Genomic DNA, 274,724 nt, shown 5'->3' with positions numbered 1-274,724 from the left:
TGTGTGAACACCTGGAAAGGAAGCGCTGGCAGAGGGGCTCCAGCATTGCGATGGGTGGGAGAGGCAGGAGCAGGCCACAGGGACTCCCAGGCCCTGCTCAGCACGCACAGGCTCCCCTGTGTCCCCACAAGTCCTAGGGGCAGACCGTGCTCCCCAAATACCCGCTTTGCAGCTGAGAGAGCTGAGGCCCAGCGGCTCTGCCTTTCCTCCACAGGCAGGAGGGAGCCCAGACACACTTTGAGCTGCAAACTGGTGTGTTCAGAGCAGGCTCCTGGCCTGCATCGGAGGGACGGTGCAAATGGTCCCTGGGGGCGTTAGGAGTGGCAGGGCCTGGGGCCCAGGTTGGTCCAGGCGGCAGGATGGAGACCAGGGTCAGTGCAATGGGGGGTGGGGGAGTTACCCAGTGAGCTCTGCTCTCCTGCTGCCCCTGGGGCCACCACAGCCCCAGGTCCCCGGGCAGCTGGCTCACCTGCCTATGCAGGAGGGACTCCAGGGCTGGGTCGAAACCCCGCAGTGGCGTCCCAGAAACCGCAAGTCAGCAAGTGCCCTCTGTGGGCATGCCCAGACAGGGTGTGGCCGAGACACAGATGGCGGGTCAGGGCGCAGAGGGCCCATGCGGGGTATCGCCTGGGGTCCTGGGGAGAGAGACTGGGTTCCCAGGGTGGTGCCCTCACTGGGGAACAGGAGGGAGCCAGGCTGGCACAGGTACACGGGTAGAGGAAGAGCAGAGGTTGGAGTCCCCTGGCGCAGCCCTGCCCACCGTGTCAGACCCCCCACCAGCAGTGCTGGAGCGTGACCCCAGGCCTCACTTCACAGATACCGTGTTTCCCCCAAAATAAGACCTAGTCGGACAATCAGCTCTAATGAGCCTTTTGGAGCAAAAGTTAATATAAGACCCAGACTTATAGTAATAGTAAAATATATTATAGTAAAATAAAACTGGGTCTTATATTAATTTTTGCTCCAAAAGACGCATTAGAGCTGATAGTCCAGCTCGGTCTTATTTTCGGGGAAACACGATAGGACGATGGCTCAGCATGGAGCCTGGGGGCCCAGACACTGAAGGGTCAGGCACTGCTACGCTGCTGACCCAGGAGACACAGGACTGTCTGAGCCCAGACATCCCATCACAGCTCACCCTGGGTCCCTGTCCTGAGCCCAGCCAGGCCCCCAAGAAGAGGCAGAGAGGTCTGGCCCAGGTTTGGCCCAGCAACTGCGCACCCCAACCCAGGCCCCAGTTGGGAGCCCTCTCTGAGCCATGAGGAACTGCCCACCCGGGAACCTGGGCCCAGTTGACAGGAGGGCCACCTGGTTCTATGCCCAGGGCCCGGCCCAGCAGGACCCTAACGTGGGGTGGGGGGAAGGAGCCAGGCCCACCCTGGGCAGCGGGAAGCAGGAGGGGGTCTGGGGAGCAAAGGGGCTGGTAGCTCAATGGTGATTTCTTGGTGCTGGGAAGTCTTAGCCAGAGAGTGAGCCGCAGCGTTCTTCCCGCTCTTCCCATTTCTCTGCAGTGACTCAGGCTGTGCCTGCAGCACCACCATCCAGTCGTCCTGTGCTGTGGTGCCAGGAATGTGCCTGACCCTGCGGGTGGGGTTTGGAGGGGCCGGGTGTGCCCCGCCCCCACCTCCCTTCCCCTCAGGCGTGGCCCTGCCGCTGTGCTGCTCGGCCCACACCCTCCACTGCTGTCCCCTGCCCCAGTCACCCATCCTTGGTTCTCAGTCCCTTCTGCCGGCCGTGCCCGCCTCCACAGCCAGCCTGGTGTCCTCCCAGCTCCTCGTGGGGAGTTTGGCCCCGGCTGCCCAGAGAAGATCTGGCCCTGCATCCTGGCGTGGGCACTTGTGCCTGCCCCCAACCCAGCTGTGACTCAGTTGCCTGATGTGGGATGTGGGTGGAGAAGGGCCTGGGCTCCCCATCTGGATGGTGGACAGGATGGCCAGACCCTGTCTTTCCAGCCCCTGGCCACACCCAGGTGCCGCCTGCTGTCTCCTTCCTCTAGAGGGGGTGGGAAAGCTCCACTCCTGCCCTGGGGGGAGGGGGACCATGCTGCCAGCCAGGAGGCCACCCTGCCCTGACTCTCTGGCCTCAGCTGGCTGGGAGGAGAGGGAAGGTGTTGCCAGAGAGCAGCACCTGCAGCGAGGGGCGGTGGCATAAGTGTGCCTGCCAGGGTACCCGCTGTGTGCGTCTGCACACCACCTGCCCAGTCCTCACGGGCCAGCTGGCTGCCTGTGCACACACCTGAGTGAACAAGTGAACATACAGGTGTGCTACTGCCTGGGCCCTGACTGGGCCGACCAGCCACTGGGGAATGCCGGATGTCCTCCAGGCCAGAGCAGGCCCCTCCCAGCTCCTGGCACCTGGAGCACCCATGCTGCTTCCCCTCCTACAGGGAGCCCTCAGCGTCAAGTTCTGCCTGGTGCCACCCAGAACCGAGCACGGGGCACTTAGGATGAGCTGGGCAAGATTTGGGGGCGTCACTTCACCAGAGGCCCACCCAGCTCCTGGGCTAGCCTGGGCCCCCCCCTTCCCCTTCCACCCCACCCCCACACCCCTCCCACTATTACTTCCCAGGAATAGGGAAGTGGCCCTGAGGTTGGAAACCAGCCTAACCACTTCTTCTGAACAGATGCTCTGCCCAGGCCACCTCACATCCTGGGGTCAAGATGCCTGAGGGGACCTGGGCAGAAATAGGACAGGGCAGGGCCCCTTCTCCAGGCCTCAGGGGACCGTCTGGTCCCCCAGTCCCTGTTGGAGACTAGACTCAGGGGGCTGACCCAGATCTCCAGCAGCCCAGACAGAACCCCTCCCCCTTCAGGTGCTCTCAGTCCCACCCCCACCCCCCCACCCCCAGAACAACAGAATGAGGCAGGAAAGGCTTCCAGCCCTGGGTGCAGTCTGGGTCACCAGCCTCCTGCCTTGGTCCCCACAGGTCTGGCCAGCAGTCCCTGAGAATGGACATGCCCCAGTGATGCTGCTTCCTGGGCGGGGGTCCCTGCTGCATCCTGGGATCTCTGTGCCCCGGTTGGTGCTGGGGACCCTTTTAGGAGCAAAAGCCACGGCGAGGAGAGGAAGGCCACACAGACTGGAGGGGCTCAGCCTCAGGGGCCCATCCAGCAGGCTTGCCCCATGCCCTGGCCCGGCTCCACGTGCAGGCTGTGGCTTCTAGGACCCGTCCCCTGCCCACAGGCCCGGGTCCACTCCCAGCAGATACAGAAAGGAGGGGGCTGGCTGAGGCAGGGTCCAGGGCACCTCGTGACTCAGTGTGTGGCTCCAGGGTACTGTGGCCAGCCCAGTTGTCATCCTTTCTCCATGAGCAGAACTTGGGACACAGTGGACTTTCCTTGGAACCACTGACACCCCCGACCCGAGGCGCAGGAGAACTGTCTCCCACTGACTCTATTTCCGAACCATCAAAGGAGGGGACCCCCAGGGGCTTGCAGGCTCTGAGCTGCGTGGGTGATGCCTGGGGCTGGCAGGGCGGGGCCAGGGCAGGCTTCCACCCTGCCCCACTTCTCTCCTAGCCTGACCCGTTCTTGGATGCGGGTCACGTGCTGGCAGTGACACTCTCTTGTCTGCCCGGCTAGGCCAGTTGCCACCCACGGGCTTGTCCTTTCCCTGAGTCTATCCCCCCAACAGCCCCACAGGCCACCCCCTCTGATGTGGTTTGAAAGCAACACCCACTGAGGGACGCGGCAGGCACACCTGAGTGAGTAGGAGGTGCTCCCTCGACGTGTCTCCAAGGCCATTGCTGTGTCCCGAGACCACATTTGCTGTGACTAGGCCCTCTGGGGGGGCCCATCCTCTGGAGGCCCTGGGGTCCATTTGTAGGGTGTCTCTTCCATGGCCTGAGTGTGGTGTGTGGCCTGAGTCAGCCCCCCAAGTGCCCCGGGACTCAGGCCACCAGCCCCTTCTCCTTGAGACAGAACTTTCAGCTGCCCCCAAAGTGCACAGCTCTTATCCCCAAACCCTGGCCCCACTGTGTCCCCAGCGCAGCCTCTGGCGGCCACAGGTGCTGACTGCCCTCACGCCCTCTTCCTGTTTGGCTCAGACTTGCAGACTCAGTTGAGCTGGGCCTCCTCCTCTAGGAAGCCCCATGCGGGCCCCACTGCCTACAGGGCTCCTGGAACTTGGCCTGTGGGAGCCACATGCAACCCAGAGGCAAATAAGCACAGCCCAGTTTGCAGCTCCTGGGGCACCCCCTCCACAGCCCCTTCTGTGTCTGGTCCTCATCTGCATGCTGGAGCCAGCGCAGAGGCGCAGAATGGCCTGTCCAGCCTGGCACCGTCCACAGACACCGCCTGGATCTCCCTGGCTGGCCTGGGAGGTGGCCACCTTCTGAGAGGTGGCCTCTGCCACTGGGCTCAGGCAGTGGGGTTCCGGGCCGGGGGCATAAAGAAGCAGCCCTCCCCCAGGCCCACCCAGGCTGGGCTCCTCCGTCTGAGGGCCTGACCCCAGAGGTGACCTGGCCCAGTCACCCCCATTCCAGGGAGTCCCCTGGACCCTATGGATGAAGTCCGGGGCCTATGCCTGCAACAGCTAGAGCTTCCATAGCTGCATCTATTAGGCTCCTATTGTATGCCAGAAGCACCTCACAGACATCTCGCTGCACCTTCCTCCCGGGCCTGCACAGGGGCGACCAGAGTCCCCCCAGATGCAGAGATTCAGGCTGGGACATGCCCATGGTTTGGGTGTAGGTCAGTGGCAGAGCGAGGCCTGGGCTGGGGTACTCAGCTGCATCAGAGGATGGTCCCAACAGAGGTCCCAAAGGAGACAGAATCACAGGGAGAATGGGAGGCACTGCAGGGGCACTGCAGGGAGGCCCAGGGAAGGCGGGAAGGCCAAGGTGTGAGGCCCGGCAAAGTGGCTGGGGAGCTGGTTCAGTGCTGACACTGTGCCCACTGCCCGGGGCGGCCTGGCCCCATCCCAGGCCAGAGTTCATGCAGGCACCACCCACCTCAGCCCAGGCCCTCCCTGGTCACCTTTGGTGAACATTGCAAAACCCCAGCCTGGCTCTTCTGGCTCTCCTCCCGGCGGGTGAGAGGCTGTGATGCAGGCGAGAAGCCTAGAGGGAAGGGCCCTCCCCAACAGGCCAGGCAGCAGCCCTGTGCAGGCACAGGGGGTGCAGGGCTGGTCCGGCACAGAGCTCCCAGAGCCCAGTGGGGTCTCGGTAGGGGTGGATGCCCACGCGAAGCTGGCCGCCTGTGAAGCTGTGGAGTCAGGCCACACTGGTTGGGGAGGGGGCAGGCCCAGGTGGGCCAGGGCTTCCTGCAATGGTACTGGAGGGCGGAGGGGACTCAGGGTGATGGCTGTGACCCTGCTGGTGCAGGGCAGCCCTGGAGAATTGGAGGCAGGACAGTGACCTGCTGTCAGGGGGAGCTGGGAGGACCTGGGAAGCTGAGGGAGCACGAGGTGGGAGCTGGGAGAGATGCCAGAGGACAGGTGGGCTGGCGGGTAGGTTTGGGAGGTGAGGCAGAACCACAGGCTTGGGGGTAGATGAGCGGCAGGTGGGGGTCCCCCAGGCATGGCCTGGGTGGAGGGGCATTGAGAGCCAGGGCAGGGGTACAGCTAGAAAGTGGCTAATGGAGAAGGCCTTGGTGGTTGGCATGGGGCCTGGGGTGGACAGGGGCAAGAGGGCCAAGGCCTGGCCTGTGGGGGGCTGGGGCAGGGCAGGCACCGCCCCATGAAACCAGGGGGCCTGGGGACACGGGGAGGAGGCCCATGAGTATGCATCGCTGCCCCCCACACTCCTGCTATGATGGATGTGTCCCCAGCTCTGTGGACGTGTTTGTGTATGACAATCTGTATGGGGTATGAGGGTGTACCTATGTGTGTGTACACGTGTGATGGTCTGTGTGGGGTGTGTGTACTTGTTTGTGTGGTGACCTATGTGTGTCTGTGTAGGGTATGAGTGTTTACCTGTATATGTGTGTATGTGTGTGAAGGTCTGTGTGTGTACCTGTGTGTGTGACTATGGGAGACAGAGTGTGAGTGGCCTAGGCCACCTTCCAGCCACCCTCCTCTTCTACCCTAATCCAGGGAGTCCAGCTGAGCTCATACCCGTGGCAACAGTATGACTCCCCTGGCCAGCAGGACAGGGTAACCTGGTGGTGTTGGCTGTGCAGGGCAGGGGTGGACTGTTTCCAGGACGAGGGGAGGTGGTGCCGTGCTCTGGTAGGATCCAGCCTGCTCCCCTCCTTGGGAAACGCCTGCCTTGAGAGGACAGGAACTCAAAGAGGTGCCCGCCCCACGCTGGCCTGAGCCTTGGTCAACCTGAGGGGTGGCGGGAGGCCAAGGGACACAGCCTGGCCGTCTTCGGTCAGTGGGACAGCAGGATGAGGACTTCGTGCCTCAACCCCAGCCGAACCCTCCTCCTGGTGGCCTCTTCCTGCTGTCTGCAGAAGTGGCCCCAGTGCTGCTGCTGGTGGGGTTGCTGACCTGGGCTGGGCCTGCCTGTGGGGTCCAGAACTATTTTTAAGGCCCACCGGATGGACCTTCCAGGAACCAGGAAATAACAGGCACTGGTATCATGTACATTCAGAGACGCGGCTGGGTATGTGTGTGGCTCAGACTGCAGGGGAGAAGTGGCCTGGGTCACTTACCCAGGGCAGAAGTCGCAAGACCCTTGGGTATCAGATTTGGCTTTACCCCCCATATAAGGAGGGCGGGGGCTCCACAGCTGGGCAGACAGATCCCTAAGAGCCTTAGTTTGCCAAGCAGAGAAATAGGGTGGGTCATGCCCATCAGCAGGGTAGAGTTGGGGTGAGGTAGGCAGCACCCTGCCTGAGCCCTGCCCACTGGGCACCGTTGTCTGGAGTACCAGAGTGGACATGGGGCCTTGGGTGGCTGCACAAACAGATACCAGGCCCCCTGCCCAGTCCAGTCCTTGGGTCGGATGGAGCCTGAAAGATGCCCCCGAGGCAGAAGGACAGCCCCTGCAAGGTGTGCCAGTCCATTCTGACCCTTCACGGAACTCGGTGCAGGGCGAGCACACATGCGCGCACACACACACACAGAGGCTCACATAACACACCCGACAGTGTCAGAGAGGGATGAAGGCTCTAAGAAAATTTCTACCACAGGAAAGAGTCTGCCTCCTGCTCTGTCCCCCACTCCCAGACCAGGCCGGCAGCCAGACTCCTGCAGCCCTCCACAGACAGACAGCCCACCTTCAGAACTGGGGTGGCGGGTGAGCGCAGCACTGGTGGAACACACATCATCCCTTCCAGGAGACTGGAGGTTTTCATCAAGCTGCTGCGGTGCTGGGGCTGACGGCCTCCCAAGGCTGACTCCCAGAGCCAGGGACCAGCTGGGCATACAGGCCAGGGCATGCGAGAGGACTGGCCTGGATGGTCACACGCAAGGCTGAAGTCCAACTGGGGAGGCCACTGGGGAGCTCACAACACCCTCCAGGGCTCCTGCCCTCCCCGACCCTAGGACTGGCTGTAGGTCTGGGAACCCTAACAGCCTGACCTGAGGGGGCCAGGCTTGGGGGACCTTTTGCTGGTCCTCTGGAAGGACCCACAAGTGGACAATAGCCCCTCCTTCTCCACATGTGCTGCGTGGATTCCGCTGAAGGGGTGGGCTCTGGCATCCTACCTTGGATCTGACCCATGGGGTGCCCTGCACTGGCCTGCGGCCCACAGTTTATTGGCCAAACCCCAGCCCTCCTTTCGTGGGCCCACACTGCAGGAGGATTAGAGTTCCCGTAAGGCAAGACCCTAAGAGCTGTACGAGTGGAGGGTCCACTTTCTGCCCTGGGACAGTGATAATGGCAGTGAAGGGGTGTGACTTGGGGGAGGTTGGGTGTGCTGAGGGAGACTGTAGGCCAGCCTGTGCATGTTTTGGGGCCACCCTAGGGGTTGCTGGAAGCGCCTGCGATGCCAGGACCAGTACCTTGGTCCCTGGCTCCCCCAACCCTCTCTAGGACTGTGTGGGAGGCAGGGACATCCTGACTCGGAGAACTGCTCACAGCCGGAGTCCTGAGCTGCTCAGACCAGTGACCTTGGCTGGCAATCCGTGGGGTTGATCACTCCACACAGGTGAGTCTGTGTAGCACACAAGGCAGAGAACAAGGTGAGGTCCCGACCAAGCCCATTTAGACCTGGTCTGGTTCGGGTCCTGACTGCAGTGGGCAAGGTGAGCTCCGTGATAGAGGTGGTCAGCAGGTGGGCCTGGAGGGCAGTCCGGGGGTGGAGAGCAGGGGAGGGTGCTCTAGGCACGAGGACAGCAGGGCAAAGGTTCCAGCAAAGGGAGGCGTGGTTAGGGAGGGACCTCGGGTGCGGGCTTGAGGTCAAGACCGGGTCAGAACTGCGGCCCCAGGGTGGGCGGGGTCCCGGAACGCTGCCGCGGAGCGGAGTCCCCGAGCGCACGGCGCCGCATCCTCACGCCGGGCCACTTGGCGGACGTGCGCGCACTGCCCGAGACGCCGACACACGCACGGCCAGGCCGCCCGGATCCCGCCCGTCCTCAGACCCCAGCGCGCTCTACATCCCGCAGTCCAGCCAACCGCTACAAGGTCCAGCAAGGAAGGCGCGCGTGTCGCAGATGACCTTCTCTGCGCAGCCTGAGCGGGGTGTACGAGTCCCCACCCCGTCCGCGCGCCACCATTGGCTGGGGCTCCGGTGCCCTTTGGAAACCCCGGCTCCCATTGGCTTACGCGGCCCCTCCCTACACGCCTCGGCCCCCGCCCGCGCAGGAGCTGCGCGTGCGCGGACCGTGTGTGTGTGAACGCAGAAGAGACGCGCCACGCTGTGCACTTCCGCGGTTCTACTACACAGAGATAGTCCCGGGCGGTTCGCTGCACCTCCCTCCCCCCACCCCGCGCCGACCCCTGCCAATCCCGGGAAGGGGCGCCCGGCCTCTTCTCTCAGTCGCCTCGGCTGCTTGCCCCGGTTCCCTGGGACAACTCCGCGGCGCGGATCCCCGCGGAAGGGGGCGGGGCCTCACTCTCCCCGGTCTCACTCTCCCCGCCCCCGCGGAGGGATACAGGCATCCGCGGTCCAAAACCCCGGGGCGAGGCGGCCGGGGCGTGTGAGCTGCTTGGCCTTCTGCGCGTTCACGAGGTCCACGAGGGCTCGGCTGGGGCCACTGCGTCGCGCGACAGCCTCGCCAGCGCGGGTTTCGGCATTCCGAAAGCCGGTGCTTCCGCAGCGTTCTCCTCCCAGCGCCCGCTCGCCATCCGGGGCTCAGGGCTCCGCGCGGCCAAGGGAGGCCGCTCTCCCGCGACCGCGCGGGGAGCCGAGCCCGGCGAGAGGCGGCGCAGAGCCCGGAGGCCTCGGGCCCGGGCCCCGCTGCCGCCCGCGATGCTGCTCTCCAAGTTCGGTTCCCTGGCGCACCTTTGCGGGCCGGGCGGCGTGGAGCATCTCCCGGTTAAGATCCTGCAGCCTGGTACGCGCGGGGCCGGAGATTGGGGGACCGGGGGCGTCGGGGTTTGGGGATTGAGGGTTGGGGGCGTACCGTGCCTTACCAACCCCGCCCGCACGGTCCCCACAGCCAAGGCAGACAAGGAGAGTTTCGAGAAGGTGTACCAGGTGGGCGCCGTGCTGGGCAGCGGCGGATTCGGCACGGTCTACGCGGGCAACCGCATCGCCGACGGGCTCCCGGTGAGTCGGGTCGCCGGGCGGACTTGGGTTTCTTGCCCAGAGCGCGTGTGGTCGCAGCCGACCGGGCCTGACCCCTTCCGTCCCCCCAGGTGGCCGTGAAACACGTGGAGAAGGAGCGGGTGACCGAGTGGGGTAGCATCGTAAGTGTGGGGCCGAGCGGGCGGGCTGTCGGCGGGGTCTGGGCTGCGGACTGTGTACGCTGACCGCTGTGTCCCCCAGGGCGGCGCGGCCGTGCCCCTGGAGGTTGTGTTGCTGCGTAAGGTGGGCGCGGCGGGCGGCGCGCGCGGCGTCATCCGCCTGTTGGACTGGTTCGAGCGGCCCGACGGCTTCCTGCTGGTGCTCGAGCGGCCTGAGCCGGCCCAGGACCTTTTCGACTTCATCACGGAGCGCGGCGCACTCGATGAGCCCCTGGCGCGCCGCTTCTTCGCGCAGGTGCTGGCCGCCGTGCGCCACTGCCACGCCTGCGGGGTGGTGCACCGCGACATCAAGGACGAGAACTTGCTGGTGGACTTGCGCTCGGGGGAGCTCAAGCTCATCGACTTCGGCTCGGGCGCGCTGCTCAAGGACACAGTCTACACCGACTTCGACGGTGAGCGCGGGCTGGCGTTCCAGCGACCAGTAACGCCCGCGGGAGGGTGGCGGGGGCTGGTGACTGTTGAGGCCACGCGCCGCTTCGGGCACGCTCAAGTGGGCACTAAGCCGAGGATCTCGAGCGGGTTCGTGGTGGGTGGGGGCGAGGGGCAGGCTCGAGACTGCCGTCTCCGGTGGTGTTGGGGCGCGCCCTCGGGCGGGGGACCGTGAGGTCGCAGTGTTTGCGCGGGTGTCCGTATGGGGAGTGCCCCAGACCCTGGTGATGTTAGAGCCGGTGCTGCTCCGGCCGCCGCTTGCGTGGGGGCGGGCGCTGCGTGCGTGCCCAGCGAGCGCGGGGGCGCTGGCAGAAAACCCCGCATTGCAGAAATCCCCGCATTGCGGAGCTCGGGGAAGCCGGGGCTCCCCGCCCGCCCACTCCTCCCCCCTCCTCTCTGCCCGCTCTTGCTCTTCCTCTCCCTTCCGCCTCCCTGGGCCCCGCTTCGAATCCTCATCTCACATCTGTTTGTTGTGAAACCCGAGCCGTCGCCCATGTGACCGGCTCCTCCCCCAGCTAGGCCAGCCCTGGGGAGGCCACGCCCGTGGGGTTTTTCCAGGGTGATGACAAGCAGGTTTTCGAGGCTGGCTCCCTCTTCTGGTTGAGGCCTCTGAGATGATTCACTGCGAGCTCAGAGTCATGGTGTTTCCGTGCGCTGCTGGCACCTGGGTGTGCGTCCTAAGCCATGTGTGTTCCTCAGGCACCCGGGTGTACAGCCCTCCGGAGTGGATCCGCTATCACCGCTACCACGGGCGCTCTGCCACCGTCTGGTCTCTGGGCGTGCTGCTCTATGACATGGTGTGTGGGGACATCCCCTTCGAGCAGGACGAGGAGATTCTGCGGGGCCGCCTCTTCTTCCGGAGGAGGGTCTCCCCAGGTGTGCGAGGGGCCTGGACTGGGCCGGCACGGAATGAGGGGTACCGGGAGCTGGCCCCTTCCTGACCCTCTCTCCTCCCCTGTAGAGTGCCAGCAGCTCATTCAGTGGTGTCTGTCCCTGAGGCCCTCCGAGCGGCCCTCCCTGGACCAGATCTCCACCCATCCCTGGATGCTGGGGGAAGACGGGGGCGCCTCCGAAAGCTGTGACTTGCGGCTCTGTGCCCTGGATGCAGATGACGGGGCCAGCACCACCTCCAGCAGTGAGAGCTTATGAGGAGGAACCTGCACCTGGCTTGTGGGACCAGAGGGACCACCTGCCCCAGCATGGCCCCTGTAGGGCCTGTCCTGTCAGGGCTGCCTGCTCCTTGAGAAAGCAGTGACCTCTAACTCCTGGTGACCTTTGCCTTTGGCACCGGGCCTGTTTCCTTTGCTTTGAGTGCCTTTTCGAACGCTGCTTTCACGGGACTTGGTATTCTCAAGCTCTGTCTGTCCAAAGACCTCCAGTCGAAGCGAGGTCCCGCCTGTCCTGGGCGGGTGCCTGACCCCAAGACTGTCCCTGTCCTGTGCTTCTGGGAGGCAGTGCTGTCGGCCCTCCGCGCCTCCCCATCTGACCAAGTTAGACCAGGAGCATTCTCTGTCCTGTGGCCTCGTCTCACCGGGCACAGGGTCCCTCGTGCCCACCTCCCGCACCCACCCTTGTCCTTCAGTGTTCGTCTGGGCATGTCTGTGCACAAGCAATGCAACGTTCAGGCCTCTGCTGCCCACACTCATGCACCGTGCGTGTGTGCGTGTGCGTGTGCACGTCTATTTATGGTGTGACCCCCGCGGAGGGCTATTTATTGTTTAATTTATTTGTGGGGGGTCCTTCCCAGCAGCCCTGCTTCTCTAGGCCCCTGAGGCTGGAGAGGGAGTGGCTGTGTGTGGACCCCAGGTCCCAACCCTACCTGCGTCTGTCAGAGGATGGACTTGTACAGTGGCTAATTTAAGGGGAGTGGGTGACTGCCACCTTGGGGCTCTGTGCCCTGGGGGGTGGGTTTTAAATTATTGTTCTTGTACAGTCTGCTTGTTGGCTCTGGAAGCTGGGGGTGGGGGGACAGAGTCTCAAGCCTTTAATTTATTTTAGGAGCTGTTTCTGTGGTCCCAGTGTGTGGGCATCAGGGACAGGGGTTCTTTTAGTTCAAAAGTAAGATGTCTGGAAATCGTATTTTTTATACAGGTATTTCAAGTAAATTGTTTTGTATATAACAGATATCTGTGTTTATTGGGTTGGGGGCCTGGGGTGAGAGAGAGAAGGTTATGGGAGAAAGGGCCTCTGGTCCCTGGGTAACCATCCTCCCCATTCCTTTGAGGAGGCAGCATGGTGGGCGGGGCTTAGGCGGGAAGTCCAGTGGGAGGCTTTTGGCCTCCTTGCCACCCCATTACTGCCCCTGTTGTACCTGAGGGAGTGGGCAGTAGGCTGTGCCATCGGGGGCCTCTGGGAGGGGCAGGGAACCGGACCCGGGGTTGTGGGGGGTGGGTGTTGACATAGCTGCCACTAGTCTGGAGGCCATATCTGGTGGTGGCCCCAAGAGGACCGCTGACCTGTTCTCCAGTCAGGCGGGAAAAGGAAGGGGCCCTTGTAGGCCAAGCAGGCAGACCAGAGGTGTGCGTGGGGAGCAGCTCACGCTGCCCCACAGACGGCTGGAAGGGGTTCTAAAGGATGAGCACAGGTTTGCTTGGTGGAACGGGGGGAAGAATGTCAGGTGCAGAGAACAGGTGGGTGTGGGTGGGAGTGATGGTGTGGGTGGGCCCTGGTTGGCAGCTGTAGGGCAGGGCGGGCTGGTGCGAGCCATGGCTAGGTCCAGGCGTAGTGTTGGGGTCAGGCCACAGCATGAAGGGCATGACCGCCCCTCCAGGGAGCTCCCCGTGCTGGGGCTCTGGGGCACCCACTGGGCCTATGAGGAGGCCATCTAGGCCCAGAGCCTTCAGGTCTTGTCCCAGTGTCCCCCAGCCCAGTGCCCGGCTACCGCCCTGTCTAAGGAGCATGTAGACACTTGCCTGCCCTGTGTGCCTGCTAAGGGGCCCCTTGGACTGAAAACTCGGACAAAGGAGTGTCCTGAGGCCGCAGGCAAGAGTGGGGATGGGAAGTTTAGGAAAACGAAGCAGGAGGAAGCGAAGTGGGCAGGCAGAGGGCTAGGGTGTGGGCCCCTGGCACACACTGAGGGAGTCTGGGCCTTTGGGGCCTGTGGGACCTGGCACCCGCTCCTGAACAATGGCTGCTGAGGCCCGGGCATGCCAGGGTGGCCTGCTCTGTGTGGGCAGGTGCCATGAGCAGTAGGGTTTGGGGGCCCACCTGTCCCTACGGCCCGGGCAGGCCGGTTGGCCTGCTGGGGGTCCACCTGGACCGCTGGGGCTCTCCCACTCATCCCGCCCCCTCCCAGGAATAGACAGCTCAGCGCAGAGCACGCTGGGAAGGCTGAGGACAAGCAGCTGTGCTGTGTTGGGGCCCCTGCACCCCTCCTGAACGGCAGTCACCCACACATCGCCGTGGTCTTGGCTCCCCCACGTGCCACCCAGGGTGCTAGGCTGGTCTTGGGCCCCGGCCGTCTGTCCGCCCGGCCCTCCCTTAGGCCATTCGTCCACCCGCTGTGCCACCCAGTAAACCACTCACTGAGCTTATGTTTGTGCCAAGACGCCCCACGCTTGGTCGCCAAGTGCGTGGGGCCTTGTGGGAAGGTGTGGAGGCGTCCGAAGAAGGCTGGCTCGGCACCGAGGGCGGCGCCACGTTGCTGGAGACGCTCAGAGGGAAGCGTGTCTGTCAGGAGCGGACCTGGACAGCTCTGTTCACTTCTCATGCGTTTCCATCTCAGCTCCGCAGGTGGGCAGCAGAGGCAGCGGGAGGCCGAGCAGCTGCCTGAGGCCAGGAGCCACCTAACCAACAGGCCCGAGAGGGCCCCGGAGTACAGCGTTTACCCCAGTTGTTCTGGAACAGAGGGCTCAGCAGTGAGTTTGGGAAATGCTGCCCTCCAGGCCGCCAGGAATCACCTGGTCAGAGGCACTGCCAGGCCTGCCCGAGGCTCCTTGGCCCTGGGACCCCCATCGAGATGCCTGTGAAGGTGGGGCAGGCACTGGCCACTCTGGAAGTAGATGGACAGGCCTGGGGGGGTGACCACGGATGGGTTGGGAGGATGCAGAAGTTGAGGCCACAGGTGACACTTCCTCTCCTGCCTGGGTGGGAGGCCCAGCTCTGACAGTGACAGATGAGCAAAGAGATGGTGCTGCTGGGGTGGCAGGAAGCCCAGGCCTGTGTGTATCAGGGCCAGGGGGCAGGTGGACACAGGCTGAGGCTGGTGTGGGGGCCCGAGTGCCGGCAGGTGCTCTGAAGGGGCTGGTACCTAGCCCGTGCAAGACTGCGCTGAACGTGGGCCTGACCCGGTGGAGTGGCCCCCCCGCCCCCAGAGCCTGCCCTGCAGACAAGAGGGAAGAGATGGAGGGGAGGTGGCCGAGGGGAATGGCTCAGCCATCCTGCTTTCTCAGTGTGGCCCTGTGCCCCATCTGTACTATGACTGCACAAGCCTGGGCGCCCCACCCTGGGGGCCGTTGGGCACTGCCGTCTGCGTGGTCCTGGTCTGGATGCATCCCCCAGTCCCCAGCCCCACTAGGCAAGGACTCTTGCCCAGGATGCCCTTGGGGAAACTGAGGCCCAGACAGGCAGGCACTTGTGCGGATTCCAGACTCTGACTCTGGTTCCCCACTCCTGTGCCCCCCAAGTTAGGAAGCTGGAGGGCCAGGCTGGAGATCCCCCTGGTGGCTGACGCCCGTGGGGTGGGGTGGGTGCAGGCTGTGTCCAGGACCTGGGCAGTGGGCATGTGGTTCAGCACACAGCCCCGGGGCGCCCCTGTGGTGAGATTCCAGAGAACCCCGTGTTAGTGGTCCCAGGTCTCAGAGACACAGGGAATGCCAGACCTCTGCTGGGAGGCCCAAGCCCCCATAGGACACTGGCTTGCGGCCCTCCCCTGGCCAGGCCCTGGTCACCACCATTCTGGCTCTGGGGCTACTCAACTTGGGGTGCTGGTGGGGATAAGAGAAGCAGGGCCCTTCTCTTCTCTATGTCTGGGCACGCCCACCCCCTGCCTCCAGACGCAAAAGTGGAGCTGTGTCAGGATCTGCATGGTGGGCCCCACAGCTGTGACCTGTCCCTAGAGAAGCAAGGACGTCGGAGGCCATGTCCTTGAGGCCCTGGGTCCACACGGACGTCTCCCAGCTCCTGGGTGGGATGAGGCTGTGGGTACTCCAGCTCCTTCCCCCCAGACTGGCAACCTCCAGGACCACACCCCCCCCCAGGCACTCAGGGTCAAATGACCATGTGTGCTCCAGTGCAGGTGCCTGTGAGGCCTGGGATGGGTCATCCCCCGAGTCCCCCACTGTCCCACTCCTCGGGGCCAGGAGGCTCTGCAGAGGGTGAGGGGCCCTCACCCCGGCGCCCTCACAGCACCAAGGGCGGTGCAACTTATGCGGAGCTTTGGGGGTCCCCAGGGTCTGTGGGACCCCCTCTGCTGGAGTAGGATCTGTTCTCATCACAACCAGCCCTGTCTGCAGTGCTTGGAATCCGGGGCTGCGAGAAGGGACTCCTCTACCCAGGGCCTTTTAGGGCCCAGATGGGACTATTTCAATGGGCGGAAGCCCCAGCTGTCCTGTTGGCCATGCAGATGGCGTGGGGCTGGAGCAGACGGGCTACATGAAGACAGTGGGGGGGTGGGCACGCCCCTGAAAGCCTGTCCTGCTCTCCTGCAGCCTGCCAGCTCCTGGACAGGCCTGAGAGTGTCCCTCTCCCTCCACCCACCGCCCACACCCAGGAGGCTGCCCAGACTCCCCACTTGGACTGTTCTGTGCCAGGCTAGAGCCCCATCTCTGCTCATCTTTTCATATCTTGGGCCAATTTAATATTGAGGCTCCTCTAGAAACACTCGCTCAAGTTCTGAGCAGCATCCATCAGGGGGTTTTCTTGGGATTGCACAGAACCCAGAAATCATTGTAGAAAGAACCGGAATCCTGAGTACCCCGTGGCCCTAGGTGTCATGCAGCCTTTGCCCCAGTCCCCCCGCCTGCCAGGCCTCTGTCCTGCCAGGAGCCTCACATCACACCCTGGCTGGTCCAAGCTTTCACTGGTTTGCTCAGCCAGGCCCCTGGGGGTTTGGGTGCTGGCAGCACACACGAGGTGGGTGCGTGCGGCCTCTGGGCGCCTTTCCACCTCAGGCCACCTCTCCTGGTCTCCTCACCTGGTGGCCTGGGCCGGCCCAGCTTCCCAGGAAGAGAGAGGTGGGGACACAGACCCGAAACTGACCTGCAGCTGTCAGAGCCTTGCCAACTTTCTTTTCTGATGCAGCCCTGAAACGAAACCTTGGCATGCTTTTGGTGCCAAAGCTTCTTGGAAAAGGGAAGTGACCCCTGGCAGGACCCTGGGAGCCCCATCTGCCCTTCCAGGCATCCAGACCCCAGCTGGCCATGAGCCCTGTGCTAGTGAAAGCAGCACAAAGAGGAAATACAGAGGAGACAGGCTGGGCAGCTCCTGAGGTGGGCATGAGGCCTGGATAGCACATGTGAGCCGCAGTCACGGACACTGGCTGGGGAGGTGACAGCCAGGCCTGACACCTGCCCACGGAGCCCTGTCCATCCCCGAGCCATGGCCGTGGCCACGGTGGGGAGGTGAAAGCCTAATTGCTGGTTCTGGGTTTCTCAGTGGGCCCTTCCCCTCCCTACAGAGGCCTGATGGGGCGTCTGCCTGAGCCTCCAGCACACGACTTCGAGGCCAGTGGCTTTTTAGGCAGCCTTGGCAAAATCTAGAGCTTGATTACACAACAGCCCCCCAGCGTTCCCGGCAGTCAGGCCTGGCTGGACAGGATGGGGGCAGGGTCTAGCCCTCCAGCACTGGTCACTGCAAGAAAGTGCTTCCTGGGGTCCATGCCCCAGAAGCGAGCAGGGTGGGGGAGGAGTCTGCTCCTGCATGAGTAAGGGCCTCCTTTGGGGGTGGATCACCTGTACCCAGCACTGAATGAGCCTGGTGGGAGAAACAGAGGCTCAAGGAGATCAGGTACGCACCCGAGTTTGTGAGTAGCCAAGACGCCCACCCTGTGTCGGGGAGGGTGAGGAACAGCCTGGGGTGGGACCCCATCTTCCTGATATGGAGCTCAGGGGGGTGAGCTGGCTCTGATCTGGCCTCTGGTTCCTCCCACCTGCCCTCCTGCAGGAGGCTGTCATCCTGACCAGAAGCTCAGGCCCTCAGTGGGCAGGAGACCCCAATGTCACTGTCCCCACCCATCCACAGAGGAGGCTGGGACCTAGCCCGGGGCCCTCAGGCTTTCCACCATACCCCACAGGTGCTGCCACTGAGTTGCATTTCTTGGGCTCCTCACCCAGGAATGTTGCTCAGTGACCCACTGGCCACTCCAGCCATGGGCGGGGGAATGCAGAGGTGCTGGTGCCCAAGGTGTCAGACCAGCCCAGTCCGCAGCCACCTGCCCTATTCCTTGTGCCCCTGGGACGCCACCAGGGCCTGGGCTGTGGGGACGTGAAGGTGCTGGTCTCATCAGGCAGCGAGGCTTCTGGTTGGGGCCCAGGGACAGGAAGGCCAGGGGCAGTCCAGGGATCCTGGACCAGCAGGCGCTGCTCGAGGCTGTGTGATCTGAAAGCACCCCTCAGCTCTGGTCCCCCACTCTGGCCACGGAGAGGGCACCTGCTGTGCAGTCTCCAGGATCACAGGCCCAAGTTCCTGTGTGGGGCCTTCCCTGCCCAGTGACCCACAGAGCGATCAGCTCTCCAGCTCCCTGGCTGCAGCCGTGCCCAGGCTGGGTTTCCATCTCTGGGTTTCAGTTCCTAAACCTAACTCCCTCCTGAGCAAAAAGGCTGACGATAGGTGGTCTCCAGGGCCAGTGAGGTCCGTCAAGTGGCAGGAAGACAATGGTTGAGCTGGGCCTGGCACCCAGTAGGTGCACATTGCCGGAAGGCGCCATGTTTCACCCTGGGTGGTCTCCTCTGGGGATAGGGGAGTGCGAGTGGAGGAGCTCTGGCCTGGAGGCAGGGATCACAGGAAGGGGCAGAGCCTGGGGCAGGGTGGAGGCATTTGTGGGGTTGGCCCAGCCCTGCAGCAGTACAGCCCTCACTGCTGGGCTGCCCAGCTGGCCGCCCTTGTGAGTGCCCCGCTCCCGGCAGTGTCTTCCCCGTCATGTCTGCCATGAGCCGGGCACCCACCTCCTAGGCCCTGCTCACCCCTCCCCTCAACCCTTCAGCTTCTGTGCCCCACACGTTTACACCTGACCGGGTTGAAATGTCCAGGTGTGTACCCACCTTCCAGGTGCACACCCACAAGGGCCCTTCAATCTCCAGTAAGATCCAGTCAAACTGAGCCCTCCCACCTGAGCCCAAGTGCCGCAGCCCAAGTGCCGCCTGGAAGGCCCCGCCCATCAGCAGCCCCCACCTTGAAGCCCGGCTCTCCCCACCTCTCCCAGACAGCCCCCAGCCTCTCTCTGGTCCTGTCTGGTCCCCAAGCGTGTTTTCCAAAGCCCCAACTCCTGAGGGGCCATGCTGGCTCCAGGACTTGAGCGGAGGGGCAGTGATGGTACAGCCCCGGACCCCCCAGGGGCTGGGGCTGGGACTGGGACTGGGTCAGGCTCTTTCAGCCCACTAAATGTTTTTTATTTTTTATTGGGGAATATTGAGGGATAGTGTGTTTCTCTCCAGTGCCCATCAGCTCCCAGCTGTTGTTCTTCAATCTGGTTGTGGAGGGCGCAGCTCTGCTCCAAGTCCAGTCGCTGTTTTCAATCTTTAGTTGCAGGGGGCATAGCCCACCATCCCATGTGGGAATTGAACCGGCAACCTTGTTGTTGAGAGCTTGTGCTCTAACCGAGTCATCCAGCTGCCCCTCCGGAAACTCAGCAGCAGCTCGTTGTCTTCAATCTAGTTTTGGAGGGAGCAGCTCACTGGCCTGTTGTCTTCAATTTAGTTGTGGAGGGTGCGTGCAGCTCACTGGCCCATGTGGTAATTGAACTGGCAACCTTGTTATTCAGAGCTCGCGCTGCAACAAACTGAGACATCCGGCCACCCCTAAATTTTTACTAAAAAACAAAATTCCTCTTAAACTAATACTCTGAGCCACTTAAAACATTTCTCAGAGAGTTAAATAGACATCTAATAAAATTTGTGAGAAGTATTTTTAAAACAGCTTTATTGAGGCATAATTTACACACCATAAAATTCACCCACTTTCAACATTTCATTGAACCACCCACAATTCCATGATTTTAGTAAATTTTCCAAGTTGTGCAACCACCACCACAGTCCAATTTTAGAACTTCCCAGACCTCAAAGACCTCTGGTACCCACTAGCAGACCCTCCTACCCACCCAGGAGATCACCCACCTGCCTCCTGCCTTCATACACTGCCTTTTGTGGCCATTTCATGTATGTGGAATCACGTCACTTGTAATACAGTGTTTGGTGTCTGGCTGCTTTCACTGGGCACTCGTTTTGGAGTTCATCCACGTGGCAACATGTGTCAGTAGTTGGTTCCCATAACACTCCACTGTGTGGGTCACCTGTGGGTGGGTGTTTGGGCAGTTTGCACATTTTGGCTGTTGCGGCTAAGGCTCTGTGGACCCGTGTTCTCATTTCTCTTAGGTAGATGCCTAGGAGTGGAAATGCTGGGCCATATAGTAAATTAATGTTTAGCTTTTGAAGAAATGAGCTATGCATTTTACATTCCCGCCAGTAATGTATGAGGTCCCAGTATTCCTTTGTCAACACTTGTAACTGTCTTTCTTTTTGACTGTAGTCATCCAAGTGGCTGTGAGGTAGTGTTGCCTTTGGTTTCAAGTTGAGTTTTCCTAATAACTAATGGTGCTGAGCATCTTTTCAAATTTCATCAGACATTTTACCAAAGATATTCAGCTTCCCCCCTTCTCCTTTGGTTAAATGTCTAATCAATTTTTCTGCCTATTTTTTACTTGGGTTGTTTGCCTTATTATTGTTAAATTTCATATTATTTTTAATTCTGTTAAAACATACATAACAATTGTAAGTGTATGTTTCTCTTATTTTTAAGTTGCAAGTGTTCTTTATATAATATATTCTAAGTGCAAGTCTTTATTACATATATGATTGGCAAACATGTATCACAATTTTCATTTTCTTATTGGTGTTTGAAGCATAAAACTTTTACCTTTGATCAAATCCCATTTATTTTTTTATTTCATGGATCCTGATTTTGGCATTGCACCTCAGAACACTTTGCCTAATTCAAGGTCACAAAGATTTTCTATAAAACTCGTGTAAGAGTTTTATAGCTTTAACTCTTACATTTAGGTTTATGGTTCGGTTTGAGTTAATTATTGTGTATGTTGTGAGGTAAGGGTCCAGATTCCTCTTTTTACATATATATATATATATATATATATATATATATATATATATATATCTCCAATTGTCATAGCACTATCTGTTGAAAAGTGCATCCTTTTCCCCATTGAAATCCTTGACACTTTTTTCAAAAATCAGTTGACCATAAATATATGGGTTCACGTCTGGACTCTCAGTTCAGCTTCATTGATCTATATGTCAATCCTTATGTCGGTACATGCTGTCTTTGTTACTGTAGTTTTAATGTAAATTTTAATGTTGGAAACTGTAAACTCTCCAATTTTGTTCCAAAATTGTTTTGGCTATTCTGTGTCCTTTGCATTTCTATGCAAATTTTACGACCAGGTTGCCAATGTCTGCCCCTCAAAAAATCTGCTTACATTTTGATAGGGATGGCATCCAATGTCTTCATCAGTTTGCCTAGTATTGCCATCTTAACAATACAGAATCTTCCAATCCACGAACATTGAATGTCTCTCCATTTATTCAGATTGCCTTTAATATCATTCAGAAATGCTATGTAGTTTAAGTATACAAGTCCTGCAGCCTCTTGTTAAGCTCTTTCTGAGGTATTGCATTCTTTGCGAGGCTGTGTGAATAGAATTGTTTGCTAAATTTCATGTTAGGCTGTTCATTGCTAACGTATAGAAATGCAGTTGACTTTTGTATTTTGATCTCGGATCCTGGAACCTTGGTGAACTCACTTATTAGCAGCCTTTTTTTCTCTATGTCCTCCTGCCACTTAACCCCAGATGCGTCACAGAAGCAGAAGTGGATGGTTTCTGGTGGAGGAAAAAGGAACCTCAGGTAACTGGAAAGTACCAGGAAAATAATGAAGAGGAAGATGCTCAGAGAATGACCTCAGAAGATTTAAAGTTTTGGACTCCTGGGCTAACAACCCCTGATGGGTATGTCTGTGGATCTGATCCTAATTAGCATAGCAAATATTTGGAAAATTGATCTAACAGGTAGACCTCCACCCAAGTCTCAGAGTGACCACTAGAGGGTGCACACACAGGACAGACCCCGTTAGAACAGCAAAGACTGAACGTTGAATGGACAATGGAACCATAACCCACAGGAGACTAAAACAAGTATTTGAACATTCTCCACCAGCCAGGGGAAGACCCAGAGTCTCCTAACATAATACTCAAAATGTCCAGGACAGAAGCTAAAATCAGTCTGCATATGATGAACATGAAAATCTCAACTCACATGGGAAAAGACAATAGACACCAATGATGCGACGACAGAGATGTTTGAATGATCCGATGGGGACTTGAAAACACCGATTATAAGAATACTTGAACCAGAAGTTGCAAACATTCTTGACACAAATATTAAAATGGAATGACTCAGCAAATAAATAGAAAGACATAAAGAAGAACCAAATGGAAATTTATAATAACAAAAACAAAAAAGGGCGAGCAGATGGCTCAGTTAGAGTGCAAGCTCTGAACAACAGGGTTGCCAGTTCGATTCTGGCTTGGGATGGTGGGCTGCGCCCCCTGCAACTAAAGATTGAAAATGGCGACTGGACTTGGAGCTGAGCTGCGTCCTCCACAACTAGATTGAAGGACCACGACTTGGAGCTGATGGGCCCTGGAGAAACACACTGTTCCCCAATATTCCCCAATAAAAAATTTTTAAAAAATCATTTTAAAAAAATCCTACCTGATATATCAGTAGAAATTTATCCGAGCAATAGAGAGAAAAAACATTTTTTAAAAAATTGAACAGTCACAGGGACCTGTGGGACAATCAATAAAAGGGCTAATAATATTTGTGTGATTGGAGTCCCAGAAGGAGAAGAGAAAGAGTGCGGGGAAGAAAAACTACTTGAGAAAATAATAGCTGAAAACTTCCCAAGTTTGGTGAAAGACATAAACTTACAATTCAAGAAGCATAGCAAATGCCATCCAGGATACAGGGAAAGAAATTCACACCAAGAAACTTCATAAACAAACTGCTGAAAACTAAAAACAAGGGGAAAAAATTTTAAACGAAGCCAGAGAAAAATGATGTGTTGCCTATAAAAGAACAGTGATTTGAATAACTGGATTTTTCATCAGAAACCATAGAGACCAGAAGGAAGTAGTCCAATCCTTTTGCAAGGGTTGAATGAAAAACACTGTCAATTCAGATCTTTATATCCATCAAACTTCCTTAACCTGAAAAAAGGGCATCACAAATATCCCACAGCTAACATCATACTTAGTGTGAAAGATTAAAGCTGCCCCCCTAAGATCAGCATCAAGCCAAGGATGCCCAATCTCACCGCTCTTATTCAACATGGTGCTAGAAGTTCCAGCCAGTGCGATAAGGCAAGAAAAGGAGATAAAAAGCATACCGATTGGACAGGAAAAACGAAACTGTCCTTACTTACAGACAATGTGGTTATCTATGTAGAAAATCCTAGAGAATCAATTTGTTTTTTTAAAGATTTTATTGGGGAAGGGGAACAGGACTTTCATTGGAGAACATTGTGTACTTCCAGGACTTTTTTCCAAGTCAAATTGTTGTCCTTTCAGTCTTAGTTGGGGAGGGCGCAGCTCAGCTCCAGGTCCAGTTGCCATTCCTAGTTGCAGGGGGTGCAGCCCACCATCCCTGTGGGAGTCAAGGAATCGAACTGGCAACCTTGTGGTTGAGAGCCCGCGCTCCAACCAACTGAGCCATCCGGGAGGTAGCTCAGCTCAAGGAGCCGTGTTCAACCTTAGTTGCAGGGGGCACAGCCTATCATCCCTTGTGGGACTCGAGGAGTTGAACCGGCCACCTTGTGGTTGAGAACCCACTGGGCCATATGGGAATCGAACCAGCAGCCTTCGGAGTTAGGAGCACGAAGCTCCAACTGCCTGAGCCACTGGGCCGGCCCGAGAATCAATCTTTTAAAAGAACCAAACTCCTAGAACCAATTTACCATAGCAGGGTTGCGGGATACAAGGTCAACACAAAAATCAATTATATTCCCATATACAAGCTATTAATAGTTGGAAACCAAAATTTAAAGAATATTACCATTTATAACAGCTCCCAAAAATGTCTAGGTGTAAATGTCTAGGTGGACAGAATCAATGTGTTGAAAACTACAAAATGCTTTTGAAAGAAATCAAAGGAGATCTAAATAAATGGAAAGACTTACCGTATTGATAGATTTGAAACCTCAGCATAGCAAAGATGTTGACTCCCAGGTGATCTGTACATTTGACACATCACCAGCCAAAATTCCAGCAGATTCTTTTGTAGACATAGACAAGCCAATTCTACAACGTACATAGAAGGGCAATGCAACCAGAATAACTAAACCAATTTGAAAAAGAAAAACAAAGTTGTAGGAATCACACTACCCGATTTTAACATTACACAGGTCCAGTAGTCAAGACAGCTGGTATTGGTGATGTGATAGGCGTATACGTAGAATAGATAAATAGAACAGAATACATGGTGCAGAAACAGACCACAGGAATCTTTGACAAACGTGCAAGTGGAGAAAGAATAGGTTTTGTCCGTTTTTCTGTTTTTAGCAAAGTGAATCCTAGGTCTAAATGGAAAACACAAGACTATAAAATTTGCAGAAGAAAAACAGGAGAAAGTCTTCGTGACACAGGGAGTTAGTCAAAAGTTTGTAGAAATGACACCAAAAGCACGACCCATAGATGGAAAAAATGGATAATTGGACTTCATCAAAATTAAAAATTTTTGTCCTGCCAAAGATACCGTCAAGAGAAGGGCGAGAAAAGCTACAGTTTGGGGGAGAGGATTTGCAGGCCACATATACGAAAAGGACTTGTATGCAGAGTATGTAAGAGCTCGCAAAACTCAACACAAGAAAACAACACAGCTTGCAAGGAGGCAGAGGTCTGGAAAAGACACTTCACCCAAGAAGACGCACAGGTGGCAAGTGAGCAGGTGAAAGATGCTGCACGTTGCAGACCCTCAGAGAAGCACCGTAGAGCTTGGGTGAGTCCACTGCACGCTTGCAGCGGGACTGGAAGCAGGGATCCTGACAGCGCCCCGCACCGGTCAGGACGTGGAGCAGCTGAAGTCGCCGGGCAGGTGCTGGGAGTGCAAAGTAGTGCCCCAGCTCTGGGCAGGGCTCATCTGTCTCTTAGGAAGTCCGCTATGGCCTGGCTTAGCGTGGGATGCCCCGTGTCACCCGTCACCCCAGCATTTACCTTAGAGAAGTGAAAGTGGACGCTCACGCGATACGGGAAGGTACGTGGTAGCTTTATCTGTGAAATCTGGAAACCACCCAAATGTCTTTCCGTGGGTGAACGGATAAATAGACTGTGATCGTCTACCCCGTGGAATGCCGCTCAGTCACGAGAAGAAACAAACTTGATCCACACAACATCCAATGACTCAGCCTGAGTGAAAGAAGCCAGTGTCAAAGGGTTCATACCGTCCGCGTCCATTTACATTACGCTCACAAAACTGGTGACAGAGGACAGGTCAGTGGTTGCCAAGGGTCACCGGTGGGTGGGGCGTGCCCACAAAGCCATGGCAGGGGGCACTTTTGGGTGATGGAACTGTTCTGTATCCTGTTGTGACGGCTACTTGAATGTGGTAAAATTGATAAAACTGTTCACCAAAATTTACAAAGTCGATTTTACTGTGTGATAATTAAAAATTAGATAAACAAAATATTTTTAAAAAATATACTCCAGGCAGTTTCTGCGTGCCCGGCTCTCTCTGCGGAGCGCCTGTCCCCGGGGCGGGTGAGGGGTGTCACTGTGCCCTCTCTCCCCGCCCCTCCACTAGCGCACAGCTTTGCGCATGCGCTCGCTGCCCGCTGCTGGTCCACCTGGGCGGCCACTGCCACCACCCTGGGAACTGGGTAGGTGGCCCGACGGGTCCTTCCTGGGTGGGGGGAGGTGGTCTCCATAAGGGGCGAGTGTGGGATGGGTCAGCGGTGAGAAAGACACTTGCACTGGGAACCTGGGGACCCGAGACAAAGGCGGTATCTTCTGACATTTCTTCTCAGTAAAAGCCAAAGGGGGCTGGACCGGAGCCCTTGACCCCCTCCCAGGCGCTGCCGGGGGAGGGGGCGCTACACTCCTCAGTCCCTCCCTAACCCCCCCCCCAACAGGACTCTGGGGAGGCCTCGCAGGGCCTCCCCTTCCCCTCTTCCTCAGGGCCTATAAGGCAAGCCCTACCTTGTCCCCTGGGACAGCCTCCCTCCTCCGCTCCACCAGGGAACCCCATTGGCTCTAACTCCAAAATACACCCGGGGTCTAACCTTGCCTCACCATTGCGGCCGCCGCCCGCCCAGGCCTCTCACTCTGGTTATTGCAGTAGCGTCCCATGGGCTCTGCTCTCCCTGCTTCTGCCTGTCGCTTCCAGCGCAACACGGGCAGTGAGGGTGCGAGAAGGGGCGGCTTTGGGTTAAGTTTTAAGAAAGAAACAGACTTAATGCAGTTAAATCTCAGAAGGCCAGGGGCCTCACAGTTCTGAAAGGCTGGAGCCCAGAACAAAGCCGACTGGAGGTTTTTATTGATAAGTATACAAGGGAGTAGCAGTGTTTTTGGCACGGTCTGTGGGACTCACTTATCACGTTATAGAAACAACCCAAACCAATTATGTTGATCTTCAAACAGCTGAAGCAGAAAGTCCTTGAGGTGAGGTCTGCAACTCCTTTAAGGGACATACATCACATGTCGAAATTATTTCACAGAGCTGAGCAGAGAGCTTAATCTTATCACTCTCAAGACTTTTCTCCCAATTAGGTGAGAGGGAAAAGTCAGAGCCAGCAGCCGCTTTTCCCAGGCAGGGGGAAGGGGAGACAAGGCCCCTTCCCAAATCTTTCTGAGGCAACTCATCTGGTGTCTCCATGCCGTTCCGCCTGGCTTGAGTTGTCCCCCCCACCCCCCCCCGTGGGGGATCTTACTCGTCTTTGGCCGCAAACCCTCTTTTGGAGACTAAATAGAGAGAAATATACAGTCCCAGAGATGCACAGTCTCACAGACTATTCTTTCCTTAAGGAAAGACATGGGGGGACAGTCTGCTAGGCTGCTTTGTGACAACATCTGCCCTCCACCGGCACCCCTACGCTCCCCGCACACTCGGGGTCACGTGATTTTCCCAACGGCCACTTTGGTGGGGGTAAATGCTGACTTCTTCCCAATGGCTGCTAGCCTCCTCTGCTTTTCCACCTGTGTCCCTCATCTCTCCCCCTCCACTCCTGTGACACTGTCGTGCCCACCCCAGGGCCTTTGCACCGACTCTTCCTCTAGAACTCTTCCTCTAGGTGTCGTAAGGGTAAATTTAAATCTTCCCTGGTGCCAAAATGGAAAGAGACTCTCAGTTCTCCCTTTTCTTAGAACATTTCCTTTAGAAAACTTGTAGATTCTGTCCTTTTGAAATGCTTGTAAACCTTTCGAAAAGTAGGCCTCTGGCCTGTTTTACAACCACGAATGTTTTTCCTAATAGACCCCATCGGTCTCTTTGAAATGTAAACAAGAAAGACAGTGCCTCCTCTCCCAGTCTTTGTGCCTGGCTCCCTGGGTCAACTCCCTGCTTATCAGAGAGATGAGAATGTTTAATTTTTCCTTTGAATAAAGGGAAATAGATAACGCCGTGGCCACACCCATGACCAGGTAAATTAGGGTGAACTATAAGTGACACATGGTGCTATCAAGTCCTCTTCAAAAAAATTTTTTCATTGTGGTAAAATATACATAAGATAAAAATTACTATTTTAAGTGAATAATTCAGTGACAGTACATTCACAGTGTTGTGCAGTTAACGTCATTATTTCCAGAACTCTTTCTTATCAGCCCAAACAAAACTCTGTAGCTGTTGTAGCTGTGACACAATAACTCTGATCCCCCTTCACACAGGCCAGGGTAATCTCTACTTCACAGCGCTTCAGCTGGCCTGTTCTGGAAGCTCATACAGCTGGCTTGTGTCTGGCTTGTTTCACTCAGCATCGTGTTCTCAAGGCTTATCCATGGTATAGTGTCTATCAGAATGCCATTCCTTTCTATGGCTGGTTAATGAGCCATTGTAGGTCTACACCACCTTTTGTATATCCATTAATTTCTCGATGGACACTCGGGTAAGTGTGCAGCTTCATTCTTTCACATGTGTGTATGCAGTTTTCCAAGCACCATTTGTTCAAGAGACTGTCCTTTCCCATGGCATGGTCTTGGCACCTTTGTTGGAAATCAACTGACCATAAATGTGAGAGTTTATTTCTTGACTCTCAGCTCTCTTCCATGGAGCTATACAGAGGGTACCAAAAAAAAAGTATACACATTTTAAGAAAGGAAAAACTATTAAAATTGTAATACTCTATTTATACCAATAACAAAAGATGAATACAAGTCACGTTTGACTTCTGCAATTACAAGAGGTGCTCAAAATGGTTACCATCAGCGTCCAGACATTTCTGATTACAGTGAACTACTGCTTGAGCAACATTAACCAAAGTGTCCACTTGTGTACATTTTTTGGCACCCCCGGTATGTTCATCTTCATGCCACTACCACAGTCTGCTGATCACTGCAGCTTTGTAGTAAGTTTAGAACAGGGAAGCGTGAGTCCAACTTTGTTATTTTCCAAGATTATTTTCTCTATTTGGGTCCCTTGTAATTCCATATGAATTTTAGGATGGATTTTCTCTTTCTACAAAAAACAGCACTGGGATGTTGAGAAAGGTTGCACTGAATCTGTAGATCACTTAGGACAGCCTTGACAGCTTAACAATATCAAGTCTTCCGGCCCGTAAACACGGTGGCTTTTCCATTCATTTGTGTCTTCTTTAATTTCTTTCAGCAGTGTTTTGTAGTTTTCAGTGTACAAGTCTTCCACCTACCTCCTAACTTTAATTTATTCCTAAGTATTTTTATCTTTTGGATGCTATTGTAAATAGAATTATTTCCTTAAAGTTTTTAAAAATTCTTCATTGATAGTGTATAGAGATGCAACTGACTTGTATGTTATTGGTTTTGTATCCTTCAGCTTTACTGAATTAGTTTGTTAGCTCTACGAGTAAATGTGTTTTCATGTGATTCTTTAGGCTTTTCTCTATATACGACCGTGTCAGCTATAAATAGAGATACTTTAATATTTCTCCAATTTGAATGCCTTTATTTCTATTTCTTGTCTAATTGCTCTGGCTAGCACTTCCAGTACTATGTTGAATGTTAAAAGTGAACATTCTTGTCTTGTTCCTGATCTTAGGGGTAAAGTTTTCAGTCCTTCACCATTGAGTATGATGTTAGTAAAACTATCTTTCAAAAATGAAGGAGGAAGTAAGGTATTTCCAGATAAATAAAAGGTTAGCAATTATATTACTAGTACACCTGACCTACAAGAAATGCTAAAGAGAGTCAGTCCTTCAGACTGAAATAAAAGGACAACAGACAGCAACTCGAAGCCACATGAAGAAATACAGAACATGGGTAAAGGTAAACACACAGGAAAATATAATGCTGGTATTATTGTAGTTTTGGTTTGTAATTCCTCTTTTTTCTATATGATTTGATGGGGAAATGCATGAAACAATAATTATAAATCTCTGTTAATGGGCACACAATACATAAAGATTTATCTGTGACAGTAATAGGGGAGGGATGGAGACGTATAGGAGTAGTGTCTGCACACTATAGAAACTGATATTAATATTATTCAAACTAGGTTGTTATAAGTTTAAGATTTTAATTGTAACTCTCAAGGAAACCACTGAGAAAATATTGGGGAAATACACAGAAAAGGAAAGGAGAAGGAAATCAAAATGCTACACTCTAGGGGCGGCCGGATGGCTCAGCTGGTTAGAACGTGAGCTCTCAACAACAAGGTTGCTGGTTCAATTCCTACATGGGATGGTGGGCTGCACCCCCTCTAACTAAAGATTGAAAACAGTGACTGGATGTCATGGAGGGTCTCAGCTCTCGCTCCCTGCACAAGAACGCAGGACATGGTGAGGCCAAAAGGAACACCAACGGGAATCATACCACTATGTTCTTGCTGGTGGCTGGGTTGGAGACAGGAAGCAGGAGCCACATGACGCAACCTGCCATCCTCTTCTCTGACTACCAACCTCATTTGCTAACTGCAATCGGCACTTGCTAGCATAGCCACGGCAGTTATATCAGTGGCTAATGGCTAACCGGTAACAGCTGATGGCCATCTACTACCCGAGACAGCACCTTTCCACGTAAGGCCAAGAGCCTTGAAACTGCTCTCTGGAATTCTGTCCCCACACTCCACCCCTACAGGGTCTCGCCTCACAATCTACGCGACAAGCGTCTTCTGTGAGGGGCCCTGTGCCATATTAGCCTATAGGCATCTATGGGCGGAAAGAAATAGTAGTCTTAGGAACCAACAATGGCAAATCCTTTCCATCTGGGAGGATACGTGCCAGATTTATGTCCTGGGAAAGGAGGGTGACTACCACTGGCACCTTTCTCGGTTTGTGGTACTAAAACTTTATGGCAGTGGTTGGGGTGCCTTGCATAGTTTCAATGTGTAACAGAACAGGAGACCCCATAATAGGTCATAGCAAGAGTACATAGGTTCCCCGCAAAATTATCCCGGCATCGGGACCTCCGTATACTACAGTCACTTGCGGTGGCTACTCAGCCATCACCCCTGGCGTCACTTGCAAATCATGGGTCAAGTCAAACCAGCCCCCCATGGGGCTATCAGGCCCAACCACTGACAGTGGGGGCTTTTGACCTGTCAGGGCCAAGTCCATTGCTGCCGTTCCCCTGCTTTCAAGCATGTGGGGCGCTGGCAGCAAAATGTTTCCATTTCTGCCATAGCCTGGCTTTAACAGAGTCTCACTTGTAGTAACCTGTAACTGAATGGGAGCGGCCGTTCGATGTAGCAGAGCTTCTACTGGCGCGGGCCCTCCCTTCCGTGGTCTCTCATTCAGGACTCTCAGGACGTCCCATAGACGCAAGGCCCAGTAGCGCATCGTAGGAGGGTGTTTTGACACCCGGAGACCTTGCTTCCAAAGGCCGTTGTAGTGTTCAGTCATGCCAGCTGCTTGCAGATTGTACGGCATATGAAACAACCATTGCACGTCCATCCTGGCAGCCAAGTGCTGCACTTCTTGCTCCGTAAAATGGGTACCCTTGTCACTTTCAATGACTTGGGGGCGCCCATAGAGGGCGCACAGCCGTGTAAGGGCTACCACTGTATGCCGCTGATCCGCAGCCGGACAGGGCCAAGCAAACATCAACCCCGTAGCAGTGTCCACTGCTGTAAATGCATATATCGCATTGCGGGCCTTAGGCAGGGGTCCAATGTAATCCACTTGCCAGCGAGTGAGGGGCACTCTCCCTCGCGTAATCTGCTGTGTCTCCCAGGGGAGCCTCCGCCTTTGGGGGCTGTCCTGGGCACAGACGGCACAGTCATAGCAGGCATCTGCTATCTCCTGCCATTTCAAAGGCAGGCCCCACCGTCTGCTCACCTGCCACATGGTTCGGCTTCCAGCGTGCTGCAATTTCCTATGCAGCCAATGGGCCACATCAGTGGCAGGAGCCCGCTCTAACCATCGTACCCGTGCTAGGGCGTCTGCTTCATCATTACCTGGGGACACTAAGGGGGAGTGACCTGTGACATGCATTAAGGTCACCTCCTTTTTCTGCCCTAGGTCCCAGAGGTCCTGCCACATGGCTTGACCCCACAGTGGACGGTGTCCCACCAACCAGTTTTGGTGTTTCCATGTAGGCAGCCACAGCGTTAGGCCCCGGAACACCACCCAGCTGTCAGTGCAAATAACTAGGGGCCCAGGCTCGTGGCTGATCACCATCCACACAGCCCGTAATTCAGCCCACTGGCTACTCTGGCCCATCCCACTATCAAACCAAATGGTGTCTGTTTTGGGCTGCACACCAATAGCCGTCCAAACAGCTGCAGCCCCTCGGCTAGAACCATCGGTAAACCAGGCATCCTCAGGTACTGGGGACTGTCCTTCTTTGTAGGACGAGGGCTCCAAGTCCTCCCCTCTAGGCAGAGCACTTGGCTCAGCCTGGGCTACAAGCTCCACAGGCCCCAGGACCTGTTGTAGCTCTGTGCTCAAAGGGCTTGAACTAAGGGTGCTACGTTGCTCCAAGTAGGCACGCCACTTGGCGAGGGTGGTGGTCTCTGCCACCCCCGTTTTGGGTCCCTGGGTCCATGTACGGACCCACCCCTGGACAGGATACGTTGTTCTAACCAACACGCGTGCCGTTCCTGTGATGGCTTCTGTGGCCACTAGGGCTGCATACACAGCAGCCAGCTGTTTCTCTATTAGAGAGTAGCGGACCTCCGCTCCTTTCCATAATTGGGACCAAAATCCCACTGGCAACCGGAGACGCTCCTGCCGTTGCCAGAGGCCCCATCCGTACCCCTCTTGGGTTACGTGAACATCAAGTTCAAATGGGCGGCCTGGGTCCACTACTTGCAGAGCCTGTGCCTGCTGCACTGCCCGTTTTGTGGCAATGAAGGCTTACTCTATAGCCTCTGTCCAATCCCATGAGGCCCCCTTTTTTATCATATTGTACAAGGGCCTTGCCATTTGTGCTAAATGGGGTACAAACGCCCGCCAATATCCTAGCAGTCCCAAATATGTCTGCAGTTGGGAGACCTTCGTCGGCTGGGGAAAGGCTTGTATTTTGTCAATGATTGCCTCAGGTATAACCTTTGTCTTACCCGACCACACAACACCCAAAAACTTGACGGATAAGCCAGGGCCTTGGACCTTTTCCTCATTCACCGCCCAGCCGCGTGACTTCAGGTGGCGGAGAAGAGAGGGAGCTGCTTGCTCTAAATCAGAAAGAGAATCTGAGGTTAACAGAATGTCATCAACATAATGAAACAAGGCCACAGAGGATGGGTGATCCCACTGTGCCAAATCCTGGGCCACAAGCCCGTGGCAGATAGTGGGGCTGTGCAAGTATCCTTGCGGAAGGACTTGAAAAGTCCACTGACGCCCATCCCACGTAAAAGTAAACTGCTCTTGACACTCGGGTGCAATGTCAATGGAGAAAAAAGCATTGGCCAAGTCCACTACATAGTGATATGTCCCCAGGCGGACAGTCAGACGATCCATTAAATCATGAATTGAAGGCACTGCAGCGTGCAAGGGTGGCGTCACCTTATTTAACTCCCTATAGTCCACAGTCATTCGCCAGGTCCCATCTGGCTTCTTGACAGGCCATACTGGGGAGTTAAAGGGACTGTGCGTTGGCCTCACAATATGTGCCTTCTCCAATTCCAATATTGTACGACCGATCTCCTCCTGTCCTCCTGGCAGGCGATACTGTCGCACTGTAACCACGCGCCAGGGCTGTGGCAACGCTTGAGGAGGGTGGTGAGCATGCCCGCGTGTCACCGCTTTCACCACCCGGATTCGGAGACGGAACTCTCCTACCGACGTCTGTAAGCTGAGGCCATGTAGCACGTCCACCCCTAGAATATACTCCGGAACGGGGGAGACATAAACCTTGTAGGTACGAGGAGGGAGCCTTCCTATACCCAGTGGTAAGGAAACGGCTTTCACAGTCACAGTTTTTCCCCCGTAGCCATCAATGCAGACTGCTGGTCCGGGGAACAGTTCTGGGTTCCCATAAACGAGACTGCAGTCAGCACCAGTGTCAACTAGAGCCAAAACCCTCTGCACATTAGAAGGGGACCAATGTATGGACAGTTCCACGTGGGGCCTCCGGTCCCTGCTTGTCCCCTCTGACCGGGTACCTTGGCCCCACCCCTAATCAAGCTGCAAGGGGTCAGCCTCAAGCGGCTGCATGAAGTCCTGGAGGGACACGGGTCGCACGTTCCCAGACTCCTCCTTTATGTTTCTCCGGAATTGTTGTTCCGGATGCAACTGTTTCCAAAGTTCAAGCAGGAGTGCATTGGGTTGCTGGTCTATTTTTTCCTGATCAACCCCTGCTGCCACGAGATCACGCCACATCTGTGCGCGTGTTACTCTCTGAGGCCCGCGACCTCACCCCTTTACTTTTGATTTGGGCTTCCAGGTCTCAACTGTGCGGACCTCCTGTCTTAACTTCCTTCGCCTCCGGCTTTCTACATCCCCTAGGGTGGCCATGGCAGTTGTAACTTCATGGATCCGTCGCCCTACATACAGTGTAAGAATAGCAACCAAGGATCCAAAAGCACTCGCAGGTGCACTATCCAAAACCAGATCTCTCATGCTGGCAGTAAAAAGCTCGTCATCTGGGCCCTGCATGTTGAGGTTAAAAATAGCATGTCTCATACCCATTTCACGGATTATTTGCGTAAGTTCTGTATATGACTGCCATTGACTCACAGTGTCTGGCAGCTCGCCAGCCTGTTCCCATACGGTGCGTACCGCAGCCGTGAGCCACGCCATTAGAGAATGGTTGCCTTGGTTGTTGGCCAACCTATGGCAGTTTTGTAACCTTTGTCGCAGGGACGGATGCACTGTCACGAAGGCTAGCTTTTCCATCTCGCCTGGGCATTGTCTGCTCCCTCATCCCATAAACGTAACAGCCAAGCCGAGACTGGCTCTCCAGGGCGCTGTCGGCACCGCCTCCCCAGCTCCTGCAACTCAGTGGGAGTGCATGGGGTGTAGGTCGTGAACTCAGTCACAGCTGGGTTGCCGGCAGCAACGGCCCCGGGGCCCAAAGGTTGCTCATGCTTTACCTTGTGCTTCATGATGGGCCGGGCTTGGAGGTTGGGAGCTGCATTGTCTCCACTTGCTTCCTCTGCCTCTGCCTCAGAGTCTCCACCTTGGGGCCCCTGTTCTAACAGGCGGACCCAAGCTTCCAGCGCGTCCAACCGGGACACCTGGTCAGGCACCTGGGCCCTTTCATTAAGCACATTTTCCGTGTTGAGACTCAAAGCCGTGAGGAACATCCAGCCCACGCGGCCGGCTGTAGCCTTCTCCTCCTCCGGCAACTGCTCAGCCAGAGCCTGTAGGGCCCTCTCCATGCTCGCCGGAGAGCCGTCCATGTCCTCCCACCCCTCCTTGGGGGTCCAACTCCTGAGAACAGTGGCCACTGGACACCATACACTGTGTGGGGGCCACACATCCTCCTGCCCAGAGTCAGACGCCATTCCTACCTGGTCGGAATCTTGCTCACCGTGCCAGGTGTCTGAGTGGGTGGAGGCCTCCTTGTAAGCTATCCACAAGCTTCGGATCCTAAGGCCGCAGCAGACCAACAAAAGGAGGACACCGCCTTCTATGCCCAAGAAGGTGGTGTGCCAGCTGGAGCCTCGAGTCTCCCAGGCAGATCGCGCCTCCCGTTCCCGGTGTCGCTCCTCATGGGCCTCCCGAAGCTGGGCTCTCACACGAACAAACCGCTCCACCATGCTTCGGTAGGTTTTGGCTGGCACCATACCCTGTTCGCTGCGCCATTTGTCGTGCGGGGAGGCCTGCAGGGTCTCTGGTCCCGCTCCCCACATAACGCAGGATATGGTGAGGCCAAAAAGGAACACCCATGGAGCCATAGGTAGGGGAGTCATACCACTACGGTCTCACTGGAGGCTGGGTTCACTGGACGTGCGACCTGCTGTCCGTTTTGTCTGCAACCCACCGACGACTCTCTTTCACTCTCCTCCACTCTCCTCGGCTCTCCTCCGTAGCCGCAGCAGTTATATTAGCGGCTAATTGGCTAACTGGCTACAGCTGACGGCCAACCAGCCCCAGCTGATGGCCATCTACTACCCGAGCCAGCACCCCTCCACGTGAGGCCGAGAGCCTGTAAACTACTTTCTGGGGCTCTGCCCCCACACACGTCCATCCTGGCAGCCAAGTGCTGCACTTCTTGCTCCGTAAAATGGGTACCCCTGTCACTTTCAATGACTTGGGGGCACCCATAGAGGGCGCACGGCCGTGTAATAGCGACCACTGTCTGCCGCTGATCCGCAGCCGGACACGGCCAAGCAAATATCAACCCCGTAGCAGTGTCTACTGCTGTGAACGCATACATAGCATTGCGGGCCTTAGGCAGGGGTCCAATGTAATCCACTTGCCAGCGAGTGAGGGGCACCCTCCCTCGCGTAGTCTGCTGTGTCTTCCAGGGGAGCCTCTGCCTTTGGGGGCTGTCCTGGGCACAGATGGCACAGTCATAGCAGGCATCTGCTATCTCCTGCCATTTCAAAGGCAGGCCCCACCGTCTGCTCACCTGCCACATGGTTCGGCTTCCAGCGTGCTGCAATTTCCTATGCAGCCAATGGGCCACATCAGTGGCAGGAGCCCGCTCTAACCATCGTACCCGTGCTAGGGCGTCTGCTTCATCATTGCCTGGGGACACTAAGGGGGAGTGACCTGTGACATGCATTAAGGTCACCTTTTTCTGCCCTAGGTCCCAGAGGTCCTGCCACATGGCTTGACCCCACAGTGGACGGTGTCCCACCAACCAGTTTTGGTGTTTCCATGTAGGGAGCCACAACGTTAGGCCCCGGAACACCACCCAGCTGTCAGTGCAAATAACTAGGGACCCGGGCGCGTGGCTGATTATCATCCACACAGCCCGTAGCTCAGCCCATTAGCTACTCTGGCCTGTTCCAGTATCAAACCAAATGGTGTCTGTTTTGAGCTGCACACCAATAGCCATCCAAATGGCTGCAGCTCCTCACGGGTCTCCTGAAACAGAGCATTCATGTGTGTAAAGTGCTCCATTACCCTTTTGGGGATTCTGGCCAACACCGTACCCTGCTCGCTGCACCATTCATCACGCAGGGTCTCAGCTCCCGCTCCCCGCACCAGAACACAGGACATGGTGAGGCCAAAAAGGAACACCAACGAAGCCATAGATAGGGGAGTCACACCACTATATTCTCGCTGGTGGCTGGGTTGGAGACACAGGAAGCAGGAGCCACACGACGCAACCTGCCGTCCACTTCTGTGCCAACCAACCTCACTTGCTAGCTGCAATCCGCACTTGCTAGCTCAGCCTCGGCAGTTACATCAGTGGCCAATGGCTAACTGGTTACAGCTGATGGCCAACTAGTCACAGCTGATGGCCATCTACTACCTGAGCCAGCACCTTTCCACATGAGGCCGAGAGCCTGGAAACTGCTCTCTGGGACTCTGTCTCCACACTAGACTTGGAGCTGAGCTGTACCCTCCACAACTAGATTGAAGGACAACTTGGAGCTGATGGGCCCTGGAGAAACACACTGTTCCCCAATATCCAATATTCCCCAATAAAAATTTTTTTAAAAAGTAAAAAAAAAGAATAATTAGAAATAATGCTACACTCCAAAAAATCAATGAAATACTAAAAGAGGCAGTAATGGAAGAATTAGGAACAAAAACCATATAACATACAGAAAACAGACTGAATGGTAGAAGTAAATCCTTTCCTTTCAGTAATCACTTTAAATGTAAATAGATTAAAACTCTCCAATTAAAAGGTAGAGATTGGTTGAGTGCCTTAAAAACATGATCTATCTACACGCTGTGTAGAAGAGACTCACTTTAGATACACAGACACACGGAGGTTGACAGTAAAAGGATGGAATAAGTCATTCCATGCGAATAGCAACCAAACAGAGCAGCTGTGGCTGTGTTGTCACCACACAAAATGGGCTGCATGTCAAATGGTCCTGAGAACAAGTTATTTCTCTTGAAACGGGTTGTACCTGCCTGTCTCATATGAAAGGGTGAGATTTCTGTCTTTGCAATCTCTTAATGCTTATTCAATAATAAAATTGTTTAATTGTCCTGTACCTTTGTGAAGAAGATGCACTGGGTTGGCAGGAGACTGTGTTTTTAATTGTCCCAATGGTGTCCACTAACTCTTTCATTTCCTTCATGTCTTTGCGTGAGACCCACCCTGCCCTCTGCCCCCAGGACTGTCTCCTTTCCTTTATTCTGTTCTGCTTTTCTTTTCTGAATGTCCTAGTTTACTCTTTTATCAATGTTTATGCTTCTCTCTTTTGCCTCATGCAGGGATCTGTGTCTATTTTGTTCACTGAGGGAGTGGGTATACAGCAGGCACTGCATAATGATTGGTGAATGAATGAATGAATGACAGTCTAATGGGCAGCTCAGCCTCAACACGCCCGACCACCAACTCCTGCTGCTGCACCCCACCTTATCTCACCAAGCCCCACCCTCCAGCTGAGGAGGCCAAACATTGTTCCCTTTTTTTTTTTTACATTTAGTATTATTTTATATTACTTTCAGGTGTACAGAATACTGCTTAGACATTTATATGATTTAGGAAGTGATCCCCCTGACTAGTCTAGTACCCACCCGGCACTGTACATAGTTATAACCATATTGTTCCCTATGCTGTACTTTACATCCCATGACTATTTTGTAACTACCATTTGTACTTCTTAGTTCCTTCACCTTTTTCTCCTGCTCCCCAACCCCCTCCCATCTATCACCCCAACAAATCTGGTACCCGTCTGACCCATACATGGTTATTACAATATTATTGATTATATTCCTTATGCTATACCCACATCCCCATGACTACTGTGTCACACCAATTTGCACTTCTGAATCCCTTCCACTTTTTTCACCCACACCCCCAAATCCCCTTCCATCTGGCAACCATCAAAATGTTCTCTGTATCTATGAGTTTGTTTCTGTTTTACTTGTTCATTTTGTTCTTTAGATTCCACATATAAGTGAAATCGCATTGCATCTGTCTTTCTCTGTCTGACATGCTCCACTCAGCGCAGTACCCTCCAGTCCATCCATGCTGCCCAGATGGCAAGGACCCATTCCCTTCCCTGGCCGAGCAATATTCCATTGTATATGTACCACCTCCTCTTTATCCATTCTTCCATCAATAGACACCCAGGCTGCCTCCACATCTTGGCCGTTGTAAACACTGCTGCAATGAGCACATGGATGCACACGTCCCCTGGAAGTAGCATTTGGGTTTCTTCAGATAAATACCCAGAAGTGGGATAACTGGGTCCTTCTTTGCCTCTTGTTACAGTCTTTGTTTTAAAGTCTATTTTGTCTGGTACAAGTATTGCTGCCCCAGCTTTTTTTTTTTTTTTTTCCCCATTTTCATGAAATATCTTTTTCCATCTTTTTATTTTTCGTCTGTGTGTGTCTTTCAATATGAAGTGAGTCTCTTATACACAGCGTATATTAGGGTTCTATTTTCTTATCCATTCAGCCCTCCTATGTCTTTTGATTAGAGCATTTAATCAATTTACATTGAAAGTAATTGTTGATAGATATGTAGCTATTGCCATTTTGCCATTTTATTATTCATAATTTTGATTTTTTTTTTTCCATCTTAAAGAGTCCCTCTAACATTCCTTGTAATACTGGTTTGGTGATGATGAACTCCTTTAGCTTTTTCTTGTCTGGGAAGCTCTTTATCTGTCCCTCAATTCTAATTGATAGCCTTTCTGGGTAGAGTAATCTTAGTTGTAGGTCCTTACTTTTCATCACGTTGGATATTTTGTGTTACTCTCTTCTAGCCTGCGAAGTTTCTGTTGAGAAATCAGCTGCCAATTCTATCGGAGCTCCCATATAAGTTACTAGTAGCCTTTCTCTTGCTGCGTTTAGTATTCTCTCTCTGTTGTTAACCTTTGCCATTCTAATTATAACGTGTCTTCGTGTGGGCATGTTTGGGTTCATCTTGTTTGAGACTCTCTGCATTTCCTGGGCTTGTATATCTATTTCCTTTACCAGGTTAGGAAAGTTTTTAGTCATTATTTCTTCAAATAGTTTCTCGATGCCTTGCTTTCTCTCTTCTCCTTCTGGTACCCCTATGAATGCCAATGTTATGCTTGATGTTGTCCCAGAGGGCTCTTAAATTATCCTTTTTTTGTTTTTTCACAATTCTTTTTTCTTTTTGCTGTTCCACTTGGGTGTTTTCTGCTACCTTGTCTTCCAAATCGCTGATTCGATCCTCTGCTTCATCTAGTCTTCTGGTGATTTCTTCTAGTGCATTCTTCATTTCACTTATTGTATTTTTCATATCTGACTGGTTCATTTTTATGGTTTCTATGTCTTTTTTTATACTTGCTAGCTCTCTGTTGAAGTTCTCACTAAGTTCCTTGAGCATACTTATAACCAGTGTTTTGAATTCTGTCTCTGATAGGTTGCTGGTCTCCATTTCGTTTAGTTCTTTTTCTGGAGTTTTCTCCTGTTCTTTCATTTGTGATGTATTTCTTTGTTTCCTCATTTGGCTGCCTGTCTGTTTGTTTCTGTCTATTAGGTAGATTTGCTACATCCCCCAGTCTTGGCTGGGTGGCCTTATGTATTAGGTGCCCTGTGGGACCCTGCCACAGTCTCCCTGGTCACCTGCTCTGGGTGCTCCAGGAATGTCCCTTGGGTTGTGTGTGCCCTCCTGTTATAGTTGAGCCTTGGTTGCTATTGGCATGTCAGTGGGTGGGATTGACCCTCAGGCTGACTGGTTGTGGGGTTTGGCCACGTCCACAGCTTATGGGCTGCTGTGCAGGGGGCGGAGGGACTCACTCCACTGAGTGGGATTTGCCCAGTGGGCGCTTGTGCCTGTTGAGACCTCCCTTTGGGTGTGCCACTTGTGGGGATAATTGGTACTGTACCTCCAAGTATGTTGGTTCTGGGGCCTCTTGTGAGGGGCTCCAGTGCAGGCTCAGGTCACCCACTGCTTGTTGGTAGCCGGGGACTAGCTGGTAGGAGCTACAAAGTGATCCACATTTGGTATATGCCTGTTTTAACCCTGGAGGTGCATGGGAGGGGCCACGCTGCAAACCCAGGACGCCTGCCACCAGTACCGGGCCTGGGGTATCGCCACAAAAGCCAGGACACCTGGACGCCTGCTGCCACCTGCCAGCTCCCTTAAGGTTCAGCCACTGATAAAGCCTTGTGTGGTATGAAAGTTGGGTGAGGCAGGGTCTCAGGGAGTCACGAGAGTGGGAGGAGTTGTGGTCACCAGGTTAATGTAAATTCTGGTTTGATGCCAGTGCTGAGTCTGGAGTGACTCAGCAAAAGCCTCAGGGCACATGGAGGCCAGTCACCACCCACCTGGGGTCTGTCAGACTCTGATAGTTTTCCTAGAAAGAGTGCAATATGGGCAAGGCTGACTGTTGGCGTTGGGGGAGTTGGGCGGGACAGGGTCCCAGTGAATCAGCAAGGCAGAGCATGGGAACTCAGTAGGCCAATCAGATTCAGATTTGGCCAGAAGTGTAGGGGGCGGGCTCAACACAGGAAAGATGGCGCCTGCCTGCTGCTGAACAGGAGGAGCACCTCCTCATAGGGAAATGCCTACTGTCCTCCAGCCCTCGTCTGGGAGCCGCACACCTCAGTCTGACCCTCGTATGCCTCTGACAGCCCCCAAGTGACTCTCCCTCTGCTGGAGCCCAACGTGAGTGCCTGCAAGTGAGCAAGTCTGTGGGTGGGCCATTTAAGAAGACGCCTGGGTTTCCTGCAGCTTCTGTCCCCCTGGATGATCAGAATCCCCACTGTTTTTCACAGCCAGATGTTGTGAGGGCTCCTCTTCCTGGCACCAGTACTCTGGCCTGCGGAGGCCAGTGTGGGGCTGGGGTTCCTCGCTCCTCTGGGGGAAACCCCACGGCCGAGATATCCCTCCTGGTTCTCAACCACCACATGGAGGTTTGTGGCATGTTCTGTGTCTCTGCCTCTCCTACCAGTCTCAAGGTGGCTTCTTCTTTGTATACTTAATTATAAAAGTTCTGTTCAGCTAGACTTCACATGGTTCCCTGTGTTGATTGTTCTGTAATTTAGTTGCAATTTTTATTTGTTCATGGAAAGGAAGCAGGCAAAGTGTTTATCTATTCTGCCACCTTGAATCTCTCCTAACTGTCAAAACGTTTTTCTTTTTACTTGTATACATGCTCCCCATGTCAGGACACCCTGTATCCCCACCTGCTTACCACACCTCACCTCTCACCTGTCTGATCCTATTAGTCAAGTAGCTGTGTCCCTCCCGTGTGCAGTGTCTGCTCACATGTTTTGGGGACCACCCTACTCTACAAGGCACGCCTCCCACACTTCCTGCTTGCTTTCCCAGCCTCCTTCCCAACCTCACACTGGCAGTGCATGCGTGCGCGTGGTCAGCTGGGCAGCTGAACCATGAGGTCCCCACCCCATTCTCTATAGCCCTGAACATCCTTAGTCCTGGAGTAGAAAGCCCTTGCATGTGTTTGGGCCTCAGTTTCCCCCATATGTGGGATGGCCAGGACTGTAGGGAAGTCTTGAAGGCCTGCACCTCCTCAGCTCCCTTGACCGGCTCCTGCAACCCCTCCCACACACACCTCCAGGCACGCAAGGACTCCTGTGGTACCCCTGGGTCAGAGCCCAGGGCGAGGGCCTGGATGGTCTTGGCGTGGGGCAGAGGTGGTCCCTCACCCTGCCCTGTGCCCTGATAGGGAGGGGGCACCAGGGGCAGGCAGAGTTCTCCAGAGGATCCCCTCCCCACCACCACAAGGACACTTGGTGAGCTGACCTGGGATAGGGGTGGGGCGCCTGGAGCCCCAGTGCAGCCTCCCTGTCCCCTCTGCCTCCTTACCCTACTCCAGCCCTGGCTCCGGCGCCCTGAGGTGCACCTTCAGCACTTTTATGGGGAAGCTGGGAGGGCGGGGCTTCCAGAAAGGGGTGGGTACTCCCTGTCAGTCGGGAGAGCTGGGGGAGCACTGCCCGGGGCCTGGTGCCCCTCTCCCTCCCACACATGGGGGTGGCAGCCATGGTGGTGTTGGCATCCCTAGCCTGTCAGTGTCCTTGGGGACAGCCTGGGGTCTCATACGTGGTGAGGGGCAGACTCCACCCACCGGCATGGTGCTGCCCTCACCCCACTGCAGTCACGATCTCGGCCCCACCTTTCAGGTACAACTCGGCCCCGTTACTCTCCCCTCTTGCCCCAAGGAGCTACCTTGTCCTGCAGACCCCATCTCTGCCCTCAAGGGAAGAGGCAAGCCAGGTAGACAGGTGTTTACTGGGTGGAGGGGGTATGTTGGCTTTGCCCACACCCTAGCCAGCTGGGGGCAGCAGGCAGCCCCCATTAAGGGAGGGATGAGAATCTCTCAGCGGCCTGTCGCTGGCGGGAGGACGGACAGTGAAGTCAAGGCCCGGCGTTAGGAGTACATTTGCAGAGGCTGCACGGCTGACGGTCCAGTGCCAGGCCTGCAGGGCCTCTGCCTGTGTGCACCTTGGTCAGGTAGAGACGACACCAGGACTCCTGATGGCAGCCCAGTGGTCCGTGTGAGCCAGCATGAGAGTTCTGTGAGGGCAGACTTGGAAGGCCAACTGCTGGGAACCCCTGGCCAGGGGCACGGAAGTCACGCCGCAGGGCCACGGGTCCTCCATGGTGCTTGAGCAGATGGCACACGGTGGCCCTCAGTGAATGTGACGTCTGAGATGTGGCCAGCCCTACTGAACTGGCTGGGCTGGGGCCTGAGCTCTGGGAAGGCTGGTGTGGGGTGGGAGCCCGGGGGGCATGCAGAAGCCCTGGTTCTCAGCAGAGTCCCTGCAGGACCCTGGAGGGAAAGCTGGGGTTGTCCAGAGGAGACTGTCCAAGCTGAGACAGGGCAGGTCAGGGGCCAGGTCATCTGAGGAAGGGGACAGCCCACCCAGCCATTCTGTCTGCCCCACCCAGGGGACACAGGAAGGAGCTAAAGACCCTTTTTCTAACCAGAAGCCCCCAGCCCAACCCAAGGGCCACCATGTAGAGCTACAAGGTGCCTGGGCCCCACAGCCTAGGGTCAGGTGAGGCCCTCCCCCCGCTCTGAGCCTGGCCTTCTCTGTCAAGGCGTGGGGTGCCCAGATGTGAGTTGGTCTCCCACTTTGCCCCAGTCGTCCACCCCTGGCACTTCCTTGTTCTTGAGACACCTGGTCTCAGTGTGCTGTCCCCCAGGTGGCAGCTGGGGAGAGAGAAATGGGGGCCTGGCTCAGTCAGCCAAGTACCAGCCTTGTCTGGGAGCAAACCTTCCCTCAGCCACCACCCCACTTGTGACGGAAGGAAGGAGAGGGAGCTGCAGGCCCCAAAGCTCCGGCCTCAGTGTGCAGGCCCCCTCCCAGCTGCCCAGTCCTGGTGAGGCAATGTCCATGTCCCATCTCCAAGAGGAGTCCACCTGGGCCAAGAGCCCCAGTTCAGACACAGGCACCTGGGGTGACCATCCTGACTTGGCCTGTCATCTGCTGGAGGTGATCTTTGCAGGGAAATGGGACCCAGACTTGGCCGAAAAGCTCTGCTGAGGGGTGGGGGAAGAAGAGGACGAAGGTCTGAGTTGCCCTCTGCAGGCCCTGGGGCATTTCCTGGGGGGTATCAGGATCAGCGCTGCCCGGGAATTGCTGTGATTCAGCTGAGCTCAGAAGCCATTCTGAGATCCTGTCAGGCTGGCCAGCTGTGGGAAGGGTCAGAGGGCCTGGATGCCTGGAGGCTGGCCCCTCCCTCCCTAACCCTCCCCACGCCATGGCTCCCAGAGCAGCCAGGAGAGCTTTTGTGCTTGTAGCAGGAGGGTGCCTGCCCCCATTCATACCCCAGTGCCCCTGGCCCCCAGGTGGAGGCCACCCTCCTGGGCTAACCTAGGACCTGCCAGTTACCTCTGTTAAGTCTGAGGTCCCTGGAGTCTGGTCCTCAGCGGCTGCATGGGCAAAGGTGGGCCAAAGGACATCGTGAGTTCCTGGACAGTTGGAACCAGAGCCCTAGTCAGGGATGGTGGACACTCAGGGTAGAGAGGGCAACACCACTGACGCAGTGAGACTTAGGGGAGGCCAGGCCTCTGCCTCTGTCTGGTCTGCCCCTACCCGAGCTCAGAAGCCTGGCCTGACTCAGGCGTGGCATCCACCCTGACTGGGAGAGAGGGCACCAGGGGCTGGGCTCACAGCAGAGGCTGGGCCAGCTCTGGGCCTCCTGCGGCCCTGAGTGTCCCCCGCCTGCACCCTTCTGGCTGAGGTGGCTGAGGCCCGGCTCTGGTACTCACCGCACAGGAGGTTACACAGCTGCTGGGGGGCGGAGAAGTGCATGTCGGTCCTCCAGCCCTGCAGACAGGGCCAGCGGGGTCAGTGTGGCCTGGCCTGCGGCTCTTCCCTGTGCCCCGCCCAAGTCTCCCAGAAGGATGGCCTGGAGGGGCTGCTGGGCTGAAGGGTCCTAGAGCAAAGTCAGGCCCTGGGGCAGCCCTGGGGAGGCCGGAGCTCCCAGTCTCTGATGGCAGGGGGACTGAGGTATGGGGGGCAGGGCAGGGCAGGACCACCACCTGGATGCACGTGTCAGGCCCGCAGGCCTCATCCCTGGGAATGTCCACGAAGGCAACTGGAGGGTCTGTTGTGAAGTCACCCTGGTCGGGGGAGGCATAGGACACAGGCAGTCAGGGGCAGACCAGGCTACTCTCATGCACACATGTGCGCTTGCGTGTGTGTGCATGTACGTGGGGCATGGGCGTCAGTCCTCCCAGCATGCTCCCCACCAGGCAGCCTCTGGGAGCTACTCAGGGCCCAGTGGGAGATAGAGGGCTACAGGTAATGAAGGGGTCGGCCACCCTCCCCAGGACAGTGCCTACCTACCCGGCTCACTGAGGCTGGAGGGAGGGGTGTGGCCTGCAGTGTTCGGTGACAGGCAAGGGGCCACATCTTCCTTCGGTGACACAGGCGCACTTGGAAGCTGGTGGGGCTGGGCGAGAAGAAGGCCACCCGGAGGTGGGCCCGAGAGGGTGCCCACTGGATGGTCATCTTCCAGGCTGCAGGGGTGAGGGGAGGAGGCTCAGCTCCCCACGCACCACCCCTCCTCCCTCCCAGTGACCCAGGCTGTCTCCCTGCCTCACTGCTGTCACACTGCAAAGGCCGCAGCCAGTCAGCCTCCGCCCGCCCATGGAAAGTTTACCTGGGAAGCGTGGCTGTTCGAAAGGGCACCTCACCCAGAAGCCCAGGCTGGTGGAGAACTGCAGAGAGATGGGGGACCCAGGTGTGGTGGGGTGTGGACTTGCGGGCTGCTTCATGGCCCCCTGGGACTGTCTCCCCACCCAGCCCTTAGTTCCACCCACTGTCAGACCAAGAGAGGGGTCAGAGCAGCTGATGGAGGCTGGACCCCAGGCTGGACAAGGCATGGGGATTGGGGCTGTAGACCCCCTGCCCGATGTCCCAAACCCTTCCACCTGCCTCCTAACCCCCATCCACGAGCACTGGTAGTGCACGTGGCCGACTGCGGCCCGGCTCACTCACCTTCAGGCAGAGCTGGGGCTGGGTGTCCACCAACGAATACTGCACCTGCGGGGACTCACTTCAGGGCCCTGGCCATTGTGCTCACCCCCATCCCCACCAGGGGGCACTCACCCTGCCATGTGCAGGCCGGTCTGAGTTTTCCAGCTCGAGGCAGTGGACCCCTGGCCCTGGGCGCCAGCACAGGCTCACGTGGCCACTCACGGGACAGGCGGGCTCCCAGCTCAGTGCCTGGCTCCCTGGGTGGTAGTGGATGGCATCCCACAGTGCCTCTGTGTCTGAAGGGACCCACCCCCGGGCTCGAGTCAGTTGGGCACTATGTCACCTGCCAGTGGCCCACAGGACCTGGCACCTGAGTGAGTGACCGATGAGCTGTGGCCAAGGTTTCAGGTGCAGTTCTCCTTGCGTCTCTGGGCCCTGGCCCGAGTCTGTGTGTGCACGTGTTCAGTGTCACAGCAGAGCCAAGAGCAGGGGTCCCTCCTGCACCCTTGGAGACCCCTCTCAACAAGACTTGCTTCCTCCAGGTGAGCCAGGCCATCACACGCACATGCGTGTACATGAGGCACACATATGCACACACTGTGCACACGCATATCCCTGCACAGGCTCTGCCACCTGGAGGGGCTGCCGGCACACAGCTGTGGCTACATGCCCTCCAGAGCAGGCTCAAGCACTGAGGCTGGGCCTGCCGCACACCCTCGCCTCAGTCCCCCAGTGTCAGACCTCCCAGCTGGACCAGGCCGGCCCCCACCCTGCTGGCCACTCCTCACCTACCCACCTCCCACCCTTCTGTCCCCCTCTCCCCACAGCCCTTGGCAGGACGACAAGACACTTGCCATCTTCAAAGGGGCATGTCTGGGTCCGCACCGCATCAGGGGTTGCAGGCCAGCTCTGTGGGAGGGTCTGAGGTCAGCAGGGCCTGCCCATTCCTTTGTCCCCTCCCAGCAGTCGGGGCCACACCCTCACTGACCTCAAGGCACAGGCACGGCATCTCTTGGCTATAAGGCAGAGAGACCATCCGGGAAACACTGTTGGCTGTCACCTGCAGCGGACAGGACCAGAGTGCTTAGCAGCTGGGTCCAGTGGGTGGGGTCTGGGGTGGGCGGCGCCTGGCCTAGGAGTGGGCAGGGCTGGGGGCAGGCGGGCCATGAGTGGGCTGAGGGTCATAGTTTAAGGGTGGAAGGCGGGGCCTGAGCAGGGCCTGGGCCTGGAAGGGCTCGTACATGGGTGGGCGGGGCTTGGGCGGGGCGGAGCTTGGCCCTGGATGGGCTTTGGTGTATTGAGATCTCACCTGCACCGGCTCACCGGCATCCTCGCAAGTGAACCACTTGAGGCAGAGCCGCAGGTAGTAGTCGGGGCTCCCAGGGGCCTCGGGCACCTGAACCAGAACAACCTTGCGACTGCGGTCCACCCAGTAAGATAGTTTCTCCGCTGTAGGGGGTGGCAAGGAAGGCCCCGCTGGGACCAGAGGTCACTGGACACTGGGTCATGGACGCAGGGCTCCACCTGTCCTGAGCTGGGGTGGCCGCCCCTGCTAGCCCCTGGCATTTGGGAGTCGTTCACCTGAGGACCCATCATGATTTCCCAAGTGGGGTGGGAAGAAGACCCTGGTGGGAGGGCATGTGGGCCCACAGCAACCTGAGGGTCTTCCCAGGTTGTGGTCCCAGCTGAGGGGGGCCTCACCAAAGCAGTCGGGCACATTCCTTCCCACGTCCTCGTCTCTGCAGTCTGCAAGTGACAGTGGCAATGGTGAGCCCAGCTTGCTCTGCCCTGAGGGGCCATCCCCCCCAGCTGGGCCTCAGTCCATGTAGTTTCCAGAAGTCCCTCCTCTCCAGGGAGGCTGTGACCCCAAATTAAGCCAAAGACCTTGCTGAAACTGTCCAGCAAGGGTCCAGCCTCCTGCCCTGGCTGGGTTCCACCCAAGTCAGTCCTTAGAGGCTGGTGACAGCTGTGCCCTGTGGGCTCCCACCTTCCACGTTGTACTGCTGGTCCAGCTGGACCCCACAGAAGTGGGGGACAGTCCTCAGGGTGATGTAGAGGCTCTGGGCCATGCTCACCTCAAAGCAGTTGAAGTGTACCTGGAGCTGGGCAGATACAGGTGTGAGCCAGGTGGACCTGGGGCCTCTGCCCACCCGCCTGTAGCCAGGCCAGCTGCACCTGCCACAGCTGGAACCCAGGGTCTGCAAGCAGAGGAGAGGGGACACCCATTCCTTGGGCCTTGGGTGGCAGAGCCCAGGGCAGATTGTGGATCAGTTATCCGGGAGGGGAGAGCAGACAGGACCAGGCCAGGGGACAACTGCTGCTGCCTGGCAAAGGCTTGGGGCTGGACGGCAGGTCTGGGTAGGGCCCTGGCCTCACCTGCTGCCCCACCTGCTGCCGGCGGGAGGCCCTGGAGACCCGCATGCTGTGACAGTGTGTCTCCTGGGTATCCAGGCTCATGGAGCAGGCCTCCAGGCCCCGCAGGCTCTCTGGTGGAGGAAGGGGCCAGGCAGGCTCGTCAGACTGTGGCAGTGAGACCCCTCCTCCCCTCCTGTCTGGGACGTGCAGTTAGCAGGGCCCCTCTACCTACCCTCCCCTGCCCACCCCCACTTGTCGTGGGATTAAAGGAGCCCTGAGAATACCGCCCCATTTCCTGGGTGTTAGCCCTCTCACCATGCAGCGTGAGGGAGGCGTGAACACGCAGGAGCAGGGAGCAGCCATCCTGGGGGGCACACTTCATAACGGTGGAGAGCATCAGAGCCTCCAGGACTGACCTGGACATGGATGGAGGGGGTTGCCGGCAGAAGCTGTTGAAAACGTTCCCTGGGGAGGGGAGAAGGAGGGTGAGTGCACAGGGTTCCCTGGCATCTGGGTAAAGCTTTGTGGGTGGTTGGGCCAGGGGGCAGGCAGTCTGGGGAGGGGGCCTCCTTATCTTGCCTCAGTGCAGTCAGGGTACCAGTCCCCTGGCGAGTGGTGGGCCCCTTTTAGCATACAAGAGATGAAAGAATTCCTCATCAGAGGACCCAAACTACAGAAAAGTGTTAAGAAAGTCCTTGTGATATGAAGGAAACCGATGCCAGATGGAACTGTATCAGAGGCATAAAGAGCTCCAGACATGGAAACCATGTGGGTACATACAAAACATACTTCCTTGTCATTTAAATGTGTCTAAAAGACAATTGAATGTTTAAACAAAACAAAAAAATGAAAATGTCTGGCAGGGCTCAGCACACGTGTGAAAGGGACAGGAATGAGTACAGCAGCATGAACGCCCAGAGGGGAGATGTGGAACTATCTGTAGTAAGATCCTTAGGCTATACACGAAGGGTTACCATGAGTTAAAGGTGTAGATTGTAACCCCAAAGCAACCACTAAGAGTTTGAGCTGGTAATCAACAAAGGAGATAAAGTAGAATTCACACACACATAAAAATCTCAATCCAAAAGAAGGCAAAAAGAAGGCTAATGGAGAAGAGATGGAACAAATAGCAGGATGACAAATTTAAACCTAACCGTATCAATAATCACATTAAATGTAAATGTTTAACTACCATAGTTAAAAGACAAAGATTGGGGCTGGCCAGATGGCTCAGGTGGTTGGCTCTCCGTGCTCCTAACGCCGAAGGCTGCTGGTTCGATTCCCACATGAGCCAGTGCCAGATGGCTCAGTTGGTTGGAGTGCAGGTTCTCAACCACAAAGTTGCCGGTTCAACTCCTACAAGGGATGGTGGGCTGTGCCCCCTGCAACTAACAATAGCAACTGGACCTGGAGCTGAGCTGCTCCCTCCACAACTAAGACTGAAAAGACAACAACTTGACTTGGAAAAAGTCCTGGAAGTACACACTGTTCCCCAATAAAGTCCTGTTCCCCTCCCCCCACAAAAAAGGCAAAGATTTTCGGATTGTATAAAATAGCTAGACTCAACCCTATGCTGCCTATGAGAAATGTACTTCAAAAAAGATACAAATTGGTTAAAAGTAAAAGGATAAAAATGAAAAGAGACATGACATGCTAATAATAATCAAAAGAAAGCCAGAATACCAGAAATAGATTTCATGGCTAAGAATATTACCAAAGATTACCAAAGATTACCAAAGAGAGGCATTTCATAACACTACAGGCAGCAATTCATCAGAAGGACATAACAATCCTATATGCTTACACACTTAATATCAGAGTTTCACAATACATGAAATAAAACTGATAAAACTACCTGGGGAAATAGATGAGCCCACAATTATAGTTGGAGATTTCAATAGTCTTCTCTCTATAATTGACAGAACAAGTAGGCAGAAATCAGAAAGAATACAGCCTGTACAACACAATCAATCAACCTTTGATTGACGTTCTAGAACACCCACCCAATGGCAGCAGAATCTGCATGCTTTTCAAGTGTACATGGAACATTTATCAAACTAGGCCATATTCTGATCCATAAAACAGCCTCAATAAATTTAAAAGGATACAAACGATCGTGTTTGACCAAAATGTAGTTAATTTAGACATCAACAAAATATTTCTGGAAAGATCTCCAAATATTTGTAAAGTAATCAGCACACTTCTAAAGAACCCATAGGCCAAAGAAGAAATGAAAAGGGAAATTAAAAACGACTTTGAACTAAATGAACATGAAAAGACAACATATTTAAAAATTGGATGCTACTAAAGCAGTACTTTATGGGAAATTTGTAGCACTAAACTCCTGTATTAGAAAAGAAAAGATCTGAAACCAGTGACCTCAGCTTTCACCTTAAGGCACTAGAGAAAGAAGAAGAAATGCAAACCCTAAAGTAATACACTGTTTTAAGTCAATTACATCTCAGACTGGAGAAAAAAAAAAGAATAAGAAACTCAAAGTAATCAGAAGAAAGGAAATAATAAAGAACAGCGTGGCAACCGATGAAATAGGAAACAGAAAAGCAATAAAAAGTCAATGAAAGCTCCATGTTGTCAGAATGTGTTCCATGCCACCCATCTCTCCGTGCAGCATGAAGTCTCAGTTTCGCAAACGGCCATGTATTTAGTTCTCATCCGCATTTCTGACAGGCTGCGCTACTTAGCAGAGCGTCATGGGGACAATATCCCATGAGTCCCTGCTGGTTGCACCTTTATACCTGAAGTTTTCAGTTTTTCTTATAACACTGTGTAAATGGGAGGCATAGGTTACGTTGATTTGGTATTTATGCACTGCAATGCGATGGCTACTATAACCATAGTTACCACCTCAGTCACGCCACATAATTATCATTTCCTTTTGTGGGACTGGGATAATTAAGACCTAGGGTCTTGGCAAGTTTGCTGATTATAATACAATATTGTTGCCTGTATTCACTATACTGTGCGTTATAGTTTTGCTGTCCCTTTTCTTCTAGCGTAAAATGCTGCGATTGAAAAATCTGATACAATATACCTTTCTTTCCATTATAAATTCTGCCAAGAGACCCATAAGACTTGTCCTCTTTAAAATCCAGTGGTTTTACTAAAATACATTTTGGTATTGGGTATTCAGAATTGGTATTCTTAGGTGTGTGGCTTGCCCTTTCAATATCTAGTTTCAAGAAAACAATTCTTTTTAATCTCTTAAACTGTAGTTCTTAGTGTTCGTTCTGTTGCTTTGGTCTTCTTCAGATGTCATCTGTAGTTTGGACATTCTTTGGCTCTGCAACATTTACCCTTTATGCGCACATCATTTTAATCTCACTTTTTAATTTCTTTTTGATTTTTAAATAATTGATTTCTTCTTTTTCACTCAAGGCACTCAGCATTGGGTCTATTCACTCTTGTGCTCTTCTAATGTAGTTTTTCTAAAATGTTTTTCTTTTATTTCTAATTCTGAGTGTTGTCACCTCATTTTTGAATATTTTAAATTTTTGTTCATATCATTCTTACGTCCTTTTCTTGAGTGTGCTAACCCATTTTGAAGCGAAATGTTAGTTTGGGGATTTTTTTCGCCTTCTTGGTGCACTCCCACTGTTTGTTGGGATGTCATTCTATTCTTTATTCTCTTTTTATTATCATTGCTCCTCTGGAATGTGTCCTTGATATCATTCCATTCCTTACATTTATGGGAATTGCGTTTCCCTGAGCTTTCAGCAGGAGGCTTTGTTCTGGTGGCTTTTCTCACGTCACAAAGCTCCCTCATCCATTGATTTTGTGTAGCATTGAAAAATATGGTGGATTGCTTTTTCAGTTTTGCCCTTTCAGGATTGCTCTTTCCCCTCATCTGCGTCTCTCTGTACCCCGTTTTTATTGACTCTGACATCCTCATTCTGCTAATCCTTGCTGCCACTCCAGACTTCTCTGTGTGGGGCCAGCTCACATAGCCCAGTGGGGACAGTGGGGCTGACCGTTCCTCTGGCCCCAGCAGCCACTGGACTGGGGCAGCCCTGGCTTCCGCTGCTCTTCCCAAGTTGGCTGCACACTTTCCAGGGACTCCTTGCTGTCTGTTTGGGGTTCTCCTGCACTCGGTCTGCTGCCTGCTGCATAGATGCCAAAATCCCACACGCCTGCAGCGTCGGCCTCTCCTTTGGTGCTGGGAGCCTACACCTCACGCTGTTGTCAGCGTTGTCACCCCTTGTTTCAACTGTCATTGCTCTGTTGGCATCTGAGCATTCAGGGATGCCACCCCACACTGCCACCACCATCTCCTGGAACAATGGAGGAAAGAAAGGGGCAAAGAGGGGACTCGCTCTACCAGAGACAGCATGGGTCAGCAAGCGGGGAGGGACAAGGACGGAGACAGCGTGGCCTTGCTCAGATGTGACCGCTGGAAATCCAACATCTGGCAGAATCTGTAGAGAGCTGCGAAGTGGGACCAAATCCGAAAGAATGGCACTAACACAGGATAGAAAAATTTAAATAAGAATGAAAGGAAGGAAGGGAGGTTGGAGGGAGAAAGGAACACAGAATTCAAAAGATGGCAAAGAACAGGGGTAGAAGAAAATGTAACCAAGGGTTGGAGGGACATTCCTCGGGCGCCTCCATGGACAGAACGTCTGAATAAGGACCCAGGCTCAGTGAAACAAGGAATCAAAGGCAGACGGCCAAACAGCGGGACAATTGGAGGGGACATACCCATCGACCAAGGAACAAGGGGAGGCCCCAACAGCCCGATTTCAGAGGCAATACACGCAGGAGAAATGCGCTTATGGGCAGATTTGGCTGACAATTAAACTACTGGCTCGGAGTGACGGAATGGTAACCAGGGAGGGGGACAGTCGATGGGCCCCAGTGATGGCAGAGGAGGACACAGCTGCAGGCTGAGAAAGCGCAGTGGGACCCCGCAAGGTGACCCAGTGGCTTGAGTGAGTGACCACATTCAGGACAGAGAGACTTCTGCAGGCCCTCATCAGACACCTCCCCAGCACAGCCTGCGGGAGACGTGTGTGGACAGGGTCCATGGCAGAGAGAGCCCCGGAGCTCGGGCCACAGCAGCTCGCCTGGGAAAGCGGTGGCTTTGGCCCTCCGCTCGGAGGGTCCTGAAGCAGAATGACCAGCGACGTGAGTTGACACCAGTAAATGCCCAACAACCACTAAACCCACAGCTGGTCACGCGATGGTGGTACCGTGGAAACGGCCTGGGCTCAGGGCCTGTGCTGTGGCTCCACGTGGGCCACGCTGCCCCTTCCACCCAGCCTGCTTTACCATCTCCACAACTTCGGAGGGGATCTGAGGAAACAGCACCTCTTGAGGTGAAGAAACATTTCATTAAAGTTTAGCCGTTTCTTTATTTTTTCTTATTTTAAATGGCATAAGGTAATTTCATTCTTATAGAATATTTCAGTCTATCCTATTAACTTACATTTGCCTACAAAAATGTCTCAACAATGGTTTCCTAGTGCAAATAATACTTAATTCTGTATGGGGGCCTTGGAGCGAGATTTAACTTTCCTGCTTATATAATACATTCCAAGTCACTTATGTTCCTTTTAGTAAACAGTGTTACAAAGACAACAAAGCTGTTTTGAAGTGGGGTATCATTTTACATTGGGCAAACATGGGAAAGTCTCATAAGAAAAAGAGGGCGTTTCTGTGTGTTGCTGGTTGGGATGTGGCCTGGCTTGGCCACTGCGGAAAGCCACGTGACGTCGTCTAGTAAACCAGGAAAGAATGTGTGACCGCTACATCCAGCAAGCCCACCATTGGGCATGAGCACCTGGCTGTGGACAGGGACAGGCCCAACCCCAGGGAGGATAAGGGGACCCTGGTGGCCTGGGTGGCCTGATGACTGGGAAGGATGTACTCACGGTTCATGTGGTTCCTGCAGGTGAAGCCCTGGAGACCAAACAATGAGAGGTGGTGAGAGGTGAGCTCGGCCACCTCCTGCCCCAGCTCCTGAACCCAGCCTGGATGGGCCAAAGAGTCACTCAGACCCTTACTCCCCAGTGGGGTGTGAGGGGGCCACAGTCCTTGGTCCCTCCTCGGTATCTGGGGGCACTGGCCCTGTGAGAATCCAGCCTGAGGCCGGCACACAGTGGTCACTCAGTAAATGGTGCGACTTGGACCTGTGGACCGTTAGGCCTCACTGCCCCCGGCTACATGCACGACTACCAGGGCAGGTGCTGCCCGTGGCTCCGCAGGGCACGGGCCGTGCTCAACAGCGACACCGAGTGGCAGCAAGAAGCAACCGCAGTGGTGACCTCTGCTCCCTTCCTCGGAGAGAATTGACCCTCTGGAGACCTAGGAAGCTCTGACAGTAGGCTGGGGGCTCAAGATGGAGACCCTGACTTCCTGCTGGTGGCACAGGTGGGACAGTGGAAGAATCAAAGTCGGGTCCGTGTCTATTCTTTGCATTTGGGGAGCACTGCTACTGGCGAAATCCCCCACCCACCCCGTTTCTAAACAAGTTTTCCTTTGGGGTAGGAGCGTTTCCCAGCATCCCTACGGTAACAGCTGGTGAGGCAGGGCGCACTTGCGGGCGCGTTCCTCTTGGCTGAACTCCAGGCCAGTCTTGCATCTCATCCATTCCCCCACTAATGTCTGTCCTCTGCTCCATGTCGCAAGTCTGTCTGATCTTCACCCCGCTGTCACCACCCCATTTCTGACCACCATGACGTCTCCCTAGAGACTGCTGGCGTGCTGCTCCTCTATCTCCAGCTGCCACAAAACCTACCGCGGTCAGAGGAACAGACTGCCTTGGACACCTTCTCCCTGCAGCCCTGCCCACCAGCCAGAGGCAGAGACCCCAGGGGCTCCTCCAGGCTGGCCAGCCCACCTGGGCGCCCCCTCCAGCTTGTGACTGAGCAGGGTGTGGGGAAAGGCAGGAGTGGGCAGCTGGCCCAGTGTGTGCAGGAGACAGCAGAGCATGCTGGGGAGACCCACGCAGGCGGGGAGATGTGGGCTGTTTGGTGGAGACTAGGGAAAGGGCTGGCCCCGTGCCCTGGGCCTTGCGAGGGGTGGGGCAGCACAGGGATGTAGAAGTCCTGGGTTTTCTGTTGGGCTTCTTGGGGCTTCCCGGCCAGACATTGAGGGTGTTTGTGGAGAGGGACCCCTGAGCCGTCTTTGAGGTGGGGTCTGGAACCCTCGTGCTGCCCTCACTGGGCCTGGGCTCCCACTGAGGTTTCCTGCTCCCTCTCCTGTCCTAACCCCTCCTTTTGAACCTGCAGCAGCACCCCCTCCTCCCTGAACCCCACTGGCCCAGCGGGGCACCTGCGGGGGGGGGGGCAGCAGCGAGCTAGAGCGAGGGCAGTGCAGCCCTCTTCTCCCTCCCTTCCTTGTCCCTCTCCCTCTCCCTCTCCTCCCTTTTCTTGGAAGATTCTTTCCCTCCTCACAGCCCGGGGGGAGGGGTGGGCTCAGTCCTCAGCCTCTGACCATCCTGTCCCTTCCCAAGGTGGGATGGCCCCGCCCTGGCCTCCACTCCCACACCAGGCTGCCCCCAAACATCAGCTCTCTGTGTCTGATGGGCGTCTCAAACCCCGCATTTCCCAAATGAGTTTCTTCCCCCACCACTTGCCCCCAGGCTCCCATCTCAGGACTGTCTCCTCCATCAATCCTGAGGCTCCTGAGGCTCAAGGCTACCTAAGGCCAACTTCTGTTGTCCCTCCCTGTGCATCCAGGGCCCAGGGCCCAGGGCCCGTCCTGCCAGCTCCACCCCCAGCAGTCCCTTAACCTCCCCGTCTCCACTGTGGGGCAGGTCTGGGCTGCTGTCCCCCAGCTGGACCCACCTGTTTCCTCCACACCCACCAGCAGCCTGAGAGCACCTCTCCCAGCCCCACCCCCGTGGGTCCCTGCGCCTCTGATCTGAGCTCAGCCCCCAGCCTCCGAGGCCCTGCCTGACCCTTGCCCCTGCGCTCTAGTCACCCCACTCTGTCCCTCACTGAGCTCCTGGGGTCCGTCCGCTGGACACACTCCTAGGCTTCTTGGAGCTGCCTTTCTTCCTGAAAGAGGACCAAGTGTCCCCAAGTGTCCCTGGGGGCCTGGCCACCGCCCAGAGGCACACATGACGAGCCTTCACCCCAGGCCGCCTCTCCCCTCTGCCCTTTCTCCTCTTCTCCTGAGCTGTCGTCACCACCTCAGTCTAGTTTTGTGTGTTTTCCCCAAGTAGAACACAGTTCCCGAGGGCAGGGGCTGTGTCTGGCTCCCTGCTTCCCCCACCCAGAACAGTGCACACAGCAGGTGCTCAGTGAGGACCCCTCCCCGTTGCCATGACACCTGTGCTCTCTCCATGCCATGTCCCCCACTGCCCACGGGACACCTTCCAGGCCGTATCCCGCTGTGCCGGAGGCACCTCTTGGGACGCAAGCACACTTTTCATAGCAGGTGCTGCGGGAACCCTCCCTCAGGTGACGCTGAGTCAGCCTGCTCTGCCCTGAAAAGTCCCGGGACACCACCGATTCTGAGCTGTGTCCTTGCCCTGCAGCCCCTTCCCGCCCAGGATGAGCATGTTCCCCGAAGCATTTCCTTAGTGGATGTCCACACAAGCCCAGATGCCCAGATGACACAACGTGGCTCAGTGAAACAGGAGGGCTCAGGCTGCCCCTAACTCAGCCCCTCCGAGAGGGAGGGTCACAGGTGTGCCAGCTTCCCCGGCGCCCTGGCTCTCAGCAAACATTTCCCAGAGCAGCACTGCAGGGTCCCCAGACCCCAGGTCCCCTCAGCCTCCTGTCACCCACTGCCTCCAGGGCCCCCCCCATACCAAAGGTGCCAGGTTAGTGCTCACCGTCGGAGGAACCAGCGCTTAAGAGGGAGTGGGGGCTCACCTGGGAACAGGAGAGACCACATTCTGTGACCCGGGGGATGGCCAGGCTGTGGTAGGTGCTCCAGGTCAGGGAGAGGAGTGTGACTGCCCACCTGGCCAGCATTGCCCGGTGGCCACCACTGCGTGGTGTGTGCGTCTGTGTGCGCGCGGAGAGGATGAGCTTGCAGAAGGCTGTGACAGCTGCTCCTGCCTCCCCAGTCTGTGGCTCCAGCCCCAGAGACAAAAAGAAAGCCTCTGGAACAGACACTTCCGTTCCCAGTGGAACACAGCCCAAGTGGGCCGGCTGAAGCCACAGCCCCACAACTTCCCGCCTGTCCCAGCTCGCCTTGGGGCCCTGGACTCTGGCCAGACGCCCAGGGCCTTTCTAAGCTGCCAAAGACTCCTGGAAACTTGAGTTTTGGGGGCCCCAGGTAACTGGGTTCCCCATGGGGTTAGTGGCTGGAGCAGGGCTGGCTGTGGGCCTGTGGGACCTAGGAGGGATCCCACACACCCCACGGTTCCTGGGTACACCCCTATTTCTCAGGCAGCCATCCTGATGGCAGGGGATGGACAGTGGCCAATGACCCCGGTTGTCTAGCTCGGCTGTGCCAGCCACGGGAGCGGGAGCCATCCTGGGTGCCTGCACCCCAGAGCTGCCACCTCCAACCCTGACCCCCTTGGGATAGCTCTCTCCTGGAATGGGACCTGGGACTCCACCCCAAGTCCCGAGTGGCCCCGTCACCCTTCCGGATGCGAAAGGCTGACCCCCCTTGCTGAGCCCTCGTGTCACTCCCTCACACGAGGACAGTGTCCCAGGGCCTGTAATTCTGGGGCCTGGCTTCTGTTTGGGGCATCACTCCACAGTCCTTTTCTCATTTGAATCTTCCTGCTAGGGAGAAATTTCCAGGCAGAGGCTCACAGCATCCTATCTGCCTTCAGCCCCACCGGCCACATGCAGGGCAATGAGCAAGAGAGAACCAAGGTGCCACTCTGGGCCCCTCGGTCCCTTCCCTCCCTGGGCAGGCCCTGAGTCCATGTCCAGCCCTCTGCCTGCACCTGCCAGGCAGGTGAGTACCTCTGGCCCCAGGAGGGCCCTGTCCCATGAGTGGGGGGCATGTGAAGGGTTGTATGGCTGGGAGCTCTTAGGTGTGCTGGGCCCAAGGTGGCTGGGGGTCTGCCTGGAACCCCAACAAGGCACCCCAAGTGTGGAGGGGAGCTGACCCAGAGTGGCACCATCCCCAAGCCGGGCAGCCCAGGCAGGCAGGTCCCTGGGGCGGCTGTCAGTGCAGACCAGGCAGCACTGGGCAAGGTGTTCCATGAAGTGGACTCAGGCCCCAGGCAGGAAGGAGCTGGGAAGGACACTGAGTGCACGTTAGCGCAGAGTGTGGGACCTGCCAGCAGGCACCACCCAAGGCCATGGTGCTCACCTCCCTGCCACTGGCCTGGGTGCCAGAGCCCTATGCCCAGCCTCCCTCCCTCTGGGGCTAGCGTCTCAGCCCTGCTTCTGCCTGATCTGTGGTCACCGCAGGGCTTGGGCACCCTGTCCTGCACTGTCAGGAAGGTGAAGCAAATGCGGATGGGGCCCCCACCTCCAGCAGTGTTCACCTGTGGCTACAGTGAGAGAGAGAGAAAGAGAGAGAGAGAGAGGGAGAGAGAGAGAGAGAGAGAGAGAGCGAGCACTCCCTATGCCAGCCTCCACGACCGGTGGCGCGGTCACTGCTATACCAGATGACTCTATGGCACAGTCTGTCCTTAGAGCCAGGAGGCCCATGTAGCCCAAGAAATACCCCAATGGGCCCCTCATGCCCCAGGATGGGCCCACCCCACCAAGTGACATACCTGGCTCACTGAACGTGCCATCTGATTGCCAAGGGACCACAGGTGATCAGAACTGGACAGCAGATCCAACTATGTGACTTCATTGGGGGCAGGCCCGTGGGGGGAGAAGCATGGTGGGGATGGGCCCCTCTCCCTCAGGGCTCCTGTCTTGTCTCTGAGGGCTGGGGGCTACAGACCCTCCCACTGTCGACAAACAGCTGGCCCTGGCAACTCCTCACAGCCCACCCCCAGTCCTGTGTGGACTTGGGGGCCTAGAACACCCAGCCTGAGCCCACAGAGTCCACAGGGGCTCCCCCCACCCTGGGGTTCCAAAGTCCGCGAGGCTCACTGACAGCCAGAGGGCCCAGAAGTCCAACTGTTGTGGGATGTGAGAGTCTGGCCCAGGGCGGGCACCACTTGCACCCCCTCGTCCAGGGCCATGCTGGAAGGAGACACGAGTGCAAAAAGCCTGGACCAGCAGAGCAAGACTTGTTGAATAAATGAATGAATAAGTCGCAGCCTTGTCTGAGCTCTGGCTAGAGATGGGGAGCTTTTAGCAAGGAGGGGCTCCACAGGAGGAGCACCTTGGAGAGGGGCAGCTCATTCTCCTCTGCCTGCGCTGGGGCAGGGACAAGGCGAGGGGTGCGGGTTGTGGGGTGGGGCACAAGTTGGGTTTGGGATACACGGGGTATGGATGTGAGCATGGGGCGCAGGCATTGGTATGCGGTGGGGGCTCCATAAGAAATACCACGGTTAAGATTGCACAATTTCGCTAAAATAGCTCTGTATACAAGGTCCCTCATCTACGTGGAGATTCCAAAGAAACAAGCCGCGCTCTGGAGGCTTCGACGCGTCCGTCGGGTCCTGGTCCTCCGTGTCACGGCGTTCCTGGGCCGCCAGGCCGGCCGAGCGGCACGAAGGAGGCACCGTGCAGGACCGCGGTGCAGAAGGAGCGGCAGCGCTTGCAGGACCGGGCGGGCGCCAGCGAGCTGCAGCACACTAGACACGGCAGCGTGGGGAGGTCCCCCGGCAGCCCTGGGGGAGAGAGAGAGGTCCTGAGGCCGTGCACACCTGCCTGGAACACTCTCAGCCCACCTGCCCAGACGGCTTGCACTGGCCAGACCACGCCCACCAGCCCAGACCCCGCCCGGAGGCCACCCACCAGACCCATGGAGTGGTCCATCAGTGCATGAAGTCACGCCCACCACCCAGACCACGCCCATTGGCCCCAGAGAGGACACCTGTAGTACCCCGCCCCTCAAGGCCACCCTCATCCGCTGAAAGTCCAGTCCCAGCTAGGTAGCTTCCAAGCCTACCTACTCCCACACAGACCCCACTCTGTTCCCCGCCTCAGAAAACCAGAGACCTCCACTCAAGGCAAGGAGTGGGGTCCTGAGGGCGTAGGGTCTCTGGTTTGATGGCAGTGGGTGTGGGGAGGTCCGCCTTGCCCTGCTCATGTGCTCTCATTCCCCACCCTAGAAGCCCGGATGGTCCCAGCCAGGTGCAATAGGTGGGCCCAGGGCAGCCACCCTGGTCCTGCTAGTCCTCTGCCTGTGGGGAAGCAGTTGGAGGGCTTGCTGCAGGAAATCATGAGCAAGTTCAACTGCCCTGGAGCTCATAGCCCCATCACCACCATGAGCCTCCCCCAGAGCCAGCAGGGGCGCCTGCCCTCAGCGCAGGAGCCAGCGGTGCCCAGCCAGGGCCCCTGGACTGTTTCTCAGCCTGTGCTGTGTGGAGGGTGCCTGCAGACCCACAAGGAGGTGGCTCCAGGGCTCACATGGGCGCGGGCAGGCACTGCAGGGCCCCTGGCCCTCTGACCCCCATCCTGCCTCCTCTTGTGGGCCCTCCCACTGTGCCTGAGGGGAGCCACTTTCCCCAGCCCTCTTCCGCCCTGAACTGCCCCTGGCCCTCCTCAAGACAGCCCAGGCCCAGAGAGACCCAGCCCTTCTGCCCTGGCATTCCTGAGCTCAGACCCCTGGAGCTCGACCAAGATGGGGGGCACAGTTGGGGCTGGATGCCAGGAGACAAGGGCCAGTTGGCAGCTGCCCACGCCCTCTGCAGGCACGCTGGACCGGGACCCAGAGCTTCAGGCACGTCAGTGGCTGGAGGGGCTCTGAAGGGAGATTGGTGTGTCAGGGCCACAAGTTCACCAAGCGCTGACCGATGGGCCCCTGCTCCCAGTGTGAGGCTACTCTGCCCACTAACTGCCTGTGGTGCACTAGCGGCTGTGGCAGAACTACTTCATGGGCAGGGGGGCTCTGTGTTGGCCATTGGCCATGCAGCTGGGTGGCCCAGCAGAGGCTGTCACAGGCAGGCCCCTGCGAGGCCACTCCACCCCCCCCTCCCTGTGGGGACAGATGGGAGCTGCTGCTTCACAGGGGTTTTCACAGTTCCTCCAACACCCCAGGGCGGGTGAGGCCAGCAGGCAGGTGAGCTCTTAAGACCCCCCAAGAGGCCGGGCCCTTGGCCAGACTCCTGTGGCCTCCACCCTTATCCTCTGGGCCCCAGCCACTGCCCTCGCTGAGGCCATTTCCCAGGTCTCTAGCCAGCCCTCCTCAGGCAGTGCAGTGCGTTGGTGCCAAGACCCTCCTCTCCTGTCTGTGCTGGGGCTGTGTGTGGCCCTTAGTGGGATGGGGAAGGGGGAGGAGGGGGGAAAGATGGGGAAGGATGGGCGCTCCCCAGGCGATCAGGGCCTCAGGGTACTTCCCAGCCAGCAAGGCCACCCAGGAGCACCTCAGGCCCTGCCAGGACACCAGCTTGCCGGAGCCACCCACTGCCAATGGCCTGGCTGAGTCATTCCTCCCCGTATTCCTGGTGGGGTCTGGGTGGAGTGAGTAGTGATGGGGCCAGCCAGTGCCTATGCAAAGCAGCCTACAGCTTCCTGGAGCCTGGAGCAAATGCTGAGCCAGAGCCCGGAAACAAGCCTCCCCAAGGGGCCGGGGCCGCCTGGCCCACAGGACAGGCCAGGGCATGCGTGGCAGGCCCATGAAAGTGTGGGAGGCAGGAGGTGGGGGCGTGGACGCTGGGCACAGGGTGGGGAGGCCGAGTCTCGGGGGTAAGCAGGCACAGCGGCCAAGGGTGGCGGCTGTGTGGGGCAGTTCTTTGCCCACCGATGCAAACCGGGGCTCAACAGGGCCCACCATGGAGCCAGAAGGGACGAGGCTACGCCAGCTCCAAGCCAAGGACTGGGCCAGGCTCCGGCTAACGTGCCAGGCCGCCAGGCCACCAGGCCATGAGCTCGGGCTCCCCGCGGTGTGTACGATGGAGGAAGGAGAAGAGGGAGCCCTGGGCCCTGGGAGAGGGTGTGAGGAGCTGAGAGGTCTGGGGTGAAAGAGGGAGGAGGGAGGCCGGTGGAGGGGACAGGGGTGTGTGCAAGAACTCTCGCTCTGGGGCCCAGACCAACCCTTCTGGGGAAAACCACCAAACCGGGCCATAAAATACGAAACACATCTTCTTAAAAGCAACACAAAACTGGCACAGTAGCAAGGAATGACTAGGTCAAGGCCAGGGAGGGACCCCACAGAGCCCTGAGAGCTTCCTTCTGAGGCTCTGCCAGCTCAGGCTGCTGGCGCCCAGGTCCTCAGGCCTCTAGGGTGTGGGGAGCAGAAGACCACCCTTAAGAGGTGTGATAGACACACCTCACTGAAGCAGCAACCCTGAGGGCTATGCCTTCCCTGCCCTGGGGACTGCAGGCGGGGGAGCTCCCAGGTGCTGAGCTATGGGGGGAAATCCCAGAGCACGCAGAGCCTGTCAGCCCCCAAACCATCCATACAAGAAATTCCTGAGAAATCCTGGAGTGGGGGCGGGGTGGGCACCAACGCTTCCCACTGTGGATTTCAAGCGATGCCTGAGCACCTTCCGTGGTAGTTTGGCAGGGCAAAGACCTGCGTTCTGAAGGAATGCAAAGAATCCCCACAATTGATTGTTTAAAGAAAATGAGCTGTTTATCATAAAATGTGAGAACTTGCCAGCAGAATGGGCGGTGGCACAAGCATGAACAGATTAGAATCATCAGACCTCATCAGACGCTGAATAACACTGACTGTATATCTTCAAATACTATTTAGAAATGATAGGCAAGGGAAAGAAACTCCAAAAATGACCCAATACCTTTAAGCAGCACTTCTAAAACAATGAAACTATTATAACTAAACTTAACATTTTAACAGATGGATTAATAGTGTGCTAGACACCAATGAAGACAGAATGAACTGGAAACAGATCAGGAGACTTTCAGAATGCAGCACAGGAAACAAAGTGAACAAATGAAAGGGAGATTCAGGGAGAGACTCAGGTTTAGCAAACATCCCTCTGAGTTCTGGTGGGAAGGAGGGAGGGAGGGCAGGAGATGCGGGCGATTTAAAGAGATAATGGCTGAAAATGTCTCCTAACTGACCAATGCCACAAGTGGCACGTTAGAGGAGACCACGGAACCCCATTACAGTAAATAAAAATAAAGCCACACACCCAGACGCAGCATTGAAACAGGCTTAACAGCAGGCAAATGAGGCACGGCTCACTTGGGAGAGCGAGGAGACCTGCTGATTTTCCGAGAGCAGCAGAAAAAGCCAAGATAGGAGGACAATGCCCTCAAGTGCTGAGACAAATGCCACCAACCTGGACTCGTCCTGCAGAGAAACTATCTCATCCCCCCAAAAGCGTGAAAAAGACATTTGTAGGCCAATAACTAGTCTGAGTGTGTCCCCACCAGGCGCTGCCTAAGGGACATTTAGAGAATGTGTCTGCAGCAGAATGCACGTGGGTAAACCTAAACATCACTGATGTACCAGCAATGGGAATTAAAATGGCTAGTGGGGTTAAAAACCCACAAACAGCAGGACAACAGCAAGAGTCAGAGGGAGTGGGGGCTTCAAGTGTCCCGAGGTTTGGGGGTCATCGTGTTGTCTGGGTGGGGGTAAAAGTACGACTTTCTTAACTTTAGACTTTGATAGCTTAAGCACACGACTAGTGATTTTGAGGCAGCCTCTAAAAGACCAGAAACAGAGTGTATAACCTCCAAACCAGAAAAAGGAAAAAGAGGGCAGGGAGCCATCCCGTGGGCCTTCCTTGAGGAGCCCTTGAAGCTGGGTGAGCACCTCTAGGGGACCTGTGGCTGCATTAGCTCCTACAGGGTCGGAGGCACCCAAGCCCAGGAACAGACACAGCGAGAAACGCCTCCAGCTGGAAAAGCCTAGGAGGGCTCAGCCTCCCGCCCAGGCCCAGGGCTGGGCGCCTCACCCTGCGTGCGCTCAGGAAGGCCCCACGTGGTGTTGGGACAGAGAGATTGTAGGTGGTGAAGCAGGGCCCAGCTGGGCCCCCTGTACTCAGAATGCTCAGGGATGCCCGGTCCCAGTTCCTGCTCCTTATCTTAGAAGATCACCTTGTAGATGCTTGCTAATTACAAACTCTATCGCTTAGCATTTTCCCAGGTTACTCCCCCACCGTTTGGGACCCAGCGCCACAAGATATGACGACATGGGTGGAGGGGGGTGGAGGGGGGTGAAGGGCGTCATGAAATGAGAACAGACTCCCAGGATGTCCTGCAGCCTCTGGGAGAACGCCCTGATTTTCCTTAAATACCCCCAGCCGGTCTGAGAATGTTACAGCAGTGTTTGGAGGTGTTAACCCGCTGCGTTCTCAGACCACCGGTGCTCTGATAATAAATGCTTATTCTATGACCCAGTCGGTCTTATTCTGCTTATTCTCCACAGTTGGTCTATTAGCTGGGTGGCGCAGGCAGCACGAGCCCCGGACTCCTTTGGCCTCGGGTTACAGTGGCACTACATCTATATCTTCAGTTTGAGATTTGGATCTCTGGTGTGGTTTGATTTGACGGGTGTGGTTTGGCTTGGGGCTTTTTGAAAACTTTTCTTTCTCCCTTCCTTCCTGCTGGGCCTTACTGCTTCTGCTTGCTGTGCACGCCACTTTCAAAGTGTCTATTTGCTTCCAGCCCAGTGCTGGCCCTGTGACTTGGGAGAGGTTTTACATCTGTGTGGGATTCACACCTGGCTCCAACTTTAATCTACATAACATATGCAAAGGTTGCCAATAACTGGTTTAACTGCACCTTCCCCTACCCCAAGGACAAAGCCAAACTCAACAGAAAATTCCACTATGGCGGAAGCAATTTACATCCTGGTTAGAAAATATAAAACTTGAGACCAAACAAAGTCTCCACCCAGTAGTTTGCCGTAGTTCCCAGCAGATTCTGCCCAGCGGACCCTCCTCTGACTTCAATGAACCTTCCTTTTATATTTCTACCTGACTCATGAAATCTTTCACGGCCTGCGAGCAAGCAGACACAACACGTGGTGCCCTCAGCTGGACAAGGCAGCTCCTAGAAAGGTTGTGGATTTGAGCCCAGAGAAGCCCGATGTGTCCGAAGCACCTAGGACTACATGTAGAGGGCGTGTGGATTTGGGAACACAAAGTTAGCGAGAATACACACGTGAAAAAAATGTCCTTTTGGAAAAGTGATATTGCAAAAGGACTGACAGCCGGCAAGAGGGGCGGTGCTTCTGCCTCGTGCAGACCTGACCACCCAGCTTTCTAAGGCCAGAAGAAAACGCCCCCCTCACGCACAATGTGCTTTCGTGTCCTTCATGGAAGGCCACGGAGGATGATGTTTTGGAACTTTCAGAGGGCAGAGCCGAGACTTGCTGCAGAAATGGAGTCAGGAGTGTAATCACAGTGATACAGGCCAATGAGTAGCCCCCCCACACACTGAAAAACTTTTAAGTTTTCTTTCCAGAAGGACTTTTAAGTTTCCTTCTCCTTAAGTGTCCTCTGCCCCAGTCTTTCAGCTCCTCCCCCTGCTTTAGGTAATTACCCTACAACTTGTGATTCATACTTGACTGTAATCATTGAAGCCTAATGTTCTCTCCTACCAGGTCGGGGCCCAGCTCCTGCACAATTGACGCCACCTGAGTGACTGGTTGATCGGCCACAGGGTCTATAGAGCTAATGGATTTATTAATTAAAGTCAATTTTTCCTTATTCAGGGACCTTGGGATACAGAGGATACCCCAGCAAGATTGCCAGTCCCAACCAAAGAAGCCAGCACGGTCTTCCAAAAGGATCTCGGGACCCCTTCCTCTCATCTAAGATCAGATAAGGCGAGAGTTCCATGAATCCCCCAATATGTCCCAATAGGTGGGTGGGGACAGCTCTACGCCCCTGCCCAGCAGGAAGCAGATACAGAAGAAAAGACCTTCTGTCCCTTAACTTCCCATAGAGATTTTATGGGGATCACGTCTCTCAAAGGGAGAACAAGGCAGGCAGTTAGAGACAGGCATCGGGTCTCTGCGTTCCTGCATAATCCACAGAATGTGACCAACCGCCCAAAAGACCTCCCCTCTCTGCCCAAAACGTCCCCTTTTCATTGTAATTATCTACCCCTATGTGGGGACAGAGCCCCAGAGAGCAGTTTCCAGGCTCTCGGCCTCACGAGGAAAGGTGCTGGCTCGGCCTCATGAGGAAAGGTAGATGGCCATCAGCTGTGACTAGTTGGCCATCAGCTGCTACTGGTTAGCCATTAGCCACTGATATAACTGCCGTGGCTACACTAGCAAGCGTGGACTGCAGCTAGCAAGTGGGGTTGCTTGGCAGAGAAGTGGATGGCGGGTTGCGGATCGTGTGGCTCCTGCCTCCTGTGTCTCCAACCCAGCCGCCAGCGAGAATATAGTGGTGTGACTCCCCTACCTATGGCTCCGTAGGTGTTCCTTTTAGGCCTCACGGTGTCCTGCGTTCTTGTGTGGGGAGCAGGAGCTGAGACCCTGCATGACACCCTGCATGACACCATATGAGGAACAAACGGGTACAAAATACCCAACTAGATTAAACCAGCCACTGAAACCTGTGCAGTAAAGTCCACAACTACCTTCATTTCACCTGGGCCTCATTATACCATCATTACAATATCATACATATGCCGGGAAGTTCATTAATATAATTATAACAGACTGAATTCTGGGAAGGAACATGCACAGTATAAAAAGAGGAGATAATACTCTCTTGTCAATCACAGGTGTCAATCAAGTGGTCCGACACCCGGAAAGGAACAGCACATTCTAAAAAAAAAAAAGGGATGAAAACTCCAAGTCCTCGCCGGTCAGCAACTTTGAACCTTGCTTTTGCTCAGGGGCCCACTCCAAACCCTTTGGAGTGTACTTTTTCTTTTGATAATAGCCTTGAGCCATTTTCTCTGCTCGGGTCCTCTCCTATCTCTTTGGAGTGTACTATCTTTTTTAATATACTCCTTTTTCACCACTTTATTTCTGTGCCTTGTTCAATTCTTTGCTCGAGACGCCAAGAGCCTGGACACCGCGCCAAGAAGAGTCCACTCTCCAATAACAACAGCACAGAGCCTGCCCCTGAGAGGGGCTGAGGGTTTGCCTGTGGGATCGCAGAGTGCCGTGGACCAGCTCCCCATCCTATTCTACCATGCGGTGTGTGCACGTGTGCGCACGTGTGAGCATGTGAGTATTGTGTGTGTGAGCATGTGTGTCAGCATGTGTGAGCATGTGTGCATGAGAGCATGTGTGTGAGCATGTGTCCGTGTGACAGCATGTGTGTGAGCATGTGTGCGTGTGACAGCATGTATGTGAGCATGTGTGTGAACATCGTGTGCGTGTGAGAGCATTGTGTGAGAGCATTGTGTGAGAGCATGTGTGTGAGAGCATGTGTGTGTGAGCATGTGTGTGAGAGCATGTGTGAGCATGTGTGCGTGTGAGAGCGTGTGTGAGCATGTGTGCGTGACAGCATGTGTGTGAGCATGTGTGCGTGTGACAGCATGTGTGTGAGCATGTGTATGTGAGCATGTGTATGTGTGAACATTGTGTGCGTGTGAGAGCATTGTGTGAGAGCATGTGTGTGTGAGCATGTGTGCGTGTGAGAGCATGTGTGTGTTGAGCATGTGTGCACGTGAGAGCATGCGTGTGAGCGTGTGTGCATGTGTGTGAGCATGTGTGCATGTGACAGCATGTGTGTGAGCATGTGTATGTGAGCATGTGTATGTGTGAACATCGTGTGCGTGTGAGAGCATTGTGTGAGAGCATGTGTGTGTGAGAGCATGTGTGAGCATGTGTGCGTGTGAGAGCATGTGTGTGAGCGTGTTTGAGAGCATGTGTGTGAGCATGCGTGCATGTGAGAGCATGTGTGTGAGAGCATGTGTGTGTGAGAGCATTGTGTGAGCATGCGTGCATGTGAGAGCATGTGTGTGAGAGCATGTGTGTGTGAGAGCATGTGTGAGCATGTGTGCATGTGAGAGCATGCGTGTGTGAGCATGTGTGCATGTGTGTGAGCATGTGTGTGCACTCAGGTGGATCATACGGGAGAGGTCCTCCTCAGGTCTCATGTGCTCCTTCAGTCTTTCCAGGTACAGCAAGGCCCCAGCCACCCTTCACCTGGGCCATTGATCGTGGCGAAGTAATGTCTCCCTCCAGGACACTGCTTACTGGAGAAACAGTGAGTTCCCTGAGCTCATTGTATGTATTCGGTCCACCTGGGCCACAGTGTGTCACCACTGTGGAGCTGACACACACATGCTGATGCTTATGCTGGGCCATCAGTGATACAGTCCTTCATCTCTGCCCCAGGAGTCTCGTGTCTTCTGCCAGCTTCCACAGGCTAAGTTAATACTTTCTAAGGAAGGATCCCAGACTGGACAACCTGTCTTTCTGGCTTGTAGTTATTCAGCGGAAGAGGGATGGTGTGGAATCCTGGACCTGGAGCCTGTGCTGGGACTGAGCAGGCTTTTGGAGCTGGGGCTGTAAGTGTATTTTGTTTGTCACAGGTAAGTGAATACTGGTGATCAACAGATTGGATTGTCACATAGTTGGTTATTGTTAAGAACACATTCCTCCTCTCCCCGCCAGCTGCAGTGTGTCGTTCTTCACCCACTGACTTGAGTTTGGCCAGTGGGATGTGTGCAGATGTCATGGGAGTAGAAGCCTTTGTGCACGGGCATGGCTTGGCTTGTCTCTTGTCTTTACACCATCTGCCACGTGAAGAAGACACCCTGGGGGTCCACTGGTCCCAGAACAAGGACACACATGGGGCAGATCTGAACCCCACCTGCAGCCTGGAGCCCCGCTCATCATTTCCCAGGAGCACCCAACAGTGCTGCAGCCGACCAGAAGACATGTGAGACATAAACACTTGTTGAAGAAGTACCACTGAGGTTGGCAAAGGGGCTGTTTTGTAGCATTATTGCTGCAGAAACATGAAAAATAAAGGCAGACAGACAACTGGAACAGAGTCAAGTCCAAACAGCGAACATCATATATGCAGTCACCTGTTTTATGATAATGGTACAGCACAGTGAGGGAAGCACAGTGTCTTCAATATAGAAACATAATGACTCTTAACATCACACCAGACACTAAAACAATTCCTGATGCAATACAGATCTACATGTGAAGGTCAAACACTACAACTAATATGGATACGTTTAGAAAAATATATTTATAAGAAAACGGAAGTGCAATTTTTAGGACTTTGAGATAGACAAAAATTTCTCAAACGGAAAACAAAAGTGCTAATCATAAAATAAAAAATTAATATTGAAATATACTGAAATTAATCATTTATGTGTATCAAAAGATGTGATTAAGAGCATGAAAGACAAATCACAGAATGAAGAGACACTTTTAATACCTATACCCACCAAAGGACTTGTATCCAGAACTACTACAAGTCACTACTAGAATGGCTAAAATAAAATACAGATAATATCTAGTGTTGACAAGAGTATGGAGCAACGGGGACACTTGCACATTGTGGTGGGAGGGACACTGGCACAGTCACCGTGGGAATTCCTTAGGAGTGTCTACCAAAGCTGAGTGCATGACCCAGCAACTGCATTGCAAGAGAAAGGTGTACACATATTTACCAAAGTCAAGAATGTTCTTAGCAGCACTGTTTGGCATAGTCTGAACGAGAAACAACATAAATGTTTACCAACAGGAGAATGAATGAGTCAATGTGGTTGAGAATGAATTTTAACGACATCCAAGAAAGTAAATCCAGCCATATAGCAAACCCAACATCAAGTTGGATTCAGTCCTGGAATGCAAGGTTGGTTTAACGATCAAAAATTGATTGATATTATTCACCACTTTAATAGTACAAATGAATAAAAGGTGATGATAGCCTCAGATGCAAAAAAGTTCTTGAGAAAATCCACTACACATTTATAATAAGAATCCTTGGTAAGGATTAAAAGAAACTTAATATGCTAGAGAGTCTATACATTTATATCTATATATCATACCTATATCTTTATAAAGACCTAGAACAAATGACATTCTAAATGAGGAAAGGTTAGAAACAGTCCCTTTAAAATGGGGAGCTCAACAATGGTGCCCGACATTGCATAGGCAGTTCTAGCCAGGACAGTAAAACAAGACAAAGGCATTAGAGGCAACCAGGCTGGAGTGGAAGGCAGAAGGCTGTTTGTAGAAAACTCAAAAGAATATACAAATATTTAGGAATAATGAGAGAGTTTAGAAATATGGTTGTACAGAAGATTGACATGTAAGAGTCAGCGCAATTTATACACCAGCAGAAACAATGAGAAAAGTCAGAGATGACAACATGGGCAGTAGTATCAGAACATCAAGTAACTAAGAATAAATCTAATTAAAAATGTATAGCATCTCTATTGGGAAAATTAGGAAAAAAATTTTTTTCAGATAAAGAAAGTGAAAATTATAAAATTTAAAGATTTAAATAAATGGAGAAATATACCATGCTCATAGGTAGGAAGATATGATTTCATTAGTTAATTCCCCCAAAATGGATCTGTGGATTCAATGGAAATCCAACCAAAATCTCAGTAGGAATTTCTGTGGAACTTGATAAAGACAATTATGACATTTGTACAGACAGGAATGAGGCCAAGAAGGACCAGGACCATGAGGAGGATGAGCAGAGAGAGTCAACTTACCCCACCCAATATTAAGACAGCTTGTCATGGGTGCAGGAGATGAAACTATACCAGTGGAACAGACCAGATGGTCCAGAAACAGACCTCCACATGTACACAAGTGGGATATCAGTTCATGGGAAGGGGAGAAAGGGACTTTTCAATATATAACTGAAAAAAATTGCTCTCCAAAAGGACAAGGATAACATTTGAATCTTACCTCCCACCATATGCAAAAATCAACTTCAGATGGATTAGGACTCACATGCCAAAAACAAAATTTGAAACTCTTAGCAATAAATGGAGGCAGATAATCTTTTAAACTTCAGGGAAGGAAAATTTTCTTAAGACAAAAATAGCACTGACTAAAACAGTCTGATAATTTTGGTCACATTAAAATTCACGGTCTTTTTTTATTTCTTCATCAAAATATGCCTGTTAAAAATGGGAAACACAAATCACAATTCACAATAGTTACTCCCAGTAACTCTGAGCACAAATAACCCCATAAAACAGGCAAAAAACATGAAAAGACATTTCCAGAAGAGGTAATTTACATAACCAACAAACACATACTGAGATGTTTAACATAATCAGAGAAACGCAAATCAAGATCACTACAAGATACATTCTTAAATCCATTTGGTGAAAATTAGAAAGTCTGATGACTCGAAGTGTTGATGATTCTGTGGATCTGTGCAATCCCTCCCACCTGCGTGGTGAGAGCAGAAATTGTTTCAAGCACTTTGGAAACCAGTTGGTTGTCATCTCCTGAAACTGAGCGCTCACATGTGCCGTGAGCTTGCAATCCCATCCCTAGGCTTCTACTCACAGGAAACGTTGGCACGTGTACACAAGAGACACGTGTGAGAACATTCTTAGAGGTGCAGCTCACAAAGCAGACCCTGGAAGCAATCTAAATGCACAACCACAGGAAAGTGGATCAATAATGGGGATATTCTCACACAAAGAAGCGAGCTACAGTGACTTGTAGCAATATAGATAGATTTTAGCAACTTGATATTTAGTGAAAATGTTTGATGGCCTTCTTTTAAAAAATGGCTAAAATTAAAAATCTTTTAAAGAGTACACATAGATGCAAGAAAACTCATCAAAAAGGAAAGCAAGGGTATGATAAGTATGGGATTAAGGATAACGGTTAAAAAGTAAGAAAGGGTAACAGTTACTTCAGGGGGAGATGCAAGGAGATGGAGTGGCCTGATGGGAGGGGTGCATACAGGTCACTGTTTGCAGGTTCTAAGTACATTATTAAAACTAAATAAAAGTGGGCCATGCAAGGACAAACAAACTGTCATGAATCAAGGATTATGATTAATCGGAGTATATATATCTGAGATGCAATGAGATGAGAAAAAAGAATGGAATGAAGGAAGGCCCTGAACAGTGAAATGAAATGAAATGATGAAATGAAATGAAATAAATAAAATGAATAAAAGATATAATGAATGCCAGGAAAAAGTTCATCAGATGATAAAATTGTGTATGTGAAAAACCCGAAAGAATCTTCAAATATGTTATTAGAATCAATAGAAATGGTAGCTGGATCATTGGATTAAAAAATATTTTCACAAAATCAATTTCATTTCTATCATCCAGCCACAATTTGTAGAAAAACTAAAAAGTTGATATTATTTATAACAGAATAAAAGATAAAACACACATCGATCTAAATCTAACCAAGAAAGTGCAAGACAATTATAAAGAAAATTCTAGGAGTTTATTGAAAGACATTCTAGGATAAGGAAATGAAGAGATATACCATGTAAGACTCAATAATATAAATAAATCCGTTCTCCCCAAACTGATACATGAATTTAACTCGATCTCAATAAAAACCTTTTAATTTTTATTTACTTATTTTTTGGTGGATCTTGACAGTCTGATCCTACAACTTTATGGAAGTACAGGGGGGTCGAGAATGGCCAAGTCATTTCCAAACAAGAAAAACAAGCTTGTGGGTCTTGCCTGAGCAGTGCCAAGACACCCTGCAAAGTGACAGAAATGGAAACATGTGGCACTGGCCCAGAGCAGATGGACAGACCAAGGGAGCTGACCAGGAAGGGCAGAGACACCACCACACGGGAGCGGTGGCCAGCAGAGTGGAGGCGGAGCTTCCCGATGGGGGCCTGTTGGGCAGCCATGTCTCACAGCACTTGCCAAATCAATTCTTGGAGCATTCAAGACCAAAATGTATGAGCAGTGCTTCTAGAAGACACCACTGGAGATGATCTTCACAACCTCAGGTAACAACACCAGCCACAGAAATCACCAACCACAGAGGCAAAGGCTGCCCAAATTGAGTTTATTAAAATTAAGGTTGCTTTACATCAAAAGACACCGTAAAGGAACGAAAAAACAAATCATAAAGTGGGAGACAGCATTTGTGAGGCAAATCAACTGAAAGAGAATCCAGAACACACAGAACTCTCACAAATCAACAAGAAAGAGAGCCATAACTCTAAGGACAACTGGACAAAAGACTTGAGAGGGTACTTTCCAGGACAGGACACCTAAGTGGCCATCATACGTCTGAAAATGGGCCATTTTACTGGCAAGTACAAACATGTAGGTGAGCGCCCTCTCTCTCTCTCTCTCTCTCTCTCTCTCTCTCTCTCTCTCTCTCTCTCTCTCTCTCTCCAGAGGCAAACATCGGATGTCCACGGACGCCACCTGCTGCGATCCTTCTGGCCACACTTACAATACCCAGGGCACTGGTGGAACCGTCTCATCACCTCCACCAAATTCAAGTCCACTCGGAATCTGTGAAATAGGGTCTCTGAGGATGTAATCAAGTTAAGAAGAGGGCACCTGGGGGGGGACTGATCCAACAACGGTGGCCTTATAAGAGGGAGACTGGGACACGGACAGGTTGGGGGTGCGTCTATAAGCCAAGGGACGCCAGGGGTTGCCAGCAGTCAGCAGAAGCAGGAAGAGAAGAAGACTGCTCCCCACAGCCTGTGGCAGAGCAGTTCCTGCCCCCCTGGAATGCTGGCCGCAGGCACTGGGAGGGAGTCGGTTCTGTTGTTTAAGCCGCTGTCGCCACGCAGCAGCTTAACCATTTATTTCCTTGTATCTGCCCCCAAAGAAAGGAGAGTCTGTAACACGGATCCTTTCAGGGACTTTGCTAAACCTTTGTGTTTGCACCTTATGCCTCCCTGTTTGGTCCCAGACAGATGACTGGACAGTCAATGACGAGTAAGATTCCTCATGGAAGGAACAACTCAAGCCAGACGCAGTGGCGTGGGGACCAACAGGAGAACCCACGCGGTTCACAGAGGTGGGCACAGCCCCCACCTTCCTCAGGCGAAGGAAAGCCTCAGCCTCTGTGGCTGCATTCCTTCCCAAAACCTGCAAGGGAAGTGATTCAATGATGTGCTCTCCATCTATTCATATGCATATAGGTTTTGTCCCTTGGGCTGCCTGCAGGCAAGGGTGATTGACTTGAATGGGTTCCTATTATGATGTGTGGGATTCACAGACCTTGAGATTGACCAGCTTTATCTCCTTTACTTCCCCACCAAACTAATTAAAGCTGATGCAAGGCTCTATTGGGGCTTCCAGTCCTTGAGATTGGGGGTCCCTTGGTCTGCTTAAACTCTATTCATGACTACTGTCTTTTCTTAACTCTGCGCCGCCCTCCTCGCTCCCCACAACTCTTGTCACGCGGGACGCGACAAGCCGCCAAGTCTGGAGCTTTGTTAGAACAGCTAATGAGCTGTGTGCATCTGGCCGGTGGGCAGGTCCCTCCAGGAAAGCGTCTGCCTGTTGAGAGCAGCACAGTATACCATGGAAGAGGAGACACTTCCTCAAAATAGTGGAAGATCTGGAAATCACCCAGATTTCCAGAGGCGAGTTGCTAAGGGGTGGGGCTGATGGGCCTTGGTGACAGAGGGGCATGGGGAGAGGAGGGCAGACAGCACTGGCAGGACTGGGCAGCGATCCACATGTGTGTTTGTCCTACAGACATTTGCTGAGCACACGCTCTGTGCCATCACAGCCCTCAGAAGCTTACGATCTGGGGGAGACAGATGCCCAGCAGACAGATGGACAGATGGGCAAAGGTGCTGCTGGTGCTGGGGCCAGAGAGGGGCAGAGAGAGACCCAGAGAGACCCCGGGGCAGGCAGTGGGAACGGCAGGTCCAGGTATGTCTGGGGAGGTGAGGGCCACGGGGCAGAGCAAGGCGGGACATGGGCCTGACCCGTGACTTTCCATCACACGTACTCTCTGGGCCACTACTGAAAGCAGTGGGGTGCAGACAGCACCCGGCCATCCCCAGGACTCAGGCTGCCCCACCCCGTCTCCCTGTGCTCCCGGCCCAGGCCCGGCCCCCAGGCCATGCGTGGTCAGCTCCATCAGGAAACCAAACACAACAGCCCAGTGATTGCTGGCCCGCCTGCCCGTGGCACTTGGCGCTGTTCAAATCTCGATTTCAACCCCCCCACTCACACTACATCCCATGAGACAGCAAGACAAAGGCTGTCACCCACCTGCTCCTGCAGAGGGTACCCTGGTGCTCAGCCAGCCCCTGGAACTGGGGTGGCAGGACCCCCACTATCCTGACAACCTGGCTGGGTCCAGGCCAGGCCCAGGGTGCCCCACCCCCACCAGCTCCTTGCACCGCCAAAGGCCCTGCCTGGCCCTGCAGGACGAGCCCAAGCCGACAGGGCAGGGGACAGGCCCAGCTCCCCAGTTACCTGATGGCCGGGCTGGCTGACAGAGTGTGCCCTCCATTGTCCCAATGCTCGGAAGCATGGACAGCAGTGAGTGTTCCTTAAATCCGCTTGTATCTGCGTGTCTGTCGCACCTGGCTTTGGTGAGACCCGTTTTCGCGGCCTTATTGTCCACATGTTGAAAGTCACAGGCGGGGTGCTCTACCCTCCCGCCAGACTCAGCGTGGATGGACTTGACTTTGCAGCTTCTCACGGCTGGCCTCTTCAAGGGCTTGGGCAAGGAGCATGAGAGGACCTTAGCGTCTTTCAGTTTCACGTCTTGCTGGGCAGACGTCTGTGAGGGTTCTGGCGTTGGGCCTGGTGAGGCCAAGGGACACCTCACTTTTGGTGGCTGAATGTCCAAGACCGAAGATGGAAACTTAAAGCTGGAAATGGGAGGCATGTGCTTCCTGGCTTTCCTCACACTGAGGCCTTCCACACAGAGGTTGGGCCCATGGGATGGTGGCAGCCCCACAGCAGGCTGAGGAGGGGTGGGTGAGGTTAGGGGCACAGGACCGGCCCCTCGCAGGGCCCAGCCTGGCGGCCAGGCTAAGGCCTCAAAGACAAGCATCGGCCACCCTTCCCGACAGCTGGGCTGCCCACCGGGTCGCTCTTCCATGGCAGCCTGGTGCAGGGTCCCACCCACAGAGCCAAGGTCACCCAGCCTGGCCCCCGGCCTTGCAGAAAGGCTGTCTGCGGGGAGCAGACCCCTGGAAAGACCCTTGAAAGAGGGCATAGTTTTCACTGAGGAGAAGGAGGAGGATGCTACACATCCACAGAGGAACAGCCTACAAGGACCTGGAAGCCATGGACATCCTGCCAGCCCGAATCAGGGGGCCCCCTGCCTGGTGGCCACAGACGTGGGGGCTGGGCAGAACTAGGAGGAAGGCGGGGCGGCCCCGGGGAGTCTGGAGTGACCCCTTCACCCTGTTCGCAGGAGGTGGCCTCTGGGAGGCACCAGGCCCTTGGGACATGGGGCCTGAGGACGGGATAGTGGTCCTCCCTGTCAGGCAGGGCTGGGGTTTGTGCCACTTCCCTGGGCAGGAGGCACAGGTGTTCCCGACTCCCCCTAAGCTCAGTTCCCCCCCAGCACCCCCACACACCCCTAGCACCCCTACACACATACCCCAGCACTGCCCCAGCACCCCCACACACACACCCCAACACCCCCAGCATCCCCCACACCCCTCATCACCCCCCACACACACCCCAACACCCCCAGCATCCCCCACATCCCCCATCACCCCCCACACACACCCCAGCACCCCCCCCACACCCCAGCATCCCCCCACACACTCCAGCACCCCCACACCCCCCAGCACCCCCCCACACCTCCTAGCACGCCCACACACCACCCCCCCAGCACCCCCCACACCCCAGCACCCCCTGCACACCCCCCAGCACACCCCCACACACACCCCAGCACCCCCCACACCCCCAGCACCCCCCATACACCTCCCAGCACCCCCATACACACACCCCAGCACCCCCCACACACCCCCAGTACCCCCACACACACACCCCATACACACACCCCAGCACCCCCACACACACACCCCAGCACCCCCCATACACCTCCCAGCACCCCCATACACACACCCCAGCACCCCCCACACACCCCCAGTACCCCCCCACACACACCCCAGCACCCCCATACACACACCCCAGCACCCCCCACACACACACCCCAGCACCCCCATACACACACCCCAGCACCCCCCCACACACACCCCAGCACCCCTACCTGTCTCCACAGGAGCTCGAAGTTGCCGACGTCACAGCAGCGGTCGTCCCTGCGACCCACCACCACGCTGATGATGTCCTCCTGCACCTGTGGGCAGAGCTGGGCCGTGACAGGCGTGGATGGGTGCATGGTGGGGCTGGAGTTGATCTCAATGAGCCAGGGCCTGAAGTCGCGCCCAAGCACGAAGTCTGCGCCGTATAGCTCGAAGCTGTTCCTGCGCGGCTCCATGCAGCCCTGGGCCACCTGCATGGTGTCGGCCACCACCCGCTTCATGGACGGGTAGATGACGCTGCCCCACATGGACCCCTGGCCCCTCTGCTGCAGGTACTCCTGGAACCGGCTGCTGGTCCACATGTTGTGCTGCGGCAGAAGCGGGCTACGGCCCTTGTCGTTCTTCAGGTGCTTCTGAATGGAGTTGTTGCACAGGTGGATGGCACTGCAAGGTGAGGCCAGGTCAGGCCAGCCGCCCCGGGACCTGGACCCCACCCCTGGCATGAGGCCGCACTCCGACGGCTCCCCTCCTGCTGACCCTCCGTCCTGCTTGGGGGACCAACACACTGTGCCTGGGGGACAGCAGAAGCCCAGTGCGCAGGCCACCAACCAGGAGCCTCTGGCAAGGGACCACCTAAGGGAGCCTCAGTTTCCACACTGGTTTATACCAGTCGAGCTAGTCTTCTGGGAAAGGTTCAGAACTGTGAACTTTTCAATTAATTCGTTTATAGTCTGGCCTTGTTCTAAGCAGGATATAGACAGTAACATCTAGGAGGTTATAAAGCACTGGGTCCTGTCACGGTCATTTTCATTTAAATGAGTCCGGGGGTCTTCCAGCTGGTTCTGGGTGGCGAGAACAGCCCTGTGACTGTGGGTAACTTACACTCAGTAAGACATGAAAGAAGGAACAAGAGGCAGGTACATAGAAGAGCCTGGAAACCAGAACATTGGGGTTGGGGACTGGACATGTATATGTCCTCAGCTTTTTGTCAGGACGTGCCAGACTGGGCGATACCCATTCAGGACCAATCTCAGGGATTCTCCTATCAGCCTGTGAGGGTGTCCCAGCCGGAGAAGCGGGACTCAGGGAGTGTAAGGGAGGTGCTTTCTGGGTTTTCTGAAGATCCACACTTTGTGGGAGTGCAGAGTGCTGACTCTGTGCCCGTCCGTGGAGAGCAGGTCGTTTAACCACCCAGAACCTCAGAGTCCCCATCTGAGACTCACATGGTGGTGGGTGACACCAGACACGGCCTGGGCACCCCCCGTACATGTGGAACCAGGCATCACGTTCCAGGTACTGGGGGAAGCACCATGTGCCCTCGCCCCCAGCGGTGCTGAGCTGACACCCCTACTGACCTGTCCAGATTGTCCAGGGAGAAGCGCTGTGTGGAAAACCGCAGGTAGCTGTCCTTGTAGAACCAGATGGTCAGGGGGTTCCAGTCGGTGACCAGGAACCACTGCCTGATGTCGAACTTGGTGTCATAGATGAGCAGTGGTGTCTCGATGTACTTCTGCACCACCCACTTATTGTCCTTGGCAGAGAGATGGTCTGGGGCCACCAGCTCCAGGATCTCCTCCACGCGGTTCATGCACACTATGTCTGCGAGAGGCCAGGGGCTGTGGGCTGTGGTCCCACAGCGGGCAGCACGGCTGGGTGGTGCAGGTGGGGAAGGCTTTGCCCTCAGGCCAAGGCTGCAGCCTGTGCGGCCCCCACGACTCCAGAGACAACAAAAGGATGGGGAGGGACAGGGATGGGGACAGAGGCACTTTTAAAAGACGGCTAGCAAGTGTGGCGTGTGGCTGAACAAGGGAGCAAGGCCGGCTCTGTGGGCCTCAGAGAAACCAACAGGCAGGGTGTGTGGGGGGTGCTCTGCCAGCTGCGAGGGTCCAGGGAGGCTTCACACCCAAGAGTGACTGGAGGAATGGGGGAGCTGGGGAGGGGTAGGATGGGGAGCACTGATGTTCACCCACATGTGGCACTCCGCAACTTTGCTGGAGGGTTTACAATTTCTCACGCTCACCCCCCAAAGTTAGGCCAAATGACTAGTGGTGACCAGTGACATCTGAGCAGAAATGCCGTGCATCTCTCTGGGCTACAGCATTTAATGTCACCTACAGATCCTCCAGCCCTCTTTGACAACCCTGAAACAAGTAGTGTCACAAGATGGTGGAGGGACTGAGATGGGCAGAGTCCCCCCATGTCATCCCAACCTGCCATGGACAACATGCATGAGATGAACTTGGCGAGAGCTGCTCATGGTCTCAGTGAGGGCCGCTGAGGCTGGGGACTCTTTGTTACTTGGCACAATCTGGCCTATTCTGATTGATATAAGGGTAGAGAAGAGCACCCTCTGCAGAGGCCCAGAGGCACCAATGGCACAAGCATCCTCACAAAATATACAACCAGTTTTTTCAGTTATAGTAAGTTTAGACCTTGTCATCCTGAAACAAAAGTTTAGGACAAAGCAACAAACCACTGAAGTTATCCTGAGCCAAGGGCAGAGACGGGCACGGAGGCAGGGGCAGAGTCAGTGACTGGGCGGAGAGTGGTGCATTCGGTTTTGAACAGGTGGGTTGGAGGCATCTGTGGAGCATCCCTGGGGATACAGGTACCTGAGTGGGAGGAAGGCCTAGCCTGATGGACAGGAGGAGGGAGCTGCCAGCAGACAGAGCTGCTCTCAGGAGAAGCCGACTCAGGACAGAGCCTGGGGAGCAGGACTGCCCCGGCCAGCAGGTGGAGGCCCAGGGGAGAGAATGTTTGAGGAAAGATGTTTAGCACCAAATGAAATAATATCAAATTAATAGATTTTTTAAAAATCACATAAAAATTAACCACTTGTGAATTTAAAACAACAACAACAAATTCTTCCAATAACTTGAGGGGCTAATAGAATATCCAAATGAAAAAATAAGTCTATTTATATTCTCAGGAAAGTGAGAACACCATATAACATAAAGAAGAGATGCAGCTAAGGCCACATACAGAGGAAATTGCATAGCCATGAAGCTGTACTGTTGCACAAGAAAGATTGGAAATAAATAAGCTTAGCATTTAAGTCAGAGCCAAGGGGGGAAGAATGCCTCTCAGGAACATAAAATGCAACCAAAAGTTGATTCTTTGGAAGCAGGAGTAAGATTACAAAACCACCTTGAAATCTTGTTTTTAAAAAAGAACACAGCATTCACCATTAGGAATAAAAAAGAGACTATGGTCATGGCCACACTAGAAGATGAAGCACGAAAGCTGCACACGCGGACACCACGAGCAAAGCCGACACGGTGTGAAGTATCTCTGAGATCTCCCGGGCTCACGGTGAGTTTGTGATGAACCCGAGGAACAGAAAGTCCTCTGTTGCTAGAGACAAAAGTCCCCATCCACTCAGGCTAGCAAGAGCCTGCTGCCACGATCCAAAAAACTGTAGACCTGTTTCACTTAGGAATATTATGGGGACAACCCAATTCACTAGCGGGGCTCAGAATAGACGCCCAGAGACCAGTCCTGTTCAGGTGCCCATTCCTGGGACCGGGGCCATAGGGTGCCTGCAAACCCTGAGTCCCCGCAGACCCTAGCATCCAGTCCACTCTGCTTCCACAGCGGCTGTCCCCACTGGCCCTGGCAGGGGACCTGGCCATGCTGCCTCAGGACTCACCTCGGCCCCGGGACTTGGCTGCAGGCTTGACAATCCAGATGTTTTGAAGCCCATCAATCTCCGTCTGAGGGTTTACGCACGAGATTTTATTCAGTAGAGCCTGGCACTGTGAGAAGTGATTTCTTGAATTGGAGATGTAGACGTCACCACTACAAAGCAAAACCCAGAAGGCACATGAGGCTCTGAGGGCAGCACTCGGACTCCACTGACCAGGGCCGGGTCGGGCAGGCCTAGAGCTTCTGCTGGCCGAGGGGCCGCTGGCACACGACCGTGCAAGGCTGCTCCTGGCTGGGCCGTGTGGAGACCGGGGATCCGATCTGTGGACCCGACTGCATGTGCACCCCATGAGCGCTGTGCCTGGGCTGAGTAGAGGCTGCAGGGAGACAACAGTGGGGTCCCTGTGTGCCCCTCACGTCCATGAGCCCCCCATGTCTGTGTGTCCGGTGGTCAGTGGTGGCTAGGACGGCACTTCACCTGATGGGAAAGCTGAGCAGCCCACGCTGGCTGCACCTGTGTCCTGGAGTGAATGTGGGCTGGTACCAGCTTCATGTCCCACAGGCTGGACTGTCCATCAGACTGGCTGGTGGCTGCACAGTCATGGCGGCAATGGGGCCGGCCCAAGAAGCCACCAAAATTTAAGGGGACAAAGGCAGGGAGGATGGTAGAACTCTTTGAGTGGCTTTAGAGCTTGGTGGCGCAGCATGAAACCCTGGGAAAGGAAACCTGCCCCAGGACCACATCAGGCCCCCACACATGGATGGACTGCAGCAGAGAACCAGGAATGAAGCCTTTGGGGACACAGCTCTGTTCACACCTGCTGGGGATGGTAGGGCACCATGGGAGGAACAGGGAAGTGTGGGGTGTCCCTGAGGATGTGGAAGAGGTCCCCACCTCTGTGGAGCTGAGTTGGGACACGAGAAAGCAGGAGCCACCGGGGGTACAGGCCCTTCCCTGGGTGCAGGGAATGTGGGGACGTGTCACACAGGCCCACATCCCCTGCTTCTAACTGGACATGCTGAGGGGAGCCCAGACCCACCGGGCCCTCCTTTGTAGTAAGAGTGTGTTATCTGACCCAGGATGACAACAGGATGTGGTGGCAGTGGGCACCTAACAGCCCTGGCTGGCAGCAGACTGGCCCCAGAAACCGTGGTGAAATAAGCCAGGTCGCCAAGAGTATCTGCCGTCCTGGTCAAGATCACAGCTGCCCAGGAGACCAACCAACTCATACGACATGAGTGCCATCTCAGTTTTGGTTCAGACAGAAGACAAGAGGCTGGCCTTCCTAGGGGAAGGAACCCCATGTCTCTCCGCCGGGCATCCGAGTTCCTGGCTAGAAGGACGCCTCAGCCAGCGTGGGGGCACTTGGGCAGGAGCACAACATTCACACAACAGGTCATGTGCAAAGTGAGTTTGCACAGATTCATGTCTGTTCTCTATCCACAGTGGGCATCACAGACAGAAAAGAGGCGTGACCCCATCCATTACACACAAAAACTAATTACAGGTTGATGCGTCGTAGAATACCTTCATGACCTTAGACAGACAAAGGCTCCTGAAACAGGACCCGGAAAGCCCTGCCCTGGTAGAAAAACCAAACACTGGGTTTTATCAAAAGTACCTTTAAGAGGTAAAAAGCCAAGTCACGCCCTGGGAGGAGGCACCCTCGATGCAGCGCGTATACCCAACGGGGATCTGGGAGCATAGACAGAGGACACCAAGAAACAATCAAAAGGGCGACAACCAACCTGACCTTGAAATGGGCAAAAGACGTGAACAAGCTTTTCCCAAGAGCATCGTTAGGTGACCAACACACACATGACACCACCAGAGACACCCACACTCACCACCGGAGTGACCGAGAGAGCGAGGCAGCCCAGCTGCCAGGGGCTGTCTGGACATGCAGGAAGGCAGCCCACCCGCCCTGCCGTGGGCGTGTGAGTGACCCTGTAGGACGGCTCTGGAAGTTGCTCAAAACTGGGTCACCCATTTGCCCCATATCAGAATGGGTGAATCCTGTGTGGTCTGTTGACAGGACGGGAGCTACACCGCTGCAGGCAAGGAGGCGCTCCGTGTGTGTGCAGCCTGGACGGGCCTCCCGCACGCGGGGCACAGCCTGAGTGACTGCATGAGTCGCAAGTGCACATGAGGCTGGCAGGGGCGGAGTCAGACAGGACTGGCCTGGGTTCTGCCGGGAAGGGCTCCCAGGGGCCTGATGGGGCCCGAAATGCTCTGTATCTTGATCTGGCGGTAGCCACCCAGGTGGGCACATATGCAAAGTCTCATCCACCTGGACCAATACGGGCGTCCCCTCATCCAGGGGCCTGCATGGCCTCCGCTGTGCTTATCTCCATACACAGAAAAGAAGGAAACAAGGAAGGAAGGGACAGAAATGACCCTGGATGGTGCATGTGGGCTGCGGGTAGACCCTGCAAAACCGTCACTGACCTCCCTGACTTGCTCACTCGGCCAACAGCTGCTCACACAGGGGGTTCCTGGGTCACCTCTGCCCAGCTCCTCTCTGTTGGCTGCTTTGAATGGGGTGCTGGGCCCCTGGCCCTGGGAAGGACTCGGCCCTCAGAAGAGGGGAGGAAATCCAGGGTCAGCCTTTGGGCCCCGGGGAAGCGAGGGATAACGAAGGTCAGGAGGACCCAGGAGGCCTGGGACAAGCAACAGCTGTGCCAGCGCCGAGCACCTGGGGCCAGCCAGAGGCCGGTCTGCCTGTTGCAGGGTTCAAACCAGGTAAAAGACATGAAGGGGTGTGAGAGGTGCTTACGGAAATGTTACCTACAGATGTCCCCAATGGGGGTGTCATCCTTTTATCAGCCACCAGGGGCTTGGTGGGACAGGAGGGGCTCCAACACCTACACAGCGCCGCCCCACCCCAACACCCAGACAGGCTTCCCAATGCCCAGATGGTGACCCAACACCCACACGGCACCCCACATGCCCATACAGGTCCCCGACGTCCCAGAGGCTGGACTTCCCTAGACAACCCCTGAAGCCACCCCCCATCCTCTGATTAGCGTAAGCACGGCGTCCGTGCTCCCTGCCTTGCCGGGGCCTCACTGCCCAGGGCTCCGAGCCAGGCGCTCACCGAATGAGGGAGTAGTACTGCTGGGTCAGGTCCCTCCACTCGTCCTCCGTCAGGTCCTTGGCAGCGTCCTCAGAGACATCGATGTCCTCGTGCTCCAGCTGCCCCAGGTAGTCCTGGCACACCTTGCACGCCAGGCCCACGAGCTGCTCCGAGAGGCCCGTGAGCTTCGAGTTGGCATTCTCAGGACCTGAAACGCAAGCGTGGGCTCGTGGAGTGTGGTCCCACCCACCCTGTGGAATGGTACCACAAAGGCCACCAACCCCTCTGTGCTCTAAGGCTTCACAGGTGATGCTTCTCTGGGCAGCCACCTGGATGCCACACCTATGTCTGGGGAGGTACCTGCCCACCTCCCAGCGTGTCCTCCAACTAGACATAGCTCCTCGGGGTGGGACGAGACTGCGCTTCTTACGAACCCGCCGCAAAGCTGCCGTTCTCCGAGCCCACACGGATATTCGGGAAATGTTTTGTGAACAGTGCTACAGGCCAGCCCCACGCGGGGACCAGCGCTGGCATAAGTGGGCATGGCACTCTGAGCATCCGACCTCCTACCCGGCATCTTACTGTCCTTCTGGAAGGGTCAAGGGACCAGGGGTCAAGATCGCTGAGGGGTCTCAGGAAGCACTGAATACAGGGAGGTCCCCTCATCCGGTGGCCTGGATCCCACACAAAGCATCTGGCCCCAGGTAAGGATGCGGGGACTGGGCTCAGCACCAGCAACTGTCCATGTGTGGACAGGGCTGCTTGGCTGGTGCCTGGAAACAGTTGCACAAACTATGGGGACAGCTATGGCGGGAGGTGGTGGAGGCTGACACAGACCCCTCATAATGAGCCCCCCCCACCCTCCCAGGCACTGCCGTGGGAGAAATCCCTCAGGTTCGTGCAGCTGCTGCAGAGATTACAATATGCTCCTAACAATGTATTGAAGTGAAAAATATATAAATAACTATTTTAAAGCGAAAAATGGCACTTCAACATTCCAGTTTGGCACGTAAGGAGCTTAGAAGGTGGCTTCCTGTCTTAACAAGTTAAAAGTGGAACAAACTGAGAAAGCACCAACTCTTGTTAGATCCATGAGAGAAGTGAGGTCACAGGGCAAACCACTGCCCTAAAGGTGGAGAGACCAACAGGTGGGCACACAGAGCCACCCTGAGGGGCCCAGAGGCTGAGAGCGGGAACCCCATGGAGACCAGAGCTGGTGAGACAGCACCTGACTCACTGACAAACCACTGGACTCAGAGCAGACAAGTCTGAGTGTTGAAAGCTCCAGGGGGGCTGCAGTCTTAGGGGGCCCCACATGTCTGTGAGTTTCACCTCTGAGAGATTGACCAGGTTCCCACAATGAGTATCTGAGAAAAACCCCCTGTGCTTCTGGCAGGGGGAGGGGGAAATAGCCATCCTGAAATGTGCCAGACCACTCTGTTCTTAACCAGGCCTGCCCTCGGGAGAAATAGTTAACCAGAGCCTGACCAACCTAAGAGAAGAGAAATAGTCAACTCCAGCCCTTCCCGCCGTCTGTCCCACCAAAGGGGAGAAATGGAGACACACACGGGGATCACAGTGCAGGGCGCAGGCTCACTACAGACTGACCCGAATCGTGGGACCACAGAACACAGAACACAGATTCTACATTGTACTAAAGGTTCTATCTAGCCCCCCACACCTGACACCACGTCACGAAGGCCCATTTACTGTACTCCCTGTTACCAAGGACATGTCCGCCTTTCAACAGTAAACAACAAGGCAAACTCAAAGGCAAAAACGCCGTTGGGGGAGACAGAGCAGCATCAGAACCAGACACGGCAGGGGTGCTGGAAGTATCCCATGGGAATTTAAAGCAACTGTGACTCTCGTGCTAGGGCTCTAATGGACGAGACAGGTGGCACACTAGGACACATGAGCAACATCATCAGAGGGACGGAAATTCTAAGAAAGAACCAAAAGAGAAGCGAGGGATCAAACACTGAAATGGAAACGGAGAAACCTCTGATGGGCTCATGGGCTGGACATGGCTGAGGAAAGGATCTCTGAGCTGGGGGTAAATCAATAGACTCCTTGAAGACTGAAAAGCAAAGCGAATAAGACTGAAAAACATTGAACAGAATATCCAAGATCTGGGGGAGAACTGCAGAAGGTGTGACGTGTGTGTGATGGGAACGCCAGGAGGAGAAGAGAGAGACAGAAAGGAACAGAAGTAAAATTTGAAGCAATAATAACTGACAGTTTCCTCAAGTTAACCTCAGACAAACGATAGATCCAGGACTCCAAGGACAACAGGTAAAAATCTACACCTCAGCTTATCATGTTCAAAGTACAAAAAAATCCAAGATAAAGAAAAAATCTTGAAAGAAGCCAGTTATATCCGATCTCTCCTCAGAAGCCGTGCCAGCAAAAGGAAAGTGGAGAGAGATCTTTAAGGTGTTGAGAGAAAAAAACACTAGCTTTCAATTCCGCATCTTGGGAAATCATCTTTCAAAAGCAAAAGAGAAATTCTTGCTCAGGCAAAAACAAAAACAAGTAGACCTACCTTGCACTAAACGTTAAAGAAGTTCTTCAGAGAGAAGGGAAGTAACAAAGGTCAGAAACTTGGATCCACGTGAAGAAAGGGCATTAGAGACAAATGAAGGGAAATAAAAGCTTACTTTTCTTATTCTGAATTGACCTGACATAACAATTTAATGAGTACTATTAAAGTTAGTAGCAACAACGTGCACGCAGAAGTGAGATGAATGAGAGCAATGATACAAGAGGCGGAGGAGGATGAACACTGACCGCTATGAAGAGCCTCAGGGGCTGTGAGTGCTACAGTGTTCCTGGAAAGTGGAGATGGATTCATTGTAAATGTACATTCCAGACATAGGCCACCACTAAGTAGCAATACAGACACCTGCTATGCTAAGAAAGGAGAGCAAATCATAGGAAATGCTCAACTAACACCACAAAAGGCAGGAAAGGTGAAAGAAAATGGCCAAAATGTGGTAGGTATCAATCCAGCTATGTCAACAATCCTCTAAACAGCAATGGCCTAAACACCACCTCGAAGACAGAGACTATGCAGTAGATCCAAAAACAGATCGACTGTGTTCTACAACCAACCACTTGGAAAGACACGCACAGATTAAAAGTGATGGGGTGGAGAGAGAGATACCACGCTAACAGGAATCAGAAGAAAGCTGGAGTAGCTCTGGTAATTTCAGACAGCAGACTTCAGAGCAAGGAAAACTATAAGGGATTAAAAACAACAGGTCAATTCTCCAAAAAGACATAACCAACGGTCCTTAATGTGTAGGCGTCTCACAACAGAGCATCGAAATACATGAGGCAAAAGCTGATAGAACTGCGAGGAGAAGCAGATGAAGCCACTGCCACAGCTGGAGGCTTCAACAACCTTATCAGAAACGGTCAGATCCAGCGGACGAAGAACCACAATGGACTTGGTTGAACTCAACAGCACTGTCAATCAACTGTATAGAATGGGCATGTGTAGACGGCTTCACCCAGCCACAGCGGACCCACATTCTTCTCAAGGTCGCATGGTACATTCACCCAGACAGACCACATTCTGGGCCATGAACACTCCTAAGGCATTTAAAAGAATAGAAACCACACAGTGCGTGTTCTCAGAACACAATGGAACCAAGCTAGAAATCCACAAGAGAAAGATGGCTGGAAAACCCCAGACACTTGGGGATTAAAATAGAAACTTCTAAATAACATGTGGGTCAAAGAAGAAATATCAAGAGAAACTTTAAAATATCTTGAACTAAATGGAAATGAAAACACAACTTAAAAACGTGTGGGGTACAATGAAAGCAGTGATTACAGAAGGATTTACAGCATGAATGCAAATGTTAATAAATAAGAAATACTGAAAACCAATCATCTAAGCTTAGGAAACTAAGGAAAAGAAGAGCAAAGCAAATCCAAAATAAGTAGAAGAAAAATAATAAAAACCGAGCAGAAATCAATGAAATTGAAAAGAGGACATCAATAGAGAAAAATGAACAAAACCAGAAGTTGGTTCTTTGAAAAGATCAATAAAATCAATAAGCCTTTAGCCAGGCTAACTAAGAAAAAGGAGAAGACACAAATTACTAACATCAGAAATAAAAGTGGTGACATCACTACAGATCCCATAGACATCAAAAGGATAATAAAAGGAATATGAACAACTCTGCGGCCGCAAATTTGATAACCTGGGTGAAATGGTCCAATTCCTTGCAAGACACAATCTGCCAAAACTCACACAGGAAAAAACAGTCTGAATAGGCCTGTATCAGTTAAACAAATTGAATCAATAATCAATAACCTCCCAAACACAGAGCACCAGGCCCAGATCGGTTCCCTGAAGCTGCTTTAGTAAAGTCAACAAAACAACAAAAACAGCGACAAAGACCTTATTTGGGGCTTGCAAGCCTGAGACCGTGAGGCCCAGTCTCCCCACAGCACACAGGACGCCATTCCCTGTCACCCTCCTCCATGGGACCCGTTGGAGCTGAGTGGGAGTCAGGGTGGAGCCACAGCCCATTGCTAGCCACACACAGCCCACTGACCCTCCTGCCACTGTCTGCCCAGCGAGGTTGGGCCTCGGGCCACACTCACCTGTCTTGTGGTTGAGGTCACTGTCACCAGCCTCCTCCCTCCCACTCCTGGCTTTGCTTCTGCTGCAGTTCTGGTGGCTGACCACCCACTTGAGGATGCTGGAAGCCATGGTGAGCCGGAAGTCGTCTAAAAGGACACATAGGCCTCGCCCCTCTGCCCACGCTGGGGACTGGGCACCTCAGCCAGTGCCAGCGACTTCAGCCCAGGTGTCCCTCAGCTTCCCCACCCTCACGGCCTTCCCTCCATGGGGCCGGTGCTCCTGACACTGCCCCACTCACCCCAACCTCCACCCCTGCAGACGGAAGTCTAATACACCCCGGGACAGGCCCAGAGGCAGAACTCACATACCCCTCCTGCCCCCAGACCACCATTCATGGGCACCCGCACCCCCTGCTGCCCCCAACTCCTCAGCCGTTCCTCCTAGAAGGACCTCTGCTGACAGCCCCGGGACCTTCCCCATCATGGAGCCTCCCTGGACACAGCGGCTTCCACAGCTTTCAGTGCAGATGGCCTGGGGTCCTGAGCGCCCACCCAGCACAGACGGCAGCTCTGGGTCCTGCAGACCTGGGCTTGGCAACCAGCTGGCTCCGAGTACCCCTGAGAGCGAGCCCATGCCGCAAGGCCGCTCCCCAGCCCACCCAGACTCTAGCCTGTGCCCCCAAGGAGGTCTGCAGGAGATTCTAGCACCTTCTCATCCAAATCTGTTCCTTCCTCACCTCAGCTGAGGCCGCCCGCCCAGCAGGCATGGCCAGCCTGGCAACACCCACAAGCTGAGGTCCCCTCGCCACCTCTCCCATGGCCATGGAGCCTCCCACAGGAGGCCCCTCCCTCCATAGAAACAAATGCCTCTGAGCTCACACACTAACCCCCTGCCCCTCTTCCTGTGGACACTCAGGCACACTGCCCACACCAGCTGGCCTGGCTGCTCCCCAGCCTGGCCCCTGCAGCCCTCCCTTGCCTCCAGGCCTCTGCCCAGGGTCCCCTCTTCAGCAGGCCCTGCTCCCATCCTTCTCTCCACTGCACGTCTCACCTCCAGCCCCCACGGCCCTGCCTTGTTGTGTGAGCCCCAGGGTGGGGTCAGGACACAGGGCAGGGGTGCTGAGCAGACACCACATCTCCATGGGCCCCACATCTGGTGCTCAGGAAACATGGGTCACCCCTAAATGGACCCTCTGCACCTGCCCTGACCTTGGCCTTCTCTCTCCTGTGGCCTCGCGGCAGAATCCTCCTTTGCCCCAGACCAGAACCTGGGGTCCCAGCCACCATGGATGCTCAAACCCATCCCAGCACCACCCCCGCCGGTCTCTCCCAGCACCCCATCAGCACACCCAGCTCTGCGCTTCTGTCAGAATCCAGTGCCTCCCCTCCTGACTTGCCCATGCTCCCCGAGGGCATTTCTGGACTGGCCCTCACCACATCCACGGAACTGAACCCCCAGGTCTTGGGATGGGACCAGGCGCTACCATCACCCCTGTGCCAGTATCCAGCCCAGTGGCCAAGGCTCATCCCATCTCCCTTCCAAGGCCCCTGCAGCGTCAGCAGGGTGGACTGAGGTCCTGCAGGTTTCCTGGCGCACAGGCCGCCAGCACTTACCCAGGAACGCCTGCTTCTCGCTCTCAGTGCAGAGGCTGTAGCAACGTGGGAAGAAGGTGTCGGGGTCGGCCTGAACGTACCATGGCAGGCTCCTCAAGTTCCAGCACAGCCCGATCTCCAGAGACAGCGGCACGTCAGGCCCCACAGGCTGCGCCGGCCCATCTCGGACCAGCCCGCAGGCCCCAGGACCAGACTCCTCCCCACGCCCTGGCCAGCTGGTACCAGTGGCTGTGTGACCCACTGTGCTGCCAGGGCCTTGGGTTTATCCTCTGGTTGGTGACAGGTCCCAGGGAGAACCAGGAGGCTGTCAGAGGGCGCCAGGGTGCTGGGCACTGCGTTGCCCTCCCAGGTCCCTAAACGGTGCCCAGACTCAGGCCCAGGAGAGGCGGGGGCAGCTGGAGGGTCTACAGCAGTCACACACCCACCACTCTGGCCCCGTGGATGTGACCTGAGTGTTAAAGTGGCCTGACTGGAAGTCCTGCACCCCAGGGCCCAGCCCATCACCCCACTTGGAAAGAAGCTGAGTGCCCTGGCAACCACTCTACACAGGGTATCCATGGGTAGCCTGGCCTGACTGCCCATCCTGGGAAGGACGCCAGCAGCCAAAGCTTTTTGAGAGACACACTGGGGGACCAGACCCCCACAGGGAGCCCTGGGGGCAGCAGTGAGCCTCTCCCGACCCCCATGTCACCCTTGCCTGTTGAGGGGATGCTCCCCTAGTTGACGGGGAAGCCCCTCTGCCCAACCTCTCCAAAGTGGGCACGCGTAGGCCCATCGTCCTGGGCTGGCCTCACCCCTGAACCTGAATCCCCGGGGTAAACGTGGGACAGCATCTCAAGGAGGCGCTGTGGGGCTGAAAGGAGGTGAGGGTGGAAAGCGCCAGCATGGCACACGCTGTGTCACTGCGCCCTGCCACAGGAAGTTAGGGTGTACGTGAGGGTGGGCCGCCCCAGCTCGGGACCAGAGCTACTTTAAGGCCCACAGTCTGGGCTGAGCTGTGGTGGCAGCCCCCATGCGCCCATAGGAGGGTATTGCTGTGGCCTCAGGGCCACCCAGGGACACAGTGAGGGGCACAGGGGACTCTGGGGGACTGGTGAGTGGGGTAGGGACTGAGTGACTCTGGACACTGACGCTGGGTAGTGGCAGTTATCCTGGGGAGGAGCCCCAGGGTGACTAGTCCACGTGTGGCTGTGCTGCCACAGGGCGCTGGCATTTTAGGGGGCAAGGCACGGCCACGCCGCCCCTGCCCAGCCCCCACTCACCTTGGTGGTGAAGGAAGCCGTCTTCCCGTAGTGATTCAGCATCTGGTCACAGTGCAAGCTGTGACAGTCAATGATGTCCCTTTTGATGGTCCACAGGAAGTACGGCATTTCGTTTTTTACCAACCTTGCCTGGCAAGAAAAAACCTATATCAGTAAATACGAATTCCAGTCACAGACAGTTTGTCAGCTTAAACATGGGCACACAGGGACACACACACAGCGCCCTGCAGTGTGTTGCCCAGGCAGCCGACCCCCTCGCCTGGCTCTAAGGGGGCCAGTCATGACGCCCGGTGTGGCTCTAGCTTGGCCACCCATCCCCCAGGACACAGCATGGTGTGAGAGACCGTGCCGTGGTCGTGGCTCAGGGACTCTCGCGTGGCGACCTACCATCGCATCGTGGATGTCCTCCATTTTCCCCAAAGCCTCTCCTTGGTTTTCTTTGCCTTCAGCACATTTACTTTCTGTAAACATGACACATGGACAGATGTCAGCGTGCCACGGCCTCTGTGCCAAACCACAGACACACGCGCCAGTGCCACTGTCACCGCGGCCAGAATGGCAACCTCATCTCCATGTGCCTCTGCGGGTCCTAAGACGGAGCAGGGCACAGTCAGGCTCAAGCCACGTCCATCTGTCCGAGGGACCTGGCACTGTGCCAGGCTTAGGGTCCCTGGGGGTGAGGTGGTGCAGAGGGGCATGGGGACGGCGGGCAGTGGGGTTTGCTGCACGTCAGGACTGTGGAAGCTGGGCCTGTGCAGATCCCGGAACCAAGAGGGCACAGCTGCTCTGTGCCCAGGGAGGCGGGGGTAAGCACTGCGGGAGGCCAGCAGTGACCAGCGGAGAACTGGGGCTGGAGGAGGGACAGTCAGGGCATGGACAGTGGGGACACTGACAAGTGACCAGTACCAGGGTTTAAAAGCACTTGCCCACTGTGTGGACGCCTGGGGTAGGGGAGGCTGGGGGACGACCTCTGGCATGGGCGATGGGCTCCTGTGCCTGCCGAGGGGGCCCCCAACACATGCTGGGCACGGCCCCAGTCACGGGGCCAGTGGGGCTGTCACAGCCCCCGGCAGTGGTGGCTTACTTCCAGGTCCTTGAGACAGACACACACAAATGTCGCACACCGAGAGACAAAAGCTCTGATACTCTACCAGCCACCCCGTCACTTCCATCCTGGACACTGGCACTGCCCTTGGGCAGAAAGTGGAACTTCTTCTCCACCCAGCCCCTCCTCCGCAGGGCGGCCCGCACCACCGGGTAGTGTCCGTAGATGGAGAAAATCTTCTTCTCCTCAAACGGAAGAGCGGATTTTCAATGAAAGAACTGCAAGTTAACTGTCTCTCTGTACGAGGAGTTTTCAAAGCAGACTGAGACGGGCTGCACCTGCAGGAAGTCCCGCGTCCTGCTCCACGAGAAACACCCAGGAACTCCACAGATGCAGGTGTGGCGGGGCCACTGTGCGCCCGCTTCCTCGTGGGGCATTGTACTCACTCCCTCTCACACACTCACCATCACACACACAATCACACACATACATCTCATACACACACACCTGACACACACTCACCATCACACACACTCACAACCGCACACACCACACATCATACACACACACACCTCTCTCACAGACACACACACACCATCACATACATGGAACGCACAGCAGGGCGCTTCCCGAGACATGGTGACAGGGCCTGAGGACGTGTGCTCTATGACCTTCCTTTCTCCACAAACGTACTGTCCCTCATGCTGTGGGGGGCATGGGTGCCCAAGGTTTGAGGAGGGAGAGGAAGGAGCCATTGACCAGGAAGGGCTAGAGGGTCTGTGGTGCTGAGGGCACAGGGCCAGCACCAGGGGAAGTGGGGGACTCTGCCCACTGCTGTGGGGATGGGCTCAGGTGCCTGGAGACGAGGCAGAGAGATGGTCGCTGGTGAAATGTGCTAGGCCTCCCCAGCTGAGGGACAGGACTGGAGAGTGACAGCCATGCTGAGCCCTGGGACCCACAGCGCTGAGGACGCAGCCTGGACACGCTCACCTGGGCAGTACGCAGGTGCATGGTCAGCAGTGAGCTTAGGGCCTCAGGAGCTTGGGGGAGCAGCCAGGAGGTGAGGAAAGGAGCGGGAGTGGCTCAGACTCAAGGGGTCCCTAATGACTTGACTTTGAATTAATAAAAAAGACAGACTCTCCTGGGGTGGGCCAGGCCTAATCAGGCGAGCCCCTTCAAAGCGTGTCCAGGGCTTCGTTGGAATTAGGGCTCAAAGTAGCAGAGCTTCCCTCCCCGCTGCTGTCTGTGACGAAAGTGCCACAGCTTCCTAGGCCACCAGGAAGTTAATTCTGCCAACAGGTGAGGGGCCTGGCCGTGGGTGCTGCCCCAGGCGAGCCCAGGGCCCCAGCATGGCTGATGCTGGATTTCAGCACTGAGAGAACCTGGACACAGGGTCTGGCCTGGACTCCCAGCCACAGAGACTGTGAGGTAACAAGCAGGCGTCAGGGCAAACAAGCCCACAGTGGTCAGTTCTGCAGCGCCAGCAGCTCTGGGGGATCTGCACCCACAGCCAGCACTCGTGCCTCCTCAAACCTTGGCGCCTGTGGCTAGCAGCTGTGAGCTCAAGGTCCAGCACCCAGGAAAGACCTGGCTGGCCACAGGACTTCCAAGCCTCCTTCTACTCGGAAACGGATCCAACGCCTGCCCTTGCAGCCCAGCGGGGCCGCCCTCCAGGGCAGAGGGAGCTGGACAAGGCTGATTCATAGCAGGGTCGCTACAGTGAGGGGGGCGGGAGTGGGATGGGCTGTGAGTATCAGCTCCCTGCAGCCTGGGCACTCCGGTAACTAGCAAATGCAACAATGTTAGAAAGATTGGCTGATTTTATAAGTTAGCAGAACTCAATACCTAAGGGAACTACAGAAAGAATAAAAACATAGCGTGAGACTTCTAATGCCTGAGAGAGGGCAAATGTAACTTTAAAAGGTAATCAGTCCACAAGGAGGCGCGAAAGGAGAGGAAAATGGAGCAGACAGGACAAGACCAATGAGTGAAAGTAGATGGAAACATTCGCATAGACCAGCAGTTTCACTAGATAACACACTAAATGCACCAGTTAAAAGATTTTTTTAAATCCAACTCTTATGTTCTTCATAAGAGAAAATCAAGAACACAAGCCTACGTAGAAAATAAAGGATCTAAATCTGAGATAAAACAGACTTTGGGACAAGTTAACATCACTAAAGAAAAGAAAATTATTTCATGTACACCTGAAACTAATAAAAAAAGAGGAAAAAAAGAAAAATCATCTCATCACTTAAAGAAAATAGTCAATTCACCATAAAGATACATTTGTTCCTATTACGAGGCTGTAAGTTATATACAGAACTACACGGCAGACAAATGCACACTATGATAGGATATATAACACGCTTCTCAGTACATGCTGAACACACAGACAAAGAAGAATCAATAAAACTAGAAGACTTGAACAACACAAACAACAAACCCTCCACTGGCGGCTATGAAGACCGCACTCTACACCAACTTTTACATAAACTACCAGGACGCTGGGCATAAAGCAAGTCTGAGCACATCTCAACAGAGTGACATACAGATCACATTCTCAGCCACAATGCAATCAAGCTACAAATCAATAAAAACTAGAAAAGAGCCACAAGTATAGAAATTAAAAACGATACTTGTGATCCATGATCGATGAAGAATAATGTGACTCATAAAATACTTTCAACTGAATCTCAGCAGAAATACTACCAAGTGGAAGCTTGTGAAACGCAGCGAAGGCTACTTAGAGACGTGTTTGTCGTCCTAAATGTTTGTATGTTTTCAGGTTTCAGAAGAAAATCTGCAAATTACTGAGCTGTTACGGCTATATTTATATGAAATCCCACAAAAGGCAGGGGCAGAGATCACAGAAGGCACACCGACGGCTGCCAGGATTTGGTGTGGGGGGAGGGGAATAACCAAGGGTGGGAGGCACCTTCCGAGGGAGATGGACGTGTCCTCTGTCACAGCCACGGAGGCTGCCAGCCGACGACACGCATTACATGTGTTGTGCTTCTCTCTCCAAGTGCATTGCCAAACTCTGCACTTTGTGGTGTGTGTGTGTGTGTGTGAGTGTGTGCGTGCGTGTGTTGTGTTGTGCTTTGGAAGAAAGTTAAGGACTGTGTACATGTTTGTGTATTAATGTGCGATGGGTTTCATGGGGCTCCCGTGGTTCCCACCTTCTGAGCAACGGCCACTGATGCACAAGAAGAGCAGAGAATGCAGCCTTTTCCCCAGAAAAAACTCTCCGTGTGCTCAGAGTGGCTGGTGTGCAGACGTCTGCCTCCACTTAAAGAATACTAGCAGCTTCCTTGTCTCCCCCAGACCCAGTCACTCACATTCCAGTGAAATGTAAGGCTCTCTCCCTAGGGAGGGGTGCCAGCTGCCCCCAGCTCCCAGAGTCATAACTTGGGGTTCCTCTGCTGAGGCACAAACGCCCTCTGTACACACAGGTGGCATCTGTTCTCACTGTGTCACCCCAGGGGCCTGGAGCATGAGGGACTGCCACGAGGGGCTCCATGAGTCACTGAGAATCTATCCGTGATCCAGAAACCTCGTCCGGATGTGCCCACAGCCTGAGTCACACGGTGGGACAATGGAAGAGGATTCCACTGTGTGTGTGTCTGCACTTCCCCAACTTTGAAAGTGTTACCTATTTCCAACGTACAGCGGAAAGAAAAAGTACCTCAGGCATAGCCTCCGTGTGGGGGCCAGACTGGCTGAGGGGGGGCTCCAGAGGCTGCGACTCACTCCCCAAATCCATTCCCATCTCTAACAAGTGCCCCCCAGCCCAATGAGCATGTACCTTGATTGCCCTTTCCGCCAGCTGCCTTGCTGTTTTGTATCTGTCTAATTTGGGGGAAGAAGTCAAGTCTTGGGAAATTCCTCGTTTTAATTCTGCAAAAGAGAAAGAGAGACGAGGCGAATGAGTGCTCTTAACAGGGAGACACAGTGGGATCAGAGGTCCAGCCCCTCCTAGCACCCCGTCCCCACACACTCTCACCTGCAGTCCTCTGGCTTCAGGGGCTGACCAGTGCAGCCCCCACCTGTCCCCGTACCCCCCCTGCACCCCCTCCCTGGCCCTCCGGCCTCCTGCTCCCCAGACTCTCCTGCATCTGTCCAGCCCCTCCCCAGGCTGCAACCCCCTGGCCTCGCCCTCTCTGTTCCCCGCCCATGCTCCTCGGCAGCTTGGTCTTGGGGCACCCTCTCTCCTTGCTGGGCTCCCACCTGCTGTGTGGCCACATGATGGACCCCCTCAGCCTCCGCCTGGGCCAGCCCTCCCCTTCACCAGCCCCCTCTTGTCTCCTTTCTGTGACCCCGGCCACCAGATGCCACCAAGTTGCATAGTAACCACCTTAGAAATTAAAATGAAACCCACCCCCGTCCCCTGCACCCCTCCTCACTCTGACACCCCCTCTCCACACCCCCATCTGCTGGGCTCCTCCAGAAAAGCTCATGCTAAGGCCCCGTGTGCAGAGGCCGGTCCCATCATCACTCCCCTGGGTCCTGGCCCCTGGCAGCGCTGGACCCCTGCCAGTCAGCCCCTCGCCCCAGGTTCCCTGCCCCTGCTGTCCCCTCCTCACTGTGACCCTTTCTCCCTCCCCATGCCCTAACCATAGAAGTGCCCAGGCCTGGACCTCACTCCCTATGCCATTGCACGTGGTGACTAAATCCCACCATGCCCAGACCACCCGACCTCCTGACGCCCCCTGGACCCGGTCCCTGGATGTCCAAGACGCATCGCACACGGCACAGGCCAGCAGCAGACACCTCACCCCTGCTCGTCCTGCAGCTTCCTTCTCTGTGGACCCCAGAGCCCCACGTCCACATGGCCAACTGATAAACTCAGGCCAGAGCCCCAGCTGCACGCCGCCAAGGAGAAAGTGAACCTCAGCTCCACTGGACACCACACACAGCAATTAACCTGAAGTGGGTCGCAGGCCTGCAGTGACAGCTAAAGGCACAAAGCTCCCAGGAGAAAACGCAGGCACGTGTTTCCACAGCGTGGGGTCAGGCCAATGTTTCTGAGACGCACTGACCATGAAAGTTAAAACTGGCCAACTGGATTTTATCAAAATTAAAGTGTCCTGCTCTATTAAGGAAACGAAAAGGTCACAAACTGGGAAAAAGCAGCCACAACCTGCACCTCTGACACAGAGGGACACGCTCGGTGCTTCTACCGCCAGGACATCTGAGCTAATCTATGCTGACGGAAGCCAGAGGTGCAGGAGGAAACCGAGAAGCTGCAAACGTCCAACAGTGTCACCTTCGAGTGGACAAAGCCCGATGGGTACACCAAGGTGGTGCAACTCTGCTCGCGGTGACCGATGGCACCAACGAGCAAAGAGCCACCAGACAAAGACCTGCACATGAGTGTCCAAGCTTCCTCCCCGACTCACAGTGCCCACATGTTAACTCTAGCACACGGGGACAATTATTAGAACTGACCCTTGAGGAAACTGCGTCCTTGACCACCGAGTCGTGAGCTAGGGATCAATGACAGGCCCAAGAAGCAACCAGCCAGCGCCTCCACAAGCACACTCCTGAATGACCCTCGGGCTGCGGAAGAGACGCCAGACGCCGACTAAAATGATAACTAAAATGCCAAAAGTCACCTGTCGTGGGCCAGAGCTAAAGTTGTGCTTACAAAGAGATTCTCAGCCATCTATGCATTTTTTTTTACAAAACAATTAGGCTGAAAACATGGAGTAACACATCCATCGCAAGACCTCACAAAGAATATAGCACACGTAAACCCAAGAAAATTAATAGAGGACACTGAATGAGCTCTTTTAAAAATTCGATGAACCTTAAGCCAAAGGTTTAAGACAGATAATATCAATAAACAATTGATGAGACGAACCGATAAAAAAGAGAAAAGGTATAAAAAAGTAATAACAGGATAGGAAAACCCCCTTAGATGGTTAAAAACTAAGAGGATATGATGAACTTTATGGCAATAAAGTAGAAATTTAGAAGAAACAGACATCAAGGACAAACGGAGACCAGCCTTGAAAATTCCCTGAGTGGACTGAACCGGGTCAGTCACCCCAACAGAATCAACTCAGTTGATTCTGTGGAAATAATGATGGGAGTCAGAGCAAGCCGCCCCAAACATGCCACTTTGCGTGTTGATCGTTATGGATTCAAGTTACTGAAGAAAGTGGGGTGCTAGAAATGCACTGGCCCCGCTGTCCCCTCAAAGCAGGAAGTAAACCTCCCACAGGAAAGGTGGGGGAAAGGTGCCCTCCCTGCACCAGAGAAAGGCCCAGAAGGTTTACTGACTTGCTCCCCTAAGGCTGAACCCCTTCATCAATTCCTCACAAATAACTGTTTTTTTTGTTTAAGAGGTTCCAAAGCTGGCTGTGTTGGTCACCGCGTTGAGCCCCATTCCAAGTTCCGGTGTGAGTGTCCTGGTTTGCAAAGTGTCTTTTTGGTGCTTTTTACCAACTGCCACTCCAGTGACCCGCTGGTTTTGCTTTGGCTGTTTATGAACCATTCAGAGGACAAATTCCCGGAGAAATACAAGTTACCGTTCCTGACCGAGAAGTAATAGAAGATGGGTATCACCCTCTACCTAATGCAGGAACTAAATCTGAATTTCAAAGCCTTCCAGAGGGAACACTACAGGCTCCTGGGCAAACTTGACAACTACACAATTCCTGGGCAGAGTCCTTCTGAGGGCAGGAGAGGTGGGACCACCCCTAACTTGTTTTAAGAGGCCGGCAAGTCAAGTCGTGAGAAAGTGAGACCACAGGCCCGTGTGATACACGCTGAGGACAACATCACACCCAGAGGTGAGCACACTGCCCCCAGCGACTTCACAAACGCCACCCACTCACCAGTCAGTCACGCTCAGTTACTATTCAAGGCGTTGTCATTCACGTCATTAAGAAAATTAGGAAAAGTCGGAAACATCTGAAGAAACACCCATCTCCACTCAGGCTGAACTAGAACATGAACAGCCGCCAGCACCCAGATTTTGATTCCTCCCTCCCTCCACCCACTCTCGGGACAACTGGGGTTGCTGGTCTGAGATACTGAAGCCCCCGGGTGATCTTAGGGCACCTTGGGGGCACTTATAGGCTGGAGGGCACAGCAAAACGATTCAGAAACGACTTGAAGAGGCTTTGAGGACCAAGTAGAGATCACAGAGTGTCATAAAATATGAAAGTGACTGACTGTACACAGTACAAAACCCAGAAAGATTCTCCAAAGTAAAAAAGCCACACAAAAAGAAACCTCGCCCGAGGGCAGCGGAGATGCCTGGCATACCAGCACCTTCCCTGAAAACCCGCAAGTAAGGGAGGGAGGGAAGCACCCAGCATACCTTCCGGAAGGAAGTGAACCTCATGAAGACCACAGAGGCCTTCGGGGGAAGGAGCTCTTCCAGAGTGCAGCTGATCAGCTAGTTGGTGTGGGAGAAACGGCCTGTTCCAAGGGGGCAACTGAACCCTGGGAGGTGGGTGGGCACTGTGGTGGCCATGCCACAGCTGCCGTGGGGTCAGCTGTAGCCGTAAAGGTGACCACACAGCAGTACTCCTCCCCTGCCCAGGCCCGGGTTCCTCACAACCCCACAGGTACTGATCAAAGTTCTCTCCAGCCATCCTCCCGCACCCGACCCCATCTCAGAGGGACCCTGCAGGGACCCATCACAGCAGGGAACACGGACAGTTACCAGGTGCCAGAGCGCCACCCTTCCAAGCAGCCACGGCAAACACAAGTCTACATCGCAGGGCTCTGGCCAGCACTGACCCACTGACCAGTCGTAGCACTGATGATGAGACAGCCAGACACTGTGGGCAGAACCAGGTGCACAGACCCTCGAGGTGACCTGGCTGCACACTTAGCCCAAATCCCATCAGGCCACTCCACTCACCTCCGATTCCCGGGGAAAGGGGAACAGCTTAGATACCACTGTGAAGCCACAATCAGACAAATCCCAAAGGTGGGGCTGCCCAGAGAACAACAGGCTGTCCTCATCAATAAGCCCCCATCTTGAAAACATACAGCCACAGGGCTGTTTATTCTGGATTAAAAGACAGCCTAATGCAATGTGTGGTCCTTGACCAGACTCCGATTTGAATAACCAACTGTACATTTATTTGGGGAGTTATTGGGGGCATATGAATATATTCTGGGACTTTATTAAGAAATTATTGTTAATTTTATTGAGTGTGAAAAAAGATTATATTAAAAATGGTTATACAAAAAATGGTTTGTATATTAAGTATTTAGATACAGGCTAATAGCTATTTAGTAAGTATTACTAAAAATTTAATAAAATCATTAAGACAAAAGAGAAACATTTCATTACGTTAAAAAGGTAAATTTGTCAGGAAGATAAAAAATTTTCAAATATGTATTTACTTAATAACATAGCATCAATATCTATAAAAACCCAAGTTGACAGAGATTTTTTAAAAAAAGACACAGGAAACCCACCATCACAGGGGGCTATTTTAACCTACTTGTCTCAATAAATGAAAGATGAAACAGAATCAGGAGAATACAGCAGATCTGAACATGCCGGGTAACCATGGGACCCAAACGACAAACGCAGCTCCGGGTCCCACAACTTGAGACACATTTTTTTTCACACACTCATCTTCCAGGACAGATCACATGCTGCACAGAGTTTCAATCAAATTCAAAGGAGTGAAATAATACGGATTAAATTATCCAACAAATGTCAAAGCAAACTAGAAATTATAACAAAAAGGTAACTAGAAATTTTCCTATATGTTCAAAAATTAAGCCGCACACTTTAAAAATAAAGCATGGATCCCAGGAGAAATCAGATGAAAAATGTAAAAGTATTTGAATTAAATGATAATGAAAATATGACATATCAAAGCATTATAATGCAGCTAAAATAGTGATTAGAGACAATTTTATACATTTTAAATGCACATATTAGAAAAAAAAAATCGAAAATTAACTACACTGTGATCCAAGAGGCTAGAAAGAGAACAAATAGACAAAAGGAAAGCAGAGACAGGAAACAATAGAGAAGTGAAAAACAAATATACTATAGAGAAAATTAACAAAACCCAAAATTGGACCTTTTTTAAAAAAAATTAAAGTTTATTGGGGTGATAATTGTTAGTAAAGTTACATAGATTTCAGGTGTACAATTCTGTACTACATCATCTATAAATCCCATTGTATGTTCACCACCCAGAGTCAGTTCTCCTTCCATCACCATATATTTGAAAAATTGGACCTTTGAAACATTTTTTAAATTGAAAAACCTCCGAATAGACTAATCAAGAAAAAACAGAAAACGTGAATCACCAATATCAAGAAAGAAAAAGGGGATGCCATGACTGATTGTACAAATACTATTACAATGATAATAAGATATTATGAATATCCACATGCCAATAATTTGACAGTGAAGACACAGCTTATCAAAACGGACATAAAATACACAGAAAATCTGGATAGGTCTGTTTCTGTTAAAGAAATTAACTCCACAATTAAAATGTTTCCACAATGAAAACTCCAGGTCTAGCTGGCATCACAGGGCAATCTTTCCAAATATTCAAGCAAAAAAACAAAACAAAACCTTATATGAACCCTTTCGTTGACTAGGAAAAACAGACTATTTTTCAACTCTTTTTATGAGACCAAAAATTTAATACCCCAATCTGACAAGAAGATTACAAGAAAGGAATAGTACAGGCCAATCTCACTCATAAAGATAGACACAAAAATCTTTCTGTCTAAACAAAAAACTTGTAAACTAAGTCCAGTGACATATAAGCAATACACCATGACCACATGGGGTTTATTCCAGAAATATAAAGTTGAAATAATATTTGAAGATCCATCAACATAATCCACCACAATAATAGACTAAAGGGAAAAAATATACTATCATCTCAATAGAGGCAGAAGAAAGCATGTGATAAAATGTAATAACCATTCACTTAAAAATTCTCAGTAAACCAGGAGTAAAGGGGAACCTCCTGTAAAGCTTATAGCAACACTATACTTCATGGTGAAACACTGAGCACTTTCCCCGGGTTTGGGAACAACAACAACAATAAAAAGATGTCCACTCTCCCACTGTACTCAACATTATACTGGAAGAACTAGCCAATGCAATAAGACAAGTAAAGGAAATAAAATGTATCAAGAATGAAAAGATTTGCAGATGACTGTGCAAGGAACAAATCGAAATGAATTGACATGCTATTAGAATTAGTATGTTTAGCAAAGTCACCAAATATCAAGTCAGTTAACTGACATCAACTGTATTTCCCTGTACCAGAAATAATAAAAATATGAAACTCAAAATGTCAACAGCATTCAAAACACATCTAACAAAAGAGGAGTAAATCTAACAAAAGAGGTCTCGCTTTATACACTGTTCATGGGTTGGAAGACTCAATATTGTCAAGATGTTAATTCTCACCCAAATTGATCTACAGAGTCAAGGTGATCACAATTAAAATCTCAGCAGGATTTCGGTGCAAATTAACAAGTTGACTAACATTTATATGGCAATGCAAAAATCTGAGAAAACCAAAACATCGCGAAGAATAAAGTCAGAAGACTTATACTACAAAATATTAAGACTATTATTATAGTTACAGGAATTAAAACAGGGTAGCAGGAAATAAGGGTGGGCAGTAGATCAATAGAACAGAATGGAGAACCCAAAACGGACCTATGCCTGATTTCACAGAAACACATGGCCCCACACAAGAAACACAGGTCTGAACCACTGGGCCACCCACGGGGCAGTGGGAAGGACAGGAGGCCAGGGACGATACTGACTGTTTTCTTCTCTCCCATCTCCTTCCAAAGAGAAGGACAAGAGCCTCTTCCTTTCGCCCAGCTCCATTCTGGCCCCCTCCAGCTGCTGGCCCTTCCTGCCTCCAGCTCGGGCCTCTGCAAGGAGAGGGATATCAGCGATGGATCCAAGGTGGTGGTGGTGGGGTGCTGCTCGCTGGGGCCACCTCAGGTCTGGGGGTTGGAGCAGGTCTGGGGTTGGGGGCAGGTCTGGGTTTGGGGAAAGTTTGGGATTGGGGAGAAGTCGGGTTGGGGGCTGGTCTGGGGTTGGGAAAGATGGGGGATAAGTCTGGAGCTGGGGGGAAGTCTGGGGCTGGGGGCCAGTGTGAGGTTGGCGGCAGGTGCGGGGTTGGGGAAGAGTCTGGGGCTGAGAGCAGGTCTGAAGTTAGGGTGGGCAGGTCTGGGGTTCTGGGGGGATAGTCTAGAATCCCCAGGTGGAGGGAAGGCTGTTGTTCCAAGCGGGCCGGTCTAGGGTTAAGTGGCAGGTCTAGTTGGGGGGTCGCCTAGGGACTGGGCGGGTCTGGGGTTAGGGGCCTGGTCTGGGCTGGGGGCAGGTCTGGGGTTAAAGAAAGTCCCACGTTCTGAGGGGGTGGTCTAGAATCCTGGGGGGAAGGGGGAGATGGGAGTTCCAAGGGGGGAAGGGCGGGTCAGGGGTTCCTAGCGTGAGCGTGGGTGGGGCGGGGCTTGGAGTGCTGTCTGGACCCGCAGGGCAAAGGCCAGGCTAGGGGGAGGTGGGACCAGCACTCACCCCTTTGCCTCCGGTTGGCTCCCACCACGCCCCCACCCCTCGCTGCGCTGCCCAGCATCCTGCGGTTGCCCTGGGAGACAGGAGGGTGCTGCGCGGCGCATTGTGCAGGCGGGGGCCGCGGGGGGCGCAAGGGGCACCGGCAGTGGAGCTGCGGGCGCGCGGAGCGGCGGCCCGCACTGGGCGTGGGGCTGCGCGGGCGTGCGGGGTGCTGGGCGTGGCGCCCGCGGGGTTGGGTGCTGGGGTCCTGGCTGGTGCTAGAGCGGGTGCCGGGACGCCGGGCCCCACGGACCATGGTGTCTGCTGGGAGGAGGGCCTGCGAGTGGCCGCCCCGCCCCCACCCAGAGTCACACAGACCTGCCCTGGCAGTCAGTCCCCCAAGTCATAAAGACCGGAGGGTCACAACCGGTCCCTGCCCCCAGGGAATAGCTCGGGATAGGCCCCGCCCCGCGATCCTCCTGACGCAGCCTTCTCGCCCCCACCGCGGGCCTCTCTAGACCCTCACTCCCAGTTTCCCCAGCAGGACGGCCCGGGGGACCCCCGCGGCCCGGCTTGGGGGAGCGCACAGTCCCTCAGGTGGAGATGAGGCCCGGGGGCTGCGCGTTGGTGTCGCCTCATGGGCTGGGGACGATCGGGCTGCCCCGGAAGTACCCCCCTCACCCCCACACCCCCGCCCCCCGTCCTGCAGAGGAACCCAGAGCGGCCTTGGCATCCCAGGTCACTTGGTGTCCCGCCCGCACCCAGGGTCCCTGCCCACGAGACATTCCCCCTCCCCAACCGGAAATTGGCTTCCTTCTCGCTTTGGCCTCTGGTCTGGCACCTTTGGGGGGGGGGGAGTGGGAAAGACCCACCACCCCATCAGTGCCTTGCTCACTAAATTTCTGAAACCTAGATGTCATCTTTTTTGGGTTTAAAATCATCTTTATTTTGTATGTAACTTCCCAAGCTAACTCCAAAGTGGGGTTCTGCTCCCACTTTGAAGTGGCTGTCGTGCGGGGCGGCCTGCGGGGTCTCTGGTCCCGCTCCCAACATAAGAACGCAGGATACGGTGAGGCCAACAAGGAACACCCATGGAGCCATAGGTAGGGGAGCCATACCACCACGGTCTCACTGGAGGCTGGGCCCACCGGACGCCGACCTGCTGTCCGCTTTTCTGCCAACCGACTGACCGATGACTCTTCTCCACTCTCTCCTGTTCCTCTCTCTCGGCTCTCCTCTTCCGCTCTCTTCGGATCTGCTCGGCTCTGCTCGGCTCTGCTAGGCTCCTCGGCAATCCTCCGTAGTCGCAGCAGTTATACCAGCGGCCAATTGGCTAACCGGCCACAGCCAACGGCCAATCAGCCACAGTCGACGGCCATTCACCACCTGAGCCAGTACCCCTTCACGTGAGGCCGAGAGCCTGTAAACTACTCTCTGGGGCTCTGTCCCCACAGTGGCCATGGAGGACTCAGTGGATGGCCCCTCTGTGGGGACAGGTCCTTCATGCTCCTTTGGGTTCTCACCTGCAGACTGGCCTCAGGGGTCACATGCCTCATGAATGAATAAAAAAACGGCCCCCACCTTCATGCTATGCGTTATCTCTCAACCTTTTCAGAACGGGGACCCCAAAATCAAACAGGTGTCGGGCCACATTTGCATGTTAGCATTTATTGTTTAGACAGTATTAACTACATCAAAGAAAAATGTAAGTTGGCAGAATTACAAAGTTTTTAAACCCCATTTGTCTGGACTTTTCAAGCTCTCTTAAATAAGGAAGTACTCGCCAGCAGTCAGGTCCCAGGTGCCCACTTACAGCCTTAAGACTTGGGCTTTCAGGGTCCCCAAGAAGAGACCAGCACTGCTTGTGCTGTCCCTGTGGTCCTGTCCCCAGCTCAGGAGCACCTGCCCCACCTGCCCACCCGGCCCCCAAGAGCTGCAGGAAGGGGAGGTGGCTGGGCGGCTGGGTGGGGTCTGTGTGCAGGTGAGAGCCACCTGGCAGCACTCACGCTTACTTGGGGACCTGCCTGCCTGGCCCTCCCTAGTCCTCGCCTCGCCTTCCCAGGACAACAGAACGGGGTCGTCGGAGCAGCAGCTCTGGAGAACACTTCCTTGGCTGGCACTGTCCCCTTTTCAGGTATCTTACCTGCACTCCTCCTGTTTGAGTGAAAATGACCCAACCTGTCATGACCCTGGCAGCTAGTCACTGTGCTCAGCGGTGAGAAAGCAGGAGGACCTTCGAATCCCCCTCGTCAGTCCACATGTGGCCAACCCCGCCAGCCTTCTTCCAGGGCTACTGGCTCTTTGATCCTAGTGGCCCCGGGCCCTTCACCAGCCCACAGGGCCCAATCGATAAGCCTGCACTGAGCAAAGCAGACCTTCGCCTCTTCCATCACGAGGCTGATTATCTCCTTACACCGGAAGACAAGGAACAGAGACACTCCAGGGTGCAGCCCTGGCCTGAAGACGACTCCCGGGACAGTCACATCCCCACCTTGAGAAGGTACTCCCAGCTCACTGGGGATTTATTGGGGCCCATGTCAACTGGGAGATGCTAGCAGTTCTTCTAGAAGATTCCAGGTGTACTCAGGGCACAGAGATGGCATACAGCCTCATTCTTGGCCATGGTGTTAATCAAAGCCAATGTTATTCTCACATTTGGCAGTGACAGACGCAGGATACCCCTGGCACGAGTCACACCTCAGGTCAGGGAGGATGGAGACAAACTACTTGTTAGGCAATGGCGAGGGGCGGCTGGAAAACGCCCAGTGAAGACCCACGAGGAGTCCCAGGCTGTCTGTCTTATAGGCAATGGGAGTGGCCTGGCCTGAGGGAGCAGAGCCAAATGGGCAGGAGGAAGCCGCTCAGCCTTGCCCGCGTCACCCTGTCACCGAGGCCATGGAGACAGAGACGTGGCCTAGGCAGTTTTCAAAGCGTAGGACGCGTCCCCACCCCAAAGAACATTCAGCCGGCACAGTAGATGGGGTGCATGTTCGTGTGGTTGTTCACAAAGGTCAGAGAAGCTGGAAATGACACGTGACAAGTGCAGACAAGCTGCCCGGACACAGCCCAGTGCCCCTGAGCAGGCAGGGTCCCCCTACAATGACTGGGTGAGAGAAGGAAAGGGCAGACGTGCAGTGCGTGGGCTCCGCGGCAGATGCAGTGGGTGGGGCTGCCCTGCGCCCACATTCCTGGCAGCTGCAGCTTTGTGGGGTCTGGAGAGAGGACAGAGCGCTGGGCTCCGCTCTTGTCAAGGAGACGGTGCCCAGCGGGGGGACCCGTCTGGCACATCTCAGAAGGGCAATGGCAAAATGGGTAAGAGCCACGCGGGCTGAGCCAGGGTGTGCACTGTCTGCATATAGTAGGTGCTCAACAAAAACGGGTGGGACAGCCAGGAGGGGCTGACACGGCAGCAGGTCACTGTGAGGACAGGAGAGCTGCCTGCACATCATGCCTGGAGTCCAGCCCCAGCACGAGCCCCTAGCTCTCCAGCCGTGCACGGTCAGGCCACCCTGGGAGCCCTGAACTGACTGACCGGTGACAAAGGAGGGGGTCAGCCTTGCCTGCTTCACACTAAACCACCACAGGAAGTGCCCACCCTCGTAAACTAAGCCACCACAGGAAGTGGCAACTCCACCTTGCTGCCCACCCTGGCAAACGGGGAAGGGGTTAGTAGCAGGCAGCGCCAGCACACGCGTGTCTGCCATTCCATATGTCGGGGCTGGCGGGCCCTGCGCCACGGTCTCCCATCCCGCTGTCACTGGGCCATCTGCACCACGACGGCTCTCCAGGCTTTCTCCTTGTCAAACTCCTTCAGGGGGCTTCTGGTCACCTGCGACCAAGACAGGTAAAGCGTCACTTCTCCTGGCCAACCGTGTGGGGGAGGGTGGGAGGAGGGCCCTGCTAAGGTGACAGCCCTTCTCAGCCTGTGGACAGCTGGTAGGAGGCCCCTGGGTCCCGCCCCTCAGTGTGCCACACTCCACAACACCACGTCAGGACGACCAGAGCCGGAGCTCAGGGTGAGCTCTCCACGCGGCCCACACGCCGGCTCTGGGTGGGGCGCTGCAGGCCAGCACCTGGCAGAGCCCGCGTCTGCACGGAAACACTCCACAGTACAGGAATAAATGGGGGCTGCAGGCTTTTCCTGGGGGCAGGAGACGACGCCCCCACAGAGAAGGGGCCTGGACTGGCCGGGGACCGTACGAAGGCATCAGCAGGGGCCTGAGGCCCAGGAAGCAGGACGCTCAGGGCAGTGGTCACCAGTGCCCACCAGAAACGGGGAGGGCAGCTGCCCATGTACACTGGGGCACAGGACTTCACCGACTCCATGCCCTGGTGTCCTGACACAGAACCAGGTCCATTGCATGGATGGCCTGGGGACAAAGCCATCCCCGCAGGACTCTGACCACAGCCAGGTAACAATGACAAGGAAGCGGTGAATCTGAGGAGTGTGATGGAGGGGACAGCGCTGGGACAGGACGGAGGTCAGGTCGCCGAGGACCCAGCTGCCAGCAGGAGAGCGTCCCCCAGCCTGGCAGGAGCAGCCTGGCAGGGGCACAGGGCCGGGCACAGGCCCAGGACGCTGCCAGGACGCGGGTGGTGTGCACAGCACAGGACCAGAGATGGGAGGGGCCTGAGTGGCGGCTGGGCGGCAGGAGTGTCCACTCCACCCCCGGCGGCCCCTGGGGGCCCTGCATAGGGCACTGTGCACCCAAGGCCAGTGGACAGGTGTGCCCAGCGAGAACACCACTGGATGGGCAGCTCACAGGGAGGAGACGCTCACCCCAGCCTTTCAGTTATGGGGGAACGAGAGGCAGGACCAGGGAGGGTGTGGTGCAGGCAGCTATGAGCCTGGCAGAGCCTGCCAACCAGAGGTCGGGAGGCCACCCCATCTGAAGGGCGTGGGGGGTGTGCGCCCCTTCCCACAGAGAGGGGCCGGCAGGGGAGCCCAGTGTGACCCATGCAAATCCTTGCAAAGTTCTTGTCCATGTTTGCAAGAGTGAACCAGGAAGCATTCAGTCCTTAGTATTTTTTCAGGAACAGATGTGTGTTTGCCTAGCTGGCTCTAAGGAAGTATTACATATTTTACTTCTTCAAGATTTTTCCGGAGTGTTTTAGAAATACAATGTGGCACAACAGGTCTTGAAAGAACTCAGCCAGGGCAGTTCTTTGTGTCACTTTGCATGGGGCCCTGGGAGGGCCGCCCCCCAGGGCAGGGAGGTCCCCGCACAGACGCCACTCACCTGCCCAGCTGGGTGTTCCTGCGTGCCGACTTGCGTGGCCTCCCAGGACGTGCCCACCTTGAAGCTCACGCACTGGATGACGGTGCCCGCGTGCAGGCTCGCCTGCAGCAGCAGCTCCAGCAGCAGGAGCAGCAGGAGCACATCGTAGGATTGCTGACAGCAGAAACACGCATGAGCGGCCACCTGCCTCCCCTCCTGGATCTCGCCCAACCCCCCTCACCCCACCCCAGTGAGAGAGCCCCCGCTTGCCAAGGACACAAAGCAGCCAGCTCCCATGCCCACAGCCCAGGACGCAGCTGCTACTGCGAGGAGTTCTCCTGCAGAGCCCCAGCCAGGCACCAGCTGTGCTGTGACTACAGTAACATGAACAGTAGCCTTTCTGCTCAGCGACCGAGCGTGGAGGAAATCAGCTCTGCTCTGTGTTGTTCCGGGTTTAACAGATAAGTACAAAATGGCCCTTGGGCCACCACCCTGGTGGCACGCGCTGGCTGCTCATGGTCCCATGTCTCATGCCCCCAACAACCACCCCATCAGCAAGGGAGCCAGGAAAAGCACCAGGCCATGCCAGCGGTGCCCATGTGGGGCAGAGCAGACCGGCCATGTACAGGCAGGAAACACGCTCTTGAGAGTGGCGGAGTCTGCTCTGGAGGAAAGAGAGGGACAGGGTCCCAGGCAGCGTGACGCTGCTGGACATGAGGCTGAGTGGTGCCCAGGACCAGAGGGAGCAATGTGGCCAGGGGATGCAGGAGATGCCCGGGGCAAAAGGTGTGGGGGCCAGAGGAAGCCCGGTGGCTGCAAAGACGTCTACAAAGCACCCAACCCTCCCACGCCGCATGAAGGCCTCCAGCCTCAAAACACAAAGCAACTCAAAGTTAACACAAGAACAACCTCGGCGTCCATACAGTGTCACTGTCAGAAACAAAAGAATGAGCAACTCTCTTCAAGTTAATGTGTAAATTTAACCATGAGTCCAATAAAAAATACAGTGGTTCCCCCATCTGTGGTTTCACTTTCCACAGTTTCAGTTATCTACGGTCAACCGCAGTCTGAAATATTAAGGAAAATTCCAGAAATAAACAATTCCTAAGTTTTAAGTGGCATGCAGTTCTGAGTAGCGTGATGACATCTTACACAGTCGCTCGGGACGTGGCTCGTCCCTCTGCCCAGCACTCCCTGCCCGTTAGTCCCTTGCTGGCCATCTCGGTTATCAGATCACGGTCACGGTGTCACGGTGCTTGTTCAAGCCACCCTGGTTTTACTTCATAGTGGTCCCAAAGCACCAGAGCAGTGATGCTGGCCACTCGATACGCGAGAGAAGCTGGAAAGGGCTTCCGGTACGTGAAAAGCTGAAAGTTCTCGACTCAGTAGGGAAAGAAAAATACCATAGACTGAAGTTGCCCAGATCTACGGTTAGAAGGAATCTAACATGCGTGCCCCTCACACACACGTGCCTTCTCACATAGGAGGGACGTGCTGCTCCTTACATGCATGTGCCGCTCACACGGAACGTGCTCACTCACACAGAACATGCTGTCCCTCACGCTCACATGAGAAGCCAGAGTGGAGGCCCGAGTATCACTTTTGTTTCACTCTCCAATGTGAGAACCACCCAGGCCAGGACCCACCATCAGGGCTAAGCCACAGGTGAAGGTGCTGGGACAAGACATCCGCATGGTTCCCGGCCTGACATGGGTCACTTTCTCCCTACGAGAGGGAACGCGTGCCTCCTTGGAGGTCAGTCTGGCAGCCACTGCAGAACCAGGCAGAACCGCGACACCACCTGCTCCTGAATTCACTCCCATGGACGCCACAGGAGACAGGCGCACAGGTGCGACCGTCTCCCAGACAACTGGCCCAGATTCCAAAAAGTCAGTGCATGGGGGAGAGAGGGGACCACCCTGTGACTTACAGCCAAATGCCAATGCGAGCCTGGGCGGGGCTCACCCCCAGCACATTCTTGGGACGATTCATGAAAAGCAAATGTGAACTGGACAGCAGGATGTCACAGGGTAACTTGAGCACCTCAGGTGTGACCACGGAGCTGTGGGTGTATAGGACTCTGTCCTTACTTGCAGAAATGCCAATGCATTTAAGAGTGACAGGTCAGGCTGGCTGTCAAGTGTCTGCACTCGTCACGCACACGTGAGGGTGTGCGCTTAGCCCACCCGTCAGTGTCAACACGCATGTGTAAGCCACACACAGACCACTGCGGAATCTCGGTGTCCCCTGCACTGGACTTCCAACTCTTTGGTATGTCAGGCTCTCTCAGGATAAACATTTGGGGCAAATGCCATCCACCCTGGAAATAACACTGGGTTCCTGAGGAACAAGCCTCACGATGTGGCCGCAAGGCGGGGAGCAGGACGGGAAGTTATGGGAACTTGAGAGTCCTAGTGACGGCTGTGCCCATGCACGAGAGGCTCTCAGTCCTCAGGTGTGTCTGTAAACTTAACGCGACTGCAATACAAAGTCCTACAGGAGCCCTCGTGACCATTGACGAATGGCTGATTCTACACTGTGATGGATGTGGAACGGCTAAGAAAACCCAAGATAAGGATGAAAAAGTTTATCCGGACGGGCTGCAGGGCTGCGATGATACCAGGAGGACGGCCCAAAGTGACAGGGACAGCAGAAGCCTGAGTGGAGCGCGGCAGAGAGAAGAGCTGGCCCCGCGGGTCAGCAGGACAGAACGGGCGTCAGAGAACGGGGAGACACCTGATCTGCACACGGTCACACTTCAAAGCCATGTGTCCCGGGGCGTCCCCTCAGGTACGCACAGCGCCAGCAGCGGCAAGCTTGCACAGCCCACGGAAAGAAGCGCGTACCTTGATGGCTGGTGGGTACGCTTCAAACATCTCCATCACTCTCACCACACTGAACGTCAGGTAGCCGGCGGCCGTGAACAGCAGCGGGGACGTGAGGCTGCAGATGGCGATCAGTACCTCCACCTGGGGGGACACGAGGGCGTCGGGGTGGGCCTGGGGTCCCTGCTCCACACCCACCAGTGTCTGTGAGCACGTGTGCCTCCTGCTGAAGTGTCTGCCCCAGGATCGCCCACAGATCCCAGCGCACTGTGTGCCACGCAGGTTTCCCCGATTTACGTGCCATTCTCCACTCTGGTGAAGAAATGACGCTTAGGAATTGCTGATCTCCTCCCCCTCGGCTGAGTCACAGCAATTGCACCACATGTAAGAGTCTGTTTGTTCCCAAACAGTCCAGCCTTCGGACAATCCCATGGCCCTCCTCAGGTCTCCCCGCCCACAGCCCTGCTGCCTGGTTCCTGGCGCAGCAGGGGCCTTGTCACGTGGCAGCGTGGAAGGGACGGGCCAAGCCCTGGCACCACTCAGTGGGTCCTTGATACCCTGGGGATGGGGCTTCACCTACCAGACACTTGCTGGGACACTCTGCTGTCACATGACTGGCAATGGCACTTGGAAAACACTAAAGAGAGAAAAGAAAAAAGACTTTAGACGTGACAGTCCAAGAAGTCAGATTCCAAGCGTGTGCCCTCCCGTTTGATGGAAGCCACCCTTGTCACTAGGAGGGCTGGGGCAGGTGGCCAGGGAAGCAGGGCGGCCTCTCTGAGGCTTCCTGTGCTCTCTCTTCTTTAATGCAACTCAACTTAGCCTGTGACCCTGCACAGAAGCTGCAAGAACCACGCTGGGAATGCCTGAGAACCCTGCGATCACCGACATGTGGGGGGTGCCTGAGAACCCAGCGATCGCCCGCTGCTGACATTTCACCACATCTGTTGACAGGGAATGCCGCCCCAAACACTTGTGAGTGCGTGTGTTGACAGGACACTATCCTAAACTATGACAACTCAGTACCACACGGGGGGAATTTGACACGATCCAACAGCAGCATCGCAGGTACACGCCATGTTCAGACTCTTCCTGTTGTCTCAACAATGTCACGCTCACAGCTGTTTTTGATGCTGGTTCAGGATCCAATCAATGACCACGCTTTGCATTCCCAGGAGACCTCGGTTGATCCTCAGCGGGTCGCCTTCATGGCACAAGTGGCTCTGAAGTGCGCAGCAGCCAGCTGTGCCATGCCTCAGCGTGGGTCACCAGCTGTTCCTTTGTGATTAGAGCCAGCAGCCCCAGGAGACACTGCCCCCAGGTCAGGGGTCAGGGGTCGGGGGTCGGGGGGACAGCCGCCATGATGGCTTTGAGCACTCTGACCAGGTCAAGCCCTCGCCATGTGCTAGGTGTGCGCTAAGCATTCATGTGGGAGCACTTAATGTAAAATGATAACATACTGTAAATATATTTGGTGAAATATGCATTATGTTATAAAACAATATAAATGTCACCTATTATAAAATCATATAAAATAAAAGTAAACAGTTTTCGGGAGAAAATAACACAAAAACTATCAATAACAATAGCAGTTAAAATAAAAACAGTTAACACACTGACTCCCAAACTCCTCTGACGGCAGAGCCACCAGCGCCCACTTTCCCACCCTCTTCTCTCCCAGCTGCTTTGCTGCCTGAGTGTCACCAAAACTGAGCTCAAAGACCAGCCACGTCAGGCTTGATGAGTGGCCCGGGGCTGCAGCTGGCAACGGTGCAGCCTGGCCAACCACGACGGACAAAGGCCACCCGGGATGTACTCACGGCCACTAAGATCCAGAAGAACGTCACGGAGAGGTGCGGGCCTGAGATGGTGTCATCCACGTTCAGAGCAATGACCCCACCCAGGACAGCGGAGACACCAGCAATCACCTCGATGACCTGCAGGGGCCATGGACAGTGGAGACAGTGTCACCAGGGGACACGGGACGGGCTCCCCAGAGTCCCCAGAACACGAGTGTCAGCAGGGTGGGGAGGGCAAAGCAGCGACTGTGTTGAAAGGTTGAGGATGACCTCCCAAAGAATACTGAAAATGAATGCTTTTCACACTAAAATTAACAGGAAAAGGAGGGGAGAAGCTCCCACCTAGTCAAAGGAGGGCAGACAAGGTGGGAAAAGACGCCGAGAGAAAACCAAGGATGGCAAAATACACACGAATGTGCCCAGAGTTGCTCTCGCGATGAATGGGCTCAATTCCAAAGGCCACAGAGAGAACTAGAGATAAGGTGGAAAGCAACATACCGTTATATGTTTACAGAGATGCACCAAAATAGAAGCACGAGAGAAGTTGAAAGTAAGAAGGGAAAAGAAACACTGGGCAAATGTTAACCAGAGATAGTTGATGACTTAAATTAAAAGCATCAATACAGATTTTATGGCAAAAACCATTACTGAAGATAGAGTTGCTATGTGATGATGAGACAAGGAAAGAAATTCACCAGCAAGCGATGCTAAACTTGTATGTAAATAAAAACACAGGCTCCAAAAAGCTACAAAATTTCAAAGAGAAAATGAGCCCAACTCAGAGGGGGAGGTTAACAGCTTTCAGTCATAGAATAAGCAGACTGAAAAAACAAAAAACAAAAATAAATAAAAACTGAAGTAAAAAGAAAGGGTGGCTATATAATTTATCCTTCAAACCAGGGCACTCCTGAGCGTGAAAGGGGACATGCTTCAGAACGGCTCAGGGACAGCAGGTGTCAATCAGGACAGTGTGTGTTACTCATACAGACCTATATATCACCTATATGTAACCCCGGGTCTACACCTACCCTGGGTCTACACCTAACCTGGGTTTAAACTTACCCCAGGTCTACACCTAACCCAGGTCTACACCTAACCCAGGTCAACACAACTGGGGTTTACACCTAACCTGGGTCTACACCTAACCCAGGTCTATTTAACCCAGGTCTATTTAGCCCAGGTCTACACTTAACCCAGGTCTACACCTAACTCAGGTCTATCTAACCTGGGTCTACACCTAACCCAGGTCTATTTAACCCAGGTCTATTTAGCCCAGGTCTACACTTAACCCAGGTCTACACCTAACTCAGGTCTATCTAACCTGGGTCTACACCTAAACCAGGTCTACACCTAACCTACCTCGATATCTAACCTACCATGAGTCCCAAAAATAAGACCTAGCCGGACAATCAGTTCTAATGCATCTTTTGGAGCAAAAATTAATATAAGACCCGATACCTATTATATTATATTATATTATATTATATTATATTATATTATATTATACTATATTAATTATATTATACCTGATCTTATATTATATTAAAATAAGACCGAGTCTTATATTAATTTTTGCTCCAAAAGACGCATTAGAGCTGATTGTCCAGCTCAGTCTTATTCTCAGGGAAACGGTATGTTAATATCCAGTCTATATCAATATCCAGTCAACATCAATATCGGGGTCTATCTATATAAACCTGTGCCCCTAAGAGTTGAAGAATACCTGAGACAAGGTATTTTGTCACCAACAACACTACTGGAGCTGTATTACTAACAGAATGAAATCTATGCACAGTCCATGCAGCCGTATCCTACTCATCGTGAAAAATAAGTATGATGGTTTAAACCAGTGTGAACTGTCCCCCCCTTAACACGTTGCGTACGGATCACGAGAATCTTCGTTTTTTCTGAGCGGATTTTTATGAGGGATTTAAACCCCGCCGTACACAACGTGTTAAATAAAATAAAATCAGGAGAAAGAAAAGGAAAGTTTTCTTACCGAGTAGGACTTCAGGACCCGAGTAGGAAATGTCACTTCATACAAAGTGTTGTTGCTGTCAGAGATAGAACCCTAAAAAGAAATGACAGAGACTCACCTGGGCGCACCCCAGTGGTCTGCGGCCCCGCCCTCGGCACAGGCTGTCACCTAGGGACCTTCTAAAACATGAGTGGCTGGAAGCCACTAGTGACCACAGGCTTGAGAGCAGAAGCTCAACGAGAGCTTCTTCCTTGCTTGTGAGGATGTGTTTACACGCAGTGACACTTCCACAGACTGGGTCTCTGTGACACTGCTAGGGGCGGGCATGGTCAGAGCCTCACGATGGACGAGGTCCTGCTGCACCTTCCAAGGCCATCAGCTTCCAGGAGACCCCGGAGAGTGGGGGCTGCCCAGCCTGCCACAGGCGGGCGGCATTCTCGTTTTCGGGGGGGCTGCCCTGCAAGGGGTAGATGACCCCCACTCTCCGTGCGACGTCTGCACAGAGGGGACCTACCTTGTGCTTGCAGGACGCCTCGCTGGACCGTGCAGAGACAATCACCATGGCTGCCGTGAGGAGCTCCAGCAGAAGTAGCAGAATCAGGTTGAAATTGATCTGCCGAAGGAGAACACATGTCTGCAAACCAGCTTTCTTCACTTTTACCCCGTAAAGCCGGCCTGCGCACGGGCTGAGACGCTGGCCCCCAGCTCTGGGGGGCGTCTTCTATCCAGGCCCAGGGCATCTCACACCACACTGTTTGTCTCACAGTCGTGTTATTTTTAAACCACTGTTAGCTGGAGGGCTGGACTTGGCCCTGGGCTGTGGTCTGCCAGCCCCTGCTCTAAATCTTCCCTGGTGGTTTGTCCCTCCTGAGTATTTACTCCTAAAGAGAGTAAAACTGGGCCAGCCAGGTGGCTCAGGTGGTTGGAAAGCTGTGCTCCTAATGCTGAGGTCGCCGGTGATTCCCACATGGGCCAGTGAGCTGCGCCCTCTACAGCTAAGATTGTGAACAACGGCTCTCCCTGGAGCTGGGCCTGCCGGAGGTGGAGTGGGCTGCTGTGTGCTGCCATGTGCAGCTGGTGGCCAGCGTGAGTGTCCAGCAGCCAGCATGAGCAGCCAGAAGGCTGCTGTGTGCCACCGTGGGCGGCCAGTGGCCAGCGTGAGTGGCCGACTGACTGACTCAGCCAGGGGGAGCACAAGGCTCATAACACCAGCATGGGCCAGGGAGCTGTGTCCTACACAACTAGACTGAGAAACAATGGCTTGAACCGGAGGGGGGGAGGGGCGGAAGAAAGGGGGAAAAATAAAATAAAAAAAGAGAAGAAAACCTATTCACATTGAAACCTGTGCATGTTTGTAGTGGTTCTATGCATACTGGCAAAAACTGATGACACCGGGGGGCTTTGGGGAGCATTCTATATCCTGACTGTGGGCAGTTACACAAATCCACATCTATGTTATAACATTCAGAGTGCTACAAACTAAAAATAGTCAATTTAACTGTGCAAACCAGCCAGTCCAGAGCCCGTCCCCTTGGTGAGGCCCCTACGTGGGGCCACTTCCCCACCCTGCCCCCCCACCAGGTACCCAACAACTGGGGGCAGCGCCTGTGCCCGGAGCCCGCGACATCATTCACACAGCCCATCCTCGATCCTCGGCCTGCCCTCCTGCCTCACGCTCCTTTCTGCAGAAACCACAGCAGAGGCTGCTGTGCCCGCTTTCCCTGGCAGCCTCCTGACCCGCAGCGTGGCCCCTGCTTTGGGGGTCTTCAAATATTTCAAAAAATTTTTTTTAAATCAATAGCATCTCTCTGTACCAACCATAATCAATCTGAAAATATAATTTAAAAAAAAAAGACACCATTCATACAAGCAACACAATCTGTAAATTACCTAGGCATTATTGAACTGAGAACACACAAAACATTAAAACCATCATAAAGCGTTTATTCAGACAATTATCTGAATAAATGGAGAGACAGTCTGTGCTCTCAGATGGGTGACAACACTCTAGAGGGGTGATTGTCACAATGCTTTTCTATAAACTTGAAGTAATCATGATGAACTTCCAGCTGTATTTTTGGAGGAACGCACTAAGCTTACTCTAAGATATGTTTGAGATAAGTGAGGTCAGCTTTGACGAAGAGCAAAGTGGCTGGACATCCTCCCACGAGACAGAAGATGCACCACAAAGCCATCCGGCTAGAAGTGTGGTGGTGTCTGTACCAGAGAAACCCACGGCAGCAGAGCCGTCTGTGCGGGAGTTGAACACATTCGTGAAAGCAAGTGCTGCCACCTGGGTTACAGGTGAGCCAAGGATGGGAAGGAGGCCAGGTGAGGAGGGGCTCAGACGCGTTGGTGACTAGAAGCTGTGACCACGGTCATCTGACCGGAGAACAGTAGACATGATGACGCCAAATGCTTGACAGGCAGTGACGGGGTGGAGCAAGCCACGATTGTGGTTCCGTTGAATCCAGGGGGCATTCGTGACTGCCTTCCTTGGTGTGTCCACGTTGACACCATCGTGGGAGGAAGGGTGGGAGGCGAGCCACCCAGCTCCGTCCCTAAGAATGTCAGGTGATGTGGTGCCTCTGTGAGCACAGGGCAGTGCTAACAGGGCGACAACGAGATAGGCACATCCTTACGTGCAGGTGGAAAAGCCAGGAGCAGGCAGCTCTACCACCAAGCACCGTTTGGGGAAAGCAAAAATAGAGGCAACCCAGACGACACTGACGGCTGTGTGGGGGCAGGGGGCGCTCAGAGGACCCAGCTCAGAGGCAGAGCCGGCAGGAGCGGTGGGAGAGCCTCCTTCCCAAGCGCCGCCTCCCACCGCGTGGTTCTGTCGCACCGTGTGTGTGCATGTGCGTGTGTGTGTGTGCATGTGCGTGTGTGTGTTCCTTCAGAATGTACCTGTGAGCTCCAGACTTTTCCAGGGCCTGGAGCAGGCATAAGGGTCGTGCGGGCCAGGAAGGGAGGCTAGCACCCCAGGGCCTTGCCCATCTGATGCTGGCAATGGCTCTCCTTGTGGCTTTCATGTCCCTCCTCGGGTTCCTACAGGGGCTGCGCGTCCCTCCAGCTGCCTGCTGGCGCTTCCTGCTCAGTGAGGGCCTTCCTCCTGGTGCCCTGGACTCTCCTTTGTCTCTGAGCAGGAGTCCTTCACATACCCGGGACCCTGCCTTCGTCCTGGGAGAATTCAGCGCCCTTCTTCAGCCTGCGTGGGCCTTGTGTGTCTCCTGGCGGTGCCTCGGCTGTTAGGTCTGCATGTTCGAGGGGTGGGTGGGAGGGAAGCAGGGCTCCAACCCTTATCACAGTGCTGCTGTGCCCAAGTCCAGGCCACGTCGGCACACGCGGGGCTGCTCCGGCCATCCATCCGTGTCTGGGTGGCTCCCCGTCTTATCAGACGGCTGTGCACCAGCTCCTGGTTGTGGGGCAGTTCCCCCCCCCCCCCCACCTACCCTTCCCTGGCCCTGCTCACCACCTCCACCTGCTGGGTCTGCAGTGAGTTTGCCCACTCCCCCCTCACCTGTTGACGACTGCCCTAGTAAGCTCAGCAAGACTCCGCAGTTTTCTCCAGAACACTCCGCATACCTTGATTACATTTATGCTCAGGAAGTTTAAATGTTCATTTCCATAAAACGATATCTGTGTTTAAATTACATTTTCACACTTTTCTGTTGTTGGCACAAGCAACTGTTTTACGTTGATTTTCACACCCAGCAGGCTTGGCTTGCTTTGGGTAATCTAAAGTCACATAAGCAGAAACCCATCTCTCCTGCAGACAATGTGCAGGCAGGGTGTTCCTCTCGGACCCGTGTCTGTGTTCACTCCTCGTGCCTTCCTGGCCTGGCTAAGCCCTCCTCGTCCTTTTCCTGGTCCTTAACCAAAGTGGTTCAGCATCACAGCCAAAGCAGGGTGTGGACTCTGGTCAGATCCGCATTTTTAGGAGACTGTCTCTTTTGGTGCCACCGTGTGAATGACAAGCTTTTCCATTTCTCTTAGAGGCGCATAAAGTAATGGCAACCTCACCACAAACAGCATCACCGATTTGATGAAATATGTATTATTCCTGTTACTTTTTAAGAAGTGTTGTGAAAGAAGCATTAAAAGTATTACCAAAAAACTCATCCACTGCAAATAAGGAAAAGTTAAAGACAATTCTTCAAAAAGATAAATAAAATTCTCAAACTTTGTCAAACTCAAGAGCTATGACCCACGTCTACACGTTTCCAACCCACAGACACCAACCACGCGCTCCCAAGGCAGACAGCAGAAGTCGCGTCCAGGGGAAAACCCGCAGGGTTTGGGACCTGTGGCGCTCTCCAGTGACTCACGTCTATTGCTGATGGGTTCAGAACAAGTTTGCAGCCAAACCAGATTAAACATGTGGTGGTGACAGCAAACGTGGAAACAAACAACATCTGAAAGTTGGGAATCTGAAAAACAAGACAGGAGGGTTTTTTTTCTCCTTTGCATAACTAGAAGAGTAATGGTAATATCAAACCAAATTCCAGGTCATTATTAAAAGCCCTAAAGACTAAGACACACAGGCATTAGCTGGGTGCCCCGCAAGCTGGGAGCAGAGGGTGGAGGGCACAGAGCCCTGCAGTACAGTGTGGGCTGCGGTGGGCGGTGCAGATGCATCCCACCGTGCACGTACGTACATGCATATGCACACACACACATGTGCCCGTCAGCCCTGCAGGCAGCCTGGGGCCTCCACAGGCTGGGAGCTGGGTGGCTGCCCCCAGTCACAGGCTGGACAGAAGGCTGGACTTACCGCATTGACGTTTCTCCTTGAAACGGCGAAGCTCACAATCGCCGAGGGAATGCACTGCAAAGAAACCAGAGCTCAGTGAGCGGTGGTCCCTCACATCACTCTCGCATGCCAGCAGGCGACAGCTGTGTCCGGAAAATAGTGGCCTGGAAAGCTTAAGCTTTGGGACAACCCGGGACATGTCGGCAAAACAAGTGTGGCCAGTCCACGGGACGCAGGGGTTTCTTGGACGTTGACAGGTCTCCCAGTCTGTCAGAGTCATTTTTCTGATGACATGAAAAAGGTCTTGGATAACGAACACTGCGGTGGCTTGGGCACACTCGCACAAGACCAGCCCCTGGCCCAGCTTAAGAACAACCCGGAAAGGGAAACACATCCCAGTGTGAAGGAAGCGGCAAAGCCCAGGAGGCCTGAGCCCCAGGGGGTTGTCCTCGGGGGCCCCACAGCAGCAAAGGACAAGGGAAGGGGACAAGCATGGGGGCGTCAGGGCGGTGGACGGAGGGGGGCCAGCCTTGGGGGCCACACCAGGTGTTGCTCTTGTGGGCGATGGGACCCCTGTAGACCCTGCAGTGGGCCAGCACGAGCCATAGGGACAGAACCTGCAAGATGCACGGCTGTGGTCTGCTGGAGGCAGGGGGCTGGGCCACCAAGGGCCGAGGGGGAGCTCTTGGGACCACATGACCTATGTCTTCCACCCAGCACCTCTGCGGGTGAAGGACGCTGCCCAGGGTTTTGCTGGGACACCCAGCCTAGGAGAGCATTGTCCTGGAGCCATCTGGGCAGAAATCAGGTCACTGTGGCCCCACAAGGACTGCTCCAGTGGTGAAGACAAAGGGCCACCTAGAAGGTTCCAGAGAGAATGGGGGTTGGGGGGGTAAGGGGGGCAAAGTGTTTCAAGGAGTTTTGTTCTAAGGCAGCAGAGGGGGCAAGGTGGGGTGTGGGTACAGAGTGAAGGAAGCGTGGGTCTGTGTTTTCAGACATTTGAGGACACGGGTGGGGCTGGAGCAGGACACAGGTGGGCCAGAGGCCCCACAGACCCGGGATATGCCCTGTGAGTCCAGAGCAGGACACAAGCTCTGGGAGGGGTGGGAGGCAGCCCCGAACGGGCCACGTGTCAAAAGCAAAGTGCCATTTCTGGTCCAGGGGTCTGCGGACTGACTCAGACTTGTCTCACCAGCTGTTTTCAAAAGTAATAAAGACATTCTGAAGCCAAAGCCAGATGAGGAGGTTTAGCATAAGGAAGGAGTGACAGAAACGTAAATCTCAGAGCGAAAAAGCCAAATGAAGAACCGCGAACTCCGGGAGTGGGAGGTGCACGGAGGAACACCGCTTACCGAGCCTGCAGCGCAGCGCAGGTAGTCCATGTCGGAAGGAAACACGTTTCCCAGGTACAGAGAGAACCCCGAGGTCACGAGCAGGCAGGTCTGCAACACAGAGCACGACTCAGGCGACAGCACGGCCGTCGGAAGACCACTCACACAGCCAGCCCTCTGGCTGCCACGAAGTGTCCCCACAGCGCCAACAGCATGCCTGCTTCCCACCTGACTCCTCCCCAATGGACAAAGGACAGCCATGGCCCCACTCTTCCCCTGCCCCCCATGTCAGACTATGGGCTTCATCATTTACTTGGGGGAGAAAAGGAGGGGGCCTGTCAAAATTTAAAGCAAGAATCGATGCCTCACCCCAGAAAACACCCTCTCCCCAACATGTACAATTTCAAGGCCTCAGGACCCCCACCCCAGGTACAGGTAGAGCACCTGGAACAACCCCACCCGCTCAAAGCCAAGGACGTGGAAGCTCACTGCAGAGAGGCAGGCTGTGGCACGGGGGGTCGGGGTGAATGGTCACTTAGACCAAGGGTCAGAGCAGGGGGCCTTGCGTGCATCCCTGTGATGGGGGCAGAGGAGACCATGGCCCACACATGAGTGAGGAGGGGACAGCGGGCCAGTTCTGTGGCCGTAGGCAGCTGGGGCGCTGCACAGAGCCCAGGTCTCAGGGGTAGGGGGGAGGAGGAGCTTCCTCTGTGCCCCACACGGGTGGGGGTTCCAGTGTCCGTGGGCCAGGGAACAGCTGGGGGGAGGGTGGGCAAGACTACTGGGGGTGTTGCCTGGACAGCCTGGGGCATGTGGGGGTCCTGACCTGGATCCTGGTTCTCAGCCAGGGGTTCCCAGGTAACCACATACACGGAGGCCGATATAACTCCTCAGTCGTCAAGTGCTAGCCAAGCACATCAGAAGGTGAATGTGCCAGGACCCCAGGCACAGCCCCGCAAATGTTTGCTCCTACTGGCCCTGGCCCTCAGCTCCTTGGCCCCTCAGCCAGCTCCTGCTCCAGGACCCAGCCTCCGCCTCCGGACACCGCCCACTGTTCACTCTGCCAGAGGCTCGGAGAGCATAGCCCTTCCCCCCACCTCTGCAGGGTGACTCCAGACCTCCTAGGAGTCAAGGGTCGCGGAGGCCACCCTGGCACAATGCATGACCCTGCAGACGGTTAGCATGGGCCCTGGGCTGTGCCAACCCTGGAGGGACACAGAGCAGCCAGAGCCCAGAGACCGCTTGGGAGTGGGAGAAAGTGATTCCGAGAGCACAGAAAGTCGGCTGTCGACACCATGGGGCTCTCCATAGCAGGAGTGCCCGCAGCTGCTCCATCCCATCACCTAGGAGCGCCACCGGCCGGGGACACAGCACGGGGGACAATGCCTCAGTGGTCCTGCTGTGGCTACTCACCCCCATCAACACAGAGAAGACCCACGTCTTGTGACTGAAGCAAGGGGGCAGCCTGGACGACAGCTGCAGGTCACCGGGCTTGGCGTCTGGGGCGTAGCTCCCCACGTCCGGCCTGCCCCGCTCCAGGGTGGGCATCCGGTCATAACTGAGCTCCTCCCTGCACTGCTCCTCCCGCATCATGGCGCTGAGGACAGATGTGACATTAGTGACACACGAGCGCTGTGCCTGCAGTTCTCCTCTGGTACCACTTCTCTGTTTGCAGCACAATTATAGTTTACTTTTGACCACTCTGAAAAAAAACTCCAATTGAAATAAGTTGTTTTCAGTAAAGGAAAGAGCGTTCCTGCTGAAGTGCAGTGAATTTGAAGAAGAGAAAAAGCACTTAATTGGACAAGTGAATAAAGTCACTTTCCCATAAAACAAACCCAGCCAGTCTGGATTCCGGGCGACTGCCAGGTGTCTCACAGAGCAGGTCCTCGGGTCCGACCCAGCTCCGAGGCCCAGGCTGTGCTGCTACTCAAAGCCCGTTACATCGCTCACAGTGGTAACCGAACACGAGATGGCAAAATACACACCCACGTAAGGTCTGCCTTCTGCACGTCCCTCCGCTTGCTTCTGGCGGTGGCAGCGCTGGTCTCTGGGTGAGGGGCTCGCTGCTGCCGAGTCATCCTGCCTTGGGCTTCCAGCAAGAGCTATTCAGAGGAACAAAAGCCCAGAAAATCTGCACTTAAGCCAGGAGCAGGAGAACCAGTCCTGAATTTCAATGAGATGAAGCCAGTGATCCTGGAAAGTTCTGTGGTGGTTGTGTAACCGCTGGCTCAGAGCGTTGCTCGGTCCTGTCTTACTCCGCCAGGACACGAAGGGGCCACCTCAGTCCCACTCATGCAGGCAGGACACGGGCGCCAGGGTGGACATCTCAGAAGAAGTGTGAGAGAGTGGCTCCCCCGAGCACAGAACCCTGGCAGGCGGAGGGCGGTTGCTGTCTTGGAAACAGAACTTTTGACTCAAGACCTTATTATACTGCCTTTCAAAGAGCCTTTTTCCATCCCATGATCACATGAGGACCTTCACGAGGACACCCACACACGTGTGCGCTCAGCCCGGCTGGCAGCGGGACGCTGGCCCAGTCCCCGAGCTCCTGCTGGGCCCTGTACTTCTGCTCACTAACCAGAGGAGGGGACGGGGATGCCCTTCACCAGATACTGCCTGACAGCTACAGAGACGAGTCTGTGCGCACAGGAACCATGAAATGGCTGGAGCTAACTACGTTCTGAAAAACCAGCTCCTCAAACACAAACCCACGCGACGCTCGAGCTAAGACCTCGGTTTTGATTCGTGGGATGTTCTGTTGTTTTAGTTTTGCAACCAAGCAAGGGTTAGAGTTAATGTTCACAAACTATAACTTTGAAGTCAAGAAGAGAGTGTGAATGGATCAAAAAACCTCCCAAAGGTCTTCCTCAACTCTCATTTAAAGCGATAAACAGAATTAGTAGGGATTGGTCCAAATGGATTGAACCCTTCTGTGTTTCTTGTTGTTTGAAGAAAACATGCAGTGGATGTCACCCTTTCTGTGCTTCTCTCAGTTGTTCTCTGCTAAGACACACAAACAAGCTGCCTTGAGTTAGAGACTGTGGACCCAACTCCTCAGCCCTTGAGTCACACTCACTGGAGAAGTGCTTCCTTGTTTCTGTTGGTAAGACTAGTTTCCAGAACAAGTCCTGTTCTTCCATAATGTCTTCAGACAAGCTCTTGTTCTCCCTTTGCTGCCTGCTGAGGCCCTCCTGACGCTTTAATATTGTACCTCCGTTGAGCACAAATTTATAGAGCAAACAGAGCGGGCCTCTGTCCTGCCCATGCATGTGGACATCACATGCTAATGGGGGACAGCAGCATGCCAGACAAATACGTTAACGATGTACTTGACCTTCTGTATGATAGAAAGTAAGTCAGAGGAGGGAAACGGGAGTGCTGCTTGGAGGAGTCCAGGGCCTCACTGAGGAGGAGGCATCTGACCAAAGTCAGGCAGGAGGCGAGGAGTGGAGTCTTGTAGAGGCTGGAGCAAAGGTGCTGTAGGTGCAAAGGCTCTAGGATAGCAAGGCTTCCATGCATCTACGGATGGGGAGGCCAGTCAATTAGCTGACGGATCTGACCCAGTACAATCGAAACTTGTCAGTCAGCACGAAATGGGACGTCCAGCCAACAACTCAAGATACTGTTTCCCATAGAACCTGGAACACTCATGCAGAGACCCCGTGCAGGGAGGAAGGCCTCAATACAGTTTAAAAGACTGAACTCATCGAAAATTTATTCTCTAACCGTAACAACATTAAATTAGAAATCATTAACAGAAAAATACCTGTAAAACCCTGAAATATTTAGAAATTAAGACAGTATACCTGTTTTAAAAATCCCATGGCTCAAAAAAGAAATCACAAAGGAAATCAGAAACTAACTGAAAATGAAAATACAAGTCAAATTTTGTAGGATGCAGCTCAGTCGGAGCTTAGAGAAATTTATAGATCTAAATGCTTGTATTAAAAACAAAGTTCCAAAACACGTTATCTAATTTTCCTCCTTAAGAAGTTAGAAAAGCATAAATTATACAAAAAAAAAAAACAGATAGAGAGCAGAAATTAATGAAGAATAGAGAAAAATCAATTAACCCAAGAGAAGGTTTTTGAAAAGATCAATAAAATTGACAAACCTTTATTTTAGCTGGAGTGAAGAAGAAAAACAAGAGGGAAGACATAAATCACGAAAATCAGCATTGAAAGATGGCTCATCACTACCACTCACACAGATAGTAAAACGATAGTAAGGAAATATTATAAACATTTTTATGCCAACAATTTGACACCTTGCATGAAATGAACAAATCCTTTAAAAAAGAAAGTACTGGGCCAGCCTGGTGGCTCAGGCGGTTAGAGCTCCATGCTCCTAACTCCGAAGGCTGCCGGTTCAATTCCCACATGGGCCAGTGGGCTCTCAACCACAAGGTTGCTGGTTCAACTCCTCGACTCCCGCAAGGGATGGTGGGCTGTGCCCCCTGCAACTAGAAAAATGGCAACTGGACCTGGAGCTGAGCTGCACCCTCCACAACTAAGACTGAAAGGACAACAACTTGACTTGGAAAAAAGGCCTGGAAGTACGCACTGTTCCCCAATAAAGTCCTGTTCCCCTTCCCCAATAAAATCTTAAAAACAACCAAAAAAGTACCACAGTTTCCTCAGTATTCTTGGTAACTTGTATAGCTCTATTGCTAATGCATGAATGTGTAATTTAAAGTCTCCTACAAAGAAACCTTCTGGCCCAACTAAGTTCACTGGTGAATTCTACCAAACCTTTAAGGAATAAATTAAAGATCCTACAGTCTTTCAGACAGAAAAGGCAAGAACATGCTCTTTCCACGAGGCCAGCTTTAGACAGATACCAAAACAGGACAAAAAAGGAGAGAAAATGACAGACCAGCGTCCCCCAAGAACACTGATCCCGGATCCCGGCCAGGACCAGATGTGACCAAGCTGAATCAAGCACTACGCAAAAAGGATGCTAAACCACGCCCAGCGAGTTTTCCCAGGAAAGCCGAGGTGGTTTAACATTCAAAACCTTGTTAATATAATTCACTCTTATTAACAGGCTAAAAGAGAAAAATGACAGGACATGTCAGCAGATGCAGAAAAAACGTTTGGGAAAACCCCACAGCTGTGCAGGGCGCCCCGAAACATGGCGTGTTAAAGAACTTCCGCCAAAGCCACGCCCCACAGCACCCTGAGGGCCAGACTGAGTCCTCTCCCCAGCAACGCCAAGGAGGCGCACCCGCGCGAGGCCCCGCCCACCGGCGCCGTGCCCCGCCCACCAGCGCTAGCCTCGTGCTCCAGGCATGAAGCTCCCCACAGGGCAACTCTCGCCTACTGCTGTGCTAACTAACCGGTGTCAACGGCCAACCGACGACTGCTAATGGGTGCGACTCGCAAGGAGACCTTCCCCCATTGGCTAATAGCGGGCATGAGCGCAGGCGCGGTGCAGTTCCCCCACCGCCCCCCAACACTCATATATATATTGACCAAGCTCCACTGGGCGCAGGCGCAGGCACAGCGATCTCATTGGCCAAGCACGAAGGGGATCCGGCGCAGGCGCGGGCATGGTCACCCGATTGGCCGAGGGCAGCGGGAGCGGCGTGGCCACGTGCAGGAGCCCGGGGCTGCGCGGGCGAAGTGGCGGCGGAGCCATGTTGCGTCTCGCGGCCAAGCTAATGGCCTTCTTTTGGAGGAGGGCGGATGGCCCCAAGGAGATGACTGGGCTGCCAGAGCTCGAGCTTCTGGAAGGTGCCTCGTGGGGTGGGGCCGGGGCTTGGTGGGGCCCGGGCGGGCGGGCCGGTCCTGGGATGCGCACGGCCCCTCCCGGCACTGGGAACTGCACTGGCGCTCCCGAGATCCCTCCCGTGTGCGAGTTGCATTCAGGGCAGGGGTTCTCGCTTCTCCACAAGAGAGGCAGCGGAAAGCCGTCTGCACGCGGACTTGCTGAGGCCTGTGGATACGGTCGCTTCCTGCATCGGGGCCTGATGTGAAATGCGGGATTTGAGCGTCGGCTCCGGCTCCAGGAAGCCGCCGCAGTTGTGTGTACCGTGATGTGCGCGCCTCAGGTGTCTGCTGTGTCTGAGAAGTACTAGCAGACCAGGTGCAGTGAGGACTTGGGAGAACAGCGGCAGCTGCAGGGCTTCTCGGCCGGTAGTGGGAAAGGTCACGGAGCGGCCGAGGGCTTGTCCTGCTCCCAGGCCAGACTTTCTCCCCAAGCCCGGAATCTCTTCTGTTGCCTGCATTGGTGAGGTGATAAAGAATCTCCCCTCGCTGCTGCTCATGTTAGTGATGAAAGGAGATAACAGAAGTAATAACGCGTAGGAACAACCCCCCCCCCCAAGCTGATATAACACTAACAACAATTTACACAGCACCCTAACCACTGAGGTCTAGGCATTGCTGTTTTTGCCCCTCAAACAGCTCACTTGGGTAGAGATTATAACAGTCTACGTTTTACAGATGGAACAGGCACTGAGTGGTTAAAGACCTGGCCCCGGGTTACACAGTGGCAGGAGAAGAGCTGGGGTTTGGACCCCCTTGGTCTGGCCCTGGAGTCAGAGCTTCCCCCATGGAGCCACCCCAGTGCCCCTCAGGAGCCTGGGCAGTCTGCCACACACGCCCTAACTTCTGAGCGCCCCACTCCTTGAGAGGGTCCTTAAGCCCCTGGCTGCTCCCCTACTCCCGCTCTCTCTGGTAGCACTTAAGTGTAGTGTGGGCTTACTTTTCTGGTCCGTATCACTCTGTTTTCCCATCTCAGGTGACACCAAGTTGAAAACCGTGCAGGGTGTCGTGACAAGGTACTGCAGCGATTATGGCATGATTGACGACTTGATCTATTTCTCCAATGAGGCTGTGAGTAGCAAGGTGCTTCTGAATGTTGGACAGGAAGTTATTGCAGTGGTGGAAGAAAACAAAGTCTCCAACGGACTGAAAGCAATCAGGGTAAGGCCTGAGTGGGCTTGGGAAGTCTCCCTTCACTGTGGGATTTCAGATTGCTGTCCTCCTGTTGCGTTAACATCTCAAGAGACAACCTGGCCAAGGGAGAGAGAGTGTACCTACACGGGGTGCATTTTTCTTACAGTGGTTTCTGTTCTTAAAAAAAAAAAATGGTGTTTTGGAGACATAGAGGAAAAACTGAGAGTTGCTAGATGGGAGAGGGGGTGGGGATAAGGGGGAAGGTGAGGGGATTAGAAAACAGTCACCACAAGATGGCCACGGGGTTTTGAAAATTAATTTGGGGAATGTAATCAATAATGTTGTAAAGATTTTGTAGGGTATCCGATGGACACTTGTCCCATTTGGGAGACCACCTCAGGGGTGATGTAGATGCCTGATCACTGCACTGTACACCTGAAGCTGAAGCTGAACAATAATGAATGCCAACTATAATTTTACATATGTATATGTATACATATGTATTTATGTACTTACAAGAAGCGGACTACAGCGTTAGGTATAGAGACAGTGGAAATGTAATGGCTGTGTGCGATGTCAGAGGGATAGTGGATGAGGGGAGGGGGGTTCACACAGTGTGAGGGATATAAATGATGAACGTCTAAGTATTACTTTGTCTTGTGTACCTGAAACTAATAAAAAAAAATCAATGGTGCTCATTGTAAATCTTTCAAACTACATAGAAATTTATAATTCATAAGTTTGCCTATAGTTTTGTGCCATGGAGAAAAAAGACTGTTAACATTTCTATATCTAGTTCTTCTAGTCTTTGAAAAATAGTATTAAAAAATAATTATTGGACCCTTTGTTGCCCAATTAGCAAAGATAATTAGTGGGCTCTATATTAAGCCACTTTCTTCACTTAAAAATCGTACTTTTGTATTATAAATCCTTGGAAGCAGAATTGTTAGTCAGAGGTTATGCCCATTTACCATTTTAATGGTTATCGAGTTGTCCTCCAGTCATACTGTGCTAATTCACACTCACAGGACGGGGAGAGGCTGCCTCTTCCCAGTGTTGGCAAGGATGTGGGTGTCATCCCTCTCTGGAACCCTTGCAGTCTAATTAGTGAACAGCGATCACTTTAATTTGCACTTAAGTTTTAAAGTAGATTACCTTTTCACTTTTTTCCCTATGAATTTTCGTGTCCTTAGTCCATATTTTTAGGGGGTTCAATTTTTAAATTAAAATTCTACATTAGAGAAATTAGAACGTTTTAAGGAACATTGTTATATGAAAGTGTTGCAAGTATTTCTCCAAAGTCAACTTTTTTTTAAAGTTTTATATAGTTAAATGCGTCTGTTTCACGTAGCGTTTGGGCTCTGTCCTTAGAGGCTTATTCCACTTCTTATTACAAATATACACTCAGGTTTTCCTCTGAAAATTGTATATTAACATTTAAATGTGCCTGTAATTTACTTGGTCTACAGACTCAACAGAGGAACCAACATTCCTCCCCAGTAGCTACCAGCCATCCCCCAGAGTAGTCTGCTTTTCTCCTGCGGTTGGGAAGGTCCCTTTCTCCTACACTGGAACCCTGTGTGTGAGGGACCCTGTGTGGACCCTGCTGGTTCTGGCGCCTGCGTGGCCCCCAGGGCTCAGTCCCGCCCATGGGTGGTAGGCAGTTTTCCCTCTTCATCCTGGTGTTTGGAGTTCTCCTGGCTCTCCTCGTCGTCGGGATGGGCGTTATAGCCATTCTGTTGTTCGTCCCCCTTGGCTCAGATTCGGTGTGGACAGCACTGCGTTTGTGTGTCCTTTAGGCTAAGTGACATGTGGATCTCACCACGGCTTCTCCATCCACAAATTCTGCCTGTCCGTTTCAGTCTTCTTTGTTCTTATCTGTTCAAAAAACTACTTTTCGGTAGTTTTCTTCATTTAGGTTCCTCAAATCCCTTGTTGAATTTATTTCCAAGATAACATTTATGTTTCATTATCAGCATAATTTGATTTTGTACTTTCAAGTTAATCTTTTTCTTTCTATGTAGGAAAGATTTTTATTATGTAATTTGGTAGCTGGCAAATTTACCTCAACTATTTTTTTGAAATGGTCAAGGTGCACTTTATTACTATTTCAGGTAGTAAATGCCATCTTAATGCTTAATATCTTTCTCAAGCTTTAAAAATAACACAGGTAAAAATCAAATTTTAGAGTTGTATTCAGTACAGTAGTTACTAGCCATGTGTGGCTATTAAAAGTAAATACAATTGAAAATTAATCCCTCAGTTTCTCTAAGCACATTTCAAGAGCTACAGGTAGCTGGTGGCTACCAAATAGGCCAGCACAAACAGTGGACATTTCTGTCATCGCAGAAAGTCTGTGAGCTCGCTCTGGCGCGGGAAGCTACACAGTGAAAAGCGGGCTGTCTGCGTGCTTTCTTCCTGCACTTGGTTCCTCGGGCCTGCTGCTTTCTGGTCGGCAGCTCAGTCTCTTGAACCGTATGCTACGACCTTGTTTGATGTACCCACATTAACAGTAAGTGCATGTTGTGCTGCTACCAAGAAAGACGTGGAATTGGCTCATTTACACCACCCTCTGGATTTCTTTGCTTGCTTTTTATTTAGGATTTTTATCGTGGTAAAATATGTGTAACATAACATTTACCATGTTTAAGTGTACACGTCAGCAGCACTGAACACCTTCACACTGTTGTGCAGCCGTCACCAGCATCGCCTCCAGAACTTTCTCATCTTCCCAAACTGAAACCCTGTCTCCACTAAACAACTCACTGCGCTGCTTCCTGTCTGCATGAACGTGGTATTCTAGGTGCTCATATACGTGGAATGATAAAATGTCCCTTTAAAATGTCTGGCTGATTGGACAGGTTCATCCACGTAACTGTACATCAGAACTTCCCTCCTTTTTAAGGCTGGATAACAGTCCTTGTGTGGATGGGCTGCATTTGTTCATTGTCACCAGGCGAAGGACAGACACTTGGGTTGCTTCTGCCTTTTGCCTGTTGTGAATCATGCTCTGTGAACAAGTACTTTCTTGAGCCCCTGTTCTCAGTTCTCTGGGGTCTACACCTTAGAGTGGAATTGCAGGGTCACATAGTAATTCTGCGTGTAACTCGTGGAGGAGCTGCCAGCTTTTCCCCCTGCGCAGTCCCGTCTCACCTGCCCCCCAGCAGTGCCTGACGGCGCCTGTTAGTGTTCGTCTCCACCAACACGAGTGATTTTCCGGGTTGTTGACAGGAGCCATCCTAGTGGGTATGAAGTGCTGTCTCATTGTGGTTTGGTTTACACCTCCCTAAGAGTGATGTTTGAGGATCTGCTCATATTTTATCGGTTCTCCAGCCTTCTGGAGAAATGTCTGTTCAGGTCCTTTGCCCGTTTTTTAATCAGGTGTATTTTCTTACTGAGTTGTAGTTCTTTATATATATTGGCTATTAATCCATATCAGATACATGATTTACAAATATTTCCTCCCATTCTGTGGATTGTCTTGGCTTTTTCTTGATAGTACCCTTTGATGCACAAAAGTTTCAAATTTTGATGAAGTTCACTTTATTATCTTTTTTCAATTTCCTGTCCTTTTGATGTCATACTTAAAAAATTACTTACTAATCTAAGATCATGGAGATTTTCACTTTTGTTTCCTTCTAAGAGTTTTATAGTTTTAGCTCTTACATGTAAGTCTTTGATCCGTTTCGAGCTAATCTTTGAGTATGGTGTTGGTTAACAGTTTCACTTCATTCCTTTGCATGCTGGTATCTAGTTCTCCCACCACCATTTTTTGAGAACACTGCACAATAGGGAAAACCCTTTCCCTGTTGAATGGTCCTGGTACCCTTATTGAAAATCAGTTGACAATATATGTAAGGATTTATTCCTAGACGCCATTCTGGTCCATTGGACCTACATTTGTCCTTATGCAGTGTTAGATTACTGTACTTTTGTAGCAAGTTTTGAAATCAACAAGTGTGAGACCTCTGTCTTTGTTCTTTTCAAGATTGTTTTGGCTAGTCAGGGTCCCTTGAGAGTCCTAATGAAATTTAGGGTGGGTTTTTCTATTTCTGCAAAAAATGTCATTGAGATTTTGATGAGGATGCATTGAACCTGTAGATCGCTTTGGTAGTATTGTCATCTTAAGTTTTACAATCCATGAACATTGTCTTTCCATTTGTTTGTGTCGTCTTTAACTTATTTCAGCCACATTTTGTAATTTTCAATGTACAAGTCTCCTGGGTTAAATTTATTCCTAAGTATCTGACTCTCTTTGATGTTATTGTATGTATGGGGTTGTTTTTTTAACTTCCTATTTTGGATCATTCATCACAAGTGTATAGAAATACAGGTGCTATTTGGATGTTGATTCTGTATCCTGTAATTCTGCTAAATTCACTTATTAGCTATAACAGCTTCTTATGGATTATTCAGTGGTTTCTACATACAAGATCATGCCATCTGTAAACAGAGAGTTTTACTTCTTCCAGATTGGGTGCCTTTTATTTCTTTTTCTTGCCTCATTGCTCTAGCTGAGACTTCCAGGACTGTTTGGACAGAAGTGGTGAAAGAGGCTTCCTGGTCTTGTTCCTGATCCTAGGGAAGGGCTTTCAGTCTGTCACCACTGACTGACCTTAGCTGTGGGTGTTTCATACGTGGCCTTTATCATGTTGAGGAGGTCTTCTCCTATTCCTAGTTTATGGAGCAACTTATCCTGCAAGGGTGTTTTTGTCAAGTGCCTTTTCTGCATCACCTGAGATGATCGTGTGATTTTTCCCTTGTTCTTCCAACGTGGTATCCCATCGACCGATGTTCTTAAGTTGAACCATACTTGCATTCTGGGATAAGCCCTGCTTGGTTGTAGTGCGTAATCCTTTTAATATTTTGTTGCATTCAGTTTGCTAGTATTTTGTTGAGGATTTTTGCATCTGCATTAGTAAGGAGTGGTGGTCTTCAGTTTGCTTTTATTGTGGTCCTCTCATTATGGTCTAAAGAGCTGTTTGTTTTCTATCAGGTGGAAGCTGTCTGCAGTAAATGGGAAGACGACAGCCAAAACCACAGCCAGGGGCTGTCAGACTCCAACCCTCGCGTGCTCATTGGCTGTGTGACTTCGTTGATGGAGGGTGCTGGCTACATCAATCAGACCACATACTTCTCGATGGAGAGTGTTTGTGAAGGTAGGCTGGATGAGTTTCTCCTTCACCTTTAAAAGTGGGCTACGTCAGAGGTTTTTTGTATTTATGGATTAGATTTGAGATGGTTACACGCATCATTGAGAGGGTCAAATTGGGGCACATTTTGTGTGATGAGGGGTTTTGGGAACTAGAACAGCTTCTTCAGGTGCTGGCTGCAGGAGGGGCTCTAGTGTAGGCCAGACGTGCCGTCCTTTGTTTTGTGTTCATTTGTTGAATGTAGTCACTAATTTCGGGGTAATCGTTCCTTTCATACAGTTATTGTTGAGAACCTGTCGACAGTGTTGCAGGGGTACAGAGGTGCTGTTGTTTTTAAACTGCTTCACACGCCCCCAAATAGGACTTGGGGATAACCTTGTGTCTTCCCAAGAGCACATATCCTTTTTTTCAAAATATTTTTTTTAATTTTTTTTTAATTTAAGTGTGTTTTTCCAGGACCCATCAGCTCCAAGTCAGGTAGTTGTTTCAATCTAGTTGTGGGGGGTGCAGCTCACAGTGGCCCATGTGGGGATCGAGCCGGCAACCTTGTTGTTAAGAGCACCGCGCTCTAACCAACTGAGCCAACTGGCTGTCCCCAATATATCCATTTTTAATTGCATTTGTTTCTCATCGATCTAAGATTTTATTTTCATGCCTAAAGAAATAACTTGCCAGTGCCATTTATTGAGTTTAACTCAACGACCACTTACTGTGTCTGCTGTGTACATTGGTGGGTAGGGGAGCAAAGGAGTGGGAGGCCAAGACTAGTCTGCCCTCTCACCTCCTCAGGAGGAGAAATGGACTGTCCTTGCTTGAGAACTGAGCGGAAATGCCAGCCTGCTGGGGAGGTAGCCTCTGAGCTGAGTCCCACTGCACGTCCTGTGGGCCCCACGCTGAGATCTTAATTTCATTTTTCATGCAGTGGCCTGGAGTCTCCTTCAGAACTGCATTTCATGGTTGATGAACTTGACATTGTGGGCACCTGTCGTTGACCTCCCTCTAGGCTTTGGTATCTTTAACTGGGGAAATATTAGTAAGCTTGGAGCAAATTGTGCTAAGTGTAAGACATTCACAAGTCTGGGTTTTCTTCTGTTGAAATGTGTAACTATTTGAGCCCTGGTCTCAGAGGTGCTGTCTTCTGTCTCTGGGTACAAAGGTGTTCAAATATTTCCACTTCCATAAATGAAAATTGTCAAATATGTTGTCTCTCCCACTTTTTGATGGGATGCCCATCCAACCCTTTGGATGCTGTGAATTGCAGGCCTTGTCCGTTCCATTCATTCTGTTACAAGTATCAGTTTATCCAGTTAAGGTAGGGGCCTCGTTGTTGAAACACTCTCTGCACAGTTGGGATAGCGGAGAGCGTGGAGTCCAGTCCTGGGAGTAGCTCTAACCCGGCTGGCGGTGCAGCCCTGCGCCTCACTGCTTCGTTTCTGTCCCTGCTTCCCAGGAGAGCAGTGCTGCTCCCTTGCTGGCCACGAGCCACAGTTTCAATCACTGCTATTCACAAAGGCTCCACGTTTCTGGTCCCACATCTACTGATACTTTGATTAAAGATTTCCCGCTGATTTTGAACAAAGTGTAACCAAAACTCAGAGGTCTCACTTAAAACAATTAAAAGGCGCAGCTTGATTTCCCAGGTGCTTCTTCAGAGGTTCAGACGTCTGTACAACAGGATGTTGGGCAGCAGAGAACCCGGGGCTGCGCTGGCTTTGTCACCCAAGTGTTGCAGCCACTTACCTTCAGGCGCCCATAAACGCTGCACGTTCTGAGGCTGCAGTGCATCCCGGCTGCTGACGTTGCAGCCCACGGGGACAGATGGGATGGGACGGGACATGGATGCCCCAGTTCAGGCACACTCCCACTCGTGGCTCTGTCCTGTGTGCGGTTTCGTTCCATCCGGACTCTTATTTGTGTTATCGTTATAAAGACAATTTAGTGTCCAGTGTTGGGATTTTAAACAGAATTTACAGCAGCTTTCACAAGAACACAGATATTTCTCCTTCGGTAGGATGACCTTCCAAATCTTTACGTTGATTTCATGATTGTGACAGGAAAAAATGAAATTTATTTGATTTGCTTACTTATTTTTCTCTTTAACTTGTTTATACAACTAACATTGGTAGCTATTGCTTCACTTTTCCTGTGTGTCTAAGAAAGTTTGGAATAATTTAGCAAAATTACGTTAAACAATTATTTGATAAAAGAAGGCACGGTTTACAAACGACATACAAAAGTATGTCTACAGTTTGTCATATTGTCCTTTTAACACCAACTGGCTGTGGACAGGTTTGTCTGTGGTGTCACACAGCCTGTGGCCCCTTGCTGACGAGCAGCTATCCACAGATGTCGGGCCTCTTGGGTGTTCACCAGCTTCTTGAGAAGCAGGCTCAGTATCCAGTGTGTACTTTTGTTTTGAGCTTGTCACTGCCAGAAGTGTTTATTGCGAAAATGGCAAGACAACAGTTCAAGCTAGTCGTGGCTTTACACCACGCAGCACAGCAAACCTGTTCAGACTTCTCTCCCTGTTCTGTGTTGGGATAGCTCAGCCACTTCATGTCACTGGACCTTCTAACTTCCCCGCACACCCTACCAGGGGACCCGGTGGCACCTTGCATCCTGAAGGCGCAGCCCTTGGGTCTGAGAGCACTTCCCTTTGTCACCGAGCACCCTATGTGTCCCCGACAGGGAGGGGTACTCACTGTGTCTGGAAAGACGTGGCAGAGGGTCCGTGTGTCTATGAAACTGCCCACCGCACACATGCCCACGTCTCCTGGAAGTTGGAGGTGTAAGGTCTGCCACTGAGCTTTGGTGTTGCAGTTGTTAATGATACTGTGGGGTTTCTAATGAAAACTACAGGCAACACCTGAAACCAGATGGGGTCCTGAGACTGTAAACAGGTGTGTGGCCGAGTCCTCTGGACAGAAGGTCGGCTGTGCCATGTCGGTTCCACCGCCCAGCCAGGGGCCAGGAAGGATTCTGGGGCATGAACTCGCCCCTGTACTCACCTGCTGCCATTTGTCTGGAAGCGCTGGGTGCCCCGACGTGGGACCAGCCCAAGTAACGCTGCTCCCTGCCTTGCAGGTTTCCAGCCTTGCAAGGGAGACTGGGTGGAGGCCGAGTACTGGATCCGGCCAGGCACGTGGAGCAGCGAGGCCGTGTCTGTGAAGCCGCTGAGGTTCAAGCGCGTGGACAGGGTGGGTGCTGGCCCGCCCGTCCCTGGGTTCTCCTGGGCGCGCCGGGCAGTCAGACAGGGCTCAGTCTGGCCCCAAAGACCCTGTTTTCTTACTGAGATGTTCCCTTAGGAGGTAATGCGACCCGGCTGCCAGGCTGTCAGAATTAAGTGAGGAGTTTGCACACGAGTCCTGAGCTGTCCCAAGTGCCCTGGGACACGGGACTGGAGCTGGCTTGTGAAAGCGGGCGTGGCCCGGGGCGTGGAGACTGAGGGGGTGGGGTGTGCGCAGGGTGAATCGGAGAAGCAGGGAGGCGACCCCCAGCCCCCCCAATCCACAGTCCAGGTCGGCCTTGGCTCCCGGGCCCTACACGCCCATGTCATCTTTAGGGCTTTGCTTCCCCTCCCCCACCCAGACTCGACTTCCGGGGCCAGCGGCTCACCAGGCCTTGCTGGTTCTGGGCAGGGCCGTGGGCTGGGCCACAGGGGCTCAGCCAGCTCCCCGCGCTGTGCTCGCAGGTCTGCATCTCCAGCCTCTGCGGGAAAAACGGGGTCATAGACGACAGTATCTTCTTCACCTTGGACTCGCTGAAGCTGCCTGCGGGGTACGTGCCCCAGCGGCACGACGTGGTCAGTGCTGTGGCCGTGGAGAGCAGCCAGTCCTGCTACATCTGGAGAGCCCTGTGTCTGACGCCGGTGACAAGGCGGTAAGGGGGCCCGGCCTGCTCGTGGGGGGCGGGGGGCCGATGTGAGTGGTCAGAGGACCAGGCCCAGATCCCGAGCTGGGCGCTGGACGGAGAGCCTTTGGGAGCCCGTCGGCCGTGCTCGTGGCAGGTAGAAGGGCAAGTTAAGGGTCCCTCTCAGCCCTTAGTCTTACACTGTGACGTTCATACTTGGGTGGGTTTTTATGTCGTCATCTTTAACATGTGGGCGTTTTCTAGAACACACTGGACAGAGTGGGTTCTTAAAAGCAGAGGGCTCCCGCGTCGGCTCACCCCTGGGCACCCCACTGGCCCTGCCTGCTCTAGGCGTGAGTGGCCGGGCTTCAGTCTCGAACAGAGCCACCTGCACCGCTGCCTCAGCTCCCTCTGCCTTGTTTTTAGCTGCTCTGCTTTTGGCCACCTCCTCAATAGAATGCAGGTTCTGTGCCGCGTGTGCTCCACAGATGGGGCACGTGGCTCTGTGTCCGTGTGAACCTGGGGGTCGGCTCTGTTGGGCAGAACAGTTGGGACGTGCCCCGTCCCAGAATCTGGAGGACGGACTGCCCGGCTCACGGCTGTGGGTGGCCCCATCACACCGGAGCCTGGCCCTGTCCTGTCTGACAGGCAGCAGAGAGAAGCTACAGCCGCCCCAGGCCCAGTGTGTCCCCTGGACCCTGCTGCCCGATCCGTTCTCTTTTTCACAGCACTTAGTTGTCTGCACACTTGGTGACTTACTAAGTGACTGTTTTTGAGAGGCTGTTGCCTGGTTCGCTGGGTGTGGACTAGGGTCTGTGGTGTGGTGGTTGGTGGGGGGGGGGGTTGGCTGGAGGCTCCCTACCTGTGGGTGGTCCACTCCTGGGGCGCTGCAGTGGCTCGACAGCACGTCCAGTGGGGGTGTTGGTTATCCCTAGGGAGGGGTGACTAGTCCCAGGCCTGGTCCATGAGGCTCTGCCCTTGAATGCCTCCAGGACCGTCTTCACCGGGCAAGGGGCGTCCCCACCTGCATCATCACACACTGGCTGCAAGTTGGCCCCCACATCCTGCAAACTCAGAATTTTCTCATACCCAGAGTCAGACTAGGGGCTTGGGGCTCAGGGGAGGGAGGGAGTTTGCTGGGTCCAGGGGAACTCGCCGCCACTGAGCAGTCAGTTCCCACTTCCTGAGTTTGTGAGGGAACGGATGCCTCGTCCTGGCAGCCTGGGCCCAGTGACCGCCTCTGTGCCAGCACAGGAGAGCAGCCTGGGACAGAGAGGACCACGCTTCTGCCCTGACAGAGTGTGCGTGCTGTCTCTCCCCTGCCCCCCACCTCCGGCTTCCTGTCTGTGTTTCCTCCGCGGCTGGAGTCCACTCAGACCCCCAGTCCGGCTGCCAACTTGAGTGTCCGACAGCGCTAGTGCTGTGCCCAGCGCGGTGTGTACCCCGCTCCAGCCCCCCGCCCCGAGTCGTTCTTCACGCCTCCTTGGTTCAGACCCCTCCCTCCCTCGGCAGACCGTGTCCACTGTGGGTGATACCCTGACTCGGCTGCTGCTGCCACAGCCACGAGGGACAGGCAGTGGCTGTCCTGTCGGCACATGTGCATGAGAAGAGAAAGAAGGGGATGGGTGGTGGCAGGGGAGGCATGTGTGGACAGGAGGAGTTGGAGGGGCAGGAGCCGGCAGAGGAGCTGTCACTGGTGTGGTTGAGAATGTCACTGCAGGTAGAGCTGGTGTCTGAAGGCCCCGACTCAGCAGGCTGTGTGGGAGGGGCATGGGCCAGGTCTGCCTTCTGGAAAGAGCAGTGGGTACAAGAAGCTGTGCCCACAGTGGTGTTGGTGAAGTAAGGGGACAGACAGATCTATGCTGGGGGAGGGTGGAGTGTCATTTTCTAAGAGGAAAGCTGCTCGTTTCATTGTTTTCAGATACTTGGAAGCAACAGAACTCTTCTTCCACATGAAAGCTTACTGGGTCCTAATAGGCCAAGCCCTAGTGGCTTCCTCACCCCTGCAGCCTGGGAGGCCCCACATCCTGAGTCCATGTCCCTGGAGAAGGATCTGCTGCGTTCTCAGGGTCACCGCTGTGTCGCCTCCTTCTCCCTAGGGTCTATAGGACCTGTCATTTTCTTCTTCAAGATGACTGTTATCCTGCTCGGGAGCCCTGAGTGTTGGAGGCCCCGGATCAGTTCCTGGTGCCTGTTATGCACCTTGTGTGGGTCGGGGAGGAGTGTGGGTCAGGAGGGGTCGCGCCTCAGGAGGCAGCCGCACGTGCCGATGACAGTGACCTGTCTGTGGTGCTCTCTCCAGAGACGACTCCACCTCCACCTCGGCAGAGGCCGCTGATGAGGCCTGCGGGGCCCATTTATTGGAAAACAAAGGTGACATTGAAGTCACGAAGATGACGAATTTTGGAATGCTCAAGGAAGGAGGAAGTAAGAGCATGGTGATCTGGATAGAGTAAGTTTGCCGAGGAAATGAAATTAGCTTAATGGGCTTTAAAGTGGGATTTAGGAAACGCTGTAGCGCGAACTTACTTTACCCAATTTTTTCCTTTATAAAAACTTTTCAAAATTGTTCACCGCAAAACTTCCTTTCTACTTACTCACACCCGTAAAGGTATTTGCAGTCGCAGGTCTCTGGTTACATTGAATTCTGTGTTTTATGGTCACAGTCTTTCGAAGTTAGAAACTGTGTTTATGGCTTATTCTGTTTGTCCAGAAATAAAGGAGATGCTCCTCAAAACCTCGTCAGCTGCAGACTGGTGGGCTGGGACAGAGCCAGGCAGTTCAGGGTCCAGATGCTGCAGGAGGCCCCGCCAGGGCCTGGTCCTGAGGAGAAAAACGAGGATCGTTCTGGTGACAGTGTCACTGGCTCGTCAGATGGCCACAGCGAGAACAGAAGCCGGCAGATGCTGGGGTGCAGCTTGGAGAGCAGCAGCGACGTCTCTCCAGGTAGGCACTCGGCCTTCCTTCCCTGTGAGCCCAGGCTCTGGGGGCCAGTTGGGCCTGGACGGGGACCCAGTGGCCTTGTCCTGGGCCTCCCGAGATGTTTCAGGGCTGGGCGAGGGTCTGGAGTGGCCTGGCATTGGCCAGGCCGTCACGCAGTCTTTCTGAAAGGGGGGAAGGCTGCCCACCACCAGCCTGTTTCTCGTGTGCACCGCCTGGCACTGGGCCGTTTGTGTGTGAAGGTGCCCGTCTGTGTGAGTGTGTTTGCATGAGCGTGCCCCCACGACCGAGAACAGTCGCCTATGGGTCTCATTTTGGATTCAAACTTCATCTCCTAGATGACTGTGCCTGTAAAGGGGAAAATGGAGAAAAAGAACAAAGTGTACCAGGGAAGCAGGTGACCGAGCTGGGACACACTAGGCTCATCCCTCCAGGTGGAAAAACCCAGGTTATGATCATTTGTGATGCAAGGTACGTGGCGGGAAGGTTCGCAGTGAGTTTCCTTGGGGGGCATGGTACATTTACCTTTTTAGGGAAGTGTGCTCCTGGGTTGGATGTTATAAAAGTATTTGTAGCTTTTTTTTTTTCCCCGCAGAGGTCTTGTATTTTTTTACACTTACGCCATGAAGTCATAGGGAATGAGCTCCAGCAGCTCTGGCTCCTTCCCATTGGTTCTCACAAAGGGTGCTTCTCTGGGTGGGGCAGGCTGGCGTTTCAGGTGAACCCAGGCACCTTTCTCTCTGGCTTCCTTCTTTTTCTGATCATTTTCCTTCACCAGTTTCAGGAAGCTGTCTCGGCTCTTAGAGTGCTTAATGTGCTCAATACGAACATTAATTCTCTTGGCAAGAATCTTGCGCTTTACTCGTTTGTTTATAATAATGCCAACCGCGTGCTGAGTAACCCTGTAGACCCTTCCTGTTTTGCCGTGGTGACATTTGTGGGGCATTCCTTTTTGAACGGTGCCCATTCCCTTGATGTCTACAATGTCACCTGTGGCCACAGGAACAACTCCATGTTTTCTAAAAGGCCTAGAGAACGCATAGTGGGTGCCTCTCCTCTTTCCCTTTGTGTTGGTCATTTTGACGAATTACTGGAAGATGCTGGTCCCAGCCGAAAAATTTGTAGCTCTTTTCATGAGACAAAATCATAAGAAAAATTGTCAGTGCAGAAAATGGCTTGAGTGCATTTACCCACTGGAGCCAACCCTGTGCCTGACCGCTGGCCCCGCCCATCTCCCTGACCTCTGAGTGCCCTCGGCCTGTGGGAGCTGGTTGATGTCCTCATGCCCTCGTGCCCCCTCGGTGCAGCCTGGGACCCTTCTGTCCTGGGATGAGACACTCATGCCAGGTGCTGAGGCCTTGGCTTCTGCGTCCTCCCCTGTGTCCAGAGCTCCCGCCTCACCTGGTCTCCTGGCAGCCGGGCATTTGGTTACAGGCCTTCCCTCTCTTGTCTGTCACCTACATTTGCTAATTCTGGTCTTTAAAAACGTGGAGCTGCGTGCGTCACTGCCTAGCTTCATGCCCCTCGGCATCAAACCACGGTGACCATTCAGAGTCAGCCACTTCGCAGGATCTCCGAACATGACAGGCAGAGCCAGGTGAAGGGCCACGGGTGGGCGCTGAGTGCACTGGGCCGGCCCAGACAGCAGAGCCAGGGACACAGGACAGTGTGATCAGGTCATGTCACGCAATTCCAATTTAATCTGGGGAAGTCTGGAAGTGTTTTTCCTGCACTCCTAAGTTTGAGAATTGCGAAAAGGCCTGTTTGGGAGCTTGAGTTTGCCTTTGGAAAGTTCTGCTCATTGGAGAAGGTCACTCTTCTCCCTGTAAAGAGTTCTGACAAACGAAGGGTGACTGTGTCCCAAGTGCTGGCGTCCCTCCCTCGTGTGCACAGAGGGAGTCGTGGTGTCTGCCTGTCTCACTGACGACACCTGGGCCGTGCTTGTCCCCAGGCACCCCGGCCGCTGCAGGGAGCTGCTGCTGCTCTGCTTCCCCAGTTTTGTCATCGGCCGCTTCCTCCACGTGGATGTGGTCAGCTCCGAGGAGTCGCTGTTAGCCGCCCGAGAGCCCTTCTCCTGGAAGAAGTCGACAAGTCCCCCAGCACCGGCTCCCGCAAAAACGACCGTTGTCGTGACCACACAGAAAAGGTACTGCGAGCAGGAGAGGTGCCAGCCGCGTGGGGCAGGGGCCAGCCTCCCTTCATCATTGTGTCCGCGGAGCAGGGAGTGGGTGTGTTTTCACGAAACTCTTCCATCTGCTGTCCACTGAGGAGGATTGAGCGCAGGGTGGATGCGGTAGGTGGGCCTGCGACTCGCCAGGCCGCCACTACACTCCACCCAGCTGGTCTCAGGGCGACCCTGCCCCAGGCTCTCACCACCTCTGTGTTCCTGACAGCCCAGCCCATCTCCTGACATCGCGCATCCCACACAGGCGCCCAGAGGCACCGTCAGCGAGGGGTCAGTGAACCATGGCTGGCATGGCCTCCGGAGCTACGGACGGCACCTGAGTGTGGCTTGTTTGGGGCGGGAGGATTGGTGGGCGACCTGAAGCCCATTTGAAGAACGAAATTAAGAAAAGCAGCATTGTAGTCTGCTAGTGACACATGGCCGGGGACTTGGGGACCACTCAGACTTTAATTGGGTGTCGTCTCAGAATCCTCTGAAAAGCAGATCTTTTTAAGTTTAGTGCCCAAAAATCTGACCTGCGGGAACGTGAGGGTGTTTCAGGGCCTGTCCTGGACCTGTGCATGCTCAGCCTCAGGTGCTGTCACAGGTGGGCTCGCTTGGGGACTGCCCGGACCCACCAGGGACAGGCACTGCTTCTCTGGTACCAGAAATGCTGAGTGCCAGGTGCCATCGTGGGTGTCGTGGACGGTAACTTGCCAGCTGAAGGAGAGATCTGTTAGCAGAGTGTTATGTGGCTGTTGAGCTTTGGGTTGGACCGTTGTGTGAATTCTGGGAAGCTGTGTGACCTTGGACCAGTCTCCTCACCTCTCTGAGCCTTAGATTTGTGAGGTAATAGTCCCTCTGTCATGTGGTTATGAGTTCTCTGAAACATGCGTTTTCTGGCACAGGGGCAGCAGTAGTGATCAGTAAGTGACAACACTCATTGGTCACGGAAGGGCGGGTTCTGGGCTGGACCCGAGGGCCTGGGAACAGGAAGCTGCCGTGGCCTGCAGGCAGCGCAGAGGCCCAGACTGGGCCTGGTTACAGGCCCGTGTAAGAACCCCTGGCTGTCAGTTTCTTTCTGGTGATAATCAGGTTTAACTAGAGGGGTGAGGGAGACCCACGCCGCAGTATTTTAATGCCCTGGGCTGCTCTTGCCACTGAAATACTCCTAATTGACACTGTATGGGAGTGTCTCTGAAACAGCCATTTCCTGTCACCACGTCAGTGACCCAGAGTCCTGTCCCGGCTGGTTCAGACATCCTCCGACCCCAGCTTCTGCACCTGCCTGACCCCTGGCGCCGTCCATCGAGTGCCTCCTTGGCCCCACACATCCTGTTCTGTCCTTACCACCCCTCCCCCCACCAGAAGACAGTGTCCGTGTGAACACTCGGCCAGTGCCAAGGACCTGTCTGCACCGGGACCTGGTGGCTGGGCTCTGAGTGGACACGCTCTGCTCACTCAGCCTCCTGTGGCCGTGCGCTGAGGTGCCATTCGGGCCACTGACCTGACTGCCATCTGGCCCTTTCTCCTGCCAACTCAGTCAGCAGCACTTGGCTCTCACTGCATGCCCTCTGCCTCCCACACACACTTCACACGGGTGCTCGGATGCAGCCCGTGCGCAAACTCGCAGGGGCGGTGACAGCCCCCCAGGTGCTGCTGAGGCCCTGGGGCTCCCTGGGGCACTGCTGCCATAGAGCGGAGTAGGGGAACCCACATGTGCGGTGACTTCGTGGGAAAGGAAGCGGGGTGCACTCCCCCACTCTGTGCTCAGACGAAAGCGCGAGCTGAGTGACATGAGGGCAGGTACCTCACACTGGCGTCACTCACTTCAGGTTCAGCCTATAAAGGGACACCAAAGCAGCTCTGCTTTTTCCTGGTTTCTGTCTCCCACATGTTTCCTCTGCTGCGCACCATTTCTGCTGCCGTATCAGCCTTGCCCACAGCGGCTGTCATGGTCTCCCTGCTGCAGAACTTCCCGAGGGGACCTATAGGCCGAAGGCAGGACAGCGGGACCCGGGGTGCTCCTGCAGGCGTGTGGTTGTCCTCTGATGGGCATGTCCCCCTTGAAGGCATAGCAGTTAGAGTTTGGCTCATTGGGAGCTATCTGGTTCTAGCGCGTCCGGCCGTCCTCCTGTGGCAGGCAACCCCAAGTGAGCGGGCTGGTGAGAATGGCGGGGAGGAAGGCCCAGGGTTCAGACAGACGCTGGCAGACTGACCTGGGGCAGCAGCCCCTGCAGCCATCATTCTTGGTGACTGAATGAGCCTTGTCTTTGTAAACCAGGAAAGGCCATCTGAGTAAAAACGTCTTATGTAAAATGCTTGGCTGATTAAGAGTTGTTTTTAACTTGTGAATTTCCTTTTTTTTTTTTAAGGAACTCAAGACGACAACTTCCAAGTTTTCTTCCCCAGTATCCAATACCAGATAGACTTAAGAAATGTGTGGAACAGAAAATTGACATACTGACTTTCCAGCCGTTACTCGCTGAGGTAGGAGAAACGTCTGATGTGAAACACGGGCTTGTCACCACTCTTGCACTTTCTGGCAAAATCAGAAGAGCCTGTCTCAGGTACAGACCTCAGACTGGTTCCTTACCACAGGCCGCTGGGAGTGTCAGGGTGACCACACAGGGTCCGTGGCTGTGATCCTTCAGCGATACATGCGCGTGTGACTAACACAGCAGGCAGCCATGCTGCGCTGGGGCTTTGGGGCAGCAGTGGGAGGGTGCCCTGTAGCACCAGGCCAGCCTCCCTGGATCCGCAGCCCAGCCTGTGTCCAGCTTCCATTCACAGTGAGCTCTGAGCAGCTCAGCAGGGTCGGCGTCGGTGGGAAAGGCCTGCACTGTGCAGGCAGACGAGTGGCCAGGACAAGGCCGGGGCCGCCTTCACCTGGGCGGCCTCTCCCTGCCCTCCCTGCTCTGTGGTGGTTTCTCGGTTCTCGGGCTTATTTGCCACTTGTGGAGGAGGCCTTCTCTGAGCCTGTCTGCTAATCAGTATAAGTGGTGGCGGACCCCAGGAGAAGGGGTGGGATCCTGGAGGAGGCACGGGGTCTAAGGGTAGGGGCGGTGCTGACAGGCTGTGTGCACGTGTCACAGACGTGGGGGGCTGTTAGATTTGGCAGTTAGTGCCATTTTCCGTAGGGTTTGAAGGAGCAGGAGTGAGTGCCTGGACCTGCGCGCCCTTGAGCCTGTGTGTGGGCTGAGGGCTCAAACCAGCGGGGGGGGGGGGGGGAAGGCCTGGAAGGAAGCTGGGGTGCTGCCGAGTGACTGCCCTGAAACCAGAGGAGCACTCCCACTACGGCCCGGCTGGTGAGGGCAGTGGGGCGCTTGCTGTCGGCCGGGCCCCAGGGCAGGCGTGGGCAGCTCTGCATTGTCTGGGCGTGGGCATGGCCGCCTGAGGGAGTGGGGTGCACAGGGGTTGGAGGTCTGTGAAATCAGGAGCAGGGAGAGCCCTGCGTCCTTGGGATGGCTTCCTTCCGGGTTGCACCCACGCAGGTCACGGGCAGCTCTGAGACAGGAGCTGCCGCTGGGGCAGTGGGTTTACCAGGAGCCCGTGGGCTGGGAGGGGCCTTCCTCGGGATGCACACGAAGGGAGTGAAGTGATTCTGCCCGGCAGCTGAGGACATCGATGGTGCTCATCCAAACAGGGCTGTGTGTTAGAGGCTCCAGAGTCATCCTCCGTTAGAGTCTGATCAGCCCCCGACTGCCCGGAACCTGTGCGACGGGCGCTGTCCCTCCAGCCTTACTGTCCTGTGCCCCCCCCCCACGCTGATCTGCTTTCTGTCACATTAGTGTCCCTTTCTGGGATTATAGATCCGTGCAGCCATACGGTACCTACTCTTTCTTGGTGTGCCACCTTTCACTGGCGTAATTAATTTGAGACCACCTGTGCGGTGGGCGGGCTGGCGACCCCTGAAGATGTCCCTGCTTTATGCCGGGACCTGTGACTGTCTCCTTGCCCAGCAAAGGGGACTTGGCCGATGGGATGAGTCAGGGATGTTGTGATGGGGAGGTGACCCTGGGTCCTTGTGGGAAGGTGCCCACCAGGAGGCAGGAGGCGCAGTTCCCTTGCAGGCTTTGAAGGGGGAGGATGGTCACAAGCTGAGGCAAATGGGCGCTTCTGGAAGCCGCAGTGGGTGGAACGGGTTCTCCCTGGAGCCTCCAGAAGGAGCCAGGCCTGCCCACAGCTGGGTTTTAGCCCATTGAGCCTTCTCACCTCCAGAACTGTGAAATAGTCTGCATTTAACCCACTGACTCATCACAGCAGCAATAGGAAATCAGTGTAGTCTGTATTTTGTATCAACACTCCTGCCTTTTATTGCTGTGTAGCCAGCCCTTCTGCGAACATATCCGTTTGTCTCTCCGCTCCCCTGTAGATGCTAAATGAGAGCAGACGGACACAGAGAGACACCTACTGTGCGAGCCCATTTCTGCGTGCCCTCCTGGAGGAGCGTGCCCACTAGTAGTGGCAGAGTCTGGAGGGAGGAGGGAGTGGGGAGAAATGCCCACGGTTGGCTTGCTTTGGGGTGGCTGCCCCCTGGGGAGCACGGATGCGCGGAGGCTCGCTGTAAATCCATTGATCCCACGGAGCCCCAGGTTCTCCTCCTGCCGCTCGAGGACATCATGTGGTTTTTCTTTCTAGTCTGTTGATGTGGTCAGTAACATTGGTTGCTGTCCAGATGTTAAACCAGCCTGCCATCCCACTGGGCCGTGAGCCTGTTGGTCATGTGTGCACGTGTGTGTACACACACACAGTCGGCTTTGATCTGCTAAAGCCTGTGTTCAGGGACTGCTCTGTGGCTTCCTGTGCCCGTCTGGCTGATAACCAACAGAGTGCTGACCTCACAGGTGGTTGGGGAAGTGTTCCCGCCTTGGAACTGGACCAGCAGAGAAGTTTGTGGAGAATTGGCGTTGTTTCCTCCTTAGATTCCTGACGGAATTCACCAGTGAGGCATGGGAGTCTGTCGTTTTCTTCATGGAAAGATTTTAAATTAGGAATCCCATTTCTTGCATAGTGATAGGGCAACTCAGTTTCTGTCTTTTCATTGAGGTTTGGTGGGTTTTATCCTTAAAGGACTTTGTTCCATGTAGTTGTCCATTTGCATAAAGTTGTTGTAATATTGGTTATTTGCGTCTTTCTTTTTTCCTGATTAATCTAGCTGGATGTTTATAGATTTTTATTAATCTTGTCAAAGAACCAGCTTTTGGTTTTGCATATTTTTTTCTCTACTTTTCTGTTTTCTTTTTTTGTTGTTGATATTCACCGTGACCTTTTTTTTTTTTTTTTAAGATTTTATTGGGGAAGGAGAACAGGACTTTATTGGGGAACAGTGTGTACTTCCAGGCCTTTTTTTCCAAGTCAAGTTGTTGTCCTTTCAATCTTAGTTGTGGAGGGCGCAGCTCCGCTCCAGGTCCAGTTGACGTTTTCTAGTTGCAGGGGGCACAGCCCACCGTCCCTTGCGGGAGTCGAACCGGCAACCTTGTGGTTGAGAGGATGCACTCCAACCAACTGAGCCATCCGGGAGCTCAGCAGCAGCTCAGTTCAAGGTGCCGTGTTCAATCTTAGTTGCAGGGGGCGCCTACCATCCCTTGCGGGACTCGAGGAATTGAACTGGCAACCTTGTGGTTGAGAGCCCACTGGCCCATGTGGGAATCAAACCGGCAGCCTTCGGAGTTAGGAGCATGGAGCTCTAACCGCCTGAGCCACCGGCCAGCCCCCTTCACCATGATCTTTATTATTTTTTTTTTTCAGCTCACTTGGTTTCATTTTCTCTTTTTTCTACTTTTTCAAGGAGGAAGCTGAAGTCATTGATTTGAGATTTATGTTTTCTAACACAGATTTTTTAGTGCTACAAATTTCCTCTAAATACTCTTTGGCTGCATTCCACAAATTTAATTGTTGTGTTTATATTTTCATTTATTCAAAATATCTTGTAATTTTCCGTTTGATTTCTTAGTTGACCCATAGGTTATTTAAAAGTGTGTTCTTTCGTTTCCAAATATTTGGTAATTTCTCTGTTGATTTCTAATTCTGTTGTGGTCAGGAAACAGTTTGTACAACGGAAGACTTTCCCACTGGTTGGCATTTGTGTCGCGGTCCACAGTCCAGCCTGTTGGAGTCAGTCTTCCTCGTACGCTGGAGAAGGGTGTATGCGTCCTGCGCTCGTGGGCAGCTGTTCCACGGGGTCAGGTCGGGCCAGTCGATTGGCTTCTGTGTGCTTACTGATCTCTCTGCTTGCTGTGAAAGTGACTGGGAGGGAATCGAATTCTCTGCCTATCAACAGGATGTGTTCCTCTGCAGCTCTCGGTCTTTGCTTGGCGTGCTGAGGCTCTGCAGTTAGGAGCGTTTGCGGTTATTTAAGTGTCTGCGAACAGGAGTGGCCGTGACTTCCTCGGCGCTGGGATCTGCTGTGATAGCAGCTTCCGTGACTTGCTTTCCATGAGTGTTAGCCTGGTTATCACTTCCCATTCTTTTGCTTTGCACCTGCCTGTTTGTAGTTTTGTCTTTAAAGTGGGTTTCTTACAGGAAACATCTGATTGGGTTGTGCTTTTTTATCCATCTGACAGCCTCTGCCTTTTCATTGTGGGGTTCAGATAACTCACATTTTGTGTTGATCGATAGGATTTGGTTTAAATCTACCATCTTGCTATTTGTTTTTTATTTGTTCATTGTTTCCTTTGTCCTCTTTTTCTGCCTTTTTTAAGATTCCGCTTTTCATCTCCTTTCTGTGGCGTGTCTTGGCATCTTCTGTGGTGTGTAGCTGCCTCAGCGTTTCTGACAGGGCCATGCAGTGGAGCTGCCATGACAGAAGTGAGCGTACCTGCTCTCTGATGGGGGCCACTGGCCCCAGGTGGCCACCGAGGGCTGGAAGAGTGGCTAGCTCCCCTGGCGAGCTGTATCTTTGATGCGCTGTAATTGCCATTGACTTCAGCATATAGTAGCCACAGTTTTTAGAGCGCATGCCCTCAGCTCATCAGCTGCGGGACAAAAGGGGGTCACGGTGGTACCTTCTCATTTTCTTTCCTTGGCCTTTCTGCTAATGTCGTCGTCAAGTTTTGACTCGTACGTGTGTTTTGAACTCCATACTGCCTTTTACCACTGTTAACTTTGCATCGCCTGTGTGACTTAAAGGCGTTGTGGAAGCCCAGCTTACACGGAGCGCGTCGCTGTGTGCCTGGGGCTCTGCAGCCATTGGAGCCTCACCTCTGTCGCTGGGTCCTTCTCCTGCTGAAGGACTCGGACGGCATCTCCTGTGTGCTCCTGCGTGCGGTCCCTTCTTGCAGCCTTTGTTTCTGGAAAAGTCTCTAAGGCTGCTGCTCCCCATCTTCCACTGCCGTGTTTCTGATGAGACGTTTTCTTTCCTTCTTAGTCGGTGTTCTTTTGCACACGATGTGTATTTTCTCCTGTCTGCTTTTAAGATTGTCTCTAGTTTCAAGAAATTTAAAGTGTACGTTGGTATAGTTTTATTCACATTTTTGGGGATTCTTTGAGCCTCTTGGATATGTGGGCTGATTGTTTTCCTCAAACTTGGAGATTTTTTGGCCATTGTGTCTTCAAATACTCTTTCCACCTCCAACCCCACCCCCGATTCTTGATATACATATTTCTGCCACTCGAAATTGGCTCACAGCTCACTGAGCTTTGCTCGTTTTTCTCCAGTCTTGGATTTTTGGAGTTTCTATTGCTGTGTCTTCAAGTTCATTAATTTTTTCTTTCGCAGTGTTAATCCTATCCCATGTATTTTTATGTCAGATGTTGTAGTTATTTCTCAGGTTCACTTTGGGTCTCTTTTATCTTCTGTGTCTCAGTTAGGATGCTCAGCCTTTCCTCAGCTCACTGATTATGTGACAGTTACAACGACCGTTCTAAGGTCCTTGTGCACTAGCCGTGCCACAGGCTTGTTCCTGGGGACAGTAGGCTTTCTCCTCGTCACCTGCTGCGTTCATGCCGGACGTCTTGGTGGCTGCTGGGCACCCTGGACTTGACCTTGCTGGGTGGGAGTTGCATGTGTTTCTGTTCCTCAACTATTTTTGAGCTCAGTTCTGGGATGCAGCTGTTAGCTGGAAACATCTGGATACTTTTAAGCTTTAAAGCTTTTGTGGGGTGAGAACAGGGTAGCGCCAACTTTGGGGCTGATGCCCTTCTGAGCACGGCCCAAAGCGGCTTGGGGCTGGTGGGGCCACTGTCCTCAGCCCTGCCTGAGCGTGGGGAATTGTCCCCTTAAATCCGATGTTTCTCAGTGGGTGACAGTTTGCCCCCAGGAGACATTTTTGGTTGTCCTGGCTGGGGTGCTAGTACCATCTGCTGGGATGGTAGGGAGGCCAGGGATTTTGCTAAATACCCTCCAGTGTGTGCCCTGGATGGCCTCTCCCCGACAGCGGTCCAGCCCAGATGTGGGCAGTGCCGGGGCAGGGGAACCCTGCTCTGGACCCATCGATGGGCCTCCTGGCCTTTGGCTTCCACACCCAGGCACTGGCCGGGCTCAGCGGGGACCTCTCTGTGTTGCTCTGTCACCACCTCGGCCCCAGACTCCACCTCCCCACCACGGAGGTCCCACGGCTGCCGGCTTCTCTCCCTGTGCTGGGCTCTGGGAACCGTCTGGTCCCGTGGGGCCGTGGTGGGGCTCGCGTCCATGGCTTTCCCCATCTCTGGATCACTGTCCCGTGCAGCCCAGCAGTCAGTTTGCGGCCGTTATTTCATCTGTGCTGTTACCAGCTTGGGGCTACTCGTCCCTGCTTGTGGGTATACCTGACATGTGACCCCGCTCTCACTAACTTGCTGGGTTTTTTTCAGCTTTTGAACATGTCAAACTACAAGGAGAAGTTTTCGACTTTGCTCTGGCTTGAGGAGATTCATGCCGAAATAGAACTGAAAGAATATAACATGAGTGGGGTCACCTTGAAGAGAAACGGGGACCTACTGGTACTGGAGGTCCCTGGACTGGCTGAGAGCCGGCCCTCTCTGTATGCAGGTGGGTCGCTCGCGTTCCTGTCTTGCGAGTGGCTTAGCAGACACTGGGCCACTCAGTTGGGGAGGGGTTTTAACCGGCAGCACTGCGACCACACTACCGAATTGTTTGCTGCGGGTTAAAATGTCACTTAGAACTTTGTCAGCAGCGTGAGCACACCCCACAGCTCCTGTCACACGACGTCATTTCTAAGCAGTCGGCCCCCATAATGTTTATTTTCATCCACTTTGTTCACAGTGTGGCACCACTGTACGTGGTTCTGTGGTTTTACATGTGCTCATGTGTTTCTAACTAGGTGACAAACTGATCTTAAAGACTCAGGAGTACAACGGACATGTCATCGAGTACGTCGGCTACGTGACTGAGGTGAGCGGCTGCCCTAAGCTCTGAACGTTGGTTGGACCAGCCCAGAGAGCCGTCTGAGAGGGAGGCTTCCGTCACAGCCGGGGGGAGCAGGGTCTCCTTGGGCCAACGCTGACGGTATTTTGGAACATTTGAGGATAAGTGAATATTTAAGTAAGTGTGACATATAAAGAGAACTGAATATCTAAAGAAATCCTGCCATTTTCAACCCTGTCCAGCATGTTACCCTCTCGGCACCTCTCAGGTAGTTGTGATGTTTGTGTTTGCCCAGAAGGGCTGGGCCCCGAGGGAGAATGCCCACTGATGACCACTCTCAGCCTCGGTGTTCATGCTGGCAGGGAGGTACGTCAGCCAGCTCGGTGGTGTACCAACCTGCTCGCCTGACAGAGCAGAAGGTGTGTTTCTGAGACTGGTGGGCAGCTCTCAGAATTGCCACTCAGGTGGGCAGGCCCTGCTTAGGGGTCAGATGATGTAGTTTGCAGCCAAATCATCAAAAGTGGGTCACGAGAACGTGGCTTCCAGCAAACGAGAGGTAACCCTTCACCTCTGCTAGATGCCACCGTGGCCTCCTCCCCACACAAAAGTGTGCCATCCTTGTGCCTGCTTGGCCACACCTGCCGTGAGCTCCAGAGTCACAGGACGCAAGTCCCCCACTTGAAGAGGGTGCCGTCTGAGGGCCAATCCCATCTGTCTGCAGACAGTGCCAGCGCACGGCCTTCTCTCTGTACTTGAACTTGTGGGAGCTTGCTCCTGCCAGACACCCAGCTCTGCAGAAAGCGACTCACCCCCAAATGTGGGCTGTCCAAAGTCCTGCCACTTGGCAGGCTGCCCACAGGTCCCAGGCACTCTCCTCGCTACACTGATAGCCCATAACCATGGACTGAATGGAGAAGCCACCCTCTGCTGGGTACCCAGCATGAGGATGAGGGCTGGGAAGGACAGGGTAAAGGCCACAGCCCTCACGGGGGCACTCAGTTGTGAAGTCACTGCTAGGACGCACTGGGGGAGCAGCTGGCCCTTGGTGCCCGCCAGCTGGCCCCCCCAGCTCCCTCAGTGGCATGGCAGTGTGGCACGCGGCCCTCCCTACCGCCACCACTGCAGGGCAGCAGTCACTCAGCCTGAACCAAAAGATGCAACAACCTCGCCAACTCTGACCCACTTGTGTGTGGAGCCAGCAGTGTGAGGAGGCCACATAGCCGGGGGTCATCTTGCTTCCAAAGGGCCACCCGCTGTGCCTCCAGGGTCCCTGTGACCAGAACTGCAGAAGAAGCGCCTGAGATCTGGCCCCAGGCCCTTCCTGACCCTCATGTGGCTGGAGGAGAGCCAGCACTTGCGATGACAGGTCCGGAGCTGAAGCTGTGACCTCACTGTGGGGGAGAGTGGGAGGGGCATGGTGGTCGGAGGCCTCAGGGGAGCCCCACAGATGGCGTGGCTGGCAGAGGAGACAGAATCGGAGTGAGCCTGAGCCGTTATTCCATCAACGTGGACTTGCTTTCTGCGTGATAGGTGGCCCCGTGCACTCACCCTGACACCAGGTGGTGGGGACATTCCCGGATGGGGCCACTCTGCTGCTGGCAAGTTGTGCACTTACCAGGGATGGTGGTGCTGGGAGTCATGGGGACGGAAAGCTTCTGAGGCCAAGCCCAGCGCTGGCCAGGATGTGACCACCCTGGCCTCATCCACGAGGGGCCTCTGTGTCTGCCGGGAGCATGTGCCTGGGAGCAGACTCATTCCCTCCCTTCCCGCTCTGTTTATCTCACTAAGCAGTTTTCGTTTCTGAATGGCCTGCTCCATTAACACTGCCCTGTCGTTTTCATGTGATCTTAGGCTAATTTTTCTTTGTCTTGCCGTTATGTGTAGTGTTATACACCAGTGAGTTTCTGTAAATGATGGTGTCAGTGTGTGAGGTCCCGGGGCCTTGATCTGCTGAGGGCTGTTTGTGCTGATGCTCGTTTTTGGCGAGTTCACTTCCCACGTCTTGGCGGTGATCTTTGATTACGATTGGATCCATTTTCGTTCATCCTGCTCTCTGGGAGACTTGGGCGGATGGATGCTGGGCTTGCTTTCTCTTCAAGGGGATTTGTTCGCCTCTCCTGAGAGCAGGCACACTCCTGCCGGGAGTTCTTGCTAACCGCACATTGTCACAGGCCCAGTGGCCTTAGTCTGGAGCGGTTGTCGCAGCTCCTGCCCTGGCGGTTCCGGCCCGGGTCGCCTGTGCAGTCTGGGGCCCTGACTTGGTCAGAGCTCCTCCTCACCATGAAGGGCCTCCTCCCTGTTCCCTCCCAAGTCCCTCAGAAATGCCTCTCCTTCCTGCTTGTCCGGAACCATTTTGTGCAGGACCTAGCTTTGGCTGGAGGGAGGTCCTGGAGTGGCCTTTGGATGTGGAGCCAAGGTGTGCAGAACCCTGTGGAGACCGGCCAGTGAGGAGGGGCTCGGCACCTGTGGGTGGGCTCCCTGGAGCAGCACGATGACTTAACCCTTTCTGATTATTGTTACGTGTGTGTGTGTGTGTGTGAGGCACCAGGTGTCAGCTCAGAGCTGTAGAACGAATGTTTCATGGTGTGCCACTAGATACAGACAGAAGATTGTCCCAAGAAATCGAATCTTAAGTATGGAAATCAAACTGTTTCTTTTATAGATTCATGAAGAAGATGTAACTCTTAAACTTAATCCAGAATTTGAACAAGCGTATAACTTTGAACCTTTGGATGTGGAATTTACGTATAACAGGTAATGCTTTTAACGACTTCCTGCAAATGTGTATTGGTTCTCACTCCCTGGCTGTTGACCCCTTTCACCCCAGTGGTGCAGGAAGGAGGGGCTAGTGGAGTGTCCCTGCTGAAGGGCGGGTGGGCTCCCCACACCACGGCCCCCGCTTCGTGTGCCTCAGGACTATAGCTCGTGAGAGGACAGGTTTTCAGATACAGATTTGCAGACATTTGCACACCTGTTCCTTTTGGGACCTTGGTTCGTGGTACGTTGTGACCATCACCCTCCTTATGTCATGAGCTGCAGTGACCCTGCCTCCCAGCCATCCCCTCCCCTTCTCCACTGTTGACTGGGATTCTGTGTTTATCTGTCCCTTACTTTTTTAAAAAAAAATGTGTGTGTGTGTGTGTGTTTGTTTCACAGACACACAGAGAGGAAAAATGAATTGTTTTGAACTTGCGTCTAGTTCCTAGGATGTTGTTACTAAGACGACTCCTGTCGTGTCGGGACAGTTGCGAGCCCCCTCGGCACCCATTCTCCTATTGGTGGCCATGGCACTGTCGCCTATTTCGGTGCGTGCTTGGCACTGCCCTGAGCGCCCTTGGGCCTCCTCGTGCGTGAAGCCACGTATGTCCTCGGCCATGCACTGCGGTAGAACCGTGATTTGGGTACGGTGATGTCCACCATGGCCTCGTGGTGGCATTTGTCACTGCCGGCCGGCATCAGCGTCTGTCACAGCCAGGTGATCCCCACCCCCCTGAAGCCTGGTGTGCTGAGTGAGTAACGGTGCTGTGCGCCCGCCTGGTGGGGTGCGCCAGCGCCTGCTTCCCGCCCCCCCTGCCCCGCTGCTGCCCCCTGCCGCGTCTCCATGCTTGTTGGCCATAAAATGTCTTTGTGAAGTGCTTGCTCGTGTCTTTTATTGAATAACTTGATCTTTATTATTTTAGTCTTTTCTCTGTTCTTTATGGTAGACTCCTCTTAGGTATGTGTTATACACGACTTCTCTAGGCTCATTACTTTAAAGCACCTTTTGAGTAACAGAAGGTGCTAATTTTCAGACAGTGGCGTTTATCTTTTTCTTTGCTGTCAGTGCTTTTTGTGCTTTGTGTACGAAATCTTTGGGTGTCTGGGCTGCAGCCAGACAGGTGACCTGAGGGAGAAAGCCTGTGGGTAAAAGGAGGACATAGGTGGGACTTTTTAATGCTGTTGGGCTGTGCAAGCAGTGGGGGTGGGGGTGGGGGTGGGGGTGGGGGGGTGGGAGGGGAGACCAATAGGGAGAGGTGGGTGAGCCCCAAAGACTACACTCATTTTGTTTGCTCCTTGGATGAGAGAAGGGTGCTGAGTCCGTCAGAAGTGGACTGGCTGTGGCCTGGGGTCCTGAGCGGGGGGGGGGGGGGGGGGTGCGGGGGGGGGGTCCAGGTGCAGTGTTCATGGAAATGTGAAGCCCGGCTATGGGCGAGAGGCCTGCCGGCTGCATTTGTGACCCATGAAAGTTTTTAAAGCATTTGCATTAAGTTCCCCTGGCAGTGCAATGGCAGGGTCCTGTGGTAGGAAGGAGGACTCTTGTTGAGATGCTGCTCAGCTGCTTTCCAAAGTGCTCGTGCCGTTGGCATCCAGCAGTGGCTGAGACCCAGGTGTCCTGATGTCCTGACGGGTATACAGGGGGCTTGGCTGGGTTTGCTGATGGCCGGTGCTGCTCAGAAGCTCAGTGCCGTGTGTGTGTGTGTGTGTGTGTGTGTGTGTGTGTGTGTGTGTATGTCCCCCTCCCTGTTCTCATTTTCTCTCTCTCTCTCTGTCTCGTCCCTCTCCACCCCGTCACCCCACCCCACCCCACCCTACCCCAGCTTTGGCTGTGCTGCAGTGCCCTGTTGAAGTGCCCATCGAGTTTGGGTCCGTTTGTTAATTGCTTGTTTAACTGAGTCTGCAGACTGTGTAATTCTCAATACAAGCCTTCTGTCAGGTATGTTTTCTGCAAATATTTTCTCAGATTGTGGCTTGTGTTTTCACTATTTTTAATAATGCCTTTTGAAGAGCACAAATTCTTAATTTTAATGGAGTTCAGTGTGTCAAGTTTTTTCCTTTCATGACTCATGCTTTTGGTGACACATTTAAGAAATCTGCCAAGCTCAAGATCACAAAGACTCTCTGTGGTTTTGTCTAGAAATTTTGCAGCTTTAACTTTTACATTTGATCTGCGATCAGTTTTGAGTTAATTTTTGCAAATGGTGCAAGGTATGGATAGAACCTAACCTGGGGCGTGGCTGTGCTGTTGGCCCAGCACCGCGGGTAGAAAGCCTGTCCCTCCCACTGCCTTTTGCCTTTACCCCTTGTCTGTGTGGATCTGTCTGTCAAACCTCATTCTGTGCCATCAGTACATGCGTCTGTCCTTACGATTCCTCTTGAAACCAGAGGTCAGGCCCGCTCTCCCCTGTGCACGTGCGCCTGCTCGAGGCCGCGGCTGTTCAGTGGGGTCTTAGAACCGGGCTGTCCTTTCCCACAGAGCCTGCTGAGGTTGGGCTGGTGCTGCTCTGCATCCTCAGGCCTGTCGTGGGAGAACTGAGATCTCACTGTCGGGTCTTCCGGCCCTGAAGTGGTGTCTCCTTAGGTCCTTTCGTCTCTTAGGCAGAGTTTTGTGCTTGTCTCTGAGCGGCTTTTGCATCTCTTATGTCAAATTTGTCCCTGATTCTTTAAAAAAAAAATTTACTGCTGTTATAAACAGTAATTTTAGCTTAAATTTCCAGTTGCTTGTAGGTAGTATTGTATATTAATCTTGTATCCTGCAAGCTTGCTAGACTCAATATTTCTAGTAGCTTTTTGTGGGTTCCGTAGCATTTTCTCTCCATGGACGCGTGTGTTCAATAAATACAGTTCTCCTTTGTTCTCTGGGTGCGTCTTGTCTGTTTTCCTTGCCTTGCTGCGCTGGCGGACCCGGAGAACAGTGTCCCAGAAGCGTGAGGCTTGGTGTCCCTGTTCTGTCCCTGCAGGCAGGCTCAGTATGTCCGGCCCCACTGGCAGCTGAGGAGATGCCCCCTAGCCAGCTGGCCGAGCGTTTTCACTGAGCAGTGGACACGGGATTTGTCCGCGTTTCCTGTCTGTCTGCTGAGATGGTCGTGTGGTTTTCTCTGTTAGTCTGTCCTGATAGTCGGTGACATGAATTGGAATAAGCCCCCTTGGCTGTGATGTCATCACCATTTGTACGTTGCTAGATCTGATCTGCTAAAATCGTACTAATGTTTGCATCTGTGTTCCTGAGGTGCATTGCACTTAGTTAGTGAAGTGTCTTTTTCTGATTTGGGCATCAAGGTAAGCTGGCCTCATGGCAGGAGGGACAGTGTCACCTCCTCGTCCTGTCTGCAGAACGGGTGTTCTCCCTTAAATGTTCGGCAGAATTCGCCAGTAACACCTTCTAGGTCTGGAATTTTCTCTGTGGGAAGCTTTCTGACTATAAATCCAGGCCCTTCACCAGATAAAGAACCAATCACTTACCTGTTTCCTGTCGGGTGAGCTCTGGTACTGTGTGTGTGTCCTTCAGGGAGTGTGTGTACTTCACTTCATCTATTTGCATAAAATGGTTCATAACATCCCCTTATTCTTTTACCATTTGTGGGATGCATGTCAAGGTCACCCCTCTCTCCTGAGATTGCTCATCTGTGTCTTTTCTCTTCCGCCCTCGTCAGTCTGGCTAGAGGTTTGTCAGTTTTATTGATCTTATCAGAGGATCAACTTTTGGCTTCATTGGCGTTCTCTAGTGTTTTCTGTTTCACTGCCTTTCGCTCTGACCTTTGTTATTTCCTTTCTTATGCTGCTCTGGGCTCCATTTGCTCTTCTTTTTCTAGTTCTGACGGAGGAAGTGGAGGTCAGTGATTTGAGGCCTTTCTTCTGTTTGTGACTGAGGTGTTTGGTGCCGGCTGGGGTTCTCCTCCTGAGGGACATGCCCTCAAGCCTGTAGCCGGTCTCCTGTTGGCCAACTTTCAGGTGCCCACCTTCCTGCTGTTAACAGACGGTGAAGCAGCAAACGTGCTCAGCATCTTTGTACAATGGTGTTAAAATGGTAATGGGCCAGAATCTCCTCTCGAGTAGTTTGTTTTCTACATAGAGTCGGGCTGCCCGGAGCCTCATGCTGGGGACCCTCAGGTAAGGCTCCCTGCGGGGTGGGTGGGCTGTGTCACCAGGTCCTGTGGTACCGTCTGCCCTGCACCCTGTCACCCAGGTGAGAAACGGTCAGCTGGTCCTTCAGGTGCCCAGGTCTGAACTTTCCAGAAAGGTGGGTGTGGCCAGGCTCTGAGGCACTATGAATCAGCTCTGTTGCCTTTGCGTGTTTGAGGCCACGTACTCCTTGTGGGACAGACGTTGTTCTTCATTTGTGCTTTGGCACTTTGGTCATGTTATTTCATCGAAGATGGAGTGTTTTTCCCATTTTCTATTCTTTTTGTGGTGTTAAAACATAAGACCGCCGACCCACAGTGGGGTTGCTGTGCTGAGCCCCACGTCACCAAACCAAGACCTCATTTAATTACAGCGCCAGCTCTCCCAGGACAGAGTCTGAACCAGTCACGCAGGAAGCCAGGAATCGCGGCACCAGCACTAGGGAGGGCCATCGGCCATCTGCCTGTTAGGCCCCTGCATGTCACATCCCCTAAAGGAAGTGACCTGCCCCAGCCAGCCCGCTGCTGTGTCCAGGAGAGCTTCCCTGCCCCCTCCCTCCTGGCTGTAAAGGTCTCTCCTGAGCCGCTTCTCGGAGCTCCTGCTTGTCTGCCTGCGACACTGGATGCTGCCCGATGCGAGTCAGGTTTTGTTCACAGAAACTCTTGAAGTTTTTAATATGACTCAGTTTCTTTTAACAGTCGTTTTCAGTGAATTTTAAGAGAACGATTTTTTATCGTGACAATTTCTTTCCTATTGATGCAGTGGCATTAGTGTTTCCCTAACGCTCCATACGCTGTTTTCATATTTTTTCTCTTAGTCCACTTTATACATTAAAACAGAAATATGCCAGGAAGGAAAGAGTCCTGTCCTCATGTGATATTAGACCTTTTCTGTGAAACGCCAGCATCGTCTCGTACGTACAGATGCAGACTGCGAAGCATGAGGCGCCCCTCTGCCAGGGCGATGGCACCTGTGAGAGCCTGAGGGGGCCCTGACTCGATGGTTTTTCCTAAGTATTTTGTCAAGGTCACATTAGCATATAATCAGATTTCCGAGCCCATACTTGCCTTAACATTTCTAAACTGCAGCTGAGTTACTTCCCATTGTTTTCTCTCTTGCAGGACCACGAGCAGACGGTGTCACTTTGCACTTGAACAAGTCATCCACTTAGGTGTAAAAGGTATGGTTGCTGTACCATTTGTGTAATGCTTCCCAGGCTATTTGTATAAGCTTCATGTGGAACTTTTATGTAAAACAGTTTCCTCTATCATTAAAACTGTGTGATAGCCAGTGTTTTTCTTGTTGGAAAGTTTCTGTGATTTCTTTCTATTTCAGCTATGTAAAAATAGCATTCGTAATATTGGAAATACAATCATCACATTCTGTTTTTCCCTTCTTAATAGAATTCAGTTTTGTGCTCATAGGTAGACAAATAATTAGTGGCCTGTTGTCTCCAACAGCATGCAGTGGTGGCAGAAGCTGTGACTGAGAAGCAGTCTGCAGGGCCGGGAGGAGGGGCACAGACAGGTGGACGACTTCATGGTTGTCCGGAGGCAAACATTCTCGTTGCCTCTGTCTTTTTAAAGCTTTTCAATAATAATCTACCTTGTCACCTTTTCTTGTTTTCAAAGTGTTGTTTCCAGAAGAAGTAATTTTACAGTCTCCCCAAGTGATGGGCAGTTGGAACTATGCACAAGCCACCAAACACACTGGACAGTCTGCCACTAAGGTACTGACTTGATGACTTAGATGGATCTAAATCAATACTAGATGAATTCACAAACTGACTAGAGTATTAGAGGAGTGTAGTTCACACATAACCCAAATCACAGAATGAAACTAAAATACAAGGTTGGACAAGTAAGTTTGTGAACTTGTTGCAAAGATGTTGCTAACCTTTTTTGCTATCAGAGGGATTATTCATTATGAATTTATACCAACTGCACAAATGGTTAACCAAATTTACTATTTGGAAGTGCTGAAAAGGCTACATGAAAAAGTTAGACGATCTGAACTTTTCGCCAACAATTCATGGCTCTTGCATCACGACAATGCACCAGTTCACACCGCACTGTCTGTGTGGAGTTTCTAGCCAGGAAACAAATAACTGTATTGGAACACCTTCCCTACTCACCTGATCTGGCCCCCCAGTGACTTCTTTCTTTACCCGAAGATAAAGGAAATATTGAAAGGAAGACATTTGGATGACATTCAGGACATCAAGGGTAATATGATGCCAGCTCTGAAAGCTGTTCCAAAAATAGAGTTCCAGAATTGCTCTGGAGGGTGGACTAGGCGCTGGGGTTGGTGCATGGCTTCCGAAGGGGAGTACTTACAAGGTGGCCGTAATGGTAGTCAGCAGTAAGGTGTGTAGTACTTTTTCTAGGATGAGTTCGCAAACGTAATTGTCTGACGTCGTATTCATAAGATAGATTATGAGTTCCTACTTTTATTCTGAAAGTATATGGTTTTATGTCCATTCAGACAGGCACATTTATGTGATAATATATGCTTAGAAAATGTCTGGAAGGATACACACCCAGCAAGCTGTTAACATCTTTGTGAATGTTGCAAAGATACTTTATTTTTTACTTATATAGTCCAGTCGCCTTAAATAGTAACATAGTGCCTGTTACGTGCCATGTATTGTCCTAGGTTCCCCATATATTTTCATGAGTGAAATAGAAGTGGCTATGTCTATCACTGTGTTTCCAGGAATGATGACCCTCAGTGCCATGGTGGAGCTTGTGACCTGTCATTCAGTACTATTGCAATTTGCTTTATTGAGCATGTTTTACATTTATAATAAAAACAGATATTTAAATTATATCTAATATTTAGAAACCCTTTTACCATTTTATAGCCCCTCTTCAAAAACGCAAAAGTAATGGTTTTAGAATGCTTACGCAATCGTAGAACATTCTATAAAGGAAACAGCAAAAGGTTTTCATTTAAATCACCAGCTGTGTGCTTCATATCTGATCTGTTTTCTGAAAATAGAGGTTTTCATTGGACACAGATACGGTGTCATCTGCAAAGTTCCCTTCATCCCCCATTTCCTGGCTCATCCCACTGCCTGGTTCCCAGGGAGGGTCTGTGAAGCTGGTACTGGGTGTGAGGTGGTGGGTGTTGCTGTTTAGGTGGATCACACTCCAGATTGGCTGAATCTTAATATTTTTAAATGCAGAACATTTTCTTTTTATGGATTGACTCGGTTGCAGATAAACTCAAGGGCATTCCATACATTAACCAAGATGGAATCACAGGGTCTGGATTTACCTCCCACCTTAAATAATGAGAAAACTGACAATACATGAAACAACAGTTTCATGAGCAGCAGATATCATAGGACAGTGATTCCTGAGAGAGGGAACAAATGAGGTGACCTCTGTTGTTGCCCCAGCTTATAGCCTTCAGAGAGTCTGTGGACCAGGGAGCAGAAGGGGGACACTGGTGGTCTCCTGAGACGAAGAAACTATACTTGGCAGTGCAGGAAAGATGGGTGGAGTTCACAGGCAGAGTCCTGGGTTCTGCAAAGGCCCCCACCATGAGTTCTCAGCTGAGGACTCATCACAGCACACTTCTGAGGGGGAGACTCAAGTCTAGGACAGAACCCCTGGAGAGCAGAGGGGAACCCTATGTTCCCACAGCATGGGAAATGGTTGTTCCCACAGCCCAGCAGGTTGAGTTTTCATAGGCTATTGCCTGAGGAGTGGGGAGAGTGTGTCCCTAGAGTGCAGGCCGCTCCTCCAGACTGACAAGTTGGGAGAGCAAGCCTCAAAAGGATCGACTCTCTCTAAGCAATGTAGCCATACCCCAAAACAAAGGTCAAGCCTAGTTATCAGAGATAAAAACATCTAGCACCCACCAAGGTGTAAAACTCACAGTGTCTGATATCTAATCCAAAAATAAACTGAGAAACACAATCCATAATAAGAAATTTCAGTCAATTAAAATCAAGCCCCCAAAATAGCAGTTGTAGAATTAGACATGGACATTAACAGAACAGTTATAACTATATTCCATGTGCTCGAGAAGGGAGAGGTACTGTGAGCACGTTCAGAGGAGACACAAAAGATGTGAAAGACACTAATTTATCTTCTAGAGATGACAAATTGAATGTCTAAGATGAAAAACAGATCAAATAGGATGAATAACAGACTAGATACTGTAGTGGAAAAGATTAGTGAGCTTGAAGACAGTGATAGAAACTATACAAAACAATTAAAATCTTTTTAAAAAACTAAAATTGCTCTAAAGAAGTCCAGTTTTTAAAAACGCCATTGAACTGTGGGAAAACTGAGCAGCCTCATGTGCATGCAATTGGACTCCCAGAGGGGAGTGGGGGAAATCAGCAAAACAATGAGTGGAAATTTTTCCTAATTTAATGAAAACTATAAACCTACATATCCAGGAAGCTCAACAGATCCTAAGTACAAGAAACATGAAGAAAACTACAGCAAGACATATGTTAATTAAATTCCTGAAAGTCACTAAAAACAAAACAACAACAACAACAAAAACAAATCTTAAAAATAGAGAAAGTCTCATCTAAAGAAGAACCAGAATAAGAACTACAGCAGATTTCTCATTGCTAGCAGTGGAATACTTTACAGAGCTGAAAGGAAAAAAACTGTCAACCTAGAATTCTGCGCCCAGTAAACACTTTACAAACAATCAAGATGAAATAAAAATGTCTTCAGACATACAAAAGCTGAAATAAAAGAATGAGACAAGAGCCAGACCCACACTACTAGAAATAATAGCCCTTTAGGCATAAGAAAATTATCCCAGATGGAAATGAGGATCAAAGTAATGAAAGGACGAGAAATGATAAATATGTGGATAAATTTGAAGAATTTTTTTCTTATTTTTAAAACAATCTCTTTAAAAGATAATTGACTTTTTAAAAAGAAGTAAACCCTGTCGTGTGTACATGGGTGCACTTCAGGACATTATGCTGGTGAAGTAAGCCAGTCACAGAAGACAAGTACTGCGTCATCCCTCGCGTATGACACACACATCGTCAGACTCCTAGGATCAGAGAGCAGAGTGCTGGTGGCCGGGGACAGCAGGGATGCAGAGCTATGATCATGGGCGTAAGGTCCCAGCTACACAGGAGGAAGAAGCACCAGAAGTGGGCTGGACAGCCTGTCCCCACTGCTGACACTGCTGTGTTGTGCACTGAAGAATGTTTGACACCTCTTACAAGCACGATAACATTTTCAAAATAATTTTGTAAAAGGTAATTGACTTTTTAAAGCTGGAATAATAACATATTGTGAGTTTGTGCCATACGTATGCAGTAATAGCACAAGAAATCAGTAGTATGAAGATCTCTGGAAAAATCCCCAAATATGTGGAAACTGAAAACACGAATAACCCACATATCAAAGAAGAAATCCGTAGGAAAATTAGAAAGTGCTTTCACCAGAAACAAAAGTGCAACATATCAAAAATTGTACGATGCTGCTGAAGCACTCTTTAAGGACAAATTTATAGCACTAAATGCCTAAAGTAAAAAAATAAAAATAAAGGGCTTCAAACCAATGGCCTCATCTTCCTCAGAAAACTAGCAAAAGAAGAACAAGTGAAGCCCAAACTAAGCAAAGAGAAAACAACATTGGAGTAAAGTCGGTGAAGTAGAAACCATAGAGAAATCAGTGGACCCCGAGCTGGTTCTTTGAGAAGATCAGTAAAACGGCTGAGCCTGAAGCCAAGACTGACCAAGGGATGAAAAGTGAAAAGCGAATCACAGTATCAGAGCAGAGAGGTGGCGTCACCAGTTACAGGTATTTAGAGATACGGGAGTGTTGTTGTGATGGTCTGCCTTACGTGTCAGCTCGGGCCACAGGCGCCCAGATATTTGGTAACTTGTCGTTTCTAGGCGTGTCTGGACTGGTGGGCCGAGGGCCCCCCCCAGTGTGGGAGGCCCTGAACAGAACCACCAGCTAGTGCGGGGCCTCTGCCTTTGGACTCGTGGGTCTCCAGGTCTCTGAGACCCCATCTGGGCTTCTTGGCCTCCATAGTTCATTACGCTGCGTGAAAGACGTCGGGCCAAAAAGAAGTGATGGTGGGGAGCTTTGGGCATGGTAGGCACGTTCACCTCTCCGATTGTAGGGATTGTTTCACGGGTACATGCGTGTGTCAGAACTTGTCAGGTTCCACACTAGGTGTGCACGACTTAGCGTATGTCAGTTGTGCTCTGCAAATGCATACAGTAGTGGGAGGGACTGAAATTCAGCGCTCAGTAATGGGAGAGTTGACAACAACTCCATCGGTCCAGGACAGATTCAGCTGGTGATCACACACACGTACACACGTGTGTACACGCACACACACACACCCAGTTCTTGAGCAGGATCTTGGACACATAGTTGACAGAAGCAGCAGAGGCACCTGGCGTTCCCTGGAAGGTGTGTGAGGTTCTTACACCTTAGGGTGGAGTTCTCACCTGGAGAGGGTTCTGCTGGGGGGTCCCCAGGGGCTCAAGCACCCCTGGACTTGCCCACAGGCTCTGCGAGTGAGCAGGAGGAAATATACACTGAGTCAAATAAAACGTATTATAATCCTGTGTTTTGGTGTCACCATCAAAAATAATAAATTTAATAAATATATTTTTAAAGGTAATTCAAAAAAGAAACAGACCTTAACAGCTTTTTATCAGCTATCTGTTTTTTCATTATGTTTTAAAGGGGACACGATCTGTGACCCATGCAAAGAACTGTTCAGTAAATAAAGCCAGTATTACATTGTCAGATGTATGCATTTACTCTTTAAGCTAGGCCTGTGTAAACAAAGCGTTTTTTGTTTTTTTTTAACCCTTTTTTTTTTTTTTTTTCCTGGTTATTTCTAGAATAGGAAAGCTGTAAAGGACCAAACTAAGCCTGCCACCCAGGCGAGGCAGGTGTGTGCCCAGGACGGGCCAGGACCGGTGGCCTTTGCTACAGGAACGAGTCAGCTGGGTGCGTATCGTGGGGGCTTACATGGGACCGCTGCTGGAAGGCACGCCTGAAATTGGGCTCCTTGAGAAGCTGGTTCTCCTGTGCAAGTGAAACGGGCGAGGGACGCATGTGGTCTGTGGCAGTTGTGTGACCAGAAAGATGAATGAAGGTTCTTGTCATGACGGGAGACTTGAGGTTTAGGTCAAAAGACGTAGGACTGGCCATTCCTGTTGACCTTTTCCAAGGTGGTGTCTCCAGCGTCTCAGGTGGTGGCTGCCTGTGTGCAGTGGGGGGGGGCCCAGCGGCCTGTCTGCTCTCGGGATGCAGATCTTCCTGGCTCTGCCTGATGGAGCTCAGACAGGCCATGGGCAACGACCTCCGGCCGCTGCCGGTGTGTTTTAGCTGCTGCGAGTTGTCCACCTCTGCCTGACGCTGCCCCCACTTCTGATACAGCCGGTGGAATTCCGAGCCCAGAGGCAGGGAAGAAGGAGTTTTTCAACCCGGCGCTCAATGAAAACCAGAAGCTGGCCGTTAGAAGAGTCCTGAGTGGCGACTGCCGCCCGCTTCCGTACATTCTTTTCGGACCTCCTGGAACTGGGAAGACAGTGACAATAATAGAGGCAGTTTTACAGGTGACAACGACAGGGCAGCACTGTTCGTTCACAGTGAACTTGGCTCTGCTGTGTGTCCCTGGTGTCAGGTTTAAACTGTAGAATCAGAAAGTTGGGAAGGGCTTGAAAGATCCAGGAGTTTCTGTGTTGTTTACGTGACTAGGATTTTCAAAGCCTGTTTCATAGGTTCAGAGTGTCCTAGACTAGTGAACTGTTCAGTCACCTCGCGGGGCCTGACTGCCGCTGAGAAGGTCCCTTCCGGCACCTGCACGGCCGCTCTGCTGACTCCAGTGTCTCCTCTGCTCACAGCTGAGTGTGCACTGGTGTCATGTTTGTGCATCGCTCAGGATTCACGTTAGCACACGTGCGGCGGGCCCGGGAGGCGGCTTTGGGTCTTGGAGAGCGTAGAGCCCCGCACCTTCTGTCTCGCCCTGTGGGCATGTGTCCTCGGGGCATGTGGGGGGTGGGCATGAGCCCAGGTGGCTGGGTCCCCACAGTGAGCCCGGGAGTCTGCGCTCGCGGCTAACGTGTCACCCTTTATCTCCTGTGCCCTGGATGTAGGTGTACCACGCCCTGCCGGACAGTCGGGTCCTGGTGTGTGCGCCCTCCAACAGCGCCACGGACCTGGTGTGTCTGCGGCTGCACGAGAGCGGGGCGCTGCGGCCGGGTACCATGGTCCGCGTCAACGCCACCTGCAGGTTCGAGGAGGTGAGTGTCCATGGCGGCCACCGAGAAGCTGCCCTCCTGTCCCCTGGGCCCCACTCATCAAGTGAGAGTTTCATTCCCCAGCGGCAGTCACTCTGCCTCCTCCAGGAATCGGCGCCCTCGGCTTCACTGAGTGCAAACGCTCCTTGTATTCGGTCCCCAAACGTGTTGTCTCTTTCAGGGTTTGCGTGTTGGTTTGTTGCAAGCACCCCTGTAGGAAAATGAGAAGTTCCTGGTTTGCTTACAGAAGGGATTTGCTATGCAAGAGCAGTTCTGCCTGAGAAACCTATAAAGTGGTTTGGGGGAAGGGTCTGCAGGAGTAAGTCAAGTTCAGCCTCCAGAGTCTGTAAGACACGGACTAACTTGATCTGAAAATACGTTTTGATTTAAGGAAACAGTCTCCAGTCATTACTTAGTCACCACCCCGGGATTGTACAGGATTGTTGGTTAGAAGGCCTTTTAGCTTTGTTGTCTCGTCTCCCAGACAGTCAGCCAGGCAGTCAGGCCGTACTGCAAAGACGGGGAGGACATCTGGAGAGCCTCGCGCTTCCGGATAGTAGTCACCACGTGCAGCAGCGCCGGGCTCTTCTACCAAATCGGGGTGAGGTGAGAGCCACCTTGGGGCGCAGGGACCCATGGGGTGGACAGAGGGTCCCTGGAGCTGTGTCTGAAGGGAGTCTGACCGACAGTACAGGGGCCTCGAGCGGCTCAGGGATGGCTTTTCCAGGGAAGTGAGGTTTGTGCTGAGAGCCCAAAGGTGAGGGCCCCATGGCTTCCCTGGTGGGCGGAGGGCGGGCGTGCGGGCTGCAGGGCCCCAAGCAGGGAGGTGCTCCCTTGGGGGAGGCACGGGAGGTGCCAAGGGGACAGTGGCAGGAGCCGGCCGGGACCACCACGTGGTGAGTGGGGTCCTAGGATTGCAGGAAGCTGAGAAGGTATGAACACGGAGTGACATCGTCTGATAGAAGTGATTCTAAATAACTGTAAATACAGAACTCACGCTTATATTCTAAGAAGGATACATGATGTTAAACTTTTTCAGCAGAAATTGGGGCGTGAGGTAGAAAGCCAATTTCCTCGTCCTGCGTAGGGAGGGATCAATCAGTGGGTGTCACTGGCCAAGTGAGACCTTGAGATTGACAAGTTCAGCCAGCGATTAAACAGCAAACTCACTGCCCGTGGAAAGAGCCAGGCAGGGTCCGCACGGCCCCAAGCACCTCGGGAGCAGGGGCCCCCACTGCCTCCAACGCTGGGGCCTCCGGCTCACGGGGGTGGGAGACCCGAGGGTCCGCCTCCGCCCAGGGCTCGTCCTGGCGCAGCGTTCCTGCTCCCAGTCTCCGGCATTACCGTGCGGCGATGCTGGGCATGGTGAGGGCGCCGGCCCCAGCAAGCCTGCACCATCCCCCAGTCCCCAGCTGAGAGCGTGAGTCACCAGGCAGAAGTAGGTGGAGGCAGCAGCCCCCAGTGGGAGCGCTGCCCAGTGCCCACCTAGACGGGCTCTCCCCGTTCTCACTCAGCCACATTGGGGAAACCAAGTCACAGAGCCCGAGGTCACACAGCTACGCCCGTGAAGTCGGTTCTCCAGGCATCAGTTCTCAGCCCCATCCACATCAGGGTGTCAGGAGCACGCACGACTGTGAGCCCCATGCGGCCATGCTCCTGGCAGCCCCGCGCTGCTCGGTCCCCCTCCCACGTCCCTCTGAGTCTTTGCAGAGTCGGGGCGACGGGCCTGCCCTGGGGCCAACTGCCTGGGCTGGCCTGTTAGGCCCCGGAGAAGACCTGGCTGGGGTGACTGCTAACAACCCCTTTGGCTCTAGAGTCGGGCACTTCACGCATGTGTTTGTGGACGAAGCGGGGCAGGCCAGTGAGCCCGAGTGCCTCATCCCTCTGGGGCTGGTTTCGGACGTCAGTGGCCAGGTGAGGCTCCTTGCTATGCCCGCTGGCTCTCATCCTGCTTTTCTGCAGTGCTGGTGGGGGGAGGTGGTGGCTTCCACTGTCACCTACAACAGCCCACGGCCACACAGTGACTTTGGTGAGCTCTCCCTGGCTCCCTGCCCACAGTCTGACCACTCTGCCCCCCACCCCAGGCTGAGTTCTTGGCTGCTTTCCTGCACCCACTGCTTTTGCTGGCCACACACGCTGTGATAGTGAGCTGGGGGTGCTCTTGAACTCCCCTCACACACTTGCTCAAGGAGGGACGTTGGAGTCCCACCTCCTCCCACCCTGATGGCCTCGTCCAGAAGCAGAGTGGAGTAGGGGGCCAGGGAAAGGCTGATGGGAGGAGCTGAGGGCTGCAGGGAGGTGCTCGAGTCCAGGCCCATCGAGTCTTCTCCATTCCCGCTGGCCTTGTCCAAGCCATCTTCATGCAAGGCAGTGCCAGCCCGTCCTGCCCGCCCGCGGCCTGCAGCCCCAGCCCGTGGCCGCCCTCCCACCCACGCTGTGCTGAGTGCCCACTGGGAGCCGCTTTGTCCCAGATCATCCTGGCCGGAGACCCCATGCAGCTCGGCCCCGTCATCAAGTCCAGACTTGCCATGGCCTATGGGCTGAATGTTTCCATGCTGGAGAGACTGATGTCCCGGCCAGTGTACCTGAGAGACGAGGACGCCTTCGGCGCTTGTGGTGCCTACAACCCCTTGCTGGTGAGCTCAGACCCCCCAGGTGGCAGGCGTGTCCACGCAGGGAGTGCCTGGGGTACCCGAGCACAGACGGGGTTCACAGCCCACCCTGCACCACTGGAGGGATGGCCTTGGAACTGCACGTTAGGGCCCAGCGTGCTGGAACCCAAGCCTCGATCTGTGGGGTCCCTGGTCCAGGCGAGCCCAGTGGCTGTTGTCCTCTGAACCCCTGAAGTGCAGACATAGCTGAGCTTTACCACTAGACAGGAAACAAGGAGCAGTGACAGGCAGACCAGGCCTGGAGACTAGAGATGGCATGTGGGGATGGGGGGCACTGCAAGAGAGGCGCCGGGTCACAGGGGCTGCCCTGGGCTCTGGGAGGGAGGCCTTGTGCCAGGGGCCAGTCAACCAGCTGTGGGACGGGCAGGATGGGCCTGAAGCTGCAGCAAGGCCCTGGGGTGAGTCCCCCGCAGGCCGCAGGCTGAGAGGGCCTGTGGCACTGAATTGGGTTTGGGGCTTTGATTAGCACCTTGGGGGCTGGACATGTAGTTACTGAGTTGGAGTTGGTCACCGAGGCAGCAGGAAAGGGCTGGGGCTCCCGTGTCCTCACCCAGGAACCGGGAGGCGGCTTGAGCCTCCAGTGAACGTCCAGGGCCAGGTAGCTGATTCCCCTCCCTGGTGACGTCATCACCAGCAGTTCTCAGCAAGGTCCCAGCCAGGCCCTGGGGGCTGTGGGGCCAAGGCGGCCTGTGCTTCTGCTGTGCCCTTAGCCGTCCTGGCGTCCTGGCCACAAGGCCAGCCCATGCCGCCAGCGACTGAGCCGCGCCCAGGCTCCATGGGCGTCCTCTAAAGGCTGGGTCCCAAGACCGAGCCCAGAGCGCAGCCCGAAGCCAGACACACAGCCAGCCCACCAGGGAGGCTCCAAGAGGCAGCCTCTTTCTTTTCTTGGTGTTCACCTGTTCTGTTCAAGTGGACCCTCTGTTCACAGAGTCGCCTGAGCTGCTGAGGTCACTTTCTGCTCAGGTGGCATGGGCGCCAGGACAGGGGGTCTCTCAGCATCGTCTCCCTTGACACAGACGCTGCTGCCATCGTCTGGTGTGGCGTGCTGTCCTGGGCCTCGCACCTGCCGCCTGCCCTCTCCCTGTAGGTCACGAAGCTCGTGAAGAACTACAGGTCCCACGCAGCCCTGCTGGCGCTGCCCTCCAGACTCTTCTACCACAGGGAGCTCGAGGTCTGTGCGGACCCCAAGGTCACCACCTCCTTGCTGGGCTGGGAGAAGCTGCCAAAGAAATCCTTCCCCCTCCTCTTCCACGGCATGAGGGTGAGTCGTGGCCGGCCGCCCACTTCCATGGCTCAGCTCGGGCCACTGGCCACAGGGTAGCTGACCCCTCGTGCTGGCCACAGCCCTGCGCACGCTCAGTCACTGCCACAGCATAAGGCCAGCCGTCGGGCGCGCAGGCGACCACACAGAAAGCACTCAGGTGCTGGCCCAGAGTGGGCGTTGGGGGCCTCCCCAGGTCCTCATGGGAAACACTGAGGAGCTCATGGGCTTGACCGGAAGGCTAGGGGGACAGATGGGCCCCACCAAGGGAGGCTGGGCAGTGGGAGCTCAGTGCCCCTGGAGAGGCGCCCGCCTCCGTGGGTTAGGGTCACCTGAGAGCCGGCCTGGGGTCATGCCTCCCTGGTCAGCGTCCCCAGGGAGGGAGCGGTTAGGTGTTCGGTAGCCAGAGACAGTCCAGCTGTTCATTAAATTAGTGTTTGAACTGGGAATTTGGCTGTTAGAACCCAGAGTCCCATTTCTCATTAACACCCCCCAAGCTCTCATCCAGAATGAGGGCTGCTCCCCAACTCCAAGATGGGAGAAGCTGGTGCTGGGTGCCCCTGGAGTGGTGCTGGCCTTCTGGGTGCTGTTCCCTGGCTGACCGTGCCTCTAGGGGTGCATCCTGTGTCGGGTGCTGTTATGGATGTGGGCTGATAGCTGTGGGGTGCCACCTTCAGAGGTGGGCCCAACCCTGACAGCATGGTCCCGGGAATAAGGCCTGTTCCCTCAGCCGCCTGCCTGTGTGTCAGAAGCAAAGTCGAAAGGGTCACCATGGGGTGGGAGATGCCTCGAGTGTCCACAAAAGTCAGCTGAGGGAGGTGACGTGAGCGGGTTGCTGCAGAAAGAGCCCAGAGCTTCGCTGAAGCGCGTGAACCATGGCCACACGGAGAGACCCAGGCAGTCAGGAGGTCATGCGCCCAGAGAAGCCACACATTTCGTGCAGCTTGCAGGGGTCTCAGTGGGCTTTTCATGAGAAGTGGCGAGTTGGCAGAGGTTCCATGCAGCGTGCTGGGGGCCCAGGAGCCCTGTCCAACCTCTGGGTCTTCGTCTAGGCCCTGGACTGCGCCAGGCTCCACTCTGGGCCCTGAGGACAAACTCGGCGGGGAGGGGAGCCCTCCGCGCTGGGACCACAGAACGTGGCCACTCTGGCTGTTGGAGCAGAAAGGGTTTTATTGTGGTTAACTGCCTGCAGCATTGCAGTCCTGGCCTGGCCTTCACTATCCCCTGCATACCCACCCTTGGCTCCTGGGTGCCACTCCAGTCCCCAGGATACAAAGGCAGATGCCCTGTCACCTCGCTGGCAGCCCTTGCCCCAGGAAGCTCCAAAGGCTCTCTGACTCACGGCTCTGCCACGGGGGCAGAGGGGCACAGGGAAGGTTTTCCAGGACACCGTGGGGCAGACCCAGCGCGAGGAGCCCCGACGTGGCTGTAGCCTGTCGTCCCGGAGAAGCAGCGGCGGGAGCCTGGCCGGGCCCAGCCCATGCATGCTTGTCGGGCTTCTTTCCGCTCCGTAGCTGGCTGGCCGGCGTGGCCCTGTCTAAGCAGGAGGTGGGGGCTGTCGGGCCCTTTACAGGGAGATGTAAAGCCAACCTCTGGGCTCGGTGGAAAACCGCCTTTGGACTCATTCTTAGTTTCTCCTGTTAGCTTTCTGCTTCATTAATTCTAGCTTTGTCCTCAGTCATTGCCCCATTCCAGCTTACTTATTTTGTTTTCATTCCTGTAAGATGGTCTCTTACTTGCTGTCCTCCTCTTACTTCCTGTTTTCTTCGTCCTCTTCACAGGGAGACACTGGTGACAGCAGCTTCCCTCAGGTGTCACTTGGCATTTCCACATGTCTTCTGAGGGACCTTCCCTTCATGGCTTGCTAGACACTTGTGACTTACTTTTTTGATCCAAGGGGTCTAGAGACGTAGCTTCCTTAATTTCCAAGTGTCTCAGAATGTTCTGGTCACCTCTTTTTTATTTCTGTTTTTTATGTTCTGATCAAGAACTATGACCTGTAAACTCTCAGCTTTTAAAAATGTGTGGCCCCATCAGTATCAGTTTTGGTAACTGTTCTAAGAACATACCGAAAAAATTTATATTCTCTATTTGGGGCTTGTAAGTTCTGTATACATTTTTAAAATAAATTTATGGAATCTATCTTTTAGCTCTTCTGTGTTCTGGCCCAGATTTTGTCTACTAGATACTCACAAGTGGGAGAAGAGTGGTGAATTGTAATTGCTTTTTTATCAGATTCTCTTTGAATTTCTAATAGTTCTTGCCCTATGTATGTAGCTGCTGTGTTGTTCTGTGCACACAGGTTTACTGTTCTGTCATCCTCCTCGTTACATGAGGTCCTGGTCCACTGTTTCATGTTTGTGGCTTTAGATTCCACCTTGTGATAACAACTAATGTTGGCACACCCCTTTTGTCTTATTATCTGGTATCTCTTTGCCCTCTGTTTTTATTCATTCTTTATCATTTCACTTTAGGTGTATTTCTTAGAAGCAGTGAATTTTTATGTTTAATCTCATTTAAGAGTCTCGGCTTTTAATGAGATAAATCAATCAAACCTACAGTCACCTAACTTCATACCTTCTTTCCCTCTATTACTTGTTTCTTCTTCCTTATTCTTTGTGGTGGTTTGGTTGATAATCTTCAGCATGGACATTCTGCCAAAAGCTGCCATTGCGTTAATCTTCTTATTAGTTAGCTCAACCTTTTACTGTAAATCCAAGGGATAGTTACATGTGGCTTAACAGCAAAAACATGACCTGAAAATTAATGCGTTCTTATTGTTTTGTCTGGTATGCACTTTTTAAACTATAGTAAAATACACATAATATTAACACTATGTTAGCTATTTTAGGAATACAGTTCAATAGTGTTGAATATATTCACATTGTTTTTCAACGAATCTTGAGAACTTTCCATCTTCCCAAACTGAGACTCTGTCTCCATTCAATGCTAACTCCCTTCCCCCAGCACCACTGTCTTCTCTCTGTCTCTGTGACTCGGACGACTCCGGGGACCTCACTAAGGGGACTCACCCAGTGTTAGTCCTTCTGTGACCGGCTCACCTCACTGGGCAGGACGTCCTCCAGGCCCATCCGTGTGGCAGCGCGTGTCAGAATTCCCTTCCTTTTAAGGCTGAATGACAGTCCATGCACAGATGGACCACGTTTCCTTATCCATCATCCATCCCTGGGCACTTGGGGTGCTCCCACCTTTCAGTTATTGCAGACAATGCTGTTCTGAACCTGGCTGTGCAGGTATTTGTCTGCGTCCCTGCATTCAGGCTTTTGGGTCTATACCCAGAAGTCAATTGCTGGGTAACGTGATTCTGTCTTTAATTTTTGGAGGAACCACCATGCTATTGTACAGTTTCTCCACATCCTGGCCAACACTTGTTATTTTCTGGGGTTTCTGGTCGTCACCCTCCTGATGGGTGGGAGGCGGGCTCTCAGGCTGTCTGGACTTGCAGACCCCTCATGGTCAGTGATGCTGAGCCCATGCCACGCGCTCACCGGTCGTCTGCATGTCTTCTCTGCTGATGGGAGAGAGAGAAGGCCCACGCTGGCCTGTGGGGGAAGTGGGAGCCTGAGTGAGTGGCCGGACCACCAAGCCTGTGCTGCGGCCTCCTGTACTGACCACAGCTGGCCGGCCGCCTCCCCTGGCTGTGTGGTCTTCTCTTGCATGCCCCCGGCCTCGGCCTTCTCCTCTTTCTACTAATAGCATGTGCTGACGCTTCTGCGTTGAGCCCTGCCCGTGTGTCAGTGGGCACGCTGCCCGCTGCCCTCACACTCCATAGCAGCCCTGGTGCGCTCAGCGCTCACCGCAGTGGTGATGGTTTCGAGTGCGGCCTGCCTGCTACACAGCTGCCTGCACGCAGCTTTGCCCCACTCCGGCCGCGTCCCCAGCACCTACTTCTGCTTGTCCACCAGTCCTAGACCAGTGTGGGCTGAGTAAAGGCAGGTTTGTGATGGACGTGCCATTCTTTTGTCTCCCAACTAACTCAGGGCAGCGAAGCTCGTGAAGGGAGAAGCCCGTCGTGGTTCAACCCGGCCGAAGCCGTGCAGGTCATGCGTTACTGCTGCCTCCTGGCCAGGAGCGCCTCGAGCCAGGTGTCTGCCAGCGACATTGGCGTGATCACGCCCTACCGGAAGCAGGTGTGCCCTGCCCCAGCGAGCTCCCCGGTGCTTCTGCTTCATGGCGCCACAGGAGGGGGGCAGGTACCCGCTGGTCATGGAGCACCAGGCCCCTCTATCGCTCCCTTGTCTGCAACCGCTGCTCCTGCACCGCGTCCCCCACACTCGGGGCCTGGGCTGGGAGCTCCGTCTCCCTGCCTGTCCTGTCCTCGGCATGAGATGTCACCTCCCCTGGGTGTGCGGGCAGCGAGCAGGCTGTGCCCTCATCGTGGCATGTATCCATCTCCCCTGTGGGGGGCTGGCCAGTGCTGTCCCACCTCCCGTGTCTGCAGACACCTGCCTGTGCCCACACCTGGCCGTGTCCTGTGACACGGGGGAGGGCACGCGAGTCCCTACAGTTGTCAGGGACTCGAGAGTTTTCATACATTTACTGGCCATTTCTTCGTGTTTTCCTTATAGTTACTATTCAGGTCTGGTGTCCACCTTCAATTGATCCCGACTGTGTTTTTTCTCAGCAGTTTGTGCCTTTTCCGTTTGCTCTCTGTGTCCCAGGCCCTCGGTGGCTGAGTGTGTTCCAGACATGCTGTCACCCGGGTGACTGTTTGGTTTCCTTGATACGTGTGAGTCTCACCTCAGTATAGTTAGATACGGATATAACACCGATCATTTCCCTTAGGGTTTGTGCTTTTGTTTCTAAGGTATCTGTCCCCAGCTTGATGTCATGAACTGTTTCCCCACTTTTTCCGGAAGTTTTGAGTATCCACTTCTGACCATGAGACGTGACCCACCTGGGTTTTCTCTCAATGTTGGTGGAGCTCCGTGTGTGTAACCAGCTGTTACTGTCGTCTGTGCTTCTCTACGTGCTGTGTGTGTTCCCCGCCACACGCACATGCTCCATGCACATGGGCTCCACACACGGGCTCCACACACACACAGTGCTGACCTCTGTGCACACGCTCCATGCACACGCTCCACACACACGCTCCACACACGGACTCCGCACGCGCAGTGCTGGGCTCCATGCACACACTCCAAGTACACGCTCCATGCACACGGGCTCCATGCACACGCACGGTGCTGGGCTCGGCTCTGCTCAGCTGCTCCCCCCCAGGACTCCGGCGTGGGCAGTGCCGCTCGCTCGGGCTGAGGTGACACCTGGGATGAGTCGTCAGACCTGCCTCCTGATTTTGACTTTGTGTTCGCGCTTGTGAATGTTAGGAATTCCACCTTTTACTGAAAAAACATGTTTTTCTCCTTGGCGGCAGCTTCTCAGTGTGTCCTAACTGCGGTTTTAGTTGTGGCTTCTGCTTCCTGAGCTCCTGGGTTTGCTTCTCCTGAGAGTCGTCCCTTGGTACTTACTTCAGCAAAGACCTGTGATGGCAGGTCAGAGGCACTCATTTAACCACCTCGATCTTGAATTTGCATCTGAATTCATCTGAATTCCGTTTGCCCCTGGTACCTCCTGCCCCTTCTGTGCTGAGAAACCTCCTCTCTGCCTGAGCAGCCTCGTTTTTTAAGTGATGTCCTCGTAGTGTTAATGTCTCCCATTTACCGTCCACCACAAAGCATGGCTGTGACTTCTCTGCCCAGCTGCCACCTCCTGACGGGTCTGCGTGGATGCCCCCATCCTGCCCGCCCGGAACTGCTGGCCGATATGTGCCCCCGCCATCCCTGGAACTCCGGTGTGTGGCAGTGTCTGGGCACTTCCTCTAGCGTCCCCCCCCCCCCCACGCCCCAGGCCTTCTGCTGAGGAGTCCGCATGGCTCCAGTGCGGCCTGTTCCTTCCAAGGCTGGGTGCTTTTTCTGAGACTTCACGTTGGTTCTTTTCTACCAGCACCTCCTGGAGACACTTGTGTGCAAACAGCTGGGACACGCGTCGTCTCGCGTCCTCCGTGACTCAGTGGCCCCGTTCCTTCTGGCTCCGTGGCCACTTTTCATAAGTCCGCGCTCCTGGCTGCCTGTTGTGGCCGCCACTTGGGGTGCACGGCTGCTTCCAGGCTGCTTCTGTGTGAAGGCTCAGGCCCCTGGGGAGTGGGGTCCCCTGGAGGGGCCTGTGTCCCCTCACGAGGGAGGCGCCCTGGAGCCTGTCGTCGCACTTCTTTACACCGTGTGTGTCCCTCATCCTCACTCCTCCCCTCAGCTGACCTGCGTGGAATCAGGATTTGTGTTCTGATCAGCTGAGATTGATGAATGGGGTTTGGAATTGAAAAGCGATGTATTATTGCACATTGGTCAGTATCCACTTACGCTGTAACATGAAAGAAACGGGCAGATTTGTAAAGCTACCTTTCTCCTTTCTTTTTCTCTGCTTCAAGGTGGAGAAAATCAAAATTCTTCTGAGAAATGTGGACCTGACGGACATAAAGGTCGGGTCGGTGGAGGAGTTCCAAGGACAAGAATACCTGGCCATCGTCATCTCCACCGTGGGTGTTTCCGGTGGGGCCGCGGGGCTTTAGTGGGTTCTGGGCACACTCAGGTAGAAGACACCAGGCTGATGGTGACACAGAAAGCAGGTGCAGGGTGGGGACTGGCCCGCACCCCAGGACTCAGCTCAAGCAGTAACTGGGGAGCTCTTTTCAAAATAAGCCACAGGTCAGCAGAGAAAAAGGAAAGGAGAGGGACCCAGGAAGAAATGCTGGAGACAGAGGCGCAGGGGGGGCGGGGCCAGAGGCGCAGGGGGCGGGGCCAGAGGCGCAGGGGGCGGGGCCAGAGGCGCAGGGAGGGGCGGGGCCAGAGGCGCCACATGGGGAACTAAGTTCCACCTCAAAACCCATTTCTCGTCTTTATCTTTGTTGAGCAGAATGTTAATTGCAGATAAGTTTTAAAAATTCAGACAGGAAAAGAAAGTAAGAACCACCTCTAACCCTGCGCCCAGGGACAGCCGGGTGGGTGTGTGGCCGTCTGCGTGCAGAGCAGTGAGGCCTGCCCCCCCACCCCCCACCGCAGCCCCCTGCTGCTTTGGTTTTTAACTGACAGTGGGGTCCCGCTGATGCTTAATATGCTTTTACATACCGAGTTTCTTTCCATGCCAAAAAAAAAAGTTTGAAGTCCCACATTTATTCGTCTTTGTGGTTTTTAGGTGCGGTCAAATGAAGACAGATTTGAAGATGACAGATACTTTTTGGGTTTCTTGTCCAACTCGAAAAGATTTAATGTGGCCATCACCAGGCCCAAAGCCCTGCTGATAGTGGTGGGGAACCCTCACGTTCTCATCAGAGTGAGCTGCCCCCTGAGGAGGGCGGGGCCTGGGTACTGGCTCACTGGCCGGCTGGCCGGTGGCTTAAAGATGCCTTGTGTTTCCACAGGACCCCTGCTTAGGTGCGTTGCTGGAGCACAGTGTCACGAATGGCGTGTACACCGGGTGTGACCTGCCACCCGAGCTGCAGGGCCTGCAGGGGTGAGCCCCACCCTTGTCCCCCACCCCCCGCCTTCCCTGGGCTGCAGTGGCCACTCCATCCAGTCCTGGATGTGGTGGTGGCCAGCGTCACCCTTCCCTGCACAGCTTACGTAGGTAACCATCATGCCCCTTGTAAAAGCCACGCTGTGAAGAGGGCACACACCCAGCCCCGCTGCAGTGCTCAAGCCTGGGCCGGACCCCGGGGGGACCCCAGCTCACTCTCCCCTCGCCCGTCCCCTTCTGCAGCTGTGGCTAGAACTGCGGCCTGCCCTCCCTGCCCAGCGGAGCCAGGATCCAAGGCACCAGGGCAGATCTTGTCTGGAGCTGCCTGTTGACAAGGGACAGCAGGAAGGCAGCACAGCAGACCCCCAGGAACTGCTCTCAGCCCTGGCGGCTGTGCTGGTGGCACCTGCTCACCCTGCGATCAGCTCTGCACCCAGCATGTTCCTTCCCTATAGTTACAGCCCATCACCAAAATAAACGCAGTTATGCTTCACGTGGCCTCTGACTCCTGCTGGCCCCACACCATCCTCTCCGGGTCCTTAAGGTTGCATTCACTTCAGCACGGGCTGTGCAGACCCCGGGGGCTCAGTCTGAGCTGGGCGACTGGGCAGAGGAGGGATTGGCCTGTGTCACAGCCCCACCTGTCCCCTCTGACCAAGAGCTGGCCATTTCGTGCAGACCCTCAGGGACTGGTTTGTAGGAAAGGCTGGAAGCTTTACACGTTCACTGTGTGCTTTTGTGAACAGCGCCAACCTTGGGGACGGCATCCCAGGTGCCCAGGAAGGGTGTCTAGACGAAGCCTCTGGTCCCGTCTCAGTGAGGCAGGGTGGCCGCAGAGGGACTAGCTCGGGTAGGGACAAACTGTGCAGTGCAGTCTCAGGAAAGGGCAGCAGTGGAGGCGGGGGCAGGGCCAAGTCCCAGACTGGGAGACCAGCAGACGACACCCTTGCCGTCCACGTGACCAGAGACAGCCTGGGACAGCGATGTTCAGGACCCTCAGCCCCTCACAGCTGCAGCCACCGGTGAGCAGGCTCTGGGTCTCTGTGGCCTGGACCTTCCCCATGGTGGAGGGACCTCTGCTGCAGACGGCCCCACCTGACTTCCTTGCGGGGTCGTCGAGCTGCTCTCCACCTGTATGCAAGGGGCCACCTTAGAAGCACAGATGACTGTTGTCTGAATGACTGTTAACACCCAAAACCTCAGCTTCCTGCTGGAGACCTGTGAGGCGTTTCAAGCCCGTGTGGGCACTTGTGTTGGAAGCACGTGACCATTTCCTCCAGGAAGGCCCCTTGGGCTGTGGGGTGAACTGGGAGACCCCAGCAGGCCCTGCAGATGCTGAGGCCAAGCGCTCTTGTGAGGAGTTGGACGTGGCCGGGGGAAAACACAAGAGCCTTCCAGAAACCGCAGGTGGCCCTGAGACCTTACTGCGGGTCCTGAGAAGGGTGAGGGCATGGCACGGAGGGGTAAAGCAGTGCCCACACCGGACCCCCAGGTGCCCTCACCTTTGTGCTGCTCTGACACAGGAGACCCTCCATCGACTGCTGTGACTAGGAATACCACCTTCCTGGTTTGCAGGAGGGGAACCTGAGGCCATGGTGGTCCAGCCCAGAGCCCACACTGGCTCTCACACCTGAGGATTGGGGTGCTCTGACTGCAGACACCCCACAAGTGGCTGTTGTGGGTCGGCTGACAATGGAGGGGCAGCGCCCAGAAACAGCTGGTGTTCTTCAGGACGTGCCATGTGCCCCTGGAAACGCTTACCCTCGGCCCCACATGGGCTGTCCCTGTCCCTGGATATGCCTAGTTCACAGGTTCTCTCAGTGCAATCAGGGGGGACGGTCACAGCACCAACTGGCACAACCTCCATGCATGACTTGGGACCCCGGCCCAGAGCTGCTCCAGACAGAAGGGGCTGCTCCCCCGTGGGCAGCTGCGCAGGGCGGAGCTGCCTGGTGGTGCAATGGGGCCTGGACCTGCTCTCCCAGAGTGGGGGCTCCCAGGCTCTAGTGGGGAGCGCCTGGCCATCTGTGGGGCAGGAGATGGCATCAGGGCACCACTCCTGGGTGCTGCAGTGGTCCAGACCCCCCGACAGTCCACAGCCAGCCCACCACGGGGACAGGCTCATACCTCAGCATCCAGCGGGAGGCACAGCAGGGAGGGGCTGGTGTGAGGGTCCTGGGCCTTGGCAGGTTTCCAGAAACTTCTCCAAAGTCGTCCAAGGTGACCTTCCAACCCAGCTGGTAGTGCAAGAAGAGAAGCCCCTCCCTGGACAAGTGGCCACGCTCTGTCCGCTCACCCTGCCCACCAGGTGTCACAGGGTTTCTCCTGACACCCTGGAATGGCTGCACAGGGAGGAGGGTGCTGCACAGGCCCAGCGAGCCCTGCCCTGGGCTGTGTCCCTGCATGTGGAGGAGGGGCAGCAGGTGTGGGGTCGCACCTCAGAGCACATTGCCAATGCCAGGGCAATGGGCTGGGCTGTTGTCCATGGTGGGCGGCTGTCCCAGGACCGTGGTCTGGAGGTGTGTTGGGGCAGTGGGAGACCAGGTGGGTGGTTCTGTGAAGGACTCGGCACCTATGCTCTGAGGGCAGGAACAGGTGACACTTCAGCCCTGGGAGCTGCTGCATGACTGCGGCTGAGAGGGAGGGAGAAAAGGCCCCCGCTCACCCTGGGGGAGCCGCACCCTCCAAGGTCTGCCATCGGCCAGAGGCCAAGCCGCCCAGAGCTCCGACACCTGGGAAGCAGAGGTAAGGGCCCTGCAGGCAGGTGTGGCCTACACAGGCATCACTTTTATGCTTGGACATCCCCACAATGGACCTTGGACACGGTGTTCAGGTGAAGACCATCACTTGTTTGTACGTTGTCTAAAATCTCCCGTCCTGTGTATAGCGGGGCTCGTGCGTAGACTAAAGTGTCTGTAAAGCAGATGGGAGCAGCCAGTGGACTTGCTGTGCCACCCCAGTGTGACCCTCACCCTGACCCCCTTAGAGGAGCCAGCCAGCCACCCTGCACAGCTGGAAACCTCAGCGCTCCCTCCTGCCCCCAGCGTCCCCCAGAATCGCAGCCCAGGCCAAGTGTGTCAGGTTGGAAGACGAGGCACACAGTGGGTGTACACGCCTCCCCCGCCTACAGCTGCGCCAGCTCTAAGAGCAGAGTGTGGCCACTGCTCAGGCCCTACACCAGAGTGATGGGACGCGGGGGGACAGAGCTCCCAGCCAACCCAGGATGGATGTGGGGGGGCAAAATAATCCTTGACTGTTTTAAGTCATTGAAAAGGGGTGGCTGGTTCCTGCGGCACCACCTGGGCTATCTTCCCACTCACTGTTCCAGACAAACATGCACAGCATTGAGGCATTGAGGTCACTCGTTCTAATCTGTGAAACCATGTGGTGGAACCCGGGGACCGTGCCATCACCTGGGGTGTTACTCTGACGTTTATTGTAAGTACTCAACCAAAATGATACACGTAATTGCAGGTTTTCATGAAGAACTAAACGGGGAAGTGAATTTGAGTGGGAAATGTATCAATTAATGAGCTGTCCATCTTCGTGGGAGAGTATTATTTAGGGCTGGGATGAGACAGGGTTCCTCATTACTTTTTTTTCTATTTTTCATTTCCATATATGTAAGAGCTGATAAAAACGTGTTCACCTAAATAAAGAGATGGGAATAAAGTTTTGTTGTAACGGTCACACTTTTGAAATCCTTCCTTGTGTCAAAAGCCACCTGTTAATGTCAGATAAGCTGCTCCACCAGTGCGGCCTGCCCTCTGAGACGGAATTTGGGAAGTGTCCCTCCAGTCTGAGGACACATTGTTCTCTGCCCCCCCCACCCCCATACATGATGATCTGAGGACACAGGACGAAGGGCTTGACTCTGGGCTTTGCAGGATTCGGGCCCGTCCAAGGTGTCATCACCACTGTGCTCTGGTCCCCACCCATGTCCCTCCCCAGAAATGGGGACAGCATTCGAGGTGGCTGCTGCAATGGGGGTAGCAAGGTTGCAGGATACAGGGTCCAGGCCACAGCTCTGCCAGGGGTCCCTTCTGTCAAACTCTGCTGCTCCGTTAGGTGGGAGGACAACTGCCCTGCAGTCCCCAGAGCAAGTGGCACTGCATGCATCGTCAGCTGGCACCTAGCACCCAGCGTGTTCCAGTGGCAGCTCCACACTTGCTGATGCCCACAGGCCAACTCTGAGTGACCACGTAGAGGCTACCAGTGTTCCTCTACCAGAATCACCAACTAAAACACGTCATAGAAATAGGCAGCCATTTACAGAGAAACAAAAACTATGTATCTAGGACATAGCCTCACAAACCAATGCAACAGGACTGTTACAAAGAGATCATTATAAATCCATTACAGGGTGTGAAGAAGACGGAAGTAAACGGAGAGGTATACTATAGTCATGGATGGGATGACAACAGTACATACTTCAACATTCCCCAAGTTCATATACATTCAAGGCAATCGCAACATTCCAGCTAGATTTCTTTTTCAGAAACGTGACCAAGTCCTTCTAAAATGTATATGGAAAAGGAAAGGCCATGAATACCTAAGGCATTATTGAAAAGGAATATACATATTTTGTATATGGCAAAGCCATGATTTTGAAGACCTGGCAAAGGGACAGACCCATTGCAGAGAAGGTGAGGACACCTGGTGGTCTTGGAAAGGATGTGCCCTTAGTCAACAGTGCTGGAAGACCAACTCGCTTTATGGAGAAAAACAGCTGCATTCCTACCTCCCTCCATGCATGGTCTTGCTGAAAGTGAATGTGCTCAAAGAGAGAATTATCTACAGACCATTAAAAAAATGGTTTTTGACTACTCAAAATTAAAGATTTCTATTCAGCCCTCAAGGATAAACCTGAGAGTACTCATGAGGGCTGACAGCTGGTTGTCAAAGGGGCCATCTCAGAACTGCTGCAAACCAACCAGAGAAAGAGGTTCTTGAGCGGTGCAGGTCTGAGCCAGAGCCACGGGGCCTACAAACCCCTGGGAGTCAGAAGGAGCAAACGGAACTGGGAGGCCACACTGCAACCTCAGGACGGCATACACTAGAGCACAGGTAATGCCGAGAGCTGGCAATATTATGGGAACACACCTCTTTCATGGAGGGAGTGTAGCCTAGCCCTTCTGGAAAGCAAAGAAGCAGTCCCAGCAGCACCACTTGAGGGTTCTTGGGGGGGCCTTAAGGATGTCTGTGCCAGGCTATCTGGGGAGAAGATGGGTTATCTGGAGGGTGTCTGGTTACCTGAGGGTGTCTGTTTATGGGGGGGGGGGACTGGTTATCTGAGGGTGTCTGGGTTAATGGGGATACCTGCTTGTCTGGGGGGTGTCTGGGTAACATGGGAAGGGGAACCTCAGTAAATATAGACAAGTCAAATGTGGTAGCAGCCAGAGGCTGGCATCACTGAGAAACAAGCATGAATCCTAAAAGCATAGAGACCCTTAAGAACAGTAACAATACAGTTTGAAGCCTCCTCCCAGCACAGGCTGCCCCAGTCCCAGCCCCCAGGGCACGGGCGGGGCTCACTTGCCCCCAGCAGCGACCACCGCTGCAAATATTGGTGCTCAGACATATTTGTTGGATGAATTATTGAATGAAGTTAAAACTCCAACCGCACTCAATATTTTACAAAGGAAGCATGTGCAAATCCTATTACAGTGGGAAGCGGACCAGCGTGAAGGAGTAAAAACGAACAAACCACAGCGGCAGCCAGCAGAAGGCTGGCAGCTGCGCTCTGCTGAGACCTAACCCAGAAGTGTTGTCGCAATTGTTCTGAGGGCGACAGAGGGAATGGATGGGTATTGGGTATGGGAATGGGGGAATGAAGGTCAGGGAGGCAGTCGGAAGCCGGGACCAGGAGCACCAGGCCCCCAGAGCCTCCGCCATGGGCCGGCACAGGCCTCACAACGGGGGTGCACCGCTGGGGTGATAACCAGGTCAGGGCCGGAGACGGGCAGGTGATGTGGGGACCGTGGCGTGCGCGGCGGGCACCAGTGGGGTCAGTGAGGAAAGACGCCCCACAGTGTCCGCGCGCCGCCACCCGAGCGGGATAAGGGGGGGGCCCAGTCCCCTGTCTGTGTCCGCAACACCCCAGAGTGACGGGGGGCCTCTGTGTCCACAGTGGCGGCCAGGCTTTGGGTAGGGGAGTGGCGACACTGCCAGAGGCAGGACGAGGAACCCTCTACCCAGGGCTGGGCGGGGGGCCGGTGCGGCTGGTCCGACCCCAGCCCACCCCTGCCCCCACCTCCACCGCGTGTGCGCCCCCCGAGGGTAGCCCCCCCACTCAGCCTCTCCCACACTCCCCCGTCCTGAGGAAGAGGAGGGACCAGTCCTTGTTAATTCATTTTATTGAATTTAAATAATTTTTGCAAAGTCATCGCGGGCGCCGCATCTGCGTGGCGGGGGTGGGGGGGGCGGGGGGGCGGAGCCACGCCGCGAGTTGCCGCAGGTAAACAGCCCCCTCCCCGCTGCGGGAGCGGGGCCGCGGCCCCAGCCAGGGACACCGCCGCCCCCGCCGGAAGGACGCGCCAGGCCGGGCCGCGCTGCAGCCGAGCGGGGGCGGCGGGGCCCGGCGGCCCGACCCCTGCCCGCCCGGGCGGCGGAGCGCCCCCCACCCGCACCCGGCCGCGGGCTCCGCGCCCCTCCCGCCCCGCGCCCCCCAATACCTCCCGCCTCCCTGCCCCCCCGAGCCCCACTCCCAACCCGCGCTTCCCGCCCCCGTCCGCGCCGCTACCCTCCCCCTCCCTGCGCCCCCTCCCACCCCGCGACCCCCGGTCGTCCCCGCGCCCCGCCCCCCATGCACCACCTCCTGGAGCAGCCCGCGGACATGGCGACGGCGCTGCTGGCCGGCGAGAAGCTGCGAGAGCTCATCCTGCCCAGCGCGCAGGACGACAAGGCGGGCGCGCTGGCCGCGCTGCTGCTGCAGCTCAAGCTCGAGCTGCCGTTCGACCGCGTGGTCACGATCGGCACCGTGCTCGTCCCCATCCTGCTGGTCACCCTGGTCTTCACCAAGAACTTCGCAGGTGAGGCCGCCGGGCGCGGGCGGGAGGGGCGCGTCTGCAGGTGTCGCGCTGCTGCATCCGCCGCTGGCCACACGGCTGGGCCTGGCAGTGTTGGCAGCGCCCAGGGGTCTCCCAACACCCTCACCACCACCCATCCATGCAGTATCACCAGCCTCAGGATGGCCCCAGATCCCTCTTCTCCATGTATTGTTTCTACCTTCCACCAGCTCGGGATGGACGGGTCCTGGACCTCGTGGTCCAGGCAGAAATGAGACATGCCAGGGGTTCTGGCATGAGAAGGGGACCCCAGGAAGGGGGTGGGCAGGGTCTGAGGAAAGGAGGAGCCTCCAGGTGAGGACCAGAAAAGGACTTACAGGTGGTGCACAGGTTGAGGAGGACAGCACAGGCGGCACTGGGTGAGGTGTGGGGCTGGAAGCCTGTTAAGGTCCCCAGGAAGCAGGCAGGTTCCTTCAGCTCCAGGGTGAGGCCTCCCTGAGGTAGGCAGCTAGGGAGGGAAATGCTCCCCCAGGGTCTGGCTGGCAAGGGTTCTCAGGGCCCAGGTATCAGGGAGGCCCCTGCCCAGTCCATCGGCCACGCCTGAGCGCCAGAGGTGGCAGTCCGTGTCAGGTGTCAGGGTTCCCGGAGGAGGGAGGAGGGACAAGCTGCTGTCCCAGGTGACACGGGCTTAGGTTCTTGCACAAAGTTGTTGTCTTTTAGGGTCCCTGTGACCTTAGGGACGTTAGGCTGGAGGGTGGACGTTGTCCAAGCCGCCTAATCCCACCCCAGGGCGGGGGGCACACCAGTGGCCAGATGCTCAGACAACCTGGGATTAGGACACGCACACGGCCAGGAGGCACAGCCCAGTCTGGTGTGGGCACCACCCACGCATGTGCACCAACTGCACAGTGGGGCCTCAGTGTCCCTCAGGGTGGGTCCCTGGGGCTGTTGCAGCAAATCAGCACAGACCTGGTGCTCAAAGCCCGAGAACTTGGTTCTCAGCCTGGAATCCAAGCTCCACAGTGTGGGCAGGGTCCCCCCTGCCTCCAGCTTCTGGTGGTCCCAGGGTCCTTGGCTTCATTGAGGCTGTGTCACCCAGTTTGGGTCCCCGTCTTCTCATGGGCACCTATTCCCTGGGTGTCTGTAGCTAAACTTCCCCGATTTCTTGAGGACACATCACTGGATGGGGGCCCATCCACTGAGATCTCAGCTTAACTTGATTGCACCTGCAGACACCCTATTTCCAAGGAAGGTCACAGTCACAGATACCAGCTGGGGTTGGGTGTCAAACATCTTTGGGGGACCCAACTCTACCCACTACAGATGCACATTGGGGGGAAGCAGGCTCAGGACTCAGTCACCCTCAGATGACCTCCTGGGATGGGACCCCACTCTGATATTCTACGTGAATCCAGCTCTCCCAGGTGGGGCCTCAGCACCCCTCTGTATCCAGCCCAGCCTGGGCTGCCGGGGTCTCCCTGAGTGTGTCCTAATCCTGGCGGGCTGCCCCTTGACACCCACCTGCATTTGCACACGGACATGTGTGTGCCCACCTGGGCTCGGGGCCTCCCCAGCGTGGACAGGGCAGGCCTTCTGAGCGGTGGCAGGTGGGTGCTGCTGCCTGGTGTCCGGGACATGGGACCCGTCCCGTGGTGGGTTCTCAAGTCCCCTTTGAGTCTGGCACTGTGCTTGTCTGCACCCCCTGCAGCTTGGGGACGTCAGCGTCCTCTCTTGCTCACCTGATCAGTCCCCGGCAGGACAGTGGCCCATCTACTGTCCTACTCATGCTCCTCAGTCACGAGAACTCGGAAGCGTCCCAGAGTCCCTTCCCCAGACACGTGGACAACAGGGGTGCAGGGGAACAGCGCCTTGCAGGTGGAAACCTCGTCACAGGGTGGGTTGATTAGATGGCGGGGGGTGCAAGAGGAAGGCGAGGTCCGAAGCTCTAACTGATGAGAGGGAGGTCGTTCCGCCCTATTCCCCCTGGACAGGACCCCGCCTGGGGACGCCCTCCCCTCAGTGCTGTCTCAGGGTCCATCTGTGAGGATCTGAGCCCAGGGTGTGGGTGCAGGGTGCATTCTGCTGCTGCAGAAGGATCCATGCCCCAGCTCCTGGGAGCCCCGCCTGAGCCAGGGCCCCAGTGCTCAACCCACTGACCCTGCCTGGTGGCTGCCCTGGAGCAGGGCACAGCGGCCTCTCTGCACCCTGGCTTGCTCATCAGGGATTTGAGGGGACCACCTGCAGGTGCTGTCATGGTTGTGGTGAAGAGCCAACCAAGCACTGCTGGCCCCCAAGCTCGGAGGGTGGCAAATGGCAGAAGACCCCCACTGCTCCTGGCCAGGGCTACTGTGAACAGATGCCCCACCAGTGGACAGAGGGATTGGATGGGCATGTGACCGAGATGGGGGAGAGGCCAGAGTTGAAGGGTTACCAGGGTCCTTGGACATTATGTGGCCAGGGGTGGGGGACCCACATATACTCTTTCCTAAAACAGCCAAATAATCAGGTCCCAGCGTAACCTGATGCACCTCTCCAACCGCAGTGGTGCAGGTGTCCCCAAGGCCATTTGTCCCAGCTCAGTCCTCTGCATTCCTTTTCAAAAAGGAAAGGAGACAAGTGTTTTGCCCCCTGAGGACCAAGAAGCATGTGCCTGTGGGTTCCCAAGAGCCCCCAGGGTCTCCAGGGTGGTCCTATGAGAGGTGAGACCCTCCAACCCAGCTCAAGGAGACCAGGGAGGCCCACTCCTGGGTCGCTCTAGGGGCCCCACCCCCAGTGCCCCAGCACCCTGGGAGCATGGTCGCTGGGGAGGCTCTGGGTGTGTGAAAGGTCTTGGTGGAAGGAGGCAGCTGGCCAGTGGCCGCCACCACCTATCCTGCTGCTGCTCTAACAAATGAGTACAAACTTAGTGGCTTAAGGACAGGAACTCACTGTCTTACTACGGGTCTGCAGCTCAGACGTCTGAACTGAGTCTAGTGGGGCCAAGTCAAGGTGTCAGCAGGGCCACGTTCCTTCTGGAGGCTCCCGGAGAGCACAGCTCCTGGAGGCACCCACATCCCTTGGCTCCTGGCCCTTCCTCCAGCCTCAAGGCCAGCAGAGCGGTGTCTTCCCTTCTCTCCGACCTCCGTCTCCATCCTCACATCTCTCTCTGACTCTGACCGCCCTGCCTCCCTCTTACAAGGACCCCTGTGATTACACCAGGCCCACCCAGATAATCCGGACTCATCGCCCCAACAGGAGCCCTAACCTAATCCCACCTGCACAGTCTGTGCAAAGCAGCCTGGTCGCAGGGCTTGGGGAGCCCACTGCAGCACGCGACCTGGAGGTCTGGAAGGGCTGCGGATTCTGGGAACGTCTGGACCTCCCCTGCGGTGAGGGGAGCTAACAGAAGAGGGTGGGGGCCATGAACCAGACCTGGGGGTGGCTGGGGTAGGGTCCTGCCAGCCAGAGGAGCCGCCTCCATGGAGTAGGGGCCCAGGGGGGGCAGGAAGGTGCTGGCAGCAGGGAGCAAGTCGGCTTCACCTCTGGAAGGGCACTCCGGGGTCTGCCCAGGCAGGGACCCCAACTTGGAGGGGCCCGGAGTGTGTACATACGCGGTGCCAACTGGTTCCTCCCTGAAACTGCAGACAGAGCACCCGGCTCTTTTGTGGCAAAACTTTTCTGAGAGCACAGTCGCTGGCCCTGGGAGCTCAGCAGTGGGGTTTCCAGGGGCACACAGGGCTACAGTGCCCCCTCTCAGGATAGCCAGGGACACATAGGGCAGTGCAAGACCGCGGGCTGGCCCAGCTGTTCCCCTGGAAGAGGCACCTTGGTTGAGTGGCGTGGCCTTGTCCTGCTCCACTCTGGGACTCAGTTTCCCCCTGTGCACACAGGCTGTATAGTGTTTGGAGAGGGCCTCATGTTGGAAGAGCAGGTTGGACCCCTGGGACGGGGTGGGCACGACTGCAACCACCAGCTGTGCGGCAGCCGCCGCTGTGAGGGGTCCCTAGGCTGAGATGCCCCCACACCACCGCGGTTGGGACGTGGGGGAGGGGAAGCCACCAGACTGGGGGCGTCGTTGGGGCACACACAGCGGTCCCGCCGGCAGCTGTGCGGGAGGGGGTGAGGGGCGCGGCGCCCGGGGTGTGAAGCCCCCAGCCCGCATCTCCTCTCTGCCCCCAGAGGAACCCATTTACTGCTACACCCCTCACAACTTCACCCGCGACCAGGCGCTGTACGCCCGCGGCTACTGCTGGACGGAGCTGCGGGACGCGCTGCCCGGCGTGGACGCCAGCCTGTGGCCGTCGCTGTTTGAGCACAAGCTGCTGCCCTACTCGCTGCTGGCCTTCGCCGCCATCATGTACGTGCCGGCGCTGGGCTGGGAGTTCCTGGCCTCCACCCGCCTCACGTCGGAGCTCAACTTCCTGCTGCAGGAAATCGACAACTGCTACCACCGCGCGGCCGAGGGCCGCGCCCCCAAGATCGAGAAGCAGATCCAGTCCAAGGGGCCCGGCATCACGGAGCGCGAGAAGCGCGAGATCATCGAGAACGCCGAGAAGGACAAGAGCCCGGAGCAGAACCTGTTCGAGAAGTACCTGGAGCGCCGCGGCCGCAGCAACTTCCTGGCCAAGCTGTACCTGGCGCGGCACCTGCTCATCCTGCTGCTCAGCGTGGCGCCCATCTCCTACCTGTGCACCTACTACGCCACGCAGAAGCAGAACGAGTTCACGTGCGCGCTGGGCGCCGCCCCGGACGGGCCTGCGGGCGGCGGCGGCGGGGGCGCGGCCGTGCGCGTGAGCTGCAAGCTGCCGTCCGTGCAGCTGCAGCGCCTGGTGGCGGGCGTGGACATCGTGCTGCTCTGCTCCATGAACCTCATCATCCTCGTCAATCTCATCCACCTGTTCATCTTCCGCAAGAGCAACTTCATCTTCGACAAGCTGCACAAGGTGGGCATCAAGACGCGGCGGCAATGGCGCCGCTCCCAGTTCTGCGACATCAACATCCTCGCCATGTTCTGCAACGAGAACCGCGACCACATCAAGTCGCTGAACCGGCTGGACTTCATCACTAACGAGAGCGACCTCATGTATGACAACGTGGTGCGCCAGCTGCTGGCCGCGCTGGCGCAGTCCAACCACGACGCCACGCCCACCGTGCGCGACGCGGGCGTGCAGACCGTGGACCCCAGCGCCAACCCCGCCGAGCCCGAGGGCGCCGCCGAGCCACCGGTCGTGAAGAGGCCCCGCAAGAAGATGAAGTGGATCCCCACCAGCAACCCGCTGCCCCAGCCTTTCAAGGAGCCGCTGGCCATCATGCGCGTGGAGAACAGCAAGGCCGACAAGCCCAAGCCCGTGCGCCGCAAGACGGCCACGGACACGCTGATCGCGCCGCTGCTGGACGCGGGCGCGCGGGCGGCGCACCACTACAAGGGAGGCGGCGACGCGGCGCCCGGCCCGCCCGCGGTCTCCGACAAGAAGCACACCCGCCACTTCTCCCTGGACGTGCACCCCTACATCCTGGGCACCAAGAAGGCCAAGCCCGAGGCCGTTCCCGCCGCCCTGCCCGCCTCCCGCAGCCAGGAAGGGGGCTTCCTGTCCCAGGCAGAGGAGTGCGGGCTGGGTCTGGCCGCTGCACCCACCAAAGGTAGGCCACTGGGCAAGACCTTGGCATCCGGGGTCCCAGGGAGGGGAGGGACCCCCGCACACCACCTACCCCAAATGGGGCACCTGGGTACCCCGTGAAAGAGGTTCAGGAATGAACCCGCTAGACAAAAGCGAGGGTGGGCTAATTGCCGGGGTGAGTGTGGGGAAGATCCCTGGGAGATCCCTGGGATGGGACAGGATGAACCGTCGGCCGAAGGTTAGAGGGCACGCGGCAGTGAGGTGGCTCAGGCCTTTGAGAAGGTTCTGGAAATGGTGCTGCTGCTCTGGGGCTGCTGTGTGCAGGTAGCCTTGCTGGCTCCTGCTTTGCTGAGGAGGCAGAGGGAGGGAGGATCAACCCCACCCAGGACACTTCAGCACCACGAGCCCCAGCTGGCCCTCGGTGGCCAGCCTTCCCTGGTGGGGACTCAGGTGGTCTGCTGGGGTGTGATGCGCCTCTGTTCTCGGTTGTTCGCAGATGCTCCACTGCCTGAGAAGGAAATCCTGTACCCAGCAGAGCCGGCCCGGGCCACACTTCCCTCGGGAGGCCCATTTCACGTCTGCTCGCCCCCCGCAGGCCCTGCTACAGCCCCCCTGTCACCAGCCAGCCTGGGCAAGACTGAGCCCCTCAGCATCCTGAGCCGCAATGCCACCCACCCACTGCTGCACATCAGCACGCTTTACGAGGCCCGGGAGGAGGAGGAAGGGGGACCCCGGGCGCCCCCGGACGTGGGCAGCCTCATCACCATCCCCCCACCCCAGCAGATTCTCATCGCCACCTTCGACGAGCCCAGGACAGTGGTGAGCACTGTGGAGTTCTGAGGGGACGGCTGCCTGGGCCCCCCCAGGCCCCTCTGCATGAGCGCAGGACAGCAGCCCCCAGCCCTGTGTGGACGCGGCCTCTGCTTTGCCAGCACTGCCCGCCCCTCGCCTCCCACCCGCATGCCTTGGGCTCACACCTCTCCCACCTGCCCCATGGCGTCGTTGGGCGCTGACTGGGCCGGGGGCTGGCTGCGACCCCAGTGAGCCTCCTCCACCCTGCATCAGGCGCTTGGCTGTGAGATGAAGAGTTTATTTTTTTAGTCAATTTTCCCTTTGGCCCAGGATGCTGGCCTGTGAGGGAATGGTCTGTGGGAAGACAGCGTGGGTCCCAGGCCTTGAAGGAAACTGGGGTGGTGACACGCTGGGCCTGGGCACGCCCAAGAGGGCATACTCATGGCTCGCCCCAGGCAGGGGCCAGGGGCCACCTCGGGTCACAGATCTACACGCACTTTCTCCTTGTACCCCGACATACCTGTACTTTATTTTACTATGGTTACTGTAACTAGCGAGTATATTTATTATCAGGAGATTTAGGGTGCATTTAAAACAGTGGATGGTGTGTGTGTGTGTGTGTGTGCGCAAGTGAGTGGCACGAGGGGGAGGGCACCAGTATGCAAGTGGATGTGTGTGTGAGCGTGCAAGCATGTGAGTGTGCACCCGTGTGTGTGTGTGAGCAGGCCCAGGGGTGAGCGAGTGCGTGTGAGACTAGGCGTGGGCATCGGCGTGTGAGCGAGGAAGGAGTCCAATGCAATAACCACGTCCCCCACCCGGGCCACCAGCCCCCTGGCCCCAGGGTCCATGCCGCATCCCGTGGGAGCCCAGGGCCGGTGTCGGCGGGCCTGTCCCTATTACCTCAGCCACGGCGACAACGTGACAGTATTAACAAGGTAGCACCGAGCATATCAATAAATATTATTCTGATACCACCTGAGTCCTGCGTGGTCCATCCTACAGGAGGCTGTTGCTGTGGCCGAGGCTGCCTGGGTTCGGACGCCTCCACCCAGTTGCAGGCCTAGCCCTGACCTGCCATCATCTCAGGGGGCTGGGGAATGGTGGGGCCACAGGAGGCGCCCCGCTGCCCTCCAGGTCGCCCCAGGAGGCCTGTTGTGCCCACAGTGAGGCAGGAGCACACAGTTGTCACTCCTGGTTGATGTGTCGTGGCCTCTGGGTAATGGAGGATTCCAGTGGGTCTTCCAGGGCTCCCAGGCTCAGCAGAGATGAAGACACAAGCCCTAGGAAGCTGTCCCCTCCATCAGATGCTTGGGGACAGGGCTATTGGGTACACTCAGCAGAACAGATTGCTGGTGGGACCTAGGAATTCATCCCAGAAGAGGTGTGTCCTTGATGTGTTCTGGACATACCTCTCTGTAGTATCATGGGTCTCCAAGTCAGGGGTCCCCATCAGCAGGCCCAGGACCCGGATGGGGATAAAGCCGGTCCTATGGGTGCACCATGGAGCCACATGCCCTGCAGGCCACCACGGGTGACGCTGAAGGTCTGAATGGACGTTCTACAGTCAGGTAGCTGGAGCAGCAGGCCAGAGCCTCGGGGCTAAAGTGGGCAGGTACAGGCCTGGACTCGCAGGGAGGGCTCAGCTGAGATCAGAGGCCCACTGCGGTGCCCTGTGGGGACCTGCCTGGCCTGGCCGGGAAGCCCTCTGCAGGCCCCTCCCTGGAGCAGCCGTGAACTGGGCAGGCTGACCTGGGAGTGGACAGTCGGACAGTCATCCAGGGGACCGGGCAGGGGCTCCATCCCACATGTTTGAAACGTAGGTTGTCCTGCTGTTCAGGTGTGGTGAGGCCAGCAGGTCAGGACACACCGGCCATTGAAAAGACAGTTTGTGATTCTCAGTCCTCAAGAAGAGGGGGCCATACTGCGGGTCAGGAGACTGCCAGGGAAAGCGGGTGCAGCAGCCTCTGCTGTGGTTTCTGCAGAAAGGAGCGTGTGGCAGGAGGGCAGCCTGAAGACCAAGGACGGGCTGTGTGAATGATGTCGCAGGCTCCGGGCACAGGCGCTGCCCCTAGTTGTCGGGTACCTGGTGGGGGGCAGGGCGGGGAAGTGGCCCCACGTAGGGGCCTCACCAAGGGGACGGGCTCTGAACTGGCTGGTTTGCACTTGAACTTGTTTGCTCTCTCTAGGAACCGGCTAGCCTGGGAGGGGGGGTCTCTCCCATCAAGAGGCCCCAGGTGCCAGAGCATGAGGAAATGAAAAGGCACCACTATACACCCTGCTCCCTCACGTGAGTCAGGACACTCACGGCCTAGCACCCCAGGCCACGCAGCCCACTGCCCCTTGGGGAATGGTGAAGCATTTCCACACATCCATGGGAGGGAACCCATGTGCCCACAGGACTTGCGCAGGCGGGCGCAGTCCTGCAGGGCAAGATGACCTCCTGGCCCCTGGCAGCGTCCTTCTTGGTCCCAGAGTGGCACCTGGTGCCATCGAGATGGTATAGGCCTACGTGACCCACCCAGGGAACCCAAGTCATGCCGGCCTCAGGTGGACGCATTTGCCATGGGCCCTGCCAATCGCTGAGTGGGGCTGGAATCATGCTTGGTCTGCCTGACCCTCCCACCCCCACCCATCCGTACATTGAGCCCAGCTGGGCCCTGAATGGCCATCCCTGCCCCACTGTGGCCTCCAACTCATCCTGCGTACACTGGTGGCTCCACGGAGAATGGAGATGGCCCCAGAGCCCTGCAGGGTGTGTGCTGCCCCGGCACTGCGGACAGTCCCTCTCCTGCACGCTTCCTCCTGTGCGGCAGGCTGCACAAGTCCATACGGATCCAGGGGGGGCTGGGGCATACCTGCCGCTGAGTCTCCGGTCTGTCCAGTGGAATCACTGCCAGGCTGCCACCTGCCTGTCCCCAGGGCCAAGGCCTATCCAGAAGTAGTATGTGCCTTTGAGTAAACACAATGCCCTTGGTGTGAGCTGATCCGAGGTTTGCTGACGAAGAGGAGAGCCTGAGTCAGCCTCCGGCAGAAGCAAACACCTTGCGCCAAGTGCCGAGGGATGCCACTTTGCCCCCAGCCAGTGCAGGGGGGCGCCAATGCGCTCTCATGTTCCTTTGAAACCCTCTGCCCATCATCTCCTCACCCATCTCTCGCCCCCAGCAGGGTGGATGGCGGGGGGGGCTCCATCCCTCTCTCGGAACAGGAGAGGCTTGGAGAACACCTTGCACCATCCACACAGCCGGGACTGGAGCCCAGGCCTCTTCCCAGCCCAGCGCGGGCCTCTCATCTTGCTCCAGACCCCGGGCAAGGGCCCCACAGTGGACCATGACACACCACCTGGTGAATGCCACTGCCCTCCTGTGAAGGTGGCCAAGGTGGTCAGGAGGGCAGAAATGACGACACAAAAAGAGTGAACGGTGAGAGCCAGACAGAGGGCATGGACCAGAGGCCCACGCACCAGAAGTGCCCCTCCTTCGCCAAGGAGAACGCAGAGCACCCTGAGGCCAGCCAGCCCCCTCGGGGACCAGGATGCTGTGAGGGAGGTGGTGGCAGCCTGGCAGACAGCCCAGCCTGCTGGCCAGGAGGAACTATCTCCGCCAGCCGGACCCCAGGTCCACCCTGACTCAGACCCTGGGAACCTGTGATCCCCAAAAGGCACCAGTGCCAGCCTGGCTCCTCAGAAACCCGGGCCGTCTTCCTGGAACCTGACTGCTGGTGGGCTGCGCCAGCCCTTCATGGCCAGGCCTGGCAGGTGGCCCTCCGAGGCCCGGGCTCGGGGGGACAGCCTTGGAGAGCAGTCATCACCGAGGCCCCAGAGGGGCTCATCCTAGAGCTCAGAAGTAGGGCCTCCCCTCCTCCCTTTTCTAAGGGGAGCCCCTCCCGCTGCCACTGACCAGCGACAGCGCAAGACACAGCAGCTTTTCTGCAGAGCCTGGAGTCCCGACCCCTGACCAGGACGGAAGTGAGGGCGACCTGGGCCAGGGGCTGTGTCCAGGAAGTGGACATGAGCTTCAGGGGCGCTGGCTGGAGGAAGCCGTCACCACACTCACCACCCGCCCAGCGCCCAGCCCCGAGCCACCGCCGCAGGTGATCGGCGTGACTTTTGTCACGTGTGCACCCCCGCCCACGCACGCCCCCGCGCCCGCCCCGCGCCCCGAGGCCACCAGCCGTCGCCGCTCGGCCCAACGAGGACGAGGATCCAGCGTGATGGGGTGGCCGCCCAGCTCGAGCGCTGCGGGGGACGGGGCCCTTCCGCTGCCAGCGGGCGCGGGCTCCAGCTCGCCGGGGCCGCCCGTCCCGAGGCCCCGACGGTTGGGGCCCCTGTGACCCCGGCGGCCACGCCGAGGGCTGGCCGGGGCGCCGGGGTGCGGAAGTCCTGGCGCCCCCCTCACTCCGCCGCTGGCCGCGCGCCCCAGGGAGGGTCGGTCCAGCCCCCGCGGGCGCGCTCTGCGACCCGAGGTCCCTGCTCCTCGCATCCCACTCTGGGCTGTCCCTCTCGTGCAGGATTGACAGTTCTGTATCGTTGGACGGAAAGCCACCCTGTGGACACCGCACTAACATCCTCCCCATTTTACCGACTGGGAATCGTGGTTAAGAGAATTTAAGAGCGCTTCGCAAGGACGCCCCTCTCAGGGAGCGGGCCGAGGATTCGAACTCGCCTTTCCGTAGCTTCCGCCAGCGTCCTAGGATGGGAGTCTCTGGGGCGGGGCGGGGCTTTCTCGCGCACGGCCCTCTGGGAAATGTAGTCAGCGGGCGCTCGCGCGCAGCCCCCTGGGAAGTGTAGTCCGCGGGAGCGCCGCCAGGACCGGCTGACGGCACGCGGAACTGCGCTTCCCGGCATGCCGCGCGCTCCGGGCCCGGCCGCTGGCCCGTCCGGCTGCCCCGCCCCGCGGCTCCGGCCCGCCCCGTCCGGTGGGGCGACGAGCCGCATGGAGGCCGGTTGAGGATCGCCACCCGCCTCGGTACGCCGCGCGGCACGGGCCTGGGGCGGGGACGGTGCGCGGGGACCCAGGGTCGGGGGTCAGGGTCCGGGCCCTCCAGCCCCAGTGCGGGCCTGGGGCCGGAAGGGCGCGCGGGGCGGGGGCCGGTGGAGAGGGTCGCCAGGGCCCAGGTGGCACAGGCCGCGGAGGGGGCGGGGTCCCCAGCCGGGGAGCGGCGGGACGGGGTCTCGCGGGGACCCGGCCCCTCTCGGGCGGGCGGCGACCTCTCCCGCAGGCGGGGCGAAGCGAGGCTGCCATATGGCGGAGGAGCCCCGAGGAGTCCTGCCTGTCGCGACCAACTTCAGAGGCCGGTGACAGTCTTGACTCACCTCGTTTCTAGAAAGCAGCCTTATTGAGATGTAACTTGGGTGCCACAAAGTACCACCAAGTTCACGTCTGCGTTTTGGTGGGAACTACCCCAAGAAAAGGAGTCGAGGCTGCGCTGGCATCGGCACCAAAAACTGCCCGAAACTCGCCCAGAAGTGCTCGGCTGACTTTGGGGTGTCAGGACAGGCTCCATAGGGAAGGGATGGTTTCCAGCTGGAATCCTCTTGGCTTCCGGGGTCCCCCGGAGAGGATGGCGTGCAGGCCCCAGGCTCACTGCGCCCTGTGCTGCTCGGCTCTCCCCGCCTCTCTCCCCTTTGCTGCCGCTGCCCCCCTTGCGGTGTGACTGGGAGGGAGCCCTGACCCCGTGCCCCGTCAGCCTTGTAGGATGGCCGCAATGACGTGTGTCTGAGGTTGCTGGGCAGGGTGGGCAGCCGGCCCCTACACAGCGCCCTGCGATGGTGGTCAGTGTGGGGACCAGCATTGGGCAGTGTCCAGGTTCCAGGAGGGTCAGCCAGGTGTGCTGGACAGGGAGCCATTCAGGCCTCCAGCTCAGATGCGAGTTGGCGTGTGTCCTCCACGGGGTCCCATACTTTGCCACACCTCCCTAAAGCAGGTCCGGGCAGACCCCGGGGGGTCTCCAGTGGCCAACGGTGTGGGGGCCCAGGGTAGGACAGGGTTTTGGGCAACACCTTGCTGCCTCCAGCCAGTCTTTTCTGCAGCCCGCTGGTCTGTCCAGTTTGGGGCCCTTGGCTTTCTGAGCAGGCCTAGTGGGTTGATTGGGAGATGAGGTGTTTCTGGAAGCCATTCAGTGCTGGTCAGCCCTTGGCCAGCACTGGGACGCCAGGCTGGCGTCTGGAAGGCAGTTTCTGGACTGCTGATTCGTAGAGGGGTGAGGGGGAGAGGATGGCTGTCTCAGTCTGCCCTGGGGCCATAGCAGGTGGCAGCTTAAACTGTTTCTCGCAGTTCTGGAGGCTGGAAGTCCAAGGTTGAGGTGCCAGCTTATTTAGTTGCTGGTAGACCCACGTCCTGCCTTGCAGGCGGCAGCCTTCTCGCCGTGTCCTCACAGGGCCAGCTCATTGGTGTCTCTTCTCATAGGGGCACGTTCCCATCGTGGGCCTCACCCTCCTGACCTCACCTGAAGCTGATCACCTTCCACAGGCCCCATCTCCTAACACCGGCACACTGGGGTCAGGTGTTCACACATGAATTTGGGGGACATGATTCAGTCCATAGCACTGGGACCCAGGAGAGGGGACAGCTGCCTGGGCTGGACACGTGGAAACCTAGGGCCTGCCACTCACACTAAACTGTCTAATGTCCTCAGGTTCTGTCCTGTAACAGACACCCAGCAAAGCATGTTCAAATGCTCATAACATCACTGACACAGGACAGCTTAACTCCCAGGGCTACACACCTGGACGGGGCGGGGGGTGGGGGGAGGGTGTCCCTAATGCAAATCCCTGCCTTTTGAGCTGTGCCCTCTCTGGGGTATGTGATGAGACTGGTCCTCTCAGGCTATCGGGAAATCCCACAGACTTGGAGTTTGTTTTCCTGGAAGCACATGGGTGATTCTGCTGCTGTCATCTGTATGGAGGATTATAATTTCCGACACAGATAATGGTGTTGTCCCTGTAGAGATGAGGAGAACTCGTATGTCAGGGTCTCCTGCAATGTGGCCGCTGGTTCTCGTGCCTGCAGGTTCTGCCCCTGCCCTCCCTCCTGGGGACAGGAGAGCATGTCTCGGCAGAGCAGAGCCCAGAGAGGTCTAGAGGTTATGGGCCCAAGTGCTATAAATGAGGCATGCATTTTGCAGCCTGGAGAGGGCCTGCTGTGTGTGGCCAGGTGGACGGCTGGCTGCTCTAACCTGGGCGCTGAAGGCAGGAGCTAAGAGTCCTAGTAGGTGCAGGTGTCCTGCCAAGGACACGTAGTGCTAAGTGGCTGGTGGGAGATCTGGCAACCCCGTGGCTGTCTCCCGCAGCATGGTTGCTGGCAGCTGGCAAGCAGCTGTCCTGTTTGCCAGACGGACTGGCTGTCGGTGGCCTTGCTTGGGAGGGAGCCTGCTGTGCCAGCACCTACCCCACGTCGTGCCCCGTGGACAGCGCTGCTTGGCAGTGAGAGCTGGTTGGAGGGGCCTGAGGATGGGGTTCCGGCAGAAGCATCCTGCTCTGTCCCGGGCTCCGCAGCCTCGGTTTAGGAGGGGCATGTTTATCCCGCCTGGAGCGTGTCAGCCAGGGGTCTCGGGTCACCACACTGCAGTGGTGTGAACCGCTGGGACGGTCAGTCCAGACATTTGTGTGGCAGGAAACTGGGAAGGACACGGAGGCTCCACGGGCAGCCGCCTGCTGGTGTGGAAGCCGGGCCTGGTGGTCTGTGGGGTCAGGTCCTGGCTGCAGGTGGCCTTGCTCGGGAGGCATGGGGCCCAGCCATAGATATTTGACAATGCCTAAGTGTGAGCGGGGAGTGGGGATTAATAACCCACTGAAGTAACATCCTACAAGGGTATCGCCAGGGCCCTGCCCACAGGTGAGGGAACCAGAATATTAGAGGGCAGTAGTGGATGTGATGACCTGGTCACATCAGAAAGAAAAGTGGCCTCAGTGGCCTTCCTGCGTGACCCCTCAGGCCAGGTGCCTGCCTCTGGGGAGTGGCTGCAGGGGGCTCAGGGCTCAGGGCTTGGCTGTGGGCCAGACAGTTTGTCTGCCCCGCCCGGAGGAGCCAGGACCCGGAACAGCGGCACAGGCTCCCTCCTGCGTTTCAGAGGGTGGCCAGGCTCAGTGCCCCAAGGCCAAGGGCGGCAGGCCCAGCCCTGTGGCTAGCACCTCCCGGTGAGGGAAGGCTGTCAGCACAGCATGTTTCCTTCAGTTTTTCTTGCCCTTTGGCAGTCTGTGCTGCTCAGAAGTGGGAATCGTTTGCTTCCGTGTGAGGTGGACTAGGGTCCTCTCCAGCTGCACTTTCTGGGCCAGCGCAGGAACCTGAGAGGTGGGCCAGCCCCCCAGCTGTGACCCCTGGGCCCTGCCCGCCCTGTGGCTCTGGGCACAGCTTCCTGTTTGTGTTTCCGGCCGCCTTGCATCACCTGTAAAGGGAAGGAGCTGGGCGTGACGCTCAGGTGTGCTGGTCCTGGTCCTGGTCCTGGGCAGCGGCCAGGCCCCGCTCAGACCAGGTGCCAGCAGTGTTGCTGCTACTTCCTGGGCAGGACACCTGTTGGAGGACTGAAGCACCGCCCAGGCCAGGCCCAGACCCCAGGGCTGGCTGGCCTCCCACCCAGAGCCCAGTGCTTCCTGTGGCCCCAAGCCAGTTCCTCTTCCTGACTCTCCCTCCGGCCTCATTTCTTCCTAAAGTCCTGTCCGGCCTCGGGATGGAGGGGTGCCCCCTTCTCAGTCAGCTCCAGGGCTCGTCAGTGGCCCTGGACAGCAGGCCAGGCGTTTGGGCACACCAGAGGGAAAGCCTGCCCTAGACGGTTCCTCCCGGCTGCAGGCGAGGAAACCGCAGCTCAGACGGGCAGTGAGTTGCTGGGTCGGTGGCCAGGCCAGGCACAGAGGGAACAGTGCAGCCCTGTGACCACAGCGCACAGAGGCGGAAGGGCCCTGTTATGGTGTCAGGCTTATCACTTGTGTTCCTTGTTATTGTGAACGTTTTGGAGAGTATGCAGCACTAGTGAGCCTGGGCACACAGTGCGGCCATGTGGGGTCCAGTCTGAGTGTCCCCCACAGCGGCTGCTGCTCCCAGGGGTCGCATCAGTTCATCTGTCAGTTCATGTGTGACGGAGACAGACTGTGAAACAAAACCATGACACCGCACACAACTAAAACTGAATGAGAACCATCCCTGTGTGACAACTTCCAGTCACTTGTCCAGTTTCTCTGGTGGGCACGTGGTTCTGGAGCTGGGCCTTCCCCGCTGCCCGTTCTGTGGCAGCGGGACCCCGGGTCCTCTGACTGAACTCAGACATGGACCCAAGGCTCTGACAGACACCGGCACTCCATGGCGGTGACGCTCCTCACACCAGGGTCTGGAATACCATGTCCTGACTTGTGAGCCTTGCCCGCTGGCCCTGGTGGCCTCCACAACACCGTGGTCTGTGGCGGTTTTCTTTGTTGGGGGAGAAGGGCTCCTTTCTGAGGGAGAGCGTGAGAGGCTGGCCTTGTCACGGTGCCTAAGCTTCCCGTTCGAGTCTTTCTGTAAGCTGGGCTTGGAATGGCGCGGGCAGCTGCACTGACTCCTGCAAGTCCAAAGACGCCCGGAATAATCCCAGGGTCCAGCACCGACTGGACACACAGACTCATTTCTACCATTTGGTTCTCTTTGTAGGGAGTTTTGTAAGTTTTGTTTTGTTCCAAATCAAAAAGGAACTGTGCTGGACTGCCTGGCCGCCCCCTTCCTCTGTTGGGTAACCGGGAGGTGGGGGCGCAAGTCCGACTTGCGGAGGACCCAAGGCTCATGGCCACGGCCGGGCAGGCGCCCCAGCACTGCTCTTGGCCTGTGTGGCAGAGCTGGCCTGTCACCCGTGGCCAGAGTCGCACCCCTACCACACTAGGCCCTGGGGACCCTGGACCTCAGCTGCCCACAGCTGGCGGAGGCTCACGTAGGACCGTGGGAGCTGGTGATGTCGGGGGCAGGGAGGCTGCAGTCCCGCCCAGGGGTCACTCAGGATGACCAACCAAAGTTTCTGACTTTCTGACGGAGTTTCTCGCACCCTGGCCCTGTGCACGGCCTGGGGCTCCCAGTCAGGACAGACTTGTGTCTCCTCAGGCTTCACTCAGCGGTGCCGGGAGCCACCATGGAGGGGGAGGAGGAGCAGCCACCTCGGGAGGTGAGAGGCCCGGCCTGGGCTGGGGCGGGGGCCTGGGCTGGGGGGATGGGCCTGCTGCTCCGAGGCGCAGAGGAAGCTCCCCTCAGGGTGGCTTTCGTGGGTCACTGGCTAATTCACATGGTTTTCCTGTGGTGTCCCTGGGTTGGCGAGGGGTCCCCGGGGTGGGGTGCCCTGAGAGTGGGCCCCCTACAGATGATTATCACACAGAGGGTTGTAGTCCTGGGGGTGAGTGGCCCACAGGGCCTGCGAGTTCCTGGAGCAGCCGCAGGAACGGGTGGGCCTGTCAGGACAAGAGGGTGCCCTGCACCCCAACTCAGACAGTCCCCTCCCCTCCACAGGCCGACACGGAACCTGTTGTGACATCAGAAGCTTCGGAGGTGGTGCCCAGGGTGCTTTCTGGAGAACCCCAGAGCCTGTGTTCGTCTCCCCAAGATTGCTTGGTGCTGGGCGGGAGGGCCGGGTCGCGGGGTCTCAGACTGGGTGACCTCCTGAGTTTGAAGGGGCCCTGGCCCACCCCGGGACATTGTGGGGGGCTGTTGAGCACAGTGGAGTGAACAACACCCCTTGTCCCAGGTCCTCCCCTCAGGGAGGGGTCTGGTCAGTCACGTCATAGTGATTGGAGACCCGTGGCTTTGAGTGTCCCTGGCAGCGGGTGTGTCGAGGCTGGGAGGGACCCCTGTGTGTGGTGTGCTTGTTGGGGATTGTGTGCGCCCGTGCACGTCCAGGTTCCACAGTGTGGCACGGCCCCCACCTGGCACCCAGAAGCCCGAGAACCTAGAGGCTCCACGGTGCCCGGCTGCCAGTGCGGGCGGCATCCCCAAGCTGGGCCTTGTCCTTGCAGCCGACGTGGATGCTTTCAACCTGCTTCTGGAGATGAAGCTGAAGAGGCGGCGAGAACGGCCCAACCTGCCACGCACGGTGACCGAGCTCGTGGCCGAGGACGGCAGCAGGGTGTACGTGGTGGGCACGGCCCACTTCAGCGACGACAGCAAGAGGGACGTTGTGAAGGTGAGCGGTCACCCGAGCCCTGGCAGGGCCACGGCCTCCACACGCAGTGCCGTGCGGGAGGGTTCCGGGTCCCTCCTGTGCACCCTGCCTCATCAAGGACAGGCCGGCCTGTTCCAGACGTTCTCTGTCGGTCACTTAGGAACTGTGTTGGCGCTGGGGTTGCCCCGGGGGCTGGGCAAGGTGTGGGCACAGGGTGACCGCGGGCCCATTGCAGACAATCCGGGCCGTGCAGCCCGACGTGGTGGTGGTGGAGCTCTGCCAGTACCGCGTGTCCATGCTGAAAATGGATGAGCGTACGCTGCTGCGCGAGGCCAAGGAGATCAGCCTGGAGAAGCTGCAGCAGGCCGTGAGGCAGGTGCGGCGCCCAGCCCCCCGTGAGCGCCCAGCCCTTGTCACATGGCCTCTGGTCAGGGCAGCCATGCCTGGCACACCCTGGCCATGGGAGGGGGGAGGCCCTCGTTTATCAGCTCCCAGAGGAGGGAAAGATGGATGACGAAGGAAGGACCCTGGGTTTGCTGAGCAGGTCACTGGGGGTGGGGGTGGTCTCAGTGGCCAGCCTGCCAGGCCGGAGCGGTACCCCCACTGCGTCAGGGCCCGGGCCCACCACACCAACAGGTGCCCCAATGAGATGTGAGCTGAAGAGTTGGGTCTGGGCGGAGGGGGGAGGGAAGAAAGGGCATCCACAGGGTAGGGGCCAGGCAGCCGGTCCTCGACTGTGGGGCCCTGAAGAGGGTCCGGAGAGTGCACAGGGCCAGGTGGGGCCTTGCAGTGTCTCTGGGTGTGGGGGCCCCCTGCAAGCCCTTGCTGGCGGCCGACTGAGTCAGGCCCCTCCCTGCAGAACGGGGTCATGTCTGGCCTCATGCAGATGCTCCTGCTGAAGGTGTCAGCGCACATCACCGAGCAACTGGGCATGGCCCCCGGCGGCGAGTTCAGGGAGGCCTTCAAGGAGGTGTGCCTGAGCGGGGGAAGGGGGGCACAGCCCGGGCTGCCCTGGGCGCTGTGGGTGGGGGCGGGTGGGGGTGCAGTACCGGGCTGCCCTGGGGCCTGTGGTGCCCCCAGCCAACCTCGCCTCTGCCATAGGCCAGCAAGGTGCCTTTCTGCAAGTTCCACCTGGGCGACCGGCCCATCCCCGTCACCTTCAAGAGGGCCATCGCAGCGCTCTCCTTTTGGCAGAAGGTCAAGCTGGCCTGGGGCTTGTGTTTCCTGTCGGACCCTATCAGGTAGGGCTCTGTCAGCCTCCTAGGAGGCAGCCCCCGCCCAGGAGTGGTGGCCAGTGGCCCCGGGCGGACCCGCAGAGTGCCTGGCCCACACGTGGCTGAAGCCCACCGTGCGGCAAGTCCCGCCTGTCCTTGGGCTGCGCCTTCCCATACCGTCTGTCCGCCATGATCCCACACCAGGGGTGCCGAGGCGCCACCCGAGTCCGCAGCACCAGGCTGCTGCTGGCGGCCATCCCCGCGGGGCTGGCAGCATACCCTTGTGCCCCCAGCAAGGACGACGTGGAGCGCTGCAAGCAGAAGGACCTGCTGGAGCAGATGATGGCAGAGATGATCGGCGAGTTCCCCGACCTGCACCGCACCATCGTCTCGGAGCGCGACATCTACCTGACCTACATGCTGCGGCAGGCCGCCCGGCGCCTGGAGCTGCCGCGCTCCTCTGACGGTGACTGCCGGCTGGGTGGGGCTACCTGGGAACCTGTGACCGCTGGGTGGGTGCTGATGGGTTGCTCCCCCCACAGCTGAGCCCAGGAAGTGCGTCCCCTCTGTGGTGGTGGGCGTCGTGGGTATGGGCCACGTTCCCGGCATTGAGAAGAACTGGACCACCGACCTCAATATCCAGGAGATCATGACGTGAGTGCCGTCTGTCCCTCGAGTCCCCCAAACACAGAGCTGGGTGCAGGGAGGGGGTGGCCGTGCTTGGCTGGGGGAGCACATCCCCGAGCCAGGCCCAGCTTGCCCTCCCTTCCCCAGCGTCCCCCCGCCGTCCATCTCCGGCAGAGTGTCCCGGCTGGCCGTGAAGGTTGCCTTCTTGGGCCTGCTGGGTTATGGCCTCTACTGGATGGGGCGCCGCACCGCTAGCCTGGTCCTGTCGCTGCCTGCCACCCAGTACTGCCTGCAGAGGGCGTCCTCCGCCAGGCCACACAAGTAGGAAGGACATGGAGCCACCACATCTAAGGACCACGTGTGGCTGCTCCCGCGTAGCAGCTGAGGGGCGCGGGGCGGCCCCCGTGGGGATCCAGGCCCGGTCTCGCCTGCCCTCCCCCAACCCACCCAAATAAAGAATTATTTAACTGCTCTGAGCTCAGGCTTCCCAGTCCCCACCAGCCCCAGGGGCTATTCCTGGGGTCCACAGGCAGCAAAGTGTCTGGAGGCGTACGCTGCCCCTCCAGCCCCCGGCGGGGAGGCCCCCAGGAGGTGCAGCATGGTGGGCCACAGCCAGCCATCCCCTCCCTCTCTGTGCCTTCCGGCAGGGCACCCAGCCACAGCCGCTCACGGCTTGGGAGGGCCGGAGGGCCCCGTGGCCAAGCTTGGGGCCCCGGATGTGTGCCAGCACTGCTCTGCCTGCAGAGATTGTGTTTTTGGCTTTTAAAAATATTTGAAATTTTTTACTCAGGTAATTTTAACTTTAACAAACTGAAGCAAATGTCAGGAAATACTAGCCTTAAATCTGGTTGGATGTCTTTTCCTGGGGGTCACGGTCCCAAGAAGGTGAGCATGTGGGCAGGTTTAGCCTTGGCAGTGGGACCCCCTCCAGCTGCTCCCTCAGTCTGCCTCCAGCCAGTGGGGGGTCAAACCTGCTTCCTGTGCATCTGTGGGGGAGACCTGGGGCTCTTTTTGACCCTCGGTGGACAGAGGGCGTGTGTCTGACAAGGACCGCCAGTTTGCACGTGTGCCAGCAGGCGCCTACCACCCTCCCGCGTGCCCGCTTTGGGGTGGTACAGATAGGCGCCCAAAGTCGGGCCGGCCCCACACAGCACTTCCGCCTCAGTCAGTGCCCTGTGCACAGTCAGCTGACCTGGTCGTCTGTTTACGACGTGTCCGTGCAGCCCGTCTGGGCCACATTTGCTTGTCTGTGTTGACTCGGTGTCTGATCAAATCAGGTGAAACCCATGGCCGTGAGCTGGGCCGCGGAGCCTCGGGCTGGACTGTGTCCTTCCTGTCACTCATGTATGTGTTCCTTAGAAACTGAAATAAAAGCTAATTTTGGAAACTCCTGTTTTGTGAAATATGTGAAAATGGAACTCAAGTGACCAGGGAGGGGGTGCTCCCCTGGGCCATGGTGGGGAGGGGCAACTGGGGCCTGGGCTGGGGGTAGGATGCTGGTGGCAATGCCTTCTGTCCTGGGCAACTTACTGCCACCAGCTGCCTCTCAGGAGAGGATACAGGCTGCCCAGGTCGCTGGCAACTGCCCATCCCAAGTGTGGACCCCAGCCCAGTGAAGGTACCAGCCAAAGGGAAGTGTGCTGGGGGACACACCCCCTGGTCCACACCCTCGGGCTGCCCCGCCCTGCCCAGACCCTGCACCCTGGCATGTGGGAAGGGAGGAGGCGGGATGAGCCCAGCTACCTTGACAAAAGGCTCGTGGGGGACCCACAGCTCGGATTGGCCTAGAAAGACCACAGTGAGCACCAAGGGTGGCATAGTTGTTCGCAGACGGGTATGGAGAAGGCTGAGGGCACAGAGAGCTTGGCTGGCGGGGACATGGGGTGGCCTCTTCCCCCATGATGCCTGTCCCCAAGGAAGCATGGTGTCCGCCCTGAGCTGGGTCTTGCGGCTCTCCTCTGCCCCTCTGGGCCCTGGCCTAGCTGCCTGGTATAACACTGAAAGCCGCTAATGGTGGCTGGCATACCGGTGAGTCTCACTAGCCCGAGGTGGGCTGGGGGCTCTCAAGGCTTCCGAGCCCACCCCTGACCAGGGTCTTCTCTCCATAGGTCCCAGCGGTGCCACTGGAACCCTGAGGTCTGGCTGGACAGGGTGCGTGCAGGATGGGCAGCCCCTGACTGGTCCCACAGGTCTGCACCCCACAGGCCTCACATCCTATGAGGACCCATGAGTGAGGGAGGAAGCACAAAGACAAGGCCCCCCTCTGGTCCTGTGAGGAGGGGCCCACCGGGCTTGGGGCAGCCCCCACACCACTGCCAGGCCAGGAGGAAGGCAGGGAAGCTAAGCCACGGGCAGCAGGCGAGGTCCACGTTGGACCCACGGAGGAGAGGTGGTGTTTCGGGCAGTGGGAGGAACTGAGGGTCTGGCTGTGAGCCAGGGCCCAGCAAACACGAGGAATCCAAGAGGAAGGCCTGAGGCAGGTGTGTCCCGAGGTGATGGAGCCAGGACCATGGCTGTAAATGCTCTACTGGATTATCGCGGGGCCCTGCGGGGGCTCTGGTTCCCATCACCCAGAGAGACCTGCTGCGTCCCAGCCCCTGACCCCTCCTGACACGCCTCTCCCACAGGAAGGGACTGCTCTCGCATCTGCGGGCACAACCACAGAGCCCCTGGTGCGTGTCCACTGCCCAGGGGAGCAGCCAGCAGCATGAGGGGAGAGGATGTATTTTGTGTGTGTCACTTTGGTAAAAGCAAGAGGTTACCACTCAGAGTTGGCAGGGAAGGGCCAGGCCTGGCACTCGCCGTGGAGAGCACAGCCTAAGACCTCACACCTGGGCACAGAGGTGTTCACGGAGTGTTGTTCACGGTCAGGAGAGGATGACAGAAACCTAAACATCCATTCAGGCAATGAACAAACACAGGTGCCCGGATCCAATGTTAAGTGAGAAAAGGAGACCACAAAGTGGGGTGTAAAACAACATACACTGAACTGTGGGCGGCAGCCCTGGGCCTGGGGAATTACTGGGAGTGTTCACCCTATTTCTGAGAATTTGAATTTATTACAATGCAAATTTGCGTTACATTGACCAGGAGGAAAACAATAAGGTTTCCGTTTTTCCAATAAATACAAAGTGCTTAGGGGACAGTAGCCCTGCTCTAGAACAGGAGGGGCAGGCCTGCGTGGACCGGTCCAGGCATGGAGCGCGGGAGGTAGCTGGCGTGACTGCCGCTGCCCCAGGCGCTGTGTGCCATGCATGTGGTGGCGGCTGCACGGCGAGTCAGCAGAGATGGGGCAGGTGCAGTGAGGCACTCAGGGCCTTGTGCTTGAGGCTGCAGCTTTGATCCCCAACGGGAACACAGGGCAGGGATGGGGGTGAGGGTGCCAGGGGGTGCCCCACCCCTGTAGGTGAGCACTGGCTGGGGCCTGACCCCCCAGCCCAGCCTTCACCAAACTGACGGTGGACCTGGGGGACAGACAACCACACGCTGTGGACCCACTGTGACAGCTTCCATGCGGCCGAGGCTTGACCTATACTCAGGGAACACAGGTGAGCACCTGGGAGGGCTGGGGCTCTCCTGGCCACCTCCCCCCCCCCCCAGCATCCTGCATTGCTGATATGCCCAAGCTAGGGAAGGGGGGAAGGTGGGTACCCGACACCTCGATTTCCTGGCCCATACCTGCCAGCCTCCACTCTCTGGGAAAGGCTGCTACTCCCAAAGTGCCGTTCCTGAGAGTCCCAGATGTCGAGGCCCAGCGCAGCCTCTGTGGGGGCAAGGGGCTGTGGGGCATACCGCCCACACCCGTAAGGGACACGTCTGGCCTTGGGCTGCATGGATGACCAGGAGGGCTGTGGCTTCAGCACGCTGGACCATGACCATGATGGCTGCAGGCCCTGCGAGGACGGTTCCCACACCTTCACCAGCTGTAGCCCAGATTGCTCGGGCACCAGTTGGTGGCACAGAGACTGCGGCCAGGCTGACCTCAGGCTGGCTAGAGCACACGGGCCCTCGGGTATGTGCTGGGCTGCGGGGAACCATGTGCAGGCCGGGCCACATCAGCAGCGAGCCCATTACATGTTCAAACCCAGCTGTCTGTGTCCTCTTTATGGGTCAGGACAGGGGAGGGACCCAGCTCCTGCCCAGCCTGCCCAGACCCTGTGCCACCAGTGGCACCTGCCCATCAAGGACAGGCACGAGGAAACCCAGGAGGCCATGCAGCCCAACAGTGAGGCCAGAGGCAAGGTCACCAGGGTTGGGAGACCCGGCTGACCTGCAGGATCCTTTGGCACCCACCAGGTATCCCCTCTGGCTATGAGCTCAGAGAGGGCAGCCAGTAGGACACAGAGCCTGGCACCTACCAGCCTCCAGATTCAAAGTGTGGGTAAGAAAGACAGTGGAGTGGGGGCAAGGAGATGAGTCAGGAGGGCCGGGCTTTGGGAAGAGGGGACAGGTGACACCAGGCCCAAGCCGGGGCTCCTAGGCAGTTACAGAGGAGGCTGGGAACAGGGGCTCTGCAAGCAGGCCAGAAGCTGTCAGGCTGCAGGGGTTCCGGGGTGCCAAGTAGCTACAGGGACCTCACTATGTTGTCCCCCTCATTTGGGTGACCCCCCCACCCCACACAGAAGGTAGTGTCATTGTCCATCTCACAGATGAGGACCCTGAGCTGGAGAGGGGTGGAGGGGTTCCCTGAGGTCACACAGCTAGCAGGCGCAGAGCTCGTTCACAGGAAGTTGCCAAAGCCCACGCGGGGGCCCAAGAGGTGACTCCTTTAGGTTAAGTGTAGAATCCAGCCAGGAGGGACCTGTCGTTTGCCTGGGGTCTCTGGCCCAGCTCCCAGTCTCAGGTTTTACTTTGGGGCCTGTGGCAGGGGAAGGACCCCAGGACAGACCATGTGCTCCACGCACGCATCAGTGAGGTCAACTCATGGTGGCTCGTTTGAACCCAACCCGAGTCATTTGGCAACACTGACCCCAACTCCTCACCTGGAGGCAGGTCCTTCAAGGCCAGGCATGGCAGCCACTCTGTGCCCACCCTAGCCTCGGACACCTATGGGGAGGTCTCTGGGCTAGGTGCTGGTCTCAGCACGGTAAGGAGAGAGACACAAGAAACAGGGTGGAGCTCCTTTCTGAGAGAAGTGCTGTGCCAGGAGACACAGGGTGACACGGGACATGCAACAGGTGGGCATAGGATCTCGCCCACAGAAGGAGCGGGAGCAAAGGCCCTGCTTTCGGGACGCCCTGGCTGGCTCTCCACTTTGGTTTCGCCCTGGGGCTCTTCCCAGCTCAGAAACATCCCCACCGACCCTCCAGGGTCAGATCTAGACAAACACTGTCCGCCTTCCCTCCTGACCTGAGGGCACAACCTGAGGGCGCAGCAGGGCACAACCAGGGCCAGACCCTCAGCACAGAGTGGGGCCGTGGCTGACTGACCTTGGCTTCACCCTAGAGTTGGGGGCAGCCCGGGTGGCCCACTGGGACGACACTCAACACAGCCACCTCACTCGGAGCACTCAGTCTGGATTGTCAGGTGTCTCCCGGGTCAGACCTCCAGGGACCTGCTGGTTGTTACGCAGGGCAGTCATTCTGGACAGCCCAATCCCCTCTGCCCGCTCCAGCCCTCAGCCGCAGCCCCGCGGACCAGAGCTGGAGCTCACGGTGCTGGAGACCAGACCTGACGCAGGCGCCCAACCCTCTCCGCACCACCGCGGGGGCCGAACCGCAGAAGCGGACAGACGGGCGACACAGCCAATCGGAGCAAAGCTTTCGCGAGCTCGGCCCGCGCAAGCGCAGCGGCGGACACCGCCCCCTTACCCCCCGGCGATTGGGCAGCGAGGCACGTAGGGCGGGGTGTCCGGTCGGGGCGGAGGGGTTTCCGTCGCAGCGGCGTCGCTTATGGCCTCTCTCAGGACCGGGCTCGGGACCTCGCTCGCGGCTGCCCGTGCTCTGTCGCTTCTCGGTTGCCGCCCGCCGCCCACCACCTGCTCCCCCTCGGCGGCCGCCTGCGGCACCGCCATGGAGCCGGCGCCCCGCTGGCTCGCGGGGCTGCGCTTTGACAACCGCGCTCTGCGCGCGCTGCCGGTGGAGACCCCGCCGCCGGGCCCCGAGGGCGCGCCGTCCGAGCCGCGGCCTGTGCCCGGGGCCTGCTTCACCCGCGTGCGTCCCACGCCCCTGCAGCATCCGCGCCTGGTGGCGCTGTCGGAGCCCGCGCTGGCGCTGCTGGGCCTGGGCGCGCCGCCGGCCGACGACGCCTCCCGCGAAGCGCGCGAGGCCGAGGCCGCGCTCTTCTTCAGCGGCAACGCGCTGCTGCCCGGCACGGAGCCCGCCGCGCACTGCTACTGCGGCCACCAGTTCGGCCAGTTCGCCGGGCAGCTGGGCGACGGCGCTGCCCTGTACTTGGGCGAGGTGTGCACGGCGTCCGGCGAGCGCTGGGAGCTGCAGCTCAAGGGCACCGGCCCCACACCCTTCTCCAGGTGGGCGCCTTTCCGCAGGTGGGCCGGGGCGGAGCTCCGGGCCTGAGGTGTCCTGACCCCGGGAGGACCACCCCACTTTCTAGGTGTGTGTTGGAGGGCGGTGCGTGCGCTTGCCCACAGAGCTTTGCCCCCAGTTGGGGGCGGGATGTAACTCTGGAAAGTTTGATCTAGGGACGGAGGACATGGTGGGTAGCAGCGTCCTGGCGGAGGGAACAGCTTGTGGGAAGGCCCTGAGGCCAGGAAAGGCCCAGGCCTCCTTCCCTGGGGGCCTGCTGCTTGCCTAGTGCCCCTGCCCCCTCTAGCCACCATAGCTCGGGATCCTGCTGACTGTCGTGTCAGGCGGAGTCTATGACGATCCCACAGCACTGGCAGCTGCCCGGTGCTCTGTTCTCACAAACCATTGAAGGACTTTGGACATGTGACACACTTGTGTTTACCGCGTGCGCAGCCCAGCGGCTACTGCCCAGGGGAGCCAGGGTGACTTGTCAGGTAGACTCACACACAGCACAAGGCTTCCTCTAAATGCTACTTGGGCAGTCTGCTTCCCTCCGCTGTTCTCAGCATGTGCGTGTCCACTCCCAGTTGTCTGCTGAGCCTCCGGTGCCCTGGGTAGGGACAAGACCCCCTCCGATCTGCCCTCCCAGTGGACATTCTCCCAGACACAGGCTTCCAAGCACTGGAGGCCAGCCTTGTTCTGACAAGCAGTGTGGTGGGCAGTGTCAGAAACCTGTGCAGGAGCCTGAGGTCATCCAGAGCCTGGGTCCAGACCCAGCAGGATGCTCTTCCCACAGCTGCCTTCCCTCAGGCACAGACAGAGCCAACAGTCTGCTCTTTTCCACCAAGAAGTTCATCTATTTAGTTCATATTGTTGAATGCTTGTTGAATGGCTAAGAAAATACCAACGTTGGCATTTTACACTTAACAAAATCCTTAGGGCGTGTCTGTCCTCCAGCCACTCCTGTGCTCTCACCTCCTCTCCTTCCAGGGACAGTACACGGCACCCCACCCCAACCCCAGCAGCTTTTTCTCAGCTTCTCAGAATAGCTGGTTCTTTCTCATCGCCCAGTCTGCACACTTCTGTCTATAAAGTTTCCTCGTTCCTCCTGGCACCCCCACCACCCACCTCGAACACCCTGCCTAGAGCGGTCCTCACTAGTGGTCAGCGGAAGTTTTCTGCCCCTTGGCATGATATGTAAATGCTTCTCCCCCTGGGGCCTGCTCAATCTGTGCACATCTTTAAACTTGATGTGTACATTTTGATAATTTATTTTTGCTAGTTATAAAGACAAACGTTTTTGTGAGAGGAAATCAGCTACTGGAAGTCACTTTTTATTTTGAACACTTGAGTTTTAAGTCAGTGTTTCCAGACCTGAGGTCTGTTAGAATTTTTTTTTTTCCTTTAAAAGAAAGGGATCCTTTGGCCCTACTCAGCCGCAGATGCTGGGGTGCCCAACCCCAGTAACTCTTGGGGCTGAAGTGGCTTAAGGCCAGCTGCTGTGAGTGGCTTAAGGCCAGCTGCTGCTGGAATCCCCGGGTGTGGGTTTTGAGGGGTGGGCTGGTGCTTCTTCTGCCTCCTGCCTGCAGCAGGTGCAGAGCTCATCCTCAGCCAGGTCCATCCCAGCAGCTTGGCTGAGGACAGACATGGGCATGCAGGACAAGGGACTTGTCACGTGTCCCATCAGCCGTGTGGGGCCGGGCACCCTCTGAGGCCCTTCACCCTTGCTCTGTGATCATAGTTCAGTTCTGGCTTCTGTTTGGGGAACCTCACTCTGGGTAAGAAGACAGGCTTGTTTTCAGGTCATTTCTACCAGATCGAGATGAGCGTGGGCTATGGTGGCTCCTGCCAGTCAACATGGGATCTAGTTGGGCTAAAACTTGACTCCCAGGCCAGGGAGGGGTGGAGTGACATTTGAGGATGGATTTTGCTGGCACAGTTCCTTGCTCAGACCAGAAGGAGTTGAATAGAATACAGCTGTGGACTGAGAGTCACACCGGCCAGGAGCAAGCAGTCACCCTGCAGAGAGTCCTGGGATGACTTCCAGGCCCATTTCCAGTGGTGTCGCTCACACCTGGGATAGCTCCCAGGTAAGGGCAAGCCGGAGGCCTGTGGGGTCCAGAGCGCCGGTCTGGGCATGGTCTCTGCTTACCTCTGGCCTCTCTGACCTCACTCCGTAGTCCCGGACCCCAGCACCTCCAACCTCATGCTGGGCCCAGGTCTGGCCCCTTCCAGCAGAGGATATGGGCAGCAGGTACACCCAAGGTGCCCTCACTCAGCAGTAGTGTCCTGCCAGGTGAGACAGAAGTTGTGCTCCTTGTCTTCCCACATATCTTTGTTCTTAGAGAACTTTCTACATCATTGCAGATGCCTTCCTGCTGAGGAGAGTGCTGGCACACTGTCCTGCACCAGGCCTCACTCCCACATGCAAAGATCCAAACTCACTTTGTTGGTGTGTTTGCTAGATGGGGGCCCTCGGAGGTCAGAGTGTCCAGCCCCCTGATCTTCCAGGGAGGAACATAGCTCATGACATGGCCCTACAGGCCAGCCCTTCTCATGTGCTGCTACCACTTTCCTTTTTTAATTAAAAAAAAGGATTTCCAATCTGGCATGTAAGAAGCTTGGAAGTCACCGGTCCATTCTAACAAGTAAAAAGCTGAACAAACTGAAAAATCAGCACCTCTTCTTAGCTCCGTAAGAGAAGAGAGGTCACAAAGCAAACCTCTGTTCCCCAGGCTAGAGGGACCGATGGGCAGACACAGAAAACCACAACTTCCCAGAGCAGGAATCTCCACTGTAAGTGACGAAATGCTGGAGGCTCAGTGTGGACAACTCAGTTAGAAACTCCAGGGGCCCCACTTCTGTGAGTTTTATCTCCTGGAGCTCTATTTGTACGGTTTGTATGGTAAATAGTGGAGAAAACTCTGCTTGTACTTCTCACAGGGAGAGGGGAAAAGGAACCTTTTGAAACACACCAGAGCACTGTGCTGTGCAGGCCTGACCTGCTGGGGCTTCATCAGTGCCTGACTCACCCTGCTGAGCCAGCTCTGACCTTCCTGTCCCACCTAAAGGGGAAAAGGGGACCATGAAACATCCATGAAAGTCCACAGTCCAGAGCACAGGTTCAGTAAAAGACCTAATTGTAGGACTGTGAACACTAACCCCTGACCTACGCTCGTCACCACAACACTAATGTTCCTTTCATGCAGAACGTCAGGCCTGGTTAGCAACAGAAAATGACAAGGGACACCAAAAGACGAGAACACAGTGGGAAGAGGACAGGACAGCAGCAGAACCAGACTCATACGGCAGTGGTACTGGAATTAGCAGACTGGGAATTTAAAGCAACTGTGACTAATGTGGTAGGGCCCTATGGACGAAGTAGACAGCACGCAAAATGGGTGGGAAGTGGATGCAGAGAGGTGAAGACTCAAACAGAACCAGGAGAAATGCTAGAGATTTGTAGCAAAAACACAAACACAAATGGAGACTGCTTCTGATGGGCATGTTAGTGGACTGAACATAGAAGAGAAATAGACACCTCCAAAGATGAAAAGCAAGGAGAAAAAAGACTGAAAACAGAACCAACTATCCAAGGACTGTGGGAATCTACACATCAGTAACGTGTGACAGGAATGCCAGGACAGAAAGAATGTCAGAAACAGTTACGACTGAGAGTTTTCTCAAATGAATGTCATACCAAACAGATCCGGGAAGCTCAGAGAACACCAGGCAGGCTTAATGCCCCTGAAAACTACACCTTGGCTTATCATTCTCAAACTACAGAAAAGTAAAGATAAAAATAAAAATAACAACAGTGAGAGGCAGAAGTCTGACCTGCAGAGCACCAGGGACGAGTCACAGCTGCGTCTTCAGACACCATGTGAGTGAGGAGAGCGGGGTGAAATAGGAGACCCAACAGCCTGTACTCTAACCTGTGAAATGAAGGGGAGGGGTGGCTGGTTAGCTCAGTTGGTTAGAGTGTGGTGCTGATAACACAAATGTTGATGGTTCAATGGCCACATGGGCCACTGTGAGCTGCGCCCTCCTTAAAAAAAAAAAAAAAAAAAAAAAAACTGAATGGGAAGTAGACTTTCTCAGACACTCGAAGACTGAGGGAATTTGTTGCCAGTAGACCTCCCTTGCAAGAAATACTCAGAGCAGTTCTTAGGAGGGAAATTATGTGGGTCAGAAACTCGGATCCACTTAAAGAACATTGGAGAAGAAAGTGAAGGAAAAATAAAAACGTGATTTTATTCTTCATCTAACAGATAACAGTTTGTTCCAAATACTACGCTGTATTTGAATATATATATGTATGTATATGTGTATATATATATATATGCACATATGCTTATGTATAAGTGAAATTGATGACAGTAATGATATAGGGGTGGGAGGGAGAAATTAGGATTATAAGGTACACTACCCATGAGGTGGTATAGTGTTATTTGAAAGTAGACTTGGATTAGTTCTAAAATCTAGGGCAACCACTTAAAACAAGTAAAAAAGAAAAAGTATAACTGATATGCTAGCAGAGAACTGATGAAAGTGGAGAAAATAGAATTACAAAATGCTCAATTAAGACTACAAAAGGCAGAAAAGGAGTGGAAGACAAAAATAGAAAACAATAAGGAACAAATAGAAAATAGTCACAAATATGGTAAAATCTAATGCAACTAAATCAACATTGTTTTGAACATCAGTGATCTAAATGCACTAATTAAAACAAAGAGACTGTTAGAGTGGATCAAAAAATACCACCCAACTGTGTGTTGTCTACAAGAAACCCACTTTAAATATGAAGACATGGATTGAAAAGTAAAGGGATGGAGATAAACATGCCACACAAACAATAATCAGAACAAGGGAAGTCGTCAGGGATAAAGAGGGTGTCACATAAAGATGAAGGGGTTGGTGCTCCAGGAAGAAATAACCCTTAATGTGTAGGTGCCTCACAACAGAGCGTCGAAATACATGAGGCAAAAGCTGATAGAACTGTGAGAAGCAAATGAAGCCACTGCCACAGCTGGAGGCTTCAACAGCCTTATCAGAAATGGTCAGATCCAGCGGACGGAGAACCACAATGGACTTGGTTGAACTCAACAGCACCGTCAATCAACTGTATAGAATGGGCATGTGTAGACGGCTTCACCCAGCCACAGCGGACCCACATTCTTCTCAAGGTCACATGGTACATTCACCCAGACAGACCACATTCTGGGCCATGAACACTCCTAATGCATTTAAAAGAAGAGAAATCATGCAGTGTGCTTTCTCAGAACACAATGGAACTAAACTAGAAATCCACAAGAGAAAGATGGCTGAAAAACCCCAGACACTTGGAGATTAAAATACAAACTTCTAAATAACATGTGGATCAAAGAAGAAATATCAAGAGAAGCTTTAAAATATCTTGAACTAAATGAAAGTGAAAACACATCTTAAAATGTGTGGGGTGCAAGGAAAGCAGTGATTAGAGAGGAATTTACAGCATGAATGCAAATGTTAGTAAATAAGAAATACCGAAAACCGATCATCTAAGCTTCTACAGTAGGAAACTAAGAAAAAGAAGAGAAAAGCAAATCCAAAGTAAGCAGAAGTAAATAAGAGAAATTAGAGCAGAAGTCAATGAAATAGGAAATAGAGAAAATCAATTAAACCAAAAGCTGATTCTTTGAAAAGATCAGTAAAATCAATAATCCTCTAGCCAGACTAACTAAGAAAGAAATTACTAATACCAGAAATGAAAGAAGGGACGTCACTATAAACCTTATAGACATTAAAAGGATAATAAAGGAATATTATGAACAACTCTGTGCTTACATATTTGATAACAGATAAAATGGTCCAGTTCCTTGAAAGATGTACTCTGCTAAAGCACATAAGAAGAAATAGATATTCTGAGTAGGCCTGTTTCTATTAAAGATATTGAATCAACAATAACCTTCCAAAACAGAGAGCAGCAGGCCCAGATGGGCTCCCTGCTGAATTCTCCCATTTAAGGAAGATACTATTTTATTAATTCTCTACAACCTCTTTCAGAGGACAGAAGCAGAGGGAATACTTCCTAACTCATCCTCTGAGGCCATCAGTCCCCTAATACCAAAATCAGACAAATACAATACCAAAGAAAAAAACCATAGAGACTGATATCTCTCATGAGCATAGATGCAAAAATCCTCAACAGAATATTAGCAAAGCAAATCCAACAATGTCTGAGAAAAAGTATACACCATGACCAAATGGGATTTATTCCAGGTAAGCAAGGCTGATTCAACATTAGAAAATTAATCAGTGTAATCCATCAGATCAATAGGCGATGGAAGAAACATCACAGATCATGTCAATAGATGCAGAAAAAGCATCTGACGAAACCCAGCACCCACTCATGATAAAAACTCTACACTAGGAATAGAGGGGACTTCCTCAAGTTGATAAAGAAAACCTCCAGCTAACATCTACTTAAGGATGAGAACCTCAGTGCTTTCCCACTAAGATCAGGAACAAGGCAGGATATCCTCTGTCACCACTGCTTTTCAACATCACACTAGAAGGCCTCGTGGAAGCAATAAGACACGAAATCAAAAGTATAGAGATTGAGGGGCAGATGGGTGGCTCAGTTGGTTAGAGCGCGAGCTCGGGGCAACTGGGCTACCAGTTCGATTCCCACATGGGCCAGCGAGCTTCGCCCTCCGCAACCAGAATGAAGTCAATGAGCTGCTGCTCAGCTCCTGGGTGGCCAGATGGCTCGGTTGGAACGCGGGCTCTCAGCCATAAGGTTGCTGGTTCGACTCCTAGACTCCCACAAGGGATGGTGGGATCCGCCTCCCGTGACTAAGATGGAACATGTCACCTTGAGCTGAGCTGCCACTGAGCTCCAGGATAGATGTTGGTTGGAGCGCGACCTCTCAACCACAAGGTTGCTGGTTCAACTCCCGCAAAGGATGGTGGGCTGTGCCCCCTGCAACTACAACAACAACTGGACCTGGAGCTGAGCTGCACCCTCCACAACTAAGATTGAAATGACAACAACTTACTTCACTTGGAAAAAGTCCTGGAAGTACACACTGTTCCCCAATAAAGTCTGTTCCCCTTCGCAAATAAATAATAATAATAATAATGAAGTACAGAGATTGAGATGGACCATCCATGTAGAAAATCTCAAAGCACTGACAAAAAATGAGCTAATAAGCTATTACAGCAAGGTTGCAGGATACAAAGTTACCATAAAAAGTCATTTACTATATACTAGCAATGAACAATTGAAATTCAAAATAAAAACAATAATACAGAAATAAAAACTTGCACACAGGTATTTACAGCAGCTTTATTTGTAATTGCCAAAACTTGGAAACAGCCAAGACGCCCTTCAGTAGGTGATAGACTGAAAACCTCCAGCCAGTCCATTTTTCAGATGGACTGAAAAATGGTCCAGCCAGACAGTGCAATGTTATTCAGCACTAAAAAGAAATGAGCTAACTGCCATGAAATGCATGTTACTATGCATGTTAAATGCATGTTACTAAGTGAAAGAAGCCAGTCTGAACAGGCCACACACTGTGTGATTCCAACATTCTGGAAAAGGCAGAACTAGGGATGGTAAAGGGATCAAGGGTTACAGGGGAGGGATGAGTAGAGGGAGCACAGAGCACTTAAAGTGGTGGAGTACTCTGCATGACACTAAATTGGTGGCTACACGTAACGCATTTGTCCGAACCCGTAGAATGTCCACCACCAGTGTACACTACGGATTCTGGGTGACAATGTACGTGCAGGTTCATCAGCTGTAACAAATATCCCATCTGGTAGGGGTGCCGATACTGGGGGAGGCTGTGCATGTGGGGGGGGGCGGGGCTATGGGAACTCTGCGCCTTCCGATCAGTTTTGCTGTGAACCTGAAACTGCTCTGAAAAAGTCCATTAAAAAATAATAATAATAGAAGCTTAGTGTAAAAACAAACAGTTGGAGGCATCTGAGCTTGTCAGGGTAGCCTGAGGTCCTTCCCTGCACTACAAACAATGCTATTGTGTGTGTGTGTTACTGTAAGTGCTTTTGTAAAATAAATTCGTAAAAACAACTGCAGTGTGTGTGATGTGAGGAGCGGGCTGGGTCCCGTCAGGAGGCTGGCGTGGCCTTCGCCGTCCTGGGCATTCATTCAGCCGCAGGCCAGGCCCTTGGGCTGTGGCTCCAGACCTGGGACAACACTGGGCCTTGCCATTGGCTGGTCTCGTGGACAGTGGATTTTTGACAGTGATGTCAGAGCTGCTTGTGAATCGTTTGTAAGCACCTTTGGTACGCGTTCAGTCCCTTCCCTGAGCTGCCCGAGCCTCGGTGCTGTGTGACGCCTGCCCGAGCGGCAGTGACCTCTGTGTTTGATTCCAGACAGGCTGACGGTCGCAAGGTGCTGCGGTCCAGCATCCGGGAGTTCCTGTGCAGCGAGGCCATGTTCCACCTGGGGGTCCCCACCACACGGGCCGGGGCCTGCGTCACGTCGCAGTCCACGGTAGTGCGCGACATATTCTATGATGGTAATCCCAAGCGTGAACCGTGTGCAGTCGTGTTGCGTATAGCTCCCACCTTCCTCAGGTAATGCACCCGCAGGCCTGTGTGCGCCACGTGCTTACGCACCTGGAATGCCCCTTGACGCTTTCAGGACCCTGGCCCGTCCCTGGGGCAGCAGAAGCAGAGTGTCTGGGAAGGAGACGCTTTGCACCACAGGAGGGACTTAGGGGCCAGAGGCACTGGGCGTGTTCTGGGTTGGGAGTGCCGTCCTGTGTGTGCACAGCTGGGCCGAGCCCTTGCACGCTGCCTATCCAGGTCCTGGTCGCCGTGAGAAGAGATGGGTGGTAGCCAGAGGACAGCTGGCCCGGGCAGTCGGGCTGTCCAAACATGGGGTTCTTGGAAGGGGCACATACAGAGCTGTTTCCTTGGAGTTTATGACAATGAACTTCATCAGGCAATGGCTCTGAGTCATGATGAGTAAGCGCTGTTCCACGCCTGGCATGCCGTCTTCCTGACCCGTTCATTAAACAGTCCTTTCTGCCCCCATCACCCATGGCACCATGCTCTCTGGTATCGAACCCAGAGTTGTCAGGAGGGGGCTCTGGCGACCTCGTGGCTATCCCGTCGTGTGGGGCCAAGCTGACCCTGTACATGTCAGGGCACCCAAGACAGCTCGGCTGTCACCAGGCCAGTCCTCTGGGGGATGGGAGGAGGCAGGGCAGACCCAGGGGCTCTCGCCACAGCAGCAGCACTGGCATTCTGGCCAGCCCTCCCCAGCTGTGGGCCGTCTTGGAACTGGTGGGCTGTCGAGGAGCCTACTCCCACTAACTACTGGCTGTAACCCCAGTCGTGGCAAGCAAAAATGCCTCCAGACATTGCTTTGGGTCCTCTGCGGGACATGGGACTCAATGGAGAGCCACTGCTGACCACTTACAGGCAGTGTCCACAGTAGACAGCTGACCCTGCTTGTCACTGCACTGCAGGATGCCCCTAGGTGTGGGAGCATGAGCACACAGCCCACTCATGCTTGTGGAGTTGGGCCAGGCGGCCATGGTCCCTGGGCTGTGTGGAAAGTGACCCAAAGTGAACCATGTCCGTACTCGCGTCATTGAAAGACTAGCCCTCTCTGGTTTTGTTTGCTCGCGGTGTTCTTCCCTCTGGAGGCTCCAGGCTCTGGCGGCTACATTTCTCCTCCTTGTGGGGCGGGGTCACTGCTAACCACTCAAAAACTTGGTCCCCCTCCAGGTTCGGGTCCTTTGAGATTTTTAAGTCCACAGACGAGCACACGGGGCGCGCAGGCCCCAGCGTGGGGAGGAATGACATTCGCGTACAGATGCTGGACTATGTGATCGGCACTTTTTACCCTGAAATCCAGGCCGCTCATGTGGGCGACAGTGTGCAGAGGAACGCTGCCTTCTTCCGCGAGGTAGGCAGGCCGCGGCCTCCTGCAGATGCGTGGGTGCTCGGTCTGTCTGGCTGCGGGTTGGGGGCCCTGGGTCAGCACCCTTGCCACCGGAAGTGGGCCCCTGTCACCCCCGAGTCCCCTGAGCTGGGCTCTCTTCCTTCCTGTCTGCTGAGGCGAGCGCCTGCACCAAGCGATGCCAGCCAGTGGCACTCAGCCCCCACCTGCATGGGTAATCTGGGTGGGTCACTCTGCCTCTCAAGCCTCCATCTCCCCGTCAGTAGATGAGAGGATGCTGCTGCCCGGTTCCTGGAGCATCCTCAGCTTCACGATGCGTGGCACGTGTGGGGCCAGTGTCTGGGCGCTGGGTGGGTAGGCCATTTGAGCCCCTTGCTGCAGCCCACAGAGTGAGGCCAGGCCCTGGGCCTGGACCTAGGGCAGGTTTTGCCTGAAGGTGTGGTCTCTTCCTCCTTTGCACGTGGTCATCAGCCGGGGCCTCGGCCATGGGAATGTCAAGGTTTTGTGATTTTTCTGGTGCTCCCTCCTTCCTAAACACTCTTAAGCGCTCTCCTGAATGGTTGGGTGCTGGCCCAGGTGACAGCGCTCTGGGCTGGAACCCTCAGAAGGCACAGCTCGCTTGGGGGAGGGACGGGAGCAACCAGGCCCGTCCTGCCACAGGTGACACGTCGTACAGCCCGGATGGTGGCTGAGTGGCAGTGTGTCGGCTTCTGCCACGGCGTGCTCAACACAGACAACATGAGCGTGGTGGGGCTCACCATCGACTACGGGCCCTTTGGCTTCCTGGACAGGTGAGCGGCCTGGCAGGAGAGGCCTGTGCCCACATGGGGAGCTGATTTCTTTCACGCCTGTTAAGGTTGCTGTTCCCAGCAGCAAAGTCCACTGGAGTGTTGGGTTTCAAGCAGAGAAGTGTTTTTAAAGGGTGGCTGTGCTCCCAGGGGGAGGTGGACCAAAGGGGCAGGGACGGGGGCAGGAAGAGAGTGCCGCCTGGCTGGGGGCAGTGTGCGGGTGCCGCTTCCCTGCCCTTGAGGTGGGGCCGTTGGGGCTGCTGGCCAATTGTGTGGGCAGGACAGGGTCCTTGACGTTGGCACTTTGGGTGCCTCCAAGGGCCTGCACTGTCCCCTCTGGGCAGCACCACAGTTCCCTCACCCGTGTGGCAGGTACGACCCCGACCATGTGTGCAATGCCTCCGACAACGCTGGACGCTATGCATACAACAAACAGCCTGAGGTGTGCAAATGGAACCTGCAGAAGCTGGCCGAGGCCCTGGAGCCCGAGCTGCCCCTGGCGCTGGCCGAGGCCATCCTGGCCGAGGACTACGACGCTGAGTTCCGCAGGCACTACCTATACAAGATGCGCAGGAAGCTGGGCCTCGTGCGGGCTGCCTGCGAGGAGGACGCCGCCCTGGTGGCCCGGCTCCTGGAGACCATGCAGCAGACCGGTGAGTGCTGGCGGCCACACCACGCGGGGCTGTCCCCACTGTTCCCCTTTGAGCCACTTCTCAGCACACCGTCTAGTGACACTAGGTGCAGTCACACTGTTGTGCAGCCATCCCCACCATCATCTCCAGAAGTTTACATCTTCTCCAACTGAAACTCCGTCCCCATTAAACACTAGCTCCCCACGCGCCCTCCAGACCTACATTTCTACTCTGTCTCTATAAATGTGACACCTGTGGGTCCCTCACAGAAGTGAAGTCAGTGTTTGTCCTGATTTCACTCCACATCATGTCCTAAGGTCCATCCATGCTAAGGCTGAATAATGTCCCTTCCACGCGTGGACCACGCGTTGTTCATCCGTCACCATCAATGGACACAGGTTGTGTTCACCCGCTAGCTGCTGTGAACACAGACGTACAAATGTCAGCCCCTGTCCTTGGCTCCCCATTACACCTGGGGTGCGTTTCATTCACCGAGTTGCTCTGGCACAATGTGGGGCGGCCGCGGCGCGGCCCCCTGGGGGGTCCCGATCTCAGGGGAAGCGCTCCGTCCCTCACCGCTGAGGACGGCCCCTCCTGCGGGCCTTTTCATACGTGTCCTTTGTCCGGTTGAAGAAGTTTCCTTCTATTTCTAGTTTGAATTTTCACCATTTTGCCTGTGTTGAGATGATCACGTGCTTTTACTCCTTCAGTCATAATTGTCTTAGTCACGTTGCCCAAGTGCTACAATAAAGGGCCACCAATGGGGCCATAAACAATAGACATTTGTTCCTCTCAGTTCTGGAGGCTGCAAGCCCGAGGTCACGGTGCCAGCAGATTCTGTCTGTTGAGGACTCTTCCTCGTTCACAAGGGGCCGTCTTCTTGCTGTGTCCCTTCCTACAAGGGCACGAGGCCCCACCCGCAGAACCTGACTGCCTCCCAAAGGGCCCCACCTCCTCCAGTATCACTGGGGGATGGGGCTTCCATGTGTCAATGTGGAGAGACACCAACGTTCAGTCCGTGGAATGTCCCCTGCATGCCTAGGATAAATGCTCCTTTGTCATGGTGTCCTACCCTTCTAATAGACTACTGACTGCTTTGTTAATATTCTGCTATTGAGGATTTTTGCATCCATGTTCCTCAGGGATATTGGTCTGTAGTTTTCTTATACTTCCTTTGGCTTTGTGTCAAGACAATGCCAGTCTCATAGAGCAAATTAGAAAGTGTTCCCTCCTTTTTGTTAGACTTTGAGACGGATTGATGTTAATTCTTCCTTAAACGTTTGGTAGAATTCCCAAGTGAAACCATCAGGGCCAGAGCTGACTCAGTCAGCTTACTGACTCAATCTCCTTACTGGTGATAAAACTACACAGGTTTCTACTTCTTCTTGTCAGTTTTGGAAATTTGTGTTTCTAGGAATTTGTCTATGTCATCTAAGTAAACCAATTTATTGGTATACAATTGTTTGTCGTATTCTCTTGTAGTCTTTTGTTTCTGTATGGGCAATAGTTATGTTCTCACTTTGATTTCTGATTTTAGTTATTTGTATCTAGTATAGCTAAGTTTGTTGATTTTGGTGATCTTTTCAAAGAACCAACTCAGTTTCATTCATTTTTCTCTTGTTTTTCTGTTCACTATTCCATTTATCTCTGCTCTAACCTTTATTTCCTTTCTTTCTGCTAACTCTGGTCTTATTTTGTTGTCTAGTTCATTAGGTATAAGATTAAGTTATTGATTTGAGATCTTTTCTTAATTGATGTAATTGACATATAGCATCACGTTCACTTCAGGTGTACAACATGACGGCTCGATATTTGCATATATTGCAAAACAGTTACCACACAGTTGCAAACTATTTTTTCTTGTGATGAGTGAGACTTGCTCTTTTAATGTCGGCGTTTACAGCTGTGGCACCCTCCCCACCCACCCTCGCCTCTGAACACTGCTTCTTCAGTGTGTTGTCTCTGAGCATTTCCTAATTTCCCTTGTGATTTCTTTTTTGGATCCATTGGTTGTGTTAGTTTTCACTATATGTGTGAATTTTCATTTTTCTTTTGTGATCTCTAGTTTCATTCCATTGTGATTGGAGAAAATACCAGTCTCTTAAAATGTATGGAAACTTGTTTTATGGTCTAACATGGTCTGTTGTGGAGCATGTGCTGCTCTAGTTGGACAGAATGTTTGATCTAGTTGGTTCACAGCACCGTTCAAGTTCTTCTTATTGACCTTTCGGCTACATGTTCCATTTATTGGAAGTGGGGTGTTGATGTCTCGTTATAGGATTTTTCTCTCTCCCTTCAATTCTACAGATGTTTGCTTTATATATTTTGGAACCCGTTTGGCGCATATACGTCCTTAATTGTTACATCTTGATGAATTGACTCATCAATAAATGCTTTCGTAAACTTTTTACTTAAAGTATACTTTGATAGTAGTAGAGCCACCCAGCTCTCTTTAGAGCTATTTGCTTGGGACTTTTTTTTCATCTTTTCTACTTATTTTAGTCTAAAGTATCTTAGAGACAGAATGTCGTTGGATCTGTTATTCACCTGTCCTGCCAATCTCTGCTTCTTGATTGGAGAATAATCCATTTACTTTTTAAGTAATTACTGATAAGGCTTCTGCCATTTTGCTACTTGTTTTCTGTGTCTTACACCATTTTTGTCCCCCATTTTCTCCACTACTGCTTTCATGTTTGACTTTTTGGTAGCATGCTGTATTGACTCCCTTCTCATTTCCTTTTGTGTATATTTTTTGGATGTTTTCTTAGGGGTTATGTGACTCTTTTAACAAGTCAGGCTGAGGATCGCGTGGTATCTGTCATGTATTGAGCCCTGTGTTGCGCGCGTTTCTGTCAGTGGCTTCTCCCAGACAACTACAGCTCCTGACGCAGGCAGTGGTGATTGCAGTCACAGCACTGAGGGCCAGAGGCCAGCCTCAGGGCCTTCACTACTGTACCCATTTTACAGATAAAGAAAGCGGGGCTGGAGGCCTTGAGAGATTGAAGGGACTTGCCAGGTTCAGAGTAGTGGCTGAACGGCGTAGGGCAGAGGGCTCAGGAGTCTTGGACCTGACGCCGAGTCAGGCTCCCCCACGTGCATGGACGTGGGGGTCAGTCTGTGAGTGGGCACTGCAGGCAGGAAGTGCAGGGTGCTGGGAGCAGCGCCCTGAGCAGCTCTATTTCAGGTGCTGACTTCACCAACACCTTCTACCTGCTGAGCTCCTTCCCAGTGGAGCCGGGCTCCCTGGGCCTGGCCGACTTCCTGACAGCGCTGACCACACAGTGTGCCTCCCTAGAGGAGCTGAGGCTTGCCTTCCGGCCCCAGATGGACCCCCGGTGGGTACTTGGGTCTTGCTTCCATGGAGTTTGCTTCCGGAAAGGAACATTCAGAACAGAGCATATGGGGGGACTTGCTCTCAGGGAATGTTGGACAGTTAGCTGGGCACCTGGGGGCCCACACGGCCGCTCCACTCCCAAGACTGGTGGATGGTCCTGTCCCTTCTCCGTGGCAGAGACCCACTGGTCAGAGGACAGCGATATTGCCATTGGTATGGGGAGGCCAGATGGCACAGGCCAGATGGCACCAGCTCTCGGGCCTGCCCAGGATGAGCCCATGGGCCCTCAGGCTCCCATCAGGTTGTGCTTTCTGCACCATCGCCCAGTGGGAAAAGCATGCCCCGAGGGTGCAGCCCATGTTCAAGATGAGACCTGGGAGATATGTTTTAATAAACGAGCCAACAGACTGGGTCCGAGAAGAATTTAGTGCAGCAGCGTGGGGAGTGGGCTGAGGCTCTCAGGACCCACCAAATGAAGCCAGTGTGAGGGGGCAGGGGTGTCAGCGGCTGCCCCTGATCCCCAGGTCCTTTTGGAAATGGGGAAGGATCCAGCCCTGTGGTCATCGTGGGAGGTGACAGCATTGACCTCCTCCCAAAGGAAGCTGGTGCTGGGTTGGGATGTAGATGAGTGCCAAGCAGCAGAGATGGGGCCCCACTGCTGGTCTTTCCTTTGGGACCCAGGTGGTCCCACACCCCCTCGCCCCCACCCCTGGGGTCTTCCAGAGCAGCCGGTAGCCTCTGCTTCTCGGGTGCAGCTGTGTCCCGTCATGTGAGGGGCTGCTGGTAGGCACCTGTGTGCAGCGAGGCAGCTGAGGCCATTGCCGCTGCCTCCTCCCTGCAGGGCAGTCGTCACTGAGGTGTCCAGCAGTCCCAGACTACGGTCCACAGCAGTGGTGGGACACTGCTGCTTCATGGGTGCACTGACACCGCCCCTCTGCGCAGGCAGCTTTCAATGATGCTGATGCTGGCCCAGTCGAACCCGCAGCTCTTGGCACTCATTGGCACCCAGGCCAACGTCACAAAGGAGCTGGAGCGCATGGAGCAGCAGTCACGGCTGGAGCAGCTGAGCCCGGCCGAGCTGCTAAGCAGAAACAGGGACCAGTGGGCCGACTGGCTCCAGGGGTACAGGTGAGGCCAGTCTGCCACCCGGGAGGGGGCTGCGGCCCCCCATGCAGGGAACCCATGGAGGTGGGGTGGGGGCTGCAGCTACTGGAGGGTGGGGCTTGGATGTGCTTCCAGAGCCCGGCTGGAGAAGGACAGGGAGGGTGTCGGTGACGCTGCCGCCTGGCAGGCTGAGCGCATGCGTGTCATGCGCGCCAGCAACCCCAAGTATGTCCTACGGAACTACATCGCGCAGGACGCCATCACCGCTGCCGAGAATGGAGACTTCTCAGAGGCAAGGACACTCTCCATCCTATCCCTCAGCCCCGCCTGCAGCAGGGGGCGGCCCCCCCAACCTGCTGTGCTCCTTCTTCTCCAGGTGCGCCGGGTCCTAAAGCTGCTGGAGGCCCCGTACTGCACGGAGGGCGAGGCCACCGAGGCCCTGGAGGCCGCCGAGCCCGAGGGGACCGGTGGGGAGGCAGGCAGGCGGCGCTCCTACAGCAGCAAGCCCCCACTCTGGGCGGCGGAACTCTGTGTCACATGATCCTCGTAGTTGCCTTGGAGGCCTCCAGCCGGAGGCCCCCAAGGCCCCACGTCCAGCCGAGTCCAGGAGGCGGTGCCCAGCCAGGGCGCAAACCTGCAGCCCGACTCTCCATGACGGCAGAAACATCCAGTCAGGACCTGACCTGTCTCTGCCCGACGCTGACTCGGCAGCCCAGCGCCACGCTCAGCAGAGGGGGCCGGGCGGCAGCACCACCCACCTTGCCAGCCCAGGGGGGTGGCATTGCATGGCTCCCGCTCCTGGGGTGAAGGCCCTGAATAAAGTGAGCAGCAGCGTGCGTCCCGACCCGAGTCTGTGTGGTCACTGGCCGGCCCGGCGCCAGCTCAGGCGTCCTGGTAGTAGCTGTTGAAGTTGATCCGCAGCAGGAAGTCCTCCAGGTGGGGCTGGTAGCCGCGGTTCACCAGCTTCGTCACCACTGGGGGGGGGGCAGCGGGCAGGGGGCCGGGTGAGCCAGCGACTTGAGGCGCGTCCTGTGGCCCACCCAGCCCGTGGGGACAGCGCACCTTTGAAGAGGAAATGGGAGTAATACTTGAAGGTGCTGTAGGACTGCTGCATGAGGGCGAAGTTGGGGTGCTCGGCCGGGCCCCAGGGCTGGGAGATGAGCTGGCTGCGGAACTTGAGGACGAGGCTGAAGACACTGTGAATGATGTTCATGACCGGCGCCGCCTTCTCTGTCAGCAGGCCCCTGGGGAGCAAGGGCACTGGTGAGGGTGCCTGGCCACACCCCCGCCCCCCCACCGTGCCCACAACCTCACCTGAACACAGCCTTGTGCAGGTACTCAGCATGGGCCCGTCGGATCTCCTCCAGGTCGCCCACCGCCGCCAGCCTGGCCCGGAACTCACACCAGGTGACATGCAGGATCTGGTTGGCGATGTAGCCCTGGGTGACCTTCACGAAGTGCTGCATCTCATGCTTGAACAGCTGCAGCTGGCGCAGCTGCACGGAGCCGGCCGCGGGGCTCAGCAGGGCTGTGGGGTGGGGGGCGGAGGAGGCAGGTGTAAGCCATTGCACGGGGCAGGGCAGCTGCCAGGGCCAGGCCGCGGGCCTCACCTGTGCGCTTCAGGTGGAAGCAGATGTCCTTGAGCGTCCACATCATGAGCTTCAGCTGCAGCAGGAAGGAGAAGATGCCGCCGTACCTGCTCAGGCAGCTCTCCGTGATGACGATGTTGAGCGGCCAGTCCACCTGTGGGGAGAGGCTCAGGGCGTGCATTGACCAGCACCCGCCAGCCCAGCCTCGGGCCCTGCTGACCTTGTACCTAAGCTCCAGGCAGCTCAATACGTCGGGGGCGTTGGGCGCAAAGGCCTCGGGCAGGAACTTGAGGGCGAAGGACAGGTTGGCTGCGTGCGGGGAGTCGCCATGCAGGCTGTACTGCAGCGCCTTGCTCAGCACCGTGTTCAGCGCCAGTGGGCTCAGCAGCTCCCCGGGTGTCTGGCCGGCCCCGAGCTGAGGCAGAGAGGGCACAGGGTCCCAAGGCATCTAGCCGCCCCACCCTGCGCAGCCCCCGCCACGCCCCCTCCACACCTGGGCTCACCTTCTCGAAGAGCAGGTCGCTGAGGGACTGGGCGAACTCGCCGTCCTCCATCAGCAGGAAGTGGCGCAAAGCCTCGAAGTGGGACTCCAGGCGCAGCTCCACGAAGAAGTAGTCCACAGCCGCCTTGTTCACCAAAGAGACACTGGCGGGAGGAGCCTGGAGTCAGGGGCCAGCCAGGTGGCGCAGCCGGGTGGGCCTGGCGGGCAGGCAGGCACTCACTGGGCGGCCAGCGGGGCAGTGATGGAGTGCTTCATGAGAACGGGCAGCGGCAGCAGCTCACTCAGCTGCACAGCTGTCTCATCTGTGTCCGGGTAGGGGTGGGGGTCCTGGGGGAGGGCAGTGGGGGTCCTCAGGTAGGGCAGCCCGTGGTGTAGGAGGCGGGCGGCCGGAGGCTCTGCTGCGGGGACAGTGCAGCCCATGGTCAGTCACACAGCAGGGACATGCCGGCCAAGCGCCCTCCCTCCCGCCCGCCCGCCCGTGGCCGGCCCACTCACACATGGCCTCGTAGCTGTCCGGGTACTGCTCCAGACGGTACCGCCTCACCAGGCCTGCCAGGTAGGCCTGCTCCCCATCCACGCACGGCGCTGCCGCTGCCTCCTCCCTGAGGCCCACACTGCTCTCGGTGGCTGCACCTTCCTAAGACGACACAGCCTCAAGACCCCTGCCTCTTCCCCAGGAGCCAGGAGCCAGAGAGGCAGGAAAGGGTGTGGGGCCCACGCGCTGCCCGACCCTGCAGGCACAGGCCCTCACTGCCCAGCAAGGCCAGGCGGGGCGGCCAGCACTGAGCTCCCCTGGCCCTGACCCCACAACCCCGACCTCACGGCCCTGACCTGAGAGCTGGAAGGCTGACTTGAAGAGCAGTCATCAGTGTCCCCACTCCTCCCTGGGCCTGAGGGGCACAAATGGGATGGGAGGGGGGTCAGGGCCAAGTGCCTGCTGTGCGGCAGCACCTCCCAGGTCCCCAGGACAACAGACTTCTCGCCCTTCCTCCCTCCCCTCCCCCTCCAGTCCCCAGGCACCACCAGTGACAGGACAGCTCTGGGGTCCCACTGACCTGGCTCCTCGGAAATGCTGTCTCCCAGATCACAAGACATGGCCATGGCAGCTGGTGAGGCCTGCAGGCCATTCTCTTTCCCGGAGTCAGAGCAGGAGCTGTGTGAGGCCAGCTCTGAAGGGGGCTGGGGCTCATGTTCCCAGGCCGGGCTCTGTGCTCCCAGGCTGACGCCAGACTGGGACACGTGGACAGGGGGACTCTGGTGGGGCCTGGGCGTATCAGGCTGGGCTTCCTCTGGGAGCACCCCCAGTATCACCTGGGACTGAGATACATGCCCGTGGACGTTCCACCGTGGCCGGGAGGGCACCACGTCACACACATTCTCCCCCACCCTGATACTGGCATCAGACACGTGCCCGTGGACATTCCACCGTGGCCGGGAAGGTGCCACGTCACACACGTTCTCCCCCACCCTGATGCTGGCATCAGACACGTGCCCGTGGACGTTCCACCGTGGCCGGGAGGGTGCCACGTCACACACGTTCTCTCCCACCCTGATACTGGCATCAGACACGTGCCCGTGGACATTCCACCGTGGCCGGGAAGGTGCCACGTCACACACGTTCTCCCCCACCCTGATGCTGGCATCAGACACGTGCCCGTGGACGTTCCACCGTGGCCGGGAGGGTGCCACGTCACACACATTCTCTCCCACCCTGATACTGGCATCAGACACGTGCCCGTGGACGTTCCACCGTGGCCGGGAGGGTGCCACGTCACACACATTCTCTCCCACCCTGATGCTGGCATCAGACACGTGCCCGTGGACGTTCCACTGTGGCCGGGAGGACGCAATTCTGGAAGCATAACCCCCTGTGAGAACACCAGCCTCTGGCACATGCCCAAGGAGCTGCCTGACGGCTGGGCTGCACCCCTCCTGGCGGGGGTTGTTCCTGGGTGGGAGTGGGTGAGGCAGAGCCACCTGCCCCTCTGGGACACATGTGTCCAGCTGCACGTGAGCATTCCCACACAGCTGCAGCCCCTCACAGCCCAAGCCGCCTCCTACAGTCTGGAGGGACCCTTGGGGGGCTGAGGTAACCACAGCTGGCCTCAGGATGGTTCTGAAATCGTACTCCTGCGGCCCAGAGGGCCCTGTGCCCGTTGCTGCGGATGGAGCTGAGGTGGGCAGGGCTGAGCCGATGATCTGTAATGCCTCTCCCAGGTCAGGGGCCATGCCAGCGAGTACAGGCTGCTCAGGCCCCTGCCCCGTAGGCGGGACGTCTTGGATGCTGAGGCCTGCAGAGAATGGCTCCGACCTCTCCGCCTGCCCTGAGCCACAGGCCCCCACTGGAGGCTCCAGGGGCTGTGGTGCCCACATGCCTGGCCGGCTCAGGCCATCCCAGGAAGCCACCTGCTGCTCTGCACAGCCAGAATCACAGCTGCCGCCTCCATCCGGGCACTCGGGGCCCGGAGACAGGGCCTGAAACACAGTGCACGTTGGTCCCTTGGTTACCTGGCTGTGTCCCCAAGTTCAGTTCTACAACCAGCACGAAAATCCATTGAGCGGACAGGCCTGGGCACCCACGTCGGCCCCACACTCACACCCTGGGTGCTGCCCCAGCCCCACCTGGGAACGTGTGCTCGGGAGGATGGCCAGCGGCTCCAAGGGCTTCCCCTCCGACACATCTTGCAGCATGGCCTGAAAAGAAATGAGCAGAGCTCACAGCCACCCCGTGCAACCAGAGCCACAGCCTCCGTGCCCAACCACAGTGGTGAGGCGAGGCGAGGTTCACGCTTTGCCGGCAGCCCGGGCCTCCCAGCACTCAGCACTGTGGTCTGAGGGCGCCAGCTGCTTCCCAGCCAGGACACCTCGGAACAACTGCTGAGTTACCAACGGTCCCCTAGAGGGACGCACAGGTCTGCATGCAGTGTCTGGGGTTCTGAGTGCCCGCAGCCCAAAACCACAGCGGTACCTGAATGCGCTCCTGATCTTCTAAGAGAAAGCGGAGCCGTGCACCCGCCAGTCTGTGCCTCTGGATTTTCCACAGCGCCTTCTGTTCACGACGAGCTGCCTCTGCAGACAACTTGCTATAACGGTCAACCAGCGCCTGCCTGAAGCCACGCCCAGAGGACCAGTCACCAGGCAACCCCCACTGTCCAGCTGGCTCCCTGTGGGCTGCGATGGCCCTCCAGGGCAGAGGCCCCCGCGGGCAGTCTGCACAGCCCAGCACCTTCCCCAGCTCTAGAGCTGGTCCAGAGGGATCCCCACAGCCCCTGCAGGAGCCTCGCCAGGCAGGTCATTCTGCCCATCTGACTGGGATCCCCTGGGGGGCAGGTACCCAGCTGGACCTTAGCACACGTCTTCTGAATGACCACCAGCATGAGCCCCTACACAGCCTGAGGCAAAGGGCCTGGCAGGCGCAGGGAACCCAGGCTGCACGGGAGGCACCTCCCTATCCTGAGGAAAGCCCAGAAGACTGAAGATATACGCAGATGTTTTATTTGCTTAGTTCAAAGCCAGTCCAGCATGTTTCTCCCACTGACTTTGATCCACTCGCTAGCAGGGAACTGGGTTCAAACCTGGACTGGCCATTTCCAGTTTGGCCTCCACAGGGCAGGCGACCGCCTCCATGTGTGAACGGGAAATAACAGCTACCCACATGTACGTGTGCTATACACATGCAGATATGTACGAAGACAACACGACGCTCACACCGACACACACAGACGTGTGCACACATCACTCTAGCTCCAGGTCACAGCTCCAGAAACAGCATCTGAAGTTGGGACAACTGAAACCCCAAGGCCATGAGCAGGAAGGGACAGCTGCTCCCACAAAGGCTCCCGAGATGCCAGCTCTGCTCCCATCTTAAGGGAGACACAGGAGGGCAGCACAAGCTCGGCACTGTAGGGAGACCAATCTCGGACGCTGTATGGGACAAACACCCATCTCCGGCGGTAACAGGTTTAAAATTAAGTCAACAGGAGCTGTTTCACTAAAAGAACACACACAGCGGTAGGACAGGCGGTGTGCGGACCTGCCTGGACTCCAGGCCACACCCCCCAGACACACGCAGACACTGAGGGCAGCTTAGGAGAGCTGAATGCGCCCATGTCCAGAAGCAGTGAGGCCCGCAGGACGCTGGGAGCCAAGACGACAACTTGCAAATTTCCCAAGTAAAAAGTGCAGTGATGGTCACTAAGGTCAAGCCCTTTGGCTACCCTGAGGGGCAAGCCCGAGTGACCGCTCTGCCCGCGGCCGCCCTACCTCGCCTTCCGCTCCAGCTGCTCCTCCAGGGCCCTCAGCCTCTGCTCCCTGTCGCGAAGTTCACGGGCGTAGCTGAAGTCGTTGTCCAGCTCCTGCTGCCGGGCCGCCCGGCGTCGCTGCACAACACACCCCACACGAAGCCCGGCTGCTCAGACGCCCTGCGAGCGGCCGCGCCCCGCCAGGACCTGCGGCCTCCCCACCCACCTCCTGGTGCTTCACAAACTGCTCCTTCAGCCTCTGAAACTGCTCTCGCTTCCGGGCATCCACAGCCATCCGCTCAGATATCTGCCGATCTGCACACAGGGACAAGGCACCATCGTGAGGGGCCCACAGGCGGCCCCAGAGTCATAGTCACGGGAGGGCTGAGCCCCACGCACCAGTCAGCGCACTCAGCACCCGGGACGCCGCTTCGCGGGCGTGGACGATTAACTCTTGTTTCGCAATTTCCATTCGCAATTCCTGGAAAAGACCATCTGTGAGCCATGCATTCTAACTGTCCCCTCCCCTGGGGTGGGTGGGGGTGGCTGTTCAGACCCCAGCGGATTCCTCGGGTCACGGCCAAGCCATGCGGGCGCGGCACCTCGGCCTCAGCACTGACGGGGGCTCGCCCTGCAGGAGCCTGGGCTCCAGGACAGGACAGGAGGACAGAGCCCCAGCCCTGGGCACTCCCACTAGATACCGCCCAGGGCAGGGGATGCGCCAGGGCACACCCAGCGCCCCTCGAGGGGCAGGGGTGCAAGGGAAGCCCTGGGCTGCAGGCTTCACACCTTCTCCTCCTTGCTGACGGAGCTGTGACGCGCCACCCTCTCCATGCGCCCCACGTAGATGGCACAGTCCTTCTCTATCTCCTTCAGCTCCTCGAGGGAGAAAATCACCGAGATCCGGGGCACGGGAACGTCGGACCAGCAGAGGTAATGCTGCCAAAGAGGGAGAGCCCACATGAGCCTGGGACACGCGGCTTCCGTGCTTCCGGGGACTCGTATGGACATCCTCCGTGGCTCCATGGACACCAGGCAGGCTGCATGGGGTCTCGCCCGGGCCAAGCCTCCCTGCGGCAGGGGCCAGGCCTGACTCCAGAAGGGTCTTCAGAAGAGGCTGCCAAGACCGGGGGACCCTGCTGAGCCTTTTGTCCTGAGGAGCGCCAGCCTCACTGAAGCCAACCCAGAGCGGACAGACTGGATGCCTGTTCCACACTGCCCTGGGCACCTGACCCCTGGCACTCCCCACACCCCCAGCCAGTCTCCGGGCAGCTCTCACCTGCATGGGCTTATGCCTGTCCTGGCCACTCCAGGCTGTCCCCAGCACAGCACTGGAGGGACCCTGTTAGCGGCAAGCTGAGCCTGGCCCCTTCTCGGCCCTGACTCGCCGGCCAGCTGGGCCCCTGCTCAGGCCTCCGCCCACTGTTCCTGCTGCCGGGAAACCCCAGGTCTACAGAGCCAGCCCACCGGCCTCTCAGCTCGGAATGAGACAGCACCTCCTTGCAGAGGCTGCCCGCCCGTCCACACCCCGTGGCTGATGCTTGGGCATGGGCCACATGGACGCCAGTGCAGGGCTCTGTCTAGGCCTCCACTCCAGAGCCCAGCCAGCCCTCAGGGCTGGGGACACCACCCCCTAAACCAGCCTGGGTCCACCTTCCCGCAGATGCAGCCCAGCCCCATCCCCGTGGGGCGTTTCCCGCGCAGAGGAGGCAGAAAGGGGCCCACTGCCCCTCGGCCCTGGAAACACCTTCGAACAGTGCCCAGAAACGAGCCTGTCATGAAACTCTCAGGTCACCATGACTCCCGTTCCAACGCGGCTGACCCAGAGCTAAGGACAGAAGGCCAGGCCTCAGGGACAGGGGATGATAGATCTGGACCTTGGCTCCCAGAGGCCAGAAGGGACAAGGGACAGGGACCCTGAGAGGGGACTGCGGCGGTGGGGAGCTGCTCACCCGGGGACAGCAGAGCTTCAGCAGGTTGACAGTCTTGCCGCAGACGTACACGTCCTGAGCGACATGCTTCAAGAAGGCAGGCACACAGTCCTCCACCTCCTTGGAGAGGAGCACGTAGCCGTGGGTCCAGTACGCCTTATCTAATGGGGAGCAGGGCACACGGCTGCTTGCGTCCAGCGACCGGCCTGACCACCCAGTGGCGCAAAGCCCAGCCCAGCAGCCAGCTGCCACCTACCTCTGAAGCCCAGGTACTCGTGGTTCACCTGGATCATGAACTCGCCATATACGTCTCGGAAGACCCCACTGTACACCCAGTCGTGGATGAACCTGCCAGGGTGGGCGGGCCAGCAGTGAGGTGGTCATGGAGGGCATCAGGGTAGGCTGGTCTGTCCAGGGGGCCCACAGTCCAAGCCCCCACCTGCCCTCCCCCTCCCCATCTGTGATCCCTGCTGGCTGCAGATGTGCTCAAATAGCCTCGGGGACTGTGTGTGGCCGTGGCCCCGGCCCCGGCCCCGGCCCCGGCCCTGGCCCTACCTCGTGTAGGGCTCGCAGCTGGTCTTGAGCAAGGACAGCAGCACTGGGTAGTGCTCATTGCTGCAGTTGTCCAGGGCCTCCTGGTACAGGTAGGAAAGCAGCTTCACCCCCTGGAGACAGCAAGGGGAGGGGCTCAAGTACGCATACGACAGCCCCACCCCCACAGCTACGCCCAGCTGCTCCCCCTTTCCTGCAGCCTGCCAGGCCAACACTCAGCAAGAAAGCAGAACTCACAGTGGGGAACGCAGTCCTGGGCTCCCCTGCGCAGGTGCCCACACCACAGAGCTCAGCCAGATACCTAGACACAGAGGCGAGGTGAGAGCGGGTGAGCAGGTGCTCGGAGCCCCCAGGCCCGGGTGCGAGCAGGTGAGCAGAACACGTCGCAGGCCCTTCCCTACCCGTCTGTGTGCTCAGCTTCCAAACCACCTGCACATCCAGGCCCTCAGACTTCACCTTCCTGCTGGACCCCTCCCGGGGCAGCCCGTGCTCCCCCCTTCCCAGGCTCAGCCAAGACTCCAGATCGCTGGGAGTACATGACCCTTCCCCATACCTGCAGCTTTACCTTGAGACCCCTGCTGTACCCCCACCGCCTCACCCAGGTGGCCACCACCTCTGGCCGGGATGACAGCCAAGCCTCCTCTCGGGGGCTTGCCCTCTCCACCCTGCTGTGTCCCTGCACAGCAGCCCAGCACCTGGTGAGCTCAGGTGGAGCAGGGGCCGTCCAGACACCTACCAGGAGTGCTGTTCTCACAGGCCCCCCATGCCGACCCCCACACGGCCCCCACACTTGGCTGCCATGCTGCGGCTCACCTGAGCTGCCGGCCCAGCTTCTTGAAGAGAAAACCAATGGTAAGGAGGCTCAGCGTTGGCGGAGTGGCAAGGACGCAAGCCCGGTAATACTGCAGGTACCTCCTCAGGCCGCTGGTGAAGGCCTGTCGGGCAAGGGGGCTGAGAGGAGGGCGGCTGGGCACACAGCCGCTGCCGAGCTCAGGACCCGACAGGTGCTGGGGAAAAGGGCTTCGCTTCCACCCCCAACCCCGGGACTCCATTCTCCTGGGGATGGGCATCACAGACACCCCAGCCAACTGGAAGCAAGGAGTCCAGGCCCACAGCAAATCCTGTCCTGCAGCCAGGGCCAGACGCTCCAGGAAACTGGCACCAGTGGGTCCCAGGTGGGATTCTGGAAAGCGTGGCCAGGCACTGCACACAGATCTAGCTCTGAAAGGGTCCCTGGCCGCTCCGACCCTGGGGTCTGTGACACATGCGTCCTGGGCGGCACCACAGCCGCATGGCCGCAGCTCAACCCACACCTTTATAGGATGTCTGCAGGAAAACCCACCAGTAAGGACACAGCTGTCCTGCCCTCACGTCCCAGACAGCCGACAGCACAGTCCCGCCGTCCTCAGTTTCCCCCTGCCCTTCCCGGCCCACTCTGACCCAGCTCCGCGGGCCCAGTCTACACTGTCTAAAAGCTGCCCGTCATCGTGTCCACCGTGCTACAGTGCCAAGCCGTGAAGGGACCCGCACAGCCCAACAGCCCCCACTGAGCCTGGCACCCTGCGTCCTCCACCCATCCCCCCTGACGCCCTCCTGTCAGTGCTCCCAGAACGTCCTGCTCAGCGTGGATGCCGCCCCCCCACCCCCGCCGCCATGCGGCTGCACCCACGTCCTGGGGACCGTGCTGAGCATGGGGCCAGCTGTAATGCTTTCACGGAAGATCTGCCTCAGCCCAGCTCCTGGAACTTCAACTCGCCAAATAAGGGAGACCCACTGTTGGTCGCCGCTGGGGACCCGGTGGGGAACAGCAGGGTGCGCCCAGCCCACACCGCCGGGCCTTCCCCCGCGACCCCACCTGTGGGCCACACCTGCCTCCCACTATCCCCCGGCCCCAGCATGTCTGCCCAGGTTCCCGGGGAAGTGGCGATGAGGTAAAACATCCCATCCCTGAAGAGCAGCCATCGGTTTGAGACGTTACAAGGCAACAAGGCTCTCAGTGCCAGGACCTGGGGGCAGGGGGGGTCAAGGAAGCACCTCCCCAGATGTGTGTACAGTTCTCAGAAGTTCTGCCAGCCTGCGAGAGGCTGCGGGCCCCACCTGGAACACGAGGCCCTTGCTGCACGAGGAGTCCAGCACCGGCTGCAGAGAGAAGTGACTCAGGCGTGTGTAGTAGGTCCCGCATTCAGCCACGTCCGACAGCAGGCTGCTGATGCTCTCGGGGGACGTTCCCGACACGTGGACGCCCCGCTTCACCACGAAGGCCTGAGTCGCCTGGACAGGGCAGCGGAGAGGTCGCGGAGGCTGGGCATCCTGAACCTCCCCTGCACACCACCACCCCACTCCCCGCCCCACGGCACTGCCCAGAGTGCCCAACCCAAGACACAGAGACCGGAAGTTCCAAAAGCTAAAAGCAGATGGCTACAAAGCACACCCAGCTGTCCCACCCACCCCTAGTACTAAAAACATACAGAAATGAGGTGTGGTTTTTCGCTGACCACACTGAAGAATCCAGGCTTAAAATGTCGAGCCATGTGTGGAAAAGGACACCGAAGACAGGGTGCCTTCTGCTCTCCAGGAGATGTGCACACGGAACTGCTTCTTGGGGGCAGAAGCTTTAAACAAGTGCCATCAGATCTGATACCAGGACTCCCAAGGATGTGCCCCGGGGACACAATGGAGGGTGCACACAGGTATCCGCCACAGCACGTTCCCCACGATACTGTTTATAGCCACAGAGAACGAGGATAATCTGATGGTTGGCAGCAACCCAAACTTGGGGGATACAGCGAAAGCAGTGTTCACAGGAAAATTTATAGCTGTTAAGTGACAACGTTAAGAAGAAAGGTCTCCAATCGATATCTGCACTGCACAATTTAAGGAACTAGAAAAAGAAGTGAACTAGGGCCGGCCCGGTGGCTCAGGCGGTTAGAGCTCCATGCTCCTAGCTCCGAAGGCTGCCGGTTCGATTCCCACATGGGCCAATGGGCTCTCAACCACAAGGTTGCCAGTTCGATTCCTCGAGTCCCTCAAGGGATGGTGGGTAGCACCCCCTGCAACTAAGATTGAACACGGCACCTTGAGCTGAGCTGCCACTGAGCCCGGTTGGAGCGTGTCCTCTCAACCACAAGGTTGCCGGTTCGACTCCCGCAAGGGATGGTGGGCAGCGCCCTCTGCAACGAACAATGGCAACTGGACCTGGAGCTGAACGGCACCCTCCACAACTAAGATTGAAAGGACAACAACTTGACTTGGAAAAAAGGCCTGGAAGTACACACTGTTCCCCAATAAAGTCCTGTTTCCCTTCCCCAATAAAATCTTAAAAAAAAAAAAAAAAAAAAAGCTGGCTCTTGGAAAAGATTAATAAAATAGACTGGTGAAAAAAAAAAGAGAAAGTATATTTACCAAGTGCCAGAATGTGCAAAGCACACTTAACCCTTAAAAAAAAAAAAAAAAAAAAAAAAGTGAACTAAATCCAAAGCAGAAAAAAGGAAATAACAAAAATGAAAGCAGACAGGAGCGGCCAGATGGCTCAGTTGGTTCGAGCGTGAGCTCTGAACAACAAGGTTGCTGGTTCGATCCCCACATGGGCCAGTGAGCTGCGCCCTTCAAAACTAGATTGAAGACAACAAGCTGCTGCTGAGCTGCCGGAGGGGAGACCAGATGGCTCAGTTGGTTAAGAGCACGAGCTCCCAACAACAAGATTGCCGGTTCAATTCCCACATGGGATGGTGGGCTGTGCTTCTGCAACTAAGATTGAAAATGGCAACTGGACTTGGAGCTGAGCTGTACCCTCCACAACTAGATTGAAGGACAACTTGGAGCAGATGAACCCTGGAAAAACACACTGTTCTCCAATATTCCCCAATAAAAATATTTTTAAAAATGAAGTAAAATCTCATTATTAATTTAAAAAAAATGAAAGCAGATATAAATAGAGACTAGAAATGAAGAGAATCATGAAACCAAAAGTTGGTTCTTTGACAAACCTTTAGCAGGCCCAAGAAAAAAAACAGCTAAAAACAACAACAACAACAAAAAAAAAAAAGGAGAGAAGACTCAAAGTACTAAATCAGAAATAAATGTGGGCATCACTACCAGCCTTTAGAGAAATGAAAAGGACTGTAAAAAAAAATACCAAGAACAATGGTTTGCCAACAAATTAGATAACCTAGATGAAATGGACAAATTCCTGGGAACATACAAAGTCACAAAACTGACTCAAGAAGAAACAGAAAATCTAAATAGACCTGTAAAGAGGACACCGACCAGGGAACCAAAGCCCTACTGGGGGTAAGTGCCTGACATTAAGCTTCTGATTGACATGCATCCACTTCAGAAACATCCCTTCGGACATTCCAGCTGCACGACGAAAATGCTAGTAAAACACCGAGACGAGGAACCAGCCGCCCCATCCTGGAAGTTCCCCTTTTAGGAACCCCAGGGTAACTTAGATAACTGACCCTTTAGGGACCCCAATTCTCCTTCCTGTGCCCTAATTCCCACCCTTATGTTTTAAATCCACCAACAGTGAACCCATGAAACCCTAGGCACCCCTATCCTGGACCCCAATAAAGGCAGAGCCCCAGGTCTCCTCCCCCATCCCTCTCCCCAAGACCTCGCTGGGTGGTCCCGCTCATGCTGTGTACCCTCCAACACCTGTGAGAAATGAATTTTGTTCTTCAAAGTTCCCTGATGGTTTCTTACTGAGGAGCGTCCTGCAATCACAAGTGCCGGTGGGGGGCATGTCTGGGGGCGCTCACCACAAGTAAATATGGCTGTGTGACAGCCTCAGGCACTCCCAGCCAATAGGACCACTATCAAAGGCCGGGACCGACACAGCACCTCCCAACAGGTTAACATGATACTGTGTTTCCCCGAAAAGAAGCCATAACCAGGAAATAAGCCCAAGAATGATTTTTCAGGATGCCATCCTCTGAACATAAGCCCTAATGCGTCTTTTGGAGCACAACTTATTATAAGACCCAGTCTTATTTTCGGGGAAACACAGTAAATGTTGTGTATTTTGCCATGATTTAAAGAAAACGAAAGTAACAAAGGCCCCTCTCAACAACTGAAACCCCAGAATCAGATGGCTTCACTGGTGAATTCTACCAAACAAAGAACTAACACCGATTGTTCTCAAACTCTACCAAAAATTGAAAAGGAGGAGGATGCACTTCCTAATTCTAAGAGGCAAGTATTATTCTGATTCCAAAGAAGACAAATACATCACAGGAAAGAAAACTACAGGCCAGGATCCCTTATGAACATAGGAAACCCTCTATAAACTATTAACAAGCCAAATCCAGTAGCATATTCATATGATTACACACCACGACCAAGTAGGTTTAATCTCAGGAATGCAAGGCTGGTTCAACATACGAAAACCAATCAATGTAATAAACCACATTAATAGAATGAAGGAAAACGTGATTACCTCAAGTGATGCCCCAAACATGCATTTGACAAAATCCAACACCCTTGCACGATAAAACGCTCCATAAACTAGGAATAGAAGGGAACCTCCTCAACATGATAAAGGCCACACATGAAATACCCACAGCTAAGGTCAGTCAGTGGTGACAGACTGAAAGCCCTTCCCCAGGATCAGGAACAAGACCAGGAAGCCTCTTTCACCACTTCTGTCCAAACAGTCCTGGAAGTCTCAGCCAGAGCAATGAGGCAAGAAAAAGAAATAAAAGGCATCCAAGTTGGAAAGGAAGAAGTAAACTTATCTATTTGCAGACGACACAATCTTATATACAGAAAGCCCCAAAGAAGCCACAAAAACACTATCAGAATTAATAAGCAAATGCTACAAAGTTGCAGGCTGCAAAATCAACACACAAAAATCAGTTGTATTCTTATATACTAGCAATAAAAAATCTGAAGAGGAAATTAAGAAAACAATTCCCTTTACAACAGCAATGTAAGAATAAAATACTTAGAGATAAGTTTAACTAACAAGGCAAAAGGCTGCTAGAGTGAACACTATAAAACATTGCTGAAACAAATTAAAATCCTAAATAAATGGAAAGACATCCCATGTTTGTCGACTGGCAAAAATAACTCTCCAGAAAATCCACCAAAAGAGCGGTTTATTCGGGAAAAGAAAAAGAAACAAAAACCACCACCACAGTGCGGGAACGCACACCTCCAACCCGGGGCTCCAGCCGGCTGATCACGTGAAGACAAAGTAGCAACCCTGGTTCCAAGATGGCTGTTGTATATATCAGCATCCCTCCCCACGTAGTTACTACAAAGTCCAACAGGAAGTCAGGAGTAGAAAGCCAACAAGGGCCCAGCTCCACCCATAGTCCTCCCAGCTCTATGGTTAAGCATTTTAAGATGCGAGTTATTTTTACCATGTTCATGGACTGAAATATTTACTATTCTTAAGATGACAACACTACCTAACACAAAGCGGCCCACAGAGTCAATGCATCCCCATCAATATCCCAGTGGTGTTTTCTGCAGAAATAAACCTATTCTAAAACCCATGTGAAAATGCAAGAGGCCTTAGTAACCAAAACAATCTTGAAAAAGAAGAAAAAAGCTGGGGAATTCACACTTTCTGGTTTCAGAACTTACCGTAAAGCTACAGTAATCAAAACTCTGTGGTACTGGCATGAGGACAGACATACAGATCAATGGAACAAAATAGTGAACTGAGAAATAAACACTCACGTACATGAACAATCAATTTCCAACAAGCGCACCAAGACCATTCGATGGGAAGTCTTTTCAACAAATGCTGCTGGGAAAACTACATATCTAATGCAAAGGAACGAAGTTGAACCCTTTCCTTACACCATATACAAAAATTAACTCAAAATAGATCAAACACCTAAAGTTAAGAGCTAAAATTATCAAAGTCTTAGAAGAAAACAGACAAATCATGACCATGGAGTTGGCGATTTCTTAAACAGGACCCCAAAGGCAAGGGCAACAAAAAATAAGACTTTTTGTGCTTTGAAGGAAACTATCAAGAGAGTAAAAAGACAACCTACAGAATCGGAGAAAATATCTGTGAATTCTAAATCAGACAAGGAATTAATATGCAAAATGTCTAAAGAACTCCCACAACTCAACAACCCAATTCAAAACTGTGCAAAGGCCTCAGACACACATTTCTCCAAAGGAGATACTCAGACAGCCAATGAGTCCATGACAAAACGGTCAGTACCATTAGTCATTAGGGAAATGCAAATCGAAGCTACAATGGCACAGCACTTCAGCCCCACTGAGATGTCTGTTATTTACCAAAAACCCTGAAAACAACAAGTGTTAGTGAGGGTGTGGAACCCTGCTACGTTGCTGGAGAGAATGTAAAATGGTGCACCTGTTGTGGAAAAGTTTCTTGGTTCCTCAGAAAGTTAAACACTGAGCTACTACAGGGCCCAGCAATCCACTCCTGGTTTTCACTCCAAGGAACTTAAAGCAGGACTCAAACAGCCTCTTGTCCACCTACATTCACAGAGCTCTGTTCACAGCAGCCGAAAGGTGACACAACCCAGTGCCCACCAATAGATGGACGGATGGCCACACAAAATGTGGTCTCTATATATGTGGAGTATCTATCCTCAAATGCAGGAAGTCGAAGGCCTCCCTTCCCGCCTCGGTGAGGTAGGGCTCCTCTCTGTGGCCGGGGGCGCTGTGTGGGGGACAAAGTCACAGGCTCCACCTGCTACAACACGGATGGGCCTGGAGGACGTCATGCTCAGTGAGGTAAGCCGGTCACAGAAGGACAAATACTGTAGGTTCCACTGACACAGCAGGTCCCTGGAAGAGTCACGCGCATAGAGACAGAAAGTAGATGGTGGTGCCAGGCTCTGGGGGAGGGGCAGGTGAGTGAGTGTTTCATGGGGACAGTTTGTTTGGGAACATGGAAAATTTTGGAAATAGACAGCAATGACGGTTGCACACAGTGTGAATGTAATTAACGCCCCTGAAATGTGCACTTCACCTGGCTGAGGTGCACGTTTTGAGTTGTGTGACAACAAAACACTACAAGGCCATGAAATGGTGTTCTAGAACAAGCTTCAGAGGAGCAAGGCTGTGCTCCCAGCATACTCAGATACGAGAACAGCCCCTGCACAGGGTCACTTAAGACAGGGAGACAGGCTGGGCACACATGTGAAAGAAGGCAGCCGGAGATGTACCAACAGCTTCATTTTGTGCACAGATCCTTTCAGCAGCGCCCAGAGAAATGCAAAGGCTGGATCAGCTGCAGCTCTGGTCACAATGAGCAGCACCCCCAGCCTACTGTCCAGGGGACATGTCCTCGGCAGTGAGAAAAGCCATCGACAATGAGGTAAGACGTCACAGGACAGCGGCCCTTCCAGTGGCGGTACTCCTGCAAGCGGTCTGCCCTGTCCTTGCACAGGATATGGCAGGGGAAAGGCACAGACAGGGTGGGCCTGTTTCTACTATTCCGCCGATAGCAACAAACATCTTACGTTCGTTGAGTTTGTCAAAGGGCGTTAATAAATTAATAGTTTTTAGAGCTAAAATGAGACCATCGCTGTAGTCCCCTGCGGGCCTCACCCCACCTGCACTGGGGCTCACAGCTAAGGCCACGCTCTCCCTACCCTGGGCCATGCACGCCTGTGCAGCGAGCACCCTTGTCCTTACCTGGGAGAGGGGAAACGTGGAGGACACAACCCCAATCAGCACGTTCAGGGCGTCCTTCACCAGCTCGTGCTCCTTCACCAGGAGGGGCCGCGAGGCCTGTGGGAGGGCCCCGCCCAGCACCTGCAGCTCCCCGAGGCGGAGCCTGCAGAACCTGTCGAAGGCCTCCCTTCCCGCCTCGGTGAGGTAGGGCTCCTCTCTGTGGCCGGGGGCGCTGTGTGGGGGACAAAGTCACAGGCATCTGAGCTACTGAACCACCGGCAGGAGGAAGTGACTCAACACAATAATGCCTCTGAAATGCGATCAGGCATGAGTCTCAAGTGAGCAGAGTGTCTGACAGGCTCTTGCTGACCACAGCCAGCCTTCGGGACAAGTCCCAGCAGAAGCTGACGTACCCAGCACGCAGAATGCACAATGCGGGCATCAGTAGGACCACTGCCCACAACGTGACTTCATGTTAGAAACAAGTACAAGGTTTGCACGCCCACGAGCACAGCATATTCACAACTGCCCAAAGGTGGAGCACCCCAAGTGTGGATTAGAAAGCCGTGCTCCAACCCCACATGGAATGTCATTCGGCCTTCAAAGGGAGGACATTGGGACACATGCCACACACAGATGGACCTGGAGGACGTCACGCTCAGTGACATTAGCCAGTCGCAGAGGACAAGTACTGTGAGATCACACTTATGTGAGGTCCCTACGCTAACCAAATCCAGAGGCAGAAAGTAGGAGATGGTGCCCGGGGCTGGGGGGAGGGGTGGGGAGAAAGGGAGTGTTTGATGGGGATGGAGTCTCATTGGGGAAGCTGAGCAAGTTCTGGAGATGGTGGTGGTGAGAGCTGCACAAGAGTGTGAATGCACTTAATGCCACTGAAACTGCGTACCTACAAATGGATAAATGGTAAATTTTATGTGAGTATATTTTACCCTGTGATTCAGAGCTGAGGAAGAAAAGCCCATGAAGGAAAATACCAAATTCACACCCACCGTGGGGACACTGAGGACATTACGTGTCCCCACAGAGAACTCAGCCCTTCATGTAATGAAACTGCTTCCCCCAGCGCTGGCTCTCGGGGGAAGCACAGGGGAGGGGTCCTCCAGAGGTCTGAGCAAGGGAGGACCGCCATCCTGGGTGTGGACCGACAGAGCTCTGCTTCTGGCAGGAAAGCAGCTCCCTTACCTGCCTACTGGCCAGCGCTCACGGCAGGAACCTAGCAGGAGGCTGGGATCGAAACTGACCCAGTTCAAAAAATTCACCAAGTGAGCTTGAGCTTCAGAGGGCAGGGGCAGTGGATGCGGCTGAGACAGAACAGGTAGAGGAGGAGCCCTGGGGGTCGGCCTGCAGAAGCCACCTATGCTTATGCTGCCAGGTACAGTCCTCACAGGAAACACCCACCGTGGGGACACTGAGGACATTAAGTGCCTTGAGAACAGAGGTGAAGAGAAACTGGGGAGTGGTCATGTCTTCTGAACAGTGGCCTGAGAAACTAAGCTTAGAAAAGTAGTGTCAGCTAAAGGTCATCGCTGACAGCTCAACACCAACAGGAGTCCCCAACTTGGGGTGCGGGTGGGAAGAGACTTAACAGTTCAATGGTTAAACAGCTGGGCTGTGAGCCATTGAGAGCCAGCGAGCCAGCCCAGTGTTGCTTCTCCACTCCAGCCCACCACACAGCTCAGCTCTGCTCCACTCTGTCCTGCCTGCCCCCACGCTGGCCGGGTTTGGCCGGAGTTTGGCGGAGTTTATAACTTACTCTGCCTTTGGCAGAAAGGGAAAGTGTGCTCTCCCAGCCAGGGGGAGCTGACTCATAGAGACAGAAGTCCCCGTCCCTGGTCCAACTGCTCCGTCCTCATGCAAATGAGACTCCAAACCCTGTTTGATTGGTGTAAAAAACTGTACTGACTGATGAAATGGAGCCGCTCTGATTGGTCAATGAAGATGCTAAGAGAAAGGGCTAACTTGTTGGGCCACATTTTAGACATGTGAGGGCTCAACAGAAAGCCAGATGGTTAGAGTGGCTTTGTACACAGAAGACAGGACTGAGGCCTCACAGGGTTACAGGGCAGACAGCGCTCGAAGACAAGACAGCGGGCCACACCGACAGTGGTTAGGGAGCTGCTGTGTGGGGAGGATGAGCACGCCAGGAAAGCTGCCCCAGAGGACCAGTGCCCACACACACCTGTGAAACGTCTGCCCCTGAGCAGGTGCTCAGGTGCAGGAGACCCTGCGGGAGCCCATGGCTGCGTCAGGAGGCACTCAGCTCCCTGCTAACCGCAGTTCTTTTATTCAGTGTTCCCTATGCTGCTATTTCACGGACCTACCCACAGATGACATGTGACAAGAGGGTGCCATGACCAAACGTTGAAAATCTGTGTCCTCTATTCCCATTCTGGAAGTTTCAAGAGACAGAAGCCCTGTACAGACTCTGAGAGGTCCTGAGTGGACAGGCCTCTGGCCCCGGATGAGCCCCATGAGCGAGCTGCTAGCAGCAGTCAGGGAAACCCTGCTGACGCGCTCACCAGCCAGAGCGCTCCCAGCTCTTCTAGATGCGAGGGACGGTGGGCATGAAGAAAACGCCTCTGGCAGCACCCCATGCCTGGGACTGACCACACAGCCTGCCAGGCCGCCCTCATGGTAACGATGTTAACTCAGTTGCCAACTGACTGCTCTAACTGGAAAGTGTGATTTGTGGAAGTTGCTGGCACACTGGGAACCTCCATGAAGCCTGGGAGTCCTTTCTCCCAGGCCTTCCTCTCAACTCCCAAGCTTCCAGGCTCCTAATCCCATCACAGCTGCTTCTACAAACAACTCCCTGGGCTCTCTGAGTAAAGCCATATTCACAGCGGGGAGAAGTGATTTAAGGGCAAACGCTCACGTACCAGCCAACTTGCTCCCAGCACCTCCGCTTGCTGGCCTCGTAGGTGAGCACGGCCTCCCACAGGTCCATGTCGGGGGTCATGCCTGGTTCAGACTGGGAATCAGGAGTCAAGTTGGATGCTGACTGGAACCCTTCATCTTCGGACTGGTCCACACTCTGAGGAACCTGGAGACCAGAGGAAAGAAGGAAACACCACAAACATCTTTGGGTCGACCTTCACCCAAGTGTGATCAGAATTCCAGGATTCCCCACACATTTTCACTTACTCATATGGGAAAGACCTAGCAGAATGTTTCTATTTTTCTGGAGCACGAGTGTACTACATAGTGTTTTTGCCTCCATTAAACCATTAAAAGTAATTAAACAAATTAATTTACTAATGTAGCAATTCCAATTTCACACAATGCATGAGCCTCCACAGAACTTACAATGAAATTTTTCATGAAATGTCTCCAATCTGGAAATTCCATTTGGGGGATGCAGCATAAAAATCATACCAGAGACAGAAAAGTTTACATAGACCAAGATGTTCACTAGAGCATCAGCTTTGTCTGGGAATAACCTTAACACCCCATAAGGAAGTGACTGATGACAGCACATCCTTTCATCAGTACGTATAAAACCGCCACATCCAAAGTCCAGTGATTTACCTGACAATGTAGGAAAACCGCACGTTACAGGTGGAAAAGTATATAAAACTGCATGCAGAGTCTGAACAAATATTTTCTGCCACATGTGGCTACTGAACACTTGAAATGTGGCCTATGCAACTGAGGAACTAAATGTCTCATTTTAATTAAGTTTAGATGGCAATTCTAGAGGGCAGAGGAAGTGAATTAACAACATGCCGTGTCAAATACAAGACGAAAAGCAGCATGTTGGAGGACTGGTGGGCGGCAGCGTCCTCGCCCAGGAAGGTGGGTGCCAGCAAGCCCACTTCGGCTGCCTCACCTCAGCACAGCTCAGCCACCAGGTGACCTGGACTCTAGCGCTACCCTACCTTTACCGTGACAGAAGGAAGGTCAAAGGAGGCATTTCCAAATGCTTCCACAGCTACAGGCAGGAGAGGGGCACTCTACCTTAATACACAGTCCAGACAGGTCCACGCTGCCTGGCACCAGGGGCAAGTCCAGTCTGACATCCATGTCGTACGTGCGGCTGTGCACCAGGGCTCCGAAGAACGAGGCCCGGGTGTCTCTCTCAAACCTGTCACCACAAGGGTCACCGTACGAGAAGAGCCCGACAGAGGGCAGGCCGGTGCCCGGCGCTGCCTCCATCACCTGAAGCGCTTTCTGGATCGTGTCCTGACATAAATACTCCTCTCTGGAGATCAGAGACTGAACGTCCATCTCAAACACACTCAGATCATAGCAGTCGTAGCCGCTGTAGGGCACGTTTCTCCCAACGTGCTTGTTGTTGACGAAGTAGTCCCGTTTGGGTGGCAGCACTTGAGGGGGCCCACTCCCTGCCAGCTGGACCAGGAGGTCCAAAACCGACCGCACCTCCACAAGCGGACAGCAGGGGGCGGCTTCGAGTTTCTCCACCAGCTCCTCCAAACGGTCAGCCTCGGGGCCCAGGCCACCGACTCTTAGGTCAAAGGACAGCATGAGCATCTTGTTTTTCACTGGGACTTTCCAGAGGTCAGGCTGCAGCTTATGAGTCTCATCTCGAAAAAGCTTCGTGAAAAGAGCGTTGTACGCAACCCTCTTGAGGCTCTGCTTGGCCTCCTTTCGGCTCACGCTGCGCTGGCCCAGGTGAGCCTTTGCAGCGGGCAGAAGGGCCTCGCACAGGTCGTCGAACAGCTGGGTGATGCTGGCCATGCCCGCCCCGTCTCAACTCCGGGCCCTCAGCGAGTGGGCAAGCGTCTCACCCGGGCTGCACGTCGGCCTCTGAAAGCCAGAGCGCGGACCCCACAGGGATGCCTGGCAGGCGGCCTCCTTAACCGGCGCCTGGAGGCTCAGAACTTGTATTTTAACGGCCGTCTTGCGGTGGTTCTGCCCTCCCCGGCCCAGCCCATGCCCACCTGCACCCCGCGGCCCGCCACAGCCTGCAGAGCGCCAGCCTGACACCTCCCAATTCCGTAGCCCTCAACCTTTAGGGGTCACAGAACCGTGACAAACCCAAGGAGACGCGCGCGGGCAGTCCGCAGTGGACGGACCCGGCTTTGCACGCCGTCTCCCGGCCGCCCGGGAGGGAGCGGGGGTGCCCGGCAGGGGGCGTGGGGTCAGGCCGGCGCGGCCGCCGGCTCACCAGGCCTGGTCCAAAAAGAGCGCGCCGCATCGGCTCCCGCCGCCGTGGCGTCACTGCCACGCGCCCCGCGAAAACCTCTGGAGCTGGCGCGCCGGGATTGCGTCACCGGGGAGGCCGGCGGCCCGCACGGAGGGGGCGGGGCCAGGGCCAGCAGGGGGCGGGGCCTGGTGGCCGCCACCCGGAGCACTTCCGGCTTCCGGTTTGGGGCGGCGTTCCCACAGGTGGGGAAACTGAGGTCCGGCGCCGCGGGCGCAGTGACGGAGGCGGAGTCAGACTTTCGCTTAACCCTTTATTGAATGGAGTGGAGGGCGATTGGGCGGGGCCTTCCGTGAAGAGGCGCGTGTGCGGGGAGCTTCAGGTCCCTGCAGTGGACACTGCCCCTGCGCCAGTGCCCTGGGCGGCCCGTGGCCTGGACATCAGGATAGAGGCCTCAGGCAGTGGTGTTCGGGTGAATGTTTAACAACCGGCTCTTGGGGGACTGGTTGGTAGTGTCATTTCCGGGGTATAAATCCTCCCCCTAGCTGATTTCCAGCAACCAGGTCACAGCACTCAAACGGGAGCTGGGAAGAGGCACACAATCAGCTTGGCACTTCTCTGATCTGGTTCAGGGCAGCACCCCACTCCCAAGACCTGTGCCCCTCTCGCCCCGGAGCTCTAAGGCAGAACTGTCCCCCCACAGCCACAAGCATTCAACCTGAGTCTTGTCCCCCAGTCTCACCGGCCACCTGCAGCATCTTCCAGTGTGGCTCCAGCTGCCCTCTCAGGTACATCAGGGCCTGCGTGTCCTCTGGGGAGGCCATAGAGAAGGGACCGAGGCTGGGGGGCGCCTCCCCACACAGCACCCGGGCCAGGACTCCCGCGAGCTGTGGTGTGGACTCCTGGGCCAGGGCACAGATGAAAGTGAATCACTGGTCTCTCCCCACCTCCCACCCCACAGCATGTCCACCCTGCCTAACTCACCGCATCCACCAGGGCCAAGACTCGGCCCCCTGCTGGCACCCGCAGCAGTGCGGCCAGGAGTGCAGCTTGGGGATCCTGCAGGCCATGAGCCGGCCCCAGTGCCAGCAGCACCAGGTCAGGCTGGAAGCCATAGGCCAGAGGCAGCACCAAGGCCAGGACACAGTTCAGGAATCCACCAGTTGTCTGTGGGAGGGACAGAAGCATAGCCCAGCCCCTCACCCAGGCGATACCCCTCCTGCCAGTCTTGGGTGGGCAGCCACACCACCAGTCCCATCAGGAGGCCAAGAGGGCAGGTGAAGGCCAGGGGCCTGGCCCTCATGATGATGCCAGTGAGCAGCCACTGCCCGGCCCTGGGACACCATCACTCACCGCTGGCAGTGGCACTGACACGTGGAACGTGGACAGGGCAGCTGCCTCCTTGCCCCTGATGTTCAGCCACAGACTCCTCCTTCCGGGGGAGAGTGAGCACACGGACACATGTCCACTCACCCTCCAGAGCCCACAATAGAGGGGCGCTCAGGGGTAGGGGTGCTGGGAGTGCTGCCTGTGCCAGAGACCCTCCTGGCACTGCTCCCAACAACCCGTCAGCCCACCCACCTGTCACCTCTGGGAACCCAGAGCAATGTGCCCACCCACGTGCAGAACTGGACGTACACGTGACCCAAGAGTCATACCCATCATCAGCAAGGTCTGAGGGCCGGTCCAGCTGTCCCACGGCCACACACAGTAGCCTAGAGGAAGAGTCGGCCCCAGGACAGGCTGCATGCACCACCCCACCCCCGGAGTCCATTCTCAGAGCCCTTCCCACGTGGCCAGCCAGGGCAGGGGTGCCCATGGGCCATGCCCTCGGGGGCTCAGGCCAGCCTAAGCTTACCTCTGGGCTCCCTGGGACAGTCCGCGCCGAATGGCCACATCCAGGGTGGCAGCTGCAGCAGGGGCTGGGGTGGCTGCGATGCCGCTGCTCACCTGAGGAATGATAAGAGCAGTGGAGGGCAACCCCCAAACCAGGGAAACACCCATCAGTCCCTTCTTTTGGTCCCTGTCTCAGTGACTGTCATCCGTATACTCTGAGGTCAAATTGCTCCACTTCTGAAAATAAGATGCTCACAGTTTCCCCCTCTCTGCCAAAGAGCATTTAGTTGAGGGGCCTGATGGGGTGCTCATGACCCTGTCCCTGGGGCTGTTGTGGGAAAGGTCTTGGGCACAAGGCGACACTCATGTCCACGGGTTCTGTACCTCTCAGCATTCCCCTGGACAGGCCACCGGTCCTGGGCAGGTCCTGGGCCCTGCCCCCAGCTCCACAGCCACCCCAGCCCCTCCCAGGTGCCCCTACCTGCCCATCCAGGATCCCATCCAAGAGGTACAGGACCTTCCCAAGTGCAGTGAGGGCCTCGTCTTTGGCCAAGGCCTCATGTAGCCTGTGGCAGGCAAACCAGAGGGACACATGGCCATGGGGTGACACAGACCACAGGTGAGTCACACAAGGGTGCGTGGTGGACATAGCCCCATCCCATTCCCCAGCCCATTCTGCTCACCTGGCCCAGGCCTGCGTCTCCTCCTGTGGGGCTGACCCCTTCTCACAGAGGGCATCAGGGGGCAGGACCAGGCCAGCGCCCAGCGAAGTCAGGGCAACAGCCGTGCGGATAGGAGGCGTAGGCTGGAGGCACAGCTGGTCTAGGAGGGAGCTCAGTGCTGCCGCGGCCTGGGCTGCTGCAGTCTTGAATTCAGAACCCCCAGGCAGCAGAGTCGAGGGTTTCCCCTCTGGGGAGTGGTTACTGGGACTCGGGACAGGGACCGGGCCTAGGAGTGGTTCAGAGTCACAGCCACTGTATAGGAGCCCAAGGTACAACCCCTCCACCTGGCCCACGCCACACTGACCTTCCTGCTGGAGGCTTCTCCAGTGAGGGGCCTGTGCTGCCCGGACACTCTGGATGGACTCCAAGGCGCTACGGGGAGAACCAGGAATGGTGAGGCCTGGCCTGGCAGCCAGAGCCCTTCCCACCCTCCTGCCCCTCGCACCTGTGATGTGGCACCATGGGCCCCGACAGGGGTGGGGCAGGGTCACCCAGCAGGGCCTGCACCATCATGCACACTGACTGGGAGAGCGACTCCAGGTGGTAGCCACCCTGGGAGGAGGGAGGAGGGCAGAGGTGTGACTGGGGCAGGGGTATTATTGGGTGGCAGGCCCCTCAGGCAGCACCTCAGCCTCTGGCCCGTGGGCCCTCCCTGCTCACTATAGTCACCTCCAGCACAGCGCAGACCCGGCCACCAGCCAGCACCTGCAGCAGCTGTGTGAGGTGGGCGAAGCACTCTGGCGTGGCCTGCATCTGCCCCTGGAACCAGAGCAGGTATGACGGGGCCTGGCTGCAGGACCCCAGAAGAGAAGCCCTCCCAGCCAGGCCGGGCCCTCACCTCGGGGTCCCCGATCGCTGAGTCAAATCCTGCTGCAACTAGCACCAGCTCAGGGTCAAACTGTGGGCAGGGCCAGGTGGGGCGGGGTGAAGGGGAGGCCCCTCCAGAGAGACCCTCCCCAGCCCAGGACTCAGCTCTGCTCCAGTGGAGTGGGGGGGAACTCTGGGCATTGAGTCCCCCTCCCACCCTCCTGCCCCTGTCCCCCACACTGTCACCTCAAAGGCCACAGGGAGAAGCACATGCAGGAAGGCGGCCACGTAGTCAGCATTTCCCATCCCGACCTGCAGCCACGGGTGTCAGCGGTGGGCCCCGTCAGGGGGGCTGTGGGGCCTTCACCCCTGGAGCCCAGGCTCTGGGGGTGACCCTGGCAGGAGGCCCTGGACTACACTCAGGAGGCTTGGAGCTGTGGGGTGGGGGGTGTGGGCTGGGTGGGGGGTCTGGGGAGTAGGGTGGGTGGTGAAAGGTGGCACCTGGTTCCAGGGCAAGTTGACAGTGAAGCCTCGGCCCTGTCCCTGCCCGACAGTGTCTGCATTGGACTCTCGCAGGTAGGGCCAGAAGCGCCCATGCTCATAGCGGTGCCAGGAGAAGTAAAGGATGCTAGGGATAACCGGCCATGGTCAGAGGTCAGAGGTCAGGACCCTCAGCCCCATGGCTCCTCTCAGAACCCTGACCCTGGAGCAAACCACCATGTCTTCCCACTTGGATTTTCCCAGGCCAGGCTACGTGCCCCGGAAGAGTGGGGTCCCCGCCCCCAGGTCACCTGGGGTCGTCCTCAAAGGTATACTGGATGCCCTGGCCATGGTGGACATCCCAGTCAACGATGAGGATCCTGGGGACAGAGAGCACGGAGCTCACAAGGGGAGTGGCCTCCCACCTCCATGCCAGAGCCTAGTCCAGGATGCGAGGGGCTGGGTGGGGTCTCAGCAGCGGCCCTTCCATCTGGCCCCGCCCCCTGCAGCTGGCCCAGCACACACCTCTGCAGCCCATGCTTCTCCTGGGCATGTTTGGCCGCTAAGGCCACATTATTGAACACGCAGAATCCATTGGCAGCAGCTCTCTGGCTGTGGTGCCCAGGAGGCCTGCAGGTGAGAGCGGAGCATGGGGCATGGCAGGGTCACATGTGTGTGCCCACATGGGGAGCAGCTATGGTAGGGGGACAGCTCTCACCTCACCAGGGCAAGCCCATTGTGCACAGCTCCTGTCAGTACTGCATCCACCAGCTGCAGCCCGGCCCCTGCAGCCAGCTGGGCACAGTGGAAGGTACTCTGTGGGGGAGGGGTGAAGATGAGCCCCCCACCACTACACCTCAGACTCTGCCCAGGCCTGTGCCAGGCTGCAGGGCACCAAGTGCTGAATGGAATGGGCCAGGATCGTCCCAGGTGCAAGCAGCGGCAGCCAGGTGTGCAGGGCATTGGCACATCCAAGAACTTGGGGACTTTGGCCAGGTCTGGCGGCCATGGCCGTGAACAAGCATGTGTGTCTGGGTGGGTGGGTGTGTCCCCAGGGCACGCACCGGATGGAAGTAGATGGCATCATACTGTCTAGACAGTGCCTGGAGCTCCCTCGTGCCCAAGGCCTGGGTCCCCCGCACCAGGGCCACGTACTCTGGGCTGCAGAGGAGCAGGCAGGCAAGGCAGGGTCACTAACATGAATGGGGAGAAGAGGAAAAGAGGGGCAAACCCTAGGTGGGACTGTCCACCTCATTGCTCCCTCCCCCACCCACTCGATGGAGAAACTGAGGCACATGGGGGAGAGGCACTGTTTGTGAGGTGCTGGCAGGCCCAGGGGGCCCAGGTCCTCGGCTGCGACCTGTGTCCTCCAAGGCATGTGGCCAGCCCAGGGTCTGACCTGTGCACCAGGCCCAGCTCTGCCTCTGAGGCCTCTCGGGCTGTCAAGCGCAGGCACCTCTGCTCCAGGCCGCACTGCTGCAGGCGTTCCAGGGAGGTGGTCAGGCGCTCAGGAGACTCGATCTCACACTCGGGGCTGAGTGGACACAGAGCTCACAGTCCAGAGCCCCCTCCCCTTCCCCCGCCTCTGCCAAGTCACACTTACTCCTCCCAGAGCAGCCTGGCCTCGGTCATGTCCTCGTGGTACACGAGTGCGGTTCCCATGGGCAGGCCGTGGTCACTGTGTGCCACCAGGTGGGAGGACCCAGACGCCCCCACTCGCCAGCGAGTGTACTGTCGTTCCCCTCCTTGCAGCCCGAGGGAGCAGTGCCACGCCTGGGCCACAGAGCCTGGGCAGGAACACACACAACCAGGGCAGGAAAGGGACCTCAGGCCGCAGCCAGCAACCGAGTGAGTCCGGGGTTGTCAAGGTAGCACCCGAGGCCTCGCTTCCGGCTTCCTCCCACTCGGACCAGTACCATCCCGCCCCCTTGCGGCTCCACCTCCTCCGAAGCCACGCGGCAGCCAGGGCGGGTCGGCGGCCTCCTACCCTCTAGAAATGGGGGGGAGGGGGGTCATGCGTGTGAGCCCGAGGCCGTGTGCTTTGACTCCGTGGATGCCAGGGCGGCCCCACCCGCGTACCGTGGGCTGAGCCCCTTCTGCCCCAGGTCCACCGTGACCGCGCAGCCGGGGCTCCGGGAAGAGCTGCGAAAGTAGAGCGGAGCCGGGAGTTGTGGCTTCGTCTGCCAGGGCTGCCCCGACGTGCTGCGCTGCCCTCAGAGTTTAAGAAGGGAGTGACAGGGTTCGATGTAAGCTTCAGAACGATCCCTGGGCGAAGAGCGGCTGAGTGGGAAGGTCAGGATACTAGCAGGGAAGATGGACAGGAGTCGCTGCCGCGTGGGGCGAGGGAAATGAGGACGGAGAGGGAGGGTCTGGGCGAGGGATGAACGAAGCCAGCCAAGGGAGGCGCGGGCACAGTCACACAGCAAGATGACCAGAGAGAGGAGGCACCGGGAGCCGAGGGCCTGAAACCCGTGGGCTCCCGGGACTGGGCCCTGGGAGTGGGGAGCCTTTTGGAGGGGCGTGGACTGGGTCCTGGGGTCTGGGAGGGTTGGACCCTGGGGGCGGGGCGTGGGTGGGGTTCTGGGGTCTAGGAGGAGAGCCCTGGGGACAGTGGTGCCCCTAGTCCGGTTCCTCGGTCGCCTCTACAGTGCCGGGGCGAGCCCCACGGTGAGAGAAATGTAGACTACGGCCCTGACAGGGCCCCGCCCCCTGCTGCCCCGTGTGAGTCTCCACAGTCCTAGTCAGGGCGAAAGCGGGCAGCCCGCGGGTACTCCGGGAAGACTCCAACTGGGTCATTTGGGGTCAAGTGCCCGCCAATCCGGGTGGCTAGGGAATGGCGTGCTGATTGGCCATCCTGGGACACGTGACCGCGACGGGCGTGGCCTGCGGTGGACCGCCCCGTTTGAATCCCAGAGAATGGAGGGTCGCGGCAGGGGTGGGTCCCAGAGGCACCGGAAAGCCTTTGTCCGCAGAGAAGACCGGCGTCCACTGTGGTAACTTGTCCGACTATTTGGCTGGACCGACTGTGCGCGTGTCCAGCCGAACTCCAGACCGAGAAAAGGGGGATGGCCTGACCCAGCTTTGGGCGCACCTACCCCGGGGACAGGTGGGAGGAGCCAGGGCGGCCACTGGCGCCCTAGAGTGGCTTCGGATCCGGCTGCCAGCTCTGGAAGACGTCGAACGGCCGGCAGAGGGCCCTGCGGGCTTACCGATGGCGCTGGGGCGTGCCCGGGAATCAGAGAACAGAACCCAGCTTTCCGCTGTGCCACCGGCGCCGCCGAGAGGCCTGAGGTGCCTGGGCGCTGCAGCGGTAACCCGTCCTCCCTAGGAATCTGGTCTTGGAGCGCGCAGGGAACTCAGACAGCTGGGACTGAGCCCCAGGTTGGACCTTAACGCCCGCCCCCATCAGGCCCTGCCCCAAAGTCTGGCTCCAGAGTCCAAGCCATTAGAGGAAGGTCACCCCACAAGGAGAGGGGGCAAGCCCTAATGTGGGGGCTCCAGAACCGGGAGGGAGAGTATGCCCCAGCCCAGTGGCTCAGGAGGGGCTGAGCTTCTAGGCTGGCCTCTAGGTAAGGCTGCAGCTCACAGGCCTAAAGGTGGGGATCCAGCCCATGAACCAGGAAGTGAAGCCAGAGTGGGCGCTCTACAAAGGGTTTATTTCCTCCCAGCCACATGGGCAATTTACATTCCAGGCTGTGGGTGCCAGTGGAGTCCACACCAGTGCTCTCCAGGAGAGATGTCCCCGAGTCGGCGCCCTCCCTGTCCTTCCTGTCAGCCACATGAGCTGGCCGCAGCATGGTCCAGAGCAGGCAGGGTCAGAAGCCAGGCCTTGATCCCAAGCCCCACCCACCCTAAGACCTGAGGCTTCTCAGGGGCTCAGAGACCAGCCCAGGTCAGGTGGGTGTCCTGTCCAGAAAGTCCAAATTCTCCTACAAGGTTAGGCTGACTGGGGGCCTGAGGGCAGGGGCACAGGTTTGTAGGGGGTGGGGGGGCCCATGCAACGAGGAGCCTCCTGGGAAGCGAGCCCTAGCCAAGGTCACAGTGGTATCAGGATCTCCCTTTTAGGCCGAATCCCCTCCACTCCCTCAGGGCCCAGGGGTCTTCACAGGGCCGTCTCCTTGGAGGCCCTGGCGCCCAGCTGCCGGGGAGGCTTGAAGCTGAGCACCTCTTTATACGTGACACCTGGAGTGGGGTGAGACAGACAGAGTCATGGGTGAAGGGGCCTGGTCACCCGTCAGAATCAGTTCCCAGTGTGCACCACTGCGGACCCCAAGTGACCGGGAACAATTGCTGGGCCGTCCTCTGGTGGTCGCCCCAACCAGCAATGAGTCCTGCGTGAGTCCACTCAGGGAGTGGTGAGGAGAATTCCCAGGCCCAGAACACAGGCTGACAGCCACTGACTTAGGGGCCAACCCACCCCCAAAGTATCAGGTCAGAGGTCATTGCTGGGGCATAGGTGTCTTCTGTCCCATCATGCGACTTCGTCCCAGGCCACAACCACTCTCAGCCCACACGAGTCAGTCCACAGGGACTAGCCACCCTGATAAGGCTCCTGGAGCCCAAAACCACTGCCCCTGAAGTGTCCGGGCAGGCCTCGTGCACACTGCCTGCTTTAGTGAACAGAGGACGTCCTAGGAATGGAAACCAACGTGCTCACGCCGAGTCCCACCAGGACACACCTCAGCCTCTGGATCCAGGATATTCAGACTTAGCTGAGAGGAATTCCCACCAACTTCTGCAGTACCCACCTTCCTCACCCAGCGGTCATGTTCCCTGAACTGCCAGAAGGGAGCCACCCAGAGGCGGGGTGGGGGTTGGGTTGGGGGGCTGCTCTATTCCCCTCTGAGTAGTCTGCAAATGGACAGGTTCGCTCAGCCTATCCCAGCCTTTGGGGTAGTAGGTAGTGGGGTGCCTGTTTGGTGGACACCAGCACTCCACAAGGCCAGTTCAGGAAACACTGTGCCTTCTGAGCAGGTGGTCTGTGTGGTCAGGGTGCCTCCTAGGCTGTTGCTGTAATCCTAAGGCAGGGGCCAGTCCACACAGGGAAGGTTCTGTGTGAGGCCACTGCAGTAAAGCTGCCCTTTTCCATGGGAACGAGGTGATGAGAGTTTGCATCCTGACGGGGGCTCAGCCACGAACAGACCACATGATCTGTAGTCAGAGCAAAAGCTCTCAAAATGTTTTGTGTGGGAGGGACCGCAGAGAGGATCCTGTGGCCCGTGGTTTTCAGGTTCTTTTTTTAGCAACAGAAAACTTCCGTCAACCCAAACTTACAAGCACAAAAAACGGCACAGATGGGGCGGAGCCCCTGGTGGAGGCCCCAGAAACCCAGGGTCCCTAAGGAACATGGTTTGGGAACCACCAGCTGTCCAGCCCCGCCCCCATCCCCATGGGTAGGATCAAGGCCCTGGGTCTGAGGCAGGACGGGGCCTAGGACCCAGCGGTGCTAACTGCTGCCCGCAGGCATCCCTACATATTCAGGAAGGTCCTGCAGCCATGGAAACACACAAAGCCCTCATGGCCTGCCATTCTGGAGTGGACATGGATGAGGCCAGTTCCAGTATAGAGCATCAGAGCCAAGCAGAGGGAAACCTGCAGACCAGGCAGGCTTCCCTGAACCCGGCTTGAGGCTGACCAGATGTTGGTGAACCCTCAGACGCCCTTGGTGTAAAGGGAGTGGGCAGCGCAAAGCCTAGAGGAGCTGAGCAGTGATAGGGGGTGTGAATGCTCAGTGGTGCTGTAGGGGACAGGCCAGGCGTGGTCAGGAGGGGTGAGGTGCTGTGAGCTGGCAGGACGTGAGGGGTGTGCACTGTCCAGGTGGGAGGGGTAACGAAAGGGGCAAGGAAGAGTTCAAGAGGTGTGAGCAGAGGCCTGGGGACAAGTGGGTGTGGAGGGGCTCCAGGATGGCCGGATCTCTGGCCTGGATAGGGGACAGTAAGTGCTCACAAGCGCCCTGAGCTCAGAGCTGCCCCCCATGGTTTCCAGAACGTGTGCCCGCATGTATGCATGTGCCAAGCCCTTGCCAGAATGCCTTCCCTTTCATCCTTTAGCTCCAGCCAGAGGGCACCTTAGCCAGGAAGCCCCGCTGCCCTCTGACCTCCTGCTGTGTCCCTCACCTTGCGGACCAGGACTCTGAGCCCAGGCCACAGGGGTTACAGGGTCCAGCCACAGGCCCTGCCCAAGCCCCCCACTCACGCTTCCACTCGTCCAGCGTACGGTCCACATCCTCACAGGACTCGTCATACTTATGGGCCTTGGGCTCATCCTCCGTGTCCTGCAGTGACTCGAAGTAGGGGTGTGTCAGTGCCTCAGCCGCCGTCACCCGCTGGTCTGCATCCAGCACCAGCATTTTCTCCAGGAGGTTCACAGCTGGGGGGAGGGCAGGTCAGGCTGGGCCAAGGAGAGGGCCCCACGCTCCCCCAAGGCCGGCCCTACCCAGAGGGCTTGCGTTGGTCAGGATGGAGGCAAAATCCTTCTTCTCCAATTCGGGCAGGCCCTTCATGTAGTTCTTTGCCTGTGTGAGAAGTAAGGGTAAAGGGCCAGCGCCAGGCAGGACCCAGCCCCTCCAGCCCCTGCCCAGCTCCGACTGACATCGGCACTCTGCAGCCTCTGCACAAACTCATCAGGAGGCGTCCCTGTCACCTTCAAGATCTCCTTCAGCTGGTCCAGGTCTCCGCTGAGCTCAGGAGCACAGCATGGGCCAGAGAGCAGGGCTCACCCACCCGCCCCGTCTGGACAGTGCGCCCAGCCCCACCCAGCCCGCCTGACCCCACAGGTGCAGGCTCCGCCCCTCCCGCCTGACCCCACAGGTGCAGGACACGCCCCTCCCGCCTGACCCCACAGGTGCAGGATACGGTCATTGCCCTTGAACAGCGTCTTCCCTGTGATCATCTCGGCCATGATGCAGCCCGCCGACCAGATGTCCACTGAGACAGAAGCCCTCGAATCAGGGCTCTGTGGGCCGTCGGAGGGTGACTCCCAGGGGGTCAGGGGCCATGGACACAAGGGTCATCGAGCCTGCCACACCCTCATCTGGCTCCACCCCACCTCAGCAGCCTCCCGAGAAGCACCACCATGGGCTTCCCATAAGGAAACAGGAAGGGGCGGGTCCAGCATGGGTCCAGGCTGGCCCAGGTGGAGACCCGACTGGGCAGTCTCTCACCTGTCTGTGTGTAGTGCATCCAATTCAAGATGACCTCAGGAGCCCGGTACCACCGGGTCATCACATATCCAGTCATCTCGCTGTCTGCCTGCCGGGCCAGGCCAAAGTCCAGGATCTGAAACCAGAATAAGGAAGGTGGGGCAAAGGTGCCCCCGGGGAGTGGGTGGACCAGCCTGTGTTCCAGCAGACCCCAAGGGTACTGGGCACCCTGGGGCCCCTGCCAACCCCACAGGGCCTGAGGTCACAGCCACGGGCCTGCAAGCCTTCCCATGGCCAGCGCACCTAGCCCAACAGGACCCACCTCCGCCCACCGGCAGGGGCAGACATCCCTGTGGGGTCCTGTGCCTGTCCTCCACTTCCTGCTTGCCTCCACCTTTGAGAAGGCATTTTCGGCCCTACCCTGGCTCAGGCATGAGGGACCGGGTATGAACGCTCAGGCATGAACGCCTCCCACCCCTCACCTCAAGGAGGGATGGGAGTGAGTGTGCCCGAGGCCACCCCAGTCAAGAGCCTCCCCAGGGCGCCTGTGGCCATCAGCTGCTCGGCCGCGCCTAGATGGGTGATCCTTCTGCCCGGGCCTGGGCCGGCCCTCCACCTGGTCTGAGGACCGAGGTGGCAGCAGCAGGCAGATGGGCAGGTGGGGAGGGAGCCCCCAGCCCCGCCACCGACACACACCTTCAGCTCACAGTCCTCGTTCACAGCCAGGTTGCCAGGCTTTAGGTCCTGGGGGCAAAGGAAAGCTAGTTGTGTGGCCCCACCAGCAGGGGGCAAGGACAGGAGCCCAGGTAGCGGGGAGCAGCGGCCCTTGCAGCCTCCAGGAAGGGTGGAGGTGCCTGGGCCCCCAGGGCTGTGTGCAGGCACTGTGTGCACATCCCACTGGACCCCATGGTGCCCCCTACAGGCTGGAAGCAGAAGCTCCTGGAAGCAGGGGTCCTGAAACCCACACAGCTGCAGAGGCCCCACCACCAGGACTCACCCTATGGATGATGCCGGCAGCATGGATGTACTGTAGGGACACAGAAGGTCAGCAGTGTCAGCTCACCTGGCCCTCAGCTGTCCTGCTCTTCCTGCCACCCCCCTGCACGGCCTCACCTTCAGCCCCTTCAGCATCTGGTAGACGAGGAACTGGATTCGGTCCTCACTCAGCTTCTCGTGCTTCATGAGCTTGCCCAGGTCGGTGCCCATGAAAGGCATGACCAGGTAGCTGTGGGAGCCGGGCAGGCGGGGTGCCATGGGGCCAGGCTCAGACCCCGGAAGACCCTCAGTGTCCACCTCCCAGTGCCTCACCAGGTCCATCCACCTCCAACCACCCACACCGTGGCTCCCCGGGCTGGGGAACACCTAGGCTGAGGCTGGGGAGCGTGTGAGAGAAAGGAGGGACGTGCCTGCGGGCAGGTGTGGGACAGCAGGACATTTGGGTATGAGGGGCAGGCTGGGTAGGTGGAGGGAGAGAAACATTTAGCACGGCCTGGACACTATCTGGGGCCTTGGCCTCTGCAAGGTCAGGCAGTGAGAAGCCAGTCCTCCCAGCCCCTCCCAGGCCAGGCCCCTGGGTCTTGGCCAAGAACAGTGTGAGTCCAGGGTGGCCACCCAGGCAGTCACAGGACAGGAACCCTGCCATTCTCCCCTGCCTGCCAGCAAAGATCAGCAGCTCCAGTTACGGCCACACACATGGTGCCGGGGTCCCAGAACCCGGGACCTGCCAGCTAACAAATGCTCAGGTCCAAGACTCCAGCACGGGAGAGGGCCTGGTGCCAGGCATGACGGGAGGAGCAGGCCCAGGTTCCACCTGGCTTTGCCAGTGCCGGGGGTCCCAGGGGCACATGGCAAGGGGCTGGACTGTGGTGTGGGGAGCAGGTGGGCAGTGTGCGTCCCGATCCTCATCCAGGCTGCAGGGAGAGGCCTTGAGCAGGCCCCAAGACCCACCCAGAATCCCCCCACGCCCTTCACCCTGCCCGGCCAGCCCCAGGCTAGTACTCACAAGTCTGTGAAATCATCCAGGGTCTCATCGGGAGTGAACACGTCCAGCAGCCCGATCACCTGGGGAGGAGGCCAAGCGCAGGTGGGCAGGGGCTCAGCAGGGCGCGTGGGGGCTTGGGCACAGCCCTGAGTCGGGCACGGTGCTCTGGGCAGAAAAGCCCCCTGCAGCTGTCTCCATCGCTCCCCACTGTGCGCAGGGCCTGGCTCTACCTACTGGCAGCACTGACGTGGCCCTGGCACACCTGCCAGGCTATTTTGGGATGGTGACAGCCGGGATCCTCGGGGGAGGGGCAGCCCCCTAGTCTGGGTCAGTTCCCAGCCGTCCAAGGAGCTCCAGTTCCTTGGCCCTTCCTCCCCTTCTTCCTGTCCCTGTTGAAGACCTAGGACCAGGATGGGGACAGCCTCCCAGGGGAGAGCCAACATCCGGCAGGTACTTTCCAGGGCTGTGCCTCTGCTGGAGAGGCCCAGGCAGGCAGCACTATGACCAAACCAAAAGTGAGACCTGGTCCTGCAGACCTCTGGTCAGGACTGAGGGACAGGAGACAGGTAATTTGACAACTGGAGCCCAGGGCTCAGGGTGACAGGGCGTCCAAGGACCCAGTGAGGCCTGCATATCCGAGTAGCCGAAGGGGCAGGCCGGTGAGCCATGGGTGGCAGGGACACCTAACAGAAGCCATGGGAATGGTGGCAGAGGCAGGATGGAGAACACTTGGAGCATCTGAGAAACATAGTGAGGAAGGCCAGGTGGCCGAGGGCCAGGCCAGGGAGTCACCACACAGAGATCAGAGGGAGCCTTAGCAAGCCCTCACGTGCCAGGTGAAGGTTTGGCTTTGGTCCTACAGCCAACAAGAAAGGGTTTAAACATGCATTATGCTGAATGTGGGGACAGACCGGAGTGAGGCGAGAGTGGACATGAGGTGAAGGGACAACGAGATGACCACCAGGGCCAGAGCCATGGGCAAGCGGGGAGGAGAGAGCAGAGCAGGACATCCACAGAGGTGAGGCCTGGGGCACTGGGAGAGTGTTTGAGCAAGAAGAGGACAGAGGACAGAGTCCCTGAGATTAAGGGGCCATCAGGTTAATGGAGACTTCTGTGCCTCTGAGGTAGGGATGGCAGCAGAGTGGGGGGGAGGGGCAGGAGCGGGACATGTGAGTCCCCACCACCGCTGCAGTCAGCCTCTCGGAGCCTCAGTGTCCTCCAAGGAAAATGGGCTCATGATAGGCCGCGCCTCCCAGCTTGTGTGCAGGGTGCTCAGGGCGTGGCAATGCCCAGCTTGGGCAGGTCAGCAGCTCCACGGGGATGGTAAGACCCTTGGCACAATGGGGGCGGCCCCAGCACAGATGACTGAACACAAAGCCCAGAGCCCTTGGGACGGGCAGGATGGGTGGTGGGAGTGTGTGTGCAGGGGGACGGGGGGAAAGCCAAATGAAGCCTGGTAGAGGAGTCTGCCTTCAGGGGTCAAGGCACAGTCATGACCAGGATGTAATAAAGCCCAGGCTGCGCTGGTGTCCACCTGGGATGTCACCTGGGAAGAGCCAAGGGTGAAGATGGGAAGCCTGAGAGAATGAAGGACATACCCAAGGGGCTAAGGGGACAAGTTTCCTGGGGACTCCTCATCCCGAGGGGAGGCTGTGGGCTCCAATGACCCAGGAGGGGCCAGACCATACGTCAGGAGCATGATTAGCCAGGGCCTGGGTGCCCAGACCACAAGCCCTCAGACGGCCCAGACTGGGCATGAGGCAGGAGTGGCTTGGGGGGTGGGGGGGGGGCAGAGTTCTCAGCCCCTGGGGGAAGCAAGGAGAAATCCCATGGCAGAGGTAGGCTCTTAGCAGCCAGCAATGGCACCAGAGAAGTCCATGGCAGCCATGTGTGGTGTCCCATGGGCAGGTCTGGAAGCATGGGGGTGGGGGCTTTCCCAGGTGGGGGCCCAGGTCCACCCCTCCACACTGTCCACAAACCCCAGCCAGAGCTGTGAAGGAAGCATCTGTGTGCTGGCCACTGGCCCAGAGTCCTCCACCACCGGAGACCCCAAGGCTCTGAGGTGACAGAGCCAGGATGGACTCCAATTCCATGCCTAGCTCTGCATTCCCAGGTCCTGGGGCTGCTGCTCAGGAGATGGACTGGAGCACAGTGAGTTCAGGCGAGCATCTGGGTGAAGCTGCCCGGGTATCAATTCCAGGAAAATAGCTCCACAGAATTTGGGGTGAGACCTGGACAATTGCCTCAGCCTGGACTAGTGTCCATCCCCTCACCAGGGCCTGGGCTGTGGAGACAGACGTGACCCCAGGAAGAAGCAGAGGCACCTTCCCAGAGACTGGCCTGGGAGGAGGGTACTAGACCCCAGGGAAGTCTCGCTCTCGGAAAGAGGTGGGCTCTGCCCTCACCACCTGCAGCCCCCACCCTTCTCCAGAGGCTGCCCTGACCCCCACCTACGCCGCACCACACAGGGGGTCCGGGTAGGTGGGGCCTGGAGTTTTGGGGCAGGAAGACTAGCAGAGGCGATGGACGGGTGTCCAGAGCGGAGGCCCAGCGCGACTCACGTTCTCGTGGCGCATGTGCTTGAGGAGACGTAGCTCCCGATAGGCGCGCTTGGCGAACAGCTCCGATTGGAAGGGCCGGTACAGCTTCTTGATGGCCACTTTGGCGCCTGTGCGGCTGTCCACGGCCGAGCTGCGGGACGCACGGCTTAGCAGGAGGGCCGGGCCAACCCGCCGGGACACCCGCCAACTGGACACCCCGCCCGGCTTGCGCTCACCAGACGGCACCATAGGCGCCGGAGCCCACGGGCTGCAGGTCCTGGTACACCACGCGCACCTCCCAGGTGGTCTTGGTCACCTCCTGGCGGTAAAAGCCCCTGCGGGCGGGCGGCGGAGAGCTCATGGCCGGACCGGGCGCCGGCCCCGCCGCAGACCCCTCGGGCGAGCACCGGGCCCGGGATCCGCGGGACTCCCTGGGCGAGCGCCCGGGGCCACCGCGCGTTTACTCCGCTCCGGGTTCTTTCCTCCGGTTCGCGTGAGCCGCCGACCCCGGCCCGACCCCAGCCTTGCCTGGGTAGCGACCGGTTCCTCCCCTGCCTGCGGACCAACCCGCCCCAGGGCCGCGCGCACGTGATACCCCCGCCCGCCCTCCAGCCTCTCCGGAAACCCGAGGCGGCGGCCGCCGGGAAGGCGGGAGGGGGTGGGGGGGAGCGCCGCCCGCAGCTCAGCCCAACCTGGGACCGGACGCGGCGTCTGAGACCCGCCGCCTCCTCACTCGGCTGAACTCACCCGCCCGCGCGTGGGGTGTCTTAGCAGGGGCCCCGCGGGGCTCCGATCTTACTAGCCGTGTCCCCAGAGCGCTGAGCCCACAGGACTTCTGTCCCCAGCCGGGTCACTGCCCACCCCCCACCCGACCTCCCCTTAGCTGAGCACTGTGTTCCCAAAGCCAAAGCCCCACCCCCAGGAGGCCCCCTCCCTGTGCTGACCCGTCCACCCCCAGTACGGGTGCCCCCTTCCCAAGGTGGGTAGTGGGTTCTGCCTCCCGCACTTAGGCTGCGTCCCCAACACCCTTCCCAGTGACCACTGACCCCAGGCCTCCCAAACCCTGGAGCTGGAGCGTGCGGACCTGTGCACGGCCAGTGCTCTTTGCTTCTCCTCGTTTGGCAGGTGGGAGCCTGCTCCAAGCACTTCCAAGTTCCTCCGCCTGCTCCCCACACACACAGCTTACTGCCCCGGTTGTCCTTCAGAGCCCTGCTCCAGCCTCTCCACTCACTGGGGAAGGTGTGCCTGACCCCAGGGGTGAAGCAGGGCCCTACCCCGGCACTCAGCGCCTCGCTACTCCTCCGTGGGGCACCATCCTTTCATGAGCCAGAACACGTCCCCATCCTGGACCAGCCGCTTTTGAAGGATAGAGCCCCCAGCCCCTTCCCACATCCTCTCCCAGCCCAGTGACCCAGGTCTGAGAGGGAGCGGGGTTACAGGACCCCGGGGCCCCTGCCCCGCCCTCTGTGCCCAGCCAGCCACCATGAATCAGCAGCTCAAGCCCAGCCAGCCAGCTTTACACCTGGGCTGCCGGCTGGCTGGTGATTCTGAGCAATCAGGAGCTGGAGACTAGCCGGTGGGGACAGCCTGGGGTTACTGGAGCCACAACCAACTGTACCCCATGCCCTCATGTCCTGTGGCACTCCACCTGCCTCGGCCAGGAAGCTCCCAGCTGCCTCCCTTACTCTCTGGTGTGGCCCAGCAGGGTTCCCATTCAGACCAGACCTCCAGGTGGGGCATCTCAGCCCTGCTGCCATCCCCCACCCCCCACACACAAGACTTGGCCCAGCTTGGTCTCCAGGTTCCCCAAGATCTGAAGCCCAGTGGCCACGCTGACCAGGCCCCTAGAGGTCCAACTCCCAGATGGTTTCCACCCCTAAAGCCCAGGGTAAGGACACAGAATGTCCCTGTCGTGGAGACACCCTGCCTGACGCCCATTGGGGCCCAGGCCCTCCCCCACCTGAGCTACAGTGGAGGCAGTAGAGGCTAGTAGCTCAGTGTGCGTCTAGAGAGCTGAAATGATCCTCTTTCCCCTTAACTAGGAAGGAAGGCTATTTCCTCCACTCCACCCAGCTCCGGGCAGGGCAGGCCTTCGTGCCTGGCCGCCTCCCTGACCACTGAGTGAAGGGGCAGTCTGGATCTGGACCAGGCGCTGAGCCTGCCCAATGAACCCCCAGCAGGGGAGCAGACTCGGGTGTGGGAGGCCGTCACACTCTGCCCCTCAGGGCCCCTGGCTGGGTGAAGCACAGAGGGTGCTGAAGATCTAGGTACCCAAGTGATGTGGCCAGTGTGGGCTCTGGTGAGGCCAGGCCAGGTGGGTGTGTGATGCAGAGACCCAGCCACCCCTTCGGGCAGTGGGGGCAGCAGGGCAGCTCCTGAAGCCAGGGACACAGCTGAGCAAGGGGGAACTTCCTTTATTGTGAGAGTCTGGTGCAGGCCCTTGACACTCAGACCTCCCTGGGTCCTGCGAGGTCACCACCTGACAGCACCATCTGACACAGAAGTCCCTCGAGGGAGGACCCACAGCCCCAATGCGTTTGGATCAGGGTCCTGTCCCAGAGGTGACTAGGTCAGCTCCATTCTGGCGGGAAGGATGAGGGCTGACCCGCAGACCAGAGCACCCCAGCTCTGAGAATGGGCAGAGGCGTCTTCATCAGCTCTTGGCCAAGGTCCAGGGTCTGAGTCCAGGTCCACCTCGATGTGTGCCAGCCCCCTTAGCATTCCCCCGGCCCCTCCCGTGCTCGCCAGCTCCCCAGCTGGCACTATGCCCTCATGCCTCAGAAACTCAAGGAGAATGCCCCAGCTTTTGCTAGCATGGTTGCCCCTTGCTCACCTGAGCCCCTCACAGGGTGCACAGCAGGATCTCAGCAAATCACCCATGACATCAGAAACTGGGGGGAGGCAAGTACAGCCACCTCAACTTGGGCCTCCAGCTGGTCATGGCCACTGGCCCTCAGCCACCCACAGACTCACACATGCCTGCACACACCTTGACATGTAAATACCAGGACATACATTAGTGCATTTGTACCGCACAGCACAGGGAAACACATGGCTCCAGAAGGATTTTCTGATTCGACATTTGGTGGCTGTCCCTGCCCTGACACCCTCCAGGGAAGACCCTGCCCAGCTCCGAGAGCTTTGGATCTCAGCATTTCCCAGGCTGAGCAGCTCTGACCACTGAGATCCCCCCTCTTTTGAGTCTCCAGAGTACCGTGACTCCTATGCACCACCCCTTAGAGATAGCCCACTGGGACTGAGGAGACCTGGAGACAGACACACTCCGCCAGGGGACCCCTAGGCATCCAGGTCCCCCACAGTGAGGTTCCAAGGGAGACCCTGGTTTCTGGAGGGGACAGGAGGATCGAAGAGGTCCGGGATGTTCGGCCCAGACTCCTGCACCCACAGCTGGCACACATGCAGCATTCCTACATGTGCACAGGCTCCCACATGGAGCATCGTGCTGACCAGAGGTCCCAGGCCAAGGGTCAAGGCTGCCAGCCACAGTGGTGCTGGGAGGCATGACAGGCTGAGGAAGGGGGGCAGGCAGGTGCAATCCCCTCCTTGAGTTCCAGTGTGGCTGGCCGGCAGTGTTCCCATCACTGCTCAATCTCCAGACTGCCAGACGGCTGCTGCGGTGGCTCTGGGGGCTTAAAGCTGAGGACTTCCTGGTAGGTGAGCTCTGGAGGGGAGTGAGGGGAAAGCTGAGCTCATGCTGCCACTAGCTCAGCACTGCACACCAGCTTGTCTGGTGCCAGTCACCCAGCCAGGTCCACCAGCCTCAGTCCATGGGCCTTCCAGAGCCTGCCCCATGCTTCCCCGGCCTCTTCTGGACACACCAACCCCATCTCTAACCGCCCCACTCCAGAGCTGGTGGCCATGTTGTGCCCCCTCCCAAACCTCCCGGAGGAGCTATGGCACTTCCTGCACGCCTCCATGGGAAGGCAGCCCTCAGGCCGCTGGGTTTCACCTCCACCTACCCCCGCCCAGCCTCCCATGACCCACCGGCCTCCCCTGCCCACCCTTCCACTCCTCCACAGTGCGGTCCTTTGCTTCAACGCTTTCATCGTAGGGCTCGGCCTCAGGCTCATCATCCGGGTCATGGTACTGGCTGAAGTAGGCATGGGCCAGGGCGTCGGCTGCACTGACCCTCTGGTCACTGTCCAGCACCAGCATCCTTCCCAGAAGGTCCACAGCTGCAGAGTGGTCAGGGGAGGGCAGGGGCTGGAGGGCAGCTCTGCATCCAGGGCCAGACGTGGAGCCCAGCCCAGACCCAGGGCCCGTCCTCACCCAGGGGGTTGGCTCCACAGAAGAGGCTCCTGAGGTCCTTCTGGGGCATGGGGGGCAGGGACTGGATGTATGTCCGGGCCTGTGGGTACATGGAAGGGCCTGAGGGGGCTGCTCGCACCCTACTTACCCTGGCCCCAAACTAGGCAGGGGCTCGCTGAGAGAAAGCCCCACTCTCATGCCGTCCAACAGGCCTGGGCAGGGACCTGCATGGAGCAGAGACCACCTCCTTTGGCTCTGGTGGCTCCAGCATCTCACTCCCAGTGCCTTGGCCAGGGCACTGTTGTCAGTGCTGCAATTTTGCCCTCGCTGTCCCTCATGTCCACCTGCTCCCCCCTGAAGGGGTCAGGCTCCCGCCTTAGGCTCCATTCCACAGTGGCCCACGCTCCCCACATGGTGTCCGGTGCATCCCCCCACCGCCCTGCCTCCAGAGGACTCACATGTTCGGAGGATATCTTTGCCAGAACCTCAGAGCTTGGTGTGCCCACCACTTCCATGATACGCTTCAGCTGGTCGATGTCTGCCTGGCTCAGGAAATGCCCACTGCCAGGCCGCCAGATCCCAGATCTTGGGGCCGTGCCCAGAACCTGCTCTCCTACAGCTGGGGACCATGAGCCCACGATGGCACGGCATGGGGCACAGGAAGCAAGACTGGCCAGAAAGAGCCCACCTTCCTTGTCCCCCATCCCGCAGGAAGGGACCCTGGCTCAACCCTCCTCCCCAACCTGGGCCAAGGATACAGTCATTTCCCGGGAAAAGGGCCTTTCCTTGGAGCAGCTCAGCCATGATGCAGCCCACAGACCAGATGTCCACTGCTGGGGAAGGGGTCTCCATCAGCCTGTCTACCCCAGGTCCCTCCTCAGAGGACTGGGGGGCTGCCTAGATGGCGCCAGTCCAGTTCCCAAATCGTACCCAGGTCCCTTCCTCCTCTAGACACAGCCCTGGGCAAGACCCAACATACTCCTGTCCTCTGAAAGCCTGTTTCTGAAAGGCCTGCTCCCAGACCTTGCAGTCCCCCACGAGTGGAACACCCCCACGTCCTTGGCTTTGGTCTCCCCATCCCCATCCCCAGGCCCTGGCATGAGCTCAGCCTGCCCATCCTGGTCCCAAGCCACAGGCAGCCCCATGAGTTGACGTCACCCGTCTGGTTGTAGTGCATCCAGTTGAGCATGATCTCGGGTGCGCGGTACCAGCGCGTGGCCACGTAGCCGGTCATCTCCTCGTCAGCCTGGCGCGCCAGCCCGAAGTCCAGGATCTAGAGCAAGCGCCTGGGGTCAGCGCCTCCCGGAAGCCCCGCCCTCTGCCCCGCCCCCTCCAGGGCTCACCCTGAGCTCGCAGTCCTCGTTCACTGCCACGTTGCTGGGCTTCAGGTCCTGCAGGACGGTGGGCTGTGAGCGCAGGAGAGCGCAGCGCGGGTCCTGCAGGGGCCTGACCCTCACCCCGCGGCACCTACCCGGTGGATGATCCCCGCTGAGTGGATGTACTGCGAGGGGGAGGACGAGCGTCAGGTTCCCGCCCCTGCTCCGCGCCCCGCCGGCCGGCGCCTCGCCCACCTTCAGCCCGCGCAGCAGCTGGTACACGAGGAACTGAACATGCTCGTCGCTCAGCGCCTGGCACTTGACGATGTTGTTCAGGTCGGCTCCCATCAGGGTGGTCACCAGGTACCTGGGTAGGGGCAGCGGTCAGGACCGAGCCCTGCCCCCGCCTTCCTGGCCGCGTGTCCGACTTCCGCTTACACTTCGCTGAAGTCCTCGATGGAGGTGGCGGGAGTGAAGACGTCCAGCAACCCGATGACCTGGCGGGGAGGGGCGTCAGGAGGGCGATCCGGCCCAGGCCCGCCCGCGCGCCCCCGCGGGGAGTCCCAGCTCACATTCTCGTGCTTCAGGTGTTTGAGCAGCCGCAGCTCCCGGTACGTCCTCCGAGCGTGGATCAGTGACTGGAAGGGGCGCGACAGCTTCTTCACCGCCACCTTCTGGCGCAGCCGCGCGTCGTAGGCCGAGCTGCAAGGGCGTGGGTGAGGAGGCCGGCGGGGGCCCCACGCTCACAGACACCCCCCGCCGCCACACCTCCGCGAGGATGGCACCGCTAACCCAACCCTGCTCGCCCACCGCTCTCCTCCCTCGGCCCGTTTGCTCCAGAGGATCTCTCGGGGCTGTACCGCCATCCGTGTGCTGCTGCAGGGTCCCAGGGATGAGAATGTCACCTGCTCGGCCTCTGAGCCTCCCTCCTCAAGAGGCAACTCCCCCTCCACCGCACCCGTACACGCAGGCCTTCTCAGCCTGCCCCACCAGAGAACCCCAGAGCAGGACTGGATCTTTTGTCCACTCACCCCCACGACTCTCACGCCCAACTCAGCAAGGCTGGGAGAGGAAAGTGTCCACTGACCAGGGTGGAAATAACACACCAGAAAGACAGCCACTGGCTATTCCCACAGCAAACGGTCCCCCTCCCCCATGGGCTGTGGGTCTGGAGGCTCCCTGAAGGTTCTGGAGCTGCCTCCAAAGCCTCCGAATACGCAAAATAGGGAGGAAAAGCTGGCATCATTACTTGCAACAGTGAGCAACCGGACAGTAGGAAATGTCCAACAGAAGGTGGTATTTGCATCCACAGATCTTCCGTTGCTCAACCCGTCCTCAGAGGTCCAGACCCTCCACCTGCATACCCATCTACTCTTCACGGGGAGACGCAACAGTCACTGGCATCACACACACCCCCCTTGACGCCCACTGTGCCCAGGACAGGGCCCTGCTGAAGGCGACTCGCTCCACAGGCTGCTCCCTCTAACTGGTGTGCCTCCCTGACTCTTCACCTCCTGTCTCTGCGACCTTGCGGAGTCCACACAGTCCCGGCAGCAGCTCCTGCAGGACTAGGTGGTGGGGGGAGGTGTAGCCAGGTAGGTGCCTGGAGCATCTGTGCCCCTCCTCCTAGCCTATGACCTGCTGGGGAAGGTCCAAGTCACTCTTGTGGTGGGAAGTAGGGGTGGGCCCCTTAGGTGGGGCAGCAGATCCTTTGGCCTCATTGCATCTGTGCAGTGGATCCACAGGGAGTTGGCCCTGGGGGGACAGCTTCATCAGAGGAACAAGGGAGCCCGGGAGAGGGCTGGGAGAGGGCTGTCATCGGCACTAGGCCTCATCAAGCTAAGTGCAGTGGAGAGAGACCTGGGCCTCCCTTGGTGAGCTTGACACTCAAGAGGAATTCCCAGAAGGTGACTCTGGGCCAGAGGCAATTCCAGCAAGGGCTCGGTCAGATTCCCCAGGGGCCATTCACACTTTGTTCCTGACCCTCTTCTTGCCCTTGCCATCTTAGAGATAAGACAGAGGCTTATCTCTGGCCTGCCTGAGGCTCCTGACAGCTTTGACAGTGTGAGATCAGAGGCCATGGGGAACCCAAACCCCTCCTCCAGAGTCCAGCACTGGGTCTCAGGATGGGGTCCACTGGAAATCCCATTCTTAACCTTCCAGATCCTGGAGCAATGTCAGCCCCTCGAGGGCCCCTGCCTCCTCACCGCATGACCCCTGCAGTGGACAGCAGTCACCTGCTACTGGCATGGGTAAGGACCCCACTGAGTGCTGAGGGGGACACCTCTCAACAGCCACACCCACGATCAGCTTCACTTTCAACATTTCAACACCGGGACTGCCTGCAACCACCTCACCCTAAGCCCCCTGAAGCTTCCCCACCCTCCAGGGTAAAAGACCTCAGCCGCTGGAACCCTCCGTCCCCCTTCCAGTCTCTGTCCTCTCTCTGGGCCCCAGGGCCTAACTGTGGGGCTGTGGTGTTGAGCTCTTTTAGTTGGTACAAAAACAGGGTGGGGTGTACCCCTAAGGATTGTAGGGGTAATGGCAGACGTCTCTGCTCAGGCCTAAGCCCCATCCAGACTCTTTTGCAAGACTGGAGAAGGGGCAGGACCCACGGGGAAGCCTGAGGCCATCCTAAGGGGAGGGGTCTTGCCCTCTCCCTAGCTGGGCTCTTCTTTTACAAACCAAAGTACCTGCCCTAGGGCGGGGGCATCTGCCAGACCTCCGGGCTGCCAGAGCCTAAACCGGGCAACCCAGATGCGTGCTCGGACGTCTAGGGGCCAGGAGACCCGCCCTTTCGCCGGCTGTGACGCCGCAGGATTCTGGCCTGGAGGGGGTCACTCTGGCTCAGAAGGGGCGAGAGATGACCCCTCTCCCCGCCCCGGAGCCGCGTCTGGTAGGAAAGTTTCCTTCACGTCTCCCACCCCCCATTCATTCCACTGATCCGCGCAGGGCCTGGGGCGGAGGCAGGGCGAGGCCCCACCCCACTTCGGGAACCCCGGGCGGGGAGAGAGTGGTGGCGCGCTCTCAGTCCCTCCCCTGCCCCCCCGCCCCGCCCCTACCAGACGGAACCGTAGGCGCCCGAGCCCACCGGGCGCAGCCCCTGCAGCCGCTGCGGCACCTCCCACACCGTCTTGTTCAGCTCCTGCCGGTAGAAGCCGGCGCGCGGACCCGACATGTCCGCCCGCGCCCCCCGCCGCACCGGAGCGCGAGCCGAACGCACGGAGGGCGGTGCGCGGGGCGGGGCTTCGAGGGGGTTCCCGGAGACAAGGCGGCTTCCTGCCCCTCCGAAGCACTGCTAAGCGGAAACCGGCACTCCTCCCGTCTCCCTGGGGCGGTCCCGGGGAGGATGGGCCTCCGCCGGGGGGAGGGGGAGGCCAGGGTCCGACTTACAACCCCTCCCGCTTATACCTCCTGGGGTCCACGCACCTCTCCAAATATCCGCCAGCGTTCCAGGCCGCCACCGCCTCGCACCGGGCTCGGATTCCCGCACCCTTCCAGCCCACACCAGCGCCGGCACCTCCCTTCTCCCCACCTCGAGTCCTGCACCCCGTCCCTCCCTGCTCCGGTGCGACACTTACAACCCCCTTCGCCTGCTCGGGTCCACGCATTCCCCCCACACACACACCTGCTACCGGGCCCTGCACCCCCGCCACCAGCTGCTTCCTCAGAAATGAAGTAGAACACTCAAAATCAAAGAAGCCAGGGCGAACCCTGGGAGACATTTCTCATCAACATCGAAAACACCGCCTAATAACAGCGAGGCACTGGGTTGAATCCGCCCCTCTGCGGTGGGCAGATGGCGCCTCGGGTCCTGGGCCGGCCTGGCCCCTCCCCGTGGAGGCCATTCTAGCTTGGGCGGTGAGGCTTTCCTCCTGGCAGACCTTCCTCTGACGTTGGCCGCCCAGCGCCTCTAGGGGAAACTGCGAGCCCTGTCAGGACCAGGGACAGCGGCGGCGCCCGGAGGGCCTCCGGGGTGTTGTCCCCA

The 274,724-nt window shown here is 55.7% G+C and overlaps 12 protein-coding genes, 1 long non-coding RNA gene and 1 pseudogene across 40 annotated transcripts; 5 read left to right on the top strand and 9 right to left on the bottom strand.

Moving 5' to 3' along the window:
• The first annotated feature begins 8,829 nt into the window (after positions 1–8,829).
• Positions 8,830–12,345, top strand: PIM3 (Pim-3 proto-oncogene, serine/threonine kinase). Its single transcript, XM_019712368.3, has 6 exons — positions 8,830–9,384; positions 9,490–9,599; positions 9,689–9,739; positions 9,819–10,188; positions 10,925–11,101; positions 11,187–12,345. The coding sequence occupies exons 1-6, from the start codon at positions 9,300–9,302 to the stop codon at positions 11,372–11,374; spliced, it is 981 nt and encodes a 326-aa protein (XP_019567927.2). The 5' UTR covers positions 8,830–9,299; the 3' UTR covers positions 11,375–12,345.
• A 29,959-nt stretch (positions 12,346–42,304) lies between these two features.
• On the bottom strand, positions 42,305–57,027 carry IL17REL (interleukin 17 receptor E like). Of its 4 annotated transcripts, none has more exons than XM_074326617.2 (17): positions 56,719–57,023; positions 53,767–53,794; positions 48,194–48,343; positions 47,900–48,009; positions 47,511–47,625; positions 47,225–47,269; positions 46,833–46,972; positions 46,512–46,583; positions 46,378–46,432; positions 45,656–45,819; positions 45,545–45,589; positions 45,207–45,264; positions 44,891–45,063; positions 44,584–44,664; positions 44,311–44,368; positions 43,931–44,010; positions 42,305–43,731 (listed from the first exon to the last, which is right to left on the bottom strand). In XM_074326617.2, exons 1-17 carry the CDS (start codon positions 56,818–56,820, stop codon positions 43,696–43,698), a joined length of 1,512 nt encoding a protein of 503 aa, XP_074182718.1. In that variant the 5' UTR covers positions 56,821–57,023; the 3' UTR covers positions 42,305–43,695. The 4 variants fall into 4 exon arrangements, with proteins under 4 accessions (XP_074182718.1, XP_074182715.1, XP_074182716.1 ...); XM_074326614.2 differs by having other exon boundaries at positions 42,305–43,578; XM_074326615.2 differs by having other exon boundaries at positions 42,305–43,575.
• A 1,827-nt stretch (positions 57,028–58,854) lies between these two features.
• TTLL8 (tubulin tyrosine ligase like 8) lies at positions 58,855–105,243 on the bottom strand. 7 transcript variants are annotated; one of them, XM_074326626.2, is made up of 14 exons: positions 104,798–105,243; positions 102,941–103,054; positions 95,958–96,049; positions 92,256–92,394; positions 91,492–91,565; positions 91,105–91,233; positions 89,843–89,957; positions 88,250–88,375; positions 83,651–83,837; positions 80,557–80,705; positions 78,263–78,506; positions 76,916–77,351; positions 75,157–75,652; positions 58,855–59,549 (listed from the first exon to the last, which is right to left on the bottom strand). In XM_074326626.2, exons 2-14 carry the CDS (start codon positions 103,005–103,007, stop codon positions 59,392–59,394), a joined length of 2,412 nt encoding a protein of 803 aa, XP_074182727.1. In that variant the 5' UTR covers positions 103,008–103,054; positions 104,798–105,243; the 3' UTR covers positions 58,855–59,391. The 7 variants fall into 7 exon arrangements, with proteins under 7 accessions (XP_074182727.1, XP_074182725.1, XP_074182726.1 ...); XM_074326624.2 differs by lacking the exon at positions 104,798–105,243 and adding an exon at positions 103,704–104,323; XM_074326625.2 differs by lacking the exon at positions 104,798–105,243 and adding an exon at positions 103,704–104,323 and having other exon boundaries at positions 92,256–92,391.
• An 84-nt stretch (positions 105,244–105,327) lies between these two features.
• On the bottom strand, positions 105,328–123,967 carry MLC1 (modulator of VRAC current 1). Its single transcript, XM_019712365.3, has 12 exons — positions 123,573–123,967; positions 122,998–123,181; positions 121,606–121,695; positions 120,275–120,328; positions 119,829–119,930; positions 116,015–116,113; positions 115,522–115,593; positions 113,544–113,660; positions 112,304–112,360; positions 111,745–111,867; positions 108,920–109,072; positions 105,328–107,508 (listed from the first exon to the last, which is right to left on the bottom strand). Exons 2-12 carry the CDS (start codon positions 123,175–123,177, stop codon positions 107,434–107,436), a joined length of 1,122 nt encoding a protein of 373 aa, XP_019567924.1. The 5' UTR covers positions 123,178–123,181; positions 123,573–123,967; the 3' UTR covers positions 105,328–107,433.
• Positions 123,968–127,203: 3,236 nt separating this feature from the next.
• MOV10L1 (Mov10 like RNA helicase 1) lies at positions 127,204–178,997 on the top strand. The gene is made up of 27 exons (XM_074326627.2): positions 127,204–127,322; positions 128,332–128,516; positions 133,486–133,648; positions 136,727–136,839; positions 137,334–137,521; positions 139,794–139,943; positions 140,205–140,437; positions 140,770–140,902; positions 142,383–142,577; positions 144,971–145,085; positions 151,389–151,566; positions 151,859–151,929; positions 154,565–154,656; positions 159,903–159,961; positions 160,413–160,510; positions 165,638–165,746; positions 166,179–166,357; positions 166,898–167,044; positions 167,526–167,647; positions 168,856–168,955; positions 169,513–169,677; positions 170,801–170,974; positions 174,976–175,125; positions 177,420–177,527; positions 178,184–178,321; positions 178,410–178,501; positions 178,748–178,997. The coding sequence occupies exons 1-27, from the start codon at positions 127,226–127,228 to the stop codon at positions 178,755–178,757; spliced, it is 3,564 nt and encodes a 1,187-aa protein (XP_074182728.2). The 5' UTR covers positions 127,204–127,225; the 3' UTR covers positions 178,758–178,997.
• LOC109434897 (large ribosomal subunit protein eL21 pseudogene) lies at positions 141,048–141,509 on the bottom strand (annotated as a pseudogene).
• Positions 178,998–184,920: 5,923 nt separating the features above from the next.
• On the top strand, positions 184,921–192,871 carry PANX2 (pannexin 2). 5 transcript variants are annotated; one of them, XM_074326634.2, is made up of 4 exons: positions 185,408–185,535; positions 188,746–188,879; positions 189,670–191,130; positions 191,605–192,871. In XM_074326634.2, exons 3-4 carry the CDS (start codon positions 189,846–189,848, stop codon positions 191,946–191,948), a joined length of 1,629 nt encoding a protein of 542 aa, XP_074182735.1. In that variant the 5' UTR covers positions 185,408–185,535; positions 188,746–188,879; positions 189,670–189,845; the 3' UTR covers positions 191,949–192,871. The 5 variants fall into 5 exon arrangements, with proteins under 5 accessions (XP_019567921.1, XP_019567920.1, XP_019567922.1 ...); XM_019712362.3 differs by lacking the exon at positions 188,746–188,879 and having other exon boundaries at positions 184,921–185,535; positions 191,704–192,871; XM_019712361.3 differs by lacking the exon at positions 188,746–188,879 and having other exon boundaries at positions 184,939–185,535.
• LOC109434911 (uncharacterized) lies at positions 192,564–196,605 on the bottom strand. Its single transcript, XR_002135897.3, has 2 exons — positions 194,756–196,605; positions 192,564–193,983 (listed from the first exon to the last, which is right to left on the bottom strand). It is a non-coding gene; the product is annotated as an uncharacterized LOC109434911 (long non-coding RNA).
• A 128-nt stretch (positions 196,606–196,733) lies between these two features.
• TRABD (TraB domain containing) lies at positions 196,734–206,234 on the top strand. Of its 2 annotated transcripts, none has more exons than XM_074326636.2 (10): positions 196,734–196,864; positions 201,959–202,019; positions 202,358–202,436; positions 202,861–203,027; positions 203,242–203,382; positions 203,866–203,976; positions 204,108–204,247; positions 204,514–204,686; positions 204,763–204,874; positions 204,995–206,234. In XM_074326636.2, exons 2-10 carry the CDS (start codon positions 201,987–201,989, stop codon positions 205,170–205,172), a joined length of 1,134 nt encoding a protein of 377 aa, XP_074182737.1. In that variant the 5' UTR covers positions 196,734–196,864; positions 201,959–201,986; the 3' UTR covers positions 205,173–206,234. The 2 variants fall into 2 exon arrangements, with proteins under 2 accessions (XP_074182737.1, XP_074182738.1); XM_074326637.2 differs by having other exon boundaries at positions 196,815–196,864; positions 202,358–202,396.
• A 4,459-nt stretch (positions 206,235–210,693) lies between these two features.
• SELENOO (selenoprotein O) lies at positions 210,694–227,938 on the top strand. Its single transcript, XM_019712320.3, has 9 exons — positions 210,694–211,316; positions 219,697–219,900; positions 221,062–221,242; positions 221,897–222,027; positions 222,397–222,677; positions 225,841–225,991; positions 226,933–227,118; positions 227,230–227,386; positions 227,471–227,938. The coding sequence occupies exons 1-9, from the start codon at positions 210,739–210,741 to the stop codon at positions 227,642–227,644; spliced, it is 2,043 nt and encodes a 680-aa protein (XP_019567879.3). The 5' UTR covers positions 210,694–210,738; the 3' UTR covers positions 227,645–227,938.
• TUBGCP6 (tubulin gamma complex component 6) lies at positions 226,398–249,723 on the bottom strand. Of its 2 annotated transcripts, XM_019712318.3 has the most exons (25): positions 248,498–249,723; positions 247,420–247,583; positions 244,544–244,754; positions 238,007–238,180; positions 236,723–236,844; positions 236,147–236,210; positions 235,913–236,022; positions 235,614–235,705; positions 235,379–235,518; positions 234,216–234,365; positions 233,826–233,907; positions 233,653–233,741; positions 233,449–233,564; positions 232,154–232,292; positions 231,808–231,879; positions 230,241–231,660; positions 230,017–230,075; positions 229,681–229,822; positions 229,406–229,583; positions 229,187–229,328; positions 228,904–229,098; positions 228,705–228,837; positions 228,409–228,622; positions 228,157–228,338; positions 226,398–228,068 (listed from the first exon to the last, which is right to left on the bottom strand). In XM_019712318.3, exons 1-25 carry the CDS (start codon positions 249,236–249,238, stop codon positions 227,977–227,979), a joined length of 5,223 nt encoding a protein of 1,740 aa, XP_019567877.3. In that variant the 5' UTR covers positions 249,239–249,723; the 3' UTR covers positions 226,398–227,976. The 2 variants fall into 2 exon arrangements, 1 of the variants encoding a protein (XP_019567877.3); XR_012494209.2 differs by lacking the exons at positions 226,398–228,068; positions 228,157–228,338 and having other exon boundaries at positions 228,487–228,622; positions 228,911–229,098; positions 248,498–249,381.
• A 220-nt stretch (positions 249,724–249,943) lies between these two features.
• On the bottom strand, positions 249,944–256,001 carry HDAC10 (histone deacetylase 10). 3 transcript variants are annotated; one of them, XM_019712371.3, is made up of 21 exons: positions 255,569–256,001; positions 255,093–255,276; positions 254,889–255,023; positions 254,554–254,650; positions 254,208–254,305; positions 254,015–254,119; positions 253,801–253,869; positions 253,511–253,637; positions 253,256–253,321; positions 253,041–253,100; positions 252,872–252,961; positions 252,648–252,754; positions 252,507–252,574; positions 252,164–252,428; positions 251,962–252,046; positions 251,503–251,594; positions 251,303–251,359; positions 250,998–251,076; positions 250,629–250,811; positions 250,387–250,546; positions 249,944–250,228 (listed from the first exon to the last, which is right to left on the bottom strand). In XM_019712371.3, exons 2-21 carry the CDS (start codon positions 255,149–255,151, stop codon positions 250,218–250,220), a joined length of 2,013 nt encoding a protein of 670 aa, XP_019567930.2. In that variant the 5' UTR covers positions 255,152–255,276; positions 255,569–256,001; the 3' UTR covers positions 249,944–250,217. The 3 variants fall into 3 exon arrangements, with proteins under 3 accessions (XP_019567930.2, XP_074182739.1, XP_019567932.2); XM_074326638.2 differs by lacking the exons at positions 253,256–253,321; positions 255,569–256,001 and having other exon boundaries at positions 255,093–255,408; XM_019712373.3 differs by lacking the exons at positions 253,041–253,100; positions 253,256–253,321; positions 255,569–256,001 and having other exon boundaries at positions 255,093–255,407.
• Positions 256,002–257,124: 1,123 nt separating this feature from the next.
• On the bottom strand, positions 257,125–265,809 carry MAPK12 (mitogen-activated protein kinase 12). 2 transcript variants are annotated; one of them, XM_019712350.3, is made up of 12 exons: positions 265,388–265,809; positions 265,173–265,302; positions 262,633–262,691; positions 261,744–261,855; positions 261,628–261,657; positions 261,327–261,374; positions 260,652–260,766; positions 260,344–260,415; positions 260,081–260,160; positions 259,925–260,003; positions 259,685–259,819; positions 257,125–257,671 (listed from the first exon to the last, which is right to left on the bottom strand). In XM_019712350.3, the coding sequence occupies exons 1-12, from the start codon at positions 265,510–265,512 to the stop codon at positions 257,592–257,594; spliced, it is 1,065 nt and encodes a 354-aa protein (XP_019567909.1). In that variant the 5' UTR covers positions 265,513–265,809; the 3' UTR covers positions 257,125–257,591. The 2 variants fall into 2 exon arrangements, with proteins under 2 accessions (XP_019567909.1, XP_019567908.1); XM_019712349.3 differs by having other exon boundaries at positions 259,685–259,858; positions 265,388–265,799.
• Positions 265,810–267,549: 1,740 nt separating this feature from the next.
• MAPK11 (mitogen-activated protein kinase 11) lies at positions 267,550–274,502 on the bottom strand. Of its 10 annotated transcripts, none has more exons than XM_019712348.3 (12): positions 273,799–274,133; positions 271,309–271,438; positions 271,175–271,233; positions 270,992–271,103; positions 270,892–270,921; positions 270,764–270,811; positions 270,579–270,693; positions 270,179–270,250; positions 269,879–269,958; positions 269,442–269,520; positions 269,174–269,347; positions 267,550–268,833 (listed from the first exon to the last, which is right to left on the bottom strand). In XM_019712348.3, exons 1-12 carry the CDS (start codon positions 273,912–273,914, stop codon positions 268,751–268,753), a joined length of 1,098 nt encoding a protein of 365 aa, XP_019567907.1. In that variant the 5' UTR covers positions 273,915–274,133; the 3' UTR covers positions 267,550–268,750. The 10 variants fall into 10 exon arrangements, 9 of the variants coding, with proteins under 9 accessions (XP_019567907.1, XP_019567906.1, XP_088651777.1 ...); XM_019712347.3 differs by having other exon boundaries at positions 268,615–268,833; positions 270,179–270,253; positions 273,799–274,135; XM_088795651.1 differs by lacking the exon at positions 273,799–274,133 and adding an exon at positions 271,484–272,979 and having other exon boundaries at positions 268,615–268,833.
• Between the last annotated feature and the right edge of the window lie 222 nt (positions 274,503–274,724).

This window comes from Rhinolophus sinicus, chromosome 1, assembly GCF_057876585.1.
Source record: "Rhinolophus sinicus isolate RSI-liver-muscle chromosome 1, RSI-T2T, whole genome shotgun sequence".
In the NCBI taxonomy this organism is placed as follows: domain Eukaryota; kingdom Metazoa; phylum Chordata; class Mammalia; order Chiroptera; family Rhinolophidae; genus Rhinolophus; species Rhinolophus sinicus.
The sequence above is the reverse complement of the archived record's forward strand: the minus strand, read 5'-3'. Positions and strand labels throughout refer to the sequence as shown.

Coding starts and splice junctions, on each gene's coding strand:
- HDAC10 (XM_019712371.3), bottom strand. CDS start 255,151: ATGGGAACCGCACTCGTGTACCACGAGGACATGACCGAGGCCAGGCTG. Junction 253,638..253,800: donor ACCTTTGAGGACGACCCCAG/GTGACCTGGGGG, acceptor GGTTATCCCTAG/CATCCTTTACTTCTCCTGGC. Junction 253,101..253,255: donor TTCTCCCTGTGGCCTTTGAG/GTGACAGTGTGG, acceptor CCCTGCCCACAG/TTTGACCCTGAGCTGGTGCT.
- TTLL8 (XM_074326624.2), bottom strand. CDS start 103,995: ATGGTCCGTGGGGCCCGGCGTCCCGGCACCCGCTCTAGCACCAGCCAG. Junction 88,376..89,842: donor CGAGAAGCAGGCGTTCCTGG/GTAAGTGCTGGC, acceptor GTGTCCTTTTAG/ACGACTTCCGGCTCACCATG. Junction 75,653..76,915: donor TCGAGCTCCTGTGGAGACAG/GTAGGGGTGCTG, acceptor ACCCCTCCTCAG/CCTGCTGTGGGGCTGCCACC.
- TUBGCP6 (XM_019712318.3), bottom strand. CDS start 249,238: ATGGCCAGCATCACCCAGCTGTTCGACGACCTGTGCGAGGCCCTTCTG. Junction 236,211..236,722: donor AAGCTGGGCCGGCAGCTCAG/GTGAGCCGCAGC, acceptor CTCTGTGTCTAG/GTATCTGGCTGAGCTCTGTG. Junction 233,565..233,652: donor AGTTTGTGAAGCACCAGGAG/GTGGGTGGGGAG, acceptor TGTGTTGTGCAG/CGACGCCGGGCGGCCCGGCA.
- MAPK11 (XM_019712341.3), bottom strand. CDS start 273,914: ATGTCGGGTCCGCGCGCCGGCTTCTACCGGCAGGAGCTGAACAAGACG. Junction 270,694..270,763: donor ACGAGGACTGCGAGCTCAGG/GTGAGCCCTGGA, acceptor CGCTTGCTCTAG/ATCCTGGACTTCGGGCTGGC. Junction 270,254..270,578: donor GATGCACTACAACCAGACGG/GTGACGTCAACT, acceptor CCCCTTCCCCAG/CAGTGGACATCTGGTCTGTG.
- MLC1 (XM_019712365.3), bottom strand. CDS start 123,177: ATGATGCGGGAGGAGCAGTGCAGGGAGGAGCTCAGTTATGACCGGATG. Junction 111,868..112,303: donor AGTGTCCCAGCAAGTGTCTG/GTAGGTGAAGCC, acceptor GTGTCCCCCCAG/GTGGAGGTACTGATCGCCAT. Junction 109,073..111,744: donor CGTACCCACCAGCCATCAAG/GTACGCGCTTCT, acceptor TTCTGCTGTCAG/CAATCCTACGATGTGCTCCT.
- PIM3 (XM_019712368.3), top strand. CDS start 9,300: ATGCTGCTCTCCAAGTTCGGTTCCCTGGCGCACCTTTGCGGGCCGGGC. Junction 9,600..9,688: donor GCATCGCCGACGGGCTCCCG/GTGAGTCGGGTC, acceptor CCGTCCCCCCAG/GTGGCCGTGAAACACGTGGA. Junction 9,740..9,818: donor TGACCGAGTGGGGTAGCATC/GTAAGTGTGGGG, acceptor TGTGTCCCCCAG/GGCGGCGCGGCCGTGCCCCT.
- TRABD (XM_074326636.2), top strand. CDS start 201,987: ATGGAGGGGGAGGAGGAGCAGCCACCTCGGGAG. Junction 203,977..204,107: donor TCAGGGAGGCCTTCAAGGAG/GTGTGCCTGAGC, acceptor CCTCTGCCATAG/GCCAGCAAGGTGCCTTTCTG. Junction 204,687..204,762: donor GCTGCCGCGCTCCTCTGACG/GTGACTGCCGGC, acceptor CTCCCCCCACAG/CTGAGCCCAGGAAGTGCGTC.
- PANX2 (XM_019712361.3), top strand. CDS start 185,310: ATGCACCACCTCCTGGAGCAGCCCGCGGACATGGCGACGGCGCTGCTG. Junction 185,536..189,669: donor CTTCACCAAGAACTTCGCAG/GTGAGGCCGCCG, acceptor CTCTGCCCCCAG/AGGAACCCATTTACTGCTAC. Junction 191,131..191,604: donor GGCCGCTGCACCCACCAAAG/GTAGGCCACTGG, acceptor GGTTGTTCGCAG/ATGCTCCACTGCCTGAGAAG.
- IL17REL (XM_074326614.2), bottom strand. CDS start 56,820: ATGCTGGCCAGGTGGGCAGTCACACTCCTCTCCCTGACCTGGAGCACC. Junction 47,626..47,899: donor GGCAGCAGGTGGGGCAGCAG/GTGAGGCCAGGG, acceptor GTATCTGCCCAG/CTCCAGGTACACTTCAACTG. Junction 46,584..46,832: donor ATGCCGGTGAGCCGGTGCAG/GTGAGATCTCAA, acceptor TGTCCGCTGCAG/GTGACAGCCAACAGTGTTTC.
- MAPK12 (XM_019712349.3), bottom strand. CDS start 265,512: ATGAGCTCTCCGCCGCCCGCCCGCAGGGGCTTTTACCGCCAGGAGGTG. Junction 265,303..265,387: donor GGCGCCTATGGTGCCGTCTG/GTGAGCGCAAGC, acceptor TGCGTCCCGCAG/CTCGGCCGTGGACAGCCGCA. Junction 262,692..265,172: donor AGCACATGCGCCACGAGAAC/GTGAGTCGCGCT, acceptor CCTCCTCCCCAG/GTGATCGGGCTGCTGGACGT.
- MOV10L1 (XM_074326627.2), top strand. CDS start 127,226: ATGTTGCGTCTCGCGGCCAAGCTAATGGCCTTCTTTTGGAGGAGGGCG. Junction 140,903..142,382: donor ATGATCATTTGTGATGCAAG/GTACGTGGCGGG, acceptor GCTTGTCCCCAG/GCACCCCGGCCGCTGCAGGG. Junction 170,975..174,975: donor TCCTCTTCCACGGCATGAGG/GTGAGTCGTGGC, acceptor CAACTAACTCAG/GGCAGCGAAGCTCGTGAAGG.